This window comes from Medicago sativa, chromosome 7 (genome assembly GCF_051527215.1).
Source record: "Medicago sativa cultivar Bolivia chromosome 7, Bolivia_mono, whole genome shotgun sequence".
Classification (NCBI taxonomy): domain Eukaryota; kingdom Viridiplantae; phylum Streptophyta; class Magnoliopsida; order Fabales; family Fabaceae; genus Medicago; species Medicago sativa.
The window spans coordinates 41,690,003-41,978,360 of NC_140755.1; positions in this window are offsets into that span (position 1 = coordinate 41,690,003).

The following is a 288,358-nucleotide window of genomic DNA, read 5'->3' on the forward strand; positions in this document are numbered from 1 at the left end:
ACATCGAGGGACATGTTCAACCTTCATATTTAACAAACATGTAACAATATAAGCTAAAATCTCGTTTTCGCGATAAGGGTCATTTCATTACTTTCTATTTACCAAATTTAAAACGAAATTGGTTCAAATATTATGTTACGCAATAAAGGACATCGAGGGACAAATTCAACATTAATATTTATCAAACTTTTAACCATATAGGCTAAAATCTCATTTTTGGGACAATGGTCATTCAAATAATTTCATTTTGCCGAATACAAAACCAAATAGGTTCACATATCATGTTTCGTATCAAGGGAGATCGAGGGACAAGTTCAACCTTTATCAAACTTCTAACCATATAGGCTAAAATCTCATTTTCGCGACAAAGTCATTCCAATACTTTCATTTTTCCAAATATAAAACCAAATAGGTTCACATATCTTGTTTCGCATCAAGGGACATCGAGGGACAAGTTCACTGTTTATCAAACTTCTAACCACATACGCTAACATTTCATTTTCGCGACCAGGGTCATTTCAATACTTTCATTTTACCAAATTTCAAACCAAATAGGTTCACATATCATGTTTCGCATCAAGGGACATCGAGGGACATGCTCAACCTTCATATTTAACAAACATGTAACAATATAAGCTAAAATATCATTTTCGCGATAAGGGTCATCTCATTACTTTCTATTTACTAAATTTAAAACGAAATTGGTTCAAATATTATGTTACGCAATAAAGGACATCAAGGGACAATTTCAACATTAATATTTATCAAACTTTTAACCATATCGGCAAAAATCTCATTTTTGGGACAATGGTCATTCAAATAATTTCATTTTGACGAATACAAAACCAAATAGGTTCACATATCATGTTTCGTATCAAGGGAGATCGAGGGACAAGTTCAACCTTTATCAAACTTCTAACCATATAGGCTAAAATCTCATTTTCGCGACAAAGTCATTCCAATACTTTCATTTTTCCAAATATAAAACCAAATAGGTTCACATATCTTGTTTCGCATCAAGGGACATCGAGGGACAAGTTCACTGTTTATCAAACTTCTAACCACATACGCTAACATTTCATTTTCGCGACCAGGGTCATTTCAATACTTTCATTTTACCAAATTTCAAACCAAATAGGTTCACATATCATGTTTCGCATCAAGGGACATCGAGGGACATGCTCAACCTTCATATTTAACAAACATGTAACAATATAAGCTAAAATATCATTTTCGCGATAAGGGTCATCTCATTACTTTCTATTTACTAAATTTAAAACGAAATTGGTTCAAATATTATGTTACGCAATAAAGGACATCAAGGGACAATTTCAACATTAATATTTATCAAACTTTTAACCATATCGGCAAAAATCTCATTTTTGGGACAATGGTCATTCAAATAATTTCATTTTGCCGAATACAAAACCAAATAGGTTCACATATCATGTTTCGTATCAAGGGAGATCGAGGGACAAGTTCAACCTTTATCATATAAGCTAAAATCTCATTTTCGCGACAAAGTCATTCCAATGCTTTCATTTTTCCGAATATAAAACCAAATAGGTTCACATATCATGTTTCGCATCAAGGGACATCGAGGGACAAGTTCACTGTTTATCAAACTTCTAACCACATAGGCTAACATTTCATTTTCACGACAAGCGTCATTTCAATACTTTCATTTTACCGAATTTCAAACCAAATAGGTTCACATATCATGTTTCGCATCAAGGGACATCGAGGGACATGTTCAACCTTCATATTTAACAAACATGTAACAATATAAGCTAAAATCTCGTTTTTGCGATAAGGGTTATCTCATTACTTTCTACTTACCAAATTTAAAACGAAATTGGTTCAAATATTATGTTACGCAATAAAGGACATCGAGGGACAATTTCAACATTAATATTTATCAAACTTTTAACAATATAGGCTAAAATCTCATTTTTGGGACAATGGTCATTCAAATAATTTCATTTTGCCGAATACAAAACCAAATAGGTTCACATATCATGTTTCGTATCAAGGGAGATCGAGGGACAAGTTCAAACCTTTATCAAACTTCTAACCATATAGGCTAAAATCTCATTTTCGCGACAAAGTCATTCCAATACTTTCATTTTTCTGAATATAAAACCAAATAGGTTCACATATCATGTTTCGCATCAAGGGACATCGAGGGACAAGTTCACTGTTTATCAAACTTCTAACCACATAGGCTAACATTTCATTTTCACGACAAGGGTCATTTCAATACTGTCATTTTACCGAATTTCAAACCAAATAGCTTCACATATCATGTTTCGCATCAAGGGACATCGAGGGACATGTTCAACCTTCATATTTAACAAACATGTAACAATATAAGCTAAAATCTCGTTTTTGCGATAAGGGTTATCTCATTACTTTCTACTTACCAAATTTAAAACGAAATTGGTTCAAATATTATGTTACGCAATAAAGGACATCGAGGTACAATTTCAACATTAATATTTATCAAACTTTTAACCATATAGGCTAAAATCTCATTTTTGGGACAATGGTCATTCAAATAATTTCATTTTGCCGAATACAAAACCAAATAGGTTCACATATCATTTTTCGTATCAAGGGAGATCGAGGGACAAGTTCAACCTTTATCAAACTTCTAACCATATAGGCTAAAATCTCATTTTCGCGACAAAGTCATTCCAATACTTTCATTTTTTCGAATATAAAACTAAATAGATTCACATATCATCTTTCGCATCAAGGGACATCGAGGGACAAGTTCACTGTTTATCAAACTTCTAACCACATAGGCTAACATTTCATTTTCGCGACAAGGGTCATTTCAATACTTTCATTTTACCAAATTTTAAACCAAATAGGTTCACATATCATGTTTCGTATCAAGGGACATCGAGGGACATGTTCAACCTTCATATTTAACAAACATGTAACAATATAAGCTAAAATCTCGTTTTCGCGATAAGGGTCATTTCATTACTTTCTATTTACCAAATTTAAAACGAAATTGGTTCAAATATTATGTTACGCAATAAAGGACATCGAGGGACAAATTCAACATTAATATTTATCAAACTTTTAACCATATAGGCTAAAATCTCATTTTTGGGACAATGGTCATTCAAATAATTTCATTTTGCCGAATACAAAACCAAATAGGTTCACATATCATGTTTCGTATCAAGGGAGATCGAGGGACAAGTTCAACCTTTATCAAACTTCTAACCATATAGGCTAAAATCTCATTTTCGCGACAAAGTCATTCCAATACTTTCATTTTTCCAAATATAAAACCAAATAGGTTCACATATCTTGTTTCGCATCAAGGGACATCGAGGGACAAGTTCACTGTTTATCAAACTTCTAACCACATACGCTAACATTTCATTTTCGCGACCAGGGTCATTTCAATACTTTCATTTTACCAAATTTCAAACCAAATAGGTTCACATATCATGTTTCGCATCAAGGGACATCGAGGGACATGCTCAACCTTCATATTTAACAAACATGTAACAATATAAGCTAAAATATCATTTTCGCGATAAGGGTCATCTCATTACTTTCTATTTACTAAATTTAAAACGAAATTGGTTCAAATATTATGTTACGCAATAAAGGACATCAAGGGACAATTTCAACATTAATATTTATCAAACTTTTAACCATATCGGCAAAAATCTCATTTTTGGGACAATGGTCATTCAAATAATTTCATTTTGACGAATACAAAACCAAATAGGTTCACATATCATGTTTCGTATCAAGGGAGATCGAGGGACAAGTTCAACCTTTATCAAACTTCTAACCATATAGGCTAAAATCTCATTTTCGCGACAAAGTCATTCCAATACTTTCATTTTTCCAAATATAAAACCAAATAGGTTCACATATCTTGTTTCGCATCAAGGGACATCGAGGGACAAGTTCACTGTTTATCAAACTTCTAACCACATACGCTAACATTTCATTTTCGCGACCAGGGTCATTTCAATACTTTCATTTTACCAAATTTCAAACCAAATAGGTTCACATATCATGTTTCGCATCAAGGGACATCGAGGGACATGCTCAACCTTCATATTTAACAAACATGTAACAATATAAGCTAAAATATCATTTTCGCGATAAGGGTCATCTCATTACTTTCTATTTACTAAATTTAAAACGAAATTGGTTCAAATATTATGTTACGCAATAAAGGACATCAAGGGACAATTTCAACATTAATATTTATCAAACTTTTAACCATATCGGCAAAAATCTCATTTTTGGGACAATGGTCATTCAAATAATTTCATTTTGCCGAATACAAAACCAAATAGGTTCACATATCATGTTTCGTATCAAGGGAGATCGAGGGACAAGTTCAACCTTTATCATATAAGCTAAAATCTCATTTTCGCGACAAAGTCATTCCAATGCTTTCATTTTTCCGAATATAAAACCAAATAGGTTCACATATCATGTTTCGCATCAAGGGACATCGAGGGACAAGTTCACTGTTTATCAAACTTCTAACCACATAGGCTAACATTTCATTTTCACGACAAGCGTCATTTCAATACTTTCATTTTACCGAATTTCAAACCAAATAGGTTCACATATCATGTTTCGCATCAAGGGACATCGAGGGACATGTTCAACCTTCATATTTAACAAACATGTAACAATATAAGCTAAAATCTCGTTTTTGCGATAAGGGTTATCTCATTACTTTCTACTTACCAAATTTAAAACGAAATTGGTTCAAATATTATGTTACGCAATAAAGGACATCGAGGTACAATTTCAACATTAATATTTATCAAACTTTTATCCATATAGGCTAAAATCTCATTTTTGGGACAATGGTCATTCAAATAATTCATTTTGCCGAATACAAAACCAAATAGGTTCACATATCATTTTTCGTATCAAGGGAGATCGAGGGACAAGTTCAACCTTTATCAAACTTCTAACCATATAGGCTAAAATCTCATTTTCGCGACAAAGTCATTCCAATACTTTCATTTTTCCGAATATAAAACTAAATAGATTCACATATCATCTTTCCAATCAAGGGACATCGAGGGACAAGTTCACTGTTTATCAAACTTCTAACCACATAGGCTAACATTTCATTTTCGCGACAAGGGTCATTTCAATACTTTCATTTTACCAAATTTTAAACCAAATAGGTTCACGTATCATGTTTCGCATCAAGGGACATCGAGGGACATGTTCAACCTTCATATTTAACAAACATGTAACAATATAAGCTAAAATCTCGTTTTCGCGATAAGGGTCATTTCATTACTTTCTATTTACCAAATTTAAAACGAAATTGGTTCAAATATTATGTTACGCAATAAAGGACATCGAGGGACAAATTCAACATTAATATTTATCAAACTTTTAACCATATAGGCTAAAATCTCATTTTTGGGACAATGGTCATTCAAATAATTTCATTTTGCCGAATACAAAACCAAATAGGTTCACATATCATTTTTCGTATCAAGGGAGATCGAGGGACAAGTTCAACCTTTATCAAACTTGTAACCATATAGGCTAAAATCTCATTTTCGCGACAAAGTCATTCCAACACTTTCATTTTTCCGAATATAAAACTAAATAGGTTCACATATCATCTTTCGCATCAAGGGACATCGAGGGACAAGTTCACTGTTTATCAAACTTCTAACCACATAGGCTAAAATTTCATTTTCGCGACAAGAGTCATTTCAATACTTTCATTTAATCGAATTTCAAACCAAATAGGTTCACATATCATGTTTCGCATCAAGGGACATCGAGGGACATGTTCAACCTTCATATTTAACAAACACGTAACAATATAAGCTAAAATCTCGTTTTCGCGATAAGGGTCATCTCATTACTTTCTATTTACCAAATTTAAAACGAAATTGGTTCAAATATTATGTTACGTAATAAAGGACATCGAGGGACAATTTCAACATTAATATTTATCAAACTTTTAACAATATAGGCTAAAATCTCATTTTTGGGACAATGGTCATTCAAATAATTTCATTTTGCCGAATACAAAACCAAATAGGTTCACATATCATGTTTCGTATCAAGGGAGATCGAGGGACAAGTTCAAACCTTTATCAAACTTCTAACCATATAGGCTAAAATCTCATTTTCGCGACAAAGTCATTCCAATACTTTCATTTTTCTGAATATAAAACCAAATAGGTTCACATATCATGTTTCGCATCAAGGGACATCGAGGGACAAGTTCACTGTTTATCAAACTTCTAACCACATAGGCTAACATTTCATTTTCGCGACAAGGGTCATTTCAACACTTTCATTTTACCGAATTTCAAACCAAATAGGTTCACATATCATGTTTCGCATCAAGGGACATCGAGGGACATGTTTAACCTAAGCTAAAATCTCGTTTTCGTGATAAGGGTCATCTCATTACTTTCCATTTACCAAATTTGAAACGAAATTGGTTCAAATATTATGTTACGCAATAAAGGACATCGAGGGACAAATTGAACATTAATAATTATCAAACTTTTAACCATATAAGGTAAAATCTCATTTTTGGGACAATGGTCATTCAAATAATTTCATTTTGCCGAATACAAAACCAAATAGGTTCACATATCATGTTTCGTATTAAGGGAGATCGAGGGACAAGTTCAACCTTTATCGAACTTCTAACCATATAGGCTAAAATCTCATTTTTGCGACATAGTCATTCCAATAGTTTCATTTTTCCGAATACAAAACCAAATAGGTTCACATATCATGTTTCGCGTCAAGGGACATCGAGGGACAAGTTCACTGTTTATCAAACTTCTAACCACATAGGCTAACATTTCATTTTCGCGACAAGGGTCATTTCAACACTTTCATTTTACCGAATTTCAAACCAAATAGGTTCACATATCATGTTTTGCATCAAGGGACATCGAGGGACATGTTTAACCTAAGCTAAAATCTCGTTTTCGCGATAAGGGTCATCTCATTACTTTCTATTTACCAAATTTAAAACGAAATTGGTTCAAATATTATGTTACGCAATAAAGGACATCGAGGGACAAATTGAACATTAATAATTATCAAACATTTAACCATATAAGCTAAAATCTCATTTTTGGGACAATGGTCATTCAAATAATTTCATTTTGCCGAATACAAAACCAAATAGGTTCACATATCATGTTTCGTATCAAGGGAGATCGAGGGACAAGTTCAACCTTTATCAAACTTCTAACCATATAGGCTAAAATCTCATTTTCGCGACAAAGTCATTCCAATACTTTCATTTTTCCGAATATAAAACCAAATAGGTTCACATATCATGTTTCGCATCAGGGGACATCGAGGGACAAGTTCACTGTTTATCAAACTTCTAACCACATAGGCTAAAATTTCATTTTCGCGACAAGGGTCATTTCAATACTTTCATTTAATCAAATTTCAAACCAAATAGGTTCACATATCATGTTTCGCATCAAGGGACATCGAGGGACATGTTCAACCTTCATATTTAACAAACATGTAACAATATAAGCTAAAATCTCGTTTTCGCGATAAGGGTCATCTCATTACTTTCTATTTACCAAATTTAAAACGAAATTGGTTCAAATATTATGTTACGTAATAAAGGACATCGAGGGACAATTTCAACATTAATATTTATCAAACTTTTAACCTTATAGGCTAAAATCTCATTTTTGGGACAATGGTCATTCAAATAATTTCATTTTGCCGAATACAAAACCAAATAGGTTCACATATCATGTTTCGTATCAAGGGAGATCGAGGGACAAGTTCAACCTTTATCATATAGGCTAAAATCTCATTTTCGCGACAAAGTCATTCCAATGCTTTCATTTTTCCGAATATAAAACCAAATAGGTTCACATATCATGTTTCGCATCAAGGGACATCGAGGGACAAGTTCACTGTTTATCAAACTTCTAACCACATAGGCTAACATTTCATTTTCACAACAAGGGTCATTTCAATACTTTCATTTTACCGAATTTCAAACCAAATAGGTTCACATATCATGTTTCGCATCAAGGGACATCGAGGGACATGTTCAACCTTCATATTTAACAAACATGTAACAATATAAGCTAAAATCTCGTTTTTGCGATAAGGGTTATCTCATTACTTTCTACTTACCAAATTTAAAATGAAATTGGTTCAAATATTATGTTACGCAATAAAGGACATCGAGGTACAATTTCAACATTAATATTTATCAAACTTTTAACCATATAGGCTAAAATCTCATTTTTGGGACAATGGTCATTCAAATAATTTCATTTTGCCGAATACAAAACCAAATAGGTTCACATATCATTTTTCGTATCAAGGGAGATCGAGGGACAAGTTCAACCTTTATCAAACTTCTAACCATATAGGCTAAAATCTCATTTTCGCGACAAAGTCATTCCAATACTTTCATTTTTCCGAATATAAAACTAAATAGATTCACATATCATCTTTCGCATCAAGGGACATCGAGGGACAAGTTCACTGTTTATCAAACTTCTAACCACATAGGCTAACATTTCATTTTCACGACAAGCGTCATTTCAATACTTTCATTTTACCGAATTTCAAACCAAATAGGTTCACATATCATGTTTCGCATCAAGGGACATCGAGGGACATGTTCAACCTTCATATTTAACAAACATGTAACAATATAAGCTAAAATCTCGTTTTTGCGATAAGGGTTATCTCATTACTTTCTACTTACCAAATTTAAAACGAAATTGGTTCAAATATTATGTTACGCAATAAAGGACATCGAGGTACAATTTCAACATTAATATTTATCAAACTTTTAACCATATAGGCTAAAATCTCATTTTTGGGACAATGGTCATTCAAATAATTTCATTTTGCCGAATACAAAACCAAATAGGTTCACATATCATTTTTCGTATCAAGGGAGATCGAGGGACAAGTTCAACCTTTATCGAACTTCTAACCATATAGGCTAAAATCTCATTTTTGCGACATAGTCATTCCAATAGTTTCATTTTTCCGAATACAAAACCAAATAGGTTCACATATCATGTTTCGCGTCAAGGGACATCGAGGGACAAGTTCACTGTTTATCAAACTTCTAACCACATAGGCTAACATTTCATTTTCGCGACAAGGGTCATTTCAACACTTTCATTTTACCGAATTTCAAACCAAATAGGTTCACATATCATGTTTTGCATCAAGGGACATCGAGGGACATGTTTAACCTAAGCTAAAATCTCGTTTTCGCGATAAGGGTCATCTCATTACTTTCTATTTACCAAATTTAAAACGAAATTGGTTCAAATATTATGTTACGCAATAAAGGATATCGAGGGACAATTTCAACATTAATATTTATCAAACTTTTAACAATATAGGCTAAAATCTCATTTTTGGGACAATGGTCATTCAAATAATTTCATTTTGCCGAATACAAAACCAAATAGGTTCACATATCATGTTTCGTATCAAGGGAGATCGAGGGACAAGTTCAAACCTTTATCAAACTTCTAACCATATAGGCTAAAATCTCATTTTCGCGACAAAGTCATTCCAATACTTTCATTTTTCTGAATATAAAACCAAATAGGTTCACATATCATGTTTCGCATCAAGGGACATCGAGGGACAAGTTCACTGTTTATCAAACTTCTAACCACATAGGCTAACATTTCATTTTCACGACAAGGGTCATTTCAATACTTTCATTTTACCGAATTTCAAACCAAATAGCTTCACATATCATGTTTCGCATCAAGGGACATCGAGGGACATGTTCAACCTTCATATTTAACAAACATGTAACAATATAAGCTAAAATCTCGTTTTTGCGATAAGGGTTATCTCATTACTTTCTACTTACCAAATTTAAAACGAAATTGGTTCAAATATTATGTTACGCAATAAAGGACATCGAGGTACAATTTCAACATTAATATTTATCAAACTTTTAACCATATAGGCTAAAATCTCATTTTTGGGACAATGGTCATTCAAATAATTTCATTTTGCCGAATACAAAACCAAATAGGTTCACATATCATTTTTCGTATCAAGGGAGATCGAGGGACAAGTTCAACCTTTATCAAACTTCTAACCATATAGGCTAAAATCTCATTTTCGCGACAAAGTCATTCCAATACTTTCATTTTTCCGAATATAAAACTAAATAGATTCACATATCATCTTTCGCATCAAGGGACATCGAGGGACAAGTTCACTGTTTATCAAACTTCTAACCACATAGGCTAACATTTCATTTTCGCGACAAGGGTCATTTCAATACTTTCATTTTACCAAATTTTAAACCAAATAGGTTCACATATCATGTTTCGCATCAAGGGACATCGAGGGACATGTTCAACCTTCATATTTAACAAACATGTAACAATATAAGCTAAAATCTCGTTTTCGCGATAAGGGTCATTTCATTACTTTCTATTTACCAAATTTAAAACGAAATTGGTTCAAATATTATGTTACGCAATAAAGGACATCGAGGGACAAATTCAACATTAATATTTATCAAACTTTTAACCATATAGGCTAAAATCTCATTTTTGGGACAATGGTCATTCAAATAATTTCATTTTGCCGAATACAAAACCAAATAGGTTCACATATCATGTTTCGTATCAAGGGAGAACGAGGGACAAGTTCAACCTTTATCAAACTTCTAACCATATAGGCTAAAATCTCATTTTCGCGACAAAGTCATTCCAATACTTTCATTTTTCCAAATATAAAACCAAATAGGTTCACATATCTTGTTTCGCATCAAGGGACATCGAGGGACAAGTTCACTGTTTATCAAACTTCTAACCACATACGCTAACATTTCATTTTCGCGACCAGGGTCATTTCAATACTTTCATTTTACCAAATTTCAAACCAAATAGGTTCACATATCATGTTTCGCATCAAGGGACATCGAGGGACATGCTCAACCTTCATATTTAACAAACATGTAACAATATAAGCTAAAATATCATTTTCGCGATAAGGGTCATCTCATTACTTTCTATTTACTAAATTTAAAACGAAATTGGTTCAAATATTATGTTACGCAATAAAGGACATCAAGGGACAATTTCAACATTAATATTTATCAAACTTTTAACCATATCGGCAAAAATCTCATTTTTGGGACAATGGTCATTCAAATAATTTCATTTTGCCGAATACAAAACCAAATAGGTTCACATATCATGTTTCGTATCAAGGGAGATCGAGGGACAAGTTCAACCTTTATCATATAAGCTAAAATCTCATTTTCGCGACAAAGTCATTCCAATGCTTTCATTTTTCCGAATATAAAACCAAATAGGTTCACATATCATGTTTCGCATCAAGGGACATCGAGGGACAAGTTCACTGTTTATCAAACTTCTAACCACATAGGCTAACATTTCATTTTCACGACAAGCGTCATTTCAATACTTTCATTTTACCGAATTTCAAACCAAATAGGTTCACATATCATGTTTCGCATCAAGGGACATCGAGGGACATGTTCAACCTTCATATTTAACAAACATGTAACAATATAAGCTAAAATCTCGTTTTTGCGATAAGGGTTATCTCATTACTTTCTACTTACCAAATTTAAAACGAAATTGGTTCAAATATTATGTTACGCAATAAAGGACATCGAGGTACAATTTCAACATTAATATTTATCAAACTTTTAACCATATAGGCTAAAATCTCATTTTTGGGACAATGGTCATTCAAATAATTCATTTTGCCGAATACAAAACCAAATAGGTTCACATATCATTTTTCGTATCAAGGGAGATCGAGGGACAAGTTCAACCTTTATCAAACTTCTAACCATATAGGCTAAAATCTCATTTTCGCGACAAAGTCATTCCAATACTTTCATTTTTCCGAATATAAAACTAAATAGATTCACATATCATCTTTCGCATCAAGGGACATCGAGGGACAAGTTCACTGTTTATCAAACTTCTAACCACATAGGCTAACATTTCATTTTCGCGACAAGGGTCATTTCAACACTTTCATTTTACCGAATTTCAAACCAAATAGGTTCACATATCATGTTTTGCATCAAGGGACATCGAGGGACATGTTTAACCTAAGCTAAAATCTCGTTTTCGCGATAAGGGTCATCTCATTACTTTCTATTTACCAAATTTAAAACGAAATTGGTTCAAATATTATGTTACGCAATAAAGGACATCGAGGGACAAATTGAACATTAATAATTATCAAACATTTAACCATATAAGCTAAAATCTCATTTTTGGGACAATGGTCATTCAAATAATTTCATTTTGCCGAATACAAAACCAAATAGGTTCACATATCATGTTTCGTATCAAGGGAGATCGAGGGACAAGTTCAACCTTTATCAAACTTCTAACCATATAGGCTAAAATCTCATTTTCGCGACAAAGTCATTCCAATACTTTCATTTTTCCGAATATAAAACCAAATAGGTTCACATATCATGTTTCGCATCAGGGGACATCGAGGGACAAGTTCACTGTTTATCAAACTTCTAACCACATAGGCTAAAATTTCATTTTCGCGACAAGGGTCATTTCAATACTTTCATTTAATCAAATTTCAAACCAAATAGGTTCACATATCATGTTTCGCATCAAGGGACATCGAGGGACATGTTCAACCTTCATATTTAACAAACATGTAACAATATAAGCTAAAATCTTGTTTTCGCGATAAGGGTCATCTCATTACTTTCTATTTACCAAATTTAAAACGAAATTGGTTCAAATATTATGTTACGTAATAAAGGACATCGAGGGACAATTTCAACATTAATATTTATCAAACTTTTAACCGTATAGGCTAAAATCTCATTTTTGGGACAATGGTCATTCAAATAATTTCATTTTGCCGAATACAAAACCAAATAGGTTCACATATCATGTTTCGTATCAAGGGAGATCGAGGGACAAGTTCAACCTTTATCATATAGGCTAAAATCTCATTTTCGCGACAAAGTCATTCCAATGCTTTCATTTTTCCGAATATAAAACCAAATAGGTTCACATATCATGTTTCGCATCAAGGGACATCGAGGGACAAGTTCACTGTTTATCAAACTTCTAACCACATAGGCTAACATTTCATTTTCACAACAAGGGTCATTTCAATACTTTCATTTTACCGAATTTCAAACCAAATAGGTTCACATATCATGTTTCGCATCAAGGGACATCGAGGGACATGTTCAACCTTCATATTTAACAAACATGTAACAATATAAGCTAAAATCTCGTTTTTGCGATAAGGGTTATCTCATTACTTTCTACTTACCAAATTTAAAACGAAATTGGTTCAAATATTATTGTTACGCAATAAAGGACATCGAGGTACAATTTCAACATTAATATTTATCAAACTTTTAACCATATAGGCTAAAATCTCATTTTTGGGACAATGGTCATTCAAATAATTTCATTTTGCCGAATACAAAACCAAATAGGTTCACATATCATTTTTCGTATCAAGGGAGATCGAGGGACAAGTTCAACCTTTATCAAACTTCTAACCATATAGGCTAAAATCTCATTTTCGCGACAAAGTCATTCCAATACTTTCATTTTTCCGAATATAAAACTAAATAGATTCACATATCATCTTTCGCATCAAGGGACATCGAGGGACAAGTTCACTGTTTATCAAACTTCTAACCACATAGGCTAACATTTCATTTTCACGACAAGCGTCATTTCAATACTTTCATTTTACCGAATTTCAAACCAAATAGGTTCACATATCATGTTTCGCATCAAGGGACATCGAGGGACATGTTCAACCTTCATATTTAACAAACATGTAACAATATAAGCTAAAATCTCGTTTTTGCGATAAGGGTTATCTCATTACTTTCTACTTACCAAATTTAAAACGAAATTGGTTCAAATATTATGTTACGCAATAAAGGACATCGAGGTACAATTTCAACATTAATATTTATCAAACTTTTAACCATATAGGCTAAAATCTCATTTTTGGGACAATGGTCATTCAAATAATTCATTTTGCCGAATACAAAACCAAATAGGTTCACATATCATTTTTCGTATCAAGGGAGATCGAGGGACAAGTTCAACCTTTATCAAACTTCTAACCATATAGGCTAAAATCTCATTTTCGCGACAAAGTCATTCCAATACTTTCATTTTTCCGAATATAAAACTAAATAGATTCACATATCATCTTTCGCATCAAGGGACATCGAGGGACAAGTTCACTGTTTATCAAACTTCTAACCACATAGGCTAACATTTCATTTTCGCGACAAGGGTCATTTCAATACTTTCATTTTACCAAATTTTAAACCAAATAGGTTCACATATCATGTTTCGCATCAAGGGACATCGAGGGACATGTTCAACCTTCATATTTAACAAACATGTAACAATATAAGCTAAAATCTCGTTTTCGCGATAAGGGTCATTTCATTACTTTCTATTTACCAAATTTAAAACGAAATTGGTTCAAATATTATGTTACGCAATAAAGGACATCGAGGGACAAATTCAACATTAATATTTATCAAACTTTTAACCATATAGGCTAAAATCTCATTTTTGGGACAATGGTCATTCAAATAATTTCATTTTGCCGAATACAAAACCAAATAGGTTCACATATCATTTTTCGTATCAAGGGAGATCGAGGGACAAGTTCAACCTTTATCAAACTTCTAACCATATAGGCTAAAATCTCATTTTCGCGACAAAGTCATTCCAATACTTTCATTTTTCCGAATATAAAACTAAATAGATTCACATATCATCTTTCGCATCAAGGGACATCGAGGGACAAGTTCACTGTTTATCAAACTTCTAACCACATAGGCTAACATTTCATTTTCACGACAAGCGTCATTTCAATACTTTCATTTTACCGAATTTCAAACCAAATAGGTTCACATATCATGTTTCGCATCAAGGGACATCGAGGGACATGTTCAACCTTCATATTTAACAAACATGTAACAATATAAGCTAAAATCTCGTTTTCGCGATAAGGGTCATTTCATTACTTTCTATTTACCAAATTTAAAACGAAATTGGTTCAAATATTATGTTACGCAATAAAGGACATCGAGGGACAAATTCAACATTAATATTTATCAAACTTTTAACCATATAGGCTAAAATCTCATTTTTGGGACAATGGTCATTCAAATAATTTCATTTTGCCGAATACAAAACCAAATAGGTTCACATATCATGTTTCGTATCAAGGGAGATCGAGGGACAAGTTCAAACCTTTATCAAACTTCTAACCATATAGGCTAAAATCTCATTTTCGCGACAAAGTCATTCCAATACTTTCATTTTTCTGAATATAAAACCAAATAGGTTCACATATCATGTTTCGCATCAAGGGACATCGAGGGACAAGTTCACTGTTTATCAAACTTCTAACCACATAGGCTAACATTTCATTTTCGCGACAAGGGTCATTTCAACACTTTCATTTTACCGAATTTCAAACCAAATAGGTTCACATATCATGTTTCGCATCAAGGGACATCGAGGGACATGTTTAACCTAAGCTAAAATCTCGTTTTCGTGATAAGGGTCATCTCATTACTTTCCATTTACCAAATTTGAAACGAAATTGGTTCAAATATTATGTTACGCAATAAAGGACATCGAGGGACAAATTGAACATTAATAATTATCAAACTTTTAACCATATAAGGTAAAATCTCATTTTTGGGACAATGGTCATTCAAATAATTTCATTTTGCCGAATACAAAACCAAATAGGTTCACATATCATGTTTCGTATTAAGGGAGATCGAGGGACAAGTTCAACCTTTATCGAACTTCTAACCATATAGGCTAAAATCTCATTTTTGCGACATAGTCATTCCAATAGTTTCATTTTTCCGAATACAAAACCAAATAGGTTCACATATCATGTTTCGCGTCAAGGGACATCGAGGGACAAGTTCACTGTTTATCAAACTTCTAACCACATAGGCTAACATTTCATTTTCGCGACAAGGGTCATTTCAACACTTTCATTTTACCGAATTTCAAACCAAATAGGTTCACATATCATGTTTTGCATCAAGGGACATCGAGGGACATGTTTAACCTAAGCTAAAATCTCGTTTTCGCGATAAGGGTCATCTCATTACTTTCTATTTACCAAATTTAAAACGAAATTTGTTCAAATATTATGTTACGCAATAAAGGACATCGAGGGACAAATTGAACATTAATAATTATCAAACATTTAACCATATAAGCTAAAATCTCATTTTTGGGACAATGGTCATTCAAATAATTTCATTTTGCCGAATACAAAACCAAATAGGTTCACATATCATGTTTCGTATCAAGGGAGATCGAGGGACAAGTTCAACCTTTATCAAACTTCTAACCATATAGGCTAAAATCTCATTTTCGCGACAAAGTCATTCCAATACTTTCATTTTTCCGAATATAAAACCAAATAGGTTCACATATCATGTTTCGCATCAGGGGACATCGAGGGACAAGTTCACTGTTTATCAAACTTCTAACCACATAGGCTAAAATTTCATTTTCGCGACAAGGGTCATTTCAATACTTTCATTTAATCAAATTTCAAACCAAATAGGTTCACATATCATGTTTCGCATCAAGGGACATCGAGGGACATGTTCAACCTTCATATTTAACAAACATGTAACAATATAAGCTAAAATCTCGTTTTCGCGATAAGGGTCATCTCATTACTTTCTATTTACCAAATTTAAAACGAAATTGGTTCAAATATTATGTTACGTAATAAAGGACATCGAGGGACAATTTCAACATTAATATTTATCAAACTTTTAACCGTATAGGCTAAAATCTCATTTTTGGGACAATGGTCATTCAAATAATTTCATTTTGCCGAATACAAAACCAAATAGGTTCACATATCATGTTTCGTATCAAGGGAGATCGAGGGACAAGTTCAACCTTTATCATATAGGCTAAAATCTCATTTTCGCGACAAAGTCATTCCAATGCTTTCATTTTTCCGAATATAAAACCAAATAGGTTCACATATCATGTTTCGCATCAAGGGACATCGAGGGACAAGTTCACTGTTTATCAAACTTCTAACCACATAGGCTAACATTTCATTTTCACAACAAGGGTCATTTCAATACTTTCATTTTACCGAATTTCAAACCAAATAGGTTCACATATCATGTTTCGCATCAAGGGACATCGAGGGACATGTTCAACCTTCATATTTAACAAACATGTAACAATATAAGCTAAAATCTCGTTTTTGCGATAAGGGTTATCTCATTACTTTCTACTTACCAAATTTAAAACGAAATTGGTTCAAATATTATGTTACGCAATAAAGGACATCGAGGTACAATTTCAACATTAATATTTATCAAACTTTTAACCATATAGGCTAAAATCTCATTTTTGGGACAATGGTCATTCAAATAATTTCATTTTGCCGAATACAAAACCAAATAGGTTCACATATCATTTTTCATATCAAGGGAGATCGAGGGACAAGTTCAACCTTTATCAAACTTCTAACCATATAGGCTAAAATCTCATTTTCGCGACAAAGTCATTCCAATACTTTCATTTTTCCGAATATAAAACTAAATAGATTCACATATCATCTTTCGCATCAAGGGACATCGAGGGACAAGTTCACTGTTTATCAAACTTCTAACCACATAGGCTAACATTTCATTTTCGCGACAAGGGTCATTTCAATACTTTCATTTTACCAAATTTTAAACCAAATAGGTTCACATATCATGTTTCGCGTCAAGGGACATCGAGGGACATGTTCAACCTTCATATTTAACAAACATGTAACAATATAAGCTAAAATCTCGTTTTCACGATAAGGGTCATTTCATTACTTTCTATTTACCAAATTTAAAACGAAATTGGTTCAAATATTATGTTACGCAATAAAGGACATCGAGGGACAAATTCAACATTAATATTTATCAAACTTTTAACCATATAGGCTAAAATCTCATTTTTGGGACAATGGTCATTCAAATAATTTCATTTTGCCGAATACAAAACCAAATAGGTTCACATATCATTTTTCGTATCAAGGGAGATCGAGGGACAAGTTCAACCTTTATCAAACTTGTAACCATATAGGCTAAAATCTCATTTTCGCGACAAAGTCATTCCAATACTTTCATTTTTCCGAATATAAAACTAAATAGGTTCACATATCATCTTTTGCATCAAGGGACATCGAGGGACAAGTTCACTGTTTATCAAACTTCTAACCACATAGGCTAAAATTTCATTTTCGCGACAAGGGTCATTTCAATACTTTCATTTAATCGAATTTCAAACCAAATAGGTTCACATATCATGTTTCGCATCAAGGGACATCGAGGGACATGTTCAACCTTCATATTTAACAAACATGTAACAATATAAGCTAAAATCTCGTTTTCGCGATAAGGGTCATCTCATTAATTTCTATTTACCAAATTTAAAACGAAATTGGTTCAAATATTATGTTACGTAATAAAGGACATTGAGGGACAATTTCAACATTAATATTTATCAAACTTTTAACCATATAGGCTAAAATCTCATTTTTGGGACAATGGTCATTCAAATAATTTCATTTTGCCGAATACAAAACCAAATAGGTTCACATATCATGTTTCGTATCAAGGGAGATCGAGGGACAAGTTCAACCTTTATCAAACTTCTAACCATATAGGCTAAAATCTCATTTTCGCGACAAAGTCATTCCAATACTTTCATTTTTCCGAATACAAAACCAAATAGGTTCACATATCATGTTTCGCATCAAGGGACATCGAGGGACAAGTTCACTGTTTATCAAACTTCTAACCACATAGGCTAACATTTCATTTTCGCGAGAAGGGTCATTTCAACACTTTCATTTTACCGAATTTCAAACCAAATAGGTTCACATATCATGTTTTGCATCAAGGGACATCGAGGGACATGTTTAACCCAAGCTAAAATCTCGTTTTCGCGATAAGGGTCATCTCATTACTTTCTATTTACCAAATTTAAAACGAAATTGGTTCAAATATTATGTTACGCAATAAAGGACATCGAGGGACAAATTGAACATTAATAATTATCAAACATTTAACCATATAAGCTAAAATCTCATTTTTGGGACAATGGTCATTCAAATAATTTCATTTTGCCGAATACAAAACCAAATAGGTTCACATATCATGTTTCGTATCAAGGGAGATCGAGGGACAAGTTCAACCTTTATCAAACTTCTAACCATATAGGCTAAAATCTCATTTTCGCGACAAAGTCATTCCAATACTTTCATTTTTCCGAATATAAAACCAAATAGGTTCACATATCATGTTTCGCATCAGGGGACATCGAGGGACAAGTTCACTGTTTATCAAACTTCTAACCACATAGGCTAAAATTTCATTTTCGCGACAAGGGTCATTTCAATACTTTCATTTAATCGAATTTCAAACCAAATAGGTTCACATATCATGTTTCGCATCAAGGGACATCGAGGGACATGTTTAACCTAAGCTAAAATCTCGTTTTCGCGATAAGGGTCATCTCATTACTTTCTATTTACCAAATTTGAAATGAAATTGGTTCAAATATTATGTTATGCAATAAAGGACATCGAGGGACAAATTGAACATTAATAATTATCAAACTTTTAACCATATAAGCTAAAATCTCATTTTTGGGACAATGGTCATTCAAATAATTTCATTTTGCCGAATACAAAACCAAATAGGTTCACATATCATGTTTCGTATTAAGGGAGATCGAGGGACAAGTTCAACCTTTATCGAACTTCTAACCATATAGGCTAAAATCTCATTTTCGCGACATAGTCATTCCAATAGTTTCATTTTTCCGAATACAAAACCAAATAGGTTCACATATCATGTTTCGCATCAAGGGACATCAAGGGATAAGTTCATTGTTTATCAAACTTCTAACCACATAGGCTAACATTTCATTTTCGCGACAAGGGTCATTTCAACACTTTCATTTTACCGAATTTCAAACCAAATAGGTTCACATATCATGTTTTGCATCAAAGGACATCGAGTGACATGTTTAACCTAAGCTAAAATCTCGTTTTCGCGATAAGGGTCATCTCATTACTTTCTATTTACCAAATTTAAAACGAAATTGGTTCAAATATTATGTTACGCAATAAAGGACATCGAGGGACAAATTGAACATTAATAATTATCAAACATCTAACCATATAAGCTAAAATCTCATTTTTGGGACAATGGTCATTCAAATAATTTCATGTTGCCGAATACAAAACCAAATAGGTTCACATATCATGTTTCGTATCAAGGGAGATCGAGGGACAAGTTCAACCTTTATCAAACTTCTAACCATATAGGCTAAAATCTCATTTTCGCGACATAGTCATTCCAATAGTTTCATTTTTCCGAATACAAAACCAAATAGGTTCACATATCATGTTTCGCATCAAGGGACATCAAGGGATAAGTTCATTGTTTATCAAACTTCTAACCACATAGGCTAACATTTCATTTTCGCGACAAGGGTCATTTCAACACTTTCATTTTACCGAATTTCAAACCAAATAGGTTCACATATCATGTTTTGCATCAAGGGACATCGAGGGACATGTTTAACCTAAGCTAAAATCTCGTTTTCGCGATAAGGGTCATCTCATTACTTTCTATTTACCAAATTTAAAACGAAATTGGTTCAAATATTATGTTACGCAATAAAGGACATCGAGGGACAAATTGAACATTAATAATTATCAAACATTTAACCATATAAGCTAAAATCTCATTTTTGGGACAATGGTCATTCAAATAATTTCATTTTGCCGAATACAAAACCAAATAGGTTCACATATCATGTTTCGTATCAAGGGAGATCGAGGGACAAGTTCAACCTTTATCATATAGGCTAAAATCTCATTTTCGCGACAAAGTCATTCCAATGCTTTCATTTTTCCGAATATAAAACCAAATAGGTTCACATATCATGTTTCGCATCAAGGGACATCGAGGGACAAGTTCACTGTTTATCAAACTTCTAACCACATAGGCTAACATTTCATTTTCACAACAAGGGTCATTTCAATACTTTCATTTTACCGAATTTCAAACCAAATAGGTTCACATATCATGTTTCGCATCAAGGGACATCGAGGGACATGTTCAACCTTCATATTTAACAAACATGTAACAATATAAGCTAAAATCTCGTTTTTGCGATAAGGGTTATCTCATTACTTTCTACTTACCAAATTTAAAATGAAATTGGTTCAAATATTATGTTACGCAATAAAGGACATCGAGGTACAATTTCAACATTAATATTTATCAAACTTTTAACCATATAGGCTAAAATCTCATTTTTGGGACAATGGTCATTCAAATAATTTCAATTTGCCGAATACAAAACCAAATAGGTTCACATATCATTTTTCGTATCAAGGGAGATCGAGGGACAAGTTCAACCTTTATCAAACTTCTAACCATATAGGCTAAAATCTCATTTTCGCGACAAAGTCATTCCAATACTTTCATTTTTCCGAATATAAAACTAAATAGATTCACATATCATCTTTCGCATCAAGGGACATCGAGGGACAAGTTCACTGTTTATCAAACTTCTAACCACATAGGCTAACATTTCATTTTCGCGACAAGGGTCATTTCAATACTTTCATTTTACCAAATTTTAAACCAAATAGGTTCACATATCATGTTTCGCATCAAGGGACATCGAGGGACATGTTCAACCTTCATATTTAACAAACATGTAACAATATAAGCTAAAATCTCGTTTTCACGATAAGGGTCATTTCATTACTTTCTATTTACCAAATTTAAAACGAAATTGGTTCAAATATTATGTTACGCAATAAAGGACATCGAGGGACAAATTCAACATTAATATTTATCAAACTTTTAACCATATAGGCTAAAATCTCATTTTTGGGACAATGGTCATTCAAATAATTTCATTTTGCCGAATACAAAACCAAATAGGTTCACATATCATTTTTCGTATCAAGGGAGATCGAGGGACAAGTTCAACCTTTATCAAACTTGTAACCATATAGGCTAAAATCTCATTTTCGCGACAAAGTCATTCCAATACTTTCATTTTTCCGAATATAAAACTAAATAGGTTCACATATCATCTTTTGCATCAAGGGACATCGAGGGACAAGTTCACTGTTTATCAAACTTCTAACCACATAGGCTAAAATTTCATTTTCGCGACAAGGGTCATTTCAATACTTTCATTTAATCGAATTTCAAACCAAATAGGTTCACATATCATGTTTCGCATCAAGGGACATCGAGGGACATGTTCAACCTTCATATTTAACAAACATGTAACAATATAAGCTAAAATCTCATTTTCGCGATAAGGGTCTTCTCATTACTTTCTATTTACCAAATTTAAAACGAAATTGGTTCAAATATTATGTTACGTAATAAAGGACATCGAGGGACAATTTCAACATTAATATTTATCAAACTTTTAACCATATAGGCTAAAATCTCATTTTTGGGACAATGGTCATTCAAATTATTTCATTTTGCCGAATACAAAACCAAATAGGTTCACATATCATGTTTCGTATCAAGGGAGATCGAGGGACAAGTTCAACCTTTATCAAACTTCTAACCATATAGGCTAAAATCTCATTTTCGCGACAAAGTCATTCCAATACTTTCATTTTTCCGAATACAAAACCAAATAGGTTCACATATCATGTTTCGCATCAAGGGACATCGAGGGACAAGTTCACTGTTTATCAAACTTCTAACCACATAGGCTAACATTTCATTTTCGCGACAAGGGTCTTTTCAACACTTTCATTTTACCGAATTTCAAACCAAATAGGTTCACATATCATGTTTTGCATCAAGGGACATCGAGGGACATGTTTAACCTAAGCTAAAATCTCGTTTTCGCGATAAGGGTCATCTCATTACTTTCTATTTACCAAATTTAAAACGAAATTGGTTCAAATATTATGTTACGCAATAAAGGACATCGAGGGACAAATTGAACATTAATAATTATCAAACATTTAACCATATAAGCTAAAATCTCATTTTTGGGACAATGGTCATTCAAATAATTTCATTTTGCCGAATACAAAACCAAATAGGTTCACATATCATGTTTCGTATCAAGGGAGATCGAGGGACAAGTTCAACCTTTATCATATAGGCTAAAATCTCATTTTCGCGACAAAGTCATTCCAATGCTTTCATTTTTCCGAATATAAAACCAAATAGGTTCACATATCATGTTTCGCATCAAGGGACATCGAGGGACAAGTTCACTGTTTATCAAACTTCTAACCACATAGGCTAACATTTCATTTTCACAACAAGGGTCATTTCAATACTTTCATTTTACCGAATTTCAAACCAAATAGGTTCACATATCATGTTTCTCATCAAGGGACATCGAGGGACATGTTCAACCTTCATATTTAACAAACATGTAACAATATAAGCTAAAATCTCGTTTTTGCGATAAGGGTTATCTCATTACTTTCTACTTACCAAATTTAAAACGAAATTGGTTCAAATATTATGTTACGCAATAAAGGACATCGAGGTACAATTTCAACATTAATATTTATCAAACTTTTAACCATATAGGCTAAAATCTCATTTTTGGGACAATGGTCATTCAAATAATTTCAATTTGCCGAATACAAAACCAAATAGGTTCACATATCATTTTTCGTATCAAGGGAGATCGAGGGACAAGTTCAACCTTTATCAAACTTCTAACCATATAGGCTAAAATCTCATTTTCGCGACAAAGTCATTCCAATACTTTCATTTTTCCGAATATAAAACTAAATAGATTCACATATCATCTTTCGCATCAAGGGACATCGAGGGACAAGTTCACTGTTTATCAAACTTCTAACCACATAGGCTAACATTTCATTTTCGCGACAAGGGTCATTTCAATACTTTCATTTTACCAAATTTTAAACCAAATAGGTTCACATATCATGTTTCGCATCAAGGGACATCGAGGGACATGTTCAACCTTCATATTTAACAAACATGTAACAATATAAGCTAAAATCTCATTTTCGCGATAAGGGTCTTCTCATTACTTTCTATTTACCAAATTTAAAACGAAATTGGTTCAAATATTATGTTACGTAATAAAGGACATCGAGGGACAATTTCAACATTAATATTTATCAAACTTTTAACCATATAGGCTAAAATCTCATTTTTGGGACAATGGTCATTCAAATTATTTCATTTTGCCGAATACAAAACCAAATAGGTTCACATATCATGTTTCGTATCAAGGGAGATCGAGGGACAAGTTCAACCTTTATCAAACTTCTAACCATATAGGCTAAAATCTCATTTTCGCGACAAAGTCATTCCAATACTTTCATTTTTCCGAATACAAAACCAAATAGGTTCACATATCATGTTTCGCATCAAGGGACATCGAGGGACAAGTTCACTGTTTATCAAACTTCTAACCACATAGGCTAACATTTCATTTTCGCGACAAGGGTCTTTTCAACACTTTCATTTTACCGAATTTCAAACCAAATAGGTTCACATATCATGTTTTGCATCAAGGGACATCGAGGGACATGTTTAACCTAAGCTAAAATCTCGTTTTCGCGATAAGGGTCATCTCATTACTTTCTATTTACCAAATTTAAAACGAAATTGGTTCAAATATTATGTTACGCAATAAAGGACATCGAGGGACAAATTGAACATTAATAATTATCAAACATCTAACCATATAAGCTAAAATCTCATTTTTGGGACAATGGTCATTCAAATAATTTCATGTTGCCGAATACAAAACCAAATAGGTTCACATATCATGTTTCGTATCAAGGGAGATCGAGGGACAAGTTCAACCTTTATCAAACTTCTAACCATATAGGCTAAAATCTCATTTTCGCGACATAGTCATTCCAATAGTTTCATTTTTCCGAATACAAAACCAAATAGGTTCACATATCATGTTTCGCATCAAGGGACATCAAGGGATAAGTTCATTGTTTATCAAACTTCTAACCACATAGGCTAACATTTCATTTTCGCGACAAGGGTCATTTCAACACTTTCATTTTACCGAATTTCAAACCAAATAGGTTCACATATCATGTTTTGCATCAAGGGACATCGAGGGACATGTTTAACCTAAGCTAAAATCTCGTTTTCGCGATAAGGGTCATCTCATTACTTTCTATTTACCAAATTTAAAACGAAATTGGTTCAAATATTATGTTACGCAATAAAGGACATCGAGGGACAAATTGAACATTAATAATTATCAAACATTTAACCATATAAGCTAAAATCTCATTTTTGGGACAATGGTCATTCAAATAATTTCATTTTGCCGAATACAAAACCAAATAGGTTCACATATCATGTTTCGTATCAAGGGAGATCGAGGGACAAGTTCAACCTTTATCATATAGGCTAAAATCTCATTTTCGCGACAAAGTCATTCCAATGCTTTCATTTTTCCGAATATAAAACCAAATAGGTTCACATATCATGTTTCGCATCAAGGGACATCGAGGGACAAGTTCACTGTTTATCAAACTTCTAACCACATAGGCTAACATTTCATTTTCACAACAAGGGTCATTTCAATACTTTCATTTTACCGAATTTCAAACCAAATAGGTTCACATATCATGTTTCTCATCAAGGGACATCGAGGGACATGTTCAACCTTCATATTTAACAAACATGTAACAATATAAGCTAAAATCTCGTTTTTGCGATAAGGGTTATCTCATTACTTTCTACTTACCAAATTTAAAACGAAATTGGTTCAAATATTATGTTACGCAATAAAGGACATCGAGGTACAATTTCAACATTAATATTTATCAAACTTTTAACCATATAGGCTAAAATCTCATTTTTGGGACAATGGTCATTCAAATAATTTCAATTTGCCGAATACAAAACCAAATAGGTTCACATATCATTTTTCGTATCAAGGGAGATCGAGGGACAAGTTCAACCTTTATCAAACTTCTAACCATATAGGCTAAAATCTCATTTTCGCGACAAAGTCATTCCAATACTTTCATTTTTCCGAATATAAAACTAAATAGATTCACATATCATCTTTCGCATCAAGGGACATCGAGGGACAAGTTCACTGTTTATCAAACTTCTAACCACATAGGCTAACATTTCATTTTCGCGACAAGGGTCATTTCAATACTTTCATTTTACCAAATTTTAAACCAAATAGGTTCACATATCATGTTTCGCATCAAGGGACATCGAGGGACATGTTCAACCTTCATATTTAACAAACATGTAACAATATAAGCTAAAATCTCGTTTTCACGATAAGGGTCATTTCATTACTTTCTATTTACCAAATTTAAAACGAAATTGGTTCAAATATTATGTTACGCAATAAAGGACATCGAGGGACAAATTCAACATTAATATTTATCAAACTTTTAACCATATAGGCTAAAATCTCATTTTTGGGACAATGGTCATTCAAATAATTTCATTTTGCCGAATACAAAACCAAATAGGTTCACATATCATTTTTCGTATCAAGGGAGATCGAGGGACAAGTTCAACCTTTATCAAACTTGTAACCATATAGGCTAAAATCTCATTTTCGCGACAAAGTCATTCCAATACTTTCATTTTTCCGAATATAAAACTAAATAGGTTCACATATCATCTTTTGCATCAAGGGACATCGAGGGACAAGTTCACTGTTTATCAAACTTCTAACCACATAGGCTAAAATTTCATTTTCGCGACAAGGGTCATTTCAATACTTTCATTTAATCGAATTTCAAACCAAATAGGTTCACATATCATGTTTCGCATCAAGGGACATCGAGGGACATGTTCAACCTTCATATTTAACAAACATGTAACAATATAAGCTAAAATCTCATTTTCGCGATAAGGGTCTTCTCATTACTTTCTATTTACCAAATTTAAAACGAAATTGGTTCAAATATTATGTTACGTAATAAAGGACATCGAGGGACAATTTCAACATTAATATTTATCAAACTTTTAACCATATAGGCTAAAATCTCATTTTTGGGACAATGGTCATTCAAATTATTTCATTTTGCCGAATACAAAACCAAATAGGTTCACATATCATGTTTCGTATCAAGGGAGATCGAGGGACAAGTTCAACCTTTATCAAACTTCTAACCATATAGGCTAAAATCTCATTTTCGCGACAAAGTCATTCCAATACTTTCATTTTTCCGAATACAAAACCAAATAGGTTCACATATCATGTTTCGCATCAAGGGACATCGAGGGACAAGTTCACTGTTTATCAAACTTCTAACCACATAGGCTAACATTTCATTTTCGCGACAAGGGTCTTTTCAACACTTTCATTTTACCGAATTTCAAACCAAATAGGTTCACATATCATGTTTTGCATCAAGGGACATCGAGGGACATGTTTAACCTAAGCTAAAATCTCGTTTTCGCGATAAGGGTCATCTCATTACTTTCTATTTACCAAATTTAAAACGAAATTGGTTCAAATATTATGTTACGCAATAAAGGACATCGAGGGACAAATTGAACATTAATAATTATCAAACATCTAACCATATAAGCTAAAATCTCATTTTTGGGACAATGGTCATTCAAATAATTTCATGTTGCCGAATACAAAACCAAATAGGTTCACATATCATGTTTCGTATCAAGGGAGATCGAGGGACAAGTTCAACCTTTATCAAACTTCTAACCATATAGGCTAAAATCTCATTTTCGCGACATAGTCATTCCAATAGTTTCATTTTTCCGAATACAAAACCAAATAGGTTCACATATCATGTTTCGCATCAAGGGACATCAAGGGATAAGTTCATTGTTTATCAAACTTCTAACCACATAGGCTAACATTTCATTTTCGCGACAAGGGTCATTTCAACACTTTCATTTTACCGAATTTCAAACCAAATAGGTTCACATATCATGTTTTGCATCAAGGGACATCGAGGGACATGTTTAACCTAAGCTAAAATCTCGTTTTCGCGATAAGGGTCATCTCATTACTTTCTATTTACCAAATTTAAAACGAAATTGGTTCAAATATTATGTTACGCAATAAAGGACATCGAGGGACAAATTGAACATTAATAATTATCAAACATTTAACCATATAAGCTAAAATCTCATTTTTGGGACAATGGTCATTCAAATAATTTCATTTTGCCGAATACAAAACCAAATAGGTTCACATATCATGTTTCGTATCAAGGGAGATCGAGGGACAAGTTCAACCTTTATCATATAGGCTAAAATCTCATTTTCGCGACAAAGTCATTCCAATGCTTTCATTTTTCCGAATATAAAACCAAATAGGTTCACATATCATGTTTCGCATCAAGGGACATCGAGGGACAAGTTCACTGTTTATCAAACTTCTAACCACATAGGCTAACATTTCATTTTCACAACAAGGGTCATTTCAATACTTTCATTTTACCGAATTTCAAACCAAATAGGTTCACATATCATGTTTCTCATCAAGGGACATCGAGGGACATGTTCAACCTTCATATTTAACAAACATGTAACAATATAAGCTAAAATCTCGTTTTTGCGATAAGGGTTATCTCATTACTTTCTACTTACCAAATTTAAAACGAAATTGGTTCAAATATTATGTTACGCAATAAAGGACATCGAGGTACAATTTCAACATTAATATTTATCAAACTTTTAACCATATAGGCTAAAATCTCATTTTTGGGACAATGGTCATTCAAATAATTTCAATTTGCCGAATACAAAACCAAATAGGTTCACATATCATTTTTCGTATCAAGGGAGATCGAGGGACAAGTTCAACCTTTATCAAACTTCTAACCATATAGGCTAAAATCTCATTTTCGCGACAAAGTCATTCCAATACTTTCATTTTTCCGAATATAAAACTAAATAGATTCACATATCATCTTTCGCATCAAGGGACATCGAGGGACAAGTTCACTGTTTATCAAACTTCTAACCACATAGGCTAACATTTCATTTTCGCGACAAGGGTCATTTCAATACTTTCATTTTACCAAATTTTAAACCAAATAGGTTCACATATCATGTTTCGCATCAAGGGACATCGAGGGACATGTTCAACCTTCATATTTAACAAACATGTAACAATATAAGCTAAAATCTCGTTTTCACGATAAGGGTCATTTCATTACTTTCTATTTACCAAATTTAAAACGAAATTGGTTCAAATATTATGTTACGCAATAAAGGACATCGAGGGACAAATTCAACATTAATATTTATCAAACTTTTAACCATATAGGCTAAAATCTCATTTTTGGGACAATGGTCATTCAAATAATTTCATTTTGCCGAATACAAAACCAAATAGGTTCACATATCATTTTTCGTATCAAGGGAGATCGAGGGACAAGTTCAACCTTTATCAAACTTGTAACCATATAGGCTAAAATCTCATTTTCGCGACAAAGTCATTCCAATACTTTCATTTTTCCGAATATAAAACTAAATAGGTTCACATATCATCTTTTGCATCAAGGGACATCGAGGGACAAGTTCACTGTTTATCAAACTTCTAACCACATAGGCTAAAATTTCATTTTCGCGACAAGGGTCATTTCAATACTTTCATTTAATCGAATTTCAAACCAAATAGGTTCACATATCATGTTTCGCATCAAGGGACATCGAGGGACATGTTCAACCTTCATATTTAACAAACATGTAACAATATAAGCTAAAATCTCATTTTCGCGATAAGGGTCTTCTCATTACTTTCTATTTACCAAATTTAAAACGAAATTGGTTCAAATATTATGTTACGTAATAAAGGACATCGAGGGACAATTTCAACATTAATATTTATCAAACTTTTAACCATATAGGCTAAAATCTCATTTTTGGGACAATGGTCATTCAAATTATTTCATTTTGCCGAATACAAAACCAAATAGGTTCACATATCATGTTTCGTATCAAGGGAGATCGAGGGACAAGTTCAACCTTTATCAAACTTCTAACCATATAGGCTAAAATCTCATTTTCGCGACAAAGTCATTCCAATACTTTCATTTTTCCGAATACAAAACCAAATAGGTTCACATATCATGTTTCGCATCAAGGGACATCGAGGGACAAGTTCACTGTTTATCAAACTTCTAACCACATAGGCTAACATTTCATTTTCGCGACAAGGGTCTTTTCAACACTTTCATTTTACCGAATTTCAAACCAAATAGGTTCACATATCATGTTTTGCATCAAGGGACATCGAGGGACATGTTTAACCTAAGCTAAAATCTCGTTTTCGCGATAAGGGTCATCTCATTACTTTCTATTTACCAAATTTAAAACGAAATTGGTTCAAATATTATGTTACGCAATAAAGGACATCGAGGGACAAATTGAACATTAATAATTATCAAACATCTAACCATATAAGCTAAAATCTCATTTTTGGGACAATGGTCATTCAAATAATTTCATGTTGCCGAATACAAAACCAAATAGGTTCACATATCATGTTTCGTATCAAGGGAGATCGAGGGACAAGTTCAACCTTTATCAAACTTCTAACCATATAGGCTAAAATCTCATTTTCGCGACATAGTCATTCCAATAGTTTCATTTTTCCGAATACAAAACCAAATAGGTTCACATATCATGTTTCGCATCAAGGGACATCAAGGGATAAGTTCATTGTTTATCAAACTTCTAACCACATAGGCTAACATTTCATTTTCGCGACAAGGGTCATTTCAACACTTTCATTTTACCGAATTTCAAACCAAATAGGTTCACATATCATGTTTTGCATCAAGGGACATCGAGGGACATGTTTAACCTAAGCTAAAATCTCGTTTTCGCGATAAGGGTCATCTCATTACTTTCTATTTACCAAATTTAAAACGAAATTGGTTCAAATATTATGTTACGCAATAAAGGACATCGAGGGACAAATTGAACATTAATAATTATCAAACATTTAACCATATAAGCTAAAATCTCATTTTTGGGACAATGGTCATTCAAATAATTTCATTTTGCCGAATACAAAACCAAATAGGTTCACATATCATGTTTCGTATCAAGGGAGATCGAGGGACAAGTTCAACCTTTATCATATAGGCTAAAATCTCATTTTCGCGACAAAGTCATTCCAATGCTTTCATTTTTCCGAATATAAAACCAAATAGGTTCACATATCATGTTTCACATCAAGGGACATCGAGGGACAAGTTCACTGTTTATCAAACTTCTAACCACATAGGCTAACATTTCATTTTCACAACAAGGGTCATTTCAATACTTTCATTTTACCGAATTTCAAACCAAATAGGTTCACATATCATGTTTCTCATCAAGGGACATCGAGGGACATGTTCAACCTTCATATTTAACAAACATGTAACAATATAAGCTAAAATCTCGTTTTTGCGATAAGGGTTATCTCATTACTTTCTACTTACCAAATTTAAAACGAAATTGGTTCAAATATTATGTTACGCAATAAAGGACATCGAGGTACAATTTCAACATTAATATTTATCAAACTTTTAACCATATAGGCTAAAATCTCATTTTTGGGACAATGGTCATGCAAATAATTTCAATTTGCCGAATACAAAACCAAATAGGTTCACATATCATTTTTCGTATCAAGGGAGATCGAGGGACAAGTTCAACCTTTATCAAACTTCTAACCATATAGGCTAAAATCTCATTTTCGCGACAAAGTCATTCCAATACTTTCATTTTTCCGAATATAAAACTAAATAGATTCACATATCATCTTTCGCATCAAGGGACATCGAGGGACAAGTTCACTGTTTATCAAACTTCTAACCACATAGGCTAACATTTCATTTTCGCGACAAGGGTTATTTCAATACTTTCATTTTACCAAATTTTAAACCAAATAGGTTCACATATCATGTTTCGCATCAAGGGACATCGAGGGACATGTTCAACCTTCATATTTAACAAACATGTAACAATATAAGCTAAAATCTCGTTTTCACGATAAGGGTCATTTCATTACTTTCTATTTACCAAATTTAAAACGAAATTGGTTCAAATATTATGTTACGCAATAAAGGACATCGAGGGACAAATTCAACATTAATATTTATCAAACTTTTAACCATATAGGCTAAAATCTCATTTTTGGGACAATGGTCATTCAAATAATTTCATTTTGCCGAATACAAAACCAAATAGGTTCACATATCATTTTTCGTATCAAGGGAGATCGAGGGACAAGTTCAACCTTTATCAAACTTGTAACCATATAGGCTAAAATCTCATTTTCGCGACAAAGTCATTCCAATACTTTCATTTTTCCGAATATAAAACTAAATAGGTTCACATATCATCTTTTGCATCAAGGGACATCGAGGGACAAGTTCACTGTTTATCAAACTTCTAACCACATAGGCTAAAATTTCATTTTCGCGACAAGGGTCATTTCAATACTTTCATTTAATCGAATTTCAAACCAAATAGGTTCACATATCATGTTTCGCATCAAGGGACATCGAGGGACATGTTCAACCTTCATATTTAACAAACATGTAACAATATAAGCTAAAATCTCATTTTCGCGATAAGGGTCATCTCATTACTTTCTATTTACCAAATTTAAAACGAAATTGGTTCAAATATTATGTTACGTAATAAAGGACATCGAGGGACAATTTCAACATTAATATTTATCAAACTTTTAACCATATAGGCTAAAATCTCATTTTTGGGACAATGGTCATTCAAATTATTTCATTTTGCCGAATACAAAACCAAATAGGTTCACATATCATGTTTCGTATCAAGGGAGATCGAGGGACAAGTTCAACCTTTATCAAACTTCTAACCATATAGGCTAAAATCTCATTTTCGCGACAAAGTCATTCCAATACTTTCATTTTTCCGAATACAAAACCAAATAGGTTCACATATCATGTTTCGCATCAAGGGACATCGAGGGACAAGTTCACTGTTTATCAAACTTCTAACCACATAGGCTAACATTTCATTTTCGCGACAAGGGTCTTTTCAACACTTTCATTTTACCGAATTTCAAACCAAATAGGTTCACATATCATGTTTTGCATCAAGGGACATCGAGGGACATGTTTAACCTAAGCTAAAATCTCGTTTTCGCGATAAGGGTCATCTCATTACTTTCTATTTACCAAATTTAAAACGAAATTGGTTCAAATATTATGTTACGCAATAAAGGACATCGAGGGACAAATTGAACATTAATAATTATCAAACATTTAACCATATAAGCTAAAATCTCATTTTTGGGACAATGGTCATTCAAATAATTTCATTTTGCCGAATACAAAACCAAATAGGTTCACATATCATGTTTCGTATCAAGGGAGATCGAGGGACAAGTTCAACCTTTATCAAACTTCTAACCATATAGGCTAAAATCTCATTTTCGCGACAAAGTCATTCCAATACTTTCATTTTTCCGAATATAAAACCAAATAGGTTCACATATCATGTTTCGCATTAGGGGACATCGAGGGACAAGTTCACTGTTTATCAAACTTCTAACCACATAGGCTAAAATTTCATTTTCGCGACAAGGGTCATTTCAATACTTTCATTTAATCGAATTTCAAACCAAATAGGTTCACATATCATGTTTCGCATCAAGGGACATCGAGGGACATGTTCAACCTTCATATTCAACAAACATGTAACAATATAAGCTAAAATCTCGTTTTCGCGATAAGGGTCATCTCATTACTTTCTATTTACCAAATTTGAAACGAAATTGGTTCAAATATTATGTTACGTAATAAAGGACATCGAGGGACAATTTCAACATTAATATTTATCAAACTTTTAACCATATAGGCTAAAATCTCATTTTTGGGACAATGGTCATTCAAATAATTTCATTTTGCCGAATACAAAACCAAATAGGTTCACATATCATGTTTCGTATCAAGGGAGATCGAGGGACAAGTTCAACCTTTATCAAACTTCTAACCATATAGGCTAAAATCTCATTTTCGCGACAAAGTCATTCCAATACTTTCATTTTTCCGAATATAAAACCAAATAGGTTCACATATCATGTTTCGCATCAAGGGACATCTTCACTGTTTATCAAACTTCTAACCACATAGGCTAACATTTCATTTTCGCGACAAGGGTCATTTCAACACTTTCATTTTACCGAATTTCAAACCAAATAAGTTCACATATCATGTTTCGCATCAAGGGACATCGAGGGACATGTTTAACCTAAGCTAAAATCTCGTTTTCGCGATAAGGGTCATCTCATTACTTTCTATTTACCAAATTTGAAATGAAATTGGTTCAAATATTATGTTATGCAATAAAGGACATCGAGGGACAAATTGAACATTAATAATTATCAAACTTTTAACCATATAAGCTAAAATCTCATTTTTGGGACAATGGTCATTCAAATAATTTCATTTTGCCGAATACAAAACCAAATAGGTTCACATATCATGTTTCGTATTAAGGGAGATCGAGGGACAAGTTCAACCTTTATCGAACTTCTAACCATATAGGCTAAAATCTCATTTTCGCGACATAGTCATTCCAATAGTTTCATTTTTCCGAATACAAAACCAAATAGGTTCACATATCATGTTTCGCATCAAGGGACATCAAGGGATAAGTTCATTGTTTATCAAACTTCTAACCACATAGGCTAACATTTCATTTTCGCGACAAGGGTCATTTCAACACTTTCATTTTACCGAATTTCAAACCAAATAGGTTCACATATCATGTTTTGCATCAAGGGACATCGAGGGACATGTTTAACCTAAGCTAAAATCTCGTTTTCGCGATAAGGGTCATCTCATTACTTTCTATTTACCAAATTTAAAACGAAATTGGTTCAAATATTATGTTACGCAATAAAGGACATCGAGGGACAAATTGAACATTAATAATTATCAAACATCTAACCATATAAGCTAAAATCTCATTTTTGGGACAATGGTCATTCAAATAATTTCATGTTGCCGAATACAAAACCAAATAGGTTCACATATCATGTTTCGTATCAAGGGAGATCGAGGGACAAGTTCAACCTTTATCAAACTTCTAACCATATAGGCTAAAATCTCATTTTCGCGACATAGTCATTCCAATAGTTTCATTTTTCCGAATACAAAACCAAATAGGTTCACATATCATGTTTCGCATCAAGGGACATCAAGGGATAAGTTCATTGTTTATCAAACTTCTAACCACATAGGCTAACATTTCATTTTCGCGACATGGGTCATTTCAACACTTTCATTTTACCGAATTTCAAACCAAATAGGTTCACATATCATGTTTTGCATCAAGGGACATCGAGGGACATGTTTAACCTAAGCTAAAATCTCGTTTTCGCGATAAGGGTCATCTCATTACTTTTTATTTACCAAATTTAAAACGAAATTGGTTCAAATATTATGTTACGCAATAACGGACATCGAGGGACAAATTGAACATTAATAATTATCAAACATTTAACCATATAAGCTAAAATCTCATTTTTGGGACAATGGTCATTCAAATAATTTCATTTTGCCGAATACAAAACCAAATAGGTTCACATATCAAGTTTCGTATCAAGGGAGATCGAGGGACAAGTTCAACCTTTATCAAACTTCTAACCATATAGGCTAAAATCTCATTTTCGCGACAAAGTCATTCCAATACTTTCATTTAATCGAATTTCAAACCAAATAGGTTCACATATCATGTTTCGCATCAAGGGACATCGAGGGACATGTTCAACTTTCATATTTAACAAACATGTAACAATATAAGCTAAAATCTCGTTTTCGCGATAAGGGTCATCTCATTACTTTCTATTTACCAAATTTAAAACGAAATTGGTTCAAATATTATGTTACGTAATAAAGGACATCGAGGGACAATTTCAACATTAATATTTATCAAACTTTTAACCATATAGGCTAAAATCTCATTTTTGGGACAATGGTCATTCAAATAATTTCATTTTGCCGAATACAAAACCAAATAGGTTCACATATCATGTTTCGTATCAAGGGAGATCGAGGGACAAGTTCAACCTTTATCAAACTTCTAACCATATAGGCTAAAATCTCATTTTCGCGACAAAGTCATTCCAAGACTTTCATTTTTCCGAATATAAAACCAAATAGGTTCACATATCATGTTTCGCATCAAGGGACATCGAGGGACAAGTTCACTGTTTATCAAACTTCTAACCACATAGGCTAACATTTCATTTTCGCGACAAGGGTCATTTCAACACTTTCATTTTACCGAATTTCAAACCAAATAGGTTCACATATCATGTTTCGCATCAAGGGACATCGAGGGACATGTTTAACCTAAGCTAAAATCTCGTTTTCGCGATAAGGGTCATCTCATTACTTTCTATTTACCAAATTTGAAATGAAATTGGTTCAAATATTATGTTATGCAATAAAGGACATCGAGGGACAAATTGAACATTAATAATTATCAAACTTTTAACCATATAAGCTAAAATCTCATTTTTGGGACAATGGTCATTCAAATAATTTCATTTTGCCGAATACAAAACCAAATAGGTTCACATATCATGTTTCGTATTAAGGGAGATCGAGGGACAAGTTCAACCTTTATCGAACTTCTAACCATATAGGCTAAAATCTCATTTTCGCGACATAGTCATTCCAATAGTTTCATTTTTCCGAATACAAAACCAAATAGGTTCACATATCATGTTTCGCATCAAGGGACATCAAGGGATAAGTTCATTGTTTATCAAACTTCTAACCACATAGGCTAACATTTCATTTTCGCGACAAGGGTCATTTCAACACTTTCATTTTACCGAATTTCAAACCAAATAGGTTCACATATCATGTTTTGCATCAAGGGACATCGAGGGACATGTTTAACCTAAGCTAAAATCTCGTTTTCGCGATAAGGGTCATCTCATTACTTTCTATTTACCAAATTTAAAACGAAATTGGTTCAAATATTATGTTACGCAATAAAGGACATCGAGGGACAAATTGAACATTAATAATTATCAAACATCTAACCATATAAGCTAAAATCTCATTTTTGGGACAATGGTCATTCAAATAATTTCATGTTGCCGAATACAAAACCAAATAGGTTCACATATCATGTTTCGTATCAAGGGAGATCGAGGGACAAGTTCAACCTTTATCAAACTTCTAACCATATAGGCTAAAATCTCATTTTCGCGACATAGTCATTCCAATAGTTTCATTTTTCCGAATACAAAACCAAATAGGTTCACATATCATGTTTCGCATCAAGGGACATCAAGGGATAAGTTCATTGTTTATCAAACTTCTAACCACATAGGCTAACATTTCATTTTCGCGACATGGGTCATTTCAACACTTTCATTTTACCGAATTTCAAACCAAATAGGTTCACATATCATGTTTTGCATCAAGGGACATCGAGGGACATGTTTAACCTAAGCTAAAATCTCGTTTTCGCGATAAGGGTCATCTCATTACTTTCTATTTACCAAATTTAAAACGAAATTGGTTCAAATATTATGTTACGCAATAACGGACATCGAGGGACAAATTGAACATTAATAATTATCAAACATTTAACCATATAAGCTAAAATCTCATTTTTGGGACAATGGTCATTCAAATAATTTCATTTTGCCGAATACAAAACCAAATAGGTTCACATATCAAGTTTCGTATCAAGGGAGATCGAGGGACAAGTTCAACCTTTATCAAACTTCTAACCATATAGGCTAAAATCTCATTTTCGCGACAAAGTCATTCCAATACTTTCATTTAATCGAATTTCAAACCAAATAGGTTCACATATCATGTTTCGCATCAAGGGACATCGAGGGACATGTTCAACTTTCATATTTAACAAACATGTAACAATATAAGCTAAAATCTCGTTTTCGCGATAAGGGTCATCTCATTACTTTCTATTTACCAAATTTAAAACGAAATTGGTTCAAATATTATGTTACGTAATAAAGGACATCGAGGGACAATTTCAACATTAATATTTATCAAACTTTTAACCATATAGGCTAAAATCTCATTTTTGGGACAATGGTCATTCAAATAATTTCATTTTGCCGAATACAAAACCAAATAGGTTCACATATCATGTTTCGTATCAAGGGAGATCGAGGGACAAGTTCAACCTTTATCAAACTTCTAACCATATAGGCTAAAATCTCATTTTCGCGACAAAGTCATTCCAAGACTTTCATTTTTCCGAATATAAAACCAAATAGGTTCACATATCATGTTTCGCATCAAGGGACATCGAGGGACAAGTTCACTGTTTATCAAACTTCTAACCACATAGGCTAACATTTCATTTTCGCGACAAGGGTCATTTCAACACTTTCATTTTACCGAATTTCAAACCAAATAGGTTCACATATCATGTTTCGCATCAAGGGACATCGAGGGACATGTTTAACCTAAGCTAAAATCTCGTTTTCGCGATAAGGGTCATCTCATTACTTTCTATTTACCAAATTTGAAATGAAATTGGTTCAAATATTATGTTATGCAATAAAGGACATCGAGGGACAAATTGAACATTAATAATTATCAAACTTTTAACCATATAAGCTAAAATCTCATTTTTGGGACAATGGTCATTCAAATAATTTCATTTTGCCGAATACAAAACCAAATAGGTTCACATATCATGTTTCGTATTAAGGGAGATCGAGGGACAAGTTCAACCTTTATCGAACTTCTAACCATATAGGCTAAAATCTCATTTTCGCGACATAGTCATTCCAATAGTTTCATTTTTCCGAATACAAAACCAAATAGGTTCACATATCATGTTTCGCATCAAGGGACATCAAGGGATAAGTTCATTGTTTATCAAACTTCTAACCACATAGGCTAACATTTCATTTTCGCGACAAGGGTCATTTCAACACTTTCATTTTACCGAATTTCAAACCAAATAGGTTCACATATCATGTTTTGCATCAAGGGACATCGAGGGACATGTTTAACCTAAGCTAAAATCTCGTTTTCGCGATAAGGGTCATCTCATTACTTTCTATTTACCAAATTTAAAACGAAATTGGTTCAAATATTATGTTACGCAATAAAGGACATCGAGGGACAAATTGAACATTAATAATTATCAAACATCTAACCATATAAGCTAAAATCTCATTTTTGGGACAATGGTCATTCAAATAATTTCATGTTGCCGAATACAAAACCAAATAGGTTCACATATCATGTTTCGTATCAAGGGAGATCGAGGGACAAGTTCAACCTTTATCAAACTTCTAACCATATAGGCTAAAATCTCATTTTCGCGACATAGTCATTCCAATAGTTTCATTTTTCCGAATACAAAACCAAATAGGTTCACATATCATGTTTCGCATCTAGGGACATCAAGGGATAAGTTCATTGTTTATCAAACTTCTAACCACATAGGCTAACATTTCATTTTCGCGACAAGGGTCATTTCAACACTTTCATTTTACCGAATTTCAAACCAAATAGGTTCACATATCATGTTTTGCATCAAGGGACATCGAGGGACATGTTTAACCTAAGCTAAAATCTCGTTTTCGCGATAAGGGTCATCTCATTACTTTCTATTTACCAAATTTAAAACGAAATTGGTTCAAATATTATGTTACGCAATAAAGGACATCGAGGGACAAATTGAACATTAATAATTATCAAACATTTAACCATATAAGCTAAAATCTCATTTTTGGGACAATGGTCATTCAAATAATTTCATTTTGCCGAATACAAAACCAAATAGGTTCACATATCAAGTTTCGTATCAAGGGAGATCGAGGGACAAGTTCAACCTTTATCAAACTTCTAACCATATAGGCTAAAATCTCATTTTCGCGACAAAGTCATTCCAATACTTTCATTTAATCGAATTTCAAACCAAATAGGTTCACATATCATGTTTCGCATCAAGGGACATCGAGGGACATGTTCAACTTTCATATTTAACAAACATGTAACAATATAAGCTAAAATCTCGTTTTCGCGATAAGGGTCATCTCATTACTTTCTATTTACCAAATTTAAAACGAAATTGGTTCAAATATTATGTTACGTAATAAAGGACATCGAGGGACAATTTCAACATTAATATTTATCAAACTTTTAACCATATAGGCTAAAATCTCATTTTTGGGACAATGGTCATTCAAATAATTTCATTTTGCCGAATACAAAACCAAATAGGTTCACATATCATGTTTCGTATCAAGGGAGATCGAGGGACAAGTTCAACCTTTATCAAACTTCTAACCATATAGGCTAAAATCTCATTTTCGCGACAAAGTCATTCCAAGACTTTCATTTTTCCGAATATAAAACCAAATAGGTTCACATATCATGTTTCGCATCAAGGGACATCGAGGGACAAGTTCACTGTTTATCAAACTTCTAACCACATAGGCTAACATTTCATTTTCGCGACAAGGGTCATTTCAACACTTTCATTTTACCGAATTTCAAACCAAATAGGTTCACATATCATGTTTCGCATCAAGGGACATCGAGGGACATGTTTAACCTAAGCTAAAATCTCGTTTTCGCGATAAGGGTCATCTCATTACTTTCTATTTACCAAATTTGAAATGAAATTGGTTCAAATATTATGTTATGCAATAAAGGACATCGAGGGACAAATTGAACATTAATAATTATCAAACTTTTAACCATATAAGCTAAAATCTCATTTTTGGGACAATGGTCATTCAAATAATTTCATTTTGCCGAATACAAAACCAAATAGGTTCACATATCATGTTTCGTATTAAGGGAGATCGAGGGACAAGTTCAACCTTTATCGAACTTCTAACCATATAGGCTAAAATCTCATTTTCGCGACATAGTCATTCCAATAGTTTCATTTTTCCGAATACAAAACCAAATAGGTTCACATATCATGTTTCGCATCAAGGGACATCAAGGGATAAGTTCATTGTTTATCAAACTTCTAACCACATAGGCTAACATTTCATTTTCGCGACAAGGGTCATTTCAACACTTTCATTTTACCGAATTTCAAACCAAATAGGTTCACATATCATGTTTTGCATCAAGGGACATCGAGGGACATGTTTAACCTAAGCTAAAATCTCGTTTTCGCGATAAGGGTCATCTCATTACTTTCTATTTACCAAATTTAAAACGAAATTGGTTCAAATATTATGTTACGCAATAAAGGACATCGAGGGACAAATTGAACATTAATAATTATCAAACATCTAACCATATAAGCTAAAATCTCATTTTTGGGACAATGGTCATTCAAATAATTTCATGTTGCCGAATACAAAACCAAATAGGTTCACATATCATGTTTCGTATCAAGGGAGATCGAGGGACAAGTTCAACCTTTATCAAACTTCTAACCATATAGGCTAAAATCTCATTTTCGCGACATAGTCATTCCAATAGTTTCATTTTTCCGAATACAAAACCAAATAGGTTCACATATCATGTTTCGCATCAAGGGACATCAAGGGATAAGTTCATTGTTTATCAAACTTCTAACCACATAGGCTAACATTTCATTTTCGCGACAAGGGTCATTTCAACACTTTCATTTTACCGAATTTCAAACCAAATAGGTTCACATATCATGTTTTGCATCAAGGGACATCGAGGGACATGTTTAACCTAAGCTAAAATCTCGTTTTCGCGATAAGGGTCATCTCATTACTTTCTATTTACCAAATTTAAAACGAAATTGGTTCAAATATTATGTTACGCAATAAAGGACATCGAGGGACAAATTGAACATTAATAATTATCAAACATCTAACCATATAAGCTAAAATCTCATTTTTGGGACAATGGTCATTCAAATAATTTCATTTTGCCGAATACAAAACCAAATAGGTTCACATATCATGTTTCGTATCAAGGGAGATCGAGGGACAAGTTCAACCTTTATCAAACTTCTAACCATATAGGCTAAAATCTCATTTTCGCGACAAGGGTCATTTCAATACTTTCATTTAATCGAATTTCAAACCAAATCGGTTCACATATCATGTTTCGCATCAAGGGACATCGAGGGACATGTTCAACCTTCATATTTAACAAATATGTAACAATATAAGCTAAAATCTCGTTTTCGCGATAAGGGTCATCTCATTACTTTCTATTTACCAAATTTAAAACGAAATTGGTTCAAATATTATGTTACGTAATAAAGGACATCGAGGGACAATTTCAACATTAATATTTTTCAAACTTTTAACCATATAGGATAAAATCTCATTTTTGGGACAATGGTCATTCAAATAATTTCATTTTGCCGAATACAAAACCAAATAGGTTCACATATCATGTTTCGTATCAAGGGAGATCGAGGGACAAGTTCAACCTTTATCAAACTTCTAACCATATAGGCTAAAATCTCATTTTCGCGACAAAGTCATTCCAATACTTTCATTTTTCCGAATATAAAACCAAATAGGTTCACATATCATGTTTCGCATCAAGGGACATCGAGGGACAAGTTCACTGTTTATCAAACTTCTAACCACATAGGCTAACATTTCATTTTCGCGACAAGGGTCATTTCAACACTTTCATTTTACCGAATTTCAAACCAAATAGGTTCACATATCATGTTTCGCATCAAGGGACATCGAGGGACATGTTTAACCTAAGCTAAAATCTCGTTTTCGCGATAAGGGTCATCTCATTACTTTCTATTTACCAAATTTGAAACGAAATTGGTTCAAATATTATGTTATGCAATAAAGGACATCGAGGGACAAATTGAACATTAATAATTATCAAACTTTTAACCATATAAGCTAAAATCTCATTTTTGGGACAATGGTCATTCAAATAATTTCATTTTGCCGAATACAAAACCAAATAGGTTCACATATCATGTTTCGTATTAAGGGAGATCGAGGGACAAGTTCAACCTTTATCGAACTTCTAACCATATAGGCTAAAATCTCATTTTCGCGACATAGTCATTCCAATAGTTTCATTTTTCCGAATACAAAACCAAATAGGTTCACATATCATGTTTCGCATCAAGGGACATCAAGGGATAAGTTCATTGTTTATCAAACTTCTAACCACATAGGCTAACATTTCATTTTCGCGACAAGGGTCATTTCAACACTTTCATTTTACCGAATTTCAAACCAAATAGGTTCACATATCATGTTTCGCATCAAGGGACATCGAGGGACATGTTTAACCTAAGCTAAAATCTCGTTTTCGCGATAAGGGTCATCTCATTACTTTCTATTTACCAAATTTGAAACGAAATTGGTTCAAATATTATGTTATGCAATAAAGGACATCGAGGGACAAATTGAACATTAATAATTATCAAACTTTTAACCATATAAGCTAAAATCTCATTTTTGGGACAATGGTCATTCAAATAATTTCATTTTGCCGAATACAAAACAAAATAGGTTCACATATCATGTTTCGTATCAAGGGAGATCGAGGGACAAGTTCAACCTTTATCGAACTTCTAACCATATAGGCTAAAATCTCATTTTCGCGACAAAGTCATTCCAATACTTTCATTTTTCCGAATATAAAACCAAATAGGTTCACATATCATGTTTCACATCAAGGGACATCGAGGGACAAGTTCACTGTTTATCAAACTTCTAACCACATAGGCTAAAATTTCATTTTCGCGACAAGGGTCATTTCAATACTTTCATTTAATCGAATTTCAAACCAAATAGGTTCACATATCATGTTTCGCATCAAGGGACATCGAGGGACATGTTCAACCTTCATATTTAACAAATATGTAACAATATAAGCTAAAATCTCGTTTTCGCGATAAGGGTCATCTCATTACTTTCTATTTACCAAATTTAAAACGAAATTGGTTCAAATATTATGTTACGTAATAAAGGACATCGAGGGAAAATTTCAACATTAATATTTATCAAACTTTTAACCATATAGGCTAAAATCTCATTTTTGGGACAATGGTCATTCAAATAATTTCATTTTGCCGAATACAAAACCAAATAGGTTCACATATCATGTTTCGTATTAAGGGAGATCGAGGGACAAGTTCAACCTTTATCGAACTTCTAACCATATAGGCTAAAATCTCATTTTCGCGACATAGTCATTCCAATAGTTTCATTTTTCCGAATACAAAACCAAATAGGTTCACATATCATGTTTCGCATCAAGGGACATCAAGGGATAAGTTCATTGTTTATCAAACTTCTAACCACATAGGCTAACATTTCATTTTCGCGACAAGGGTCATTTCAACACTTTCATTTTACCGAATTTCAAACCAAATAGGTTCACATATCATGTTTCGCATCAAGGGACATCGAGGGACATGTTTAACCTAAGCTAAAATCTCGTTTTCGCGATAAGGGTCATCTCATTACTTTCTATTTACCAAATTTGAAACGAAATTGGTTCAAATATTATGTTATGCAATAAAGGACATCGAGGGACAAATTGAACATTAATAATTATCAAACTTTTAACCATATAAGCTAAAATCTCATTTTTGGGACAATGGTCATTCAAATAATTTCATTTTGCCGAATACAAAACAAAATAGGTTCACATATCATGTTTCGTATCAAGGGAGATCGAGGGACAAGTTCAACCTTTATCGAACTTCTAACCATATAGGCTAAAATCTCATTTTCGCGACAAAGTCATTCCAATACTTTCATTTTTCCGAATATAAAACCAAATAGGTTCACATATCATGTTTCACATCAAGGGACATCGAGGGACAAGTTCACTGTTTATCAAACTTCTAACCACATAGGCTAAAATTTCATTTTCGCGACAAGGGTCATTTCAATACTTTCATTTAATCGAATTTCAAACCAAATAGGTTCACATATCATGTTTCGCATCAAGGGACATCGAGGGACATGTTCAACCTTCATATTTAACAAATATGTAACAATATAAGCTAAAATCTCGTTTTCGCGATAAGGGTCATCTCATTACTTTCTATTTACCAAATTTAAAACGAAATTGGTTCAAATATTATGTTACGTAATAAAGGACATCGAGGGAAAATTTCAACATTAATATTTATCAAACTTTTAACCATATAGGCTAAAATCTCATTTTTGGGACAATGGTCATTCAAATAATTTCATTTTGCCGAATACAAAACCAAATAGGTTCACATATCATGTTTCGTATCAAGGGAGATCGAGGGACAAGTTCAACCTTTATCAAACTTCTAACCATATAGGCTAAAATCTCATTTTCGCGACAAGGTCATTCCAATACTTTCATTTTTCCGAATATAAAACCAAATAGGTTCACATATCATGTTTCGCATCAAGAGACATCGAGGGACAAGTTCACTGTTTATCAAACTTCTAACCACATAGGCTAACATTTCATTTTCGCGACAAGGGTCATTTCAACACTTTCATTTTACCGAATTTCAAACCAAATAGGTTCACATATCATGTTTCGCATCAAGGGACATCGAGGGACATGTTTAACCTAAGCTAAAATCTCGTTTTCGCGATAAGGGTCATCTCATTACTTTCTATTTACCAAATTTGAAACGAAATTGGTTCAAATATTATGTTATGCAATAAAGGACATCGAGGGACAAATTGAACATTAATAATTATCAAACTTTTAACCATATAAGCTAAAATCTCATTTTTGGGACAATGGTCATTCAAATAATTTCATTTTGCCGAATACAAAACAAAATAGGTTCACATATCATGTTTCGTATTAAGGGAGATCGAGGGACAAGTTCAACCTTTATCGAACTTCTAACCATATAGGCTAAAATCTCATTTTCGCGACATAGTCATTCCAATAGTTTCATTTTTCCGAATACAAAACCAAATAGGTTCACATATCATGTTTCGCATCAAGGGACATCAAGGGATAAGTTCATTGTTTATCAAACTTCTAACCACATAGGCTAACATTTCATTTTCGCGACAAGGGTCATTTCAACACTTTCATTTTACCGAATTTCAAACCAAATAGGTTCACATATCATGTTTTGCATCAAGGGACATCGAGGGACATGTTTAACCTAAGCTAAAATCTCGTTTTCGCGATAAGGGTCATCTCATTACTTTCTATTTACCAAATTTAAAACGAAATTGGTTCAAATATTATGTTACGCAATAAAGGACATCGAGGGACAAATTGAACATTAATAATTATCAAACATTTAACCATATAAGCTAAAATCTCATTTTTGGGACAATGGTCATTCAAATAATTTCATTTTGCCGAATACAAAACCAAATAGGTTCACATATCAAGTTTCGTATCAAGGGAGATCGAGGGACAAGTTCAACCTTTATCAAACTTCTAACCATATAGGCTAAAATCTCATTTTCGCGACAAAGTCATTCCAATACTTTCATTTAATCGAATTTCAAACCAAATAGGTTCACATATCATGTTTCGCATCAAGGGACATCGAGGGACATGTTCAACTTTCATATTTAACAAACATGTAACAATATAAGCTAAAATCTCGTTTTCGCGATAAGGGTCATCTCATTACTTTCTATTTACCAAATTTAAAACGAAATTGGTTCAAATATTATGTTACGTAATAAAGGACATCGAGGGACAATTTCAACATTAATATTTATCAAACTTTTAACCATATAGGCTAAAATCTCATTTTTGGGACAATGGTCATTCAAATAATTTCATTTTGCCGAATACAAAACCAAATAGGTTCACATATCATGTTTCGTATCAAGGGAGATCGAGGGACAAGTTCAACCTTTATCAAACTTCTAACCATATAGGCTAAAATCTCATTTTCGCGACAAAGTCATTCCAATACTTTCATTTTTCCGAATATAAAACCAAATAGGTTCACATATCATGTTTCACATCAAGGGACATCGAGGGACAAGTTCACTGTTTATCAAACTTCTAACCACATAGGCTAAAATTTCATTTTCGCGACAAGGGTCATTTCAATACTTTCATTTAATCGAATTTCAAACCAAATAGGTTCACATATCATGTTTCGCATCAAGGGACATCGAGGGACATGTTCAACCTTCATATTTAACAAATATGTAACAATATAAGCTAAAATCTCGTTTTCGCGATAAGGGTCATCTCATTACTTTCTATTTACCAAATTTAAAACGAAATTGGTTCAAATATTATGTTACGTAATAAAGGACATCGAGGGAAAATTTCAACATTAATATTTATCAAACTTTTAACCATATAGGCTAAAATCTCATTTTTGGGACAATGGTCATTCAAATAATTTCATTTTGCCGAATACAAAACCAAATAGGTTCACATATCATGTTTCGTATCAAGGGAGATCGAGGGACAAGTTCAACCTTTATCAAACTTCTAACCATATAGGCTAAAATCTCATTTTCGCGACAAGGTCATTCCAATACTTTCATTTTTCCGAATATAAAACCAAATAGGTTCACATATCATGTTTCGCATCAAGAGACATCGAGGCACAAGTTCACTGTTTATCAAACTTCTAACCACATAGGCTAACATTTCATTTTCGCGACAAGGGTCATTTCAACACTTTCATTTTACCGAATTTCAAACCAAATAGGTTCACATATCATGTTTTGCATCAAGGGACATCGAGGGACATGTTTAACCTAAGCTAAAATCTCGTTTTCGCGATAAGGGTCATCTCATTACTTTCTATTTACCAAATTTAAAACGAAATTGGTTCAAATATTATGTTACGCAATAAAGGACATCGAGGGACAAATTGAACATTAATAATTATCAAACATTTAACCATATAAGCTAAAATCTCATTTTTGGGACAATGGTCATTCAAATAATTTCATTATGCCGAATACAAAACCAAATAGGTTCACATATCAAGTTTCGTATCAAGGGAGATCGAGGGACAAGTTCAACCTTTATCAAACTTCTAACCATATAGGCTAAAATCTCATTTTCGCGACAAAGTCATTCCAATACTTTCATTTAATCGAATTTCAAACCAAATAGGTTCACATATCATGTTTCGCATCAAGGGACATCGAGGGACATGTTCAACTTTCATATTTAACAAACATGTAACAATATAAGCTAAAATCTCGTTTTCGCGATAAGGGTCATCTCATTACTTTCTATTTACCAAATTTAAAACGAAATTGGTTCAAATATTATGTTACGTAATAAAGGACATCGAGGGACAATTTCAACATTAATATTTATCAAACTTTTAACCATATAGGCTAAAATCTCATTTTTGGGACAATGGTCATTCAAATAATTTCATTTTGCCGAATACAAAACCAAATAGGTTCACATATCATGTTTCGTATCAAGGGAGATCGAGGGACAAGTTCAACCTTTATCAAACTTCTAACCATATAGGCTAAAATCTCATTTTCGCGACAAAGTCATTCCAAGACTTTCATTTTTCCGAATATAAAACCAAATAGGTTCACATATCATGTTTCGCATCAAGGGACATCGAGGGACAAATTCACTGTTTATCAAACTTCTAACCACATAGGCTAACATTTCATTTTCGCGACAAGGGTCATTTCAACACTTTCATTTTACCGAATTTCAAACCAAATAGGTTCACATATCATGTTTCGCATCAAGGGACATCGAGGGACATGTTTAACCTAAGCTAAAATCTCGTTTTCGCGATAAGGGTCATCTCATTACTTTCTATTTACCAAATTTGAAATGAAATTGGTTCAAATATTATGTTATGCAATAAAGGACATCGAGGGACAAATTGAACATTAATAATTATCAAACTTTTAACCATATAAGCTAAAATCTCATTTTTGGGACAATGGTCATTCAAATAATTTCATTTTGCCGAATACAAAACCAAATAGGTTCACATATCATGTTTCGTATTAAGGGAGATCGAGGGACAAGTTCAACCTTTATCGAACTTCTAACCATATAGGCTAAAATCTCATTTTCGCGACATAGTCATTCCAATAGTTTCATTTTTCCGAATACAAAACCAAATAGGTTCACATATCATGTTTCGCATCAAGGGACATCAAGGGATAAGTTCATTGTTTATCAAACTTCTAACCACATAGGCTAACATTTCATTTTCGCGACAAGGGTCATTTCAACACTTTCATTTTACCGAATTTCAAACCAAATAGGTTCACATATCATGTTTTGCATAAAGGGACATCGAGGGACATGTTTAACCTAAGCTAAAATCTCGTTTTCGCGATAAGGGTCATCTCATTACTTTCTATTTACCAAATTTAAAACGAAATTGGTTCAAATATTATGTTACGCAATAAAGGACATCGAGGGACAAATTGAACATTAATAATTATCAAACATCTAACCATATAAGCTAAAATCTCATTTTTGGGACAATGGTCATTCAAATAATTTCATGTTGCCGAATACAAAACCAAATAGGTTCACATATCATGTTTCGTATCAAGGGAGATCGAGGGACAAGTTCAACCTTTATCAAACTTCTAACCATATAGGCTAAAATCTCATTTTCGCGACATAGTCATTCCAATAGTTTCATTTTTCCGAATACAAAACCAAATAGGTTCACATATCATGTTTCGCATCAAGGGACATCAAGGGATAAGTTCATTGTTTATCAAACTTCTAACCACATAGGCTAACATTTCATTTTCGCGACAAGGGTCATTTCAACACTTTCATTTTACCGAATTTCAAACCAAATAGGTTCACATATCATGTTTTGCATCAAGGGACATCGAGGGACATGTTTAACCTAAGCTAAAATCTCGTTTTCGCGATAAGGGTCATCTCATTACTTTCTATTTACCAAATTTAAAACGAAATTGGTTCAAATATTATGTTACGCAATAAAGGACATCGAGGGACAAATTGAACATTAATAATTATCAAACATTTAACCATATAAGCTAAAATCTCATTTTTGGGACAATGGTCATTCAAATAATTTCATTATGCCGAATACAAAACCAAATAGGTTCACATATCAAGTTTCGTATCAAGGGAGATCGAGGGACAAGTTCAACCTTTATCAAACTTCTAACCATATAGGCTAAAATCTCATTTTCGCGACAAAGTCATTCCAATACTTTCATTTAATCGAATTTCAAACCAAATAGGTTCACATATCATGTTTCGCATCAAGGGACATCGAGGGACATGTTCAACTTTCATATTTAACAAACATGTAACAATATAAGCTAAAATCTCGTTTTCGCGATAAGGGTCATCTCATTACTTTCTATTTACCAAATTTAAAACGAAATTGGTTCAAATATTATGTTACGTAATAAAGGACATCGAGGGACAATTTCAACATTAATATTTATCAAACTTTTAACCATATAGGCTAAAATCTCATTTTTGGGACAATGGTCATTCAAATAATTTCATTTTGCCGAATACAAAACCAAATAGGTTCACATATCATGTTTCGTATCAAGGGAGATCGAGGGACAAGTTCAACCTTTATCAAACTTCTAACCATATAGGCTAAAATCTCATTTTCGCGACAAAGTCATTCCAAGACTTTCATTTTTCCGAATATAAAACCAAATAGGTTCACATATCATGTTTCGCATCAAGGGACATCGAGGGACAAGTTCACTGTTTATCAAACTTCTAACCACATAGGCTAACATTTCATTTTCGCGACAAGGGTCATTTCAACACTTTCATTTTACCGAATTTCAAACCAAATAGGTTCACATATCATGTTTCGCATCAAGGGACATCGAGGGACATGTTTAACCTAAGCTAAAATCTCGTTTTCGCGATAAGGGTCATCTCATTACTTTCTATTTACCAAATTTGAAATGAAATTGGTTCAAATATTATGTTATGCAATAAAGGACATCGAGGGACAAATTGAACATTAATAATTATCAAACTTTTAACCATATAAGCTAAAATCTCATTTTTGGGACAATGGTCATTCAAATAATTTCATTTTGCCGAATACAAAACCAAATAGGTTCACATATCATGTTTCGTATTAAGGGAGATCGAGGGACAAGTTCAACCTTTATCGAACTTCTAACCATATAGGCTAAAATCTCATTTTCGCGACATAGTCATTCCAATAGTTTCATTTTTCCGAATACAAAACCAAATAGGTTCACATATCATGTTTCGCATCAAGGGACATCAAGGGATAAGTTCATTGTTTATCAAACTTCTAACCACATAGGCTAACATTTCATTTTCGCGACAAGGGTCATTTCAACACTTTCATTTTACCGAATTTCAAACCAAATAGGTTCACATATCATGTTTTGCATAAAGGGACATCGAGGGACATGTTTAACCTAAGCTAAAATCTCGTTTTCGCGATAAGGGTCATCTCATTACTTTCTATTTACCAAATTTAAAACGAAATTGGTTCAAATATTATGTTACGCAATAAAGGACATCGAGGGACAAATTGAACATTAATAATTATCAAACATCTAACCATATAAGCTAAAATCTCATTTTTGGGACAATGGTCATTCAAATAATTTCATGTTGCCGAATACAAAACCAAATAGGTTCACATATCATGTTTCGTATCAAGGGAGATCGAGGGACAAGTTCAACCTTTATCAAACTTCTAACCATATAGGCTAAAATCTCATTTTCGCGACATAGTCATTCCAATAGTTTCATTTTTCCGAATACAAAACCAAATAGGTTCACATATCATGTTTCGCATCAAGGGACATCAAGGGATAAGTTCATTGTTTATCAAACTTCTAACCACATAGGCTAACATTTCATTTTCGCGACAAGGGTCATTTCAACACTTTCATTTTACCGAATTTCAAACCAAATAGGTTCACATATCATGTTTTGCATCAAGGGACATCGAGGGACATGTTTAACCTAAGCTAAAATCTCGTTTTCACGATAAGGGTCATCTCATTACTTTCTATTTACCAAATTTAAAACGAAATTGGTTCAAATATTATGTTACGCAATAAAGGACATCGAGGGACAAATTGAACATTAATAATTATCAAACATTTAACCATATAAGCTAAAATCTCATTTTTGGGACAATGGTCATTCAAATAATTTCATTTTGCCGAATACAAAACCAAATAGGTTCACATATCAAGTTTCGTATCAAGGGAGATCGAGGGACAAGTTCAACCTTTATCAAACTTCTAACCATATAGGCTAAAATCTCATTTTCGCGACAAAGTCATTCCAATACTTTCATTTAATCGAATTTCAAACCAAATAGGTTCACATATCATGTTTCGCATCAAGGGACATCGAGGGACATGTTCAACTTTCATATTTAACAAACATGTAACAATATAAGCTAAAATCTCGTTTTCGCGATAAGGGTCATCTCATTACTTTCTATTTACCAAATTTAAAACGAAATTGGTTCAAATATTATGTTACGTAATAAAGGACATCGAGGGACAATTTCAACATTAATATTTATCAAACTTTTAACCATATAGGCTAAAATCTCATTTTTGGGACAATGGTCATTCAAATAATTTCATTTTGCCGAATACAAAACCAAATAGGTTCACATATCATGTTTCGTATCAAGGGAGATCGAGGGACAAGTTCAACCTTTATCAAACTTCTAACCATATAGGCTAAAATCTCATTTTCGCGACAAAGTCATTCCAAGACTTTCATTTTTCCGAATATAAAACCAAATAGGTTCACATATCATGTTTCGCATCAAGGGACATCGAGGGACAAGTTCACTGTTTATCAAACTTCTAACCACATAGGCTAACATTTCATTTTCGCGACAAGGGTCATTTCAACACTTTCATTTTACCGAATTTCAAACCAAATAGGTTCACATATCATGTTTCGCATCAAGGGACATCGAGGGACATGTTTAACCTAAGCTAAAATCTCGTTTTCGCGATAAGGGTCATCTCATTACTTTCTATTTACCAAATTTGAAATGAAATTGGTTCAAATATTATGTTATGCAATAAAGGACATCGAGGGACAAATTGAACATTAATAATTATCAAACTTTTAACCATATAAGCTAAAATCTCATTTTTGGGACAATGGTCATTCAAATAATTTCATTTTGCCGAATACAAAACCAAATAGGTTCACATATCATGTTTCGTATTAAGGGAGATCGAGGGACAAGTTCAACCTTTATCGAACTTCTAACCATATAGGCTAAAATCTCATTTTCGCGACATAGTCATTCCAATAGTTTCATTTTTCCGAATACAAAACCAAATAGGTTCACATATCATGTTTCGCATCAAGGGACATCAAGGGATAAGTTCATTGTTTATCAAACTTCTAACCACATAGGCTAACATTTCATTTTCGCGACAAGGGTCATTTCAACACTTTCATTTTACCGAATTTCAAACCAAATAGGTTCACATATCATGTTTTGCATCAAGGGACATCGAGGGACATGTTTAACCTAAGCTAAAATCTCGTTTTCGCGATAAGGGTCATCTCATTACTTTCTATTTACCAAATTTAAAACGAAATTGGTTCAAATATTATGTTACGCAATAAAGGACATCGAGGGACAAATTGAACATTAATAATTATCAAACATCTAACCATATAAGCTAAAATCTCATTTTTGGGACAATGGTCATTCAAATAATTTCATGTTGCCGAATACAAAACCAAATAGGTTCACATATCATGTTTCGTATCAAGGGAGATCGAGGGACAAGTTCAACCTTTATCAAACTTCTAACCATATAGGCTAAAATCTCATTTTCGCGACATAGTCATTCCAATAGTTTCATTTTTCCGAATACAAAACCAAATAGGTTCACATATCATGTTTCGCATCAAGGGACATCAAGGGATAAGTTCATTGTTTATCAAACTTCTAACCACATAGGCTAACATTTCATTTTCGCGACAAGGGTCATTTCAACACTTTCATTTTACCGAATTTCAAACCAAATAGGTTCACATATCATGTTTTGCATCAAGGGACATCGAGGGACATGTTTAACCTAAGCTAAAATCTCGTTTTCGCGATAAGGGTCATCTCATTACTTTCTATTTACCAAATTTAAAACGAAATTGGTTCAAATATTATGTTACGCAATAAAGGACATCGAGGGACAAATTGAACATTAATAATTATCAAACATCTAACCATATAAGCTAAAATCTCATTTTTGGGACAATGGTCATTCAAATAATTTCATTTTGCCGAATACAAAACCAAATAGGTTCACATATCATGTTTCGTATCAAGGGAGATCGAGGGACAAGTTCAACCTTTATCAAACTTCTAACCATATAGGCTAAAATCTCATTTTCGCGACAAGGGTCATTTCAATACTTTCATTTAATCGAATTTCAAACCAAATCGGTTCACATATCATGTTTCGCATCAAGGGACATCGAGGGACATGTTCAACCTTCATATTTAACAAATATGTAACAATATAAGCTAAAATCTCGTTTTCGCGATAAGGGTCATCTCATTACTTTCTATTTACCAAATTTAAAACGAAATTGGTTCAAATATTATGTTACGTAATAAAGGACATCGAGGGACAATTTCAACATTAATATTTTTCAAACTTTTAACCATATAGGATAAAATCTCATTTTTGGGACAATGGTCATTCAAATAATTTCATTTTGCCGAATACAAAACCAAATAGGTTCACATATCATGTTTCGTATCAAGGGAGATCGAGGGACAAGTTCAACCTTTATCAAACTTCTAACCATATAGGCTAAAATCTCATTTTCGCGACAAAGTCATTCCAATACTTTCATTTTTCCGAATATAAAACCAAATAGGTTCACATATCATGTTTCGCATCAAGGGACATCGAGGGACAAGTTCACTGTTTATCAAACTTCTAACCACATAGGCTAACATTTCATTTTCGCGACAAGGGTCATTTCAACACTTTCATTTTACCGAATTTCAAACCAAATAGGTTCACATATCATGTTTCGCATCAAGGGACATCGAGGGACATGTTTAACCTAAGCTAAAATCTCGTTTTCGCGATAAGGGTCATCTCATTACTTTCTATTTACCAAATTTGAAACGAAATTGGTTCAAATATTATGTTATGCAATAAAGGACATCGAGGGACAAATTGAACATTAATAATTATCAAACTTTTAACCATATAAGCTAAAATCTCATTTTTGGGACAATGGTCATTCAAATAATTTCATTTTGCCGAATACAAAACAAAATAGGTTCACATATCATGTTTCGTATTAAGGGAGATCAAGGGACAAGTTCAACCTTTATCGAACTTCTAACCATATAGGCTAAAATCTCATTTTCGCGACATAGTCATTCCAATAGTTTCATTTTTCCGAATACAAAACCAAATAGGTTCACATATCATGTTTCGCATCAAGGGACATCAAGGGATAAGTTCATTGTTTATCAAACTTCTAACCACATAGGCTAACATTTCATTTTCGCGACAAGGGTCATTTCAACACTTTCATTTTACCGAATTTCAAACCAAATAGGTTCACATATCATGTTTCGCATCAAGGGACATCGAGGGACATGTTTAACCTAAGCTAAAATCTCGTTTTCGCGATAAGGGTCATCTCATTACTTTCTATTTACCAAATTTGAAACGAAATTGGTTCAAATATTATGTTATGCAATAAAGGACATCGAGGGACAAATTGAACATTAATAATTATCAAACTTTTAACCATATAAGCTAAAATCTCATTTTTGGGACAATGGTCATTCAAATAATTTCATTTTGCCGAATACAAAAAAAAATAGGTTCACATATCATGTTTCGTATCAAGGGAGATCGAGGGACAAGTTCAACCTTTATCGAACTTCTAACCATATAGGCTAAAATCTCATTTTCGCGACAAAGTCATTCCAATACTTTCATTTTTCCGAATATAAAACCAAATAGGTTCACATATCATGTTTCACATCATGGGACATCGAGGGACAAGTTCACTGTTTATCAAACTTCTAACCACATAGGCTAAAATTTCATTTTCGCGACAAGGGTCATTTCAATACTTTCATTTAATCGAATTTCAAACCAAATAGGTTCACATATCATGTTTCGCATCAAGGGACATCGAGGGACATGTTCAACCTTCATATTTAACAAATATGTAACAATATAAGCTAAAATCTCGTTTTCGCGATAAGGGTCATCTCATTACTTTCTATTTACCAAATTTAAAACGAAATTGGTTCAAATATTATGTTACGTAATAAAGGACATCGAGGGAAAATTTCAACATTAATATTTATCAAACTTTTAACCATATAGGCTAAAATCTCATTTTTGGGACAATGGTCATTCAAATAATTTCATTTTGCCGAATACAAAACCAAATAGGTTCACATATCATGTTTCGTATCAAGGGAGATCGAGGGACAAGTTCAACCTTTATCAAACTTCTAACCATATAGGCTAAAATCTCATTTTCGCGACAAGGTCATTCCAATACTTTCATTTTTCCGAATATAAAACCAAATAGGTTCACATATCATGTTTCGCATCAAGGGACATCGAGGGACAAGTTCACTGTTTATCAAACTTCTAACCACATAGGCTAACATTTCATTTTCGCGACAAGGGTCATTTCAACACTTTCATTTTACCGAATTTCAAACCAAATAGGTTCACATATCATGTTTCGCATCAAGGGACATCGAGGGACATGTTTAACCTAAGCTAAAATCTCGTTTTCGCGATAAGGGTCATCTCATTACTTTCTATTTACCAAATTTGAAACGAAATTGGTTCAAATATTATGTTATGCAATAAAGGACATCGAGGGACAAATTGAACATTAATAATTATCAAACTTTTAACCATATAAGCTAAAATCTCATTTTTGGGACAATGGTCATTCAAATAATTTCATTTTGCCGAATACAAAACAAAATAGGTTCACATATCATGTTTCGTATTAAGGGAGATCGAGGGACAAGTTCAACCTTTATCGAACTTCTAACCATATAGGCTAAAATCTCATTTTCGCGACATAGTCATTCCAATAGTTTCATTTTTCCGAATACAAAACCAAATAGGTTCACATATCATGTTTCGCATCAAGGGAGATCAAGGGATAAGTTCATTGTTTATCAAACTTCTAACCACATAGGCTAACATTTCATTTTCGCGACAAGGGTCATTTCAACACTTTCATTTTACCGAATTTCAAACCAAATAGGTTCACATATCATGTTTCGCATCAAGGGACATCGAGGGACATGTTTAACCTAAGCTAAAATCTCGTTTTCGCGATAAGGGTCATCTCATTACTTTCTATTTACCAAATTTGAAACGAAATTGGTTCAAATATTATGTTATGCAATAAAGGACATCGAGGGACAAATTGAACATTAATAATTATCAAACTTTTAACCATATAAGCTAAAATCTCATTTTTGGGACAATGGTCATTCAAATAATTTCATTTTGCCGAATACAAAACAAAATAGGTTCACATATCATGTTTCGTATCAAGGGAGATCGAGGGACAAGTTCAACCTTTATCGAACTTCTAACCATATAGGCTAAAATCTCATTTTCGCGACAAAGTCATTCCAATACTTTCATTTTTCCGAATATAAAACCAAATAGGTTCACATATCATGTTTCGCATCAAGGGACATCGAGGGACAAGTTCACTGTTTATCAAACTTCTAACCACATAGGCTAACATTTCATTTTCGCGACAAGGGTCATTTCAACACTTTCATTTTACCGAATTTCAAACCAAATAGGTTCACATATCATGTTTCGCATCAAGGGACATCGAGGGACATGTTTAACCTAAGCTAAAATCTCGTTTTCGCGATAAGGGTCATCTCATTACTTTCTATTTACCAAATTTGAAACGAAATTGGTTCAAATATTATGTTATGCAATAAAGGACATCGAGGGACAAATTGAACATTAATAATTATCAAACTTTTAACCATATAAGCTAAAATCTCATTTTTGGGACAATGGTCATTCAAATAATTTCATTTTGCCGAATACAAAACAAAATAGGTTCACATATCATGTTTCGTATTAAGGGAGATCGAGGGACAAGTTCAACCTTTATCGAACTTCTAACCATATAGGCTAAAATCTCATTTTCGCGACATAGTCATTCCAATAGTTTCATTTTTCCGAATACAAAACCAAATAGGTTCACATATCATGTTTCGCATCAAGGGAGATCAAGGGATAAGTTCATTGTTTATCAAACTTCTAACCACATAGGCTAACATTTCATTTTCGCGACAAGGGTCATTTCAACACTTTCATTTTACCGAATTTCAAACCAAATAGGTTCACATATCATGTTTCGCATCAAGGGACATCGAGGGACATGTTTAACCTAAGCTAAAATCTCGTTTTCGCGATAAGGGTCATCTCATTACTTTCTATTTACCAAATTTGAAACGAAATTGGTTCAAATATTATGTTATGCAATAAAGGACATCGAGGGACAAATTGAACATTAATAATTATCAAACTTTTAACCATATAAGCTAAAATCTCATTTTTGGGACAATGGTCATTCAAATAATTTCATTTTGCCGAATACAAAACAAAATAGGTTCACATATCATGTTTCGTATCAAGGGAGATCGAGGGACAAGTTCAACCTTTATCGAACTTCTAACCATATAGGCTAAAATCTCATTTTCGCGACAAAGTCATTCCAATACTTTCATTTTTCCGAATATAAAACCAAATAGGTTCACATATCATGTTTCACATCAAGGGACATCGAGGGACAAGTTCACTGTTTATCAAACTTCTAACCACATAGGCTAAAATTTCATTTTCGCGACAAGGGTCATTTCAACACTTTCATTTTACCGAATTTCAAACCAAATAGGTTCACATATCATGTTTTGCATCAAGGGACATCGAGGGACATGTTTAACCTAAGCTAAAATCTCGTTTTCGCGATAAGGGTCATCTCATTACTTTCTATTTACCAAATTTAAAACGAAATTGGTTCAAATATTATGTTACGCAATAAAGGACATCGAGGGACAAATTGAACATTAATAATTATCAAACATCTAACCATATAAGCTAAAATCTCATTTTTGGGACAATGGTCATTCAAACAATTTCATGTTGCCGAATACAAAACCAAATAGGTTCACATATCATGTTTCGTATCAAGGGAGATCGAGGGACAAGTTCAACCTTTATCAAACTTCTAACCATATAGGCTAAAATCTCATTTTCGCGACATAGTCATTCCAATAGTTTCATTTTTCCGAATACAAAACCAAATAGGTTCACATATCATGTTTCGCATCAAGGGACATCAAGGGATAAGTTCATTGTTTATCAAACTTCTAACCACATAGGCTAACATTTCATTTTCGCGACAAGGGTCATTTCAACACTTTCATTTTACCGAATTTCAAACCAAATAGGTTCACATATCATGTTTTGCATCAAGGGACATCGAGGGACATGTTTAACCTAAGCTAAAATCTCGTTTTCGCGATAAGGGTCATCTCATTACTTTCTATTTACCAAATTTAAAACGAAATTGGTTCAAATATTATGTTACGCAATAAAGGACATCGAGGGACAAATTGAACATTAATAATTATCAAACATCTAACCATATAAGCTAAAATCTCATTTTTGGGACAATGGTCATTCAAATAATTTCATTTTGCCGAATACAAAACCAAATAGGTTCACATATCATGTTTCGTATCAAGGGAGATCGAGGGACAAGTTCAACCTTTATCAAACTTCTAACCATATAGGCTAAAATCTCATTTTCGCGACAAGGGTCATTTCAATACTTTCATTTAATCGAATTTCAAACCAAATCGGTTCACATATCATGTTTCGCATCAAGGGACATCGAGGGACATGTTCAACCTTCATATTTAACAAATATGTAACAATATAAGCTAAAATCTCGTTTTCGCGATAAGGGTCATCTCATTACTTTCTATTTACCAAATTTAAAACGAAATTGGTTCAAATATTATGTTACGTAATAAAGGACATCGAGGGACAATTTCAACATTAATATTTTTCAAACTTTTAACCATATAGGATAAAATCTCATTTTTGGGACAATGGTCATTCAAATAATTTCATTTTGCCGAATACAAAACCAAATAGGTTCACATATCATGTTTCGTATCAAGGGAGATCGAGGGACAAGTTCAACCTTTATCAAACTTCTAACCATATAGGCTAAAATCTCATTTTCGCGACAAAGTCATTCCAATACTTTCATTTTTCCGAATATAAAACCAAATAGGTTCACATATCATGTTTCGCATCAAGGGACATCGAGGGACAAGTTCACTGTTTATCAAACTTCTAACCACATAGGCTAACATTTCATTTTCGCGACAAGGGTCATTTCAACACTTTCATTTTACCGAATTTCAAACCAAATAGGTTCACATATCATGTTTCGCATCAAGGGACATCGAGGGACATGTTTAACCTAAGCTAAAATCTCGTTTTCGCGATAAGGGTCATCTCATTACTTTCTATTTCCCAAATTTGAAACGAAATTGGTTCAAATATTATGTTATGCAATAAAGGACATCGAGGGACAAATTGAACATTAATAATTATCAAACTTTTAACCATATAAGCTAAAATCTCATTTTTGGGACAATGGTCATTCAAATAATTTCATTTTGCCGAATACAAAACAAAATAGGTTCACATATCATGTTTCGTATTAAGGGAGATCGAGGGACAAGTTCAACCTTTATCGAACTTCTAACCATATAGGCTAAAATCTCATTTTCGCGACATAGTCATTCCAATAGTTTCATTTTTCCGAATACAAAACCAAATAGGTTCACATATCATGTTTCGCATCAAGGGACATCAAGGGATAAGTTCATTGTTTATCAAACTTCTAACCACATAGGCTAACATTTCATTTTCGCGACAAGGGTCATTTCAACACTTTCATTTTACCGAATTTCAAACCAAATAGGTTCACATATCATGTTTCGCATCAAGGGACATCGAGGGACATGTTTAACCTAAGCTAAAATCTCGTTTTCGCGATAAGGGTCATCTCATTACTTTCTATTTACCAAATTTGAAACGAAATTGGTTCAAATATTATGTTATGCAATAAAGGACATCGAGGGACAAATTGAACATTAATAATTATCAAACTTTTAACCATATAAGCTAAAATCTCATTTTTGGGACAATGGTCATTCAAATAATTTCATTTTGCCGAATACAAAAAAAAATAGGTTCACATATCATGTTTCGTATCAAGGGAGATCGAGGGACAAGTTCAACCTTTATCGAACTTCTAACCATATAGGCTAAAATCTCATTTTCGCGACAAAGTCATTCCAATACTTTCATTTTTCCGAATATAAAACCAAATAGGTTCACATATCATGTTTCACATCATGGGACATCGAGGGACAAGTTCACTGTTTATCAAACTTCTAACCACATAGGCTAAAATTTCATTTTCGCGACAAGGGTCATTTCAATACTTTCATTTAATCGAATTTCAAACCAAATAGGTTCACATATCATGTTTCGCATCAAGGGACATCGAGGGACATGTTCAACCTTCATATTTAACAAATATGTAACAATATAAGCTAAAATCTCGTTTTCGCGATAAGGGTCATCTCATTACTTTCTATTTACCAAATTTAAAACGAAATTGGTTCAAATATTATGTTACGTAATAAAGGACATCGAGGGAAAATTTCAACATTAATATTTATCAAACTTTTAACCATATAGGCTAAAATCTCATTTTTGGGACAATGGTCATTCAAATAATTTCATTTTGCCGAATACAAAACCAAATAGGTTCACATATCATGTTTCGTATCAAGGGAGATCGAGGGACAAGTTCAACCTTTATCAAACTTCTAACCATATAGGCTAAAATCTCATTTTCGCGACAAGGTCATTCCAATACTTTCATTTTTCCGAATATAAAACCAAATAGGTTCACATATCATGTTTCGCATCAAGGGACATCGAGGGACAAGTTCACTGTTTATCAAACTTCTAACCACATAGGCTAACATTTCATTTTCGCGACAAGGGTCATTTCAACACTTTCATTTTACCGAATTTCAAACCAAATAGGTTCACATATCATGTTTCGCATCAAGGGACATCGAGGGACATGTTTAACCTAAGCTAAAATCTCGTTTTCGCGATAAGGGTCATCTCATTACTTTCTATTTACCAAATTTGAAACGAAATTGGTTCAAATATTATGTTATGCAATAAAGGACATCGAGGGACAAATTGAACATTAATAATTATCAAACTTTTAACCATATAAGCTAAAATCTCATTTTTGGGACAATGGTCATTCAAATAATTTCATTTTGCCGAATACAAAACAAAATAGGTTCACATATCATGTTTCGTATTAAGGGAGATCGAGGGACAAGTTCAACCTTTATCGAACTTCTAACCATATAGGCTAAAATCTCATTTTCGCGACATAGTCATTCCAATAGTTTCATTTTTCCGAATACAAAACCAAATAGGTTCACATATCATGTTTCGCATCAAGGGACATCAAGGGATAAGTTCATTGTTTATCAAACTTCTAACCACATAGGCTAACATTTCATTTTCGCGACAAGGGTCATTTCAACACTTTCATTTTACCGAATTTCAAACCAAATAGGTTCACATATCATGTTTCGCATCAAGGGACATCGAGGGACATGTTTAACCTAAGCTAAAATCTCGTTTTCGCGATAAGGGTCATCTCATTACTTTCTATTTACCAAATTTGAAACGAAATTGGTTCAAATATTATGTTATGCAATAAAGGACATCGAGGGACAAATTGAACATTAATAATTATCAAACTTTTAACCATATAAGCTAAAATCTCATTTTTGGGACAATGGTCATTCAAATAATTTCATTTTGCCGAATACAAAAAAAAATAGGTTCACATATCATGTTTCGTATCAAGGGAGATCGAGGGACAAGTTCAACCTTTATCGAACTTCTAACCATATAGGCTAAAATCTCATTTTCGCGACAAAGTCATTCCAATACTTTCATTTTTCCGAATATAAAACCAAATAGGTTGACATATCATGTTTCACATCATGGGACATCGAGGGACAAGTTCACTGTTTATCAAACTTCTAACCACATAGGCTAAAATTTCATTTTCGCGACAAGGGTCATTTCAATACTTTCATTTAATCGAATTTCAAACCAAATAGGTTCACATATCATGTTTCGCATCAAGGGACATCGAGGGACATGTTCAACCTTCATATTTAACAAATATGTAACAATATAAGCTAAAATCTCGTTTTCGCGATAAGGGTCATCTCATTACTTTCTATTTACCAAATTTAAAACGAAATTGGTTCAAATATTATGTTACGTAATAAAGGACATCGAGGGAAAATTTCAACATTAATATTTATCAAACTTTTAACCATATAGGCTAAAATCTCATTTTTGGGACAATGGTCATTCAAATAATTTCATTTTGCCGAATACAAAACCAAATAGGTTCACATATCATGTTTCGTATCAAGGGAGATCGAGGGACAAGTTCAACCTTTATCAAACTTCTAACCATATAGGCTAAAATCTCATTTTCGCGACAAGGTCATTCCAATACTTTCATTTTTCCGAATATAAAACCAAATAGGTTCACATATCATGTTTCGCATCAAGGGACATCGAGGGACAAGTTCACTGTTTATCAAACTTCTAACCACATAGGCTAACATTTCATTTTCGCGACAAGGGTCATTTCAACACTTTCATTTTACCGAATTTCAAACCAAATAGGTTCACATATCATGTTTCGCATCAAGGGACATCGAGGGACATGTTTAACCTAAGCTAAAATCTCGTTTTCGCGATAAGGGTCATCTCATTACTTTCTATTTACCAAATTTGAAACGAAATTGGTTCAAATATTATGTTATGCAATAAAGGACATCGAGGGACAAATTGAACATTAATAATTATCAAACTTTTAACCATATAAGCTAAAATCTCATTTTTGGGACAATGGTCATTCAAATAATTTCATTTTGCCGAATACAAAACAAAATAGGTTCACATATCATGTTTCGTATTAAGGGAGATCGAGGGACAAGTTCAACCTTTATCGAACTTCTAACCATATAGGCTAAAATCTCATTTTCGCGACATAGTCATTCCAATAGTTTCATTTTTCCGAATACAAAACCAAATAGGTTCACATATCATGTTTCGCATCAAGGGAGATCAAGGGATAAGTTCATTGTTTATCAAACTTCTAACCACATAGGCTAACATTTCATTTTCGCGACAAGGGTCATTTCAACACTTTCATTTTACCGAATTTCAAACCAAATAGGTTCACATATCATGTTTCGCATCAAGGGACATCGAGGGACATGTTTAACCTAAGCTAAAATCTCGTTTTCGCGATAAGGGTCATCTCATTACTTTCTATTTACCAAATTTGAAACGAAATTGGTTCAAATATTATGTTATGCAATAAAGGACATCGAGGGACAAATTGAACATTAATAATTATCAAACTTTTAACCATATAAGCTAAAATCTCATTTTTGGGACAATGGTCATTCAAATAATTTCATTTTGCCGAATACAAAACAAAATAGGTTCACATATCATGTTTCGTATCAAGGGAGATCGAGGGACAAGTTCAACCTTTATCGAACTTCTAACCATATAGGCTAAAATCTCATTTTCGCGACAAAGTCATTCCAATACTTTCATTTTTCCGAATATAAAACCAAATAGGTTCACATATCATGTTTCACATCAAGGGACATCGAGGGACAAGTTCACTGTTTATCAAACTTCTAACCACATAGGCTAAAATTTCATTTTCGCGACAAGGGTCATTTCAATACTTTCATTTAATCGAATTTCAAACCAAATAGGTTCACATATCATGTTTCGCATCAAGGGACATCGAGGGACATGTTCAACCTTCATATTTAACAAATATGTAACAATATAAGCTAAAATCTCGTTTTCGCGATAAGGGTCATCTCATTACTTTCTATTTACCAAATTTAAAACGAAATTGGTTCAAATATTATGTTACGTAATAAAGGACATCGAGGGAAAATTTCAACATTAATATTTATCAAACTTTTAACCATATAGGCTAAAATCTCATTTTTGGGACAATGGTCATTCAAATAATTTCATTTTGCCGAATACAAAACCAAATAGGTTCACATATCATGTTTCGTATCAAGGGAGATCGAGGGACAAGTTCAACCTTTATCAAACTTCTAACCATATAGGCTAAAATCTCATTTTCGCGACAAGGTCATTCCAATACTTTCATTTTTCCGAATATAAAACCAAATAGGTTCACATATCATGTTTCGCATCAAGGGACATCGAGGGACAAGTTCACTGTTTATCAAACTTCTAACCACATAGGCTAACATTTCATTTTCGCGACAAGGGTCATTTCAACACTTTCATTTTACCGAATTTCAAACCAAATAGGTTCACATATCATGTTTCGCATCAAGGGACATCGAGGGACATGTTTAACCTAAGCTAAAATCTCGTTTTCGCGATAAGGGTCATCTCATTACTTTCTATTTACCAAATTTGAAACGAAATTGGTTCAAATATTATGTTATGCAATAAAGGACATCGAGGGACAAATTGAACATTAATAATTATCAAACTTTTAACCATATAAGCTAAAATCTCATTTTTGGGACAATGGTCATTCAAATAATTTCATTTTGCCGAATACAAAACAAAATAGGTTCACATATCATGTTTCGTATTAAGGGAGATCGAGGGACAAGTTCAACCTTTATCGAACTTCTAACCATATAGGCTAAAATCTCATTTTCGCGACATAGTCATTCCAATAGTTTCATTTTTCCGAATACAAAACCAAATAGGTTCACATATCATGTTTCGCATCAAGGGACATCAAGGGATAAGTTCATTGTTTATCAAACTTCTAACCACATAGGCTAACATTTCATTTTCGCGACAAGGGTCATTTCAACACTTTCATTTTACCGAATTTCAAACCAAATAGGTTCACATATCATGTTTCGCATCAAGGGACATCGAGGGACATGTTTAACCTAAGCTAAAATCTCGTTTTCGCGATAAGGGTCATCTCATTACTTTCTATTTACCAAATTTGAAACGAAATTGGTTCAAATATTATGTTATGCAATAAAGGACATCGAGGGACAAATTGAACATTAATAATTATCAAACTTTTAACCATATAAGCTAAAATCTCATTTTTGGGACAATGGTCATTCAAATAATTTCATTTTGCCGAATACAAAACAAAATAGGTTCACATATCATGTTTCGTATCAAGGGAGATCGAGGGACAAGTTCAACCTTTATCGAACTTCTAACCATATAGGCTAAAATCTCATTTTCGCGACAAAGTCATTCCAATACTTTCATTTTTCCGAATATAAAACCAAATAGGTTCACATATCATGTTTCACATCAAGGGACATCGAGGGACAAGTTCACTGTTTATCAAACTTCTAACCACATAGGCTAAAATTTCATTTTCGCGACAAGGGTCATTTCAATACTTTCATTTAATCGAATTTCAAACCAAATAGGTTCACATATCATGTTTCGCATCAAGGGACATCGAGGGACATGTTCAACCTTCATATTTAACAAATATGTAACAATATAAGCTAAAATCTCGTTTTCGCGATAAGGGTCATCTCATTACTTTCTATTTACCAAATTTAAAACGAAATTGGTTCAAATATTATGTTACGTAATAAAGGACATCGAGGGAAAATTTCAACATTAATATTTATCAAACTTTTAACCATATAGGCTAAAATCTCATTTTTGGGACAATGGTCATTCAAATAATTTCATTTTGCCGAATACAAAACCAAATAGGTTCACATATCATGTTTCGTATCAAGGGAGATCGAGGGACAAGTTCAACCTTTATCAAACTTCTAACCATATAGGCTAAAATCTCATTTTCGCGACAAGGTCATTCCAATACTTTCATTTTTCCGAATATAAAACCAAATAGGTTCACATATCATGTTTCGCATCAAGGGACATCGAGGGACAAGTTCACTGTTTATCAAACTTCTAACCACATAGGCTAACATTTCATTTTCGCGACAAGGGTCATTTCAACACTTTCATTTTACCGAATTTCAAACCAAATAGGTTCACATATCATGTTTCGCATCAAGGGACATCGAGGGACATGTTTAACCTAAGCTAAAATCTCGTTTTCGCGATAAGGGTCATCTCATTACTTTCTATTTACCAAATTTGAAACGAAATTGGTTCAAATATTATGTTATGCAATAAAGGACATCGAGGGACAAATTGAACATTAATAATTATCAAACTTTTAACCATATAAGCTAAAATCTCATTTTTGGGACAATGGTCATTCAAATAATTTCATTTTGCCGAATACAAAACAAAATAGGTTCACATATCATGTTTCGTATTAAGGGAGATCGAGGGACAAGTTCAACCTTTATCGAACTTCTAACCATATAGGCTAAAATCTCATTTTCGCGACATAGTCATTCCAATAGTTTCATTTTTCCGAATACAAAACCAAATAGGTTCACATATCATGTTTCGCATCAAGGGACATCAAGGGATAAGTTCATTGTTTATCAAACTTCTAACCACATAGGCTAACATTTCATTTTCGCGACAAGGGTCATTTCAACACTTTCATTTTACCGAATTTCAAACCAAATAGGTTCACATATCATGTTTTGCATCAAGGGACATCGAGGGACATGTTTAACCTAAGCTAAAATCTCGTTTTCGCGATAAGGGTCATCTCATTACTTTCTATTTACCAAATTTAAAACGAAATTGGTTCAAATATTATGTTATGTAATAAAGGACATCGAGGGACAATTTCAACATTAATATTTATCAAACTTTTAACCATATAGGCTAAAATCTCATTTTTGGGACAATGGTCATTCAAATAATTTCATTTTGCCGAATACAAAACCAAATAGGTTCACATATCAAGTTTCGTATCAAGGGAGATCGAGGGACAAGTTCAACCTTTATCAAACTTCTAACCATATAGGCTAAAATCTCATTTTCGCGACAAAGTCATTCCAATACTTTCATTTAATCGAATTTCAAACCAAATAGGTTCACATATCATGTTTCGCATCAAGGGACATCGAGGGACATGTTCAACTTTCATATTTAACAAACATGTAACAATATAAGCTAAAATCTCGTTTTCGCGATAAGGGTCATCTCATTACTTTCTATTTACCAAATTTAAAACGAAATTGGTTCAAATATTATGTTACGTAATAAAGGACATCGAGGGACAATTTCAACATTAATATTTATCAAACTTTTAACCATATAGGCTAAAATCTCATTTTTGGGACAATGGTCATTCAAATAATTTCATTTTGCCGAATACAAAACCAAATAGGTTCACATATCATGTTTCGTATCAAGGGAGATCGAGGGACAAGTTCAACCTTTATCAAACTTCTAACCATATAGGCTAAAATCTCATTTTCGCGACAAAGTCATTCCAAGACTTTCATTTTTCCGAATATAAAACCAAATAGGTTCACATATCATGTTTCGCATCAAGGGACATCGAGGGACAAGTTCACTGTTTATCAAACTTCTAACCACATAGGCTAACATTTCATTTTCGCGACAAGGGTCATTTCAACACTTTCATTTTACCGAATTTCAAACCAAATAGGTTCACATATCATGTTTCGCATCAAGGGACATCGAGGGACATGTTTAACCTAAGCTAAAATCTCGTTTTCGCGATAAGGGTCATCTCATTACTTTCTATTTACCAAATTTGAAATGAAATTGGTTCAAATATTATGTTATGCAATAAAGGACATCGAGGGACAAATTGAACATTAATAATTATCAAACTTTTAACCATATAAGCTAAAATCTCATTTTTGGGACAATGGTCATTCAAATAATTTCATTTTGCCGAATACAAAACCAAATAGGTTCACATATCATGTTTCGTATTAAGGGAGATCGAGGGACAAGTTCAACCTTTATCGAACTTCTAACCATATAGGCTAAAATCTCATTTTCGCGACATAGTCATTCCAATAGTTTCATTTTTCCGAATACAAAACCAAATAGGTTCACATATCATGTTTCGCATCAAGGGACATCAAGGGATAAGTTCATTGTTTATCAAACTTCTAACCACATAGGCTAACATTTCATTTTCGCGACAAGGGTCATTTCAACACTTTCATTTTACCGAATTTCAAACCAAATAGGTTCACATATCATGTTTTGCATCAAGGGACATCGAGGGACATGTTTAACCTAAGCTAAAATCTCGTTTTCGCGATAAGGGTCATCTCATTACTTTCTATTTACCAAATTTAAAACGAAATTGGTTCAAATATTATGTTACGCAATAAAGGACATCGAGGGACAAATTGAACATTAATAATTATCAAACATTTAACCATATAAGCTAAAATCTCATTTTTGGGACAATGGTCATTCAAATAATTTCATTTTGCCGAATACAAAACCAAATAGGTTCACATATCAAGTTTCGTATCAAGGGAGATCGAGGGACAAGTTCAACCTTTATCAAACTTCTAACCATATAGGCTAAAATCTCATTTTCGCGACAAAGTCATTCCAATACTTTCATTTAATCGAATTTCAAACCAAATAGGTTCACATATCATGTTTCGCATCAAGGGACATCGAGGGACATGTTCAACTTTCATATTTAACAAACATGTAACAATATAAGCTAAAATCTCGTTTTCGCGATAAGGGTCATCTCATTACTTTCTATTTACCAAATTTAAAACGAAATTGGTTCAAATATTATGTTACGTAATAAAGGACATCGAGGGACAATTTCAACATTAATATTTATCAAACTTTTAACCATATAGGCTAAAATCTCATTTTTGGGACAATGGTCATTCAAATAATTTCATTTTGCCGAATACAAAACCAAATAGGTTCACATATCATGTTTCGTATCAAGGGAGATCGAGGGACAAGTTCAACCTTTATCAAACTTCTAACCATATAGGCTAAAATCTCATTTTCGCGACAAAGTCATTCCAAGACTTTCATTTTTCCGAATATAAAACCAAATAGGTTCACATATCATGTTTCGCATCAAGGGACATCGAGGGACAAGTTCACTGTTTATCAAACTTCTAACCACATAGGCTAACATTTCATTTTCGCGACAAGGGTCATTTCAACACTTTCATTTTACCGAATTTCAAACCAAATAGGTTCACATATCATGTTTCGCATCAAGGGACATCGAGGGACATGTTTAACCTAAGCTAAAATCTCGTTTTCGCGATAAGGGTCATCTCATTACTTTCTATTTACCAAATTTGAAATGAAATTGGTTCAAATATTATGTTATGCAATAAAGGACATCGAGGGACAAATTGAACATTAATAATTATCAAACTTTTAACCATATAAGCTAAAATCTCATTTTTGGGACAATGGTCATTCAAATAATTTCATTTTGCCGAATACAAAACCAAATAGGTTCACATATCATGTTTCGTATTAAGGGAGATCGAGGGACAAGTTCAACCTTTATCGAACTTCTAACCATATAGGCTAAAATCTCATTTTCGCGACATAGTCATTCCAATAGTTTCATTTTTCCGAATACAAAACCAAATAGGTTCACATATCATGTTTCGCATCAAGGGACATCAAGGGATAAGTTCATTGTTTATCAAACTTCTAACCACATAGGCTAACATTTCATTTTCGCGACAAGGGTCATTTCAACACTTTCATTTTACCGAATTTCAAACCAAATAGGTTCACATATCATGTTTTGCATCAAGGGACATCGAGGGACATGTTTAACCTAAGCTAAAATCTCGTTTTCGCGATAAGGGTCATCTCATTACTTTCTATTTACCAAATTTAAAACGAAATTGGTTCAAATATTATGTTACGCAATAAAGGACATCGAGGGACAAATTGAACATTAATAATTATCAAACATTTAACCATATAAGCTAAAATCTCATTTTTGGGACAATGGTCATTCAAATAATTTCATTTTGCCGAATACAAAACCAAATAGGTTCACATATCAAGTTTCGTATCAAGGGAGATCGAGGGACAAGTTCAACCTTTATCAAACTTCTAACCATATAGGCTAAAATCTCATTTTCGCGACAAAGTCATTCCAATACTTTCATTTAATCGAATTTCAAACCAAATAGGTTCACATATCATGTTTCGCATCAAGGGACATCGAGGGACATGTTCAACTTTCATATTTAACAAACATGTAACAATATAAGCTAAAATCTCGTTTTCGCGATAAGGGTCATCTCATTACTTTCTATTTACCAAATTTAAAACGAAATTGGTTCAAATATTATGTTACGTAATAAAGGACATCGAGGGACAATTTCAACATTAATATTTATCAAACTTTTAACCATATAGGCTAAAATCTCATTTTTGGGACAATGGTCATTCAAATAATTTCATTTTGCCGAATACAAAACCAAATAGGTTCACATATCATGTTTCGTATCAAGGGAGATCGAGGGACAAGTTCAACCTTTATCAAACTTCTAACCATATAGGCTAAAATCTCATTTTCGCGACAAAGTCATTCCAAGACTTTCATTTTTCCGAATATAAAACCAAATAGGTTCACATATCATGTTTCGCATCAAGGGACATCGAGGGACAAGTTCACTGTTTATCAAACTTCTAACCACATAGGCTAACATTTCATTTTCGCGACAAGGGTCATTTCAACACTTTCATTTTACCGAATTTCAAACCAAATAGGTTCACATATCATGTTTCGCATCAAGGGACATCGAGGGACATGTTTAACCTAAGCTAAAATCTCGTTTTCGCGATAAGGGTCATCTCATTACTTTCTATTTACCAAATTTGAAATGAAATTGGTTCAAATATTATGTTATGGAATAAAGGACATCGAGGGACAAATTGAACATTAATAATTATCAAACTTTTAACCATATAAGCTAAAATCTCATTTTTGGGACAATGGTCATTCAAATAATTTCATTTTGCCGAATACAAAACCAAATAGGTTCACATATCATGTTTCGTATTAAGGGAGATCGAGGGACAAGTTCAACCTTTATCGAACTTCTAACCATATAGGCTAAAATCTCATTTTCGCGACATAGTCATTCCAATAGTTTCATTTTTCCGAATACAAAACCAAATAGGTTCACATATCATGTTTCGCATCAAGGGACATCAAGGGATAAGTTCATTGTTTATCAAACTTCTAACCACATAGGCTAACATTTCATTTTCGCGACAAGGGTCATTTCAACACTTTCATTTTACCGAATTTCAAACCAAATAGGTTCACATATCATGTTTTGCATCAAGGGACATCGAGGGACATGTTTAACCTAAGCTAAAATCTCGTTTTCGCGATAAGGGTCATCTCATTACTTTCTATTTACCAAATTTAAAACGAAATTGGTTCAAATATTATGTTACGCAATAAAGGACATCGAGGGACAAATTGAACATTAATAATTATCAAACATTTAACCATATAAGCTAAAATCTCATTTTTGGGACAATGGTCATTCAAATAATTTCATTTTGCCGAATACAAAACCAAATAGGTTCACATATCAAGTTTCGTATCAAGGGAGATCGAGGGACAAGTTCAACCTTTATCAAACTTCTAACCATATAGGCTAAAATCTCATTTTCGCGACAAGGTCATTCCAATACTTTCATTTTTCCGAATATAAAACCAAATAGGTTCACATATCATGTTTCGCATCAAGGGACATCGAGGGACAAGTTCACTGTTTATCAAACTTCTAACCACATAGGCTAACATTTCATTTTCGCGACAAGGGTCATTTCAACACTTTCATTTTACCGAATTTCAAACCAAATAGGTTCACATATCATGTTTCGCATCAAGGGACATCGAGGGACATGTTTAACCTAAGCTAAAATCTCGTTTTCGCGATAAGGGTCATCTCATTACTTTCTATTTACCAAATTTGAAACGAAATTGGTTCAAATATTATGTTATGCAATAAAGGACATCGAGGGACAAATTGAACATTAATAATTATCAAACTTTTAACCATATAAGCTAAAATCTCATTTTTGGGACAATGGTCATTCAAATAATTTCATTTTGCCGAATACAAAACAAAATAGGTTCACATATCATGTTTCGTATTAAGGGAGATCGAGGGACAAGTTCAACCTTTATCGAACTTCTAACCATATAGGCTAAAATCTCATTTTCGCGACATAGTCATTCCAATAGTTTCATTTTTCCGAATACAAAACCAAATAGGTTCACATATCATGTTTCGCATCAAGGGACATCAAGGGATAAGTTCATTGTTTATCAAACTTCTAACCACATAGGCTAACATTTCATTTTCGCGACAAGGGTCATTTCAACACTTTCATTTTACCGAATTTCAAACCAAATAGGTTCACATATCATGTTTCGCATCAAGGGACATCGAGGGACATGTTTAACCTAAGCTAAAATCTCGTTTTCGCGATAAGGGTCATCTCATTACTTTCTATTTACCAAATTTGAAACGAAATTGGTTCAAATATTATGTTATGCAATAAAGGACATCGAGGGACAAATTGAACATTAATAATTATCAAACTTTTAACCATATAAGCTAAAATCTCATTTTTGGGACAATGGTCATTCAAATAATTTCATTTTGCCGAATACAAAACAAAATAGGTTCACATATCATGTTTCGTATCAAGGGAGATCGAGGGACAAGTTCAACCTTTATCGAACTTCTAACCATATAGGCTAAAATCTCATTTTCGCGACAAAGTCATTCCAATACTTTCATTTTTCCGAATATAAAACCAAATAGGTTCACATATCATGTTTCACATCAAGGGACATCGAGGGACAAGTTCACTGTTTATCAAACTTCTAACCACATAGGCTAAAATTTCATTTTCGCGACAAGGGTCATTTCAATACTTTCATTTAATCGAATTTCAAACCAAATAGGTTCACATATCATGTTTCGCATCAAGGGACATCGAGGGACATGTTCAACCTTCATATTTAACAAATATGTAACAATATAAGCTAAAATCTCGTTTTCGCGATAAGGGTCATCTCATTACTTTCTATTTACCAAATTTAAAACGAAATTGGTTCAAATATTATGTTACGTAATAAAGGACATCGAGGGAAAATTTCAACATTAATATTTATCAAACTTTTAACCATATAGGCTAAAATCTCATTTTTGGGACAATGGTCATTCAAATAATTTCATTTTGCCGAATACAAAACCAAATAGGTTCACATATCATGTTTCGTATCAAGGGAGATCGAGGGACAAGTTCAACCTTTATCAAACTTCTAACCATATAGGCTAAAATCTCATTTTCGCGACAAGGTCATTCCAATACTTTCATTTTTCCGAATATAAAACCAAATAGGTTCACATATCATGTTTCGCATCAAGGGACATCGAGGGACAAGTTCACTGTTTATCAAACTTCTAACCACATAGGCTAACATTTCATTTTCGCGACAAGGGTCATTTCAACACTTTCATTTTACCGAATTTCAAACCAAATAGGTTCACATATCATGTTTCGCATCAAGGGACATCGAGGGACATGTTTAACCTAAGCTAAAATCTCGTTTTCGCGATAAGGGTCATCTCATTACTTTCTATTTACCAAATTTGAAACGAAATTGGTTCAAATATTATGTTATGCAATAAAGGACATCGAGGGACAAATTGAACATTAATAATTATCAAACTTTTAACCATATAAGCTAAAATCTCATTTTTGGGACAATGGTCATTCAAATAATTTCATTTTGCCGAATACAAAACAAAATAGGTTCACATATCATGTTTCGTATTAAGGGAGATCGAGGGACAAGTTCAACCTTTATCGAACTTCTAACCATATAGGCTAAAATCTCATTTTCGCGACATAGTCATTCCAATAGTTTCATTTTTCCGAATACAAAACCAAATAGGTTCACATATCATGTTTCGCATCAAGGGACATCAAGGGATAAGTTCATTGTTTATCAAACTTCTAACCACATAGGCTAACATTTCATTTTCGCGACAAGGGTCATTTCAACACTTTCATTTTACCGAATTTCAAACCAAATAGGTTCACATATCATGTTTTGCATCAAGGGACATCGAGGGACATGTTTAACCTAAGCTAAAATCTCGTTTTCGCGATAAGGGTCATCTCATTACTTTCTATTTACCAAATTTAAAACGAAATTGGTTCAAATATTATGTTACGCAATAAAGGACATCGAGGGACAAATTGAACATTAATAATTATCAAACATTTAACCATATAAGCTAAAATCTCATTTTTGGGACAATGGTCATTCAAATAATTTCATTTTGCCGAATACAAAACCAAATAGGTTCACATATCAAGTTTCGTATCAAGGGAGATCGAGGGACAAGTTCAACCTTTATCAAACTTCTAACCATATAGGCTAAAATCTCATTTTCGCGACAAAGTCATTCCAATACTTTCATTTAATCGAATTTCAAACCAAATAGGTTCACATATCATGTTTCGCATCAAGGGACATCGAGGGACATGTTCAACTTTCATATTTAACAAACATGTAACAATATAAGCTAAAATCTCGTTTTCGCGATAAGGGTCATCTCATTACTTTCTATTTACCAAATTTAAAACGAAATTGGTTCAAATATTATGTTACGTAATAAAGGACATCGAGGGACAATTTCAACATTAATATTTATCAAACTTTTAACCATATAGGCTAAAATCTCATTTTTGGGACAATGGTCATTCAAATAATTTCATTTTGCCGAATACAAAACCAAATAGGTTCACATATCATGTTTCGTATCAAGGGAGATCGAGGGACAAGTTCAACCTTTATCAAACTTCTAACCATATAGGCTAAAATCTCATTTTCGCGACAAAGTCATTCCAAGACTTTCATTTTTCCGAATATAAAACCAAATAGGTTCACATATCATGTTTCGCATCAAGGGACATCGAGGGACAAGTTCACTGTTTATCAAACTTCTAACCACATAGGCTAACATTTCATTTTCGCGACAAGGGTCATTTCAACACTTTCATTTTACCGAATTTCAAACCAAATAGGTTCACATATCATGTTTCGCATCAAGGGACATCGAGGGACATGTTTAACCTAAGCTAAAATCTCGTTTTCGCGATAAGGGTCATCTCATTACTTTCTATTTACCAAATTTGAAATGAAATTGGTTCAAATATTATGTTATGCAATAAAGGACATCGAGGGACAAATTGAACATTAATAATTATCAAACTTTTAACCATATAAGCTAAAATCTCATTTTTGGGACAATGGTCATTCAAATAATTTCATTTTGCCGAATACAAAACCAAATAGGTTCACATATCATGTTTCGTATTAAGGGAGATCGAGGGACAAGTTCAACCTTTATCGAACTTCTAACCATATAGGCTAAAATCTCATTTTCGCGACATAGTCATTCCAATAGTTTCATTTTTCCGAATACAAAACCAAATAGGTTCACATATCATGTTTCGCATCAAGGGACATCAAGGGATAAGTTCATTGTTTATCAAACTTCTAACCACATAGGCTAACATTTCATTTTCGCGACAAGGGTCATTTCAACACTTTCATTTTACCGAATTTCAAACCAAATAGGTTCACATATCATGTTTTGCATCAAGGGACATCGAGGGACATGTTTAACCTAAGCTAAAATCTCGTTTTCGCGATAAGGGTCATCTCATTACTTTCTATTTACCAAATTTAAAACGAAATTGGTTCAAATATTATGTTACGCAATAAAGGACATCGAGGGACAAATTGAACATTAATAATTATCAAACATTTAACCATATAAGCTAAAATCTCATTTTTGGGACAATGGTCATTCAAATAATTTCATTTTGCCGAATACAAAACCAAATAGGTTCACATATCAAGTTTCGTATCAAGGGAGATCGAGGGACAAGTTCAACCTTTATCAAACTTCTAACCATATAGGCTAAAATCTCATTTTCGCGACAAAGTCATTCCAATACTTTCATTTAATCGAATTTCAAACCAAATAGGTTCACATATCATGTTTCGCATCAAGGGACATCGAGGGACATGTTCAACTTTCATATTTAACAAACATGTAACAATATAAGCTAAAATCTCGTTTTCGCGATAAGGGTCATCTCATTACTTTCTATTTACCAAATTTAAAACGAAATTGGTTCAAATATTATGTTACGTAATAAAGGACATCGAGGGACAATTTCAACATTAATATTTATCAAACTTTTAACCATATAGGCTAAAATCTCATTTTTGGGACAATGGTCATTCAAATAATTTCATTTTGCCGAATACAAAACCAAATAGGTTCACATATCATGTTTCGTATCAAGGGAGATCGAGGGACAAGTTCAACCTTTATCAAACTTCTAACCATATAGGCTAAAATCTCATTTTCGCGACAAAGTCATTCCAAGACTTTCATTTTTCCGAATATAAAACCAAATAGGTTCACATATCATGTTTCGCATCAAGGGACATCGAGGGACAAGTTCACTGTTTATCAAACTTCTAACCACATAGGCTAACATTTCATTTTCGCGACAAGGGTCATTTCAACACTTTCATTTTACCGAATTTCAAACCAAATAGGTTCACATATCATGTTTCGCATCAAGGGACATCGAGGGACATGTTTAACCTAAGCTAAAATCTCGTTTTCGCGATAAGGGTCATCTCATTACTTTCTATTTACCAAATTTGAAATGAAATTGGTTCAAATATTATGTTATGCAATAAAGGACATCGAGGGACAAATTGAACATTAATAATTATCAAACTTTTAACCATATAAGCTAAAATCTCATTTTTGGGACAATGGTCATTCAAATAATTTCATTTTGCCGAATACAAAACCAAATAGGTTCACATATCATGTTTCGTATTAAGGGAGATCGAGGGACAAGTTCAACCTTTATCGAACTTCTAACCATATAGGCTAAAATCTCATTTTCGCGACATAGTCATTCCAATAGTTTCATTTTTCCGAATACAAAACCAAATAGGTTCACATATCATGTTTCGCATCAAGGGACATCAAGGGATAAGTTCATTGTTTATCAAACTTCTAACCACATAGGCTAACATTTCATTTTCGCGACAAGGGTCATTTCAACACTTTCATTTTACCGAATTTCAAACCAAATAGGTTCACATATCATGTTTTGCATCAAGGGACATCGAGGGACATGTTTAACCTAAGCTAAAATCTCGTTTTCGCGATAAGGGTCATCTCATTACTTTCTATTTACCAAATTTAAAACGAAATTGGTTCAAATATTATGTTACGCAATAAAGGACATCGAGGGACAAATTGAACATTAATAATTATCAAACATTTAACCATATAAGCTAAAATCTCATTTTTGGGACAATGGTCATTCAAATAATTTCATTTTGCCGAATACAAAACCAAATAGGTTCACATATCAAGTTTCGTATCAAGGGAGATCGAGGGACAAGTTCAACCTTTATCAAACTTCTAACCATATAGGCTAAAATCTCATTTTCGCGACAAAGTCATTCCAATACTTTCATTTAATTGAATTTCAAACCAAATAGGTTCACATATCATGTTTCGCATCAAGGGACATCGAGGGACATGTTCAACTTTCATATTTAACAAACATGTAACAATATAAGCTAAAATCTCGTTTTCGCGATAAGGGTCATCTCATTACTTTCTATTTACCAAATTTAAAACGAAATTGGTTCAAATATTATGTTACGTAATAAAGGACATCGAGGGACAATTACAACATTAATATTTATCAAACTTTTAACCATATAGGCTAAAATCTCATTTTTGGGACAATGGTCATTCAAATAATTTCATTTTGCCGAATACAAAACCAAATAGGTTCACATATCATGTTTCGTATCAAGGGAGATCGAGGGACAAGTTCAACCTTTATCAAACTTCTAACCATATAGGCTAAAATCTCATTTTCGCGACAAAGTCATTCCAAGACTTTCATTTTTCCGAATATAAAACCAAATAGGTTCACATATCATGTTTCGCATCAAGGGACATCGAGGGACAAGTTCACTGTTTATCAAACTTCTAACCACATAGGCTAACATTTCATTTTCGCGACAAGGGTCATTTCAACACTTTCATTTTACCGAATTTCAAACCAAATAGGTTCACATATCATGTTTCGCATCAAGGGACATCGAGGGACATGTTTAACCTAAGCTAAAATCTCGTTTTCGCGATAAGGGTCATCTCATTACTTTCTATTTACCAAATTTGAAATGAAATTGGTTCAAATATTATGTTATGCAATAAAGGACATCGAGGGACAAATTGAACATTAATAATTATCAAACTTTTAACCATATAAGCTAAAATCTCATTTTTGGGACAATGGTCATTCAAATAATTTCATTTTGCCGAATACAAAACCAAATAGGTTCACATATCATGTTTCGTATTAAGGGAGATCGAGGGACAAGTTCAACCTTTATCGAACTTCTAACCATATAGGCTAAAATCTCATTTTCGCGACATAGTCATTCCAATAGTTTCATTTTTCCGAATACAAAACCAAATAGGTTCACATATCATGTTTCGCATCAAGGGACATCAAGGGATAAGTTCATTGTTTATCAAACTTCTAACCACATAGGCTAACATTTCATTTTCGCGACAAGGGTCATTTCAACACTTTCATTTTACCGAATTTCAAACCAAATAGGTTCACATATCATGTTTTGCATCAAGGGACATCGAGGGACATGTTTAACCTAAGCTAAAATCTCGTTTTCGCGATAAGGGTCATCTCATTACTTTCTATTTACCAAATTTAAAACGAAATTGGTTCAAATATTATGTTACGCAATAAAGGACATCGAGGGACAAATTGAACATTAATAATTATCAAACATCTAACCATATAAGCTAAAATCTCATTTTTGGGACAATGGTCATTCAAATAATTTCATGTTGCCGAATACAAAACCAAATAGGTTCACATATCATGTTTCGTATCAAGGGAGATCGAGGGACAAGTTCAACCTTTATCAAACTTCTAACCATATAGGCTAAAATCTCATTTTCGCGACAAGGGTCATTTCAATACTTTCATTTAATCGAATTTCAAACCAAATCGGTTCACATATCATGTTTCGCATCAAGGGACATCGAGGGACATGTTCAACCTTCATATTTAACAAATATGTAACAATATAAGCTAAAATCTCGTTTTCGCGATAAGGGTCATCTCATTACTTTCTATTTACCAAATTTAAAACGAAATTGGTTCAAATATTATGTTACGTAATAAAGGACATCGAGGGACAATTTCAACATTAATATTTTTCAAACTTTTAACCATATAGGATAAAATCTCATTTTTGGGACAATGGTCATTCAAATAATTTCATTTTGCCGAATACAAAACCAAATAGGTTCACATATCATGTTTCGTATCAAGGGAGATCGAGGGACAAGTTCAACCTTTATCAAACTTCTAACCATATAGGCTAAAATCTCATTTTCGCGACATAGTCATTCCAATAGTTTCATTTTTCCGAATACAAAACCAAATAGGTTCACATATCATGTTTCGCATCAAGGGACATCAAGGGATAAGTTCATTGTTTATCAAACTTCTAACCACATAGGCTAACATTTCATTTTCGCGACAAGGGTCATTTCAACACTTTCATTTTACCGAATTTCAAACCAAATAGGTTCACATATCATGTTTTGCATCAAGGGACATCGAGGGACATGTTTAACCTAAGCTAAAATCTCGTTTTCGCGATAAGGGTCATCTCATTACTTTCTATTTACCAAATTTAAAACGAAATTGGTTCAAATATTATGTTACGCAATAAAGGACATCGAGGGACAAATTGAACATTAATAATTATCAAACATTTAACCATATAAGCTAAAATCTCATTTTTGGGACAATGGTCATTCAAATAATTTCATTTTGCCGAATACAAAACCAAATAGGTTCACATATCATGTTTCGTATCAAGGGAGATCAAGGGACAAGTTCAACCTTTATCAAACTTCTAACCATATAGGCTAAAATCTCATTTTCGCGACAAGGGTCATTTCAATACTTTCATTTAATCGAATTTCAAACCAAATCGGTTCACATATCATGTTTCGCATCAAGGGACATCGAGGGACATGTTCAACCTTCATATTTAACAAATATGTAACAATATAAGCTAAAATCTCGTTTTCGCGATAAGGGTCATCTCATTACTTTCTATTTACCAAATTTAAAACGAAATTGGTTCAAATATTATGTTACGTAATAAAGGACATCGAGGGACAATTTCAACATTAATATTTTTCAAACTTTTAACCATATAGGATAAAATCTCATTTTTGGGACAATGGTCATTCAAATAATTTCATTTTGCCGAATACAAAACCAAATAGGTTCACATATCATGTTTCGTATCAAGGGAGATCGAGGGACAAGTTCAACCTTTATCAAACTTCTAATCATATAGGCTAAAATCTCATTTTCGCGACAAAGTCATTCCAATACTTTCATTTTTCCGAATATAAAACCAAATAGGTTCACATATCATGTTTCGCATCAAGGGACATCGAGGGACAAGTTCACTGTTTATCAAACTTCTAACCACATAGGCTAACATTTCATTTTCGCGACAAGGGTCATTTCAACACTTTCATTTTACCGAATTTCAAACCAAATAGGTTCACATATCATGTTTCGCATCAAGGGACATCGAGGGACATGTTTAACCTAAGCTAAAATCTCGTTTTCGCGATAAGGGTCATCTCATTACTTTCTATTTACCAAATTTGAAACGAAATTGGTTCAAATATTATGTTATGCAATAAAGGACATCGAGGGACAAATTGAACATTAATAATTATCAAACTTTTAACCATATAAGCTAAAATCTCATTTTTGGGACAATGGTCATTCAAATAATTTCATTTTGCCGAATACAAAACAAAATAGGTTCACATATCATGTTTCGTATTAAGGGAGATCGAGGGACAAGTTCAACCTTTATCGAACTTCTAACCATATAGGCTAAAATCTCATTTTCGCGACATAGTCATTCCAATAGTTTCATTTTTCCGAATACAAAACCAAATAGGTTCACATATCATGTTTCGCATCAAGGGACATCAAGGGATAAGTTCATTGTTTATCAAACTTCTAACCACATAGGCTAACATTTCATTTTCGCGACAAGGGTCATTTCAACACTTTCATTTTACCGAATTTCAAACCAAATAGGTTCACATATCATGTTTCGCATCAAGGGACATCGAGGGACATGTTTAACCTAAGCTAAAATCTCGTTTTCGCGATAAGGGTCATCTCATTACTTTCTATTTACCAAATTTGAAACGAAATTGGTTCAAATATTATGTTATGCAATAAAGGACATCGAGGGACAAATTGAACATTAATAATTATCAAACTTTTAACCATATAAGCTAAAATCTCATTTTTGGGACAATGGTCATTCAAATAATTTCATTTTGCCGAATACAAAAAAAAATAGGTTCACATATCATGTTTCGTATCAAGGGAGATCGAGGGACAAGTTCAACCTTTATCGAACTTCTAACCATATAGGCTAAAATCTCATTTTCGCGACAAAGTCATTCCAATACTTTCATTTTTCCGAATATAAAACCAAATAGGTTCACATATCATGTTTCACATCATGGGACATCGAGGGACAAGTTCACTGTTTATCAAACTTCTAACCACATAGGCTAAAATTTCATTTTCGCGACAAGGGTCATTTCAATACTTTCATTTAATCGAATTTCAAACCAAATAGGTTCACATATCATGTTTCGCATCAAGGGACATCGAGGGACATGTTCAACCTTCATATTTAACAAATATGTAACAATATAAGCTAAAATCTCGTTTTCGCGATAAGGGTCATCTCATTACTTTCTATTTACCAAATTTAAAACGAAATTGGTTCAAATATTATGTTACGCAATAAAGGACATCGAGGGACAAATTGAACATTAATAATTATCAAACATTTAACCATATAAGCTAAAATCTCATTTTTGGGACAATGGTCATTCAAATAATTTCATTTTGCCGAATACAAAACCAAATAGGTTCACATATCATGTTTCGTATCAAGGGAGATCAAGGGACAAGTTCAACCTTTATCAAACTTCTAACCATATAGGCTAAAATCTCATTTTCGCGACAAGGGTCATTTCAATACTTTCATTTAATCGAATTTCAAACCAAATCGGTTCACATATCATGTTTCGCATCAAGGGACATCGAGGGACATGTTCAACCTTCATATTTAACAAATATGTAACAATATAAGCTAAAATCTCGTTTTCGCGATAAGGGTCATCTCATTACTTTCTATTTACCAAATTTAAAACGAAATTGGTTCAAATATTATGTTACGTAATAAAGGACATCGAGGGACAATTTCAACATTAATATTTTTCAAACTTTTAACCATATAGGATAAAATCTCATTTTTGGGACAATGGTCATTCAAATAATTTCATTTTGCCGAATACAAAACCAAATAGGTTCACATATCATGTTTCGTATCAAGGGAGATCGAGGGACAAGTTCAACCTTTATCAAACTTCTAACCATATAGGCTAAAATCTCATTTTCGCGACAAAGTCATTCCAATACTTTCATTTTTCCGAATATAAAACCAAATAGGTTCACATATCATGTTTCGCATCAAGGGACATCGAGGGACAAGTTCACTGTTTATCAAACTTCTAACCACATAGGCTAACATTTCATTTTCGCGACAAGGGTCATTTCAACACTTTCATTTTACCGAATTTCAAACCAAATAGGTTCACATATCATGTTTCGCATCAAGGGACATCGAGGGACATGTTTAACCTAAGCTAAAATCTCGTTTTCGCGATAAGGGTCATCTCATTACTTTCTATTTACCAAATTTGAAACGAAATTGGTTCAAATATTATGTTATGCAATAAAGGACATCGAGGGACAAATTGAACATTAATAATTATCAAACTTTTAACCATATAAGCTAAAATCTCATTTTTGGGACAATGGTCATTCAAATAATTTCATTTTGCCGAATACAAAACAAAATAGGTTCACATATCATGTTTCGTATTAAGGGAGATCGAGGGACAAGTTCAACCTTTATCGAACTTCTAACCATATAGGCTAAAATCTCATTTTCGCGACATAGTCATTCCAATAGTTTCATTTTTCCGAATACAAAACCAAATAGGTTCACATATCATGTTTCGCATCAAGGGACATCAAGGGATAAGTTCATTGTTTATCAAACTTCTAACCACATAGGCTAACATTTCATTTTCGCGACAAGGGTCATTTCAACACTTTCATTTTACCGAATTTCAAACCAAATAGGTTCACATATCATGTTTCGCATCAAGGGACATCGAGGGACATGTTTAACCTAAGCTAAAATCTCGTTTTCGCGATAAGGGTCATCTCATTACTTTCTATTTACCAAATTTGAAACGAAATTGGTTCAAATATTATGTTATGCAATAAAGGACATCGAGGGACAAATTGAACATTAATAATTATCAAACTTTTAACCATATAAGCTAAAATCTCATTTTTGGGACAATGGTCATTCAAATAATTTCATTTTGCCGAATACAAAAAAAAATAGGTTCACATATCATGTTTCGTATCAAGGGAGATCGAGGGACAAGTTCAACCTTTATCGAACTTCTAACCATATAGGCTAAAATCTCATTTTCGCGACAAAGTCATTCCAATACTTTCATTTTTCCGAATATAAAACCAAATAGGTTCACATATCATGTTTCACATCATGGGACATCGAGGGACAAGTTCACTGTTTATCAAACTTCTAACCACATAGGCTAAAATTTCATTTTCGCGACAAGGGTCATTTCAATACTTTCATTTAATCGAATTTCAAACCAAATAGGTTCACATATCATGTTTCGCATCAAGGGACATCGAGGGACATGTTCAACCTTCATATTTAACAAATATGTAACAATATAAGCTAAAATCTCGTTTTCGCGATAAGGGTCATCTCATTACTTTCTATTTACCAAATTTAAAACGAAATTGGTTCAAATATTATGTTACGTAATAAAGGACATCGAGGGAAAATTTCAACATTAATATTTATCAAACTTTTAACCATATAGGCTAAAATCTCATTTTTGGGACAATGGTCATTCAAATAATTTCATTTTGCCGAATACAAAACCAAATAGGTTCACATATCATGTTTCGTATCAAGGGAGATCGAGGGACAAGTTCAACCTTTATCAAACTTCTAACCATATAGGCTAAAATCTCATTTTCGCGACAAGGTCATTCCAATACTTTCATTTTTCCGAATATAAAACCAAATAGGTTCACATATCATGTTTCGCATCAAGGGACATCGAGGGACAAGTTCACTGTTTATCAAACTTCTAACCACATAGGCTAACATTTCATTTTCGCGACAAGGGTCATTTCAACACTTTCATTTTACCGAATTTCAAACCAAATAGGTTCACATATCATGTTTCGCATCAAGGGACATCGAGGGACATGTTTAACCTAAGCTAAAATCTCGTTTTCGCGATAAGGGTCATCTCATTACTTTCTATTTACCAAATTTGAAACGAAATTGGTTCAAATATTATGTTATGCAATAAAGGACATCGAGGGACAAATTGAACATTAATAATTATCAAACTTTTAACCATATAAGCTAAAATCTCATTTTTGGGACAATGGTCATTCAAATAATTTCATTTTGCCGAATACAAAACAAAATAGGTTCACATATCATGTTTCGTATTAAGGGAGATCGAGGGACAAGTTCAACCTTTATCGAACTTCTAACCATATAGGCTAAAATCTCATTTTCGCGACATAGTCATTCCAATAGTTTCATTTTTCCGAATACAAAACCAAATAGGTTCACATATCATGTTTCGCATCAAGGGACATCAAGGGATAAGTTCATTGTTTATCAAACTTCTAACCACATAGGCTAACATTTCATTTTCGCGACAAGGGTCATTTCAACACTTTCATTTTACCGAATTTCAAACCAAATAGGTTCACATATCATGTTTCGCATCAAGGGACATCGAGGGACATGTTTAACCTAAGCTAAAATCTCGTTTTCGCGATAAGGGTCATCTCATTACTTTCTATTTACCAAATTTGAAACGAAATTGGTTCAAATATTATGTTATGCAATAAAGGACATCGAGGGACAAATTGAACATTAATAATTATCAAACTTTTAACCATATAAGCTAAAATCTCATTTTTGGGACAATGGTCATTCAAATAATTTCATTTTGCCGAATACAAAAAAAAATAGGTTCACATATCATGTTTCGTATCAAGGGAGATCGAGGGACAAGTTCAACCTTTATCGAACTTCTAACCATATAGGCTAAAATCTCATTTTCGCGACAAAGTCATTCCAATACTTTCATTTTTCCGAATATAAAACCAAATAGGTTCACATATCATGTTTCACATCATGGGACATCGAGGGACAAGTTCACTGTTTATCAAACTTCTAACCACATAGGCTAAAATTTCATTTTCGCGACAAGGGTCATTTCAATACTTTCATTTAATCGAATTTCAAACCAAATAGGTTCACATATCATGCTTCGCATCAAGGGACATCGAGGGACATGTTCAACCTTCATATTTAACAAATATGTAACAATATAAGCTAAAATCTCGTTTTCGCGATAAGGGTCATCTCATTACTTTCTATTTACCAAATTTAAAACGAAATTGGTTCAAATATTATGTTACGCAATAAAGGACATCGAGGGACAAATTGAACATTAATAATTATCAAACATTTAACCATATAAGCTAAAATCTCATTTTTGGGACAATGGTCATTCAAATAATTTCATTTTGCCGAATACAAAACCAAATAGGTTCACATATCATGTTTCGTATCAAGGGAGATCAAGGGACAAGTTCAACCTTTATCAAACTTCTAACCATATAGGCTAAAATCTCATTTTCGCGACAAGGGTCATTTCAATACTTTCATTTAATCGAATTTCAAACCAAATCGGTTCACATATCATGTTTCGCATCAAGGGACATCGAGGGACATGTTCAACCTTCATATTTAACAAATATGTAACAATATAAGCAAAAATCTCGTTTTCGCGATAAGGGTCATCTCATTACTTTCTATTTACCAAATTTAAAACGAAATTGGTTCAAATATTATGTTACGTAATAAAGGACATCGAGGGACAATTTCAACATTAATATTTTTCAAACTTTTAACCATATAGGATAAAATCTCATTTTTGGGACAATGGTCATTCAAATAATTTCATTTTGCCGAATACAAAACCAAATAGGTTCACATATCATGTTTCGTATCAAGGGAGATCGAGGGACAAGTTCAACCTTTATCAAACTTCTAACCATATAGGCTAAAATCTCATTTTCGCGACAAAGTCATTCCAATACTTTCATTTTTCCGAATATAAAACCAAATAGGTTCACATATCATGTTTCGCATCAAGGGACATCGAGGGACAAGTTCACTGTTTATCAAACTTCTAACCACATAGGCTAACATTTCATTTTCGCGACAAGGGTCATTTCAACACTTTCATTTTACCGAATTTCAAACCAAATAGGTTCACATATCATGTTTCGCATCAAGGGACATCGAGGGACATGTTTAACCTAAGCTAAAATCTCGTTTTCGCGATAAGGGTCATCTCATTACTTTCTATTTACCAAATTTGAAACGAAATTGGTTCAAATATTATGTTATGCAATAAAGGACATCGAGGGACAAATTGAACATTAATAATTATCAAACTTTTAACCATATAAGCTAAAATCTCATTTTTGGGACAATGGTCATTCAAATAATTTCATTTTGCCGAATACAAAAAAAAATAGGTTCACATATCATGTTTCGTATCAAGGGAGATCGAGGGACAAGTTCAACCTTTATCGAACTTCTAACCATATAGGCTAAAATCTCATTTTCGCGACAAAGTCATTCCAATACTTTCATTTTTCCGAATATAAAACCAAATAGGTTCACATATCATGTTTCACATCATGGGACATCGAGGGACAAGTTCACTGTTTATCAAACTTCTAACCACATAGGCTAAAATTTCATTTTCGCGACAAGGGTCATTTCAATACTTTCATTTAATCGAATTTCAAACCAAATAGGTTCACATATCATGTTTCGCATCAAGGGACATCGAGGGACATGTTCAACCTTCATATTTAACAAATATGTAACAATATAAGCTAAAATCTCGTTTTCGCGATAAGGGTCATCTCATTACTTTCTATTTACCAAATTTAAAACGAAATTGGTTCAAATATTATGTTACGTAATAAAGGACATCGAGGGAAAATTTCAACATTAATATTTATCAAACTTTTAACCATATAGGCTAAAATCTCATTTTTGGGACAATGGTCATTCAAATAATTTCATTTTGCCGAATACAAAACCAAATAGGTTCACATATCATGTTTCGTATCAAGGGAGATCGAGGGACAAGTTCAACCTTTATCAAACTTCTAACCATATAGGCTAAAATCTCATTTTCGCGACAAGGTCATTCCAATACTTTCATTTTTCCGAATATAAAACCAAATAGGTTCACATATCATGTTTCGCATCAAGGGACATCGAGGGACAAGTTCACTGTTTATCAAACTTCTAACCACATAGGCTAACATTTCATTTTCGCGACAAGGGTCATTTCAACACTTTCATTTTACCGAATTTCAAACCAAATAGGTTCACATATCATGTTTCGCATCAAGGGACATCGAGGGACATGTTTAACCTAAGCTAAAATCTCGTTTTCGCGATAAGGGTCATCTCATTACTTTCTATTTACCAAATTTGAAACGAAATTGGTTCAAATATTATGTTATGCAATAAAGGACATCGAGGGACAAATTGAACATTAATAATTATCAAACTTTTAACCATATAAGCTAAAATCTCATTTTTGGGACAATGGTCATTCAAATAATTTCATTTTGCCGAATACAAAACAAAATAGGTTCACATATCATGTTTCGTATTAAGGGAGATCGAGGGACAAGTTCAACCTTTATCGAACTTCTAACCATATAGGCTAAAATCTCATTTTCGCGACATAGTCATTCCAATAGTTTCATTTTTCCGAATACAAAACCAAATAGGTTCACATATCATGTTTCGCATCAAGGGACATCAAGGGATAAGTTCATTGTTTATCAAACTTCTAACCACATAGGCTAACATTTCATTTTCGCGACAAGGGTCATTTCAACACTTTCATTTTACCGAATTTCAAACCAAATAGGTTCACATATCATGTTTCGCATCAAGGGACATCGAGGGACATGTTTAACCTAAGCTAAAATCTCGTTTTCGCGATAAGGGTCATCTCATTACTTTCTATTTACCAAATTTGAAACGAAATTGGTTCAAATATTATGTTATGCAATAAAGGACATCGAGGGACAAATTGAACATTAATAATTATCAAACTTTTAACCATATAAGCTAAAATCTCATTTTTGGGACAATGGTCATTCAAATAATTTCATTTTGCCGAATACAAAAAAAAATAGGTTCACATATCATGTTTCGTATCAAGGGAGATCGAGGGACAAGTTCAACCTTTATCGAACTTCTAACCATATAGGCTAAAATCTCATTTTCGCGACAAAGTCATTCCAATACTTTCATTTTTCCGAATATAAAACCAAATAGGTTCACATATCATGTTTCACATCATGGGACATCGAGGGACAAGTTCACTGTTTATCAAACTTCTAACCACATAGGCTAAAATTTCATTTTCGCGACAAGGGTCATTTCAATACTTTCATTTAATCGAATTTCAAACCAAATAGGTTCACATATCATGCTTCGCATCAAGGGACATCGAGGGACATGTTCAACCTTCATATTTAACAAATATGTAACAATATAAGCTAAAATCTCGTTTTCGCGATAAGGGTCATCTCATTACTTTCTATTTACCAAATTTAAAACGAAATTGGTTCAAATATTATGTTACGCAATAAAGGACATCGAGGGACAAATTGAACATTAATAATTATCAAACATTTAACCATATAAGCTAAAATCTCATTTTTGGGACAATGGTCATTCAAATAATTTCATTTTGCCGAATACAAAACCAAATAGGTTCACATATCATGTTTCGTATCAAGGGAGATCAAGGGACAAGTTCAACCTTTATCAAACTTCTAACCATATAGGCTAAAATCTCATTTTCGCGACAAGGGTCATTTCAATACTTTCATTTAATCGAATTTCAAACCAAATCGGTTCACATATCATGTTTCGCATCAAGGGACATCGAGGGACATGTTCAACCTTCATATTTAACAAATATGTAACAATATAAGCAAAAATCTCGTTTTCGCGATAAGGGTCATCTCATTACTTTCTATTTACCAAATTTAAAACGAAATTGGTTCAAATATTATGTTACGTAATAAAGGACATCGAGGGACAATTTCAACATTAATATTTTTCAAACTTTTAACCATATAGGATAAAATCTCATTTTTGGGACAATGGTCATTCAAATAATTTCATTTTGCCGAATACAAAACCAAATAGGTTCACATATCATGTTTCGTATCAAGGGAGATCGAGGGACAAGTTCAACCTTTATCAAACTTCTAACCATATAGGCTAAAATCTCATTTTCGCGACAAAGTCATTCCAATACTTTCATTTTTCCGAATATAAAACCAAATAGGTTCACATATCATGTTTCGCATCAAGGGACATCGAGGGACAAGTTCACTGTTTATCAAACTTCTAACCACATAGGCTAACATTTCATTTTCGCGACAAGGGTCATTTCAACACTTTCATTTTACCGAATTTCAAACCAAATAGGTTCACATATCATGTTTCGCATCAAGGGACATCGAGGGACATGTTTAACCTAAGCTAAAATCTCGTTTTCGCGATAAGGGTCATCTCATTACTTTCTATTTACCAAATTTGAAACGAAATTGGTTCAAATATTATGTTATGCAATAAAGGACATCGAGGGACAAATTGAACATTAATAATTATCAAACTTTTAACCATATAAGCTAAAATCTCATTTTTGGGACAATGGTCATTCAAATAATTTCATTTTGCCGAATACAAAACAAAATAGGTTCACATATCATGTTTCGTATTAAGGGAGATCGAGGGACAAGTTCAACCTTTATCGAACTTCTAACCATATAGGCTAAAATCTCATTTTCGCGACATAGTCATTCCAATAGTTTCATTTTTCCGAATACAAAACCAAATAGGTTCACATATCATGTTTCGCATCAAGGGACATCAAGGGATAAGTTCATTGTTTATCAAACTTCTAACCACATAGGCTAACATTTCATTTTCGCGACAAGGGTCATTTCAACACTTTCATTTTACCGAATTTCAAACCAAATAGGTTCACATATCATGTTTCGCATCAAGGGACATCGAGGGACATGTTTAACCTAAGCTAAAATCTCGTTTTCGCGATAAGGGTCATCTCATTACTTTCTATTTACCAAATTTGAAACGAAATTGGTTCAAATATTATGTTATGCAATAAAGGACATCGAGGGACAAATTGAACATTAATAATTATCAAACTTTTAACCATATAAGCTAAAATCTCATTTTTGGGACAATGGTCATTCAAATAATTTCATTTTGCCGAATACAAAAAAAAATAGGTTCACATATCATGTTTCGTATCAAGGGAGATCGAGGGACAAGTTCAACCTTTATCGAACTTCTAACCATATAGGCTAAAATCTCATTTTCGCGACAAAGTCATTCCAATACTTTCATTTTTCCGAATATAAAACCAAATAGGTTCACATATCATGTTTCACATCATGGGACATCGAGGGACAAGTTCACTGTTTATCAAACTTCTAACCACATAGGCTAAAATTTCATTTTCGCGACAAGGGTCATTTCAATACTTTCATTTAATCGAATTTCAAACCAAATAGGTTCACATATCATGTTTCGCATCAAGGGACATCGAGGGACATGTTCAACCTTCATATTTAACAAATATGTAACAATATAAGCTAAAATCTCGTTTTCGCGATAAGGGTCATCTCATTACTTTCTATTTACCAAATTTAAAACGAAATTGGTTCAAATATTATGTTACGTAATAAAGGACATCGAGGGAAAATTTCAACATTAATATTTATCAAACTTTTAACCATATAGGCTAAAATCTCATTTTTGGGACAATGGTCATTCAAATAATTTCATTTTGCCGAATACAAAACCAAATAGGTTTACATATCATGTTTCGTATCAAGGGAGATCGAGGGACAAGTTCAACCTTTATCAAACTTCTAACCATATAGGCTAAAATCTCATTTTCGCGACAAGGTCATTCCAATACTTTCATTTTTCCGAATATAAAACCAAATAGGTTCACATATCATGTTTCGCATCAAGGGACATCGAGGGACAAGTTCACTGTTTATCAAACTTCTAACCACATAGGCTAACATTTCATTTTCGCGACAAGGGTCATTTCAACACTTTCATTTTACCGAATTTCAAACCAAATAGGTTCACATATCATGTTTCGCATCAAGGGACATCGAGGGACATGTTTAACCTAAGCTAAAATCTCGTTTTCGCGATAAGGGTCATCTCATTACTTTCTATTTACCAAATTTGAAACGAAATTGGTTCAAATATTATGTTATGCAATAAAGGACATCGAGGGACAAATTGAACATTAATAATTATCAAACTTTTAACCATATAAGCTAAAATCTCATTTTTGGGACAATGGTCATTCAAATAATTTCATTTTGCCGAATACAAAACAAAATAGGTTCACATATCATGTTTCGTATTAAGGGAGATCGAGGGACAAGTTCAACCTTTATCGAACTTCTAACCATATAGGCTAAAATCTCATTTTCGCGACATAGTCATTCCAATAGTTTCATTTTTCCGAATACAAAACCAAATAGGTTCACATATCATGTTTCGCATCAAGGGACATCAAGGGATAAGTTCATTGTTTATCAAACTTCTAACCACATAGGCTAACATTTCATTTTCGCGACAAGGGTCATTTCAACACTTTCATTTTACCGAATTTCAAACCAAATAGGTTCACATATCATGTTTTGCATCAAGGGACATCGAGGGACATGTTTAACCTAAGCTAAAATCTCGTTTTCGCGATAAGGGTCATCTCATTACTTTCTATTTTCCAAATTTAAAACGAAATTGGTTCAAATATTATGTTACGCAATAAAGGACATCGAGGGACAAATTGAACATTAATAATTATCAAACATCTAACCATATAAGCTAAAATCTCATTTTTGGGACAATGGTCATTCAAATAATTTCATTTTGCCGAATACAAAACCAAATAGGTTCACATATCATGTTTCGTATCAAGGGAGATCGAGGGACAAGTTCAACCTTTATCAAACTTCTAACCATATAGGCTAAAATCTCATTTTCGCGACATAGTCATTCCAATAGTTTCATTTTTCCGAATACAAAACCAAATAGGTTCACATATCATGTTTCGCATCAAGGGACATCAAGGGATAAGTTCATTGTTTATCAAACTTCTAACCACATAGGCTAACATTTCATTTTCGCGACAAGGGTCATTTCAACACTTTCATTTTACCGAATTTCAAACCAAATAGGTTCACATATCATGTTTCGCATCAAGGGACATCGAGGGACATGTTTAACCTAAGCTAAAATCTCGTTTTCGCGATAAGGGTCATCTCATTACTTTCTATTTACCAAATTTGAAACGAAATTGGTTCAAATATTATGTTATGCAATAAAGGACATCGAGGGACAAATTGAACATTAATAATTATCAAACTTTTAACCATATAAGCTAAAATCTCATTTTTTGGACAATGGTCATTCAAATAATTTCATTTTGCCGAATACAAAACAAAATAGGTTCACATATCATGTTTCGTATCAAGGGAGATCGAGGGACAAGTTCAACCTTTATCGAACTTCTAACCATATAGGCTAAAATCTCATTTTCGCGACAAAGTCATTCCAATACTTTCATTTTTCCGAATATAAAACCAAATAGGTTCACATATCATGTTTCACATCAAGGGACATCGAGGGACAAGTTCACTGTTTATCAAACTTCTAACCACATAGGCTAAAATTTCATTTTCGCGACAAGGGTCATTTCAATACTTTCATTTAATCGAATTTCAAACCAAATAGGTTCACATATCATGTTTCGCATCAAGGGACATCGAGGGACATGTTCAACCTTCATATTTAACAAATATGTAACAATATAAGCTAAAATCTCGTTTTCGCGATAAGGGTCATCTCATTACTTTCTATTTACCAAATTTAAAACGAAATTGGTTCAAATATTATGTTACGTAATAAAGGACATCGAGGGACAATTTCAACATTAATATTTATCAAACTTTTAACCATATAGGCTAAAATCTCATTTTTGGGACAATAGGTCATTCAAATAATTTCATTTTGCCGAATACAAAACCAAATAGGTTCACATATCATGTTTCGTATCAAGGGAGATCGAGGGACAAGTTCAACCTTTATCAAACTTCTAACCATATAGGCTAAAATCTCATTTTCGCGACAAAGTCATTCCAATACTTTCATTTTTCCGAATATAAAACCAAATAGGTTCACATATCATGTTTCGCATCAAGGGACATCGAGGGACAAGTTCACTGTTTATCAAACTTCTAACCACATAGGCTAACATTTCATTTTCGCGACAAGGGTCATTTCAACACTTTCATTTTACCGAATTTCAAACCAAATAGGTTCACATATCATGTTTCGCATCAAGGGACATCGAGGGACATGTTTAACCTAAGCTAAAATCTCGTTTTCGCGATAAGGGTCATCTCATTACTTTCTATTTACCAAATTTGAAACGAAATTGGTTCAAATATTATGTTATGCAATAAAGGACATCGAGGGACAAATTGAACATTAATAATTATCAAACTTTTAACCATATAAGCTAAAATCTCATTTTTGGGACAATGGTCATTCAAATAATTTCATTTTGCCGAATACAAAACAAAATAGGTTCACATATCATGTTTCGTATTAAGGGAGATCGAGGGACAAGTTCAACCTTTATCGAACTTCTAACCATATAGGCTAAAATCTCATTTTCGCGACATAGTCATTCCAATAGTTTCATTTTTCCGAATACAAAACCAAATAGGTTCACATATCATGTTTCGCATCAAGGGACATCAAGGGATAAGTTCATTGTTTATCAAACTTCTAACCACATAGGCTAACATTTCATTTTCGCGACAAGGGTCATTTCAACACTTTCATTTTACCGAATTTCAAACCAAATAGGTTCACATATCATGTTTCGCATCAAGGGACATCGAGGGACATGTTTAACCTAAGCTAAAATCTCGTTTTCGCGATAAGGGTCATCTCATTACTTTCTATTTACCAAATTTGAAACGAAATTGGTTCAAATATTATGTTATGCAATAAAGGACATCGAGGGACAAATTGAACATTAATAATTATCAAACTTTTAACCATATAAGCTAAAATCTCATTTTTTGGACAATGGTCATTCAAATAATTTCATTTTGCCGAATACAAAACAAAATAGGTTCACATATCATGTTTCGTATCAAGGGAGATCGAGGGACAAGTTCAACCTTTATCGAACTTCTAACCATATAGGCTAAAATCTCATTTTCGCGACAAAGTCATTCCAATACTTTCATTTTTCCGAATATAAAACCAAATAGGTTCACATATCATGTTTCACATCAAGGGACATCGAGGGACAAGTTCACTGTTTATCAAACTTCTAACCACATAGGCTAAAATTTCATTTTCGCGACAAGGGTCATTTCAATACTTTCATTTAATCGAATTTCAAACCAAATAGGTTCACATATCATGTTTCGCATCAAGGGACATCGAGGGACATGTTCAACCTTCATATTTAACAAATATGTAACAATATAAGCTAAAATCTCGTTTTCGCGATAAGGGTCATCTCATTACTTTCTATTTACCAAATTTAAAACGAAATTGGTTCAAATATTATGTTACGTAATAAAGGACATCGAGGGACAATTTCAACATTAATATTTATCAAACTTTTAACCATATAGGCTAAAATCTCATTTTTGGGACAATGGTCATTCAAATAATTTCATTTTGCCGAATACAAAACCAAATAGGTTCACATATCATGTTTCGTATCAAGGGAGATCGAGGGACAAGTTCAACCTTTATCAAACTTCTAACCATATAGGCTAAAATCTCATTTTCGCGACAAAGTCATTCCAATACTTTCATTTTTCCGAATATAAAACCAAATAGGTTCACATATCATGTTTCGCATCAAGGGACATCGAGGGACAAGTTCACTGTTTATCAAACTTCTAACCACATAGGCTAACATTTCATTTTCGCGACAAGGGTCATTTCAACACTTTCATTTTACCGAATTTCAAACCAAATAGGTTCACATATCATGTTTCGCATCAAGGGACATCGAGGGACATGTTTAACCTAAGCTAAAATCTCGTTTTCGCGATAAGGGTCATCTCATTACTTTCTATTTACCAAATTTGAAACGAAATTGGTTCAAATATTATGTTATGCAATAAAGGACATCGAGGGACAAATTGAACATTAATAATTATCAAACTTTTAACCATATAAGCTAAAATCTCATTTTTGGGACAATGGTCATTCAAATAATTTCATTTTGCCGAATACAAAACAAAATAGGTTCACATATCATGTTTCGTATGAAGGGAGATCGAGGGACAAGTTCAACCTTTATCGAACTTCTAACCATATAGGCTAAAATCTCATTTTCGCGACAAAGTCATTCCAATACTTTCATTTTTCCGAATATAAAACCAAATAGGTTCACATATCATGTTTCGCATCAGGGGACATCGAGGGACAAGTTCACTGTTTATCAAACTTCTAACCACATAGGCTAAAATTTCATTTTCGCGACAAGGGTCATTTCAATACTTTCATTTAATCGAATTTCAAACCAAATAGGTTCACATATCATGTTTCGCATCAAGGGACATCGAGGGACATGTTCAACCTTCATATTTAACAAATATGTAACAATATAAGCTAAAATCTCGTTTTCGCGATAAGGGTCATCTCATTACTTTCTATTTACCAAATTTAAAACGAAATTGGTTCAAATATTATGTTACGTAATAAAGGACATCGAGGGACAATTTCAACATTAATATTTTTCAAACTTTTAACCATATAGGCTAAAATCTCATTTTTGGGACAATGGTCATTCAAATAATTTCATTTTGCCGAATACAAAACCAAATAGGTTCACATATCATGTTTCGTATCAAGGGAGATCGAGGGACAAGTTCAACCTTTATCAAACTTCTAACCATATAGGCTAAAATCTCATTTTCGCGACAAAGTCATTCCAATACTTTCATTTTTCCGAATATAAAACCAAATAGGTTCACATATCATGTTTCGCATCAAGGGACATCGAGGGACAAGTTCACTGTTTATCAAACTTCTAACCACATAGGCTAACATTTCATTTTCGCGACAAGGGTCATTTCAACACTTTCATTTTACCGAATTTCAAACCAAATAGGTTCACATATCATGTTTCGCATCAAGGGACATCGAGGGACATGTTTAACCTAAGCTAAAATCTCGTTTTTGCGATAAGGGTCATCTCATTACTTTCTATTTACCAAATTTGAAACGAAATTGGTTCAAATACTATGTTATGCAATAAAGGACATCGAGGGACAAATTGAACATTAATAATTATCAAACTTTTAACCATATAAGCTAAAATCTCATTTTTGGGACAATGGTCATTCAAATAATTTCATTTTGCCGAATACAAAACAAAATAGGTTCACATATCATGTTTCGTATCAAGGGAGATCGAGGGACAAGTTCAACCTTTATCGAACTTCTAACCATATAGGCTAAAATCTCATTTTCGCGACAAAGTCATTCCAATACTTTCATTTTTCCGAATATAAAACCAAATAGGTTCACATATCATGTTTCGCATCAGGGGACATCGAGGGACAAGTTCACTGTTTATCAAACTTCTAACCACATAGGCTAAAATTTCATTTTCGCGACAAGGGTCATTTCAATACTTTCATTTAATCGAATTTCAAACCAAATAGGTTCACATATCATGTTTCGCATCAAGGGACATCGAGGGACATGTTCAACCTTCATATTTAACAAATATGTAACAATATAAGCTAAAATCTCGTTTTCGCGATAAGGGTCATCTCATTACTTTCTATTTACCAAATTTAAAACGAAATTGGTTCAAATATTATGTTACGTAATAAAGGACATCGAGGGACAATTTAAACATTAATATTTTTCAAACTTTTAACCATATAGGCTAAAATCTCATTTTTGGGACAATGGTCATTCAAATAATTTCATTTTGCCGAATACAAAACCAAATAGGTTCACATATCATGTTTCGTATCAAGGGAGATCGAGGGACAAGTTCAACCTTTATCAAACTTCTAACCATATAGGCTAAAATCTCATTTTCGCGACAAAGTCATTCCAATACTTTCATTTTTCCGAATATAAAACCAAATAGGTTCACATATCATGTTTCGCATCAGGGGACATCGAGGGACAAGTTCACTGTTTATCAAACTTCTAACCACATAGGCTAAAATTTCATTGTCGCGACAAGGGTCATTTCAAGACTTTCATTTAATCGAATTTCAAACCAAATAGGTTCACATATCATGTTTCGCATCAAGGGACATCGAGGGACATGTTCAACCTTCATATTTAACAAATATGTAACAATATAAGCTAAAATCTCGTTTTCGCGATAAGGGTCATCTCATTACTTTCTATTTACCAAATTTAAAACGAAATTGGTTCAAATATTATGTTACGTAATAAAGGACATCGAGGGACAATTTAAACATTAATATTTTTCAAACTTTTAACCATATAGGCTAAAATCTCATTTTTGGGACAATGGTCATTCAAATAATTTCATTTTGCCGAATACAAAACCAAATAGGTTCACATATCATGTTTCGTATCAAGGGAGATCGAGGGACAAGTTCAACCTTTATCAAACTTCTAACCATATAGGCTAAAATCTCATTTTCGCGACAAAGTCATTCCAATACTTTCATTTTTCCGAATATAAAACCAAATAGGTTCACATATCATGTTTCGCATCAAGGGACATCGAGGGACAAGTTCACTGTTTATCAAACTTCTAACCACATAGGCTAACATTTCATTTTCGCGACAAGGGTCATTTCAACACTTTCATTTTACCGAATTTCAAACCAAATAGGTTCACATATCATGTTTCGCATCAAGGGACATCGAGGGACATGTTTAACCTAAGCTAAAATCTCGTTTTCGCGATAAGGGTCATCTCATTACTTTCTATTTACCAAATTTGAAACGAAATTGGTTCAAATATTATGTTATGCAATAAAGGACATCGAGGGACAAATTGAACATTAATAATTATCAAACTTTTAACCATATAAGCTAAAATCTCATTTTTGGGACAATGGTCATTCAAATAATTTCATTTTGCCGAATACAAAACAAAATAGGTTCACATATCATGTTTCGTATTAAGGGAGATCGAGGGACAAGTTCAACCTTTATCGAACTTCTAACCATATAGGCTAAAATCTCATTTTCGCGACATAGTCATTCCAATAGTTTCATTTTTCCGAATACAAAACCAAATAGGTTCACATATCATGTTTCGCATCAAGGGACATCAAGGGATAAGTTCATTGTTTATCAAACTTCTAACCACATAGGCTAACATTTCATTTTCGCGACAAGGGTCATTTCAACACTTTCATTTTACCGAATTTCAAACCAAATAGGTTCACATATCATGTTTCGCATCAAGGGACATCGAGGGACATGTTTAACCTAAGCTAAAATCTCGTTTTCGCGATAAGGGTCATCTCATTACTTTCTATTTACCAAATTTGAAACGAAATTGGTTCAAATACTATGTTATGCAATAAAGGACATCGAGGGACAAATTGAACATTAATAATTATCAAACTTTTAACCATATAAGCTAAAATCTCATTTTTTGGACAATGGTCATTCAAATAATTTCATTTTGCCGAATACAAAACAAAATAGGTTCACATATCATGTTTCGTATCAAGGGAGATCGAGGGACAAGTTCAACCTTTATCGAACTTCTAACCATATAGGCTAAAATCTCATTTTCGCGACAAAGTCATTCCAATACTTTCATTTTTCCGAATATAAAACCAAATAGGTTCACATATCATGTTTCACATCAAGGGACATCGAGGGACAAGTTCACTGTTTATCAAACTTCTAACCACATAGGCTAAAATTTCATTTTCGCGACAAGGGTCATTTCAATACTTTCATTTAATCGAATTTCAAACCAAATAGGTTCACATATCATGTTTCGCATCAAGGGACATCGAGGGACATGTTCAACCTTCATATTTAACAAATATGTAACAATATAAGCTAAAATCTCGTTTTCGCGATAAGGGTCATCTCATTACTTTCTATTTACCAAATTTAAAACGAAATTGGTTCAAATATTATGTTACGTAATAAAGGACATCGAGGGACAATTTCAACATTAATATTTTTCAAACTTTTAACCATATAGGCTAAAATCTCATTTTTGGGACAATGGTCATTCAAATAATTTCATTTTGCCGAATACAAAACCAAATAGGTTCACATATCATGTTTCGTATCAAGGGAGATCGAGGGACAAGTTCAACCTTTATCAAACTTCTAACCATATAGGCTAAAATCTCATTTTCGCGACAAAGTCATTCCAATACTTTCATTTTTCCGAATATAAAACCAAATAGGTTCACATATCATGTTTCGCATCAAGGGACATCGAGGGACAAGTTCACTGTTTATCAAACTTCTAACCACATAGGCTAACATTTCATTTTCGCGACAAGGGTCATTTCAACACTTTCATTTTACCGAATTTCAAACCAAATAGGTTCACATATCATGTTTCGCATCAAGGGACATCGAGGGACATGTTTAACCTAAGCTAAAATCTCGTTTTCGCGATAAGGGTCATCTCATTACTTTCTATTTACCAAATTTGAAACGAAATTGGTTCAAATATTATGTTATGCAATAAAGGACATCGAGGGACAAATTGAACATTAATAATTATCAAACTTTTAACCATATAAGCTAAAATCTCATTTTTGGGACAATGGTCATTCAAATAATTTCATTTTGCCGAATACAAAACAAAATAGGTTCACATATCATGTTTCGTATTAAGGGAGATCGAGGGACAAGTTCAACCTTTATCGAACTTCTAACCATATAGGCTAAAATCTCATTTTCGCGACATAGTCATTCCAATAGTTTCATTTTTCCGAATACAAAACCAAATAGGTTCACATATCATGTTTCGCATCAAGGGACATCAAGGGATAAGTTCATTGTTTATCAAACTTCTAACCACATAGGCTAACATTTCATTTTCGCGACAAGGGTCATTTCAACACTTTCATTTTACCGAATTTCAAACCAAATAGGTTCACATATCATGTTTCGCATCAAGGGACATCGAGGGACATGTTTAACCTAAGCTAAAATCTCGTTTTTGCGATAAGGGTCATCTCATTACTTTCTATTTACCAAATTTGAAACGAAATTGGTTCAAATACTATGTTATGCAATAAAGGACATCGAGGGACAAATTGAACATTAATAATTATCAAACTTTTAACCATATAAGCTAAAATCTCATTTTTGGGACAATGGTCATTCAAATAATTTCATTTTGCCGAATACAAAACAAAATAGGTTCACATATCATGTTTCGTATCAAGGGAGATCGAGGGACAAGTTCAACCTTTATCGAACTTCTAACCATATAGGCTAAAATCTCATTTTCGCGACAAAGTCATTCCAATACTTTCATTTTTCCGAATATAAAACCAAATAGGTTCACATATCATGTTTCGCATCAGGGGACATCGAGGGACAAGTTCACTGTTTATCAAACTTCTAACCACATAGGCTAAAATTTCATTTTCGCGACAAGGGTCATTTCAATACTTTCATTTAATCGAATTTCAAACCAAATAGGTTCACATATCATGTTTCGCATCAAGGGACATCGAGGGACATGTTCAACCTTCATATTTAACAAATATGTAACAATATAAGCTAAAATCTCGTTTTCGCGATAAGGGTCATCTCATTACTTTCTATTTACCAAATTTAAAACGAAATTGGTTCAAATATTATGTTACGTAATAAAGGACATCGAGGGACAATTTCAACATTAATATTTTTCAAACTTTTAACCATATAGGCTAAAATCTCATTTTTGGGACAATGGTCATTCAAATAATTTCATTTTGCCGAATACAAAACCAAATAGGTTCACATATCATGTTTCGTATCAAGGGAGATCGAGGGACAAGTTCAACCTTTATCAAACTTCTAACCATATAGGCTAAAATCTCATTTTCGCGACAAAGTCATTCCAATACTTTCATTTTTCCGAATATAAAACCAAATAGGTTCACATATCATGTTTCGCATCAAGGGACATCGAGGGACAAGTTCACTGTTTATCAAACTTCTAACCACATAGGCTAACATTTCATTTTCGCAACAAGGGTCATTTCAACACTTTCATTTTACCGAATTTCAAACCAAATAGGTTCACATATCATGTTTCGCATCAAGGGACATCGAGGGACATGTTTAACCTAAGCTAAAATCTCGTTTTCGCGATAAGGGTCATCTCATTACTTTCTATTTACCAAATTTGAAACGAAATTGGTTCAAATATTATGTTATGCAATAAAGGACATCGAGGGACAAATTGAACATTAATAATTATCAAACTTTTAACCATATAAGCTAAAATCTCATTTTTGGGACAATGGTCATTCAAATAATTTCATTTTGCCGAATACAAAACAAAATAGGTTCACATATCATGTTTCGTATTAAGGGAGATCGAGGGACAAGTTCAACCTTTATCGAACTTCTAACCATATAGGCTAAAATCTCATTTTCGCGACATAGTCATTCCAATAGTTTCATTTTTCCGAATACAAAACCAAATAGGTTCACATATCATGTTTCGCATCAAGGGACATCAAGGGATAAGTTCATTGTTTATCAAACTTCTAACCACATAGGCTAACATTTCATTTTCGCGACAAGGGTCATTTCAACACTTTCATTTTACCGAATTTCAAACCAAATAGGTTCACATATCATGTTTCGCATCAAGGGACATCGAGGGACATGTTTAACCTAAGCTAAAATCTCGTTTTTGCGATAAGGGTCATCTCATTACTTTCTATTTACCAAATTTGAAACGAAATTGGTTTAAATACTATGTTATGCAATAAAGGACATCGAGGGACAAATTGAACATTAATAATTATCAAACTTTTAACCATATAAGCTAAAATCTCATTTTTGGGACAATGGTCATTCAAATAATTTCATTTTGCCGAATACAAAACAAAATAGGTTCACATATCATGTTTCGTATCAAGGGAGATCGAGGGACAAGTTCAACCTTTATCGAACTTCTAACCATATAGGCTAAAATCTCATTTTCGCGACAAAGTCATTCCAATACTTTCATTTTTCCGAATATAAAACCAAATAGGTTCACATATCATGTTTCGCATCAGGGGACATCGAGGGACAAGTTCACTGTTTATCAAACTTCTAACCACATAGGCTAAAATTTCATTTTCGCGACAAGGGTCATTTCAATACTTTCATTTAATCGAATTTCAAACCAAATAGGTTCACATATCATGTTTCGCATCAAGGGACATCGAGGGACATGTTCAACCTTCATATTTAACAAATATGTAACAATATAAGCTAAAATCTCGTTTTCGCGATAAGGGTCATCTCATTACTTTCTATTTACCAAATTTAAAACGAAATTGGTTCAAATATTATGTTACATAATAAAGGACATCGAGGGACAATTTCAACATTAATATTTTTCAAACTTTTAACCATATAGGCTAAAATCTCATTTTTGGGACAATGGTCATTCAAATAATTTCATTTTGCCGAATACAAAACCAAATAGGTTCACATATCATGTTTCGTATCAAGGGAGATCGAGGGACAAGTTCGACCTTTATCAAACTTCTAACTATATAGGCTAAAATCTCATTTTCGCGACAAAGTCATTCCAATACTTTCATTTTTCCGAATATAAAACCAAATAGGTTCACATATCATGTTTCGCATCAAGGGACATCGAGGGACAAGTTCACTGTTTATCAAACTTCTAACCACATAGGCTAACATTTCATTTTCGCAACAAGGGTCATTTCAACACTTTCATTTTACCGAATTTCAAACCAAATAGGTTCACATATCATGTTTCGCATCAAGGGACATCGAGGGACATGTTTAACCTAAGCTAAAATCTCGTTTTCGCGATAAGGGTCATCTCATTACTTTCTATTTACCAAATTTGAAACGAAATTGGTTCAAATATTATGTTATGCAATAAAGGACATCGAGGGACAAATTGAACATTAATAATTATCAAACTTTTAACCATATAAGCTAAAATCTCATTTTTGGGACAATGGTCATTCAAATAATTTCATTTTGCCGAATACAAAACAAAATAGGTTCACATATCATGTTTCGTATTAAGGGAGATCGAGGGACAAGTTCAACCTTTATCGAACTTCTAACCATATAGGCTAAAATCTCATTTTCGCGACATAGTCATTCCAATAGTTTCATTTTTCCGAATACAAAACCAAATAGGTTCACATATCATGTTTCGCATCAAGGGACATCAAGGGATAAGTTCATTGTTTATCAAACTTCTAACCACATAGGCTAACATTTCATTTTCGCGACAAGGGTCATTTCAACACTTTCATTTTACCGAATTTCAAACCAAATAGGTTCACATATCATGTTTCGCATCAAGGGACATCGAGGGACATGTTTAACCTAAGCTAAAATCTCGTTTTTGCGATAAGGGTCATCTCATTACTTTCTATTTACCAAATTTGAAACGAAATTGGTTCAAATACTATGTTATGCAATAAAGGACATCGAGGGACAAATTGAACATTAATAATTATCAAACTTTTAACCATATAAGCTAAAATCTCATTTTTGGGACAATGGTCATTCAAATAATTTCATTTTGCCGAATACAAAACAAAATAGGTTCACATATCATGTTTCGTATCAAGGGAGATCGAGGGACAAGTTCAACCTTTATCGAACTTCTAACCATATAGGCTAAAATCTCATTTTCGCGACAAAGTCATTCCAATACTTTCATTTTTCCGAATATAAAACCAAATAGGTTCACATATCATGTTTCGCATCAGGGGACATCGAGGGACAAGTTCACTGTTTATCAAACTTCTAACCACATAGGCTAAAATTTCATTTTCGCGACAAGGGTCATTTCAATACTTTCATTTAATCGAATTTCAAACCAAATAGGTTCACATATCATGTTTCGCATCAAGGGACATCGAGGGACATGTTCAACCTTCATATTTAACAAATATGTAACAATATAAGCTAAAATCTCGTTTTCGCGATAAGGGTCATCTCATTACTTTCTATTTACCAAATTTAAAACGAAATTGGTTCAAATATTATGTTACGTAATAAAGGACATCGAGGGACAATTTCAACATTAATATTTTTCAAACTTTTAACCATATAGGCTAAAATCTCATTTTTGGGACAATGGTCATTCAAATAATTTCATTTTGCCGAATACAAAACCAAATAGGTTCACATATCATGTTTCGTATCAAGGGAGATCGAGGGACAAGTTCAACCTTTATCAAACTTCTAACCATATAGGCTAAAATCTCATTTTCGCGACAAAGTCATTCCAATACTTTCATTTTTCCGAATATAAAACCAAATAGGTTCACATATCATGTTTCGCATCAAGGGACATCGAGGGACAAGTTCACTGTTTATCAAACTTCTAACCACATAGGCTAACATTTCATTTTCGCGACAAGGGTCATTTCAACACTTTCATTTTACCGAATTTCAAACCAAATAGGTTCACATATCATGTTTCGCATCAAGGGACATCGAGGGACATGTTTAACCTAAGCTAAAATCTCGTTTTCGCGATAAGGGTCATCTCATTACTTTCTATTTACCAAATTTGAAACGAAATTGGTTCAAATATTATGTTATGCAATAAAGGACATCGAGGGACAAATTGAACATTAATAATTATCAAACTTTTAACCATATAAGCTAAAATCTCATTTTTGGGACAATGGTCATTCAAATAATTTCATTTTGCCGAATACAAAACAAAATAGGTTCACATATCATGTTTCGTATTAAGGGAGATCGAGGGACAAGTTCAACCTTTATCGAACTTCTAACCATATAGGCTAAAATCTCATTTTCGCGACATAGTCATTCCAATAGTTTCATTTTTCCGAATACAAAACCAAATAGGTTCACATATCATGTTTCGCATCAAGGGACATCAAGGGATAAGTTCATTGTTTATCAAACTTCTAACCACATAGGCTAACATTTCATTTTCGCGACAAGGGTCATTTCAACACTTTCATTTTACCGAATTTCAAACCAAATAGGTTCACATATCATGTTTCGCATCAAGGGACATCGAGGGACATGTTTAACCTAAGCTAAAATCTCGTTTTTGCGATAAGGGTCATCTCATTACTTTCTATTTACCAAATTTGAAACGAAATTGGTTCAAATACTATGTTATGCAATAAAGGACATCGAGGGACAAATTGAACATTAATAATTATCAAACTTTTAACCATATAAGCTAAAATCTCATTTTTGGGACAATGGTCATTCAAATAATTTCATTTTGCCGAATACAAAACAAAATAGGTTCACATATCATGTTTCGTATCAAGGGAGATCGAGGGACAAGTTCAACCTTTATCGAACTTCTAACCATATAGGCTAAAATCTCATTTTCGCGACAAAGTCATTCCAATACTTTCATTTTTCCGAATATAAAACCAAATAGGTTCACATATCATGTTTCACATCAAGGGACATCGAGGGACAAGTTCACTGTTTATCAAACTTCTAACCACATAGGCTAAAATTTCGTTTTCGCGACAAGGGTCATTTCAATACTTTCATTTAATCGAATTTCAAACCAAATAGGTTCACATATCATGTTTCGCATCAAGGGACATCGAGGGACATGTTCAACCTTCATATTTAACAAATATGTAACAATATAAGCTAAAATCTCGTTTTCGCGATAAGGGTCATCTCATTACTTTCTATTTACCAAATTTAAAACGAAATTGGTTCAAATATTATGTTACGTAATAAAGGACATCGAGGGACAATTTCAACATTAATATTTATCAAACTTTTAACCATATAGGCTAAAATCTCATTTTTGGGACAATGGTCATTCAAATAATTTCATTTTGCCGAATACAAAACCAAATAGGTTCACATATCATGTTTCGTATCAAGGGAGATCGAGGGACAAGTTCAACCTTTATCAAACTTCTAACCATATAGGCTAAAATCTCATTTTCGCGACAAAGTCATTCCAATACTTTCATTTTTCCGAATATAAAACCAAATAGGTTCACATATCATGTTTCGCATCAAGGGACATCGAGGGACAAGTTCACTGTTTATCAAACTTCTAACCACATAGGCTAACATTTCATTTTCGCGACAAGGGTCATTTCAACACTTTCATTTTACCGAATTTCAAACCAAATAGGTTCACATATCATGTTTCGCATCAAGGGACATCGAGGGACATGTTTAACCTAAGCTAAAATCTCGTTTTCGCGATAAGGGTCATCTCATTACTTTCTATTTACCAAATTTGAAACGAAATTGGTTCAAATATTATGTTATGCAATAAAGGACATCGAGGGACAAATTGAACATTAATAATTATCAAACTTTTAACCATATAAGCTAAAATCTCATTTTTGGGACAATGGTCATTCAAATAATTTCATTTTGCCGAATACAAAACAAAATAGGTTCACATATCATGTTTCGTATTAAGGGAGATCGAGGGACAAGTTCAACCTTTATCGAACTTCTAACCATATAGGCTAAAATCTCATTTTCGCGACATAGTCATTCCAATAGTTTCATTTTTCCGAATACAAAACCAAATAGGTTCACATATCATGTTTCGCATCAAGGGACATCAAGGGATAAGTTCATTGTTTATCAAACTTCTAACCACATAGGCTAACATTTCATTTTCGCGACAAGGGTCATTTCAACACTTTCATTTTACCGAATTTCAAACCAAATAGGTTCACATATCATGTTTCGCATCAAGGGACATCGAGGGACATGTTTAACCTAAGCTAAAATCTCGTTTTTGCGATAAGGGTCATCTCATTACTTTCTATTTACCAAATTTGAAACGAAATTGGTTCAAATATTATGTTATGCAATAAAGGACATCGAGGGACAAATTGAACATTAATAATTATCAAACTTTTAACCATATAAGCTAAAATCTCATTTTTGGGACAATGGTCATTCAAATAATTTCATTTTGCCGAATACAAAACAAAATAGGTTCACATATCGTGTTTCGTATCAAGGGAGATCGAGGGACAAGTTCAACCTTTATCGAACTTCTAACCATATAGGCTAAAATCTCATTTTCGCGACAAAGTCATTCCAATACTTTCATTTTTCCGAATATAAAACCAAATAGGTTCACATATCATGTTTCACATCAAGGGACATCGAGGGACAAGTTCACTGTTTATCAAACTTCTAACCACATAGGCTAAAATTTCATTTTCGCGACAAGGGTCATTTCAATACTTTCATTTAATCGAATTTCAAACCAAATAGGTTCACATATCATGTTTCGCATCAAGGGACATCGAGGGACATGTTCAACCTTCATATTTAACAAATATGTAACAATATAAGCTAAAATCTCGTTTTCGCGATAAGGGTCATCTCATTACTTTCTATTTACCAAATTTGAAACGAAATTGGTTCAAATATTATGTTATGCAATAAAGGACATCGAGGGACAAATTGAACATTAATAATTATCAAACTTTTAACCATATAAGCTAAAATCTCATTTTTGGGACAATGGTCATTCAAATAATTTCATTTTGCCGAATACAAAACAAAATAGGTTCACATATCATGTTTCGTATTAAGGGAGATCGAGGGACAAGTTCAACCTTTATCGAACTTCTAACCATATAGGCTAAAATCTCATTTTCGCGACATAGTCATTCCAATAGTTTCATTTTCCCGAATACAAAACCAAATAGGTTCACACATCATGTTTCGCATCAAGGGACATCAAGGATAAGTTCATTGTTTATCAAACTTCTAACCACATAGGCTAACATTTCATTTTCGCGACAAGGGTCATTTCAACACTTTCATTTTACAGAATTTCAAACCAAATAGGTTCACATATCATGTTTTGCATCAAGGGACATCGAGGGACATGTTTAACCTAAGCTAAAATCTCGTTTCCGCGATAAGGGTCATCTCATTACTTTCTATTTACCAAATTTAAAACGAAATTGGTTCAAATATTATGTTACGCAATAAAGGACATCGAGGGACAAATTGAACATTAATAATTATCAAACATCTAACCATAGAAGCTAAAATCTCATTTTTGGGACAATGGTCATTCAAATAATTTCATTTTGCCGAATACAAAACCAAATAGGTTCACATATCATGTTTCGTATCAAGGGAGATCGAGGGACAAGTTCAAACCTTTATCAAACTTCTAACCATATAGGCTAAAATCTCATTTTCGCGACAAAGTCATTCCAATACTTTCATTTTTCCGAATATAAAACCAAATAGGTTCACATATCATGTTTCGCATCAAGGGACATCGAGGGACAAGTTCACTGTTTATCAAACTTCTAACCACATAGGCTAACATTTCATTTTCGCGACAAGGGTCATTTCAACACTTTCATTTTACCGAATTTCAAACCAAATAGGTTCACATATCATGTTTCGCATCAAGGGACATCGAGGGACATGTTTAACCTAAGCTAAAATCTCGTTTTCGCGATAAGGGTCATCTCATTACTTTCTATTTACCAAATTTGAAACGAAATTGGTTCAAATATTATGTTATGCAATAAAGGACATCGAGGGACAAATTGAACATTAATAATTATCAAACTTTTAACCATATAAGCTAAAATCTCATTTTTGGGACAATGGTCATTCAAATAATTTCATTTTGCCGAATACAAAACAAAATAGGTTCACATATCATGTTTCGTATTAAGGGAGATCGAGGGACAAGTTCAACCTTTATCGAACTTCTAACCATATAGGCTAAAATCTCATTTTCGCGACATAGTCATTCCAATAGTTTCATTTTCCCGAATACAAAACCAAATAGGTTCACATATCATGTTTCGCATCAAGGGACATCAAGGATAAGTTCATTGTTTATCAAACTTCTAACCACATAGGCTAACATTTCATTTTCGCGACAAGGGTCATTTCAACACTTTCATTTTACAGAATTTCAAACCAAATAGGTTCACATATCATGTTTTGCATCAAGGGACATCGAGGGACATGTTTAACCTAAGCTAAAATCTCGTTTCCGCGATAAGGGTCATCTCATTACTTTCTATTTACCAAATTTAAAACGAAATTGGTTCAAATATTATGTTACGCAATAAAGGACATCGAGGGACAAATTGAACATTAATAATTATCAAACATCTAACCATATAAGCTAAAATCTCATTTTTGGGACAATGGTCATTCAAATAATTTCATTTTGCCGAATACAAAACCAAATAGGTTCACATATCATGTTTCGTATCAAGGGAGATCGAGGGACAAGTTCAACCTTTATCAAACTTCTAACCATATAGGCTAAAATCTCATTTTCGCGACAAAGTCATTCCAATACTTTCATTTTTCCGAATATAAAACCAAATAGGTTCACATATCATGTTTCGCATCAAGGGACATCGAGGGACAAGTTCACTGTTTATCAAACTTCTAACCACATAGGCTAACATTTCATTTTCGCGACAAGGGTCATTTCAACACTTTCATTTTACCGAATTTCAAACCAAATAGGTTCACATATCATGTTTCGCATCAAGGGACATCGAGGGACATGTTTAACCTAAGCTAAAATCTCGTTTTCGCGATAAGGGTCATCTCATTACTTTCTATTTACCAAATTTGAAACGAAATTGGTTCAAATATTATGTTATGCAATAAAGGACATCGAGGGACAAATTGAACATTAATAATTATCAAACTTTTAACCATATAAGCTAAAATCTCATTTTTGGGACAATGGTCATTCAAATAATTTCATTTTGCCGAATACAAAACAAAATAGGTTCACATATCATGTTTCGTATTAAGGGAGATCGAGGGACAAGTTCAACCTTTATCGAACTTCTAACCATATAGGCTAAAATCTCATTTTCGCGACATAGTCATTCCAATAGTTTCATTTTTCCGAATACAAAACCAAATAGGTTCACATATCATGTTTCGCATCAAGGGACATCAAGGGATAAGTTCATTGTTTATCAAACTTCTAACCACATAGGCTAACATTTCATTTTCGCGACAAGGGTCATTTCAACACTTTCATTTTACCGAATTTCAAACCAAATAGGTTCACATATCATGTTTCGCATCAAGGGACATCGAGGGACATGTTTAACCTAAGCTAAAATCTCGTTTTTGCGATAAGGGTCATCTCATTACTTTCTATTTACCAAATTTGAAACGAAATTGGTTCAAATACTATGTTATGCAATAAAGGACATCGAGGGACAAATTGAACATTAATAATTATCAAACTTTTAACCATATAAGCTAAAATCTCATTTTTGGGACAATGGTCATTCAAATAATTTCATTTTGCCGAATACAAAACAAAATAGGTTCACATATCATGTTTCGTATCAAGGGAGATCGAGGGACAAGTTCAACCTTTATCGAACTTCTAACCATATAGGCTAAAATCTCATTTTCGCGACAAAGTCATTCCAATACTTTCATTTTTCCGAATATAAAACCAAATAGGTTCACATATCATGTTTCACATCAAGGGACATCGAGGGACAAGTTCACTGTTTATCAAACTTCTAACCACATAGGCTAAAATTTCATTTTCGCGACAAGGGTCATTTCAATACTTTCATTTAATCGAATTTCAAACCAAATAGGTTCACATATCATGTTTCGCATCAAGGGACATCGAGGGACATGTTCAACCTTCATATTTAACAAATATGTAACAATATAAGCTAAAATCTCGTTTTCGCGATAAGGGTCATCTCATTACTTTCTATTTACCAAATTTAAAACGAAATTGGTTCAAATATTATGTTACGTAATAAAGGACATCGAGGGACAATTTCAACATTAATATTTATCAAACTTTTAACCATATAGGCTAAAATCTCATTTTTGGGACAATGGTCATTCAAATAATTTCATTTTGCCGAATACAAAACCAAATAGGTTCACATATCATGTTTCGTATCAAGGGAGATCGAGGGACAAGTTCAACCTTTATCAAACTTCTAACCATATAGGCTAAAATCTCATTTTCGCGACAAAGTCATTCCAATACTTTCATTTTTCCGAATATAAAACCAAATAGGTTCACATATCATGTTTCGCATCAAGGGACATCGAGGGACAAGTTCACTGTTTATCAAACTTCTAACCACATAGGCTAACATTTCATTTTCGCGACAAGGGTCATTTCAACACTTTCATTTTACCGAATTTCAAACCAAATAGGTTCACATATCATGTTTCGCATCAAGGGACATCGAGGGACATGTTTAACCTAAGCTAAAATCTCGTTTTCGCGATAAGGGTCATCTCATTACTTTCTATTTACCAAATTTGAAACGAAATTGGTTCAAATATTATGTTATGCAATAAAGGACATCGAGGGACAAATTGAACATTAATAATTATCAAACTTTTAACCATATAAGCTAAAATCTCATTTTTGGGACAATGGTCATTCAAATAATTTCATTTTGCCGAATACAAAACAAAATAGGTTCACATATCATGTTTCGTATTAAGGGAGATCGAGGGACAAGTTCAACCTTTATCGAACTTCTAACCATATAGGCTAAAATCTCATTTTCGCGACATAGTCATTCCAATAGTTTCATTTTTCCGAATACAAAACCAAATAGGTTCACATATCATGTTTCGCATCAAGGGACATCAAGGGATAAGTTCATTGTTTATCAAACTTCTAACCACATAGGCTAACATTTCATTTTCGCGACAAGGGTCATTTCAACACTTTCATTTTACCGAATTTCAAACCAAATAGGTTCACATATCATGTTTCGCATCAAGGGACATCGAGGGACATGTTTAACCTAAGCTAAAATCTCGTTTTTGCGATAAGGGTCATCTCATTACTTTCTATTTACCAAATTTGAAACGAAATTGGTTCAAATATTATGTTATGCAATAAAGGACATCGAGGGACAAATTGAACATTAATAATTATCAAACTTTTAACCATATAAGCTAAAATCTCATTTTTGGGACAATGGTCATTCAAATAATTTCATTTTGCCGAATACAAAACAAAATAGGTTCACATATCGTGTTTCGTATCAAGGGAGATCGAGGGACAAGTTCAACCTTTATCGAACTTCTAACCATATAGGCTAAAATCTCATTTTCGCGACAAAGTCATTCCAATACTTTCATTTTTCCGAATATAAAACCAAATAGGTTCACATATCATGTTTCACATCAAGGGACATCGAGGGACAAGTTCACTGTTTATCAAACTTCTAACCACATAGGCTAAAATTTCATTTTCGCGACAAGGGTCATTTCAATACTTTCATTTAATCGAATTTCAAACCAAATAGGTTCACATATCATGTTTCGCATCAAGGGACATCGAGGGACATGTTCAACCTTCATATTTAACAAATATGTAACAATATAAGCTAAAATCTCGTTTTCGCGATAAGGGTCATCTCATTACTTTCTATTTACCAAATTTGAAACGAAATTGGTTCAAATATTATGTTATGCAATAAAGGACATCGAGGGACAAATTGAACATTAATAATTATCAAACTTTTAACCATATAAGCTAAAATCTCATTTTTGGGACAATGGTCATTCAAATAATTTCATTTTGCCGAATACAAAACAAAATAGGTTCACATATCATGTTTCGTATTAAGGGAGATCGAGGGACAAGTTCAACCTTTATCGAACTTCTAACCATATAGGCTAAAATCTCATTTTCGCGACATAGTCATTCCAATAGTTTCATTTTCCCGAATACAAAACCAAATAGGTTCACACATCATGTTTCGCATCAAGGGACATCAAGGATAAGTTCATTGTTTATCAAACTTCTAACCACATAGGCTAACATTTCATTTTCGCGACAAGGGTCATTTCAACACTTTCATTTTACAGAATTTCAAACCAAATAGGTTCACATATCATGTTTTGCATCAAGGGACATCGAGGGACATGTTTAACCTAAGCTAAAATCTCGTTTCCGCGATAAGGGTCATCTCATTACTTTCTATTTACCAAATTTAAAACGAAATTGGTTCAAATATTATGTTACGCAATAAAGGACATCGAGGGACAAATTGAACATTAATAATTATCAAACATCTAACCATAGAAGCTAAAATCTCATTTTTGGGACAATGGTCATTCAAATAATTTCATTTTGCCGAATACAAAACCAAATAGGTTCACATATCATGTTTCGTATCAAGGGAGATCGAGGGACAAGTTCAAACCTTTATCAAACTTCTAACCATATAGGCTAAAATCTCATTTTCGCGACAAAGTCATTCCAATACTTTCATTTTTCCGAATATAAAACCAAATAGGTTCACATATCATGTTTCGCATCAAGGGACATCGAGGGACAAGTTCACTGTTTATCAAACTTCTAACCACATAGGCTAACATTTCATTTTCGCGACAAGGGTCATTTCAACACTTTCATTTTACCGAATTTCAAACCAAATAGGTTCACATATCATGTTTCGCATCAAGGGACATCGAGGGACATGTTTAACCTAAGCTAAAATCTCGTTTTCGCGATAAGGGTCATCTCATTACTTTCTATTTACCAAATTTGAAACGAAATTGGTTCAAATATTATGTTATGCAATAAAGGACATCGAGGGACAAATTGAACATTAATAATTATCAAACATTTAACCATATAAGCTAAAATCTCATTTTTGGGACAATGGTCATTCAAATAATTTCATTTTGCCGAATACAAAACCAAATAGGTTCTCATATCATGTTTCGTATTAAGGGAGATCGAGGGACAAGTTCAACCTTTATCGAACTTCTAACCATATAGGCTAAAATCTCATTTTCGCGACATAGTCATTCCAATAGTTTCATTTTTCCGAATACAAAACCAAATAGGTTCACATATCATGTTTCGCATCAAGGGACATCAAGGGATAAGTTCATTGTTTATCAAACTTCTAACCACGTAGGCTAACATTTCATTTTCGCGACAAGGGTCATTTCAACACTTTCATTTTACAGAATTTCAAACCAAATAGGTTCACATATCATGTTTTGCATCAAGGGACATCGAGGGACATGTTTAACCTAAGCTAAAATCTCGTTTTCGCGATAAGGGTCATCTCATTACTTTCTATTTACCAAATTTAAAACGAAATTGGTTCAAATATTATGTTACGCAATAAAGGACATCGAGGGACAAATTGAACATTAATAATTATCAAACATCTAACCATATAAGCTAAAATCTCATTTTTGGGACAATGGTCATTCAAATAATTTCATTTTGCCGAATACAAAACCAAATAGGTTCACATATCATGTTTCGTATCAAGGGAGATCGAGGGACAAGTTCAACCTTTATCAAACTTCTAACCATATAGGCTAAAATCTCATTTTCGCGACAAAGTCATTCCAATACTTTCATTTTTCCGAATATAAAACCAAATAGGTTCACATATCATGTTTCGCATCAGGGGACATCGAGGGACAAGTTCACTGTTTATCAAACTTCTAACCACATAGGCTAAAATTTCATTGTCGCGACAAGGGTCATTTCAATACTTTCATTTAATCGAATTTCAAACCAAATAGGTTCACATATCATGTTTCGCATCAAGGGACATCGAGGGACATGTTCAACCTTCATATTTAACAAACATGTAACAATATAAGCTAAAATTTCGTTTTCGCGATAAGGGTCATCTCATTACTTTCTAATTACCAAATTTAAAACGAAATTGGTTCAAATATTATGTTACGCAATAAAGGACATCGAGGGACAATTTCAACATTAATATTTATCAAACTTTTAACCATATAGGCTAAAATCTCATTTTTGGGACAATGGTCATTCAAATAATTTCATTTTGCCGAATACAAAACCAAATAGGTTCACATATCATGTTTCGTATCAAGGGAGATCGAGGGACAAGTTCAACCTTTATCAAACTTCTAACCATATAGGCTAAAATCTCATTTTCGCGACAAAGTCATTCCAATACTTTCATTTTTCCGAATATAAAACCAAATAGGTTCACATATCATGTTTCACATCAAGGGACATCGAGGGACAAGTTCACTATTTATCAAACTTCTAACCACATAGGCTAAAATTTCATTTTCGCGACAAGGGTCATTTCAATACTTTCATTTAATCGAATTTCAAACCAAATAGGTTCACATATCATGTTTCGCATCAAGGGACATCGAGGGACATGTTCAACCTTCATATTTAACAAATATGTAACAATATAAGCTAAAATCTCGTTATCGCGATAAGGGTCATCTCATTACTTTCTATTTACCAAATTTGAAACGAAATTGGTTCAAATATTATGTTATGCAATAAAGGACATCGAGGGACAAATTGAACATTAATAATTATCAAACTTTTAACCATATAAGCTAAAATCTCATTTTTGGGACAATGGTCATTCAAATAATTTCATTTTGCCGAATACAAAACAAAATAGGTTCACATATCATGTTTCGTATTAAGGGAGATCGAGGGACAAGTTCAACCTTTATCGAACTTCTAACCATATAGGCTAAAATCTCATTTTCGCGACATAGTCATTCCAATAGTTTCATTTTCCCGAATACAAAACCAAATAGGTTCACATATCATGTTTCGCATCAAGGGACATCAAGGATAAGTTCATTGTTTATCAAACTTCTAACCACATAGGCTAACATTTCATTTTCGCGACAAGGGTCATTTCAACACTTTCATTTTACAGAATTTCAAACCAAATAGGTTCACATATCATGTTTTGCATCAAGGGACATCGAGGGACATGTTTAACCTAAGCTAAAATCTCGTTTCCGCGATAAGGGTCATCTCATTACTTTCTATTTACCAAATTTAAAACGAAATTGGTTCAAATATTATGTTACGCAATAAAGGACATCGAGGGACAAATTGAACATTAATAATTATCAAACATCTAACCATATAAGCTAAAATCTCATTTTTGGGACAATGGTCATTCAAATAATTTCATTTTGCCGAATACAAAACCAAATAGGTTCACATATCATGTTTCGTATCAAGGGAGATCGAGGGACAAGTTCAAACCTTTATCAAACTTCTAACCATATAGGCTAAAATCTCATTTTCGCGACAAAGTCATTCCAATACTTTCATTTTTCCGAATATAAAACCAAATAGGTTCACATATCATGTTTCGCATCAAGGGACATCGAGGGACAAGTTCACTGTTTATCAAACTTCTAACCACATAGGCTAACATTTCATTTTCGCGACAAGGGTCATTTCAACACTTTCATTTTACCGAATTTCAAACCAAATAGGTTCACATATCATGTTTCGCATCAAGGGACATCGAGGGACATGTTTAACCTAAGCTAAAATCTCGTTTTCGCGATAAGGGTCATCTCATTACTTTCTATTTACCAAATTTGAAACGAAATTGGTTCAAATATTATGTTATGCAATAAAGGACATCGAGGGACAAATTGAACATTAATAATTATCAAACATTTAACCATATAAGCTAAAATCTCATTTTTGGGACAATGGTCATTCAAATAATTTCATTTTGCCGAATACAAAACCAAATAGGTTCTCATATCATGTTTCGTATTAAGGGAGATCGAGGGACAAGTTCAACCTTTATCGAACTTCTAACCATATAGGCTAAAATCTCATTTTCGCGACATAGTCATTCCAATAGTTTCATTTTTCCGAATACAAAACCAAATAGGTTCACATATCATGTTTCGCATCAAGGGACATCAAGGGATAAGTTCATTGTTTATCAAACTTCTAACCACGTAGGCTAACATTTCATTTTCGCGACAAGGGTCATTTCAACACTTTCATTTTACAGAATTTCAAACCAAATAGGTTCACATATCATGTTTTGCATCAAGGGACATCGAGGGACATGTTTAACCTAAGCTAAAATCTCGTTTTCGCGATAAGGGTCATCTCATTACTTTCTATTTACCAAATTTAAAACGAAATTGGTTCAAATATTATGTTACGCAATAAAGGACATCGAGGGACAAATTGAACATTAATAATTATCAAACATCTAACCATATAAGCTAAAATCTCATTTTTGGGACAATGGTCATTCAAATAATTTCATTTTGCCGAATACAAAACCAAATAGGTTCACATATCATGTTTCGTATCAAGGGAGATCGAGGGACAAGTTCAACCTTTATCAAACTTCTAACCATATAGGCTAAAATCTCATTTTCGCGACAAAGTCATTCCAATACTTTCATTTTTCCGAATATAAAACCAAATAGGTTCACATATCATGTTTCGCATCAGGGGACATCGAGGGACAAGTTCACTGTTTATCAAACTTCTAACCACATAGGCTAAAATTTCATTGTCGCGACAAGGGTCATTTCAATACTTTCATTTAATCGAATTTCAAACCAAATAGGTTCACATATCATGTTTCGCATCAAGGGACATCGAGGGACATGTTCAACCTTCATATTTAACAAACATGTAACAATATAAGCTAAAATTTCGTTTTCGCGATAAGGGTCATCTCATTACTTTCTAATTACCAAATTTAAAACGAAATTGGTTCAAATATTATGTTACGCAATAAAGGACATCGAGGGACAATTTCAACATTAATATTTATCAAACTTTTAACCATATAGGCTAAAATCTCATTTTTGGGACAATGGTCATTCAAATAATTTCATTTTGCCGAATACAAAACCAAATAGGTTCACATATCATGTTTCGTATCAAGGGAGATCGAGGGACAAGTTCAAACCTTTATCAAACTTCTAACCATATAGGCTAAAATCTCATTTTCGCGACAAAGTCATTCCAATACTTTCATTTTTCCGAATATAAAACCAAATAGGTTCACATATCATGTTTCGCATCAAGGGACATCGAGGGACAAGTTCACTGTTTATCAAACTTCTAACCACATAGGCTAACATTTCATTTTCGCGACAAGGGTCATTTCAACACTTTCATTTTACCGAATTTCAAACCAAATAGGTTCACATATCATGTTTCGCATCAAGGGACATCGAGGGACATGTTTAACCTAAGCTAAAATCTCGTTTTTGCGATAAGGGTCATCTCATTACTTTCTATTTACCAAATTTGAAACGAAATTGGTTCAAATACTATGTTATGCAATAAAGGACATCGAGGGACAAATTGAACATTAATAATTATCAAACTTTTAACCATATAAGCTAAAATCTCATTTTTGGGACAATGGTCATTCAAATAATTTCATTTTGCCGAATACAAAACAAAATAGGTTCACATATCATGTTTCGTATCAAGGGAGATCGAGGGACAAGTTCAACCTTTATCGAACTTCTAACCATATAGGCTAAAATCTCATTTTCGCGACAAAGTCATTCCAATACTTTCATTTTTCCGAATATAAAACCAAATAGGTTCACATATCATGTTTCACATCAAGGGACATCGAGGGACAAGTTCACTGTTTATCAAACTTCTAACCACATAGGCTAAAATTTCATTTTCGCGACAAGGGTCATTTCAATACTTTCATTTAATCGAATTTCAAACCAAATAGGTTCACATATCATGTTTCGCATCAAGGGACATCGAGGGACATGTTCAACCTTCATATTTAACAAATATGTAACAATATAAGCTAAAATCTCGTTTTCGCGATAAGGGTCATCTCATTACTTTCTATTTACCAAATTTAAAACGAAATTGGTTCAAATATTATGTTACGTAATAAAGGACATCGAGGGACAATTTCAACATTAATATTTATCAAACTTTTAACCATATAGGCTAAAATCTCATTTTTGGGACAATGGTCATTCAAATAATTTCATTTTGCCGAATACAAAACCAAATAGGTTCACATATCATGTTTCGTATCAAGGGAGATCGAGGGACAAGTTCAACCTTTATCAAACTTCTAACCATATAGGCTAAAATCTCATTTTCGCGACAAAGTCATTCCAATACTTTCATTTTTCCGAATATAAAACCAAATAGGTTCACATATCATGTTTCGCATCAAGGGACATCGAGGGACAAGTTCACTGTTTATCAAACTTCTAACCACATAGGCTAAAATTTCATTGTCGCGACAAGGGTCATTTCAATACTTTCATTTAATCGAATTTCAAACCAAATAGGTTCACATATCATGTTTCGCATCAAGGGACATCGAGGGACATGTTCAACCTTCATATTTAACAAACATGTAACAATATAAGCTAAAATTTCGTTTTCGCGATAAGGGTCATCTCATTACTTTCTAATTACCAAATTTAAAACGAAATTGGTTCAAATATTATGTTACGCAATAAAGGACATCGAGGGACAATTTCAACATTAATATTTATCAAACTTTTAACCATATAGGCTAAAATCTCATTTTTGGGACAATGGTCATTCAAATAATTTCATTTTGCCGAATACAAAACCAAATAGGTTCACATGTCATGTTTCGTATCAAGGGAGATCGAGGGACAAGTTCAAACCTTTATCAAACTTCTAACCATATAGGCTAAAATCTCATTTTCGCGACAAAGTCATTCCAATACTTTCATTTTTCCGAATATAAAACCAAATAGGTTCACATATCATGTTTCGCATCAAGGGACATCGAGGGACAAGTTCACTGTTTATCAAACTTCTAACCACATAGGCTAACATTTCATTTTCGCGACAAGGGTCATTTCAACACTTTCATTTTACCGAATTTCAAACCAAATAGGTTCACATATCATGTTTCGCATCAAGGGACATCGAGGGACATGTTTAACCTAAGCTAAAATCTCGTTTTCGCGATAAGGGTCATCTCATTACTTTCTATTTACCAAATTTGAAACGAAATTGGTTCAAATATTATGTTATGCAATAAAGGACATCGAGGGACAAATTGAACATTAATAATTATCAAACATTTAACCATATAAGCTAAAATCTCATTTTTGGGACAATGGTCATTCAAATAATTTCATTTTGCCGAATACAAAACCAAATAGGTTCTCATATCATGTTTCGTATTAAGGGAGATCGAGGGACAAGTTCAACCTTTATCGAACTTCTAACCATATAGGCTAAAATCTCATTTTCGCGACATAGTCATTCCAATAGTTTCATTTTTCCGAATACAAAACCAAATAGGTTCACATATCATGTTTCGCATCAAGGGACATCAAGGGATAAGTTCATTGTTTATCAAACTTCTAACCACGTAGGCTAACATTTCATTTTCGCGACAAGGGTCATTTCAACACTTTCATTTTACAGAATTTCAAACCAAATAGGTTCACATATCATGTTTTGCATCAAGGGACATCGAGGGACATGTTTAACCTAAGCTAAAATCTCGTTTTCGCGATAAGGGTCATCTCATTACTTTCTATTTACCAAATTTAAAACGAAATTGGTTCAAATATTATGTTACGCAATAAAGGACATCGAGGGACAAATTGAACATTAATAATTATCAAACATCTAACCATATAAGCTAAAATCTCATTTTTGGGACAATGGTCATTCAAATAATTTCATTTTGCCGAATACAAAACCAAATAGGTTCACATATCATGTTTCGTATCAAGGGAGATCGAGGGACAAGTTCAACCTTTATCAAACTTCTAACCATATAGGCTAAAATCTCATTTTCGCGACAAAGTCATTCCAATACTTTCATTTTTCCGAATATAAAACCAAATAGGTTCACATATCATGTTTCGCATCAGGGGACATCGAGGGACAAGTTCACTGTTTATCAAACTTCTAACCACATAGGCTAAAATTTCATTGTCGCGACAAGGGTCATTTCAATACTTTCATTTAATCGAATTTCAAACCAAATAGGTTCACATATCATGTTTCGCATCAAGGGACATCGAGGGACATGTTCAACCTTCATATTTAACAAACATGTAACAATATAAGCTAAAATTTCGTTTTCGCGATAAGGGTCATCTCATTACTTTCTAATTACCAAATTTAAAACGAAATTGGTTCAAATATTATGTTACGCAATAAAGGACATCGAGGGACAATTTCAACATTAATATTTATCAAACTTTTAACCATATAGGCTAAAATCTCATTTTTGGGACAATGGTCATTCAAATAATTTCATTTTGCCGAATACAAAACCAAATAGGTTCACATATCATGTTTCGTATCAAGGGAGATCGAGGGACAAGTTCAAACCTTTATCAAACTTCTAACCATATAGGCTAAAATCTCATTTTCGCGACAAAGTCATTCCAATACTTTCATTTTTCCGAATATAAAACCAAATAGGTTCACATATCATGTTTCGCATCAAGGGACATCGAGGGACAAGTTCACTGTTTATCAAACTTCTAACCACATAGGCTAACATTTCATTTTCGCGACAAGGGTCATTTCAACACTTTCATTTTACCGAATTTCAAACCAAATAGGTTCACATATCATGTTTCGCATCAAGGGACATCGAGGGACATGTTTAACCTAAGCTAAAATCTCGTTTTTGCGATAAGGGTCATCTCATTACTTTCTATTTACCAAATTTGAAACGAAATTGGTTCAAATACTATGTTATGCAATAAAGGACATCGAGGGACAAATTGAACATTAATAATTATCAAACTTTTAACCATATAAGCTAAAATCTCATTTTTGGGACAATGGTCATTCAAATAATTTCATTTTGCCGAATACAAAACAAAATAGGTTCACATATCATGTTTCGTATCAAGGGAGATCGAGGGACAAGTTCAACCTTTATCGAACTTCTAACCATATAGGCTAAAATCTCATTTTCGCGACAAAGTCATTCCAATACTTTCATTTTTCCGAATATAAAACCAAATAGGTTCACATATCATGTTTCACATCAAGGGACATCGAGGGACAAGTTCACTGTTTATCAAACTTCTAACCACATAGGCTAAAATTTCATTTTCGCGACAAGGGTCATTTCAATACTTTCATTTAATCGAATTTCAAACCAAATAGGTTCACATATCATGTTTCGCATCAAGGGACATCGAGGGACATGTTCAACCTTCATATTTAACAAATATGTAACAATATAAGCTAAAATCTCGTTTTCGCGATAAGGGTCATCTCATTACTTTCTATTTACCAAATTTAAAACGAAATTGGTTCAAATATTATGTTACGTAATAAAGGACATCGAGGGACAATTTCAACATTAATATTTATCAAACTTTTAACCATATAGGCTAAAATCTCATTTTTGGGACAATGGTCATTCAAATAATTTCATTTTGCCGAATACAAAACCAAATAGGTTCACATATCATGTTTCGTATCAAGGGAGATCGAGGGACAAGTTCAACCTTTATCAAACTTCTAACCATATAGGCTAAAATCTCATTTTCGCGACAAAGTCATTCCAATACTTTCATTTTTCCGAATATAAAACCAAATAGGTTCACATATCATGTTTCGCATCAAGGGACATCGAGGGACAAGTTCACTGTTTATCAAACTTCTAACCACATAGGCTAACATTTCATTTTCGCGACAAGGGTCATTTCAACACTTTCATTTTACCGAATTTCAAACCAAATAGGTTCACATATCATGTTTCGCATCAAGGGACATCGAGGGACATGTTTAACCTAAGCTAAAATCTCGTTTTCGCGATAAGGGTCATCTCATTACTTTCTATTTACCAAATTTGAAACGAAATTGGTTCAAATATTATGTTATGCAATAAAGGACATCGAGGGACAAATTGAACATTAATAATTATCAAACTTTTAACCATATAAGCTAAAATCTCATTTTTGGGACAATGGTCATTCAAATAATTTCATTTTGCCGAATACAAAACAAAATAGGTTCACATATCATGTTTCGTATTAAGGGAGATCGAGGGACAAGTTCAACCTTTATCGAACTTCTAACCATATAGGCTAAAATCTCATTTTCGCGACATAGTCATTCCAATAGTTTCATTTTTCCGAATACAAAACCAAATAGGTTCACATATCATGTTTCGCATCAAGGGACATCAAGGGATAAGTTCATTGTTTATCAAACTTCTAACCACATAGGCTAACATTTCATTTTCGCGACAAGGGTCATTTCAACACTTTCATTTTACAGAATTTCAAACCAAATAGGTTCACATATCATGTTTTGCATCAAGGGACATCGAGGGACATGTTTAACCTAAGCTAAAATCTCGTTTTCGCGATAAGGGTCATCTCATTACTTTCTATTTACCAAATTTAAAACGAAATTGGTTCAAATATTATGTTACGCAATAAAGGACATCGAGGGACAAATTGAACATTAATAATTATCAAACATCTAACCATATAAGCTAAAATCTCATTTTTGGGACAATGGTCATTCAAATAATTTCATTTTGCCGAATACAAAACCAAATAGGTTCACATATCATGTTTCGTATCAAGGGAGATCGAGGGACAAGTTCAACCTTTATCAAACTTCTAACCATATAGGCTAAAATCTCATTTTCGCGACAAAGTCATTCCAATACTTTCATTTTTCCGAATATAAAACCAAATAGGTTCACATATCATGTTTCGCATCAAGGGACATCGAGGGACAAGTTCACTGTTTATCAAACTTCTAACCACATAGGCTAACATTTCATTTTCGCGACAAGGGTCATTTCAACACTTTCATTTTACCGAATTTCAAACCAAATAGGTTCACATATCATGTTTCGCATCAAGGGACATCGAGGGACATGTTTAACCTAAGCTAAAATCTCGTTTTCGCGATAAGGGTCATCTCATTACTTTCTATTTACCAAATTTGAAACGAAATTGGTTCAAATATTATGTTATGCAATAAAGGACATCGAGGGACAAATTGAACATTAATAATTATCAAACTTTTAACCATATAAGCTAAAATCTCATTTTTGGGACAATGGTCATTCAAATAATTTCATTTTGCCGAATACAAAACAAAATAGGTTCACATATCATGTTTCGTATTAAGGGAGATCGAGGGACAAGTTCAACCTTTATCGAACTTCTAACCATATAGGCTAAAATCTCATTTTCGCGACATAGTCATTCCAATAGTTTCATTTTTCCGAATACAAAACCAAATAGGTTCACATATCATGTTTCGCATCAAGGGACATCAAGGGATAAGTTCATTGTTTATCAAACTTCTAACCACATAGGCTAACATTTCATTTTCGCGACAAGGGTCATTTCAACACTTTCATTTTACCGAATTTCAAACCAAATAGGTTCACATATCATGTTTCGCATCAAGGGACATCGAGGGACATGTTTAACCTAAGCTAAAATCTCGTTTTTGCGATAAGGGTCATCTCATTACTTTCTATTTACCAAATTTGAAACGAAATTGGTTCAAATATTATGTTATGCAATAAAGGACATCGAGGGACAAATTGAACATTAATAATTATCAAACTTTTAACCATATAAGCTAAAATCTCATTTTTGGGACAATGGTCATTCAAATAATTTCATTTTGCCGAATACAAAACAAAATAGGTTCACATATCATGTTTCGTATCAAGGGAGATCGAGGGACAAGTTCAACCTTTATCGAATTTCTAACCATATAGGCTAAAATCTCATTTTCGCGACAAAGTCATTCCAATACTTTCATTTTTCCGAATATAAAACCAAATAGGTTCACATATCATGTTTCACATCAAGGGACATCGAGGGACAAGTTCACTGTTTATCAAACTTCTAACCACATAGGCTAAAATTTCATTTTCGCGACAAGGGTCATTTCAATACTTTCATTTAATCGAATTTCAAACCAAATAGGTTCACATATCATGTTTCGCATCAAGGGACATCGAGGGACATGTTCAACCTTCATATTTAACAAATATGTAACAATATAAGCTAAAATCTCGTTTTCGCGATAAGGGTCATCTCATTACTTTCTATTTACCAAATTTGAAACGAAATTGGTTCAAATATTATGTTATGCAATAAAGGACATCGAGGGACAAATTGAACATTAATAATTATCAAACTTTTAACCATATAAGCTAAAATCTCATTTTTGGGACAATGGTCATTCAAATAATTTCATTTTGCCGAATACAAAACAAAATAGGTTCACATATCATGTTTCGTATTAAGGGAGATCGAGGGACAAGTTCAACCTTTATCGAACTTCTAACCATATAGGCTAAAATCTCATTTTCGCGACATAGTCATTCCAATAGTTTCATTTTCCCGAATACAAAACCAAATAGGTTCACATATCATGTTTCGCATCAAGGGACATCAAGGATAAGTTCATTGTTTATCAAACTTCTAACCACATAGGCTAACATTTCATTTTCGTGACAAGGGTCATTTCAACACTTTCATTTTACAGAATTTCAAACCAAATAGGTTCACATATCATGTTTTGCATCAAGGGACATCGAGGGACATGTTTAACCTAAGCTAAAATCTCGTTTCCGCGATAAGGGTCATCTCATTACTTTCTATTTACCAAATTTAAAACGAAATTGGTTCAAATATTATGTTACGCAATAAAGGACATCGAGGGACAAATTGAACATTAATAATTATCAAACATCTAACCATATAAGCTAAAATCTCATTTTTGGGACAATGGTCATTCAAATAATTTCATTTTGCCGAATACAAAACCAAATAGGTTCACATATCATGTTTCGTATCAAGGGAGATCGAGGGACAAGTTCAAACCTTTATCAAACTTCTAACCATATAGGCTAAAATCTCATTTTCGCGACAAAGTCATTCCAATACTTTCATTTTTCCGAATATAAAACCAAATAGGTTCACATATCATGTTTCGCATCAAGGGACATCGAGGGACAAGTTAACTGTTTATCAAACTTCTAACCACATAGGCTAACATTTCATTTTCGCGACAAGGGTCATTTCAACACTTTCATTTTACCGAATTTCAAACCAAATAGGTTCACATATCATGTTTCGCATCAAGGGACATCGAGGGACATGTTTAACCTAAGCTAAAATCTCGTTTTCGCGATAAGGGTCATCTCATTACTTTCTATTTACCAAATTTGAAACGAAATTGGTTCAAATATTATCTTATGCAATAAAGGACATCGAGGGACAAATTGAACATTAATAATTATCAAACATTTAACCATATAAGCTAAAATCTCATTTTTGGGACAATGGTCATTCAAATAATTTCATTTTGCCGAATACAAAACCAAATAGGTTCTCATATCATGTTTCGTATTAAGGGAGATCGAGGGACAAGTTCAACCTTTATCGAACTTCTAACCATATAGGCTAAAATCTCATTTTCGCGACATAGTCATTCCAATAGTTTCATTTTTCCGAATACAAAACCAAATAGGTTCACATATCATGTTTCGCATCAAGGGACATCAAGGGATAAGTTCATTGTTTATCAAACTTCTAACCACGTAGGCTAACATTTCATTTTCGCGACAAGGGTCATTTCAACACTTTCATTTTACAGAATTTCAAACCAAATAGGTTCACATATCATGTTTTGCATCAAGGGACATCGAGGGACATGTTTAACCTAAGCTAAAATCTCGTTTTCGCGATAAGGGTCATCTCATTACTTTCTATTTACCAAATTTAAAACGAAATTGGTTCAAATATTATGTTACGCAATAAAGGACATCGAGGGACAAATTGAACATTAATAATTATCAAACATCTAACCATATAAGCTAAAATCTCATTTTTGGGACAATGGTCATTCAAATAATTTCATTTTGCCGAATACAAAACCAAATAGGTTCACATATCATGTTTCGTATCAAGGGAGATCGAGGGACAAGTTCAACCTTTATCAAACTTCTAACCATATAGGCTAAAATCTCATTTTCGCGACAAAGTCATTCCAATACTTTCATTTTTCCGAATATAAAACCAAATAGGTTCACATATCATGTTTCGCATCAGGGGACATCGAGGGACAAGTTCACTGTTTATCAAACTTCTAACCACATAGGCTAAAATTTCATTGTCGCGACAAGGGTCATTTCAATACTTTCATTTAATCGAATTTCAAACCAAATAGGTTCACATATCATGTTTCGCATCAAGGGACATCGAGGGACATGTTCAACCTTCATATTTAACAAACATGTAACAATATAAGCTAAAATTTCGTTTTCGCGATAAGGGTCATCTCATTACTTTCTAATTACCAAATTTAAAACGAAATTGGTTCAAATATTATGTTACGCAATAAAGGACATCGAGGGACAATTTCAACATTAATATTTATCAAACTTTTAACCATATAGGCTAAAATCTCATTTTTGGGACAATGGTCATTCAAATAATTTCATTTTGCCGAATACAAAACAAAATAGGTTCACATATCATGTTTCGTATTAAGGGAGATCGAGGGACAAGTTCAACCTTTATCGAACTTCTAACCATATAGGCTAAAATCTCATTTTCGCGACATAGTCATTCCAATAGTTTCATTTTCCCGAATACAAAACCAAATAGGTTCACATATCATGTTTCGCATCAAGGGACATCAAGGATAAGTTCATTGTTTATCAAACTTCTAACCACATAGGCTAACATTTCATTTTCGCGACAAGGGTCATTTCAACACTTTCATTTTACAGAATTTCAAACCAAATAGGTTCACATATCATGTTTTGCATCAAGGGACATCGAGGGACATGTTTAACCTAAGCTAAAATCTCGTTTCCGCGATAAGGGTCATCTCATTACTTTCTATTTACCAAATTTAAAACGAAATTGGTTCAAATATTATGTTACGCAATAAAGGACATCGAGGGACAAATTGAACATTAATAATTATCAAACATCTAACCATATAAGCTAAAATCTCATTTTTGGGACAATGGTCATTCAAATAATTTCATTTTGCCGAATACAAAACCAAATAGGTTCACATATCATGTTTCGTATCAAGGGAGATCGAGGGACAAGTTCAAACCTTTATCAAACTTCTAACCATATAGGCTAAAATCTCATTTTCGCGACAAAGTCATTCCAATACTTTCATTTTTCCGAATATAAAACCAAATAGGTTCACATATCATGTTTCGCATCAAGGGACATCGAGGGACAAGTTAACTGTTTATCAAACTTCTAACCACATAGGCTAACATTTCATTTTCGCGACAAGGGTCATTTCAACACTTTCATTTTACCGAATTTCAAACCAAATAGGTTCACATATCATGTTTCGCATCAAGGGACATCGAGGGACATGTTTAACCTAAGCTAAAATCTCGTTTTCGCGATAAGGGTCATCTCATTACTTTCTATTTACCAAATTTGAAACGAAATTGGTTCAAATATTATCTTATGCAATAAAGGACATCGAGGGACAAATTGAACATTAATAATTATCAAACATTTAACCATATAAGCTAAAATCTCATTTTTGGGACAATGGTCATTCAAATAATTTCATTTTGCCGAATACAAAACCAAATAGGTTCTCATATCATGTTTCGTATTAAGGGAGATCGAGGGACAAGTTCAACCTTTATCGAACTTCTAACCATATAGGCTAAAATCTCATTTTCGCGACATAGTCATTCCAATAGTTTCATTTTTCCGAATACAAAACCAAATAGGTTCACATATCATGTTTCGCATCAAGGGACATCAAGGGATAAGTTCATTGTTTATCAAACTTCTAACCACGTAGGCTAACATTTCATTTTCGCGACAAGGGTCATTTCAACACTTTCATTTTACAGAATTTCAAACCAAATAGGTTCACATATCATGTTTTGCATCAAGGGACATCGAGGGACATGTTTAACCTAAGCTAAAATCTCGTTTTCGCGATAAGGGTCATCTCATTACTTTCTATTTACCAAATTTAAAACGAAATTGGTTCAAATATTATGTTACGCAATAAAGGACATCGAGGGACAAATTGAACATTAATAATTATCAAACATCTAACCATATAAGCTAAAATCTCATTTTTGGGACAATGGTCATTCAAATAATTTCATTTTGCCGAATACAAAACCAAATAGGTTCACATATCATGTTTCGTATCAAGGGAGATCGAGGGACAAGTTCAACCTTTATCAAACTTCTAACCATATAGGCTAAAATCTCATTTTCGCGACAAAGTCATTCCAATACTTTCATTTTTCCGAATATAAAACCAAATAGGTTCACATATCATGTTTCGCATCAGGGGACATCGAGGGACAAGTTCACTGTTTATCAAACTTCTAACCACATAGGCTAAAATTTCATTGTCGCGACAAGGGTCATTTCAATACTTTCATTTAATCGAATTTCAAACCAAATAGGTTCACATATCATGTTTCGCATCAAGGGACATCGAGGGACATGTTCAACCTTCATATTTAACAAACATGTAACAATATAAGCTAAAATTTCGTTTTCGCGATAAGGGTCATCTCATTACTTTCTAATTACCAAATTTAAAACGAAATTGGTTCAAATATTATGTTACGCAATAAAGGACATCGAGGGACAATTTCAACATTAATATTTATCAAACTTTTAACCATATAGGCTAAAATCTCATTTTTGGGACAATGGTCATTCAAATAATTTCATTTTGCCGAATACAAAACCAAATAGGTTCACATATCATGTTTCGTATCAAGGGAGATCGAGGGACAAGTTCAAACCTTTATCAAACTTCTAACCATATAGGCTAAAATCTCATTTTCGCGACAAAGTCATTCCAATACTTTCATTTTTCCGAATATAAAACCAAATAGGTTCACATATCATGTTTCGCATCAAGGGACATCGAGGGACAAGTTCACTGTTTATCAAACTTCTAACCACATAGGCTAACATTTCATTTTCGCGACAAGGGTCATTTCAACACTTTCATTTTACCGAATTTCAAACCAAATAGGTTCACATATCATGTTTCGCATCAAGGGACATCGAGGGACATGTTTAACCTAAGCTAAAATCTCGTTTTCGCGATAAGGGTCATCTCATTACTTTCTATTTACCAAATTTGAAACGAAATTGGTTCAAATATTATGTTATGCAATAAAGGACATCGAGGGACAAATTGAACATTAATAATTATCAAACTTTTAACCATATAAGCTAAAATCTCATTTTTGGGACAATGGTCATTCAAATAATTTCATTTTGCCGAATACAAAACAAAATAGGTTCACATATCATGTTTCGTATTAAGGGAGATCGAGGGACAAGTTCAACCTTTATCGAACTTCTAACCATATAGGCTAAAATCTCATTTTCGCGACATAGTCATTCCAATAGTTTCATTTTTCCGAATACAAAACCAAATAGGTTCACATATCATGTTTCGCATCAAGGGACATCAAGGGATAAGTTCATTGTTTATCAAACTTCTAACCACGTAGGCTAACATTTCATTTTCGCGACAAGGGTCATTTCAACACTTTCATTTTACAGAATTTCAAACCAAATAGGTTCACATATCATGTTTTGCATCAAGGGACATCGAGGGACATGTTTAACCTAAGCTAAAATCTCGTTTTCGCGATAAGGGTCATCTCATTACTTTCTATTTACCAAATTTGAAACGAAATTGGTTCAAATATTATGTTATGCAATAAAGGACATCGAGGGACAAATTGAACATTAATAATTATCAAACTTTTAACCATATAAGCTAAAATCTCATTTTTGGGACAATGGTCATTCAAATAATTTCATTTTGCCGAATACAAAACAAAATAGGTTCACATATCATGTTTCGTATCAAGGGAGATCGAGGGACAAGTTCAACCTTTATCGAACTTCTAACCATATAGGCTAAAATCTCATTTTCGCGACAAAGTCATTCCAATACTTTCATTTTTCCGAATATAAAACCAAATAGGTTCACATATCATGTTTCACATCAAGGGACATCGAGGGACAAGTTCACTGTTTATCAAACTTCTAACCACATAGGCTAAAATTTCATTTTCGCGACAAGGGTCATTTCAATACTTTCATTTAATCGAATTTCAAACCAAATAGGTTCACATATCATGTTTCGCATCAAGGGACATCGAGGGACATGTTCAACCTTCATATTTAACAAATATGTAACAATATAAGCTAAAATCTCGTTTTCGCGATAAGGGTCATCTCATTACTTTCTATTTACCAAATTTGAAACGAAATTGGTTCAAATATTATGTTATGCAATAAAGGACATCGAGGGACAAATTGAACATTAATAATTATCAAACTTTTAACCATATAAGCTAAAATCTCATTTTTGGGACAATGGTCATTCAAATAATTTCATTTTGCCGAATACAAAACAAAATAGGTTCACATATCATGTTTCGTATTAAGGGAGATCGAGGGACAAGTTCAACCTTTATCGAACTTCTAACCATATAGGCTAAAATCTCATTTTCGCGACATAGTCATTCCAATAGTTTCATTTTCCCGAATACAAAACCAAATAGGTTCACATATCATGTTTCGCATCAAGGGACATCAAGGATAAGTTCATTGTTTATCAAACTTCTAACCACATAGGCTAACATTTCATTTTCGCGACAAGGGTCATTTCAACACTTTCATTTTACAGAATTTCAAACCAAATAGGTTCACATATCATGTTTTGCATCAAGGGACATCGAGGGACATGTTTAACCTAAGCTAAAATCTCGTTTCCGCGATAAGGGTCATCTCATTACTTTCTATTTACCAAATTTAAAACGAAATTGGTTCAAATATTATGTTACGCAATAAAGGACATCGAGGGACAAATTGAACATTAATAATTATCAAACATCTAACCATATAAGCTAAAATCTCATTTTTGGGACAATGGTCATTCAAATAATTTCATTTTGCCGAATACAAAACCAAATAGGTTCACATATCATGTTTCGTATCAAGGGAGATCGAGGGACAAGTTCAAACCTTTATCAAACTTCTAACCATATAGGCTAAAATCTCATTTTCGCGACAAAGTCATTCCAATACTTTCATTTTTCCGAATATAAAACCAAATAGGTTCACATATCATGTTTCGCATCAAGGGACATCGAGGGACAAGTTAACTGTTTATCAAACTTCTAACCACATAGGCTAACATTTCATTTTCGCGACAAGGGTCATTTCAACACTTTCATTTTACCGAATTTCAAACCAAATAGGTTCACATATCATGTTTCGCATCAAGGGACATCGAGGGACATGTTTAACCTAAGCTAAAATCTCGTTTTCGCGATAAGGGTCATCTCATTACTTTCTATTTACCAAATTTGAAACGAAATTGGTTCAAATATTATGTTATGCAATAAAGGACATCGAGGGACAAATTGAACATTAATAATTATCAAACATTTAACCATATAAGCTAAAATCTCATTTTTGGGACAATGGTCATTCAAATAATTTCATTTTGCCGAATACAAAACCAAATAGGTTCTCATATCATGTTTCGTATTAAGGGAGATCGAGGGACAAGTTCAACCTTTATCGAACTTCTAACCATATAGGCTAAAATCTCATTTTCGCGACATAGTCATTCCAATAGTTTCATTTTTCCGAATACAAAACCAAATAGGTTCACATATCATGTTTCGCATCAAGGGACATCAAGGGATAAGTTCATTGTTTATCAAACTTCTAACCACGTAGGCTAACATTTCATTTTCGCGACAAGGGTCATTTCAACACTTTCATTTTACAGAATTTCAAACCAAATAGGTTCACATATCATGTTTTGCATCAAGGGACATCGAGGGACATGTTTAACCTAAGCTAAAATCTCGTTTTCGCGATAAGGGTCATCTCATTACTTTCTATTTACCAAATTTAAAACGAAATTGGTTCAAATATTATGTTACGCAATAAAGGACATCGAGGGACAAATTGAACATTAATAATTATCAAACATCTAACCATATAAGCTAAAATCTCATTTTTGGGACAATGGTCATTCAAATAATTTCATTTTGCCGAATACAAAACCAAATAGGTTCACATATCATGTTTCGTATCAAGGGAGATCGAGGGACAAGTTCAACCTTTATCAAACTTCTAACCATATAGGCTAAAATCTCATTTTCGCGACAAAGTCATTCCAATACTTTCATTTTTCCGAATATAAAACCAAATAGGTTCACATATCATGTTTCGCATCAGGGGACATCGAGGGACAAGTTCACTGTTTATCAAACTTCTAACCACATAGGCTAAAATTTCATTGTCGCGACAAGGGTCATTTCAATACTTTCATTTAATCGAATTTCAAACCAAATAGGTTCACATATCATGTTTCGCATCAAGGGACATCGAGGGACATGTTCAACCTTCATATTTAACAAACATGTAACAATATAAGCTAAAATTTCGTTTTCGCGATAAGGGTCATCTCATTACTTTCTAATTACCAAATTTAAAACGAAATTGGTTCAAATATTATGTTACGCAATAAAGGACATCGAGGGACAATTTCAACATTAATATTTATCAATCTTTTAACCATATAGGCTAAAATCTCATTTTTGGGACAATGGTCATTCAAATAATTTCATTTTGCCGAATACAAAACCAAATAGGTTCACATATCATGTTTCGTATCAAGGGAGATCGAGGGACAAGTTCAAACCTTTATCAAACTTCTAACCATATAGGCTAAAATCTCATTTTCGCGACAAAGTCATTCCAATACTTTCATTTTTCCGAATATAAAACCAAATAGGTTCACATATCATGTTTCGCATCAAGGGACATCGAGGGACAAGTTCACTGTTTATCAAACTTCTAACCACATAGGCTAACATTTCATTTTCGCGACAAGGGTCATTTCAACACTTTCATTTTACCGAATTTCAAACCAAATAGGTTCACATATCATGTTTCGCATCAAGGGACATCGAGGGACATGTTTAACCTAAGCTAAAATCTCGTTTTCGCGATAAGGGTCATCTCATTACTTTCTATTTACCAAATTTGAAACGAAATTGGTTCAAATATTATGTTATGCAATAAAGGACATCGAGGGACAAATTGAACATTAATAATTATCAAACATTTAACCATATAAGCTAAAATCTCATTTTTGGGACAATGGTCATTCAAATAATTTCATTTTGCCGAATACAAAACCAAATAGGTTCTCATATCATGTTTCGTATTAAGGGAGATCGAGGGACAAGTTCAACCTTTATCGAACTTCTAACCATATAGGCTAAAATCTCATTTTCGCGACATAGTCATTCCTATAGTTTCATTTTTCCGAATACAAAACCAAATAGGTTCACATATCATGTTTCGCATCAAGGGACATCAAGGGATAAGTTCATTGTTTATCAAACTTCTAACCACGTAGGCTAACATTTCATTTTCGCGACAAGGGTCATTTCAACACTTTCATTTTACCGAATTTCAAACCAAATAGGTTCACATATCATGTTTCGCATCAAGGGACATCGAGGGACATGTTTAACCTAAGCTAAAATCTCGTTTTTGCGATAAGGGTCATCTCATTACTTTCTATTTACCAAATTTGAAACGAAATTGGTTCAAATATTATGTTATGCAATAAAGGACATCGAGGGACAAATTGAACATTAATAATTATCAAACTTTTAACCATATAAGCTAAAATCTCATTTTTGGGACAATGGTCATTCAAATAATTTCATTTTGCCGAATACAAAACAAAATAGGTTCACATATCATGTTTCGTATCAAGGGAGATCGAGGGACAAGTTCAACCTTTATCGAACTTCTAACCATATAGGCTAAAATCTCATTTTCGCGACAAAGTCATTCCAATACTTTCATTTTTCCGAATATAAAACCAAATAGGTTCACATATCATGTTTCACATCAAGGGACATCGAGGGACAAGTTCACTGTTTATCAAACTTCTAACCACATAGGCTAAAATTTCATTGTCGCGACAAGGGTCATTTCAATACTTTCATTTAATCGAATTTCAAACCAAATAGGTTCACATATCATGTTTCGCATCAAGGGACATCGAGGGACATGTTCAACCTTCATATTTAACAAACATGTAACAATATAAGCTAAAATTTCGTTTTCGCGATAAGGGTCATCTCATTACTTTCTAATTACCAAATTTAAAACGAAATTGGTTCAAATATTATGTTACGCAATAAAGGACATCGAGGGACAATTTCAACATTAATATTTATCAAACTTTTAACCATATAGGCTAAAATCTCATTTTTGGGACAATGGTCATTCAAATAATTTCATTTTGCCGAATACAAAACCAAATAGGTTCACATGTCATGTTTCGTATCAAGGGAGATCGAGGGACAAGTTCAAACCTTTATCAAACTTCTAACCATATAGGCTAAAATCTCATTTTCGCGACAAAGTCATTCCAATACTTTCATTTTTCCGAATATAAAACCAAATAGGTTCACATATCATGTTTCGCATCAAGGGACATCGAGGGACAAGTTCACTGTTTATCAAACTTCTAACCACATAGGCTAACATTTCATTTTCGCGACAAGGGTCATTTCAACACTTTCATTTTACCGAATTTCAAACCAAATAGGTTCACATATCATGTTTCGCATCAAGGGACATCGAGGGACATGTTTAACCTAAGCTAAAATCTCGTTTTTGCGATAAGGGTCATCTCATTACTTTCTATTTACCAAATTTGAAACGAAATTGGTTCAAATATTATGTTATGCAATAAAGGACATCGAGGGACAAATTGAACATTAATAATTATCAAACTTTTAACCATATAAGCTAAAATCTCATTTTTGGGACAATGGTCATTCAAATAATTTCATTTTGCCGAATACAAAACAAAATAGGTTCACATATCATGTTTCGTATCAAGGGAGATCGAGGGACAAGTTCAACCTTTATCGAACTTCTAACCATATAGGCTAAAATCTCATTTTCGCGACAAAGTCATTCCAATACTTTCATTTTTCCGAATATAAAACCAAATAGGTTCACATATCATGTTTCACATCAAGGGACATCGAGGGACAAGTTCACTGTTTATCAAACTTCTAACCACATAGGCTAAAATTTCATTGTCGCGACAAGGGTCATTTCAATACTTTCATTTAATCGAATTTCAAACCAAATAGGTTCACATATCATGTTTCGCATCAAGGGACATCGAGGGACATGTTCAACCTTCATATTTAACAAACATGTAACAATATAAGCTAAAATTTCGTTTTCGCGATAAGGGTCATCTCATTACTTTCTAATTACCAAATTTAAAACGAAATTGGTTCAAATATTATGTTACGCAATAAAGGACATCGAGGGACAATTTCAACATTAATATTTATCAAACTTTTAACCATATAGGCTAAAATCTCATTTTTGGGACAATGGTCATTCAAATAATTTCATTTTGCCGAATACAAAACCAAATAGGTTCACATGTCATGTTTCGTATCAAGGGAGATCGAGGGACAAGTTCAAACCTTTATCAAACTTCTAACCATATAGGCTAAAATCTCATTTTCGCGACAAAGTCATTCCAATACTTTCATTTTTCCGAATATAAAACCAAATAGGTTCACATATCATGTTTCGCATCAAGGGACATCGAGGGACAAGTTCACTGTTTATCAAACTTCTAACCACATAGGCTAACATTTCATTTTCGCGACAAGGGTCATTTCAACACTTTCATTTTACCGAATTTCAAACCAAATAGGTTCACATATCATGTTTCGCATCAAGGGACATCGAGGGACATGTTTAACCTAAGCTAAAATCTCGTTTTTGCGATAAGGGTCATCTCATTACTTTCTATTTACCAAATTTGAAACGAAATTGGTTCAAATATTATGTTATGCAATAAAGGACATCGAGGGACAAATTGAACATTAATAATTATCAAACTTTTAACCATATAAGCTAAAATCTCATTTTTGGGACAATGGTCATTCAAATAATTTCATTTTGCCGAATACAAAACAAAATAGGTTCACATATCATGTTTCGTATCAAGGGAGATCGAGGGACAAGTTCAACCTTTATCGAACTTCTAACCATATAGGCTAAAATCTCATTTTCGCGACAAAGTCATTCCAATACTTTCATTTTTCCGAATATAAAACCAAATAGGTTCACATATCATGTTTCACATCAAGGGACATCGAGGGACAAGTTCACTGTTTATCAAACTTCTAACCACATAGGCTAAAATTTCATTGTCGCGACAAGGGTCATTTCAATACTTTCATTTAATCGAATTTCAAACCAAATAGGTTCACATATCATGTTTCGCATCAAGGGACATCGAGGGACATGTTCAACCTTCATATTTAACAAACATGTAACAATATAAGCTAAAATTTCGTTTTCGCGATAAGGGTCATCTCATTACTTTCTAATTACCAAATTTAAAACGAAATTGGTTCAAATATTATGTTACGCAATAAAGGACATCGAGGGACAATTTCAACATTAATATTTATCAAACTTTTAACCATATAGGCTAAAATCTCATTTTTGGGACAATGGTCATTCAAATAATTTCATTTTGCCGAATACAAAACCAAATAGGTTCACATGTCATGTTTCGTATCAAGGGAGATCGAGGGACAAGTTCAAACCTTTATCAAACTTCTAACCATATAGGCTAAAATCTCATTTTCGCGACAAAGTCATTCCAATACTTTCATTTTTCCGAATATAAAACCAAATAGGTTCACATATCATGTTTCGCATCAAGGGACATCGAGGGACAAGTTCACTGTTTATCAAACTTCTAACCACATAGGCTAACATTTCATTTTCGCGACAAGGGTCATTTCAACACTTTCATTTTACCGAATTTCAAACCAAATAGGTTCACATATCATGTTTCGCATCAAGGGACATCGAGGGACATGTTTAACCTAAGCTAAAATCTCGTTTTCGCGATAAGGGTCATCTCATTACTTTCTATTTACCAAATTTGAAACGAAATTGGTTCAAATATTATGTTATGCAATAAAGGACATCGAGGGACAAATTGAACATTAATAATTATCAAACTTTTAACCATATAAGCTAAAATCTCATTTTTGGGACAATGGTCATTCAAATAATTTCATTTTGCCGAATACAAAACCAAATAGGTTCTCATATCATGTTTCGTATTGAGGGAGATCGAGGGACAAGTTCAACCTTTATCGAACTTCTAACCATATAGGCTAAAATCTCATTTTCGCGACATAGTCATTCCTATAGTTTCATTTTTCCGAATACAAAACCAAATAGGTTCACATATCATGTTTCGCATCAAGGGACATCAAGGGATAAGTTCATTGTTTATCAAACTTCTAACCACGTAGGCTAACATTTCATTTTCGCGACAAGGGTCATTTCAACACTTTCATTTTACCGAATTTCAAACCAAATAGGTTCACATATCATGTTTCGCATCAAGGGACATCGAGGGACATGTTTAACCTAAGCTAAAATCTCGTTTTTGCGATAAGGGTCATCTCATTACTTTCTATTTACCAAATTTGAAACGAAATTGGTTCAAATATTATGTTATGCAATAAAGGACATCGAGGGACAAATTGAACATTAATAATTATCAAACTTTTAACCATATAAGCTAAAATCTCATTTTTGGGACAATGGTCATTCAAATAATTTCATTTTGCCGAATACAAAACAAAATAGGTTCACATATCATGTTTCGTATCAAGGGAGATCGAGGGACAAGTTCAACCTTTATCGAACTTCTAACCATATAGGCTAAAATCTCATTTTCGCGACAAAGTCATTCCAATACTTTCATTTTTCCGAATATAAAACCAAGTAGGTTCACATATCATGTTTCGCATCAGGGGACATCGAGGGACAAGTTCACTGTTTATCAAACTTCTAACCACATAGGCTAAAATTTCATTGTCGCGACAAGGGTCATTTCAATACTTTCATTTAATCGAATTTCAAACCAAATAGGTTCACATATCATGTTTCGCATCAAGGGACATCGAGGGACATGTTCAACCTTCATATTTAACAAACATGTAACAATATAAGCTAAAATTTCGTTTTCGCGATAAGGGTCATCTCATTACTTTCTAATTACCAAATTTAAAACGAAATTGGTTCAAATATTATGTTACGCAATAAAGGACATCGAGGGACAATTTCAACATTAATATTTATCAAACTTTTAACCATATAGGCTAAAATCTCATTTTTGGGACAATGGTCATTCAAATAATTTCATTTTGCCGAATACAAAACAAAATAGGTTCACATATCATGTTTCGTATTAAGGGAGATCGAGGGACAAGTTCAACCTTTATCGAACTTCTAACCATATAGGCTAAAATCTCATTTTCGCGACATAGTCATTCCAATAGTTTCATTTTCCCGAATACAAAACCAAATAGGTTCACATATCATGTTTCGCATCAAGGGACATCAAGGATAAGTTCATTGTTTATCAAACTTCTAACCACATAGGCTAACATTTCATTTTCGCGACAAGGGTCATTTCAACACTTTCATTTTACAGAATTTCAAACCAAATAGGTTCACATATCATGTTTTGCATCAAGGGACATCGAGGGACATGTTTAACCTAAGCTAAAATCTCGTTTCCGCGATAAGGGTCATCTCATTACTTTCTATTTACCAAATTTAAAACGAAATTGGTTCAAATATTATGTTACGCAATAAAGGACATCGAGGGACAAATTGAACATTAATAATTATCAAACATCTAACCATATAAGCTAAAATCTCATTTTTGGGACAATGGTCATTCAAATAATTTCATTTTGCCGAATACAAAACCAAATAGGTTCACATATCATGTTTCGTATCAAGGGAGATCGAGGGACAAGTTCAAACCTTTATCAAACTTCTAACCATATAGGCTAAAATCTCATTTTCGCGACAAAGTCATTCCAATACTTTCATTTTTCCGAATATAAAACCAAATAGGTTCACATATCATGTTTCGCATCAAGGGACATCGAGGGACAAGTTAACTGTTTATCAAACTTCTAACCACATAGGCTAACATTTCATTTTCGCGACAAGGGTCATTTCAACACTTTCATTTTACCGAATTTCAAACCAAATAGGTTCACATATCATGTTTCGCATCAAGGGACATCGAGGGACATGTTTAACCTAAGCTAAAATCTCGTTTTCGCGATAAGGGTCATCTCATTACTTTCTATTTACCAAATTTGAAACGAAATTGGTTCAAATATTATCTTATGCAATAAAGGACATCGAGGGACAAATTGAACATTAATAATTATCAAACATTTAACCATATAAGCTAAAATCTCATTTTTGGGACAATGGTCATTCAAATAATTTCATTTTGCCGAATACAAAACCAAATAGGTTCTCATATCATGTTTCGTATTAAGGGAGATCGAGGGACAAGTTCAACCTTTATCGAACTTCTAACCATATAGGCTAAAATCTCATTTTCGCGACATAGTCATTCCAATAGTTTCATTTTTCCGAATACAAAACCAAATAGGTTCACATATCATGTTTCGCATCAAGGGACATCAAGGGATAAGTTCATTGTTTATCAAACTTCTAACCACGTAGGCTAACATTTCATTTTCGCGACAAGGGTCATTTCAACACTTTCATTTTACAGAATTTCAAACCAAATAGGTTCACATATCATGTTTTGCATCAAGGGACATCGAGGGACATGTTTAACCTAAGCTAAAATCTCGTTTTCGCGATAAGGGTCATCTCATTACTTTCTATTTACCAAATTTAAAACGAAATTGGTTCAAATATTATGTTACGCAATAAAGGACATCGAGGGACAAATTGAACATTAATAATTATCAAACATCTAACCATATAAGCTAAAATCTCATTTTTGGGACAATGGTCATTCAAATAATTTCATTTTGCCGAATACAAAACCAAATAGGTTCACATATCATGTTTCGTATCAAGGGAGATCGAGGGACAAGTTCAACCTTTATCAAACTTCTAACCATATAGGCTAAAATCTCATTTTCGCGACAAAGTCATTCCAATACTTTCATTTTTCCGAATATAAAACCAAATAGGTTCACATATCATGTTTCGCATCAGGGGACATCGAGGGACAAGTTCACTGTTTATCAAACTTCTAACCACATAGGCTAAAATTTCATTGTCGCGACAAGGGTCATTTCAATACTTTCATTTAATCGAATTTCAAACCAAATAGGTTCACATATCATGTTTCGCATCAAGGGACATCGAGGGACATGTTCAACCTTCATATTTAACAAACATGTAACAATATAAGCTAAAATTTCGTTTTCGCGATAAGGGTCATCTCATTACTTTCTAATTACCAAATTTAAAACGAAATTGGTTCAAATATTATGTTACGCAATAAAGGACATCGAGGGACAATTTCAACATTAATATTTATCAAACTTTTAACCATATAGGCTAAAATCTCATTTTTGGGACAATGGTCATTCAAATAATTTCATTTTGCCGAATACAAAACCAAATAGGTTCACATATCATGTTTCGTATCAAGGGAGATCGAGGGACAAGTTCAAACCTTTATCAAACTTCTAACCATATAGGCTAAAATCTCATTTTCGCGACAAAGTCATTCCAATACTTTCATTTTTCCGAATATAAAACCAAATAGGTTCACATATCATGTTTCGCATCAAGGGACATCGAGGGACAAGTTCACTGTTTATCAAACTTCTAACCACATAGGCTAACATTTCATTTTCGCGACAAGGGTCATTTCAACACTTTCATTTTACCGAATTTCAAACCAAATAGGTTCACATATCATGTTTCGCATCAAGGGACATCGAGGGACATGTTTAACCTAAGCTAAAATCTCGTTTTCGCGATAAGGGTCATCTCATTACTTTCTATTTACCAAATTTGAAACGAAATTGGTTCAAATATTATGTTATGCAATAAAGGACATCGAGGGACAAATTGAACATTAATAATTATCAAACTTTTAACCATATAAGCTAAAATCTCATTTTTGGGACAATGGTCATTCAAATAATTTCATTTTGCCGAATACAAAACAAAATAGGTTCACATATCATGTTTCGTATTAAGGGAGATCGAGGGACAAGTTCAACCTTTATCGAACTTCTAACCATATAGGCTAAAATCTCATTTTCGCGACATAGTCATTCCAATAGTTTCATTTTTCCGAATACAAAACCAAATAGGTTCACATATCATGTTTCGCATCAAGGGACATCAAGGGATAAGTTCATTGTTTATCAAACTTCTAACCACGTAGGCTAACATTTCATTTTCGCGACAAGGGTCATTTCAACACTTTCATTTTACAGAATTTCAAACCAAATAGGTTCACATATCATGTTTTGCATCAAGGGACATCGAGGGACATGTTTAACCTAAGCTAAAATCTCGTTTTCGCGATAAGGGTCATCTCATTACTTTCTATTTACCAAATTTGAAACGAAATTGGTTCAAATATTATGTTATGCAATAAAGGACATCGAGGGACAAATTGAACATTAATAATTATCAAACTTTTAACCATATAAGCTAAAATCTCATTTTTGGGACAATGGTCATTCAAATAATTTCATTTTGCCGAATACAAAACAAAATAGGTTCACATATCATGTTTCGTATCAAGGGAGATCGAGGGACAAGTTCAACCTTTATCGAACTTCTAACCATATAGGCTAAAATCTCATTTTCGCGACAAAGTCATTCCAATACTTTCATTTTTCCGAATATAAAACCAAATAGGTTCACATATCATGTTTCACATCAAGGGACATCGAGGGACAAGTTCACTGTTTATCAAACTTCTAACCACATAGGCTAAAATTTCATTTTCGCGACAAGGGTCATTTCAATACTTTCATTTAATCGAATTTCAAACCAAATAGGTTCACATATCATGTTTCGCATCAAGGGACATCGAGGGACATGTTCAACCTTCATATTTAACAAATATGTAACAATATAAGCTAAAATCTCGTTTTCGCGATAAGGGTCATCTCATTACTTTCTATTTACCAAATTTGAAACGAAATTGGTTCAAATATTATGTTATGCAATAAAGGACATCGAGGGACAAATTGAACATTAATAATTATCAAACTTTTAACCATATAAGCTAAAATCTCATTTTTGGGACAATGGTCATTCAAATAATTTCATTTTGCCGAATACAAAACAAAATAGGTTCACATATCATGTTTCGTATTAAGGGAGATCGAGGGACAAGTTCAACCTTTATCGAACTTCTAACCATATAGGCTAAAATCTCATTTTCGCGACATAGTCATTCCAATAGTTTCATTTTCCCGAATACAAAACCAAATAGGTTCACATATCATGTTTCGCATCAAGGGACATCAAGGATAAGTTCATTGTTTATCAAACTTCTAACCACATAGGCTAACATTTCATTTTCGCGACAAGGGTCATTTCAACACTTTCATTTTACAGAATTTCAAACCAAATAGGTTCACATATCATGTTTTGCATCAAGGGACATCGAGGGACATGTTTAACCTAAGCTAAAATCTCGTTTCCGCGATAAGGGTCATCTCATTACTTTCTATTTACCAAATTTAAAACGAAATTGGTTCAAATATTATGTTACGCAATAAAGGACATCGAGGGACAAATTGAACATTAATAATTATCAAACATCTAACCATATAAGCTAAAATCTCATTTTTGGGACAATGGTCATTCAAATAATTTCATTTTGCCGAATACAAAACCAAATAGGTTCACATATCATGTTTCGTATCAAGGGAGATCGAGGGACAAGTTCAAACCTTTATCAAACTTCTAACCATATAGGCTAAAATCTCATTTTCGCGACAAAGTCATTCCAATACTTTCATTTTTCCGAATATAAAACCAAATAGGTTCACATATCATGTTTCGCATCAAGGGACATCGAGGGACAAGTTAACTGTTTATCAAACTTCTAACCACATAGGCTAACATTTCATTTTCGCGACAAGGGTCATTTCAACACTTTCATTTTACCGAATTTCAAACCAAATAGGTTCACATATCATGTTTCGCATCAAGGGACATCGAGGGACATGTTTAACCTAAGCTAAAATCTCGTTTTCGCGATAAGGGTCATCTCATTACTTTCTATTTACCAAATTTGAAACGAAATTGGTTCAAATATTATGTTATGCAATAAAGGACATCGAGGGACAAATTGAACATTAATAATTATCAAACATTTAACCATATAAGCTAAAATCTCATTTTTGGGACAATGGTCATTCAAATAATTTCATTTTGCCGAATACAAAACCAAATAGGTTCTCATATCATGTTTCGTATTAAGGGAGATCGAGGGACAAGTTCAACCTTTATCGAACTTCTAACCATATAGGCTAAAATCTCATTTTCGCGACATAGTCATTCCAATAGTTTCATTTTTCCGAATACAAAACCAAATAGGTTCACATATCATGTTTCGCATCAAGGGACATCAAGGGATAAGTTCATTGTTTATCAAACTTCTAACCACGTAGGCTAACATTTCATTTTCGCGACAAGGGTCATTTCAACACTTTCATTTTACAGAATTTCAAACCAAATAGGTTCACATATCATGTTTTGCATCAAGGGACATCGAGGGACATGTTTAACCTAAGCTAAAATCTCGTTTTCGCGATAAGGGTCATCTCATTACTTTCTATTTACCAAATTTAAAACGAAATTGGTTCAAATATTATGTTACGCAATAAAGGACATCGAGGGACAAATTGAACATTAATAATTATCAAACATCTAACCATATAAGCTAAAATCTCATTTTTGGGACAATGGTCATTCAAATAATTTCATTTTGCCGAATACAAAACCAAATAGGTTCACATATCATGTTTCGTATCAAGGGAGATCGAGGGACAAGTTCAACCTTTATCAAACTTCTAACCATATAGGCTAAAATCTCATTTTCGCGACAAAGTCATTCCAATACTTTCATTTTTCCGAATATAAAACCAAATAGGTTCACATATCATGTTTCGCATCAGGGGACATCGAGGGACAAGTTCACTGTTTATCAAACTTCTAACCACATAGGCTAAAATTTCATTGTCGCGACAAGGGTCATTTCAATACTTTCATTTAATCGAATTTCAAACCAAATAGGTTCACATATCATGTTTCGCATCAAGGGACATCGAGGGACATGTTCAACCTTCATATTTAACAAACATGTAACAATATAAGCTAAAATTTCGTTTTCGCGATAAGGGTCATCTCATTACTTTCTAATTACCAAATTTAAAACGAAATTGGTTCAAATATTATGTTACGCAATAAAGGACATCGAGGGACAATTTCAACATTAATATTTATCAAACTTTTAACCATATAGGCTAAAATCTCATTTTTGGGACAATGGTCATTCAAATAATTTCATTTTGCCGAATACAAAACCAAATAGGTTCACATGTCATGTTTCGTATCAAGGGAGATCGAGGGACAAGTTCAAACCTTTATCAAACTTCTAACCATATAGGCTAAAATCTCATTTTCGCGACAAAGTCATTCCAATACTTTCATTTTTCCGAATATAAAACCAAATAGGTTCACATATCATGTTTCGCATCAAGGGACATCGAGGGACAAGTTCACTGTTTATCAAACTTCTAACCACATAGGCTAACATTTCATTTTCGCGACAAGGGTCATTTCAACACTTTCATTTTACCGAATTTCAAACCAAATAGGTTCACATATCATGTTTCGCATCAAGGGACATTGAGGGACATGTTTAACCTAAGCTAAAATCTCGTTTTCGCGATAAGGGTCATCTCATTACTTTCTATTTACCAAATTTGAAACGAAATTGGTTCAAATATTATGTTATGCAATAAAGGACATCGAGGGACAAATTGAACATTAATAATTATCAAACATTTAACCATATAAGCTAAAATCTCATTTTTGGGACAATGGTCATTCAAATAATTTCATTTTGCCGAATACAAAACCAAATAGGTTCTCATATCATGTTTCGTATTAAGGGAGATCGAGGGACAAGTTCAACCTTTATCGAACTTCTAACCATATAGGCTAAAATCTCATTTTCGCGACATAGTCATTCCTATAGTTTCATTTTTCCGAATACAAAACCAAATAGGTTCACATATCATGTTTCGCATCAAGGGACATCAAGGGATAAGTTCATTGTTTATCAAACTTCTAACCACGTAGGCTAACATTTCATTTTCGCGACAAGGGTCATTTCAACACTTTCATTTTACCGAATTTCAAACCAAATAGGTTCACATATCATGTTTCGCATCAAGGGACATCGAGGGACATGTTTAACCTAAGCTAAAATCTCGTTTTTGCGATAAGGGTCATCTCATTACTTTCTATTTACCAAATTTGAAACGAAATTGGTTCAAATATTATGTTATGCAATAAAGGACATCGAGGGACAAATTGAACATTAATAATTATCAAACTTTTAACCATATAAGCTAAAATCTCATTTTTGGGACAATGGTCATTCAAATAATTTCATTTTGCCGAATACAAAACAAAATAGGTTCACATATCATGTTTCGTATCAAGGGAGATCGAGGGACAAGTTCAACCTTTATCGAACTTCTAACCATATAGGCTAAAATCTCATTTTCGCGACAAAGTCATTCCAATACTTTCATTTTTCCGAATATAAAACCAAATAGGTTCACATATCATGTTTCACATCAAGGGACATCGAGGGACAAGTTCACTGTTTATCAAACTTCTAACCACATAGGCTAAAATTTCATTGTCGCGACAAGGGTCATTTCAATACTTTCATTTAATCGAATTTCAAACCAAATAGGTTCACATATCATGTTTCGCATCAAGGGACATCGAGGGACATGTTCAACCTTCATATTTAACAAACATGTAACAATATAAGCTAAAATTTCGTTTTCGCGATAAGGGTCATCTCATTACTTTCTAATTACCAAATTTAAAACGAAATTGGTTCAAATATTATGTTACGCAATAAAGGACATCGAGGGACAATTTCAACATTAATATTTATCAAACTTTTAACCATATAGGCTAAAATCTCATTTTTGGGACAATGGTCATTCAAATAATTTCATTTTGCCGAATACAAAACCAAATAGGTTCACATGTCATGTTTCGTATCAAGGGAGATCGAGGGACAAGTTCAAACCTTTATCAAACTTCTAACCATATAGGCTAAAATCTCATTTTCGCGACAAAGTCATTCCAATACTTTCATTTTTCCGAATATAAAACCAAATAGGTTCACATATCATGTTTCGCATCAAGGGACATCGAGGGACAAGTTCACTGTTTATCAAACTTCTAACCACATAGGCTAACATTTCATTTTCGCGACAAGGGTCATTTCAACACTTTCATTTTACCGAATTTCAAACCAAATAGGTTCACATATCATGTTTCGCATCAAGGGACATCGAGGGACATGTTTAACCTAAGCTAAAATCTCGTTTTCGCGATAAGGGTCATCTCATTACTTTCTATTTACCAAATTTGAAACGAAATTGGTTCAAATATTATGTTATGCAATAAAGGACATCGAGGGACAAATTGAACATTAATAATTATCAAACATTTAACCATATAAGCTAAAATCTCATTTTTGGGACAATGGTCATTCAAATAATTTCATTTTGCCGAATACAAAACCAAATAGGTTCTCATATCATGTTTCGTATTAAGGGAGATCGAGGGACAAGTTCAACCTTTATCGAACTTCTAACCATATAGGCTAAAATCTCATTTTCGCGACATAGTCATTCCTATAGTTTCATTTTTCCGAATACAAAACCAAATAGGTTCACATATCATGTTTCGCATCAAGGGACATCAAGGGATAAGTTCATTGTTTATCAAACTTCTAACCACGTAGGCTAACATTTCATTTTCGCGACAAGGGTCATTTCAACACTTTCATTTTACCGAATTTCAAACCAAATAGGTTCACATATCATGTTTCGCATCAAGGGACATCGAGGGACATGTTTAACCTAAGCTAAAATCTCGTTTTTGCGATAAGGGTCATCTCATTACTTTCTATTTACCAAATTTGAAACGAAATTGGTTCAAATATTATGTTATGCAATAAAGGACATCGAGGGACAAATTGAACATTAATAATTATCAAACTTTTAACCATATAAGCTAAAATCTCATTTTTGGGACAATGGTCATTCAAATAATTTCATTTTGCCGAATACAAAACAAAATAGGTTCACATATCATGTTTCGTATCAAGGGAGATCGAGGGACAAGTTCAACCTTTATCGAACTTCTAACCATATAGGCTAAAATCTCATTTTCGCGACAAAGTCATTCCAATACTTTCATTTTTCCGAATATAAAACCAAATAGGTTCACATATCATGTTTCACATCAAGGGACATCGAGGGACAAGTTCACTGTTTATCAAACTTCTAACCACATAGGCTAAAATTTCATTGTCGCGACAAGGGTCATTTCAATACTTTCATTTAATCGAATTTCAAACCAAATAGGTTCACATATCATGTTTCGCATCAAGGGACATCGAGGGACATGTTCAACCTTCATATTTAACAAACATGTAACAATATAAGCTAAAATTTCGTTTTCGCGATAAGGGTCATCTCATTACTTTCTAATTACCAAATTTAAAACGAAATTGGTTCAAATATTATGTTACGCAATAAAGGACATCGAGGGACAATTTCAACATTAATATTTATCAAACTTTTAACCATATAGGCTAAAATCTCATTTTTGGGACAATGGTCATTCAAATAATTTCATTTTGCCGAATACAAAACCAAATAGGTTCACATGTCATGTTTCGTATCAAGGGAGATCGAGGGACAAGTTCAAACCTTTATCAAACTTCTAACCATATAGGCTAAAATCTCATTTTCGCGACAAAGTCATTCCAATACTTTCATTTTTCCGAATATAAAACCAAATAGGTTCACATATCATGTTTCGCATCAAGGGACATCGAGGGACAAGTTCACTGTTTATCAAACTTCTAACCACATAGGCTAACATTTCATTTTCGCGACAAGGGTCATTTCAACACTTTCATTTTACCGAATTTCAAACCAAATAGGTTCACATATCATGTTTCGCATCAAGGGACATCGAGGGACATGTTTAACCTAAGCTAAAATCTCGTTTTCGCGATAAGGGTCATCTCATTACTTTCTATTTACCAAATTTGAAACGAAATTGGTTCAAATATTATGTTATGCAATAAAGGACATCGAGGGACAAATTGAACATTAATAATTATCAAACATTTAACCATATAAGCTAAAATCTCATTTTTGGGACAATGGTCATTCAAATAATTTCATTTTGCCGAATACAAAACCAAATAGGTTCTCATATCATGTTTCGTATTAAGGGAGATCGAGGGACAAGTTCAACCTTTATCGAACTTCTAACCATATAGGCTAAAATCTCATTTTCGCGACATAGTCATTCCTATAGTTTCATTTTTCCGAATACAAAACCAAATAGGTTCACATATCATGTTTCGCATCAAGGGACATCGAGGGACAAGTTCACTGTTTATCAAACTTCTAACCACATAGGCTAACATTTCATTTTCGCGACAAGGGTCATTTCAACACTTTCATTTTACAGAATTTCAAACCAAATAGGTTCACATATCATGTTTTGCATCAAGGGACATCGAGGGACATGTTTAACCTAAGCTAAAATCTCGTTTTCGCGATAAGGGTCATCTCATTACTTTCTATTTACCAAATTTAAAACGAAATTGGTTCAAATATTATGTTACGCAATAAAGGACATCGAGGGACAAATTGAACATTAATAATTATCAAACATCTAACCATATAAGCTAAAATCTCATTTTTGGGACAATGGTCATTCAAATAATTTCATTTTGCCGAATACAAAACCAAATAGGTTCACATATCATGTTTCGTATCAAAGGGAGATCGAGGGACAAGTTCAACCTTTATCAAACTTCTAACCATATAGGCTAAAATCTCATTTTCGCGACAAAGTCATTCCAATACTTTCATTTTTCCGAATATAAAACCAAATAGGTTCACATATCATGTTTCGCATCAGGGGACATCGAGGGACAAGTTCACTGTTTATCAAACTTCTAACCACATAGGCTAAAATTTCATTGTCGCGACAAGGGTCATTTCAATACTTTCATTTAATCGAATTTCAAACCAAATAGGTTCACATATCATGTTTCGCATCAAGGGACATCGAGGGACATGTTCAACCTTCATATTTAACAAACATGTAACAATATAAGCTAAAATCTCGTTTTCGCGATAAGGGTCATCTCATTACTTTCTAATTACCAAATTTAAAACGAAATTGGTTCAAATATTATGTTACGCAATAAAGGACATCGAGGGACAATTTCAACATTAATATTTATCAAACTTTTAACCATATAGGCTAAAATCTCATTTTTGGGACAATGGTCATTCAAATAATTTCATTTTGCCGAATACAAAACCAAATAGGTTCACATATCATGTTTCGTATCAAGGGAGATCGAGGGACAGGTTCAAACCTTTATCAAACTTCTAACCATATAGGCTAAAATCTCATTTTCGCGACAAAGTCATTCCAATACTTTCATTTTTCCGAATATAAAACCAAATAGGTTCACATATCATGTTTCGCATCAAGGGACATCGAGGGACAAGTTCACTGTTTATCAAACTTCTAACCACATAGGCTAACATTTCATTTTCGCGACAAGGGTCGTTTCAACACTTTCATTTTACCGAATTTCAAACCAAATAGGTTCACATATCATGTTTCGCATCAAGGGACATCGAGGGACATGTTTAACCTAAGCTAAAATCTCGTTTTCGCGATAAGGGTCATCTCATTACTTTCTATTTACCAAATTTGAAACGAAATTGGTTCAAATATTATGTTATGCAATAAAGGACATCGAGGGACAAATTGAACATTAATAATTATCAAACTTTTAACCATATAAGCTAAAATCTCATTTTTGGGACAATGGTCATTCAAATAATTTCATTTTGCCGAATACAAAACCAAATAGGTTCACATATCATGTTTCGTATTAAGGGAGATCGAGGGACAAGTTCAACCTTTATCGAACTTCTAACCATATAGGCTAAAATCTCATTTTCGCGACATAGTCATTCCAATAGTTTCATTTTTCCGAATACAAAACCAAATAGGTTCACATATCATGTTTCGCATCAAGGGACATCAAGGGATAAGTTCATTGTTTATCAAACTTCTAACCACGTAGGCTAACATTTCATTTTCGCGACAAGGGTCATTTCAACACTTTCATTTTACAGAATTTCAAACCAAATAGGTTCACATATCATGTTTTGCATCAAGGGACATCGAGGGACATGTTTAACCTAAGCTAAAATCTCGTTTTCGCGATAAGGGTCATCTCATTACTTTCTATTTACCAAATTTAAAACGAAATTGGTTCAAATATTATGTTACGCAATAAAGGACATCGAGGGACAAATTGAACATTAATAATTATCAAACATCTAACCATATAAGCTAAAATCTCATTTTTGGGACAATGGTCATTCAAATAATTTCATTTTGCCGAATACAAAACCAAATAGGTTCACATATCATGTTTCGTATCAAGGGAGATCGAGGGACAAGTTCAACCTTTATCAAACTTCTAACCATATAGGCTAAAATCTCATTTTCGCGACAAAGTCATTCCAATACTTTCATTTTTCCGAATATAAAACCAAATAGGTTCACATATCATGTTTCGCATCAGGGGACATCGAGGGACAAGTTCACTGTTTATCAAACTTCTAACCACATAGGCTAAAATTTCATTGTCGCGACAAGGGTCATTTCAATACTTTCATTTAATCGAATTTCAAACCAAATAGGTTCACATATCATGTTTCGCATCAAGGGACATCGAGGGACATGTTCAACCTTCATATTTAACAAACATGTAACAATATAAGCTAAAATCTCGTTTTCGCGATAAGGGTCATCTCATTACTTTCTAATTACCAAATTTAAAACGAAATTGGTTCAAATATTATGTTACGCAATAAAGGACATCGAGGGACAATTTCAACATTAATATTTATCAAACTTTTAACCATATAGGCTAAAATCTCATTTTTGGGACAATGGTCATTCAAATAATTTCATTTTGCCGAATACAAAACCAAATAGGTTCACATATCATGTTTCGTATCAAGGGAGATCGAGGGACAAGTTCAAACCTTTATCAAACTTCTAACCATATAGGCTAAAATCTCATTTTCGCGACAAAGTCATTCCAATACTTTCATTTTTCCGAATATAAAACCAAATAGGTTCACATATCATGTTTCGCATCAAGGGACATCGAGGGACAAGTTCACTGTTTATCAAACTTCTAACCACATAGGCTAACATTTCATTTTCGCGACAAGGGTCATTTCAACACTTTCATTTTACCGAATTTCAAACCAAATAGGTTCACATATCATGTTTCGCATCAAGGGACATCGAGGGACATGTTTAACCTAAGCTAAAATCTCGTTTTCGCGATAAGGGTCATCTCATTACTTTCTATTTACCAAATTTGAAACGAAATTGGTTCAAATATTATGTTATGCAATAAAGGACATCGAGGGACAAATTGAACATTAATAATTATCAAACTTTTAACCATATAAGCTAAAATCTCATTTTTGGGACAATGGTCATTCAAATAATTTCATTTTGCCGAATACAAAACCAAATAGGTTCACATATCATGTTTCGTATTAAGGGAGATCGAGGGACAAGTTCAACCTTTATCGAACTTCTAACCATATAGGCTAAAATCTCATTTTCGCGACATAGTCATTCCAATAGTTTCATTTTTCCGAATACAAAACCAAATAGGTTCACATATCATGTTTCGCATCAAGGGACATCAAGGGATAAGTTCATTGTTTATCAAACTTCTAACCACGTAGGCTAACATTTCATTTTCGCGACAAGGGTCATTTCAACACTTTCATTTTACAGAATTTCAAACCAAATAGGTTCACATATCATGTTTTGCATCAAGGGACATCGAGGGACATGTTTAACCTAAGCTAAAATCTCGTTTTCGCGATAAGGGTCATCTCATTACTTTCTATTTACCAAATTTAAAACGAAATTGGTTCAAATATTATGTTACGCAATAAAGGACATCGAGGGACAAATTGAACATTAATAATTATCAAACATCTAACCATATAAGCTAAAATCTCATTTTTGGGACAATGGTCATTCAAATAATTTCATTTTGCCGAATACAAAACCAAATAGGTTCACATATCATGTTTCGTATCAAAGGGAGATCGAGGGACAAGTTCAACCTTTATCAAACTTCTAACCATATAGGCTAAAATCTCATTTTCGCGACAAAGTCATTCCAATACTTTCATTTTTCCGAATATAAAACCAAATAGGTTCACATATCATGTTTCGCATCAGGGGACATCGAGGGACAAGTTCACTGTTTATCAAACTTCTAACCACATAGGCTAAAATTTCATTGTCGCGACAAGGGTCATTTCAATACTTTCATTTAATCGAATTTCAAACCAAATAGGTTCACATATCATGTTTCGCATCAAGGGACATCGAGGGACATGTTCAACCTTCATATTTAACAAACATGTAACAATATAAGCTAAAATCTCGTTTTCGCGATAAGGGTCATCTCATTACTTTCTAATTACCAAATTTAAAACGAAATTGGTTCAAATATTATGTTACGCAATAAAGGACATCGAGGGACAATTTCAACATTAATATTTATCAAACTTTTAACCATATAGGCTAAAATCTCATTTTTGGGACAATGGTCATTCAAATAATTTCATTTTGCCGAATACAAAACCAAATAGGTTCACATATCATGTTTCGTATCAAGGGAGATCGAGGGACAGGTTCAAACCTTTATCAAACTTCTAACCATATAGGCTAAAATCTCATTTTCGCGACAAAGTCATTCCAATACTTTCATTTTTCCGAATATAAAACCAAATAGGTTCACATATCATGTTTCACATCAAGGGACATCGAGGGACAAGTTCACTGTTTATCAAACTTCTAACCACATAGGCTAACATTTCATTTTCGCGACAAGGGTCATTTCAACACTTTCATTTTACCGAATTTCAAACCAAATAGGTTCACATATCATGTTTCGCATCAAGGGACATCGAGGGACATGTTTAACCTAAGCTAAAATCTCGTTTTCGCGATAAGGGTCATCTCATTACTTTCTATTTACCAAATTTGAAACGAAATTGGTTCAAATATTATGTTATGCAATAAAGGACATCGAGGGACAAATTGAACATTAATAATTATCAAACTTTTAACCATATAAGCTAAAATCTCATTTTTGGGACAATGGTCATTCAAATAATTTCATTTTGCCGAATACAAAACCAAATAGGTTCACATATCATGTTTCGTATTAAGGGAGATCGAGGGACAAGTTCAACCTTTATCGAACTTCTAACCATATAGGCTAAAATCTCATTTTCGCGACATAGTCATTCCAATAGTTTCATTTTTCCGAATACAAAACCAAATAGGTTCACATATCATGTTTCGCATCAAGGGACATCAAGGGATAAGTTCATTGTTTATCAAACTTCTAACCACGTAGGCTAACATTTCATTTTCGCGACAAGGGTCATTTCAACACTTTCATTTTACAGAATTTCAAACCAAATAGGTTCACATATCATGTTTTGCATCAAGGGACATCGAGGGACATGTTTAACCTAAGCTAAAATCTCGTTTTCGCGATAAGGGTCATCTCATTACTTTCTATTTACCAAATTTAAAACGAAATTGGTTCAAATATTATGTTACGCAATAAAGGACATCGAGGGACAAATTGAACATTAATAATTATCAAACATCTAACCATATAAGCTAAAATCTCATTTTTGGGACAATGGTCATTCAAATAATTTCATTTTGCCGAATACAAAACCAAATAGGTTCACATATCATGTTTCGTATCAAGGGAGATCGAGGGACAAGTTCAACCTTTATCAAACTTCTAACCATATAGGCTAAAATCTCATTTTCGCGACAAAGTCATTCCAATACTTTCATTTTTCCGAATATAAAACCAAATAGGTTCACATATCATGTTTCGCATCAGGGGACATCGAGGGACAAGTTCACTGTTTATCAAACTTCTAACCACATAGGCTAAAATTTCATTGTCGCGACAAGGGTCATTTCAATACTTTCATTTAATCGAATTTCAAACCAAATAGGTTCACATATCATGTTTCGCATCAAGGGACATCGAGGGACATGTTCAACCTTCATATTTAACAAACATGTAACAATATAAGCTAAAATCTCGTTTTCGCGATAAGGGTCATCTCATTACTTTCTAATTACCAAATTTAAAACGAAATTGGTTCAAATATTATGTTACGCAATAAAGGACATCGAGGGACAATTTCAACATTAATATTTATCAAACTTTTAACCATATAGGCTAAAATCTCATTTTTGGGACAATGGTCATTCAAATAATTTCATTTTGCCGAATACAAAACCAAATAGGTTCACATATCATGTTTCGTATCAAGGGAGATCGAGGGACAAGTTCAAACCTTTATCAAACTTCTAACCATATAGGCTAAAATCTCATTTTCGCGACAAAGTCATTCCAATACTTTCATTTTTCCGAATATAAAACCAAATAGGTTCACATATCATGTTTCGCATCAAGGGACATCGAGGGACAAGTTCACTGTTTATCAAACTTCTAACCACATAGGCTAACATTTCATTTTCGCGACAAGGGTCATTTCAACACTTTCATTTTACCGAATTTCAAACCAAATAGGTTCACATATCATGTTTCGCATCAAGGGACATCGAGGGACATGTTTAACCTAAGCTAAAATCTCGTTTTCGCGATAAGGGTCATCTCATTACTTTCTATTTACCAAATTTGAAACGAAATTGGTTCAAATATTATGTTATGCAATAAAGGACATCGAGGGACAAATTGAACATTAATAATTATCAAACATTTAACCATATAAGCTAAAATCTCATTTTTGGGACAATGGTCATTCAAATAATTTCATTTTGCCGAATACAAAACCAAATAGGTTCACATATCATGTTTCGTATTAAGGGAGATCGAGGGACAAGTTCAACCTTTATCGAACTTCTAACCATATAGGCTAAAATCTCATTTTCGCGACATAGTCATTCCAATAGTTTCATTTTTCCGAATACAAAACCAAATAGGTTCACATATCATGTTTCGCATCAAGGGACATCAAGGGATAAGTTCATTGTTTATCAAACTTCTAACCACATAGGCTAACATTTCATTTTCGCGACAAGGGTCATTTCAACACTTTCATTTTACCGAATTTCAAACCAAATAGGTTCACATATCATGTTTTGCATCAAGGGACATCGAGGGACATGTTTAAGCTAAGCTAAAATCTCGTTTTTGCGATAAGGGTCATCTCATTACTTTCTATTTACCAAATTTAAAACGAAATTGGTTCAAATATTATGTTACGCAATAAAGGACATCGAGGGACAAATTGAACATTAATAATTATCAAACATCTAACCATATAAGCTAAAATCTCATTTTTGGGACAATGGTCATTCAAATAATTTCATTTTGCCGAATACAAAACCAAATAGGTTCACATATCATGTTTCGTATCAAGGGAGATCGAGGGACAAGTTCAACCTTTATCAAACTTCTAACCATATAGGCTAAATTCTCATTTTCGCGACAAAGTCATTCCAATACTTTCATTTTTCCGAATATAAAACCAAATAGGTTCACATATCATGTTTCACATCAAGGGACATCGAGGGACAAGTTCACTGTTTATCAAACTTCTAACCACATAGGCTAAAATTTCATTTTCGCGACAAGGGTCATTTCAATACTTTCATTTAATCGAATTTCAAACCAAATAGGTTCACATATCATGTTTCGCATCAAGGGACATCGAGGGACATGTTCAACCTTCATATTTAACAAACATGTAACAATATAAGCTAAAATCTCGTTTTCGCGATAAGGGTCATCTCATTACTTTCTATTTACCAAATTTAAAACGAAATTGGTTCAAATATTATGTTACGTAATAAAGGACATCGAGGGACAATTTCAACATTAATATTTATCAAACTTTTAACCATATAGGCTAAAATCTCATTTTCGCGACATAGTCATTCCAATAGTTTCATTTTTCCGAATACAAAACCAAATAGGTTCACATATCATGTTTCGCATCAAGGGACATCAAGGGATAAGTTCATTGTTTATCAAACTTCTAACCACATAGGCTAACATTTCATTTTCGCGACAAGGGTCATTTCAACACTTTCATTTTACAGAATTTCAAACCAAATAGGTTCACATATCATGTTTTGCATCAAGGGACATCGAGGGACATGTTTAACCTAAGCTAAAATCTCGTTTTCGCGATAAGGGTCATCTCATTACTTTCTATTTACCAAATTTAAAACGAAATTGGTTCAAATATTATGTTACGCAATAAAGGACATCGAGGGACAAATTGAACATTAATAATTATCAAACATCTAACCATATAAGCTAAAATCTCATTTTTGGGACAATGGTCATTCAAATAATTTCATTTTGCCGAATACAAAACCAAATAGGTTCACATATCATGTTTCGTATCAAGGGAGATCGAGGGACAAGTTCAACCTTTATCAAACTTCTAACCATATAGGCTAAAATCTCATTTTCGCGACAAAGTCATTCCAATACTTTCATTTTTCCGAATATAAAACCAAATAGGTTCACATATCATGTTTCGCATCAGGGGACATCGAGGGACAAGTTCACTGTTTATCAAACTTCTAACCACATAGGCTAAAATTTCATTGTCGCGACAAGGGTCATTTCAATACTTTCATTTAATCGAATTTCAAACCAAATAGGTTCACATATCATGTTTCGCATCAAGGGACATCGAGGGACATGTTCAACCTTCATATTTAACAAACATGTAACAATATAAGCTAAAATCTCGTTTTCGCGATAAGGGTCATCTCATTACTTTCTAATTACCAAATTTAAAACGAAATTGGTTCAAATATTATGTTACGTAATAAAGGCCATCGAGGGACAATTTCAACATTAATATTTATCAAACTTTTAACCATATAGGCTAAAATCACATTTTTGGGACAATGGTCATTCAAATAATTTCATTTTGCCGAATACAAAACCAAATAGGTTCACATATCATGTTTCGTATCAAGGGAGATCGAGGGACAAGTTCAAACCTTTATCAAACTTCTAACCATATAGGCTAAAATCTCATTTTCGCGACAAAGTCATTCCAATACTTTCATTTTTCTGAATATAAAACCAAATAGGTTCACATATCATGTTTCGCATCAAGGGACATCGAGGGACAAGTTCACTGTTTATCAAACTTCTAACCACATAGGCTAACATTTCATTTTCGCGACAAGGGTCATTTCAACACTTTCATTTTACCGAATTTCAAACCAAATAGGTTCACATATCATGTTTCGCATCAAGGGACATCGAGGGACATGTTTAACCTAAGCTAAAATCTCGTTTTCGCGATAAGGGTCATCTCATTACTTTCTATTTACCAAATTTGAAACGAAATTGGTTCAAATATTATGTTATGCAATAAAGGACATCGAGGGACAAATTGAACATTAATAATTATCAAACATTTAACCATATAAGCTAAAATCTCATTTTTGGGACAATGGTCATTCAAATAATTTCATTTTGCCGAATACAAAACCAAATAGGTTCACATATCATGTTTCGTATTAAGGGAGATCGAGGGACAAGTTCAACCTTTATCGAACTTCTAACCATATAGGCTGAAATCTCATTTTCGCGACATAGTCATTCCAATAGTTTCATTTTTCCGAATACAAAACCAAATAGGTTCACATATCATGTTTCGCATCAAGGGACATCAAGGGATAAGTTCATTGTTTATCAAACTTCTAACCACATAGGCTAACATTTCATTTTCGCGACAAGGGTCATTTCAACACTTTCATTTTACCGAATTTCAAACCAAATAGGTTCACATATCATGTTTTGCATCAAGGGACATCGAGGGACATGTTTAAGCTAAGCTAAAATCTCGTTTTTGCGATAAGGGTCATCTCATTACTTTCTATTTACCAAATTTAAAACGAAATTGGTTCAAATATTATGTTACGCAATAAAGGACATCGAGGGACAAATTGAACATTAATAATTATCAAACATCTAACCATATAAGCTAAAATCTCATTTTTGGGACAATGGTCATTCAAATAATTTCATTTTGCCGAATACAAAACCAAATAGGTTCACATATCATGTTTCGTATCAAGGGAGATCGAGGGACAAGTTCAACCTTTATCAAACTTCTAACCATATAGGCTAAATTCTCATTTTCGCGACAAAGTCATTCCAATACTTTCATTTTTCCGAATATAAAACCAAATAGGTTCACATATCATGTTTCACATCAAGGGACATCGAGGGACAAGTTCACTGTTTATCAAACTTCTAACCACATAGGCTAAAATTTCATTTTCGCGACAAGGGTCATTTCAATACTTTCATTTAATCGAATTTCAATCCAAATAGGTTCACATATCATGTTTCGCATCAAGGGACATCGAGGGACATGTTCAACCTTCATATTTAACAAACATGTAACAATATAAGCTAAAATCTCGTTTTCGCGATAAGGGTGATCTCATTACTTTCTATTTACCAAATTTAAAACGAAATTGGTTCAAATATTATGTTACGTAATAAAGGACATCGAGGGACAATTTCAACATTAATATTTATCAAACTTTTAACCATATAGGCTAAAATCTCATTTTCGCGACATAGTCATTCCAATAGTTTCATTTTTCCGAATACAAAACCAAATAGGTTCACATATCATGTTTCGCATCAAGGGACATCAAGGGATAAGTTCATTGTTTATCAAACTTCTAACCACATAGGCTAACATTTCATTTTCGCGACAAGGGTCATTTCAACACTTTCATTTTACAGAATTTCAAACCAAATAGGTTCACATATCATATTTTGCATCAAGGGACATCGAGGGACATGTTTAACCTAAGCTAAAATCTCGTTTTCGCGATAAGGGTCATCTCATTACTTTCTATTTACCAAATTTAAAACGAAATTGGTTCAAATATTATGTTACGCAATAAAGGACATCGAGGGACAAATTGAACATTAATAATTATCAAACATCTAACCATATAAGCTAAAATCTCATTTTTGGGACAATGGTCATTCAAATAATTTCATTTTGCCGAATACAAAACCAAATAGGTTCACATATCATGATTCGTATCAAGGGAGATCGAGGGACAAGTTCAACCTTTATCAAACTTCTAACCATATAGGCTAAAATCTCATTTTCGCGACAAAGTCATTCCAATACTTTCATTTTTCCGAATATAAAACCAAATAGGTTCACATATCATGTTTCGCATCAGGGGACATCGAGGGACAAGTTCACTGTTTATCAAACTTCTAACCACATAGGCTAAAATTTCATTGTCGCGACAAGGGTCATTTCAATACTTTCATTTAATCGAATTTCAAACCAAATAGGTTCACATATCATGTTTCGCATCAAGGGACATCGAGGGACATGTTCAACCTTCATATTTAACAAACATGTAACAATATAAGCTAAAATCTCGTTTTCGCGATAAGGGTCATCTCATTACTTTCTAATTACCAAATTTAAAACGAAATTGGTTCAAATATTATGTTACGCAATAAAGGACATCGAGGGACAATTTCAACATTAATATTTATCAAACTTTTAACCATATAGGCTAAAATCTCATTTTTGGGACAATGGTCATTCAAATAATTTCATTTTGCCGAATACAAAACCAAATAGGTTCACATATCATGTTTCGTATCAAGGGAGATCGAGGGACAAGTTCAAACCTTTATCAAACTTCTAACCATATAGGCTAAAATCTCATTTTCGCGACAAAGTCATTCCAATACTTTCATTTTTCCGAATATAAAACCAAATAGGTTCACATATCATGTTTCGCATCAAGGGACATCGAGGGACAAGTTCACTGTTTATCAAACTTCTAACCACATAGGCTAACATTTCATTTTCGCGACAAGGGTCATTTCAACACTTTCATTTTACCGAATTTCAAACCAAATAGGTTCACATATCATGTTTCGCATCAAGGGACATCGAGGGACATGTTTAACCTAAGCTAAAATCTCGTTTTCGCGATAAGGGTCATCTCATTACTTTCTATTTACCAAATTTGAAACGAAATTGGTTCAAATATTATGTTATGCAATAAAGGACATCGAGGGACAAATTGAACATTAATAATTATCAAACTTTTAACCATATAAGCTAAAATCTCATTTTTGGGACAATGGTCATTCAAATAATTTCATCTTGCCGAATACAAAACCAAATAGGTTCACATATCATGTTTCGTATTAAGGGAGATCGAGGGACAAGTTCAACCTTTATCGAACTTCTAACCATATAGGCTAAAATCTCATTTTCGCGACATAGTCATTCCAATAGTTTCATTTTTCCGAATACAAAACCAAATAGGTTCACATATCATGTTTCGCATCAAGGGACATCAAGGGATAAGTTCATTGTTTATCAAACTTCTAACCACGTAGGCTAACATTTCATTTTCGCGACAAGGGTCATTTCAACACTTTCATTTTACAGAATTTCAAACCAAATAGGTTCACATATCATGTTTTGCATCAAGGGACATCGAGGGACATGTTTAACCTAAGCTAAAATCTCGTTTTCGCGATAAGGGTCATCTCATTACTTTCTATTTACCAAATTTAAAACGAAATTGGTTCAAATATTATGTTACGCAATAAAGGACATCGAGGGACAAATTGAACATTAATAATTATCAAACATCTAACCATATAAGCTAAAATCTCATTTTTGGGACAATGGTCATTCAAATAATTTCATTTTGCCGAATACAAAACCAAATAGGTTCACATATCATGTTTCGTATCAAGGGAGATCGAGGGACAAGTTCAACCTTTATCAAACTTCTAACCATATAGGCTAAAATCTCATTTTCGCGACAAAGTCATTCCAATACTTTCATTTTTCCGAATATAAAACCAAATAGGTTCACATATCATGTTTCGCATCAGGGGACATCGAGGGACAAGTTCACTGTTTATCAAACTTCTAACCACATAGGCTAAAATTTCATTGTCGCGACAAGGGTCATTTCAATACTTTCATTTAATCGAATTTCAAACCAAATAGGTTCACATATCATGTTTCGCATCAAGGGACATCGAGGGACATGTTCAACCTTCATATTTAACAAACATGTAACAATATAAGCTAAAATCTCGTTTTCGCGATAAGGGTCATCTCATTACTTTCTAATTACCAAATTTAAAACGAAATTGGTTCAAATATTATGTTACGTAATAAAGGACATCGAGGGACAATTTCAACATTAATATTTATCAAACTTTTAACCATATAGGCTAAAATCACATTTTTGGGACAATGGTCATTCAAATAATTTCATTTTGCCGAATACAAAACCAAATAGGTTCACATATCATGTTTCGTATCAAGGGATATCGAGGGACAAGTTCAAACCTTTATCAAACTTCTAACCATATAGGCTAAAATCTCATTTTCGCGACAAAGTCATTCCAATACTTTCATTTTTCTGAATATAAAACCAAATAGGTTCACATATCATGTTTCGCATCAAGGGACATCGAGGGACAAGTTCACTGTTTATCAAACTTCTAACCACATAGGCTAACATTTCATTTTCGCGACAAGGGTCATTTCAACACTTTCATTTTACCGAATTTCAAACCAAATAGGTTCACATATCATGTTTCGCATCAAGGGACATCGAGGGACATGTTTAACCTAAGCTAAAATCTCGTTTTCGCGATAAGGGTCATCTCATTACTTTCTATTTGCCAAATTTGAAACGAAATTGGTTCAAATAATATGTTATGCAATAAAGGACATCGAGGGACAAATTGAACATTAATAATTATCAAACATTTAACCATATAAGCTAAAATCTCATTTTTGGGACAATGGTCATTCAAATAATTTCATTTTGCCGAATACAAAACCAAATAGGTTCACATATCATGTTTCGTATTAAGGGAGATCGAGGGACAAGTTCAACCTTTATCGAACTTCTAACCATATAGGCTAAAATCTCATTTTCGCGACATAGTCATTCCAATAGTTTCATTTTTCCGAATACAAAACCAAATAGGTTCACATATCATGTTTCGCATCAAGGGACATCAAGGGATAAGTTCATTGTTTATCAAACTTCTAACCACATAGGCTAACATTTCATTTTCGCGACAAGGGTCATTTCAACACTTTCATTTTACCGAATTTCAAACCAAATAGGTTCACATATCATGTTTTGCATCAAGGGACATCGAGGGACATGTTTAAGCTAAGCTAAAATCTCGTTTTTGCGATAAGGGTCATCTCATTACTTTCTATTTACCAAATTTAAAACGAAATTGGTTCAAATATTATGTTACGCAACAAAGGACATCGAGGGACAAATTGAACATTAATAATTATCAAACATCTAACCATATAAGCTAAAATCTCATTTTTGGGACAATGGTCATTCAAATAATTTCATTTTGCCGAATACAAAACCAAATAGGTTCACATATCATGTTTCGTATCAAGGGAGATCGAGGGACAAGTTCAACCTTTATCAAACTTCTAACCATATAGGCTAAAATCTCATTTTCGCGACAAAGTCATTCCAATACTTTCATTTTTCCGAATATAAAACCAAATAGGTTCACATATCATGTTTCGCATCAGGGGACATCGAGGGACAAGTTCACTGTTTATCAAACTTCTAACCACATAGGCTAAAATTTCATTGTCGCGACAAGGGTCATTTCAATACTTTCATTTAATCGAATTTCAAACCAAATAGGTTCACATATCATGTTTCGCATCAAGGGACATCGAGGGACATGTTCAACCTTCATATTTAACAAACATGTAACAATATAAGCTAAAATCTCGTTTTCGCGATAAGGGTCATCTCATTACTTTCTAATTACCAAATTTAAAACGAAATTGGTTCAAATATTATGTTACGTAATAAAGGACATCGAGGGACAATTTCAACATTAATATTTATCAAACTTTTAACCATATAGGCTAAAATCACATTTTTGGGACAATGGTCATTCAAATAATTTCATTTTGCCGAATACAAAACCAAATAGGTTCACATATCATGTTTCGTATCAAGGGATATCGAGGGACAAGTTCAAACCTTTATCAAACTTCTAACCATATAGGCTAAAATCTCATTTTCGCGACAAAGTCATTCCAATACTTTCATTTTTCTGAATATAAAACCAAATAGGTTCACATATCATGTTTCGCATCAAGGGACATCGAGGGACAAGTTCACTGTTTATCAAACTTCTAACCACATAGGCTAACATTTCATTTTCGCGACAAGGGTCATTTCAACACTTTCATTTTACCGAATTTCAAACCAAATAGGTTCACATATCATGTTTCGCATCAAGGGACATCGAGGGACATGTTTAACCTAAGCTAAAATCTCGTTTTCGCGATAAGGGTCATCTCATTACTTTCTATTTGCCAAATTTGAAACGAAATTGGTTCAAATAATATGTTATGCAATAAAGGACATCGAGGGACAAATTGAACATTAATAATTATCAAACATTTAACCATATAAGCTAAAATCTCATTTTTGGGACAATGGTCATTCAAATAATTTCATTTTGCCGAATACAAAACCAAATAGGTTCACATATCATGTTTCGTATTAAGGGAGATCGAGGGACAAGTTCAACCTTTATCGAACTTCTAACCATATAGGCTAAAATCTCATTTTCGCGACATAGTCATTCCAATAGTTTCATTTTTCCGAATACAAAACCAAATAGGTTCACATATCATGTTTCGCATCAAGGGACATCAAGGGATAAGTTCATTGTTTATCAAACTTCTAACCACATAGGCTAACATTTCATTTTCGCGACAAGGGTCATTTCAACACTTTCATTTTACCGAATTTCAAACCAAATAGGTTCACATATCATGTTTTGCATCAAGGGACATCGAGGGACATGTTTAAGCTAAGCTAAAATCTCGTTTTTGCGATAAGGGTCATCTCATTACTTTCTATTTACCAAATTTAAAACGAAATTGGTTCAAATATTATGTTACGCAATAAAGGACATCGAGGGACAAATTGAACATTAATAATTATCAAACATCTAACCATATAAGCTAAAATCTCATTTTTGGGACAATGGTCATTCAAATAATTTCATTTTGCCGAATACAAAACCAAATAGGTTCACATATCATGTTTCGTATCAAGGGAGATCGAGGGACAAGTTCAACCTTTATCAAACTTCTAACCATATAGGCTAAATTCTCATTTTCGCGACAAAGTCATTCCAATACTTTCATTTTTCCGAATATAAAACCAAATAGGTTCACATATCATGTTTCACATCAAGGGACATCGAGGGACAAGTTCACTGTTTATCAAACTTCTAACCACATAGGCTAAAATTTCATTTTCGCGACAAGGGTCATTTCAATACTTTCATTTAATCGAATTTCAAACCAAACAGGTTCACATATCATGTTTCGCATCAAGGGACATCGAGGGACATGTTCAACCTTCATATTTAACAAACATGTAACAATATAAGCTAAAATCTCGTTTTCGCGATAAAGGTCATCTCATTACTTTCTATTAACCAAATTTAAAACGAAATTGGTTCAAATATTATGTTACGTAATAAAGGACATCGAGGGACAATTTCAACATTAATATTTATCAAACTTTTAACCATATAGGCTAAAATCTCATTTTTGGGACAATGGTCATTCAAATAATTTCATTTTGCCGAATACAAAACCAAATAGGTTCACATATCATGTTTCGTATCAAGGGAGATCGAGGGACAAGTTCAAACCTTTATCAAACTTCTAACCATATAGGCTAAAATCTCATTTTCGCGACAAAGTCATTCCAATACTTTCATTTTTCTGAATATAAAACCAAATAGGTTCACATATCATGTTTCGCATCAAGGGACATCGAGGGACAAGTTCACTGTTTATCAAACTTCTAACCACATAGGCTAACATTTCATTTTCGCGACAAGGGTCATTTCAACACTTTCATTTTACCGAATTTCAAACCAAATAGGTTCACATATCATGTTTTGCATCAAGGGACATCGAGGGACATGTTTAAGCTAAGCTAAAATCTCGTTTTTGCGATAAGGGTCATCTCATTACTTTCTATTTACCAAATTTAAAACGAAATTGGTTCAAATATTATGTTACGCAATAAAGGACATCGAGGGACAAATTGAACATTAATAATTATCAAACATCTAACCATATAAGCTAAAATCTCATTTTTGGGACAATGGTCATTCAAATAATTTCATTTTGCCGAATACAAAACCAAATAGGTTCACATATCATGTTTCGTATCAAGGGAGATCGAGGGACAAGTTCAAACCTTTATCAAACTTCTAACCATATAGGCTAAAATCTCATTTTCGCGACAAAGTCATTCCAATACTTTCATTTTTCTGAATATAAAACCAAATAGGTTCACATATCATGTTTCGCATCAAGGGACATCGAGGGACAAGTTCACTGTTTATCAAACTTCTAACCACATAGGCTAACATTTCATTTTCGCGACAAGGGTCATTTCAACACTTTCATTTTACCGAATTTCAAACCAAATAGGTTCACATATCATGTTTCGCATCAAGGGACATCGAGGGACATGTTTAACCTAAGCTAAAATCTCGTTTTCGCGATAAGGGTCATCTCATTACTTTCTATTTACCAAATTTGAAACGAAATTGGTTCAAATATTATGTTATGCAATAAAGGACATCGAGGGACAAATTGAACATTAATAATTATCAAACATTTAACCATATAAGCTAAAATCTCATTTTTGGGACAATGGTCATTCAAATAATTTCATTTTGCCGAATACAAAACCAAATAGGTTCACATATCATGTTTCGTATTAAGGGAGATCGAGGGACAAGTTCAACCTTTATCGAACTTCTAACCATATAGGCTAAAATCTCATTTTCGCGACATAGTCATTCCAATAGTTTCATTTTTCCGAATACAAAACCAAATAGGTTCACATATCATGTTTCGCATCAAGGGACATCAAGGGATAAGTTCATTGTTTATCAAACTTCTAACCACATAGGCTAACATTTCATTTTCGCGACAAGGGTCATTTCAACACTTTCATTTTACCGAATTTCAAACCAAATAGGTTCACATATCATGTTTTGCATCAAGGGACATCGAGGGACATGTTTAAGCTAAGCTAAAATCTCGTTTTTGCGATAAGGGTCATCTCATTACTTTCTATTTACCAAATTTAAAACGAAATTGGTTCAAATATTATGTTACGCAATAAAGGACATCGAGGGACAAATTGAACATTAATAATTATCAAACATCTAACCATATAAGCTAAAATCTCATTTTTGGGACAATGGTCATTCAAATAATTTCATTTTGCCGAATACAAAACCAAATAGGTTCACATATCATGTTTCGTATCAAGGGAGATCGAGGGACAAGTTCAACCTTTATCAAACTTCTAACCATATAGGCTAAATTCTCATTTTCGCGACAAAGTCATTCCAATACTTTCATTTTTCCGAATATAAAACCAAATAGGTTCACATATCATGTTTCACATCAAGGGACATCGAGGGACAAGTTCACTGTTTATCAAACTTCTAACCACATAGGCTAAAATTTCATTTTCGCGACAAGGGTCATTTCAATACTTTCATTTAATCGAATTTCAAACCAAATAGGTTCACATATCATGTTTCGCATCAAGGGACATCGAGGGACATGTTCAACCTTCATATTTAACAAACATGTAACAATATAAGCTAAAATCTCGTTTTCGCGATAAGGGTCATCTCATTACTTTCTATTTACCAAATTTAAAACGAAATTGGTTCAAATATTATGTTACGTAATAAAGGACATCGAGGGACAATTTCAACATTAATATTTATCAAACTTTTAACCATATAGGCTAAAATCTCATTTTTGGGACAATGGTCATTCAAATAATTTCATTTTGCCGAATACAAAACCAAATATGTTCACATATCATGTTTCGTATCAAGGGAGATCGAGGGACAAGTTCAAACCTTTATCAAACTTCTAACCATATAGGCTAAAATCTCATTTTCGCGACAAAGTCATTCCAATACTTTCATTTTTCTGAATATAAAACCAAATAGGTTCACATATCATGTTTCGCATCAAGGGACATCGAGGGACAAGTTCACTGTTTATCAAACTTCTAACCACATAGGCTAACATTTCATTTTCGCGGCAAGGGTCATTTCAACACTTTCATTTTACCGAATTTCAAACCAAATAGGTTCACATATCATGTTTCGCATCAAGGGACATCGAGGGACATGTTTAACCTAAGCTAAAATCTCGTTTTCGCGATAAGGGTCATCTCATTACTTTCTATTTACCAAATTTGAAACGAAATTGGTTCAAATATTATGTTATGCAATAAAGGACATCGAGGGACAAATTGAACATTAATAATTATCAAACATTTAACCATATAAGCTAAAATCTCATTTTTGGGACAATGGTCATTCAAATAATTTCATTTTGCCGAATACAAAACCAAATAGGTTCACATATCATGTTTCGTATTAAGGGAGATCGAGGGACAAGTTCAACCTTTATCGAACTTCTAACCATATAGGCTAAAATCTCATTTTCGCGACATAGTCATTCCAATAGTTTCATTTTTCCGAATACAAAACCAAATAGGTTCACATATCATGTTTCGCATCAAGGGACATCAAGGGATAAGTTCATTGTTTATCAAACTTCTAACCACATAGGCTAACATTTCATTTTCGCGACAAGGGTCATTTCAACACTTTCATTTTACCGAATTTCAAACCAAATAGGTTCACATATCATGTTTTGCATCAAGGGACATCGAGGGACATGTTTAAGCTAAGCTAAAATCTCGTTTTTGCGATAAGGGTCATCTCATTACTTTCTATTTACCAAATTTAAAACGAAATTGGTTCAAATATTATGTTACGCAATAAAGGACATCGAGGGACAAATTGAACATTAATAATTATCAAACATCTAACCATATAAGCTAAAATCTCATTTTTGGGACAATGGTCATTCAAATAATTTCATTTTGCCGAATACAAAACCAAATAGGTTCACATATCATGTTTCGTATCAAGGGAGATCGAGGGACAAGTTCAACCTTTATCAAACTTCTAACCATATAGGCTAAATTCTCATTTTCGCGACAAAGTCATTCCAATACTTTCATTTTTCCGAATATAAAACCAAATAGGTTCACATATCATGTTTCACATCAAGGGACATCGAGGGACAAGTTCACTGTTTATCAAACTTCTAACCACATAGGCTAAAATTTCATTTTCGCGACAAGGGTCATTTCAATACTTTCATTTAATCGAATTTCAAACCAAATAGGTTCACACATCATGTTTCGCATCAAGGGACATCGAGGGACATGTTCAACCTTCATATTTAAAAAACATGTAACAATATAAGCTAAAATCTCGTTTTCGCGATAAGGGTCATCTCATTACTTTCTATTTACCAAATTTAAAACGAAATTGGTTCAAATATTATGTTACGTAATAAAGGACATCGAGGGACAATTTCAACATTAATATTTATCAAACTTTTAACCATATAGGCTAAAATCTCATTTTTGGGACAATGGTCATTCCAATAATTTCATTTTGCCGAATACAAAACCAAATAGGTTCACATATCATGTTTCGTATCAAGGGAGATCGAGGGACAAGTTCAAACCTTTATCAAACTTCTAACCATATAGGCTAAAATCTCATTTTCGCGACAAAGTCATTCCAATACTTTCATTTTTCTGAATATAAAACCAAATAGGTTCACATATCATGTTTCGCATCAAGGGACATCGAGGGACAAGTTCACTGTTTATCAAACTTCTAACCACATAGGCTAACATTTCATTTTCGCGACAAGGGTCATTTCAACACTTTCATTTTACCGAATTTCAAACCAAATAGGTTCACATATCATGTTTCGCATCAAGGGACATCGAGGGACATGTTTAACCTAAGCTAAAATCTCGTTTTCGCGATAAGGGTCATCTCATTACTTTCTATTTACCAAATTTGAAACGAAATTGGTTCAAATATTATGTTATGCAATAAAGGACATCGAGGGACAAATTGAACATTAATAATTATCAAACATTTAACCATATAAGCTAAAATCTCATTTTTGGGACAATGGTCATTCAAATAATTTCATTTTGCCGAATACAAAACCAAATAGGTTCACATATCATGTTTCGTATTAAGGGAGATCGAGGGACAAGTTCAACCTTTATCGAACTTCTAACCATATAGGCTAAAATCTCATTTTCGCGACATAGTCATTCCAATAGTTTCATTTTTCCGAATACAAAACCAAATAGGTTCACATATCATGTTTCGCATCAAGGGACATCAAGGGATAAGTTCATTGTTTATCAAACTTCTAACCACATAGGCTAACATTTCATTTTCGCGACAAGGGTCATTTCAACACTTTCATTTTACCGAATTTCAAACCAAATAGGTTCACATATCATGTTTTGCATCAAGGGACATCGAGGGACATGTTTAAGCTAAGCTAAAATCTCGTTTTTGCGATAAGGGTCATCTCATTACTTTCTATTTACCAAATTTAAAACGAAATTGGTTCAAATATTATGTTACGCAATAAAGGACATCGAGGGACAAATTGAACATTAATAATTATCAAACATCTAACCATATAAGCTAAAATCTCATTTTTGGGACAATGGTCATTCAAATAATTTCATTTTGCCGAATACAAAACCAAATAGGTTCACATATCATGTTTCGTATCAAGGGAGATCGAGGGACAAGTTCAAACCTTTATCAAACTTCTAACCATATAGGCTAAAATCTCATTTTCGCGACAAAGTCATTCCAATACTTTCATTTTTCTGAATATAAAACCAAATAGGTTCACATATCATGTTTCGCATCAAGGGACATCGAGGGACAAGTTCACTGTTTATCAAACTTCTAACCACATAGGCTAACATTTCATTTTCGCGACAAGGGTCATTTCAACACTTTCATTTTACCGAATTTCAAACCAAATAGGTTCACATATCATGTTTCGCATCAAGGGACATCGAGGGACATGTTTAACCTAAGCTAAAATCTCGTTTTCGCGATAAGGGTCATCTCATTACTTTCTATTTACCAAATTTGAAACGAAATTGGTTCAAATATTATGTTATGCAATAAAGGACATCGAGGGACAAATTGAACATTAATAATTATCAAACATTTAACCATATAAGCTAAAATCTCATTTTTGGGACAATGGTCATTCAAATAATTTCATTTTGCCGAATACAAAACCAAATAGGTTCACATATCATGTTTCGTATTAAGGGAGATCGAGGGACAAGTTCAACCTTTATCGAACTTCTAACCATATAGGCTAAAATCTCATTTTCGCGACATAGTCATTCCAATAGTTTCATTTTTCCGAATACAAAACCAAATAGGTTCACATATCATGTTTCGCATCAAGGGACATCAAGGGATAAGTTCATTGTTTATCAAACTTCTAACCACATAGGCTAACATTTCATTTTCGCGACAAGGGTCATTTCAACACTTTCATTTTACCGAATTTCAAACCAAATAGGTTCACATATCATGTTTTGCATCAAGGGACATCGAGGGACATGTTTAAGCTAAGCTAAAATCTCGTTTTTGCGATAAGGGTCATCTCATTACTTTCTATTTACCAAATTTAAAACGAAATTGGTTCAAATATTATGTTACGCAATAAAGGACATCGAGGGACAAATTGAACATTAATAATTATCAAACATCTAACCATATAAGCTAAAATCTCATTTTTGGGACAATGGTCATTCAAATAATTTCATTTTGCCGAATACAAAACCAAATAGGTTCACATATCATGTTTCGTATCAAGGGAGATCGAGGGACAAGTTCAACCTTTATCAAACTTCTAACCATATAGGCTAAATTCTCATTTTCGCGACAAAGTCATTCCAATACTTTCATTTTTCCGAATATAAAACCAAATAGGTTCACATATCATGTTTCACATCAAGGGACATCGAGGGACAAGTTCACTGTTTATCAAACTTCTAACCACATAGGCTAAAATTTCATTTTCGCGACAAGGGTCATTTCAATACTTTCATTTAATCGAATTTCAAACCAAATAGGTTCACATATCATGTTTCGCATCAAGGGACATCGAGGGACATGTTCAACCTTCATATTTAACAAACATGTAACAATATAAGCTAAAATCTCGTTTTCGCGATAAGGGTCATCTCATTACTTTCTATTTACCAAATTTAAAACGAAATTGGTTCAAATATTATGTTACGTAATAAAGGACATCGAGGGACAATTTCAACAGTAATATTTATGAAACTTTTAACCATATAGGCTAAAATCTCATTTTTGGGACAATGGTCATTCAAATAATTTCATTTTGCCGAATACAAAACCAAATAGGTTCACATATCATGTTTCGTATCAAGGGAGATCGAGGGACAAGTTCAAACCTTTATCAAACTTCTAACCATATAGGCTAAAATCTCATTTTCGCGACAAAGTCATTCCAATACTTTCATTTTTCTGAATATAAAACCAAATAGGTTCACATATCATGTTTCGCATCAAGGGACATCGAGGGACAAGTTCACTGTTTATCAAACTTCTAACCACATAGGCTAACATTTCATTTTCGCGACAAGGGTCATTTCAACACTTTCATTTTACCGAATTTCAAACCAAATAGGTTCACATATCATGTTTCGCATCAAGGGACATCGAGGGACATGTTTAACCTAAGCTAAAATCTCGTTTTCGCGATAAGGGTCATCTCATTACTTTCTATTTACCAAATTTGAAACGAAATTGGTTCAAATATTATGTTACGCAATAAAGGACATCGAGGGACAAATTGAACATTAATAATTATCAAACTTCTAACCATATAAGGTAAAATCTCATTTTTGGGACAATGGTCATTCAAATAATTTCATTTTGCCGAATACAAAACCAAATAGGTTCACATATCATGTTTCGTATTAAGGGAGATCGAGGGACAAGTTTAACCTTTATCGAACTTCTAACCATATAGGCTAAAATCTCATTTTTGCGACATAGTCATTCCAATAGTTTCATTTTTCCGAATACAAAACCAAATAGGTTCACATATCATGTTTCGCATCAAGGGACATCGAGGGACAAGTTCACTGTTTATCAAACTTCTAACCACATAGGCTAACATTTCATTTTCGCGACAAAGGTCATTTCAACACTTTCATTTTACCGAATTTCAAACCAAATAGGTTCACATATCATGTTTTGCATCAAGGGACATCGAGGGACATGTTTAACCTAAGCTAAAATCTCGTTTTCGCGATAAGGGTCATCTCATTACTTTCTATTTACCAAATTTAAAACGAAATTGGTTCAAATATTATGTTACGCAATAAAGGACATCGAGGGACAAATTGAACATTAATAATTATCAAACATTTAACCATATAAGCTAAAATCTCATTTTTGGGACAATGGTCATTCAAATAATTTCATTTTGCCGAATACAAAACCAAATAGGTTCACATATCATGTTTCGTATCAAGGGAGATCGAGGGACAAGTTCAACCTTTATCAAACTTCTAACCATATAGGCTAAAATCTCATTTTCGCGACAAAGTCATTCCAATACTTTCATTTTTCCGAATATAAAACCAAATAGGTTCACATATCATGTTTCGCATCAAGGGACATCGAGGGACAAGTTCACTGTTTATCAAACTTCTAACCACATAGGCTAAAACTTCATTTTCGGGACAAGGGTCATTTCAATACTTTCATTTAATCGAATTTCAAACCAAATAGGTTCACATATCATGTTTCGCATCAAGGGACATCGAGGGACATGTTCAACCTTCATATTTAACAAACATGTAACAATATAAGCTAAAATCTCGTTTTCGCGATAAGGGTCATCTCATTACTTTCTATTTACCAAATTTAAAACGAAATTGGTTCAAATATTATGTTACGTAATAAAGGACATCGAGGGACAATTTCAACATTAATATTTATCAAAGTTTTAACCATATAGGCTAAAATCTCATTTTTGGGACAATGGTCATTCAAATAATTTCATTTTGCCGAATACAAAACCAAATAGGTTCACATATCATGTTTCGTATCAAGGGAGATCGAGGGACAAGTTCAAACCTTTATCAAACTTCTAACCATATAGGCTAAAATCTCATTTTCGCGACAAAGTCATTCCAATACTTTCATTTTTCTGAATATAAAACCAAATAGGTTCACATATCATGTTTCGCATCAAGGGACATCGAGGGACAAGTTCACTGTTTATCAAACTTCTAACCACATAGGCTAACATTTCATTTTCGCGACAAGGGTCATTTCAACACTTTCATTTTACCGAATTTCAAACCAAATAGGTTCACATATCATGTTTTGCATCAAGGGACATCGAGGGACATGTTTAACCTAAGCTAAAATCTCGTTTTCGCGATAAGGGTCATCTCATTACTTTCTATTTACCAAATTTGAAACGAAATTGGTTCAAATATTATGTTACGCAATAAAGGACATCGAGGGACAAATTGAACATTAATAATTATCAAACATTTAACCATATAAGCTAAAATCTCATTTTTGGGACAATGGTCATTCAAATAATTTCATTTTGCCGAATACAAAACCAAATAGGTTCACATATCATGTTTCGTATTAAGGGAGATCGAGGGACAAGTTCAACCTTTATCGAACTTCTAACCATATAGGCTAAAATCTCATTTTTGCGACATAGTCATTCCAATAGTTTCATTTTTCCGAATACAAAACCAAATAGGTTCACATATCATGTTTCGCATCAAGGGACATCGAGGGACAAGTTCACTGTTTATCAAACTTCTAACCACATAGGCTAACATTTCATTTTCGCGACAAGGGTCATTTCAACACTTTCATTTTACCGAATTTCAAACCAAATAGGTTCACATATCATGTTTTGCATCAAGGGACATCGAGGGACATGTTTAACCTAAGCTAAAATCTCGTTTTCGCGATAAGGGTCATCTCATTACTTTCTATTTACCAAATTTAAAACGAAATTGGTTCAAATATTATGTTACGCAATAAAGGACATCGAGGGACAAATTGAACATTAATAATTATCAAACATCTAACCATATAAGCTAAAATCTCATTTTTGGGACAATGGTCATTCAAATAATTTCATTTTGCCGAATACAAAACCAAATAGGTTCACATATCATGTTTCGTATCAAGGGAGATCGAGGGACAAGTTCAACCTTTATCAAACTTCTAACCATATAGGCTAAAATCTCATTTTCGCGACAAAGTCATTCCAATACTTTCATTTTTCCGAATATAAAACCAAATAGGTTCACATATCATGTTTCCCATCAAGGGACATCGAGGGACAAGTTCACTGTTTATCAAACTTCTAACCACAGAGGCTAAAATTTCATTTTCGCGACAAGGGTCATTTCAATACTTTCATTTAATCGAATTTCAAACCAAATAGGTTCACATATCATGTTTCGCATCAAGGGACATCGAGGGACATGTTCAACCTTCATATTTAACAAACATGTAACAATATAAGCTAAAATCTCGTTTTCGCGATAAGGGTCATCTCATTACTTTCTATTTACCAATTTTAAAACGAAATTGGTTCAAATATTATGTTTCGCAATAAAGGACATCGAGGGACAATTTCAACATTAATATTTATCAAACTTTTAACCATATAGGCTAAAATCTCATTTTTGGGACAATGGTCATTCAAATAATTTCATTTTGCCGAATACAAAACCAGATAGGTTCACATATCATGTTTCGTATCAAGGGAGATCGAGGGACAAGTTCAAACCTTTATCAAACTTCTAACCATATAGGCTAAAATCTCATTTTCGCGACAAAGTCATTCCAATACTTTCATTTTTCTGAATATAAAACCAAATAGGTTCACATATCATGTTTCGCATCAAGGGACATCGCAAGTTCACTGTTTATCAAACTTCTAACCACATAGGCTAACATTTCATTTTCGCGACAAGGGTCATTTCAACACTTTCATTTTACCGAATTTCAAACCAAATAGGTTCACATATCATGTTTCGCATCAAGGGACATCGAGGGACATGTTTAACCTAAGCTAAAATCTCGTTTTCGCGATAAGGGTCATCTCATTACTTTCTATTTACCAAATTTGAAACGAAATTGGTTCAAATATTATGTTACGCAATAAAGGACATCGAGGGACAAATTGAACATTAATAATTATCAAACATTTAACCATATAAGCTAAAATCTCATTTTTGGGACAATGGTCATTCAAATAATTTCATTTTGCCGAATACAAAACCAAATAGGTTCACATATCATGTTTCGTATTAAGGGAGATCGAGGGACAAGTTCAACCTTTATCGAACTTCTAACCATATAGGCTAAAATCTCATTTTTGCGACATAGTCATTCCAATAGTTTCATTTTTCCGAATACAAAACCAAATAGGTTCACATATCATGTTTCGCATCAAGGGACATCGAGGGACAAGTTCACTGTTTATCAAACTTCTAACCACATAGGCTAACATTTCATTTTCGCGACAAGGGTCATTTCAACACTTTCATTTTACCGAATTTCAAACCAAATAGGTTCACATATCATGTTTTGCATCAAGGGACATCGAGGGACATGTTTAACCTAAGCTAAAATCTCGTTTTCGCGATAAGGGTCATCTCATTACTTTCTATTTACCAAATTTAAAACGAAATTGGTTCAAATATTATGTTACGCAATAAAGGACATCGAGGGACAAATTGAACATTAATAATTATCAAACATCTAACCATATAAGCTAAAATCTCATTTTTGGGACAATGGTCATTCAAATAATTTCATTTTGCCGAATACAAAATCAAATAGGTTCACATATCATGTTTCGTATCAAGGGAGATCGAGGGACAAGTTCAACCTTTATCAAACTTCTAACCATATAGGCTAAAATCTCATTTTCGCGACAAAGTCATTCCAATACTTTCATTTTTCCGAATATAAAACCAAATAGGTTCACATATCATGTTTCCCATCAAGGGACATCGAGGGACAAGTTCACTGTTTATCAAACTTCTAACCACAGAGGCTAAAATTTCATTTTCGCGACAAGGGTCATTTCAATACTTTCATTTAATCGAATTTCAAACCAAATAGGTTCACATATCATGTTTCGCATCAAGGGACATCGAGGGACATGTTCAACCTTCATATTTAACAAACATGTAACAATATAAGCTAAAATCTCGTTTTCGCGATAAGGGTCATCTCATTACTTTCTATTTACCAAATTTAAAACGAAATTGGTTCAAATATTATGTTACGCAATAAAGGACATCGAGGGACAATTTCAACATTAATATTTATCAAACTTTTAACCATATAGGCTAAAATCTCATTTTTGGGACAATGGTCATTCAAATAATTTCATTTTGCCGAATACAAAACCAAATAGGTTCACATATCATGTTTTGTATCAAGGGAGATCGAGGGACAAGTTCAACCTTTATCAAACTTCTAACCATATAGGCTAAAATCTCATTTTCGCGACAAAGTCATTCCAATACTTTCATTTTTCCGAATATAAAACCAAATAGGTTCACATATCATGTTTCGCATCAAGGGACATCGAGGGACAAGTTCACTGTTTATCAAACTTCTAACCACATAGGCTAACATTTCATTTACGCGACAAGGGTCATTTCAATACTTTCATTTTACCGAATTTCAAACCAAATAGGTTCACATATCATGTTTCGCATCAAGGGACATGTTCAACCTTCATATTTAACAAACATGTAACAATATAAGCTAAAATCTCGTTGTCGCGATAAGGGTCATCTCATGACTTTCTATTTACCAAATTTAAAACGAAATTGGTTCAAATATTATGTTTCGCAATAAAGGACATCGAGGGACAAATTCAACATTAATATTTATCAAACTTTTAACCATATAGGCTAAAATCTCATTTTTGGGACAATGGTCATTCAAATAATTTCATTTTGCCGAATACAAAACCAAATAGGTTCACATATCATGTTTCGTATCAAGGGAGATCGAGGGACAAGTTCAACCTTTATCAAACTTCTAACCATATAGGCTAAAATCTCATTTTCGCGACAAAGTCATTCCAATACTTTCATTTTTCCGAATATGAAACCAAATAGGTTCACATATCATGTTTCGCATCAAGGGACATCGAGGGACAAGCTCACTGTTTATCAAACTTCAAACCACATAGGCTAACATTTCATTTTCGCGACAAGGGTCATTTCAATACATTCATTTTACCGAAATTCAAACCAAATAGGTTCACATATCATGTTTCGCATCAAGGGACATTGAGGGACATGTTCAACCTTCATATTTAACAAACATGTAACAATATAAGCTAAAATCTCGTTTTCGCGATAAGGGTCATCTCATTACTTTCTATTTACCAAATTTAAAACGAAATTGGTTCAAATATTATGTTTCGCAATAAAGGACATCGAGGGACAAATTCAACATTAATATTTATCAAACTTTTAACCATATAGGCTAAAATCTCATTTTTGGGACAATGGTCATTCAAATAATTTCATTTTGCCGAATACAAAACCAAATAGGTTCACATATCATGTTTCGTATCAAGGGAGATCGAGGGAAAAGTTCAACCTTTATCAAACTTCTAACCATATAGGCTAAAATCTCATTTTCGCGACAAAGTCATTCCAATACTTTCATTTTTCCGAATATAAAACCAAGTAGGTTCACATATCATGTTTCGCATCAAGGGACATCGAGGGACAAGTTCACTGATTATCAAACTTCTAACCACATAGGCTAACATTAAATTTTCGCGACAAGGGTCATTTCAATACTTTCATTTTACCGAATTTCAAACCAAATAGGTTCACATATCATGTTTCGCATCAAGGGACATCGAGGGACATGTTCAACCTTCATATTTAACAAACATGTAACAATATAAGCTAAAATCTCGTTGTCGCGATAAGGGTCATCTCATGACTTTCTATTTACCAAATTTAAAACGAAATTGGTTCAAATATTATGTTACGCGATAAAGGACATCGAGGGACAAATTCAACATTAATATTTATCAAACTTTTAACCATATAGGCTAAAATCTCATTTTTGGGACAATGGTCATTCAAATAATTTCCTTTTGCCGAATACAAAACCAAATAGGTTCACATATCATGTTTCGTATCAAGGGAGATCGAGGGACAAGTTCAACCTTTATCAAACTTCTAACCATATACGCTAAAATCTCATTTTCGCGACAAAGTCATTCCAATACTTTCGTTTTTCCGAATATGAAACCAAATAGGTTCACATATCATGTTTCGCATCAAGGGACAACGAGGGACAAGCTCACTGTTTATCAAACTTCTAACCACATAGGCTAACATTTCATTTTCGCGACAAGGGTCATTTCAATACTTTCATTTTTCCGAAATTCAAACCAAATAGGTTCACACATCATGTTTCGCATCAAGGGACATTGAGGGACATGTTCAACCTTCATATTTAACAAACATGTAACAATATAAGCTAAAATCTCGTTTTCGCGATAAGGGTCATCTCATTACTTTCTATTTACCAAATTTAAAACGAAATTGGTTCAAATATTATGTTTCGCAATAAAGGACATCGAGGGACAAATTCAACATTAATATTTATCAAACTTTTAACCATATAGGCTAAAATCTCATTTTTGGGATCAAATAATTTCATTTTGCCGAATACAAAACCAAATAGGTTCACATATCATGTTTCGTATCAAGGGAGATCGAGGGACAAGTTCAACCTTCATCAAACTTCTAACCATATAAGCTAAAATCTCATTTTCGCGACAAAGTCATTCCAATACTTTCATTTTTCCGAATATAAAACCAAATAGGTTCACATATCATGTTTCGCATCAAGGGACATCGAGGGACAAGTTCACTGTTTATCAAACTTCTAACCACATAGGATAACATTTCATTTACGCGACAAGGGTCATTTCAATACTTTCATTTTACCGAATTTCAAACCAAATAGGTTCACATATCATGTTTCGCATTAAGGGACATGTTCAACCTTCATATTTAACAAACATGTAACAATAAAAGCTAAAATCTCGTTGTCGCGATAAGGGTCATCTCATGACTTTCTATTTACCAAATTTAAAACGAAATTGGTTCAAATATTATGTTACGCAATAAAGGACATCGAGGGACAAATTCAACATTAATATTTATCAAACTTTTAACCATATAGGCTAAAATCTCATTTTTGGGACAATGGTCATTCAAATAATTTCATTTTGCCGAATACAAAACCAAATAGGTTCACATATCATGTTTTGTATCAAGGGAGATCGAGGGACAAGTTCAACCTTTATCAAACTTCTAACCATATAGGCTAAAATCTCATTTTCGCGACAAAGTCATTCCAATACTTTCATTTTTCCGAATATAAAACCAAATAGGTTCACATATCATGTTTCGCATCAAGGGACATCGAGGGACAAGTTCACTGTTTATCAAACTTCTAACCACATAGGCTAACATTTCATTTACGCGACAAGGGTCATTTCAATACTTTCATTTTACCGAATTTCAAACCAAATAGGTTCACATATCATGTTTCGCATCAAGGGACATGTTCAACCTTCATATTTAACAAACATGTAACAATATAAGCTAAAATCTCGTTGTCGAGATAAGGGTCATCTCATGACTTTCTATTTACCAAATTTAAAACGAAATTGGTTCAAATATTATGTTTCGCAATAAAGGACATCGAGGGACAAATTCAACATTAATATTTATCAAACTTTTAACCATATAGGCTAAAATCTCATTTTTGGGACAATGGTCATTCAAATAATTTCATTTTGCCGAATACAAAACCAAATAGGTTCACATATCATGTTTCGTATCAAGGGAGATCGAGGGACAAGTTCAACCTTTATCAAATTTCTAACCATATAGGCTAAAATCTCATTTTCGCGACAAAGTCATTCCAATACTTTCATTTTTCCGAATATGAAACCAAATAGGTTCACATATCATGTTTCGCATCAAGGGACATCGAGGGACAAGCTCACTGTTTATCAAACTTCAAACCACATAGGCTAACATTTCATTTTCGCGACAAGGGTCATTTCAATACATTCATTTTACCGAAATTCAAACCAAATAGGTTCACATATCATGTTTCGCATCAAGGGACATTGAGGGACATGTTCAACCTTCATATTTAACAAACATGTAACAATATAAGCTAAAATCTCGTTTTCGCGATAAGGGTCATCTCATTACTTTCTATTTACCAAATTTAAAACGAAATTGGTTCAAATATTATGTTTCGCAATAAAGGACATCGAGGGACAAATTCAACATTAATATTTATCAAACTTTTAACCATATAGGCTAAAATCTCATTTTTGGGACAATGGTCATTCAAATAATTTCATTTTGCCGAATACAAAACCAAATAGGTTCACATATCATGTTTCGTATCAAGGGAGATCGAGGGAAAAGTTCAACCTTTATCAAACTTCTAACCATATAGGCTAAAATCTCATTTTCGCGACAAAGTCATTCCAATACTTTCATTTTTCCGAATATAAAACCAAGTAGGTTCACATATCATGTTTCGCATCAAGGGACATCGAGGGACAAGTTCACTGATTATCAAACTTCTAACCACATAGGCTAACATTAAATTTTCGCGACAAGGGTCATTTCAATACTTTCATTTTACCGAATTTCAAACCAAATAGGTTCACATATCATGTTTCGCATCAAGGGACATCGAGGGACATGTTCAACCTTCATATTTAACAAACATGTAACAATATAAGCTAAAATCTCGTTGTCGCGATAAGGGTCATCTCATGACTTTCTATTTACCAAATTTAAAACGAAATTGGTTCAAATATTATGTTACGCGATAAAGGACATCGAGGGACAAATTCAACATTAATATTTATCAAACTTTTAACCATATAGGCTAAAATCTCATTTTTGGGACAATGGTCATTCAAATAATTTCCTTTTGCCGAATACAAAACCAAATAGGTTCACATATCATGTTTCGTATCAAGGGAGATCGAGGGACAAGTTCAACCTTTATCAAACTTCTAACCATATACGCTAAAATCTCATTTTCGCGACAAAGTCATTCCAATACTTTCGTTTTTCCGAATATGAAACCAAATAGGTTCACATATCATGTTTCGCATCAAGGGACATCGAGGGACAAGCTCACTGTTTATCAAACTTCTAACCACATAGGCTAACATTTCATTTTCGCGACAAGGGTCATTTCAATACTTTCATTTTTCCGAAATTCAAACCAAATAGGTTCACACATCATGTTTCGCATCAAGGGACATTGAGGGACATGTTCAACCTTCATATTTAACAAACATGTAACAATATAAGCTAAAATCTCGTTTTCGCGATAAGGGTCATCTCATTACTTTCTATTTACCAAATTTAAAACGAAATTGGTTCAAATATTATGTTTCGCAATAAAGGACATCGAGGGACAAATTCAACATTAATATTTATCAAACTTTTAACCATATAGGCTAAAATCTCATTTTTGGGACAATGGTCATTCAAATAATTTCATTTTGCCGAATACAAAACCAAATAGGTTCACATATCATGTTTCGTATCAAGGGAGATCGAGGGACAAGTTCAACCTTCATCAAACTTCTAACCATATAAGCTAAAATCTCATTTTCGCGACAAAGTCATTCCAATACTTTCATTTTTCCGAATATAAAACCAAATAGGTTCACATATCATGTTTCGCATCAAGGGACATCGAGGGACAAGTTCACTGTTTATCAAACTTCTAACCACATAGGCTAACATTTCATTTACGCGACAAGGGTCATTTCAATACTTTCATTTTACCGAATTTCAAACCAAATAGGTTCACATATCATGTTTCGCATTAAGGGACATGTTCAACCTTCATATTTAACAAACATGTAACAATAAAAGCTAAAATCTCGTTGTCGCGATAAGGGTCATCTCATGACTTTCTATTTACCAAATTTAAAACGAAATTGGTTCAAATATTATGTTACGCAATAAAGGACATCGAGGGACAAATTCAACATTAATATTTATCAAACTTTTAACCATATAGGCTAAAATCTCATTTTTGGGACAATGGTCATTCAAATAATTTCATTTTGCCGAATACAAAACCAAATAGGTTCACATATCATGTTTTGTATCAAGGGAGATCGAGGGACAAGTTCAACCTTTATCAAACTTCTAACCATATAGGCTAAAATCTCATTTTCGCGACAAAGTCATTCCAATACTTTCATTTTTCCGAATATAAAACCAAATAGGTTCACATATCATGTTTCGCATCAAGGGACATCGAGGGACAAGTTCACTGTTTATCAAACTTCTAACCACATAGGCTAACATTTCATTTACGCGACAAGGGTCATTTCAATACTTTCATTTTACCGAATTTCAAACCAAATAGGTTCACATATCATGTTTCGCATCAAGGGACATGTTCAACCTTCATATTTAACAAACATGTAACAATATAAGCTAAAATCTCGTTGTCGCGATAAGGGTCATCTCATGACTTTCTATTTACCAAATTTAAAACGAAATTGGTTCAAATATTATGTTTCGCAATAAAGGACATCGAGGGACAAATTCAACATTAATATTTATCAAACTTTTAACCATATAGGCTAAAATCTCATTTTTGGGACAATGGTCATTCAAATAATTTCATTTTGCCGAATACAAAACCAAATAGGTTCACATATCATGTTTCGTATCAAGGGAGATCGAGGGACAAGTTCAACCTTTATCAAATTTCTAACCATATAGGCTAAAATCTCATTTTCGCGACAAAGTCATTCCAATACTTTCATTTTTCCGAATATGAAACCAAATAGGTTCACATATCATGTTTCGCATCAAGGGACATCGAGGGACAAGCTCACTGTTTATCAAACTTCAAACCACATAGGCTAACATTTCATTTTCGCGACAAGGGTCATTTCAATACATTCATTTTACCGAAATTCAAACCAAATAGGTTCACATATCATGTTTCGCATCAAGGGACATTGAGGGACATGTTCAACCTTCATATTTAACAAACATGTAACAATATAAGCTAAAATCTCGTTTTCGCGATAAGGGTCATCTCATTACTTTCTATTTACCAAATTTAAAACGAAATTGGTTCAAATATTATGTTTCGCAATAAAGGACATCGAGGGACAAATTCAACATTAATATTTATCAAACTTTTAACCATATAGGCTAAAATCTCATTTTTGGGACAATGGTCATTCAAATAATTTCATTTTGCCGAATACAAAACCAAATAGGTTCACATATCATGTTTCGTATCAAGGGAGATCGAGGGAAAAGTTCAACCTTTATCAAACTTCTAACCATATAGGCTAAAATCTCATTTTCGCGACAAAGTCATTCCAATACTTTCATTTTTCCGAATATAAAACCAAGTAGGTTCACATATCATGTTTCGCATCAAGGGACATCGAGGGACAAGTTCACTGATTATCAAACTTCTAACCACATAGGCTAACATTAAATTTTCGCGACAAGGGTCATTTCAATACTTTCATTTTACCGAATTTCAAACCAAATAGGTTCACATATCATGTTTCGCATCAAGGGGCATCGAGGGACATGTTCAACCTTCATATTTAACAAACATGTAACAATATAAGCTAAAATCTCGTTGTCGCGATAAGGGTCATCTCATGACTTTCTATTTACCAAATTTAAAACGAAATTGGTTCAAATATTATGTTACGCGATAAAGGACATCGAGGGACAAATTCAACATTAATATTTATCAAACTTTTAACCATATAGGCTAAAATCTCATTTTTGGGACAATGGTCATTCAAATAATTTCCTTTTGCCGAATACAAAACCAAATAGGTTCACATATCATGTTTCGTATCAAGGGAGATCGAGGGACAAGTTCAACCTTTATCAAACTTCTTACCATATACGCTAAAATCTCATTTTCGCGACAAAGTCATTCCAATACTTTCATTTTTCCGAATATGAAACCAAATAGGTTCACATATCATGTTTCGCATCAAGGGACATCGAGGGACAAGCTCACTGTTTATCAAACTTCAAACCACATAGGCTAACATTTCATTTTCGCGACAAGGGTCATTTCAATACTTTCATTTTTCCGAAATTCAAACCAAATAGGTTCACACATCATGTTTCGCATCAAGGGACATTGAGGGACATGTTCAACCTTCATATTTAACAAACATGTAACAATATAAGCTAAAATCTCGTTTTCGCGATAAGGGTCATCTCATTACTTTCTATTTACCAAATTTAAAACGAAATTGGTTCAAATATTATGTTTCGCAATAAAGGACATCGAGGGACAAATTCAACATTAATATTTATCAAACTTTTAACCATATAGGCTAAAATCTCATTTTTGGGACAATGGTCATTCAAATAATTTCATTTTGCCGAATACAAAACCAAATAGGTTCACATATCATGTTTCGTATCAAGGGAGATCGAGGGACAAGTTCAACCTTTATCAAACTTCTAACCATATAGGCTAAAATCTCATTTTCGCGACAAAGTCATTCCAATACTTTCATTTTTCCGAATATAAAACCAAATAGGTTCACATATCATGTTTCGCATCAAGGGACATCGAGGGACAAGTTCACTGTTTATCAAACTTCTAACCACATAGGCTAACATTTCATTTACGCGACAAGTGTCATTTCAATACTTTCATTTTACCGAATTTCAAACCAAATAGGTTCACATATCATGTTTCGCATCAAGGGACATGTTCAACCTTCATATTTAACAAACATGTAACAATATAAGCTAAAATCTCGTTGTCGCGATAAGGGTCATCTCATGACTTTCTATTTACCAAATTTAAAACGAAATTGGTTCAAATATTATGTTTCGCAATAAAGGACATCGAGGGACAAATTCAACATTAATATTTATCAAACTTTTAACCATATAGGCTAAAATCTCATTTTTGGGACAATGGTCATTCAAATAATTTCATTTTGCCGAATACAAAACCAAATAGGTTCACATATCATGTTTCGTATCAAGGGAGATCGAGGGACAAGTTCAACCTTTATCAAACTTCTAACCATATAGGCTAAAATCTCATTTTCGCGACAAAGTCATTCCAATACTTTCATTTTTCCGAATATGAAACCAAATAGGTTCACATATCATGTTTCGCATCAAGGGACATCGAGGGACAAGCTCACTGTTTATCAAACTTCAAACCACATAGGCTAACATTTCATTTTCGCGACAAGGGTCATTTCAATACATTCATTTTACCGAAATTCAAACCAAATAGGTTCACATATCATGTTTCGCATCAAGGGACATTGAGGGACATGTTCAACCTTCATATTTAACAAACATGTAACAATATAAGCTAAAATCTCGTTTTCGCGATAAGGGTCATCTCATTACTTTCTATTTACCAAATTTAAAACGAAATTGGTTCAAATATTATGTTTCGCAATAAAGGACATCGAGGGACAAATTCAACATTAATATTTATCAAACTTTTAACCATATAGGCTAAAATCTCATTTTTGGGACAATGGTCATTCAAATAATTTCATTTTGCCGAATACAAAACCAAATAGGTTCACATATCATGTTTCGTATCAAGGGAGATCGAGGGAAAAGTTCAACCTTTATCAAACTTCTAACCATATAGGCTAAAATCTCATTTTCGCGACAAAGTCATTCCAATACTTTCATTTTTCCGAATATAAAACCAAGTAGGTTCACATATCATGTTTCGCATCAAGGGACATCGAGGGACAAGTTCACTGATTATCAAACTTCTAACCACATAGGCTAACATTAAATTTTCGCGACAAGGGTCATTTCAATACTTTCATTTTACCGAATTTCAAACCAAATAGGTTCACATATCATGTTTCGCATCAAGGGACATCGAGGGACATGTTCAACCTTCATATTTAACAAACATGTAACAATATAAGCTAAAATCTCGTTGTCGCGATAAGGGTCATCTCATGACTTTCTATTTACCAAATTTAAAACGAAATTGGTTCAAATATTATGTTACGCGATAAAGGACATCGAGGGACAAATTCAACATTAATATTTATCAAACTTTTAACCATATAGGCTAAAATCTCATTTTTGGGACAATGGTCATTCAAATAATTTCCTTTTGCCGAATACAAAACCAAATAGGTTCACATATCATGTTTCGTATCAAGGGAGATCGAGGGACAAGTTCAACCTTTATCAAACTTCTAACCATATAGGCTAAAATCTCATTTTCGCGACAAAGTCATTCCAATACTTTCATTTTTCCGAATATGAAACCAAATAGGTTCACATATCATGTTTCGTATCAAGGGACATCGAGGGACAAGCTCACTGTTTATCAAACTTCTAACCACATAGGCTAACATTTCATTTTCGCGACAAGGGTCATTTCAATACTTTCATTTTACCGAAATTCAAACCAAATAGGTTCACATATCATGTTTCGCATCAAGGGACATTGAGGGACATGTTCAACCTTCATATTTAACAAACATGTAACAATATAAGCTAAAATCTCGTTTTCGCGATAAGGGTCATCTCATTACTTTCTATTTACCAAATTTAAAACGAAATTGGTTCAAATATTATGTTTCGCAATAAAGGACATCGAGGGACAAATTCAACATTAATATTTAGCAAACTTTTAACCATATAGGCTAAAATCTCATTTTTGGGACAATGGTCATTCAAATAATTTCATTTTGCCGAATACAAAACCAAATAGGTTCACATATCATGTTTCGTATCAAGGGAGATCGAGGGACAAGTTCAACCTTTATCAAACTTCTAACCATATAGGCTAAAATCTCATTTTCGCGACAAAGTCATTCCAATACTTTCATTTTTCCGAATATAAAACCAAATAGGTTCACATATCATGTTTCGGATCAAGGGACATCGAGGGACAAGGTCACTGTTTATCAAACTTCTAACCACATTGGCTAACATTTCATTTACGCGACAAGGGTCATTTCAATACTTTCATTTTACCGAATTTCAAACCAAATAGGTTCACATATCATGTTTCGCATTAAGGGACATGTTCAACCTTCATATTTAACAAACATGTAACAATATAAGCTAAAATCTCGTTGTCGCGATAAGGGTCATCTCATGACTTTCTATTTACCAAATTTAAAACGAAATTGGTTCAAATATTATGTTTCGCAATAAAGGACATCGAGGGACAAATTCAACATTAATATTTATCAAACTTTTAACCATATAGGCTAAAATCTCATTTTTGGGACAATGGTCATTCAAATAATTTCATTTTGCCGAATACAAAACCAAATAGGTTCACATATCATGTTTCGTATCAAGGGAGATCGAGGGACAAGTTCAACCTTTATCAAACTTCTAACCATATAGGCTAAAATCTCATTTTCGCGACAAAGTCATTCCAATACTTTCATTTTTCCGAATATATAACCAAGTAGGTTCACATATCATGTTTCGCATCAAGGGACATCGAGGGACAAGTTCACTGTTTATCAAACTTCTAACCACATAGGCTAACATTAAATTTTCGCGACAAGGGTCATTTCAATACTTTCATTTTGCCGAATTTCAAACCAAATAGGTTCACATATCATGTTTCGCATCAAGGGACATCGAGGGACATGTTCAACCTTCATATTTAACAAACATGTAACAATATAAGCTAAAATCTCGTTGTCGCGATAAGGGTCATCTTATGACTTTCTATTTACCAAATTTAAAACGAAATTAGTTCAAATATTATGTTACGCAATAAAGGATATCGAGGGACAAATTCAACATTAATATTTATCAAACTTTTAACCATATAGGCTAAAATCTCATTTTTGGGACAATGGTCATTCAAATAATTTCATTTTGCCGAATACAAAACCAAATAGGTTCACATATCATGTTTCGTATCAAGGGAGATCGAGGGACAAGTTCAACCTTTATCAAACTTCTAACCATATAGGCTAAAATCTCATTTTCGCGACAAAGTCATTCCAATACTTTCATTTTTCCGAATATGAAACCAAATAGGTTCACATATCATGTTTCGCATCAAGGGACATCGAGGGACAAGCTCACTGTTTATCAAACTTCTAACCACATAGGCTAACATTTCATTTTCGCGACAAGGGTCATTTCAATACTTTCATTTTACCGAAATTCAAACCAAATAGGTTCACATGTCATGTTTCGCATCAAGGGACATTGAGGGACATGTTCAACCTTCATATTTAACAAACATGTAACAATATAAGCTAAAATCTCGTTTTTGCGATAAGGGTCATCTCATTACTTTCTATTTACCAAATTTAAAACGAAATTGGTTCAAATATTATGTTACGCAATAAAGGACATCGAGGGACAAATTCAACATTAATATTTATCAAACTTTTAACCATATAGGCTAAAATCTCATTTTTGGGTCAATGGTCATTCAAATAATTTCCTTTTGCCGAATACAAAACCAAATAGGTTCGCGTATCATGTTTCGTATCAAGGGAGATCGAGGGACAAGTTCAACCTTTATCAAACTTCTAACCAAATAGGATAAAATCTCATTTTCGCGACAAAGTCATTCCAATACTTTCATTTTTCCGAATATGAAACCAAATAGGTTCACATATCATGTTTCGTATAAAGGGAGATCGAGGGACAAGTTCAACCTTTATCAAACTTCTAACCATATAGGCTAAAATCTCATTTTCGCGACAAAGTCATTCCAATACTTTCATTTTTCCGAATATGAAACCAAATAGGTTCACATATCATGTTTCGCATCAAGGGACATCGAGGGACAAGCTCACTGTTTATCAAACTTCTAACCACATAGGCTAACATTTCATTTTCGCGACAAGGGTCATTTCAATACTTTCATTTTACCGAAATTCAAACCAAATAGGTTCACATGTCATGTTTCGCATCAAGGGACATTGAGGGACATGTTCAACCTTCATATTTAACAAACATGTAACAATATAAGCTAAAATCTCGTTTTTGCGATAAGGGTCATCTCATTACTTTCTATTTACCAAATTTAAAACGAAATTGATTCAAATACTATGGTACGCAATAAAGGACATCGAGGGACAAATTCAACATTAATATTTATCAAACTTTTAACCATATAGGCTAAAATCTCATTTTTGGGACAATGGTCATTCAAATAATTCCATTTTGCCGAATACAAAACCAAATAGGTTCACATATCATGTTTCGTATCAAGGGAGATCGAGGGACAAGTTCAACCTTTATCAAACTTCTAACCATATAGGCTAAAATCTCATTTTCGCGACAAAGTCATTCCAATACTTTCATTTTTCCGAATATGAAACCAAATAGGTTCACATATCATGTTTCGCATCAAGGGACATCGAGGGACAAGCTCACTGTTTATCAAACTTCTAACCACATAGGCTAACTTTTCATTTTCGCGACAAGGGTCATTTCAATACTTTCATTTTACCGAAATTCAAACCAAATAGGTTCACATGTCATGTTTCGCATCAAGGGACATTGAGGGACATGTTCAACCTTCATATTTAACAAACATGTGACAATATAAGCTAAAATCTCGTTTTTGCGATAAGGGTCATCTCATTACTTTCTATTTACCAAATTTAAAACGAAATTGATTCAAATACTATGGTACGCAATAAAGGACATCGAGGGACAAATTCAACATTAATATTTATCAAACTTTTAACCATATAGGCTAAAATCTCATTTTTGGGACAATGGTCATTCAAATAATTTCATTTTGCCGAATACAAAACCAAATAGGTTCACATATCATGTTTCGTATCAAGGGAGATCGAGGGACAAGTTCAACCTTTATCAAACTTCTAACCATATAGGCTAAAATCTCATTTTCCCGACAAAGTCATTCCAATACTTTCATTTTTCCGAATATGAAACCAAATAGGTTCACATATCATGTTTCGCATCAAGGGACATCGAGGGACAAGCTCACTGTTTATCAAACTTCTAACCACATAGGCTAACATTTCATTTTCGCGACAAGGGTCATTTCAATACTTTCATTTTTCCGAAATTCAAACCAAATAGGTTCACACATCATGTTTCGAATCAAGGGACATTGAGGGACATGTTCAACCTTCATATTTAACAAACATGTAACAATATAAGCTAAAATCTCGTTTTCGCGATAAGGGTCATCTCATTACTTTCTATTTACCAAATTTAAAACGAAATTGGTTCAAATATTATGTTTCGCAATAAAGGACATCGAGGGACAAATTCAACATTAATATTTATCAAACTTTTAACCATATAGGCTAAAATCTCATTTTTGGGACAATGGTCATTCAAATAATTTCATTTTGCCGAATACAAAACCAAATAGGTTCACATATCATGTTTCGTATCAAGGGAGATCGAGGGAAAAGTTCAACCTTTATCAAACTTCTAACCATATAGGCTAAAATCTCATTTTCGCGACAAAGTCATTCCAATACTTTCATTTTTCCGAATATAAAACCAAGTAGGTTCACATATCATGTTTCGCATCAAGGGACATCGAGGGACAAGTTCACTGATTATCAAACTTCTAACCACATAGGCTAACATTAAATTTTCGCGACAAGGGTCATTTCAATACTTTCATTTTACCGAATTTCAAACCAAATAGGTTCACATATCATGTTTCGCATCAAGGGACATCGAGGGACATGTTCAACATTCATATTTAACAAACATGTAACAATATAAGCTAAAATCTCGTTGTCGCGATAAGGGTCATCTCATGACTTTCTATTTACCAAATTTAAAACGAAATTGGTTCAAATATTATGTTACGCGATAAAGGACATCGAGGGACAAATTCAACATTAATATTTATCAAACTTTTAACCATATAGGCTAAAATCTCATTTTTGGGACAATGGTCATTCAAATAATTTCCTTTTGCCGAATACAAAACCAAATAGGTTCACATATCATGTTTCGTATCAAGGGAGATCGAGGGACAAGTTCAACCTTTATCAAACTTCTAACCATATAGGCTAAAATCTCATTTTCGCGACAAAGTCATTCCAATACTTTCATTTTTCCGAATATGAAACCAAATAGGTTCACATATCATGTTTCGTATCAAGGGACATCGAGGGACAAGCTCACTGTTTATCAAACTTCTAACCACATAGGCTAACATTTCATTTTCGCGACAAGGGTCATTTCAATACTTTCATTTTACCGAAATTCAAACCAAATAGGTTCACATATCATGTTTCGCATCAAGGGACATTGAGGGACATGTTCAACCTTCATATTTAACAAACATGTAACAATATAAGCTAAAATCTCGTTTTCGCGATAAGGGTCATCTCATTACTTTCTATTTACCAAATTTAAAACGAAATTGGTTCAAATATTATGTTTCGCAATAAAGGACATCGAGGGACAAATTCAACATTAATATTTAGCAAACTTTTAACCATATAGGCTAAAATCTCATTTTTGGGACAATGGTCATTCAAATAATTTCATTTTGCCGAATACAAAACCAAATAGGTTCACATATCATGTTTCGTATCAAGGGAGATCGAGGGACAAGTTCAACCTTTATCAAACTTCTAACCATATAGGCTAAAATCTCATTTTCGCGACAAAGTCATTCCAATACTTTCATTTTTCCGAATATAAAACCAAATAGGTTCACATATCATGTTTCGGATCAAGGGACATCGAGGGACAAGGTCACTGTTTATCAAACTTCTAACCACATTGGCTAACATTTCATTTACGCGACAAGGGTCATTTCAATACTTTCATTTTACCGAATTTCAAACCAAATAGGTTCACATATCATGTTTCGCATTAAGGGACATGTTCAACCTTCATATTTAACAAACATGTAACAATATAAGCTAAAATCTCGTTGTCGCGATAAGGGTCATCTCATGACTTTCTATTTACCAAATTTAAAACGAAATTGGTTCAAATATTATGTTTCGCAATAAAGGACATCGAGGGACAAATTCAACATTAATATTTATCAAACTTTTAACCATATAGGCTAAAATCTCATTTTTGGGACAATGGTCATTCAAATAATTTCATTTTGCCGAATACAAAACCAAATAGGTTCACATATCATGTTTCGTATCAAGGGAGATCGAGGGACAAGTTCAACCTTTATCAAACTTCTAACCATATAGGCTAAAATCTCATTTTCGCGACAAAGTCATTCCAATACTTTCATTTTTCCGAATATATAACCAAGTAGGTTCACATATCATGTTTCGCATCAAGGGACATCGAGGGACAAGTTCACTGTTTATCAAACTTCTAACCACATAGGCTAACATTAAATTTTCGCGACAAGGGTCATTTCAATACTTTCATTTTGCCGAATTTCAAACCAAATAGGTTCACATATCATGTTTCGCATCAAGGGACATCGAGGGACATGTTCAACCTTCATATTTAACAAACATGTAACAATATAAGCTAAAATCTCGTTGTCGCGATAAGGGTCATCTTATGACTTTCTATTTACCAAATTTAAAACGAAATTAGTTCAAATATTATGTTACGCAATAAAGGATATCGAGGGACAAATTCAACATTAATATTTATCAAACTTTTAACCATATAGGCTAAAATCTCATTTTTGGGACAATGGTCATTCAAATAATTTCATTTTGCCGAATACAAAACCAAATAGGTTCACATATCATGTTTCGTATCAAGGGAGATCGAGGGACAAGTTCAACCTTTATCAAACTTCTAACCATATAGGCTAAAATCTCATTTTCGCGACAAAGTCATTCCAATACTTTCATTTTTCCGAATATGAAACCAAATAGGTTCACATATCATGTTTCGCATCAAGGGACATCGAGGGACAAGCTCACTGTTTATCAAACTTCTAACCACATAGGCTAACATTTCATTTTCGCGACAAGGGTCATTTCAATACTTTCATTTTACCGAAATTCAAACCAAATAGGTTCACATGTCATGTTTCGCATCAAGGGACATTGAGGGACATGTTCAACCTTCATATTTAACAAACATGTAACAATATAAGCTAAAATCTCGTTTTTGCGATAAGGGTCATCTCATTACTTTCTATTTACCAAATTTAAAACGAAATTGGTTCAAATATTATGTTACGCAATAAAGGACATCGAGGGACAAATTCAACATTAATATTTATCAAACTTTTAACCATATAGGCTAAAATCTCATTTTTGGGTCAATGGTCATTCAAATAATTTCCTTTTGCCGAATACAAAACCAAATAGGTTCGCGTATCATGTTTCGTATCAAGGGAGATCGAGGGACAAGTTCAACCTTTATCAAACTTCTAACCAAATAGGATAAAATCTCATTTTCGCGACAAAGTCATTCCAATACTTTCATTTTTCCGAATATGAAACCAAATAGGTTCACATATCATGTTTCGTATAAAGGGAGATCGAGGGACAAGTTCAACCTTTATCAAACTTCTAACCATATAGGCTAAAATCTCATTTTCGCGACAAAGTCATTCCAATACTTTCATTTTTCCGAATATGAAACCAAATAGGTTCACATATCATGTTTCGCATCAAGGGACATCGAGGGACAAGCTCACTGTTTATCAAACTTCTAACCACATAGGCTAACATTTCATTTTCGCGACAAGGGTCATTTCAATACTTTCATTTTACCGAAATTCAAACCAAATAGGTTCACATGTCATGTTTCGCATCAAGGGACATTGAGGGACATGTTCAACCTTCATATTCAACAAACATGTAACAATATAAGCTAAAATCTCGTTTTTGCGATAAGGGTCATCTCATTACTTTCTATTTACCAAATTTAAAACGAAATTGATTCAAATACTATGGTACGCAATAAAGGACATCGAGGGACAAATTCAACATTAATATTTATCAAACTTTTAACCATATAGGCTAAAATCTCATTTTTGGGACAATGGTCATTCAAATAATTCCATTTTGCCGAATACAAAACCAAATAGGTTCACATATCATGTTTCGTATCAAGGGAGATCGAGGGACAAGTTCAACCTTTATCAAACTTCTAACCATATAGGCTAAAATCTCATTTTCGCGACAAAGTCATTCCAATACTTTCATTTTTCCGAATATGAAACCAAATAGGTTCACATATCATGTTTCGCATCAAGGGACATCGAGGGACAAGCTCACTGTTTATCAAACTTCTAACCACATAGGCTAACTTTTCATTTTCGCAACAAGGGTCATTTCAATACTTTCATTTTACCGAAATTCAAACCAAATAGGTTCACATGTCATGTTTCGCATCAAGGGACATTGAGGGACATGTTCAACCTTCATATTTAACAAACATGTGACAATATAAGCTAAAATCTCGTTTTTGCGATAAGGGTCATCTCATTACTTTCTATTTACCAAATTTAAAACGAAATTGATTCAAATACTATGGTACGCAATAAAGGACATCGAGGGACAAATTCAACATTAATATTTATCAAACTTTTAACCATATAGGCTAAAATCTCATTTTTGGGACAATGGTCATTCAAATAATTTCATTTTGCCGAATACAAAACCAAATAGGTTCACATATCATGTTTCGTATCAAGGGAGATCGAGGGACAAGTTCAACCTTTATCAAACTTCTAACCATATAGGCTAAAATCTCATTTTCCCGACAAAGTCATTCCAATACTTTCATTTTTCCGAATATGAAACCAAATAGGTTCACATATCATGTTTCGCATCAAGGGACATCGAGGGACAAGCTCACTGTTTATCAAACTTCTAACCACATAGGCTAACATTTCATTTTCGCGACAAGGGTCATTTCAATACTTTCATTTTTCCGAAATTCAAACCAAATAGGTTCACACATCATGTTTCGCATCAAGGGACATTGAGGGACATGTTCAACCTTCATATTTAACAAACATGTAACAATATAAGCTAAAATCTCGTTTTCGCGATAAGGGTCATCTCATTACTTTCTATTTACCAAATTTAAAACGAAATTGGTTCAAATATTATGTTTCGCAATAAAGGACATCGAGGGACAAATTCAACATTAATATTTATCAAACTTTTAACCATATAGGCTAAAATCTCATTTTTGGGACAATGGTCATTCAAATAATTTCATTTTGCCGAATACAAAACCAAATAGGTTCACATATCATGTTTCGTATCAAGGGAGATCGAGGGACAAGTTCAACCTTTATCAAACTTCTAACCATATAGGCTAAAATCTCATTTTCGCGACAAAGTCATTCCAATACTTTCATTTTTCCGAATATAAAACCAAATAGGTTCACATATCATGTTTCGCATCAAGGGACATCGAGGGACAAGTTCACTGTTTATCAAACTTCTAACCACATAGGCTAACATTTCATTTACGCGACAAGGGTCATTTCAATACTTTCATTTTACCGAATTTCAAACCAAATAGGTTCACATATCATGTTTCGCATCAAGGGACATGTTCAACCTTCATATTTAACAAACATGTAACAATATAAGCTAAAATCTCGTTGTCGCGATAAGGGTCATCTCATGACTTTCTATTTACCAAATTTAAAACGAAATTGGTTCAAATATTATGTTTCGCAATAAAGGACATCGAAGGACAAATTCAACATTAATATTTATCAAACTTTTAACCATATAGGCTAAAATCTCATTTTTGGGACAATGGTCATTCAAATAATTTCATTTTGCCGAATACAAAACCAAATAGGTTCACATATCATGTTTCGTATCAAGGGAGATCGAGGGACAAGTTCAACCTTTATCAAACTTCTAACCATATAGGCTAAAATCTCATTTTCGCGACAAAGTCATTCCAATACTTTCATTTTTCCGAATATATAACCAAGTAGGTTCACATATCATGTTTCGCATCAAGGGACATCGAGGGACAAGTTCACTGTTTATCAAACTTCTAACCATATAGGCTAACATTAAATTTTCGCGACAAGGGTCATTTCAATACTTTCATTTTGCCGAATTTCAAACCAAATAGGTTCGCATATCATGTTTCGCATCAAGGGACATCGAGGGACATGTTCAACCTTCATATTTAACAAACATGTAACAATATAAGCTAAAATCTCGTTGTCGCGATAAGGGTCATCTTATGACTTTCTATTTACCAAATTTAAAACGAAATTGGTTCAAATATTATGTTACGCAATAAAGGATATCGAGGGACAAATTCAACATTAATATTTATCAAACTTTTAACCATATAGGCTAAAATCTCATTTTTGGGACAATGGTCATTCAAATAATTTCATTTTGCCGAATACAAAACCAAATAGGTTCACATATCATGTTTCGCATCAAGGGACATCGAGGGACAAGCTCACTGTTTATCAAACTTCTAACCACATAGGCTAACATTTCATTTTCGCGACAAGGGTCATTTCAATACTTTCATTTTACCGAAATTCAAACCAAATAGGTTCACATGTCATGTTTCGCATCAAGGGACATTGAGGGACATGTTCAACCTTCATATTTAACAAACATGTAACAATATAAGCTAAAATCTCGTTTTTGCGATAAGGGTCATCTCATTACTTTCTATTTACCAAATTTAAAACGAAATTGGTTCAAATATTATGTTACGCAATAAAGGACATCGAGGGACAAATTCAACATTAATATTTATCAAACTTTTAACCATATAGGCTAAAATCTCATTTTTGGGACAATGGTCATTCAAATAATTTCATTTTGCCGAATACAAAACCAAATAGGTTCACATATCATGTTTCGTATCAAGGGAGATCGAGGGACAAGTTCAACCTTTATCAAACTTCTAACCATATAGGCTAAAATCTCATTTTCGCGACAAAGTCATTCCAATACTTTCATTTTTCCGAATATGAAACCAAATAGGTTCACATATCATGTTTCGCATCAAGGGACATCGAGGGACAAGCTCACTGTTTATCAAACTTCTAACCACATAGGCTAACTTTTCATTTTCGCGACAAGGGTCATTTCAATACTTTCATTTTACCGAAATTCAAACCAAATAGGTTCACATGTCATGTTTCGCATCAAGGGACATTGAGGGACATGTTCAACCTTCATATTTAACAAACATGTGACAATATAAGCTAAAATCTCGTTTTTGCGATAAGGGTCATCTCATTACTTTCTATTTACCAAATTTAAAACGAAATTGATTCAAATACTATGGTACGCAATAAAGGACATCGAGGGACAAATTCAACATTAATATTTATCAAACTTTTAACCATATAGGCTAAAATCTCATTTTTGGGACAATGGTCATTCAAATAATTTCATTTTGCCGAATACAAAACCAAATAGGTTCACATATCATGTTTCGTATCAAGGGAGATCGAGGGACAAGTTCAACCTTTATCAAACTTCTAACCATATAGGCTAAAATCTCATTTTCCCGACAAAGTCATTCCAATACTTTCATTTTTCCGAATATGAAACCAAATAGGTTCACATATCATGTTTCGCATCAAGGGACATCGAGGGACAAGCTCACTGTTTATCAAACTTCTAACCACATAGGCTAACATTTCATTTTCGCGACAAGGGTCATTTCAATACTTTCATTTTTCCGAAATTCAAACCAAATAGGTTCACACATCATGTTTCGCATCAAGGGACATTGAGGGACATGTTCAACCTTCATATTTAACAAACATGTAACAATATAAGCTAAAATCTCGTTTTCGCGATAAGGGTCATCTCATTACTTTCTATTTACCAAATTTAAAACGAAATTGGTTCAAATATTATGTTTCGCAATAAAGGACATCGAGGGACAAATTCAACATTAATATTTATCAAACTTTTAACCATATAGGCTAAAATCTCATTTTTGGGACAATGGTCATTCAAATAATTTCATTTTGCCGAATACAAAACCAAATAGGTTCACATATCATGTTTCGTATCAAGGGAGATCGAGGGACAAGTTCAACCTTTATCAAACTTCTAACCATATAGGCTAAAATCTCATTTTCGCGACAAAGTCATTCCAATACTTTCATTTTTCCGAATATAAAACCAAATAGGTTCACATATCATGTTTCGCATCAAGGGACATCGAGGGACAAGTTCACTGTTTATCAAACTTCTAACCACATAGGCTAACATTTCATTTACGCGACAAGGGTCATTTCAATACTTTCATTTTACCGAATTTCAAACCAAATAGGTTCACATATCATGTTTCGCATCAAGGGACATGTTCAACCTTCATATTTAACAAACATGTAACAATATAAGCTAAAATCTCGTTGTCGCGATAAGGGTCATCTCATGACTTTCTATTTACCAAATTTAAAACGAAATTGGTTCAAATATTATGTTTCGCAATAAAGGACATCGAAGGACAAATTCAACATTAATATTTATCAAACTTTTAACCATATAGGCTAAAATATCATTTTTGGGACAATGGTCATTCAAATAATTTCATTTTGCCGAATACAAAACCAAATAGGTTCACATATCATGTTTTGTATCAAGGGAGATCGAGGGACAAGTTCAACCTTTATCAAACTTCTAACCATATAGGCTAAAATCTCATTTTCGCGACAAAGTCATTCCAATACTTTCATTTTTCCGAATATATAACCAAGTAGGTTCACATATCATGTTTCGCATCAAGGGACATCGAGGGACAAGTTCACTGTTTATCAAACTTCTAACCATATAGGCTAACATTAAATTTTCGCGACAAGGGTCATTTCAATACTTTCATTTTTCCGAATTACAAACCAAATAGGTTCACATATCATGTTTCGCATCAAGGGACATCGAGGGACATGTTCAACCTTCATATTTAACAAACATGTAACAATATAAGCTAAAATCTCGTTGTCGCGATAAGGGTCATCTTATGACTTTCTATTTACCAAATTTAAAACGAAATTGGTTCAAATATTATGTTACGCAATAAAGGATATCGAGGGACAAATTCAACATTAATATTTATCAAACTTTTAACCATATAGGCTAAAATCTCATTTTTGGGACAATGGTCATTCAAATAATTTCATTTTGCCGAATACAAAACCAAATAGGTTCACATATCATGTTTCGCATCAAGGGACGTCGAGGGACAAGCTCACTGTTTATCAAACTTCTAACCACATAGGCTAACATTTCATTTTCGCGACAAGGGTCATTTCAATACTTTCATTTTACCGAAATTCAAACCAAATAGGTTCACATGTCATGTTTCGCATCAAGGGACATTGAGGGACATGTTCAACCTTCATATTTAACAAACATGTAACAATATAAGCTAAAATCTCGTTTTTGCGATAAGGGTCATCTCATTACTTTCTATTTACCAAATTTAAAACGAAATTGGTTCAAATATTATGTTACGCAATAAAGGACATCGAGGGACAAATTCAACATTAATATTTATCAAACTTTTAACCATATAGGCTAAAATCTCATTTTTGGGACAATGGTCATTCAAATAATTTCATTTTGCCGAATACAAAACCAAATAGGTTCACATATCATGTTTCGTATCAAGGGAGATCGAGGGACAAGTTCAACCTTTATCAAACTTCTAACCATATAGGCTAAAATCTCATTTTCGCGACAAAGTCATTCCAATACTTTCATTTTTCCGAATATGAAACCAAATAGGTTCACATATCATGTTTCGCATCAAGGGACATCGAGGGACAAGCTCACTGTTTATCAAACTTCTAACCACATAGGCTAACATTTCATTTTCGCGACAAGGGTCATTTCAATACTTTCATTTTACCGAAATTCAAACCAAATAGGTTCACATGTCATGTTTCGCATCAAGGGACATTGAGGGACATGTTCAACCTTCATATTTAACAAACATGTAACAATATAAGCTAAAATCTCTTTTTTCCAAAAAGGGTCATCTCATTACTTTCTATTTACCAAATTTAAAACGAAATTGGTTCAAATATTATGTTACGCAATAAAGGACATCGAGGGACAAATTCAACATTAATATTTATCAAACTTTTAACCATATAGGCTAAAATCTCATTTTTGGGTCAATGGTCATTCAAATAATTTCATTTTGCCGAATACATAACCAAATAGGTTCACATATCATGTTTCGTATCAAGGGAGATCGAGGGACAAGTTCAACCTTTATCAAACTTCTAACCAAATAGGATAAAATCTCATTTTCGCGACAAAGTCATTCCAATACTTTCATTTTTCCGAATATGAAACCAAATAGGTTCACATATCATGTTTCGAATCAAGGGACATCGAGGGACAAGTTCACTGTTTATCAAACTTCTAACCACATAGGCTAACATTTCATTTTCGCGACAAGGGTCATTGCAATACTTTCATTAAACCGAATTTCAAACCAAATAGGTTCACATATCATGTTTCGCATCAAGGGACATCGAGGGACATGTTCAACCTTCATATTTAACAAACATGTAACAATATAAGCTAAAATCTCGTTTTTGCGATAAGGGTCATCTCATTACTTTCTATTTACCAAATTTAAAACGAAATTGATTCAAATACTATGGTACGCAATAAAGGACATCGAGGGACAAATTCAACATTAATATTTATCAAACTTTTAACCATATAGGCTAAAATCTCATTTTTGGGACAATGGTCATTCAAATAATTCCATTTTGCCGAATACAAAACCAAATAGGTTCACATATCATGTTTCGTATCAAGGGAGATCGAGGGACAAGTTCAACCTTTATCAAACTTCTAACCATATAGGCTAAAATCTCATTTTCGCGACAAAGTCATTCCAATACTTTCATTTTTCCGAATATGAAACCAAATAGGTTCACATATCATGTTTCGCATCAAGGGACATCGAGGGACAAGCTCACTGTTTATCAAACTTCTAACCACATAGGCTAACTTTTCATTTTCGCGACAAGGGTCATTTCAATACTTTCATTTTACCGAAATTCAAACCAAATAGGTTCACATGTCATGTTTCGCATCAAGGGACATTGAGGGACATGTTCAACCTTCATATTTAACAAACATGTAACAATATAAGCTAAAATCTCGTTTTTGCGATAAGGGTCATCTCATTACTTTCTATTTACCAAATTTAAAACGAAATTGATTCAAATACTATGGTACGCAATAAAGGACATCGAGGGACAAATTCAACATTAATATTTATCAAACATTTAACCATATAGGCTAAAATCTCATTTTTGGGACAATGGTCATTCAAATAATTTCATTTTGCCGAATACAAAACCAAATAGGTTCACATATCATGTTTCGTATCAAGGGAGATCGAGGGACAAGTTCAACCTTTATCAAACTTCTAACCATATAGGCTAAAATCTCATTTTCGCGACAAAGTCATTCCAATACTTTCATTTTTCCGAATATGAAACCAAATTGGTTCACATATCATGTTTCGCATCAAGGGACATCGAGGGACAAGCTCACTGTTTATCAAACTTCTAACCACATAGGCTAACATTTCATTTTCGCGACAAGGGTCATTTCAATACTTTCATTTTTCCGAAATTCAAACCATATAGGTTCACACATCATGTTTCGCATCAAGGGACATTGAGGGACATGTTCAACCTTCATATTTAACAAACATGTAACAATATAAGCTAAAATCTCGTTTTCGCGATAAGGGTCATCTCATTACTTTCTATTTACCAAATTTAAAACGAAATTGGTTCAAATATTATGTTTCGCAATAAAGGACATCGAGGGACAAATTCAACATTAATATTTATCAAACTTTTAACCATATAGGCTAAAATCTCATTTTTGGGACAATGGTCATTCAAATAATTTCATTTTGCCGAATACAAAACCAAATAGGTTCACATATCATGTTTCGTATCAAGGGAGATCGAGGGACAAGTTCAACCTTTATCAAACTTCTAACCATATAGGCTAAAATCTCATTTTCGCGACAAAGTCATTCCAATACTTTCATTTTTCCGAATATAAAACCAAATAGGTTCACATATCATGTTTCGCATCAAGGGACATCGAGGGACAAGTTCACTGTTTATCAAACTTCTAACCACATAGGCTAACATTTCATTTACGCGACAAGGGTCATTTCAATACTTTCATTTTACCGAATTTCAAACCAAATAGGTTCACATATCATGTTTCGCATCAAGGGACATGTTCAACCTTCATATTTAACAAACATGTAACAATATAAGCTAAAATCTCGTTGTCGCGATAAGGGTCATCTCATGACTTTCTATTTACCAAATTTAAAACGAAATTGGTTCAAATATTATGTTTCGCAATAAAGGACATCGAAGGACAAATTCAACATTAATATTTATCAAACTTTTAACCATATAGGCTAAAATATCATTTTTGGGACAATGGTCATTCAAATAATTTCATTTTGCCGAATACAAAACCAAATAGGTTCACATATCATGTTTTGTATCAAGGGAGATCGAGGGACAAGTTCAACCTTTATCAAACTTCTAACCATATAGGCTAAAATCTCATTTTCGCGACAAAGTCATTCCAATACTTTCATTTTTCCGAATATATAACCAAGTAGGTTCACATATCATGTTTCGCATCAAGGGACATCGAGGGACAAGTTCACTGTTTATCAAACTTCTAACCATATAGGCTAACATTAAATTTTCGCGACAAGGGTCATTTCAATACTTTCATTTTGCCGAATTACAAACCAAATAGGTTCACATATCATGTTTCGCATCAAGGGACATCGAGGGACATGTTCAACCTTCATATTTAACAAACATGTAACAATATAAGCTAAAATCTCGTTGTCGCGATAAGGGTCATCTTATGACTTTCTATTTACCAAATTTAAAACGAAATTGGTTCAAATATTATGTTACGCAATAAAGGATATCGAGGGACAAATTCAACATTAATATTTATCAAACTTTTAACCATATAGGCTAAAATCTCATTTTTGGGACAATGGTCATTCAAATAATTTCATTTTGCCGAATACAAAACCAAATAGGTTCACATATCATGTTTCGCATCAAGGGACATCGAGGGACAAGCTCACTGTTTATCAAACTTCTAACCACATAGGCTAACATTTCATTTTCGCGACAAGGGTCATTTCAATACTTTCATTTTACCGAAATTCAAACCAAATAGGTTCACATGTCATGTTTCGCATCAAGGGACATTGAGGGACATGTTCAACCTTCATATTTAACAAACATGTAACAATATAAGCTAAAATCTCGTTTTTGCGATAAGGGTCATCTCATTACTTTCTATTTACCAAATTTAAAACGAAATTGGTTCAAATATTATGTTACGCAATAAAGGACATCGAGGGACAAATTCAACATTAATATTTATCAAACTTTTAACCATATAGGCTAAAATCTCATTTTTGGGACAATGGTCATTCAAATAATTTCATTTTGCCGAATACAAAACCAAATAGGTTCACATATCATGTTTCGTATCAAGGGAGATCGAGGGACAAGTTCAACCTTTATCAAACTTCTAACCATATAGGCTAAAATCTCATTTTCGCGACAAAGTCATTCCAATACTTTCATTTTTCCGAATATGAAACCAAATAGGTTCACATATCATGTTTCGCATCAAGGGACATCGAGGGACAAGCTCACTGTTTATCAAACTTCTAACCACATAGGCTAACATTTCATTTTCGCGACAAGGGTCATTTCAATACTTTCATTTTACCGAAATTCAAACCAAATAGGTTCACATGTCATGTTTCGCATCAAGGGACATTGAGGGACATGTTCAACCTTCATATTTAACAAACATGTAACAATATAAGCTAAAATCTCTTTTTTCCAAAAAGGGTCATCTCATTACTTTCTATTTACCAAATTTAAAACGAAATTGGTTCAAATATTATGTTACGCAATAAAGGACATCGAGGGACAAATTCAACATTAATATTTATCAAACTTTTAACCATATAGGCTAAAATCTCATTTTTGGGTCAATGGTCATTCAAATAATTTCATTTTGCCGAATACAAAACCAAATAGGTTCACATATCATGTTTCGTATCAAGGGAGATCGAGGGACAAGTTCAACCTTTATCAAACTTCTAACCAAATAGGATAAAATCTCATTTTCGCGACAAAGTCATTCCAATACTTTCATTTTTCCGAATATGAAACCAAATAGGTTCACATATCATGTTTCGAATCAAGGGACATCGAGGGACAAGTTCACTGTTTATCAAACTTCTAACCACATAGGCTAACATTTCATTTTCGCGACAAGGGTCATTGCAATACTTTCATTAAACCGAATTTCAAACCAAATAGGTTCACATATCATGTTTCGCATCAAGGGACATCGAGGGACATGTTCAACCTTCATATTTAACAAACATGTAACAATATAAGCTAAAATCTCGTTTTTGCGATAAGGGTCATCTCATTACTTTCTATTTACCAAATTTAAAACGAAATTGATTCAAATACTATGGTACGCAATAAAGGACATCGAGGGACAAATTCAACATTAATATTTATCAAACTTTTAACCATATAGGCTAAAATCTCATTTTTGGGACAATGGTCATTCAAATAATTCCATTTTGCCGAATACAAAACCAAATAGGTTCACATATCATGTTTCGTATCAAGGGAGATCGAGGGACAAGTTCAACCTTTATCAAACTTCTAACCATATAGGCTAAAATCTCATTTTCGCGACAAAGTCATTCCAATACTTTCATTTTTCCGAATATGAAACCAAATAGGTTCACATATCATGTTTCGCATCAAGGGACATCGAGGGACAAGCTCACTGTTTATCAAACTTCTAACCACATAGGCTAACTTTTCATTTTCGCGACAAGGGTCATTTCAATACTTTCATTTTACCGAAATTCAAACCAAATAGGTTCACATGTCATGTTTCGCATCAAGGGACATTGAGGGACATGTTCAACCTTCATATTTAACAAACATGTAACAATATAAGCTAAAATCTCGTTTTTGCGATAAGGGTCATCTCAATACTTTCTATTTACCAAATTTAAAACGAAATTGATTCAAATACTATGGTACGCAATAAAGGACATCGAGGGACAAATTCAACATTAATATTTATCAAACTTTTAACCATATAGGCTAAAATCTCATTTTTGGGACAATGGTCATTCAAATAATTTCATTTTGCCGAATACAAAACCAAATAGGTTCACATATCATGTTTCGTATCAAGGGAGATCGAGGGACAAGTTCAACCTTTATCAAACTTCTAACCATATAGGCTAAAATCTCATTTTCGCGACAAAGTCATTCCAATACTTTCATTTTTCCGAATATGAAACCAAATTGGTTCACATATCATGTTTCGCATCAAGGGACATCGAGGGACAAGCTCACTGTTTATCAAACTTCTAACCACATAGGCTAACATTTCATTTTCGCGACAAGGGTCATTTCAATACTTTCATTTTTCCGAAATTCAAACCATATAGGTTCACACATCATGTTTCGCATCAAGGGACATTGAAGGACATGTTCAACCTTCATATTTAACAAACATGTAACAATATAAGCTAAAATCTCGTTTTCGCGATAAGGGTCATCTCATTACTTTCTATTTACCAAATTTAAAACGAAATTGGTTCAAATATTATGTTTCGCAATAAAGGACATCGAGGGACAAATTCAACATTAATATTTATCAAACTTTTAACCATATAGGCTAAAATCTCATTTTTGGGACAATGGTCATTCAAATAATTTCATTTTGCCGAATACAAAACCAAATAGGTTCACATATCATGTTTCGTATCAAGGGAGATCGAGGGACAAGTTCAACCTTTATCAAACTTCTAACCAAATAGGATAAAATCTCATTTTCGCGACAAAGTCATTCCAATACTTTCATTTTTCCGAATATGAAACCAAATAGGTTCACATATCATGTTTCGAATCAAGGGACATCGAGGGACAAGTTCACTGTTTATCAAACTTCTAACCACATAGGCTAACATTTCATTTTCGCGACAAGGGTCATTGCAATACTTTCATTAAACCGAATTTCAAACCAAATAGGTTCACATATCATGTTTCGCATCAAGGGACATCGAGGGACATGTTCAACCTTCATATTTAACAAACATGTAACAATATAAGCTAAAATCTCGTTTTTGCGATAAGGGTCATCTCATTACTTTCTATTTACCAAATTTAAAACGAAATTGATTCAAATACTATGGTACGCAATAAAGGACATCGAGGGACAAATTCAACATTAATATTTATCAAACTTTTAACCATATAGGCTAAAATCTCATTTTTGGGACAATGGTCATTCAAATAATTCCATTTTGCCGAATACAAAACCAAATAGGTTCACATATCATGTTTCGTATCAAGGGAGATCGAGGGACAAGTTCAACCTTTATCAAACTTCTAACCATATAGGCTAAAATCTCATTTTCGCGACAAAGTCATTCCAATACTTTCATTTTTCCGAATATGAAACCAAATAGGTTCACATATCATGTTTCGCATCAAGGGACATCGAGGGACAAGCTCACTGTTTATCAAACTTCTAACCACATAGGCTAACTTTTCATTTTCGCGACAAGGGTCATTTCAATACTTTCATTTTACCGACATTCAAACCAAATAGGTTCACATGTCATGTTTCGCATCAAGGGACATTGAGGGACATGTTCAACCTTCATATTTAACAAACATGTAACAATATAAGCTAAAATCTCGTTTTTGCGATAAGGGTCATCTCATTACTTTCTATTTACCAAATTTAAAACGAAATTGATTCAAATACTATGGTACGCAATAAAGGACATCGAGGGACAAATTCAACATTAATATTTATCAAACTTTTAACCATATAGGCTAAAATCTCATTTTTGGGACAATGGTCATTCAAATAATTCCATTTTGCCGAATACAAAACCAAATAGGTTCACATATCATGTTTCGTATCAAGGGAGATCGAGGGACAAGTTCAACCTTTATCAAACTTCTAACCATATAGGCTAAAATCTCATTTTCGCGACAAAGTCATTCCAATACTTTCATTTTTCCGAATATGAAACCAAATAGGTTCACATATCATGTTTCGCATCAAGGGACATCGAGGGACAAGCTCACTGTTTATCAAACTTCTAACCACATAGGCTAACTTTTCATTTTCGCGACAAGGGTCATTTCAATACTTTCATTTTACCGAAATTCAAACCAAATAGGTTCACATGTCATGTTTCGCATCAAGGGACATTGAGGGACATGTTCAACCTTCATATTTAACAAACATGTAACAATATAAGCTAAAATCTCGTTTTTGCGATAAGGGTCATCTCATTACTTTCTATTTACCAAATTTAAAACGAAATTGATTCAAATACTATGGTACGCAATAAAGGACATCGAGGGACAAATTCAACATTAATATTTATCAAACTTTTAACCATATAGGCTAAAATCTCATTTTTGGGACAATGGTCATTCAAATAATTTCATTTTGCCGAATACAAAACCAAATAGGTTCACATATCATGTTTCGTATCAAGGGAGATCGAGGGACAAGTTCAACCTTTATCAAACTTCTAACCATATAGGCTAAAATCTCATTTTCCCGACAAAGTCATTCCAATACTTTCATTTTTCCGAATATGAAACCAAATAGGTTCACATATCATGTTTCGCAACAAGGGACATCGAGGGACAAGCTCACTGTTTATCAAACTTCTAACCACATAGGCTAACATTTCATTTTCGCGACAAGGGTCATTTCAATACTTTCATTTTTCCGAAATTCAAACCAAATAGGTTCACACATCATGTTTCGCATCAAGGGACATTGAGGGACATGTTCAACCTTCATATTTAACAAACATGTAACAATATAAGCTAAAATCTCGTTTTCGCGATAAGGGTCATCTCATTACTTTCTATTTACCAAATTTAAAACGAAATTGGTTCAAATATTATGTTTCGCAATAAAGGACATCGAGGGACAAATTCAACATTAATATTTATCAAACTTTTAACCATATAGGCTAAAATCTCATTTTTGGGACAATGGTCATTCAAATAATTTCATTTTGCCGAATACAAAACCAAATAGGTTCACATATCATGTTTCGTATCAAGGGAGATCGAGGGACAAGTTCAACCTTTATCAAACTTCTAACCATATAGGCTAAAATCTCATTTTCGCGACAAAGTCATTCCAATACTTTCATTTTTCCGAATATAAAACCAAATAGGTTCACATATCATGTTTCGCATCAAGGGACATCGAGGGACAAGTTCACTGTTTATCAAACTTCTAACCACATAGGCTAACATTTCATTTACGCGACAAGGGTCATTTCAATACTTTCATTTTACCGAATTTCAAACCAAATAGGTTCACATATCATGTTTCGCATCAAGGGACATGTTCAACCTTCATATTTAACAAACATGTAACAATATAAGCTAAAATCTCGTTGTCGCGATAAGGGTCATCTCATGACTTTCTATTTACCAAATTTAAAACGAAATTGATTCAAATACTATGGTACGCAATAAAGGACATCGAGGGACAAATTCAACATTAATATTTATCAAACTTTTAACCATATAGGCTAAAATCTCATTTTTGGGACAATGGTCATTCAAATAATTCCATTTTGCCGAATACAAAACCAAATAGGTTCACATATCATGTTTCGTATCAAGGGAGATCGAGGGACAAGTTCAACCTTTATCAAACTTCTAACCATATAGGCTAAAATCTCATTTTCGCGACAAAGTCATTCCAATACTTTCATTTTTCCGAATATGAAACCAAATAGGTTCACATATCATGTTTCGCATCAAGGGACATCGAGGGACAAGCTCACTGTTTATCAAACTTCTAACCACATAGGCTAACTTTTCATTTTCGCGACAAGGGTCATTTCAATACTTTCATTTTACCGAAATTCAAACCAAATAGGTTCACATGTCATGTTTCGCATCAAGGGACATTGAGGGACATGTTCAACCTTCATATTTAACAAACATGTAACAATATAAGCTAAAATCTCGTTTTTGCGATAAGGGTCATCTCATTACTTTCTATTTACCAAATTTAAAACGAAATTGATTCAAATACTATGGTACGCAATAAAGGACATCGAGGGACAAATTCAACATTAATATTTATCAAACTTTTAACCATATAGGCTAAAATCTCATTTTTGGGACAATGGTCATTCAAATAATTTCATTTTGCCGAATACAAAACCAAATAGGTTCACATATCATGTTTCGTATCAAGGGAGATCGAGGGACAAGTTCAACCTTTATCAAACTTCTAACCATATAGGCTAAAATCTCATTTTCCCGACAAAGTCATTCCAATACTTTCATTTTTCCGAATATGAAACCAAATAGGTTCACATATCATGTTTCGCAACAAGGGACATCGAGGGACAAGCTCACTGTTTATCAAACTTCTAACCACATAGGCTAACATTTCATTTTCGCGACAAGGGTCATTTCAATACTTTCATTTTTCCGAAATTCAAACCAAATAGGTTCACACATCATGTTTCGCATCAAGGGACATTGAGGGACATGTTCAACCTTCATATTTAACAAACATGTAACAATATAAGCTAAAATCTCGTTTTCGCGATAAGGGTCATCTCATTACTTTCTATTTACCAAATTTAAAACGAAATTGGTTCAAATATTATGTTTCGCAATAAAGGACATCGAGGGACAAATTCAACATTAATATTTATCAAACTTTTAACCATATAGGCTAAAATCTCATTTTTGGGACAATGGTCATTCAAATAATTTCATTTTGCCGAATACAAAACCAAATAGGTTCACATATCATGTTTCGTATCAAGGGAGATCGAGGGACAAGTTCAACCTTTATCAAACTTCTAACCATATAGGCTAAAATCTCATTTTCGCGACAAAGTCATTCCAATACTTTCATTTTTCCGAATATAAAACCAAATAGGTTCACATATCATGTTTCGCATCAAGGGACATCGAGGGACAAGTTCACTGTTTATCAAACTTCTAACCACATAGGCTAACATTTCATTTACGCGACAAGGGTCATTTCAATACTTTCATTTTACCGAATTTCAAACCAAATAGGTTCACATATCATGTTTCGCATCAAGGGACATGTTCAACCTTCATATTTAACAAACATGTAACAATATAAGCTAAAATCTCGTTGTCGCGATAAGGGTCATCTCATGACTTTCTATTTACCAAATTTAAAACGAAATTGGTTCAAATATTATGTTTCGCAATAAAGGACATCGAAGGACAAATTCAACATTAATATTTATCAAACTTTTAACCATATAGGCTAAAATATCATTTTTGGGACAATGGTCATTCAAATAATTTCATTTTGCCGAATACAAAACCAAATAGGTTCACATATCATGTTTCGTATCAAGGGAGATCGAGGGACAAGTTCAACCTTTATCAAACTTCTAACCATATAGGCTAAAATCTCATTTTCGCGACAAAGTCATTCCAATACTTTCATTTTTCCGAATATATAACCAAGTAGGTTCACATATCATGTTTCGCATCAAGGGACATCGAGGGACAAGTTCACTGTTTATCAAACTTCTAACCATATAGGCTAACATTAAATTTTCGCGACAAGGGTCATTTCAATACTTTCATTTTGCCGAATTTCAAACCAAATAGGTTCACATATCATGTTTCGCATCAAGGGACATCGAGGGACATGTTCAACCTTCATATTTAACAAACATGTAACAATATAAGCTAAAATCTCGTTGTCGCGATAAGGGTCATCTTATGACTTTCTATTTTCCAAATTTAAAACGAAATTGGTTCAAATATTATGTTACGCAATAAAGGATATCGAGGGACAAATTCAACATTAATATTTATCAAACTTTTAACCATATAGGCTAAAATCTCATTTTTGGGACAATGGTCATTCAAATAATTTCATTTTGCCGAATACAAAACCAAATAGGTTCACATATCATGTTTCGCATCAAGGGACATCGAGGGACAAGCTCACTGTTTATCAAACTTCTAACCACATAGGCTAACATTTCATTTTCGCGACAAGGGTCATTGCAATACTTTCATTTTACCGAAATTCAAACCAAATAGGTTCACATGTCATGTTTCGCATCAAGGGACATTGAGGGACATGTTCAACCTTCATATTTAACAAACATGTAACAATATAAGCTAAAATCTCGTTTTTGCGATAAGGGTCATCTCATTACTTTCTATTTACCAAATTTAAAACGAAATTGATTCAAATACTATGGTACGCAATAAAGGACATCGAGGGACAAATTCAACATTAATATTTATCAAACTTTTAACCATATAGGCTAAAATCTCATTTTTGGGACAATGGTCATTCAAATAATTTCATTTTGCCGAATACAAAACCAAATAGGTTCACATATCATGTTTCGTATCAAGGGAGATCGAGGGACAAGTTCAACCTTTATCAAACTTCTAACCATATAGGCTAAAATCTCATTTTCCCGACAAAGTCATTCCAATACTTTCATTTTTCCGAATATGAAACCAAATAGGTTCACATATCATGTTTCGCAACAAGGGACATCGAGGGACAAGCTCACTGTTTATCAAACTTCTAACCACATAGGCTAACATTTCATTTTCGCGACAAGGGTCATTTCAATACTTTCATTTTTCCGAAATTCAAACCAAATAGGTTCACACATCATGTTTCGCATCAAGGGACATTGAGGGACATGTTCAACCTTCATATTTAACAAACATGTAACAATATAAGCTAAAATCTCGTTTTCGCGATAAGGGTCATCTCATTACTTTCTATTTACCAAATTTAAAACGAAATTGGTTCAAATATTATGTTTCGCAATAAAGGACATCGAGGGACAAATTCAACATTAATATTTATCAAACTTTTAACCATATAGGCTAAAATCTCATTTTTGGGACAATGGTCATTCAAATAATTTCATTTTGCCGAATACAAAACCAAATAGGTTCACATATCATGTTTCGTATCAAGGGAGATCGAGGGACAAGTTCAACCTTTATCAAACTTCTAACCATATAGGCTAAAATCTCATTTTCGCGACAAAGTCATTCCAATACTTTCATTTTTCCGAATATAAAACCAAATAGGTTCACATATCATGTTTCGCATCAAGGGACATCGAGGGACAAGTTCACTGTTTATCAAACTTCTAACCACATAGGCTAACATTTCATTTACGCGACAAGGGTCATTTCAATACTTTCATTTTACCGAATTTCAAACCAAATAGGTTCACATATCATGTTTCGCATCAAGGGACATGTTCAACCTTCATATTTAACAAACATGTAACAATATAAGCTAAAATCTCGTTGTCGCGATAAGGGTCATCTCATGACTTTCTATTTACCAAATTTAAAACGAAATTGGTTCAAATATTATGTTTCGCAATAAAGGACATCGAAGGACAAATTCAACATTAATATTTATCAAACTTTTAACCATATAGGCTAAAATATCATTTTTGGGACAATGGTCATTCAAATAATTTCATTTTGCCGAATACAAAACCAAATAGGTTCACATATCATGTTTCGTATCAAGGGAGATCGAGGGACAAGTTCAACCTTTATCAAACTTCTAACCATATAGGCTAAAATCTCATTTTCGCGACAAAGTCATTCCAATACTTTCATTTTTCCGAATATATAACCAAGTAGGTTCACATATCATGTTTCGCATCAAGGGACATCGAGGGACAAGTTCACTGTTTATCAAACTTCTAACCATATAGGCTAACATTAAATTTTCGCGACAAGGGTCATTTCAATACTTTCATTTTGCCGAATTTCAAACCAAATAGGTTCACATATCATGTTTCGCATCAAGGGACATCGAGGGACATGTTCAACCTTCATATTTAACAAACATGTAACAATATAAGCTAAAATCTCGTTGTCGCGATAAGGGTCATCTTATGACTTTCTATTTTCCAAATTTAAAACGAAATTGGTTCAAATATTATGTTACGCAATAAAGGATATCGAGGGACAAATTCAACATTAATATTTATCAAACTTTTAACCATATAGGCTAAAATCTCATTTTTGGGACAATGGTCATTCAAATAATTTCATTTTGCCGAATACAAAACCAAATAGGTTCACATATCATGTTTCGCATCAAGGGACATCGAGGGACAAGCTCACTGTTTATCAAACTTCTAACCACATAGGCTAACATTTCATTTTCGCGACAAGGGTCATTGCAATACTTTCATTTTACCGAAATTCAAACCAAATAGGTTCACATGTCATGTTTCGCATCAAGGGACATTGAGGGACATGTTCAACCTTCATATTTAACAAACATGTAACAATATAAGCTAAAATCTCGTTTTTGCGATAAGGGTCATCTCATTACTTTCTATTTACCAAATTTAAAACGAAATTGGTTCAAATATTATGTTACGCAATAAAGGACATCGAGGGACAAATTCAACATTAATATTTATCAAACTTTTAACCATATAGGCTAAAATCTCATTTTTGGGACAATGGTCATTCAAATAATTTCATTTTGCCGAATACAAAACCAAATAGGTTCACATATCATGTTTCGTATCAAGGGAGATCGAGGGACAAGTTCAACCTTTATCAAACTTCTAACCATATAGGCTAAAATCTCATTTTCGCGACAAAGTCATTCCAATACTTTCATTTTTCCGAATATGAAACCAAATAGGTTCACATATCATGTTTCGCATCAAGGGACATCGAGGGACAAGCTCACTGTTTATCAAACTTCTAACCACATAGGCTAACATTTCATTTTCGCGACAAGGGTCATTTCAATACTTTCATTTTACCGAAATTCAAACCAAATAGGTTCACATGTCATGTTTCGCATCAAGGGACATTGAGGGACATGTTCAACCTTCATATTTAACAAACATGTAACAATATAAGCTAAAATCTCTTTTTTCCAAAAAGGGTCATCTCATTACTTTCTATTTACCAAATTTAAAACGAAATTGGTTCAAATATTATGTTACGCAATAAAGGACATCGAGGGACAAATTCAACATTAATATTTATTAAACTTTTAACCATATAGGCTAAAATCTCATTTTTGGGTCAATGGTCATTCAAATAATTTCATTTTGCCGAATACAAAACCAAATAGGTTCACATATCATGTTTCGTATCAAGGGAGATCGAGGGACAAGTTCAACCTTTATCAAACTTCTAACCAAATAGGATAAAATCTCATTTTCGCGACAAAGTCATTCCAATACTTTCATTTTTCCGAATATGAAACCAAATAGGTTCACATATCATGTTTCGAATCAAGGGACATCGAGGGACAAGTTCACTGTTTATCAAACTTCTAACCACATAGGCTAACATTTCATTTTCGCGACAAGGGTCATTGCAATACTTTCATTAAACCGAATTTCAAACCAAATAGGTTCACATATCATGTTTCGCATCAAGGGACATCGAGGGACATGTTCAACCTTCATATTTAACAAACATGTAACAATATAAGCTAAAATCTCGTTTTTGCGATAAGGGTCATCTCATTACTTTCTATTTACCAAATTTAAAACGAAATTGATTCAAATACTATGGTACGCAATAAAGGACATCGAGGGACAAATTCAACATTAATATTTATCAAACTTTTAACCATATAGGCTAAAATCTCATTTTTGGGACAATGGTCATTCAAATAATTTCATTTTGCCGAATACAAAACCAAATAGGTTCACATATCATGTTTCGTATCAAGGGAGATCGAGGGACAAGTTCAACCTTTATCAAACTTCTAACCATATAGGCTAAAATCTCATTTTCCCGACAAAGTCATTCCAATACTTTCATTTTTCCGAATATGAAACCAAATAGGTTCACATATCATGTTTCGCAACAAGGGACATCGAGGGACAAGCTCACTGTTTATCAAACTTCTAACCACATAGGCTAACATTTCATTTTCGCGACAAGGGTCATTTCAATACTTTCATTTTTCCGAAATTCAAACCAAATAGGTTCACACATCATGTTTCGCATCAAGGGACATTGAGGGACATGTTCAACCTTCATATTTAACAAACATGTAACAATATAAGCTAAAATCTCGTTTTCGCGATAAGGGTCATCTCATTACTTTCTATTTACCAAATTTAAAACGAAATTGGTTCAAATATTATGTTTCGCAATAAAGGACATCGAGGGACAAATTCAACATTAATATTTATCAAACTTTTAACCATATAGGCTAAAATCTCATTTTTGGGACAATGGTCATTCAAATAATTTCATTTTGCCGAATACAAAACCAAATAGGTTCACATATCATGTTTCGTATCAAGGGAGATCGAGGGACAAGTTCAACCTTTATCAAACTTCTAACCATATAGGCTAAAATCTCATTTTCGCGACAAAGTCATTCCAATACTTTCATTTTTCCGAATATAAAACCAAATAGGTTCACATATCATGTTTCGCATCAAGGGACATCGAGGGACAAGTTCACTGTTTATCAAACTTCTAACCACATAGGCTAACATTTCATTTACGCGACAAGGGTCATTTCAATACTTTCATTTTACCGAATTTCAAACCAAATAGGTTCACATATCATGTTTCGCATCAAGGGACATGTTCAACCTTCATATTTAACAAACATGTAACAATATAAGCTAAAATCTCGTTGTCGCGATAAGGGTCATCTCATGACTTTCTATTTACCAAATTTAAAACGAAATTGGTTCAAATATTATGTTTCGCAATAAAGGACATCGAAGGACAAATTCAACATTAATATTTATCAAACTTTTAACCATATAGGCTAAAATATCATTTTTGGGACAATGGTCATTCAAATAATTTCATTTTGCCGAATACAAAACCAAATAGGTTCACATATCATGTTTCGTATCAAGGGAGATCGAGGGACAAGTTCAACCTTTATCAAACTTCTAACCATATAGGCTAAAATCTCATTTTCGCGACAAAGTCATTCCAATACTTTCATTTTTCCGAATATATAACCAAGTAGGTTCACATATCATGTTTCGCATCAAGGGACATCGAGGGACAAGTTCACTGTTTATCAAACTTCTAACCATATAGGCTAACATTAAATTTTCGCGACAAGGGTCATTTCAATACTTTCATTTTGCCGAATTTCAAACCAAATAGGTTCACATATCATGTTTCGCATCAAGGGACATCGAGGGACATGTTCAACCTTCATATTTAACAAACATGTAACAATATAAGCTAAAATCTCGTTGTCGCGATAAGGGTCATCTTATGACTTTCTATTTTCCAAATTTAAAACGAAATTGGTTCAAATATTATGTTACGCAATAAAGGATATCGAGGGACAAATTCAACATTAATATTTATCAAACTTTTAACCATATAGGCTAAAATCTCATTTTTGGGACAATGGTCATTCAAATAATTTCATTTTGCCGAATACAAAACCAAATAGGTTCACATATCATGTTTCGCATCAAGGGACATCGAGGGACAAGCTCACTGTTTATCAAACTTCTAACCACATAGGCTAACATTTCATTTTCGCGACAAGGGTCATTGCAATACTTTCATTTTACCGAAATTCAAACCAAATAGGTTCACATGTCATGTTTCGCATCAAGGGACATTGAGGGACATGTTCAACCTTCATATTTAACAAACATGTAACAATATAAGCTAAAATCTCGTTTTTGCGATAAGGGTCATCTCATTACTTTCTATTTACCAAATTTAAAACGAAATTGGTTCAAATATTATGTTACGCAATAAAGGACATCGAGGGACAAATTCAACATTAATATTTATCAAACTTTTAACCATATAGGCTAAAATCTCATTTTTGGGACAATGGTCATTCAAATAATTTCATTTTGCCGAATACAAAACCAAATAGGTTCACATATCATGTTTCGTATCAAGGGAGATCGAGGGACAAGTTCAACCTTTATCAAACTTCTAACCATATAGGCTAAAATCTCATTTTCGCGACAAAGTCATTCCAATACTTTCATTTTTCCGAATATGAAACCAAATAGGTTCACATATCATGTTTCGCATCAAGGGACATCGAGGGACAAGCTCACTGTTTATCAAACTTCTAACCACATAGGCTAACATTTCATTTTCGCGACAAGGGTCATTTCAATACTTTCATTTTACCGAAATTCAAACCAAATAGGTTCACATGTCATGTTTCGCATCAAGGGACATTGAGGGACATGTTCAACCTTCATATTTAACAAACATGTAACAATATAAGCTAAAATCTCTTTTTTCCAAAAAGGGTCATCTCATTACTTTCTATTTACCAAATTTAAAACGAAATTGGTTCAAATATTATGTTACGCAATAAAGGACATCGAGGGACAAATTCAACATTAATATTTATTAAACTTTTAACCATATAGGCTAAAATCTCATTTTTGGGTCAATGGTCATTCAAATAATTTCATTTTGCCGAATACAAAACCAAATAGGTTCACATATCATGTTTCGTATCAAGGGAGATCGAGGGACAAGTTCAACCTTTATCAAACTTCTAACCAAATAGGATAAAATCTCATTTTCGCGACAAAGTCATTCCAATACTTTCATTTTTCCGAATATGAAACCAAATAGGTTCACATATCATGTTTCGAATCAAGGGACATCGAGGGACAAGTTCACTGTTTATCAAACTTCTAACCACATAGGCTAACATTTCATTTTCGCGACAAGGGTCATTGCAATACTTTCATTAAACCGAATTTCAAACCAAATAGGTTCACATATCATGTTTCGCATCAAGGGACATCGAGGGACATGTTCAACCTTCATATTTAACAAACATGTAACAATATAAGCTAAAATCTCGTTTTTGCGATAAGGGTCATCTCATTACTTTCTATTTACCAAATTTAAAACGAAATTGATTCAAATACTATGGTACGCAATAAAGGACATCGAGGGACAAATTCAACATTAATATTTATCAAACTTTTAACCATATAGGCTAAAATCTCATTTTTGGGACAATGGTCATTCAAATAATTCCATTTTGCCGAATACAAAACCAAATAGGTTCACATATCATGTTTCGTATCAAGGGAGATCGAGGGACAAGTTCAACCTTTATCAAACTTCTAACCATATAGGCTAAAATCTCATTTTCGCGACAAAGTCATTCCAATACTTTCATTTTTCCGAATATGAAACCAAATAGGTTCACATATCATGTTTCGCATCAAGGGACATCGAGGGACAAGCTCACTGTTTATCAAACTTCTAACCACATAGGCTAACTTTTCATTTTCGCGACAAGGGTCATTTCAATACTTTCATTTTACCGAAATTCAAACCAAATAGGTTCACATGTCATGTTTCGCATCAAGGGACATTGAGGGACATGTTCAACCTTCATATTTAACAAACATGTAACAATATAAGCTAAAATCTCGTTTTTGCGATAAGGGTCATCTCATTACTTTCTATTTACCAAATTTAAAACGAAATTGATTCAAATACTATGGTACGCAATAAAGGACATCGAGGGACAAATTCAACATTAATATTTATCAAACTTTTAACCATATAGGCTAAAATCTCATTTTTGGGACAATGGTCATTCAAATAATTTCATTTTGCCGAATACAAAACCAAATAGGTTCACATATCATGTTTCGTATCAAGGGAGATCGAGGGACAAGTTCAACCTTTATCAAACTTCTAACCATATAGGCTAAAATCTCATTTTCGCGACAAAGTCATTCCAATACTTTCATTTTTCCGAATATGAAACCAAATTGGTTCACATATCATGTTTCGCATCAAGGGACATCGAGGGACAAGCTCACTGTTTATCAAACTTCTAACCACATAGGCTAACATTTCATTTTCGCGACAAGGGTCATTTCAATACTTTCATTTTTCCGAAATTCAAACCATATAGGTTCACACATCATGTTTCGCATCAAGGGACATTGAGGGACATGTTCAACCTTCATATTTAACAAACATGTAACAATATAAGCTAAAATCTCGTTTTCGCGATAAGGGTCATCTCATTACTTTCTATTTACCAAATTTAAAACGAAATTGGTTCAAATATTATGTTTCGCAATAAAGGACATCGAGGGACAAATTCAACATTAATATTTATCAAACTTTTAACCATATAGGCTAAAATCTCATTTTTGGGACAATGGTCATTCAAATAATTTCATTTTGCCGAATACAAAACCAAATAGGTTCACATATCATGTTTCGTATCAAGGGAGATCGAGGGACAAGTTCAACCTTTATCAAACTTCTAACCATATAGGCTAAAATCTCATTTTCGCGACAAAGTCATTCCAATACTTTCATTTTTCCGAATATAAAACCAAATAGGTTCACATATCATGTTTCGCATCAAGGGACATCGAGGGACAAGTTCACTGTTTATCAAACTTCTAACCACATAGGCTAACATTTCATTTACGCGACAAGGGTCATTTCAATACTTTCATTTTACCGAATTTCAAACCAAATAGGTTCACAGATCATGTTTCGCATCAAGGGACATGTTCAACCTTCATATTTAACAAACATGTAACAATATAAGCTAAAATCTCGTTGTCGCGATAAGGGTCATCTCATGACTTTCTATTTACCAAATTTAAAACGAAATTGGTTCAAATATTATGTTACGCAATAAAGGACATCGAGGGACAAATTCAACATTAATATTTATCAAACTTTTAACCATATAGGCTAAAATCTCATTTTTGGGACAATGGTCATTCAAATAATTTCATTTTGCCGAATACAAAACCAAATAGGTTCACATATCATGTTTCGTATCAAGGGAGATCGAGGGACAAGTTCAACCTTTATCAAACTTCTAACCATATAGGCTAAAATCTCATTTTCGCGACAAAGTCATTCCAATACTTTCATTTTTCCGAATATGAAACCAAATAGGTTCACATATCATGTTTCGCACTAAGGGACATCGAGGGACAAGCTCACTGTTTATCAAACTTCAAACCACATAGGCTAACATTTCATTTTCGCGACAAGGGTCATTTCAATACATTCATTTTACCGAAATTCAAACCAAATAGGTTCACACATCATGTTTCGCATCAAGGGACATTGAGGGACATGTTCAACCTTCATATTTAATAAACATGTAACAATATAAGCTAAAATCTCGTTTTCGCGATAAGGGTCATCTCATTACTTTCTATTTACCAAATTTAAAACGAAATTGGTTCAAATATTATGTTTCGCAATAAAGGACATCGAGGGACAAATTCAACATTAATATTTATCAAACTTTTAACCATATAGGCTAAAATCTCATTTTTGGGACAATGGTCATTCAAATAATTTCATTTTGCCGAATACAAAACCAAATAGGTTCACATATCATGTTTCGTATCAAGGGAGATCGAGGGACAAGTTCAACCTTTATCAAACTTCTAACCATATAGGCTAAAATCTCATTTTCGCGACAAAGTCATTCCAATACTTTCATTTTTCCGAATATGAAACCAAATAGGTTCACATATCATGTTTCGCACTAAGGGACATCGAGGGACAAGCTCACTGTTTATCAAACTTCAAACCACATAGGCTAACATTTCATTTTCGCGACAAGGGTCATTTCAATACATTCATTTTACCGAAATTCAAACCAAATAGGTTCACACATCATGTTTCGCATCAAGGGACATTGAGGGACATGTTCAACCTTCATATTTAATAAACATGTAACAATATAAGCTAAAATCTCGTTTTCGCGATAAGGGTCATCTCATTACTTTCTATTTACCAAATTTAAAACGAAATTGGTTCAAATATTATGTTTCGCAATAAAGGACATCGAGGGACAAATTCAACATTAATATTTATCAAACTTTTAACCATATAGGCTAAAATCTCATTTTTGGGACAATGGTCATTCAAATAATTTCATTTTGCCGAATACAAAACCAAATAGGTTCACATATCATGTTTCATATCAAGGGAGATCGAGGGAAAAGTTCAACCTTTATCAAACTTCTAACCATATAGGCTAAAATCTCATTTTCGCGACAAAGTCATTCCAATACTTTCATTTTTCCGAATATAAAACCAAGTAGGTTCGCATATCATGTTTCGTATCAAGGGACATCGAGGGACAAGTTCACTGTTTATCAAACTTCTAACCACATAGGCTAACATTTCATTTTCGCGACAAGGGTCATTTCAATACTTTCATTTTACCGAAATTCAAACCAAATAGGTTCACATGTCATGTTTTGCATCAAGGGACATTGAGGGACATGTTCAACCTTCATATTTAACAAACATGTAACAATATAAGCTAAAATCTAGTTTTCGCGATAAAGGTCATCTCATTACTTTCTATTTACCAAATTTAAAACGAAATTGTTCAACTATTATGTTTCGCAATAAAGGACATCGAGGGACAAATTCAACATTAATATTTATCAAACTTTTAACCATATAGGCTAAAATCTCATTTTTGGGACAATGGTCATTCAAATAATTTCATTTTGCCGAATACAAAATCAAATAGGTTCACATATCATGTTTCGTATCAAGGGAGATCGAGGGACAAGTTCAACCTTTATCAAACTTCTAACCATATAGGCTAAAATCTCATTTTCGCGACAAAGTCATTCCAATACTTTCATTTTTCCGAATATAAAACCAAATAGGTTCCCATATCATGTTTCGCATCAAGGGACATCGAGGGACAAGAGGCTAAAATCTCATTTTCGAGACAAAGTCATTCCAACACTTACATTTTTCCGAATATAAAACCAAATAGGTTCACATATCATGTTTCGCATCAAGGGAAATCGAGGGACAAGTTCACTGTTTATCAAACTTTTAACCATATAGGCTAAAATCTCATTTTTGGGACAATGGTCATTCAAATAATTTCATTTTGCCGAATACAAAACCAAATAGGTTCACATATCATGTTTCATATCAAGGGAGATCGAGGGACAAGTTCAACCTTTATCAAACTTCTAACCATATAGGCTAAAATCTCATTTTCGCGACAAAGTCATTCCAATACTTTCATTTTTCCGAATATGAAACCAAATAGGTTCACATATCATGTTTCGCATCAAGGGACATCGAGGGACAAGCTCACTGTTTATCAAACTTCTAACCACATAGGCTAACATTTCATTTTCGCGACAAGGGTCATTTCAATACTTTCATTTTGCCGAATTTCAAACCAAATAGGTTCACATATCATGTTTCGCATCAAGGGACATCGAGGGACATGTTCAACCTTCATATTTAACAAACATGTAACAATATAAGCTAAAATCTCGTTGTCGCGATAAGGGTCATCTTATGACTTTCTATTTACCAAATTTAAAACGAAATTGGTTCAAATATTATGTTACGCAATAAAGGATATCGAGGGACAAATTCAACATTAATATTTATCAAACTTTTAACCATATAGGCTAAAATCTCATTTTTGGGACAATGGTCATTCAAATAATTTCATTTTGCCGAATACAAAACCAAATAGGTTCACATATCATGTTTCGTATCAAGGGAGATCGAGGGACAAGTTCAACCTTTATCAAACTTCTAACCATATAGGCTAAAATCTCATTTTCGCGACAAAGTCATTCCAATACTTTCATTTTTCCGAATATGAAACCAAATAGGTTCACATATCATGTTTCGCATCAAGGGACATCGAGGGACAAGCTCACTGTTTATCAAACTTCTAACCACATAGGCTAACATTTCATTTTCGCGACAAGGGTCATTTCAATACTTTCATTTTACCGAAATTCAAACCAAATAGGTTCACATGTCATGTTTCGCATCAAGGGACATTGAGGGACATGTTCAACCTTCATATTTAACAAACATGTAACAATATAAGCTAAAATCTCGTTTTTGTGATAAGGGTCATCTCATTACTTTCTATTTACCAAATTTAAAACGAAATTGGTTCAAATATTATGTTACGCAATAAAGGACATCGAGGGACAAATTCAACATTAATATTTATCAAACTTTTAACCATATAGGCTAAAATCTCATTTTTGGGACAATGGTCATTCAAATAATTTCATTTTGCCGAATACAAAACCAAATAGGTTCACATATCATGTTTCGTATCAAGGGAGATCGAGGGACAAGTTCAACCTTTATCAAACTTCTAACCATATAGGCTAAAATCTCATTTTCGCGACAAAGTCATTCCAATACTTTCATTTTTCCGAATATGAAACCAAATAGGTTCACATATCATGTTTCGCATCAAGGGACATCGAGGGACAAGCTCACTGTTTATCAAACTTCTAACCACATAGGCTAACATTTCATTTTCGCGACAAGGGTCATTTCAATACTTTCATTTTACCGAAATTCAAACCAAATAGGTTCACATGTCATGTTTCGCATCAAGGGACATTGAGGGACATGTTCAACCTTCATATTTAACAAACATGTAACAATATAAGCTAAAATCTAGTTTTCGCGATAAAGGTCATCTCATTACTTTCTATTTACCAAATTTAAAACGAAATTGTTCAACTATTATGTTTCGCAATAAAGGACATCGAGGGACAAATTCAACATTAATATTTATCAAACTTTTAACCATATAGGCTAAAATCTCATTTTTGGGACAATGGTCATTCAAATAATTTCATTTTGCCGAATACAAAATCAAATAGGTTCACATATCATGTTTCGTATCAAGGGAGATCGAGGGACAAGTTCAACCTTTATCAAACTTCTAACCATATAGGCTAAAATCTCATTTTCGCGACAAAGTCATTCCAATACTTTCATTTTTCCGAATATAAAACCAAATAGGTTCACATATCATGTTTCGCATCAAGGGACATCGAGGGACAAGAGGCTAAAATCTCATTTTCGAGACAAAGTCATTCCAACACTTACATTTTTCCGAATATAAAACCAAATAGGTTCACATATCATGTTTCGCATCAAGGGAAATCGAGGGACAAGTTCACTGTTTATCAAACTTTTAACCATATAGGCTAAAATCTCATTTTTGGGACAATGGTCATTCAAATAATTTCATTTTGCCGAATACAAAACCAAATAGGTTCACATATCATGTTTCATATCAAGGGAGATCGAGGGACAAGTTCAACCTTTATCAAACTTCTAACCATATAGGCTAAAATCTCATTTTCGCGACAAAGTCATTCCAATACTTTCATTTTTCCGAATATGAAACCAAATAGGTTCACATATCATGTTTCGCATCAAGGGACATCGAGGGACAAGCTCACTGTTTATCAAACTTCTAACCACATAGGCTAACATTTCATTTTCGCGACAAGGGTCATTTCAATACTTTCATTTTGCCGAATTTCAAACCAAATAGGTTCACATATCATGTTTCGCATCAAGGGACATCGAGGGACATGTTCAACCTTCATATTTAACAAACATGTAACAATATAAGCTAAAATCTCGTTGTCGCGATAAGGGTCATCTTATGACTTTCTATTTACCAAATTTAAAACGAAATTGGTTCAAATATTATGTTACGCAATAAAGGATATCGAGGGACAAATTCAACATTAATATTTATCAAACTTTTAACCATATAGGCTAAAATCTCATTTTTGGGACAATGGTCATTCAAATAATTTCATTTTGCCGAATACAAAACCAAATAGGTTCACATATCATGTTTCATATCAAGGGAGATCGAGGGACAAGTTCAACCTTTATCAAACTTCTAACCATATAGGCTAAAATCTCATTTTCGCGACAAAGTCATTCCAATACTTTCATTTTTCCGAATATGAAACCAAATAGGTTCACATATCATGTTTCGCATCAAGGGACATCGAGGGACAAGCTCACTGTTTATCAAACTTCTAACCACATAGGCTAACATTTCATTTTCGCGACAAGGGTCATTTCAATACTTTCATTTTACCGAAATTCAAACCAAATAGGTTCACATGTCATGTTTCGCATCAAGGGACATTGAGGGACATGTTCAACCTTCATATTTAACAAACATGTAACAATATAAGCTAAAATCTCGTTTTTGCGATAAGGGTCATCTCATTACTTTCTATTTACCAAATTTAAAACGAAATTGGTTCAAATATTATGTTACGCAATAAAGGACATCGAGGGACAAATTCAACATTAATATTTATCAAACTTTTAACCATATAGGCTAAAATCTCATTTTTGGGACAATGGTCATTCAAATAATTTCATTTTGCCGAATACAAAACCAAATAGGTTCACATATCATGTTTCGTATCAAGGGAGATCGAGGGACAAGTTCAACCTTTATCAAACTTCTAACCATATAGGCTAAAATCTCATTTTCGCGACAAAGTCATTCCAATACTTTCATTTTTCCGAATATGAAACCAAATAGGTTCACATATCATGTTTCGCATCAAGGGACATCGAGGGACAAGCTCACTGTTTATCAAACTTCTAACCACATAGGCTAACATTTCATTTTCGCGACAAGGGTCATTTCAATACTTTCATTTTACCGAAATTCAAACCAAATAGGTTCACATGTCATGTTTCGCATCAAGGGACATTGAGGGACATGTTCAACCTTCATATTTAACAAACATGTAACAATATAAGCTAAAATCTCTTTTTTCCAAAAAGGGTCATCTCATTACTTTCTATTTACCAAATTTAAAACGAAATTGGTTCAAATATTATGTTACGCAATAAAGGACATCGAGGGACAAATTCAACATTAATATTTATCAAACTTTTAACCATATAGGCTAAAATCTCATTTTTGGGTCAATGGTCATTCAAATAATTTCATTTTGCCGAATACAAAACCAAATAGGTTCACATATCATGTTTCGTATCAAGGGAGATCGAGGGACAAGTTCAACCTTTATCAAACTTCTAACCAAATAGGATAAAATCTCATTTTCGCGACAAAGTCATTCCAATACTTTCATTTTTCCGAATATGAAACGAAATAGGTTCACATATCATGTTTCGAATCAAGGGACATCGAGGGACAAGTTCACTGTTTATCAAACTTCTAACCACATAGGCTAACATTTCATTTTCGCGACAAGGGTCATTGCAATACTTTCATTAAACCGAATTTCAAACCAAATAGGTTCACATATCATGTTTCGCATCAAGGGACATCGAGGGACATGTTCAACCTTCATATTTAACAAACATGTAACAATATAAGCTAAAATCTCGTTTTTGCGATAAGGGTCATCTCATTACTTTCTATTTACCAAATTTAAAACGAAATTGATTCAAATACTATGGTACGCAATAAAGGACATCGAGGGACAAATTCAACATTAATATTTATCAAACTTTTAACCATATAGGCTAAAATCTCATTTTTGGGACAATGGTCATTCAAATAATTCCATTTTTCCGAATACAAAACCAAATAGGTTCACATATCATGTTTCGTATCAAGGGAGATCGAGGGACAAGTTCAATCTTTATCAAACTTCTAACCATATAGGCTAAAATCTCATTTTCGCGACAAAGTCATTCCAATACTTTCATTTTTCCGAATATGAAACCAAATAGGTTCACATATCATGTTTCGCATCAAGGGACATCGAGGGACAAGCTCACTGTTTATCAAACTTCTAACCACATAGGCTAACTTTTCATTTTCGCGACAAGGGTCATTTCAATACTTTCATTTTACCGAAATTCAAACCAAATAGGTTCACATGTCATGTTTCGCATCAAGGGACATTGAGGGACATGTTCAACCTTCATATTTAACAAACATGTAACAATATAAGCTAAAATCTCGTTTTTGCGATAAGGGTCATCTCATTACTTTCTATTTACCAAATTAAAAACGAAATTGATTCAAATACTATGGTACGCAATAAAGGACATCGAGGGACAAATTCAACATTAATATTTATCAAACTTTTAACCATATAGGCTAAAATCTCATTTTTGGGACAATGGTCATTCAAATAATTTCATTTTGCCGAATACAAAACCAAATAGGTTCACATATCATGTTTCGTATCAAGGGAGATCGAGGGACAAGTTCAACCTTTATCAAACTTCTAACCATATAGGCTAAAATCTCATTTTCGCGACAAAGTCATTCCAATACTTTCATTTTTCCGAATATGAAACCAAATAGGTTCACATATCATGTTTCGCATCAAGGGACATCGAGGGACAAGCTCACTGTTTATCAAACTTCTAACCACATAGGCTAACATTTCATTTTCGCGACAAGGGTCATTTCAATACTTTCATTTTTCCGAAATTCAAACCAAATAGGTTCACACATCATGTTTCGCATCAAGGGACATTGAGGGACATGTTCAACCTTCATATTTAACAAACATGTAACAATATAAGCTAAAATCTCGTTTTCGCGATAAGGGTCATCTCATTACTTTCTATTTACCAAATTTAAAACGAAATTGGTTCAAATATTATGTTTCGCAATAAAGGACATCGAGGGACAAATTCAACATTAATATTTATCAAACTTTTAACCATATAGGCTAAAATCTCATTTTTGGGACAATGGTCATTCAAATAATTTCATTTTGCCGAATACAAAACCAAATAGGTTCACATATCATGTTTCATATCAAGGGAGATCGAGGGACAAGTTCAACCTTTATCAAACTTCTAACCATATAGGCTAAAATCTCATTTTCGCGACAAAGTCATTCCAATACTTTCATTTTTCCGAATATAAAACCAAATAGGTTCACATATCATGTTTCGCATCAAGGGACATCGAGGGACAAGTTCACTGTTTATCAAACTTCTAACCACACAGGCTAACATTTCATTTACGCGACAAGGGTCATTTCAATACTTTCATTTTACCGAATTTCAAACCAAATAGGTTCACATATCATGTTTCGCATCAAGGGACATGTTCAACCTTCATATTTAACAAACATGTAACAATATAAGCTAAAATCTCGTTGTCGCGATAAGGGTCATCTCATGACTTTCTATTTACCAAATTTAAAACGAAATTGGTTCAAATATTATGTTACGCAATAAAGGACATCGAGGGACAAATTCAACATTAATATTTATCAAACTTTTAACCATATAGGCTAAAATCTCATTTTTGGGACAATGGTCATTCAAATAATTTCATTTTGCCGAATACAAAACCAAATAGGTTCACATATCATGTTTCGTATCAAGGGAGATCGAGGGACAAGTTCAACCTTTATCAAACTTCTAACCATATAGGCTAAAATCTCATTTTCGCGACAAAGTCATTCCAATACTTTCATTTTTCCGAATATGAAACCAAATAGGTTCACATATCATGTTTCGCATCAAGGGACATCGAGGGACAAGCTCACTGTTTATCAAACTTCAAACCACATAGGCTAACATTTCATTTTCGCGACAAGGGTCATTTCAATACATTCATTTTACCGAAATTCAAACCAAATAGGTTCACATATCATGTTTTGCATCAAGGGACATTGAGGGACAAGTTCAACCTTCATATTTAACAAACATGTAACAATATAAGCTAAAATCTCGTTTTCGCGATAAGGGTCATCTCATTACTTTCTATTTACCAAATTTAAAACGAAATTGGTTCAAATATTATGTTTCGCAATAAAGGACATCGAGGGACAAATTCAACATTAATATTTATCAAACTTTTAACCATATAGGCTAAAATCTCATTTTTGGGACAATGGTCATTCAAATAATTTCATTTTGCTGAATACAAAACCAAATAGGTTCACATATCATGTTTCGTATCAAGGGAGATCGAGGGACAAGTTCAACCTTTATCAAACTTCTAACCATATAGGCTAAAATCTCATTTTCGCGACAAAGTCATTCCAATACTTTCATTTTTCCGAATATAAAACCAAATAGGTTCACATATCATGTTTCGCATCAAGGGACATCGAGGGACAAGTTCACTGTTTATCAAACTTCTAACCACATAGGCTAACATTTCATTTACGCGACAAGGGTTATTTCAATACTTTCATTTTACCGAATTTCAAACCAAATAGGTTCACAGATCATGTTTCGCATCAAGGGACATGTTCAACCTTCATATTTAACAAACATGTAACAATATAAGCTAAAATCTCGTTGTCGCGATAAGGGTCATGTCATGACTTTCTATTTACCAAATTTAAAACGAAATTGGTTCAAATATTATGTTACGCAATAAAGGACATCGAGGGACAAATTCAACATTAATATTTATCAAACTTTTAACCATATAGGCTAAAATCTCATTTTTGGGACAATGGTCATTCAAATAATTTCATTTTGCCGAATACAAAACCAAATAGGTTCACATATCATGTTTCGTATCAAGGGAGATCGAGGGACAAGTTCAACCTTTATCAAACTTCTAACCATATAGGCTAAAATCTCATTTTCGCGACAAAGTCATTCCAATACTTTCATTTTTCCGAATATGAAACCAAATAGGTTCACATATCATGTTTCGCATCAAGGGACATCGAGGGACAAGCTCACTGTTTATCAAACTTCTAACCACATAGGCTAACATTTCATTTTCGCGACAAGGGTCATTTCAATACTTTCATTTTACCGAAATTCAAACCAAATAGGTTCACATGTCATGTTTCGCATCAAGGGACATTGAGGGACATGTTCAACCTTCATATTTAACAAACATGTAACAATATAAGCTAAAATCTCTTTTTTCCAAAAAGGGTCATCTCATTACTTTCTATTTACCAAATTTAAAACGAAATTGGTTCAAATATTATGTTACGCAATAAAGGACATCGAGGGACAAATTCAACATTAATATTTATCAAACTTTTAACCATATAGGCTAAAATCTCATTTTTGGGTCAATGGTCATTCAAATAATTTCATTTTGCCGAATACAAAACCAAATAGGTTCACATATCATGTTTCGTATCAAGGGAGATCGAGGGACAAGTTCAACCTTTATCAAACTTCTAACCAAATAGGATAAAATCTCATTTTCGCGACAAAGTCATTCCAATACTTTCATTTTTCCGAATATGAAACCAAATAGGTTCACATATCATGTTTCGAATCAAGGGACATCGAGGGACAAGTTCACTGTTTATCAAACTTCTAACCACATAGGCTAACATTTCATTTTCGCGACAAGGGTCATTGCAATACTTTCATTAAACCGAATTTCAAACCAAATAGGTTCACATATCATGTTTCGCATCAAGGGACATCGAGGGACATGTTCAACCTTCATATTTAACAAACATGTAACAATATAAGCTAAAATCTCGTTTTTGCGATAAGGGTCATCTCATTACTTTCTATTTACCAAATTTAAAACGAAATTGATTCAAATACTATGGTACGCAATAAAGGACATCGAGGGACAAATTCAACATTAATATTTATCAAACTTTTAACCATATAGGCTAAAATCTCATTTTTGGGACAATGGTCATTCAAATAATTCCATTTTTCCGAATACAAAACCAAATAGGTTCACATATCATGTTTCGTATCAAGGGAGATCGAGGGACAAGTTCAATCTTTATCAAACTTCTAACCATATAGGCTAAAATCTCATTTTCGCGACAAAGTCATTCCAATACTTTCATTTTTCCGAATATGAAACCAAATAGGTTCACATATCATGTTTCGCATCAAGGGACATCGAGGGACAAGCTCACTGTTTATCAAACTTCTAACCACATAGGCTAACTTTTCATTTTCGCGACAAGGGTCATTTCAATACTTTCATTTTACCGAAATTCAAACCAAATAGGTTCACATGTCATGTTTCGCATCAAGGGACATTGAGGGACATGTTCAACCTTCATATTTAACAAACATGTAACAATATAAGCTAAAATCTCGTTTTTGCGATAAGGGTCATCTCATTACTTTCTATTTACCAAATTAAAAACGAAATTGATTCAAATACTATGGTACGCAATAAAGGACATCGAGGGACAAATTCAACATTAATATTTATCAAACTTTTAACCATATAGGCTAAAATCTCATTTTTGGGACAATGGTCATTCAAATAATTTCATTTTGCCGAATACAAAACCAAATAGGTTCACATATCATGTTTCGTATCAAGGGAGATCGAGGGACAAGTTCAACCTTTATCAAACTTCTAACCATATAGGCTAAAATCTCATTTTCGCGACAAAGTCATTAAAATACTTTCATTTTTCCGAATATGAAACCAAATAGGTTCACATATCATGTTTCGCATCAAGGGACATCGAGGGACAAGCTCACTGTTTATCAAACTTCTAACCACATAGGCTAACATTTCATTTTCGCGACAAGGGTCATTTCAATACTTTCATTTTTCCGAAATTCAAACCAAATAGGTTCACACATCATGTTTCGCATCAAGGGACATTGAGGGACATGTTCAACCTTCATATTTAACAAACATGTAACAATATAAGCTAAAATCTCGTTTTCGCGATAAGGGTCATCTCATTACTTTCTATTTACCAAATTTAAAACGAAATTGGTTCAAATATTATGTTTCGCAATAAAGGACATCGAGGGACAAATTCAACATTAATATTTATCAAACTTTTAACCATATAGGCTAAAATCTCATTTTTGGGACAATGGTCATTCAAATAATTTCATTTTGCCGAATACAAAACCAAATAGGTTCACATATCATGTTTCATATCAAGGGAGATCGAGGGACAAGTTCAACCTTTATCAAACTTCTAACCATATAGGCTAAAATCTCATTTTCGCGACAAAGTCATTCCAATACTTTCATTTTTCCGAATATAAAACCAAATAGGTTCACATATCATGTTTCGCATCAAGGGACATCGAGGGACAAGTTCACTGTTTATCAAACTTCTAACCACACAGGCTAACATTTCATTTACGCGACAAGGGTCATTTCAATACTTTCATTTTACCGAATTTCAAACCAAATAGGTTCACATATCATGTTTCGCATCAAGGGACATGTTCAACCTTCATATTTAACAAACATGTAACAATATAAGCTAAAATCTCGTTGTCGCGATAAGGGTCATCTCATGACTTTCTATTTACCAAATTTAAAACGAAATTGGTTCAAATATTATGTTACGCAATAAAGGACATCGAGGGACAAATTCAACATTAATATTTATCAAACTTTTAACCATATAGGCTAAAATCTCATTTTTGGGACAATGGTCATTCAAATAATTTCATTTTGCCGAATACAAAACCAAATAGGTTCACATATCATGTTTCGTATCAAGGGAGATCGAGGGACAAGTTCAACCTTTATCAAACTTCTAACCATATAGGCTAAAATCTCATTTTCGCGACAAAGTCATTCCAATACTTTCATTTTTCCGAATATGAAACCAAATAGGTTCACATATCATGTTTCGCATCAAGGGACATCGAGGGACAAGCTCACTGTTTATCAAACTTCAAACCACATAGGCTAACATTTCATTTTCGCGACAAGGGTCATTTCAATACATTCATTTTACCGAAATTCAAACCAAATAGGTTCACATATCATGTTTTGCATCAAGGGACATTGAGGGACAAGTTCAACCTTCATATTTAACAAACATGTAACAATATAAGCTAAAATCTCGTTTTCGCGATAAGGGTCATCTCATTACTTTCTATTTACCAAATTTAAAACGAAATTGGTTCAAATATTATGTTTCGCAATAAAGGACATCGAGGGACAAATTCAACATTAATATTTATCAAACTTTTAACCATATAGGCTAAAATCTCATTTTTGGGACAATGGTCATTCAAATAATTTCATTTTGCTGAATACAAAACCAAATAGGTTCACATATCATGTTTCGTATCAAGGGAGATCGAGGGACAAGTTCAACCTTTATCAAACTTCTAACCATATAGGCTAAAATCTCATTTTCGCGACAAAGTCATTCCAATACTTTCATTTTTCCGAATATAAAACCAAATAGGTTCACATATCATGTTTCGCATCAAGGGACATCGAGGGACAAGTTCACTGTTTATCAAACTTCTAACCACATAGGCTAACATTTCATTTACGCGACAAGGGTTATTTCAATACTTTCATTTTACCGAATTTCAAACCAAATAGGTTCACAGATCATGTTTCGCATCAAGGGACATGTTCAACCTTCATATTTAACAAACATGTAACAATATAAGCTAAAATCTCGTTGTCGCGATAAGGGTCATGTCATGACTTTCTATTTACCAAATTTAAAACGAAATTGGTTCAAATATTATGTTACGCAATAAAGGACATCGAGGGACAAATTCAACATTAATATTTATCAAACTTTTAACCATATAGGCTAAAATCTCATTTTTGGGACAATGGTCATTCAAATAATTTCATTTTGCCGAATACAAAACCAAATAGGTTCACATATCATGTTTCGTATCAAGGGAGATCGAGGGACAAGTTCAACCTTTATCAAACTTCTAACCATATAGGCTAAAATCTCATTTTCGCGACAAAGTCATTCCAATACTTTCATTTTTCCGAATATGAAACCAAATAGGTTCACATATCATGTTTCGCACTAAGGGACATCGAGGGACAAGCTCACTGTTTATCAAACTTCAAACCACATAGGCTAACATTTCATTTTCGCGACAAGGGTCATTTCAATACATTCATTTTACCGAAATTCAAACCAAATAGGTTCACATATCATGTTTCGCATCAAGGGACATTGAGGGACATGTTCAACCTTCATATTTAATAAACATGTAACAATATAAGCTAAAATCTCGTTTTCGCGATAAGGGTCATCTCATTACTTTCTATTTACCAAATTTAAAACGAAATTGGTTCAAATATTATGTTTCGCAATAAAGGACATCGAGGGACAAATTCAACATTAATATTTATCAAACTTTTAACCATATAGGCTAAAATCTCATTTTTGGGACAATGGTCATTCAAATAATTTCATTTTGCCGAATACAAAACCAAATAGGTTCACATATCATGTTTCATATCAAGGGAGATCGAGGGAAAAGCTCAACCTTTATCAAACTTCTAACCATATAGGCTAAAATCTCATTTTCGCGACAAAGTCATTCCAATACTTTCATTTTTCCGAATATAAAACCAAGTAGGTTCGCATATCATGTTTCGCATCAAGGGACATCGAGGGACAAGTTCACTGTTTATCAAACTTCTAACCACATAGGCTAACATTTCATTTTCGCGACAAGGGTCATTTCAATACTTTCATTTTATCGAAATTCAAACCAAATAGGTTCACATATCATGTTTTGCATCAAGGGACATTGAGGGACATGTTCAACCTTCATATTTAACAAACATGTAACAATATAAGCTAAAATCTAGTTTTCGCGATAAAGGTCATCTCATTACTTTCTATTTACCAAATTTAAAACGAAATTGTTCAACTATTATGTTTCGCAATAAAGGACATCGAGGGACAAATTCAACATTAATATTTATCAAACTTTTAACCATATAGGCTAAAATCTCGTTTTTGGGACAATGGTCATTCAAATAATTTCATTTTGCCGAATACAAAATCAAATAGGTTCACATATCATGTTTCGTATCAAGGGAGATCGAGGGACAAGTTCAACCTTTATCAAACTTCTAACCATATAGGCTAAAATCTCATTTTCGCGACAAAGTCATTCCAATACTTTCATTTTTCCGAATATAAAACCAAATAGGTTCACATATCATGTTTCGCATCAAGGGACATCGAGGGACAAGAGGCTAAAATCTCATTTTCGAGACAAAGTCATTCCAACACTTACATTTTTCCGAATATAAAACCAAATAGGTTCACATATCATGTTTCGCATCAAGGGAAATCGAGGGACAAGTTCACTGTATATCAAACTTTTAACCATATAGGCTAAAATCTCATTTTTGGGACAATGGTCATTCAAATAATTTCATTTTGCCGAATACAAAACCAAATAGGTTCACATATCATGTTTCATATCAAGGGAGATCGAGGGACAAGTTCAACCTTTATCAAACTTCTAACCATATAGGCTACAATCTCATTTTCGCGACAAAGTCATTCCAATACTTTCATTTTTCCGAATATGAAACCAAATAGGTTCACATATCATGTTTCGCATCAAGGGACATCGAGGGACAAGCTCACTGTTTATCAAACTTCTAACCACATAGGCTAACATTTCATTTTCGCGACAAGGGTCATTTCAATACATTCATTTTACCGAAATTCAAACCAAATAGGTTCACATATCATGTTTTGCATCAAGGGACATTGAGGGACAAGTTCAACCTTCATATTTAACAAACATGTAACAATATAAGCTAAAATCTCGTTTTCGCGATAAGGGTCATCTCATTACTTTCTATTTACCAAATTTAAAACGAAATTGGTTCAAATATTATGTTTCGCAATAAAGGACATCGAGGGACAAATTCAACATTAATATTTATCAAACTTTTAACCATATAGGCTAAAATCTCATTTTTGGGACAATGGTCATTCAAATAATTTCATTTTGCCGAATACAAAACCAAATAGGTTCACATATCATGTTTCGTATCAAGGGAGATCGAGGGACAAGTTCAACCTTTATCAAACTTCTAACCATATAGGCTAAAATCTCATTTTCGCGACAAAGTCATTCCAATACTTTCATTTTTCCGAATATAAAACCAAATAGGTTCACATATCATGTTTCGCATCAAGGGACATCGAGGGACAAGTTCACTGTTTATCAAACTTCTAACCACATAGGCTAACATTTCATTTACGCGACAAGGGTTATTTCAATACTTTCATTTTACCGAATTTCAAACCAAATAGGTTCACAGATCATGTTTCGCATCAAGGGACATGTTCAACCTTCATATTTAACAAACATGTAACAATATAAGCTAAAATCTCGTTGTCGCGATAAGGGTCATCTCATGACTTTCTATTTACCAAATTTAAAACGAAATTGGTTCAAATATTATGTTACGCAATAAAGGACATCGAGGGACAAATTCAACATTAATATTTATCAAACTTTTAACCATATAGGCTAAAATCTCATTTTTGGGACAATGGTCATTCAAATAATTTCATTTTGCCGAATACAAAACCAAATAGGTTCACATATCATGTTTCGTATCAAGGGAGATCGAGGGACAAGTTCAACCTTTATCAAACTTCTAACCATATAGGCTAAAATCTCATTTTCGCGACAAAGTCATTCCAATACTTTCATTTTTCCGAATATGAAACCAAATAGGTTCACATATCATGTTTCGCACTAAGGGACATCGAGGGACAAGCTCACTGTTTATCAAACTTCAAACCACATAGGCTAACATTTCATTTTCGCGACAAGGGTCATTTCAATACATTCATTTTACCGAAATTCAAACCAAATAGGTTCACATATCATGTTTCGCATCAAGGGACATTGAGGGACATGTTCAACCTTCATATTTAATAAACATGTAACAATATAAGCTAAAATCTCGTTTTCGCGATAAGGGTCATCTCATTACTTTCTATTTACCAAATTTAAAACGAAATTGGTTCAAATATTATGTTTCGCAATAAAGGACATCGAGGGACAAATTCAACATTAATATTTATCAAACTTTTAACCATATAGGCTAAAATCTCATTTTTGGGACAATGGTCATTCAAATAATTTCATTTTGCCGAATACAAAACCAAATAGGTTCACATATCATGTTTCATATCAAGGGAGATCGAGGGAAAAGTTCAACCTTTATCAAACTTCTAACCATATAGGCTAAAATCTCATTTTCGCGACAAAGTCATTCCAATACTTTCATTTTTCCGAATATAAAACCAAGTAGGTTCGCATATCATGTTTCGCATCAAGGGACATCGAGGGACAAGTTCACTGTTTATCAAACTTCTAACCACATAGGCTAACATTTCATTTTCGCGACAAGGGTCATTTCAATACTTTCATTTTACCGAAATTCAAACCAAATAGGTTCACATATCATGTTTTGCATCAAGGGACATTGAGGGACATGTTCAACCTTCATATTTAACAAACATGTAACAATATAAGCTAAAATCTAGTTTTCGCGATAAAGGTCATCTCATTACTTTCTATTTACCAAATTTAAAACGAAATTGTTCAACTATTATGTTTCGCAATAAAGGACATCGAGGGACAAATTCAACATTAATATTTATCAAACTTTTAACCATATAGGCTAAAATCTCGTTTTTGGGACAATGGTCATTCAAATAATTTCATTTTGCCGAATACAAAATCAAATAGGTTCACATATCATGTTTCGTATCAAGGGAGATCGAGGGACAAGTTCAACCTTTATCAAACTTCTAACCATATAGGCTAAAATCTCATTTTCGCGACAAAGTCATTCCAATACTTTCATTTTTCCGAATATAAAACCAAATAGGTTCACATATCATGTTTCGCATCAAGGGACATCGAGGGACAAGAGGCTAAAATCTCATTTTCGAGACAAAGTCATTCCAACACTTACATTTTTCCGAATATAAAACCAAATAGGTTCACATATCATGTTTCGCATCAAGGGAAATCGAGGGACAAGTTCACTGTATATCAAACTTTTATCCATATAGGCTAAAATCTCATTTTTGGGACAATGGTCATTCAAATAATTTCATTTTGCCGAATACAAAACCAAATAGGTTCACATATCATGTTTCATATCAAGGGAGATCGAGGGACAAGTTCAACCTTTATCAAACTTCTAACCATATAGGCTACAATCTCATTTTCGCGACAAAGTCATTCCAATACTTTCATTTTTCCGAATATGAAACCAAATAGGTTCACATATCATGTTTCGCATCAAGGGACATCGAGGGACAAGCTCACTGTTTATCAAACTTCTAACCACATAGGCTAACATTTCATTTTCGCGACAAGGGTCATTTCAATACATTCATTTTACCGAAATTCAAACCAAATAGGTTCACATATCATGTTTTGCATCAAGGGACATTGAGGGACAAGTTCAACCTTCATATTTAACAAACATGTAACAATATAAGCTAAAATCTCGTTTTCGCGATAAGGGTCATCTCATTACTTTCTATTTACCAAATTTAAAACGAAATTGGTTCAAATATTATGTTTCGCAATAAAGGACATCGAGGGACAAATTCAACATTAATATTTATCAAACTTTTAACCATATAGGCTAAAATCTCATTTTTGGGACAATGGTCATTCAAATAATTTCATTTTGCCGAATACAAAACCAAATAGGTTCACATATCATGTTTCGTATCAAGGGAGATCGAGGGACAAGTTCAACCTTTATCAAACTTCTAACCATATAGGCTAAAATCTCATTTTCGCGACAAAGTCATTCCAATACTTTCATTTTTCCGAATATGAAACCAAATAGGTTCACATATCATGTTTCGCACTAAGGGACATCGAGGGACAAGCTCACTGTTTATCAAACTTCAAACCACATAGGCTAACATTTCATTTTCGCTACAAGGGTCATTTCAATACATTCATTTTACCGAAATTCAAACCAAATAGGTTCACATATCATGTTTCGCATCAAGGGACATTGAGGGACATGTTCAACCTTCATATTTAATAAACATGTAACAATATAAGCTAAAATCTCGTTTTCGCGATAAGGGTCATCTCATTACTTTCTATTTACCAAATTTAAAACGAAATTGGTTCAAATATTATGTTTCGCAATAAAGGACATCGAGGGACAAATTCAACATTAATATTTATCAAACTTTTAACCATATAGGCTAAAATCTCATTTTTGGGACAATGGTCATTCAAATAATTTCATTTTGCCGAATACAAAACCAAATAGGTTCACATATCATGTTTCATATCAAGGGAGATCGAGGGAAAAGTTCAACCTTTATCAAACTTCTAACCATATAGGCTAAAATCTCATTTTCGCGACAAAGTCATTCCAATACTTTCATTATTCCGAATATAAAACCAAGTAGGTTCGCATATCATGTTTCGCATCGAGGGACAAGTTCACTGTTTATCAAACTTCTAACCACATAGGCTAACATTTCATTTTCGCGACAAGGGTCATTTCAATACTTTCATTTTACCGAAATTCAAACCAAATAGGTTCACATATCATGTTTTGCATCAAGGGACATTGAGGGACATGTTCAACCTTCATATTTAACAAACATGTAACAATATAAGCTAAAATCTAGTTTTCGCGATAAAGGTCATCTCATTACTTTCTATTTACCAAATTTAAAACGAAATTGTTCAACTATTATGTTTCGCAATAAAGGACATCGAGGGACAAATTCAACATTAATATTTATCAAACTTTTAACCATATAGGCTAAAATCTCATTTTTGGGACAATGGTCATTCAAATAATTTCATTTTGCCGAATACAAAATCAAATAGGTTCACATATCATGTTTCGTATCAAGGGAGATCGAGGGACAAGTTCAACCTTTATCAAACTTCTAACCATATAGGCTAAAATCTCATTTTCGCGACAAAGTCATTCCAATACTTTCATTTTTCCGAATATAAAACCAAATAGGTTCACATATCATGTTTCGCATCAAGGGACATCGAGGGACAAGAGGCTAAAATCTCATTTTCGAGACAAAGTCATTCCAACACTTACATTTTTCCGAATATAAAACCAAATAGGTTCACATATCATGTTTCGCATCAGGGGAAATCGAGGGACAAGTTCACTGTATATCAAACTTTTAACCATATAGGCTAAAATCTCATTTTTGGGACAATGGTCATTCAAATAATTTCATTTTGCCGAATACAAAACCAAATAGGTTCACATATCATGTTTCATATCAAGGGAGATCGAGGGACAAGTTCAACCTTTATCAAACTTCTAACCATATAGGCTAAAATCTCATTTTCGCGACAAAGTCATTCCAATACTTTCATTTTTCCGAATATAAAACCAAATAGGTTCACATATCATGTTTCACATCAAGGGACATCGAGGGACAAGTTCACTGTTTATCAAACTTCTAACCACATAGGCTAACATTTCATTTTCGCGACAAGGGTCATTTCAATACTTTCATTTTACCGAAATTCAAACCAAATAGGTTCACATATCATGTTTTGCATCAAGGGACATTGAGGGACATGTTCAACCTTCATATTTAACAAACATGTAACAATATAAGCTAAAATCTAGTTTTCGCGATAAAGGTCATCTCATTACTTTCTATTTACCAAATTTAAAACGAAATTGTTCAACTATTATGTTTCGCAATAAAGGACATCGAGGGACAAATTCAACATTAATATTTATCAAACTTTTAACCATATAGGCTAAAATCTAATTTTTGGGACAATGGTCATTCAAATAATTTCATTTTGCCGAATACAAAATCAAATAGGTTCACATATCATGTTTCGTATCAAGGGAGATCGAGGGACAAGTTCAACCTTTATCAAACTTCTAACCATATAGGCTAAAATCTCATTTTCGCGACAAAGTCATTCCAATACTTTCATTTTTCCGAATATAAAACCAAATAGGTTCACATATCATGTTTCGCATCAAGGGACATCGAGGGACAAGAGGCTAAAATCTCATTTTCGAGACAAAGTCATTCCAACACTTACATTTTTCTGAATATAAAACCAAATAGGTTCACATATCATGTTTCGCATCAAGGGAAATCGAGGGACAAGTTCACTGTATATCAAACTTTTAACCATATTGGCTAAAATCTCATTTTTGGGACAATGGTCATTCAAATAATTTCATTTTGCCGAATACAAAACCAAATAGGTTCACATATCATGTTTCATATCAAGGGAGATCGAGGGACAAGTTCAACCTTTATCAAACTTCTAACCATATAGGCTACAATCTCATTTTCGCGACAAAGTCATTCCAATACTTTCATTTTTCCGAATATGAAACCAAATAGGTTCACATATCATGTTTCGCATCAAGGGACATCGAGGGACAAGCTCACTGTTTATCAAACTTCTAACCACATAGGCTAACATTTCATTTTCGCGACAAGGGTCATTTCAATACTTTCATTTTACCGAAATTCAAACCAAATAGGTTCACATATCATGTTTCGCATCAAGGGACATCGAGGGACATGTTCAAACCTTCATATTTAACAACAATGTAACAATATAAGCTAAAATCTCGTTTTCGCGATAAGGGTCATCTCATTACTTTCTATTTACCAAATTTAAAACGAAATTGGTTCAAATATTATGTTACGCAATAAAGGACATCGAGGGACAAATTCAACATTAATATTTATCAAACTTTTAACCATATAGGCTAAAATCTCATTTTTGGGACAATGGTCATTCAAATAATTTCATTTTGCCGAATACAAAACCAAATAGGTTCACATATCATGTTTCGTATCAAGGGAGATCGAGGGACAAGTTCAACCTTTATCAAACTTCTAACCATATAGGCTAAAATCTCATTTTCGCGACAAAGTCATTCCAATACTTTCATTTTTCCGAATATAAAACCAAGTAGGTTCACATATCATGTTTCGCATCAAGGGACATCGAGGGACAAGTTCACTGTTTATCAAACTTCTAACCACATAGGCTAACATTTCATTTACGCGACAAGGGTCATTTCAATACTTTCATTTTACCGAATTTCAAACCAAATAGGTTCACATATCATGTTTCGCATCAAGGGACATGTTCAACCTTCATATTTAACAAACATGTAACAATATAAGCTAAAATCTCGTTGTCGCGATAAGGGTCATCTCATGACTTTCTATTTACCAAATTTAAAACGAAATTGGTTCAAATATTATGTTACGCAATAAAGGACATCGAGGGACAAATTCAACATTAATATTTATCAAACTTTTAACCATATAGGCTAAAATCTCATTTTTGGGACAATGGTCATTCAAATAATTTCATTTTGCCGAATACAAAACCAAATAGGTTCACATATCATGTTTCGTATCAAGGGAGATCGAGGGACAAGTTCAACCTTTATCAAACTTCTAACCATATAGGCTAAAATCTCATTTTCGCGACAAAGTCATTCCAATACTTTCATTTTTCCGAATATGAAACCAAATAGGTTCACATATCATGTTTCGCATCAAGGGACATCGAGGGACAAGCTCACTGTTTATCAAACTTCAAACCACATAGGCTAACATTTCATTTTCGCGACAAGGGTCATTTCAATACTTTCATTTTACCGAAATTCAAACCAAATAGGTTCACATATCATGTTTCGCATCAAGGGACATCGAGGGACATGTTCAAACCTTCATATTTAACAACAATGTAACAATATAAGCTAAAATCTCGTTTTCGCGATAAGGGTCATCTCATTACTTTCTATTTACCAAATTTAAAACGAAATTGGTTCAAATATTATGTTACGCAATAAAGGACATCGAGGGACAAATTCAACATTAATATTTATCAAACTTTTAACCATATAGGCTAAAATCTCATTTTTGGGACAATGGTCATTCAAATAATTTCATTTTGCCGAATACAAAACCAAATAGGTTCACATATCATGTTTCGTATCAAGGGAGATCGAGGGACAAGTTCAACCTTTATCAAACTTCTAACCATATAGGCTAAAATCTCATTTTCGCGACAAAGTCATTCCAATACTTTCATTTTTCCGAATATAAAACCAAGTAGGTTCACATATCATGTTTCGCATCAAGGGACATCGAGGGACAAGTTCACTGTTTATCAAACTTCTAACCACATAGGCTAACATTTCATTTACGCGACAAGGGTCATTTCAATACTTTCATTTTACCGAATTTCAAACCAAATAGGTTCACATATCATGTTTCGCATCAAGGGACATGTTCAACCTTCATATTTAACAAACATGTAACAATATAAGCTAAAATCTCGTTGTCGCGATAAGGGTCATCTCATGACTTTCTATTTACCAAATTTAAAACGAAATTGGTTCAAATATTATGTTACGCAATAAAGGACATCGAGGGACAAATTCAACATTAATATTTATCAAACTTTTAACCATATAGGCTAAAATCTCATTTTTGGGACAATGGTCATTCAAATAATTTCATTTTGCCGAATACAAAACCAAATAGGTTCACATATCATGTTTCGTATCAAGGGAGATCGAGGGACAAGTTCAACCTTTATCAAACTTCTAACCATATAGGCTAAAATCTCATTTTCGCGACAAAGTCATTCCAATACTTTCATTTTTCCGAATATGAAACCAAATAGGTTCACATATCATGTTTCGCATCAAGGGACATCGAGGGACAAGCTCACTGTTTATCAAACTTCAAACCACATAGGCTAACATTTCATTTTCGCGACAAGGGTCATTTCAATACATTCATTTTACCGAAATTCAAACCAAATAGGTTCACATATCATGTTTCGCATCAAGGGACATTGAGGGACATGTTCAACCTTCATATTTAATAAACATGTAACAATATAAGCTAAAATCTCGTTTTCGCGATAAGGGTCATCTCATTACTTTCTATTTACCAAATTTAAAACGAAATTGGTTCAAATATTATGTTTCACAATAAAGGACATCGAGGGACAAATTCAACATTAATATTTATCAAACTTTTAACCATACAGGCTAAAATCTCATTTTTGGGACAATGGTCATTCAAATAATTTCATTTTGCCGAATACAAAACCAAATAGGTTCACATATCATGTTTCATATCAAGGGAGATCGAGGGAAAAGTTCAACCTTTATCAAACTTATAACCATATAGGCTAAAATCTCATTTTCGCGACAAAGTCATTCCAATACTTTCATTTTTCCGAATATAAAACCAAGTAGGTGCACATATCATGTTTCGCATCAAGGGACATCGAGGGACAAGTTCACTGTTTATCAAACTTCTAACCACATAGGCTAACATTTCATTTTCGCGACAAGGGTCATTTCAATACTTTCATTTTACCGAAATTCACACCAAATAGGTTCACATATCATGTTTCGCATCAAGGGACATTGAGGGACATGTTCAACCTTCATATTTAACAAACATGTAACAATATAAGCTAAAATCTCGTTTTCGCGATAAAGGTCATCTCATTACTTTCTATTTACCAAATTTAAAACGAAATTGTTCAACTATTATGTTTCGCAATAAAGGACATCGAGGGACAAATTCAACATTAGTATTTATCAAACTTTTAACCATATAGGCTAAAATCTCATTTTTGGGACAATGGTCATTCAAATAATTTCATTTTGCCGAATACAAAACCAAATAGGTTCACATATCATGTTTCGTATCAAGGGAGATCGAGGGACAAGTTCAACCTTTATCAAACTTCTAACCATATAGGCTAAAATCTCATTTTCGCGACAAAGTCATTCCAATACTTTCATTTTTCCGAATATAAAACCAAATAGGTTCACATATCATGTTTCGGATCAAGGGACATCGAGGGACAAGCTCACTGTTTATCAAACTTCAAACCACATAGGCTAACATTTCATTTTCGCGACAAGGGTCATTTCAATACATTCATTTTACCGAAATTCAAACCAAATAGGTTCACATATCATGTTTCGCATCAAGGGACATCGAGGGACAAGAGGCTAAAATCTCATTTTCGAGACAAAGTCATTCCAACACTTACATTTTTCTGAATATAAAACCAAATAGGTTCACATATCATGTTTCGCATCAAGGGAAATCGAGGGACAAGTTCACTGTATATCAAACTTTTAACCATATTGGCTAAAATCTCATTTTTGGGACAATGGTCATTCAAATAATTTCATTTTGCCGAATACAAAACCAAATAGGTTCACATATCATGTTTCATATCAAGGGAGATCGAGGGACAAGTTCAACCTTTATCAAACTTCTAACCATATAGGCTACAATCTCATTTTCGCGACAAAGTCATTCCAATACTTTCATTTTTCCGAATATGAAACCAAATAGGTTCACATATCATGTTTCGCATCAAGGGACATCGAGGGACAAGCTCACTGTTTATCAAACTTCTAACCACATAGGCTAACATTTCATTTTCGCGACAAGGGTCATTTCAATACTTTCATTTTACCGAAATTCAAACCAAATAGGTTCACATATCATGTTTCGCATCAAGGGACATCGAGGGACATGTTCAACCTTCATATTTAACAACAATGTAACAATATAAGCTAAAATCTCGTTTTCGCGATAAGGGTCATCTCATTACTTTCTATTTACCAAATTTAAAACGAAATTGGTTCAAATATTATGTTACGCAATAAAGGACATCGAGGGACAAATTCAACATTAATATTTATCAAACTTTTAACCATATAGGCTAAAATCTCATTTTTGGGACAATGGTCATTCAAATAATTTCATTTTGCCGAATACAAAACCAAATAGGTTCACATATCATGTTTCGTATCAAGGGAGATCGAGGGACAAGTTCAACCTTTATCAAACTTCTAACCATATAGGCTAAAATCTCATTTTCGCGACAAAGTCATTCCAATACTTTCATTTTTCCGAATATGAAACCAAATAGGTTCACATATCATGTTTCGCATCAAGGGACATCGAGGGACAAGCTCACTGTTTATCAAACTTCAAACCACATAGGCTAACATTTCATTTTCGCGACAAGGGTCATTTCAATACATTCATTTTACCGAAATTCAAACCAAATAGGTTCACATATCATGTTTCGCATCAAGGGACATTGAGGGACATGTTCAACCTTCATATTTAATAAACATGTAACAATATAAGCTAAAATCTCGTTTTCGCGATAAGGGTCATCTCATTACTTTCTATTTACCAAATTTAAAACGAAATTGGTTCAAATATTATGTTTCACAATAAAGGACATCGAGGGACAAATTCAACATTAATATTTATCAAACTTTTAACCATACAGGCTAAAATCTCATTTTTGGGACAATGGTCATTCAAATAATTTCATTTTGCCGAATACAAAACCAAATAGGTTCACATATCATGTTTCATATCAAGGGAGATCGAGGGAAAAGTTCAACCTTTATCAAACTTATAACCATATAGGCTAAAATCTCATTTTCGCGACAAAGTCATTCCAATACTTTCATTTTTCCGAATATAAAACCAAGTAGGTGCACATATCATGTTTCGCATCAAGGGACATCGAGGGACAAGTTCACTGTTTATCAAACTTCTAACCACATAGGCTAACATTTCATTTTCGCGACAAGGGTCATTTCAATACTTTCATTTTACCGAAATTCACACCAAATAGGTTCACATATCATGTTTCGCATCAAGGGACATTGAGGGACATGTTCAACCTTCATATTTAACAAACATGTAACAATATAAGCTAAAATCTCGTTTTCGCGATAAAGGTCATCTCATTACTTTCTATTTACCAAATTTAAAACGAAATTGTTCAACTATTATGTTTCGCAATAAAGGACATCGAGGGACAAATTCAACATTAGTATTTATCAAACTTTTAACCATATAGGCTAAAATCTCATTTTTGGGACAATGGTCATTCAAATAATTTCATTTTGCCGAATACAAAACCAAATAGGTTCACATATCATGTTTCGTATCAAGGGAGATCGAGGGACAAGTTCAACCTTTATCAAACTTCTAACCATATAGGCTAAAATCTCATTTTCGCGACAAAGTCATTCCAATACTTTCATTTTTCCGAATATAAAACCAAATAGGTTCACATATCATGTTTCGGATCAAGGGACATCGAGGGACAAGCTCACTGTTTATCAAACTTCAAACCACATAGGCTAACATTTCATTTTCGCGACAAGGGTCATTTCAATACATTCATTTTACCGAAATTCAAACCAAATAGGTTCACATATCATGTTTCGCATCAAGGGACATCGAGGGACAAGAGGCTAAAATCTCATTTTCGAGACAAAGTCATTCCAACACTTACATTTTTCTGAATATAAAACCAAATAGGTTCACATATCATGTTTCGCATCAAGGGAAATCGAGGGACAAGTTCACTGTATATCAAACTTTTAACCATATTGGCTAAAATCTCATTTTTGGGACAATGGTCATTCAAATAATTTCATTTTGCCGAATACAAAACCAAATAGGTTCACATATCATGTTTCATATCAAGGGAGATCGAGGGACAAGTTCAACCTTTATCAAACTTCTAACCATATAGGCTACAATCTCATTTTCGCGACAAAGTCATTCCAATACTTTCATTTTTCCGAATATGAAACCAAATAGGTTCACATATCATGTTTCGCATCAAGGGACATCGAGGGACAAGCTCACTGTTTATCAAACTTCTAACCACATAGGCTAACATTTCATTTTCGCGACAAGGGTCATTTCAATACTTTCATTTTACCGAAATTCAAACCAAATAGGTTCACATATCATGTTTCGCATCAAGGGACATCGAGGGACATGTTCAACCTTCATATTTAACAACAATGTAACAATATAAGCTAAAATCTCGTTTTCGCGATAAGGGTCATCTCATTACTTTCTATTTACCAAATTTAAAACGAAATTGGTTCAAATATTATGTTACGCAATAAAGGACATCGAGGGACAAATTCAACATTAATATTTATCAAACTTTTAACCATATAGGCTAAAATCTCATTTTTGGGACAATGGTCATTCAAATAATTTCATTTTGCCGAATACAAAACCAAATAGGTTCACATATCATGTTTCGTATCAAGGGAGATCGAGGGACAAGTTCAACCTTTATCAAACTTCTAACCATATAGGCTAAAATCTCATTTTCGCGACAAAGTCATTCCAATACTTTCATTTTTCCGAATATAAAACCAAGTAGGTTCACATATCATGTTTCGCATCAAGGGACATCGAGGGACAAGTTCACTGTTTATCAAACTTCTAACCACATAGGCTAACATTTCATTTACGCGACAAGGGTCATTTCAATACTTTCATTTTACCGAATTTCAAACCAAATAGGTTCACATATCATGTTTCGCATCAAGGGACATGTTCAACCTTCATATTTAACAAACATGTAACAATATAAGCTAAAATCTCGTTGTCGCGATAAGGGTCATCTCATGACTTTCTATTTACCAAATTTAAAACGAAATTGGTTCAAATATTATGTTACGCAATAAAGGACATCGAGGGACAAATTCAACATTAATATTTATCAAACTTTTAACCATATAGGCTAAAATCTCATTTTTGGGACAATGGTCATTCAAATAATTTCATTTTGCCGAATACAAAACCAAATAGGTTCACATATCATGTTTCGTATCAAGGGAGATCGAGGGACAAGTTCAACCTTTATCAAACTTCTAACCATATAGGCTAAAATCTCATTTTCGCGACAAAGTCATTCCAATACTTTCATTTTTCCGAATATGAAACCAAATAGGTTCACATATCATGTTTCGCATCAAGGGACATCGAGGGACAAGCTCACTGTTTATCAAACTTCAAACCACATAGGCTAACATTTCATTTTCGCGACAAGGGTCATTTCAATACATTCATTTTACCGAAATTCAAACCAAATAGGTTCACATATCATGTTTCGCATCAAGGGACATTGAGGGACATGTTCAACCTTCATATTTAATAAACATGTAACAATATAAGCTAAAATCTCGTTTTCGCGATAAGGGTCATCTCATTACTTTCTATTTACCAAATTTAAAACGAAATTGGTTCAAATATTATGTTTCACAATAAAGGACATCGAGGGACAAATTCAACATTAATATTTATCAAACTTTTAACCATACAGGCTAAAATCTCATTTTTGGGACAATGGTCATTCAAATAATTTCATTTTGCCGAATACAAAACCAAATAGGTTCACATATCATGTTTCATATCAAGGGAGATCGAGGGAAAAGTTCAACCTTTATCAAACTTATAACCATATAGGCTAAAATCTCATTTTCGCGACAAAGTCATTCCAATACTTTCATTTTTCCGAATATAAAACCAAGTAGGTGCACATATCATGTTTCGCATCAAGGGACATCGAGGGACAAGTTCACTGTTTATCAAACTTCTAACCACATAGGCTAACATTTCATTTTCGCGACAAGGGTCATTTCAATACTTTCATTTTACCGAAATTCACACCAAATAGGTTCACATATCATGTTTCGCATCAAGGGACATTGAGGGACATGTTCAACCTTCATATTTAACAAACATGTAACAATATAAGCTAAAATCTCGTTTTCGCGATAAAGGTCATCTCATTACTTTCTATTTACCAAATTTAAAACGAAATTGTTCAACTATTATGTTTCGCAATAAAGGACATCGAGGGACAAATTCAACATTAGTATTTATCAAACTTTTAACCATATAGGCTAAAATCTCATTTTTGGGACAATGGTCATTCAAATAATTTCATTTTGCCGAATACAAAACCAAATAGGTTCACATATCATGTTTCGTATCAAGGGAGATCGAGGGACAAGTTCAACCTTTATCAAACTTCTAACCATATAGGCTAAAATCTCATTTTCGCGACAAAGTCATTCCAATACTTTCATTTTTCCGAATATAAAACCAAATAGGTTCACATATCATGTTTCGGATCAAGGGACATCGAGGGACAAGCTCACTGTTTATCAAACTTCAAACCACATAGGCTAACATTTCATTTTCGCGACAAGGGTCATTTCAATACATTCATTTTACCGAAATTCAAACCAAATAGGTTCACATATCATGTTTCGCATCAAGGGACATTGAGGGACATGTTCAACCTTCATATTTAATAAACATGTAACAATATAAGCTAAAATCTCGTTTTCGCGATAAGGGTCATCTCATTACTTTCTATTTACCAAATTTAAAACGAAATTGGTTCAAATATTATGTTTCACAATAAAGGACATCGAGGGACAAATTCAACATTAATATTTATCAAACTTTTAACCATACAGGCTAAAATCTCATTTTTGGGACAATGGTCATTCAAATAATTTCATTTTGCCGAATACAAAACCAAATAGGTTCACATATCATGTTTCATATCAAGGGAGATCGAGGGAAAAGTTCAACCTTTATCAAACTTCTAACCATATAGGCTAAAATCTCATTTTCGCGACAAAGTCATTCCAATACTTTCATTTTTCCGAATATAAAACCAAGTAGGTGCACATATCATGTTTCGCATCAAGGAACATCGAGGGACAAGTTCACTGTTTATCAAACTTCTAACCACATAGGCTAACATTTCATTTTCGCGACAAGGGTCATTTCAATACTTTCATTTAATCGAATTTCAAACCAAATAGGTTCACATATCATGTTTCGCATCAAGGGACATCGAGGGACATGTTCAACCTTCATATTTAACAAATATGTAACAATATAAGCTAAAATCTCGTTTTCGCGATAAGGGTCATCTCATTACTTTCTATTTACCAAATTTAAAACGAAATTGGTTCAAATATTATGTTACGTAATAAAGGACATCGAGGGACAATTTCAACATTAATATTTATCAAACTTTTAACCATATAGGCTAAAATCTCATTTTTGGGACAATGGTCATTCAAATAATTTCATTTTGCCGAATACAAAACCAAATAGGTTCACATATCATGTTTCGTATCAAGGGAGATCGAGGGACAAGTTCAACCTTTATCAAACTTCTAACCATATAGGCTAAAATCTCATTTTCGCGACAAAGTCATTCCAATACTTTCATTTTTCCGAATATAAAACCAAATAGGTTCACATATCATGTTTCGCATCAAGGGACATCGAGGGACAAGAGGCTAAAATCTCATTTTCGCGACAAAGTCATTCCAACACTTTCATTTTTCCGAATATAAAACCAAATAGGTTCACATATCATGTTTCGCATCAAGGGACATCGAGGGACAAGTTCACTGTTTATCAAACTTTTAACCATATAGGTTAAATCTCATTTTTGGGACAATGGTCATTCAAATAATTTCATTTTGCCGAATACAAAACCAAATAGGTTCACATATCATGTTTCATATCAAGGGAGATCGAGGGACAAGTTCAACCTTTATCAAACTTCTAACCATATAGGCTACAATCTCATTCTCGCGACAAAGTCATTCCAATACTTTCATTTTTCCGAATATGAAACCAAATAGGTTCACATATCATGTTTCGCATCAAGGGACATCGAGGGACAAGCTCACTGTTTATCAAACTTCTAACCACATAGGCTAACATTTCATTTTCGCGACAAGGGTCATTTCAATACTTTCATTTTACCGAAATTCAAACCAAATAGGTTCACATATCAAGTTTCGCATCAAGGGACATCGAGGGACATGTTCAACCTTCATATTTAACAAACATGTAACAATATAAGCTAAAATCTCGTTTTCGCGATAAGGGTCATCTCATTACTTTCTATTTACCAAATTTAAAACGAAATTGGTTCAAATATTATGTTTCGCAATAAAGGATATCGAGGGACAAATTCAACATTAATATTTATCAAACTTTTAACCATATAGGCTAAAATCTCATTTTTGGGACAATGGTCATTCAAATAATTTCATTTTGCCGAATACAAAACCAAATAGGTTCACATATCATGTTTCGTATCAAGGGAGATCGAGGGAAAAGTTCAACCTTTATCAAACTTCTAACCATATAGGCTAAAATCTCATTTTCGCGACAAAGTAATTCCAATACTTTCATTTTTCCGAATATAAAACCAAGTAGGTTCACATATCATGTTTCGCATCAAGGGACATCGAGGGACAAGTTCACTGTTTATCAAACTTCTAACCACATAGGCTAACATTAAATTTTCGCGACAAGGGTCATTTCAATACTTTCATTTTACCGAATTTCAAACCAAATAGGTTCACATATCATGTTTCGCATCAAGGGACATCGAGGGACATGTTCAACCTTCATATTTAACAAACATGTAACAATATAAGCTAAAATCTCGTTGTCGCGATAAGGGTCATCTCATGACTTTTTATTTACCAAATTTAAAACGAAATTGGTTCAAATATTATGTTACGCAATAAAGGACATCGAGGGACAAATTCAACATTAATATTTATCAAACTTTTAACCATATAGGCTAAAATCTCATTTTTGGGACAATGGTCATTCAAATAATTTCATTTTGCCGAATACAAAACCAAATAGGTTCACATATCATGTTTCGTATCAAGGGAGATCGAGGGACAAGTTCAATCTTTATCAAACTTCTAACCATATAGGCTAAAATCTCATTTTCGCGACAAAGTCATTCCAATACTTTCATTTTTCCGAATATGAAACCAAATAGGTTCACAAATCATGTTTCGCATCAAGGGACATCGAGGGACAAGCTCACTGTTTATCAAACTTCAAACCACATAGGCTAACATTTCATTTTCGCGACAAGGGTCATTTCAATACATTCATTTTACCGAAATTCAAACCAAATAGGTTCACATATCATGTTTCGCATCAAGGGACATTGAGGGACATGTTCAACCTTCATATTTAATAAACATGTAACAATATAAGCTAAAATCTCGTTTTCGCGATAAGGGTCATCTCATTACTTTCTATTTACCAAATTTAAAACGAAATTGGTTCAAATATTATGTTTCGCAATAAAGGATATCGAGGGACAAATTCAACATTAATATTTATCAAACTTTTAACCATATAGGCTAAAATCTCATTTTTGGGACAATGGTCATTCAAATAATTTCATTTTGCCGAATACAAAACCAAATAGGTTCACATATCATGTTTCGTATCAAGGGAGATCGAGGGAAAAGTTCAACCTTTATCAAACTTCTAACCATATAGGCTAAAATCTCATTTTCGCGACAAAGTCATTCCAATACTTTCATTTTTCCGAATATAAAACCAAGTAGGTTCACATATCATGTTTCGCATCAAGGGACATCGAGGGACAAGTTCACTGTTTATCAAACTTCTAACCACATAGGCTAACATTAAATTTTCGCGACAAGGGTCATTTCAATACTTTCATTTTACCGAATTTCAAACCAAATAGGTTCACATATCATGTTTCGCATCAAGGGACATCGAGGGACATGTTCAACCTTCATATTTTACAAACATGTAACAATATAAGCTAAAATCTCGTTGTCGCGATAAGGGTCATCTCATGACTTTTTATTTACCAAATTTAAAACGAAATTGGTTCAAATATTATGTTACGCAATAAAGAATATCGAGGGACAAATTCAACATTAATATTTATCAAACTTTTAACCATATAGGCTAAAATCTCATTTTTGGGACAATGGTCATTCAAATAATTTCATTTTCCCAAATACAAAACCAAATAGGTTCACATATCATGTTTCATATCAAGGGAGATCGAGGGACAAGTTCAACCTTTATCAAACTTCTAACCATATAGGCTAAAATCTCATTTTCGCGACAACGTCATTCCAATACTTTCATTTTTCCGAATATGAAACCAAATAGGTTCACATATCATGTTTCGCATCAAGGGACATCGAGGGACAAGCTCACTGTTTATCAAACTTCTAACCACATAGGCTAACATTTCATTTTCGCGACAGGGGTCATTTCAATACATTCATTTTACCGAAATTCAAACCAAATAGGTTCACATATCATGTTTCGCATCAAGGGACATTGAGGGACATGTTCAACCTTCATATTTAATAAACATGTAACAATATAAGCTAAAATCTCGTTTTCGCGATAAGGGTCATCTCATTACTTTCTATTTACCAAATTTAAAACGAAATTGGTTCAAATATTATGTTTCGCAATAAAGGACATCGAGGGACAAATTCAACATTAATATTTATCAAACTTTTAACCATACAGGCTAAAATCTCATTTTTTGGACAATGGTCATTCAAATAATTTCATTTTGCCGAATACAAAACCAAATAGGTTCACATATCATGTTTCATATCAAGGGAGATCGAGGGAAAAGTTCAACCTTTATCAAACTTCTAACCATATAGGCTAAAATCTCATTTTCGCGACAAAGTCATCCCAATACTTTCATTTTTCCGAATATAAAACCAAGTAGGTTCACATATCATGTTTCGCATCAAGGGACATCGAGGGACAAGTTCACTGTTTATCAAACTTCTAACCACATAGGCTAACATTAAATTTTCGCGACAAGGGTCATTTCAATACTTTCATTTTACCGAATTTCAAACCAAATAGGTTCACATATCATGTTTCGCATCAAGGGACATCGAGGGACATGTTCAACCTTCATATTTAACAAACATGTAACAATATAAGCTAAAATCTCGTTGTCGCGATAAGGGTCATCTCATGACTTTTTATTTACCAAATTTAAAACGAAATTGGTTCAAATATTATGTTACGCAATAAAGGATATCGAGGGACAAATTCAACATTAATATTTATCAAACTTTTAACCATATAGGCTAAAATCTCATTTTTGGGACAATGGTCATTCAAATAATTTCATTTTCCCAAATACAAAACCAAATAGGTTCACATATCATGTTTCGTATCAAGGGAGATCGAGGGACAAGTTCAACCTTTATCAAACTTCTAACCATATAGGCTAAAATCTCATTTTCGCGACAAAGTCATTCCAATACTTTCATTTTTCCGAATATGAAACCAAATAGGTTCACAAATCATGTTTCGCATCAAGGGACATCGAGGGACAAGCTCACTGTTTATCAAACTTCAAACCACATAGGCTAACATTTCATTTTCGCGACAAGGGTCATTTCAATACATTCATTTTACCGAAATTCAAACCAAATAGGTTCACATATCATGTTTCGCATCAAGGGACATTGAGGGACATGTTCAACCTTCATATTTAATAAACATGTAACAATATAAGCTAAAATCTCGTTTTCGCGATAAGGGTCATCTCATTACTTTCTATTTACCAAATTTAAAACGAAATTGGTTCAAATATTATGTTTCGCAATAAAGGATATCGAGGGACAAATTCAACATTAATATTTATCAAACTTTTAACCATATAGGCTAAAATCTCATTTTTGGGACAATGGTCATTCAAATAATTTCATTTTGCCGAATACAAAACCAAATAGGTTCACATATCATGTTTCGTATCAAGGGAGATCGAGGGAAAAGTTCAACCTTTATCAAACTTCTAACCATATAGGCTAAAATCTCATTTTCGCGACAAAGTCATTCCAATACTTTCATTTTTCCGAATATAAAACCAAGTAGGTTCACATATCATGTTTCGCATCAAGGGACATCGAGGGACAAGTTCACTGTTTATCAAACTTCTAACCACATAGGCTAACATTAAATTTTCGCGACAAGGGTCATTTCAATACTTTCATTTTACCGAATTTCAAACCAAATAGGTTCACATATCATGTTTCGCATCAAGGGACATCGAGGGACATGTTCAACCTTCATATTTTACAAACATGTAACAATATAAGCTAAAATCTCGTTGTCGCGATAAGGGTCATCTCATGACTTTTTATTTACCAAATTTAAAACGAAATTGGTTCAAATATTATGTTACGCAATAAAGAATATCGAGGGACAAATTCAACATTAATATTTATCAAACTTTTAACCATATAGGCTAAAATCTCATTTTTGGGACAATGGTCATTCAAATAATTTCATTTTCCCAAATACAAAACCAAATAGGTTCACATATCATGTTTCATATCAAGGGAGATCGAGGGACAAGTTCAACCTTTATCAAACTTCTAACCATATAGGCTAAAATCTCATTTTCGCGACAACGTCATTCCAATACTTTCATTTTTCCGAATATGAAACCAAATAGGTTCACATATCATGTTTCGCATCAAGGGACATCGAGGGACAAGCTCACTGTTTATCAAACTTCTAACCACATAGGCTAACATTTCATTTTCGCGACAGGGGTCATTTCAATACATTCATTTTACCGAAATTCAAACCAAATAGGTTCACATATCATGTTTCGCATCAAGGGACATTGAGGGACATGTTCAACCTTCATATTTAATAAACATGTAACAATATAAGCTAAAATCTCGTTTTCGCGATAAGGGTCATCTCATTACTTTCTATTTACCAAATTTAAAACGAAATTGGTTCAAATATTATGTTTCGCAATAAAGGACATCGAGGGACAAATTCAACATTAATATTTATCAAACTTTTAACCATACAGGCTAAAATCTCATTTTTTGGACAATGGTCATTCAAATAATTTCATTTTGCCGAATACAAAACCAAATAGGTTCACATATCATGTTTCATATCAAGGGAGATCGAGGGAAAAGTTCAACCTTTATCAAACTTCTAACCATATAGGCTAAAATCTCATTTTCGCGACAAAGTCATCCCAATACTTTCATTTTTCCGAATATAAAACCAAGTAGGTTCACATATCATGTTTCGCATCAAGGGACATCGAGGGACAAGTTCACTGTTTATCAAACTTCTAACCACATAGGCTAACATTAAATTTTCGCGACAAGGGTCATTTCAATACTTTCATTTTACCGAATTTCAAACCAAATAGGTTCACATATCATGTTTCGCATCAAGGGACATCGAGGGACATGTTCAACCTTCATATTTAACAAACATGTAACAATATAAGATAAAATCTCGTTGTCGCGATAAGGGTCATCTCATGACTTTTTATTTACCAAATTTAAAACGAAATTGGTTCAAATATTATGTTACGCAATAAAGGATATCGAGGGACAAATTCAACATTAATATTTATCAAACTTTTAACCATATAGGCTAAAATCTCATTTTTGGGACAATGGTCATTCAAATAATTTCATTTTCCCAAATACAAAACCAAATAGGTTCACATATCATGTTTCGTATCAAGGGAGATCGAGGGACAAGTTCAACCTTTATCAAACTTCTAACCATATAGGCTAAAATCTCATTTTCGCGACAAAGTCATTCCAATACTTTCATTTTTCCGAATATGAAACCAAATAGGTTCACATATCATGTTTCGCATCAAGGGACATCGAGGGACAAGCTCACTGTTTATCAAACTTCTAACCACATAGGCTAACATTTCATTTTCGCGACAAGGGTCATTTCAATACTTTCATTTTACCGAAATTCAAACCAAATAGATTCACATATCATGTTTCGCATCAAGGGACATTGAGGGACATGTTCAACCTTCATATTTAACAAACATGTAACAATATAAGCTAAAATCTCGTTTTTGCGATAAGGGTCATCTCATGACTTTTTATTTACCAAATTTAAAACGAAATTGGTTCAAATATTATGTTACGCAATAAAGGATATCGAGGGACAAATTCAACATTAATATTTATCAAACTTTTAACCATATAGGCTAAAATCTCATTTTTGGGACAATGGTCATTCAAATAATTTCATTTTGCCGAATACAAAACCAAATAGGTTCACATATCATGTTTCGTATCAAGGGAGATCGAGGGAAAAGTTCAACCTTTATCAAACTTCTAACCATATAGGCTAAAATCTCATTTTCGCGACAAAGTCATTCCAATACTTTCATTTTTCCGAATATAAAACCAAATAGGTTCACATATCATGTTTCGCATCAAGGGACATCGAGGGACAAGAGGCTAAAATCTCATTTTCGCGACAAAGTCATTCCAACACTTTCATTTTAACGAATATAAAACCAAATAGGTTCACATATCATGTTTCGCATCAAGGGACATCGAGGGACAAGTTCACTGTTTATCAAACTTTTAACCATTTAGGCTAAAATCTCATTTTTGGGACAATGGTCATTCAAATAATTTCATTTTGCCGAATACAAAACCAAATAGGTTCACATATTATGTTTCATATCAAGGGAGATCGAGGGACAAGTTCAACCTTTATCAAACTTCTAACCATATAGGCTACAATCTCATTTTCGCGACAAAGTCATTCCAATACTTTCATTTTTCCGAATATGAAACCAAATAGGTTCACATATCATGTTTCGCATCAAGGGACATCGAGGGACAAGCTCACTGTTTATCAAACTTCTAACCACATAGGCTAACATTTCATTTTCGCGACAAGGGTCATTTCAATACTTTCATTTTACCGAAATTCAAACCAAATAGGTTCACATATCATGTTTCGCATCAAGGGACATCGAGGGACAAGAGGCTAAAATCTCATTTTCGCGACAAAGTCATTCCAACACTTTCATTTTTCCGAATATAAAACCAAATAGGTTCACATATCATGTTTCGCATCAAGGGACATCGAGGGACAAGTTCACTGTTTATCAAACTTTTAACCATATAGGTTAAATCTCATTTTTGGGACAATGGTCATTCAAATAATTTCATTTTGCCGAATACAAAACCAAATAGGTTCACATATCATGTTTCATATCAAGGGAGATCGAGGGACAAGTTCAACCTTTATCAAACTTCTAACCATATAGGCTACAATCTCATTCTCGCGACAAAGTCATTCCAATACTTTCATTTTTCCGAATATGAAACCAAATAGGTTCACATATCATGTTTCGCATCAAGGGACATCGAGGGACAAGCTCACTGTTTATCAAACTTCTAACCACATAGGCTAACATTTCATTTTCGCGACAAGGGTCATTTCAATACTTTCATTTTACCGAAATTCAAACCAAATAGGTTCACATATCAAGTTTCGCATCAAGGGACATCGAGGGACATGTTCAACCTTCATATTTAACAAACATGTAACAATATAAGCTAAAATCTCGTTTTCGCGATAAGGGTCATCTCATTACTTTCTATTTACCAAATTTAAAACGAAATTGGTTCAAATATTATGTTTCGCAATAAAGGATATCGAGGGACAAATTCAACATTAATATTTATCAAACTTTTAACCATATAGGCTAAAATCTCATTTTTGGGACAATGGTCATTCAAATAATTTCATTTTGCCGAATACAAAACCAAATAGGTTCACATATCATGTTTCGTATCAAGGGAGATCGAGGGAAAAGTTCAACCTTTATCAAACTTCTAACCATATAGGCTAAAATCTCATTTTCGCGACAAAGTCATTCCAATACTTTCATTTTTCCGAATATAAAACCAAGTAGGTTCACATATCATGTTTCGCATCAAGGGACATCGAGGGACAAGTTCACTGTTTATCAAACTTCTAACCACATAGGCTAACATTAAATTTTCGCGACAAGGGTCATTTCAATACTTTCATTTTACCGAATTTCAAACCAAATAGGTTCACATATCATGTTTCGCATCAAGGGACATCGAGGGACATGTTCAACCTTCATATTTAACAAACATGTAACAATATAAGCTAAAATCTCGTTGTCGCGATAAGGGTCATCTCATGACTTTTTATTTACCAAATTTAAAACGAAATTGGTTCAAATATTATGTTACGCAATAAAGGACATCGAGGGACAAATTCAACATTAATATTTATCAAACTTTTAACCATATAGGCTAAAATCTCATTTTTGGGACAATGGTCATTCAAATAATTTCATTTTGCCGAATACAAAACCAAATAGGTTCACATATCATGTTTCGTATCAAGGGAGATCGAGGGACAAGTTCAATCTTTATCAAACTTCTAACCATATAGGCTAAAATCTCATTTTCGCGACAAAGTCATTCCAATACTTTCATTTTTCCGAATATGAAACCAAATAGGTTCACAAATCATGTTTCGCATCAAGGGACATCGAGGGACAAGCTCACTGTTTATCAAACTTCAAACCACATAGGCTAACATTTCATTTTCGCGACAAGGGTCATTTCAATACATTCATTTTACCGAAATTCAAACCAAATAGGTTCACATATCATGTTTCGCATCAAGGGACATTGAGGGACATGTTCAACCTTCATATTTAATAAACATGTAACAATATAAGCTAAAATCTCGTTTTCGCGATAAGGGTCATCTCATTACTTTCTATTTACCAAATTTAAAACGAAATTGGTTCAAATATTATGTTTCGCAATAAAGGATATCGAGGGACAAATTCAACATTAATATTTATCAAACTTTTAACCATATAGGCTAAAATCTCATTTTTGGGACAATGGTCATTCAAATAATTTCATTTTGCCGAATACAAAACCAAATAGGTTCACATATCATGTTTCGTATCAAGGGAGATCGAGGGAAAAGTTCAACCTTTATCAAACTTCTAACCATATAGGCTAAAATCTCATTTTCGCGACAAAGTCATTCCAATACTTTCATTTTTCCGAATATAAAACCAAGTAGGTTCACATATCATGTTTCGCATCAAGGGACATCGAGGGACAAGTTCACTGTTTATCAAACTTCTAACCACATAGGCTAACATTAAATTTTCGCGACAAGGGTCATTTCAATACTTTCATTTTACCGAATTTCAAACCAAATAGGTTCACATATCATGTTTCGCATCAAGGGACATCGAGGGACATGTTCAACCTTCATATTTTACAAACATGTAACAATATAAGCTAAAATCTCGTTGTCGCGATAAGGGTCATCTCATGACTTTTTATTTACCAAATTTAAAACGAAATTGGTTCAAATATTATGTTACGCAATAAAGAATATCGAGGGACAAATTCAACATTAATATTTATCAAACTTTTAACCATATAGGCTAAAATCTCATTTTTGGGACAATGGTCATTCAAATAATTTCATTTTCCCAAATACAAAACCAAATAGGTTCACATATCATGTTTCATATCAAGGGAGATCGAGGGACAAGTTCAACCTTTATCAAACTTCTAACCATATAGGCTAAAATCTCATTTTCGCGACAACGTCATTCCAATACTTTCATTTTTCCGAATATGAAACCAAATAGGTTCACATATCATGTTTCGCATCAAGGGACATCGAGGGACAAGCTCACTGTTTATCAAACTTCTAACCACATAGGCTAACATTTCATTTTCGCGACAGGGGTCATTTCAATACATTCATTTTACCGAAATTCAAACCAAATAGGTTCACATATCATGTTTCGCATCAAGGGACATTGAGGGACATGTTCAACCTTCATATTTAATAAACATGTAACAATATAAGCTAAAATCTCGTTTTCGCGATAAGGGTCATCTCATTACTTTCTATTTACCAAATTTAAAACGAAATTGGTTCAAATATTATGTTTCGCAATAAAGGACATCGAGGGACAAATTCAACATTAATATTTATCAAACTTTTAACCATACAGGCTAAAATCTCATTTTTTGGACAATGGTCATTCAAATAATTTCATTTTGCCGAATACAAAACCAAATAGGTTCACATATCATGTTTCATATCAAGGGAGATCGAGGGAAAAGTTCAACCTTTATCAAACTTCTAACCATATAGGCTAAAATCTCATTTTCGCGACAAAGTCATCCCAATACTTTCATTTTTCCGAATATAAAACCAAGTAGGTTCACATATCATGTTTCGCATCAAGGGACATCGAGGGACAAGTTCACTGTTTATCAAACTTCTAACCACATAGGCTAACATTAAATTTTCGCGACAAGGGTCATTTCAATACTTTCATTTTACCGAATTTCAAACCAAATAGGTTCACATATCATGTTTCGCATCAAGGGACATCGAGGGACATGTTCAACCTTCATATTTAACAAACATGTAACAATATAAGCTAAAATCTCGTTGTCGCGATAAGGGTCATCTCATGACTTTTTATTTACCAAATTTAAAACGAAATTGGTTCAAATATTATGTTACGCAATAAAGGATATCGAGGGACAAATTCAACATTAATATTTATCAAACTTTTAACCATATAGGCTAAAATCTCATTTTTGGGACAATGGTCATTCAAATAATTTCATTTTCCCAAATACAAAACCAAATAGGTTCACATATCATGTTTCGTATCAAGGGAGATCGAGGGACAAGTTCAACCTTTATCAAACTTCTAACCATATAGGCTAAAATCTCATTTTCGCGACAAAGTCATTCCAATACTTTCATTTTTCCGAATATGAAACCAAATAGGTTCACATATCATGTTTCGCATCAAGGGACATCGAGGGACAAGCTCACTGTTTATCAAACTTCTAACCACATAGGCTAACATTTCATTTTCGCGACAAGGGTCATTTCAATACTTTCATTTTACCGAAATTCAAACCAAATAGATTCACATATCATGTTTCGCATCAAGGGACATTGAGGGACATGTTCAACCTTCATATTTAACAAACATGTAACAATATAAGCTAAAATCTCGTTTTTGCGATAAGGGTCATCTCATGACTTTTTATTTACCAAATTTAAAACGAAATTGGTTCAAATATTATGTTACGCAATAAAGGATATCGAGGGACAAATTCAACATTAATATTTATCAAACTTTTAACCATATAGGCTAAAATCTCATTTTTGGGACAATGGTCATTCAAATAATTTCATTTTGCCGAATACAAAACCAAATAGGTTCACATATCATGTTTCGTATCAAGGGAGATCGAGGGAAAAGTTCAACCTTTATCAAACTTCTAACCATATAGGCTAAAATCTCATTTTCGCGACAAAGTCATTCCAATACTTTCATTTTTCCGAATATAAAACCAAATAGGTTCACATATCATGTTTCGCATCAAGGGACATCGAGGGACAAGAGGCTAAAATCTCATTTTCGCGACAAAGTCATTCCAACACTTTCATTTTAACGAATATAAAACCAAATAGGTTCACATATCATGTTTCGCATCAAGGGACATCGAGGGACAAGTTCACTGTTTATCAAACTTTTAACCATTTAGGCTAAAATCTCATTTTTGGGACAATGGTCATTCAAATAATTTCATTTTGCCGAATACAAAACCAAATAGGTTCACATATTATGTTTCATATCAAGGGAGATCGAGGGACAAGTTCAACCTTTATCAAACTTCTAACCATATAGGCTACAATCTCATTTTCGCGACAAAGTCATTCCAATACTTTCATTTTTCCGAATATGAAACCAAATAGGTTCACATATCATGTTTCGCATCAAGGGACATCGAGGGACAAGCTCACTGTTTATCAAACTTCTAACCACATAGGCTAACATTTCATTTTCGCGACAAGGGTCATTTCAATACTTTCATTTTACCGAAATTCAAACCAAATAGGTTCACATATCATGTTTCGCATCAAGGGACATCGAGGGACATGTTCAACCTTCATATTTAACAAACATGTAACAATATAAGCTAAAATCTCGTTTTCGCGATAAGGGTCATCTCATTACTTTCTATTTACCAAATTTAAAACGAAATTGGTTCAAATATTATGTTACGCAATAAAGGATATCGAGGGACAAATTCAACATTAATATTTATCAAACTTTTAACCATATAGGCTAAAATCTCATTTTTGGGACAATGGTCATTCAAATAATTTCATTTTCCCAAATACAAAACCAAATAGGTTCACATATCATGTTTCGTATCAAGGGAGATCGAGGGACAAGTTCAACCTTTATCAAACTTCTAACCATATAGGCTAAAATCTCATTTTCGCGACAAAGTCATTCCAATACTTTCATTTTTCCGAATATGAAACCAAATAGGTTCACATATCATGTTTCGCATCAAGGGACATCGAGGGACAAGCTCACTGTTTATCAAACTTCTAACCACATAGGCTAACATTTCATTTTCGCGACAAGGGTCATTTCAATACTTTCATTTTACCGAAATTCAAACCAAATAGATTCACATATCATGTTTCGCATCAAGGGACATTGAGGGACATGTTCAACCTTCATATTTAACAAACATGTAACAATATAAGCTAAAATCTCGTTTTTGCGATAAGGGTCATCTCGTGACTTTTTATTTACCAAATTTAAAACGAAATTGGTTCAAATATTATGTTACGCAATAAAGGATATCGAGGGACAAATTCAACATTAATATTTATCAAACTTTTAACCATATAGGCTAAAATCTCATTTTTGGGACAATGGTCATTCAAATAATTTCATTTTCCCAAATACAAAACCAAATAGGTTCACATATCATGTTTCGTATCAAGGGAGATCGAGGGACAAGTTCAACCTTTATCAAACTTCTAACCATATAGGCTAAAATCTCATTTTCGCGACAAAGTCATTCCAATACTTTCATTTTTCCGAATATGAAACCAAATAGGTTCACATATCATGTTTCGCATCAAGGGACATCGAGGGACAAGCTCACTGTTTATCAAACTTCTAACCACATAGGCTAACATTTCATTTTCGCGACAAGGGTCATTTCAATACTTTCATTTTACCGAAATTCAAACCAAATAGATTCACATATCATGTTTCGCATCAAGGGACATTGAGGGACATGTTCAACCTTCATATTTAACAAACATGTAACAATATAAGCTAAAATCTCGTTTTTGCGATAAGGGTCATCTCATGACTTTTTATTTACCAAATTTAAAACGAAATTGGTTCAAATATTATGTTACGCAATAAAGGATATCGAGGGACAAATTCAACATTAATATTTATCAAACTTTTAACCATATAGGCTAAAATCTCATTTTTGGGACAATGGTCATTCAAATAATTTCATTTTGCCGAATACAAAACCAAATAGGTTCACATATCATGTTTCGTATCAAGGGAGATCGAGGGAAAAGTTCAACCTTTATCAAACTTCTAACCATATAGGCTAAAATCTCATTTTCGCGACAAAGTCATTCCAATACTTTCATTTTTCCGAATATAAAACCAAATAGGTTCACATATCATGTTTCGCATCAAGGGACATCGAGGGACAAGAGGCTAAAATCTCATTTTCGCGACAAAGTCATTCCAACACTTTCATTTTAACGAATATAAAACCAAATAGGTTCACATATCATGTTTCGCATCAAGGGACATCGAGGGACAAGTTCACTGTTTATCAAACTTTTAACCATTTAGGCTAAAATCTCATTTTTGGGACAATGGTCATTCAAATAATTTCATTTTGCCGAATACAAAACCAAATAGGTTCACATATTATGTTTCATATCAAGGGAGATCGAGGGACAAGTTCAACCTTTATCAAACTTCTAACCATATAGGCTACAATCTCATTTTCGCGACAAAGTCATTCCAATACTTTCATTTTTCCGAATATGAAACCAAATAGGTTCACATATCATGTTTCGCATCAAGGGACATCGAGGGACAAGCTCACTGTTTATCAAACTTCTAACCACATAGGCTAACATTTCATTTTCGCGACAAGGGTCATTTCAATACTTTCATTTTACCGAAATTCAAACCAAATAGGTTCACATATCATGTTTCGCATCAAGGGACATCGAGGGACATGTTCAACCTTCATATTTAACAAACATGTAACAATATAAGCTAAAATCTCGTTTTCGCGATAAGGGTCATCTCATTACTTTCTATTTACCAAATTTAAAACGAAATTGGTTCAAATATTATGTTACGCAATAAAGGATATCGAGGGACAAATTCAACATTAATATTTATCAAACTTTTAACCATATAGGCTAAAATCTCATTTTTGGGACAATGGTCATTCAAATAATTTCATTTTCCCAAATACAAAACCAAATAGGTTCACATATCATGTTTCGTATCAAGGGAGATCGAGGGACAAGTTCAACCTTTATCAAACTTCTAACCATATAGGCTAAAATCTCATTTTCGCGACAAAGTCATTCCAATACTTTCATTTTTCCGAATATGAAACCAAATAGGTTCACATATCATGTTTCGCATCAAGGGACATCGAGGGACAAGCTCACTGTTTATCAAACTTCTAACCACATAGGCTAACATTTCATTTTCGCGACAAGGGTCATTTCAATACTTTCATTTTACCGAAATTCAAACCAAATAGATTCACATATCATGTTTCGCATCAAGGGACATTGAGGGACATGTTCAACCTTCATATTTAACAAACATGTAACAATATAAGCTAAAATCTCGTTTTTGCGATAAGGGTCATCTCGTGACTTTTTATTTACCAAATTTAAAACGAAATTGGTTCAAATATTATGTTACGCAATAAAGGATATCGAGGGACAAATTCAACATTAATATTTATCAAACTTTTAACCATATAGGCTAAAATCTCATTTTTGGGACAATGGTCATTCAAATAATTTCATTTTGCCGAATACAAAACCAAATAGGTTCACATATCATGTTTCGTATCAAGGGAGATCGAGGGAAAAGTTCAACCTTTATCAAACTTCTAACCATATAGGCTAAAATCTCATTTTCGCGACAAAGTCATTCCAATACTTTCATTTTTCCGAATATAAAACAAAATAGGTTCACATATCATGTTTCGCATCAAGGGACATCGAGGGACAAGAGGCTAAAATCTCATTTTCGCGACAAAGTCATTCCAACACTTTCATTTTAACGAATATAAAACCAAATAGGTTCACATATCATGTTTCGCATCATGGGACATCGAGGGACAAGTTCACTGTTTATCAAACTTTTAACCATTTAGGCTAAAATCTCATTTTTGGGACAATGGTCATTCAAATAATTTCATTTTGCCGAATACAAAACCAAATAGGTTCACATATTATGTTTCATATCAAGGGAGATCGAGGGACAAGTTCAACCTTTATCAAACTTCTAACCATATAGGCTACAATCTCATTTTCGCGACAAAGTCATTCCAATACTTTCATTTTTCCGAATATGAAACCAAATAGGTTCACATATCATGTTTCGCATCAAGGGACATCGAGGGACAAGCTCACTGTTTATCAAACTTCTAACCACATAGGCTAACATTTCATTTTCGCGACAAGGGTCATTTCAATACTTTCATTTTACCGAAATTCAAACCAAATAGGTTCACATATCATGTTTCGCATCAAGGGACATCGAGGGACATGTTCAACCTTCATATTTAACAAACATGTAACAATATAAGCTAAAATCTCGTTTTCGCGATAAGGGTCATCTCATTACTTTCTATTTACCAAATTTAAAACGAAATTGGTTCAAATATTATGTTACGCAATAAAGGACATCGAGGGACAAATTCAACATTAATATTTATCAAACTTTTAACCATATAGGCTAAAATCTCATTTTTGGGACAATGGTCATTCAAATAATTTCATTTTGCCGAATACAAAACCAAATAGGTTCACATATCATGTTTCGTATCAAGGGAGATCGAGGGACAAGTTCAACCTTTATCAAACTTCTAACCATATAGGCTAAAATCTCATTTTCGCGACAAAGTCATTCCAATACTTTCATTTTTCCGAATATGAAACCAAATAGGTTCACAAATCATGTTTCGCATCAAGGGACATCGAGGGACAAGCTCACTGTTTATCAAACTTCAAACCACATAGGCTAACATTTCATTTTCGCGACAAGGGTCATTTCAATACATTCATTTTACCGAAATTCAAACCAAATAGGTTCACATATCATGTTTCGCATCAAGGGACATTGAGGCACATGTTCAACCTTCATATTTAATAAACATGTAACAATATAAGCTAAAATCTCATTTTCGCGATAAGGGTCATCTCATTACTTTCTATTTACCAAATTTAAAACGAAATTGGTTCAAATATTATGTTTCGCAATAAAGGATATCGAGGGACAAATTCAACATGAATATTTATCAAATTTTTAACCATATAGGCTAAAATCTCATTTTTGGGACAATGGTCATTCAAATAATTTCATTTTGCCGAATACAAAACCAAATAGGTTCACATATCATGTTTCGTAACAAGGGAGATCGAGGGAAAAGTTCAACCTTTATCAAACTTCTAACCATATAGGCTAAAATCTCATTTTCGCGACAAAGTCATTCCAATACTTTCATTTTTCCGAATATAAAACCAAGTAGGTTCACATATCATGTTTCGCATCAAGGGACATCGAGGGACAAGTTCACTGTTTATCAAACTTCTAACCACATAGGCTAACATTAAATTTTCGCGACAAGGGTCATTTCAATACTTTCATTTTACCGAATTTCAAACCAAATAGGTTCACATATCATGTTTCGCATCAAGGGACATCGAGGGACATGTTCAACCTTCATATATAACAAACATGTAACAATATAAGCTAAAATCTCGTTGTCGCGATAAGGGTCATCTCATGACTTTTTATTTACCAAATTTAAAACGAAATTGGTTCAAATATTATGTTACGCAATAAAGGATATCGAGGGACAAATTCAACATTAATATTTATCAAACTTTTAACCATATAGGCTAAAATCTCATTTTTGGGACAATGGTCATTCAAATAATTTCATTTTCCCAAATACAAAACCAAATAGGTTCACATATCATGTTTCGTATCAAGGGAGATCGAGGGACAAGTTCAACCTTTATCAAACTTCTAACCATATAGGCTAAAATCTCATTTTCGCGACAAAGTCATTCCAATACTTTCATTTTTCCGAATATGAAACCAAATAGGTTCACATATCATGTTTCGCATCAAGGGACATCGAGGGACAAGCTCACTGTTTATCAAACTTCTAACCACATAGGCTAACATTTCATTTTCGTGACAAGGGTCATTTCAATACTTTCATTTTACCGAAATTCAAACCAAATAGATTCACATATCATGTTTCGCATCAAGGGACATTGAGGGACATGTTCAACCTTCATATTTAACAAACATGTAACAATATAAGCTAAAATCTCGTTTTTGCGATAAGGGTCATCTCATGACTTTTTATTTACCAAATTTAAAACGAAATTGGTTCAAATATTATGTTACGCAATGAAGGATAGCGAGGGACAAATTCAACATTAATATTTATCAAACTTTTAACCATATAGGCTAAAATCTCATTTTTGGGACAATGGTCATTCAAATAATTTCATTTTGCCGAATACAAAACCAAATAGGTTCACATATCATGTTTCGTATCAAGGGAGATCGAGGGAAAAGTTCAACCTTTATCAAACTTCTAACCATATAGGCTAAAATCTCATTTTCGCGACAAAGTCATTCCAATACTTTCATTTTTCCGAATATAAAACCAAGTAGGTTCACATATCATGTTTCGCATCAAGGGACATCGAGGGACAAGTTCACTGTTTATCAAACTTCTAACCACATAGGCTAACATTAAATTTTCGCGACAAGGGTCATTTCAATACTTTCATTTTACCGAATTTCAAACCAAATAGGTTCACATATCATGTTTCGCATCAAGGGACATCGAGGGACATGTTCAACCTTCATATATAACAAACATGTAACAATATAAGCTAAAATCTCGTTGTCGCGATAAGGGTCATCTCATGACTTTTTATTTACCAAATTTAAAACGAAATTGGTTCAAATATTATGTTACGCAATAAAGGATATCGAGGGACAAATTCAACATTAATATTTATCAAACTTTTAACCATATAGGCTAAAATCTCATTTTTGGGACAATGGTCATTCAAATAATTTCATTTTCCCAAATACAAAACCAAATAGGTTCACATATCATGTTTCGTATCAAGGGAGATCGAGGGACAAGTTCAACCTTTATCAAACTTCTAACCATATAGGCTAAAATCTCATTTTCGCGACAAAGTCATTCCAATACTTTCATTTTTCCGAATATGAAACCAAATAGGTTCACATATCATGTTTCGCATCAAGGGACATCGAGGGACAAGCTCACTGTTTATCAAACTTCTAACCACATAGGCTAACATTTCATTTTCGTGACAAGGGTCATTTCAATACTTTCATTTTACCGAAATTCAAACCAAATAGATTCACATATCATGTTTCGCATCAAGGGACATTGAGGGACATGTTCAACCTTCATATTTAACAAACATGTAACAATATAAGCTAAAATCTCGTTTTTGCGATAAGGGTCATCTCATGACTTTTTATTTACCAAATTTAAAACGAAATTGGTTCAAATATTATGTTACGCAATGAAGGATAGCGAGGGACAAATTCAACATTAATATTTATCAAACTTTTAACCATATAGGCTAAAATCTCATTTTTGGGACAATGGTCATTCAAATAATTTCATTTTGCCGAATACAAAACCAAATAGGTTCACATATCATGTTTCGTATCAAGGGAGATCGAGGGAAAAGTTCAACCTTTATCAAACTTCTAACCATATAGGCTAAAATCTCATTTTCGCGACAAAGTCATTCCAATACTTTCATTTTTCCGAATATAAAACCAAATAGGTTCACATATCATGTTTCGCATCAAGGGACATCGAGGGACAAGAGGCTAAAATCTCATTTTCGCGACAAAGTCATTCCAACACTTTCATTTTTCCGAATATAAAACCAAATAGGTTCACATATCATGTTTTGCATCAAGGGACATCGAGGGACAAGTTCACTGTTTATCAAACTTTTAACCATATAGGCTAAAATCTCATTTTTGGGACAATGGTCATTCAAATAATTTCATTTTGCCGAATACAAAACCAAATAGGTTCACATATCATGTTTCATATCAAGGGAGATCGAGGGACAAGTTCAACCTTTATCAAACTTCTAACCATATAGGCTAAAATCTCATTTTCGCGACAAAGTCATTCCAATACTTTCATTTTTCCGAATATGAAACCAAATAGGTTCACATATCATGTTTCGCATCAAGGGACATCGAGGGACAAGCTCACTGTTTATCAAACTTCTAACCACATAGGCTAACATTTCATTTTCGCGACAAGGGTCATTTCAATACTTTCATTTTACCGAAATTCAAACCAAATAGGTTCACATATCAAGTTTCGCATCAAGGGACATCGAGGGACATGTTCAACCTTCATATTTAACAAACATGTAACAATATAAGCTAAAATCTCGTTTTCGCGATAAGGGTCATCTCATTACTTTCTATTTACCAAATTTAAAACGAAATTGGTTCAAATATTATGTTACGCAATAAAGGACATCGAGGGACAAATTCAACATTAATATTTATCAAACTTTTAACCATATAGGCTAAAATCTCATTTTTGGGACAATGGTCATTCAAATAATTTCATTTTGCCGAATACAAAACCAAATAGGTTCACATATCATGTTTCGTATCAAGGGAGATCGAGGGACAAGTTCAACCTTTATCAAACTTCTAACCATATAGGCTACAATCTCATTTTCGCGACAAAGTCATTCCAATAATTTCATTTTTCCGAATATGAAACCAAATAGGTTCACAAATCATGTTTCGCATCAAGGGACATCGAGGGACAAGCTCACTGTTTATCAAACTTCAAACCACATAGGCTAACATTTCATTTTCGCGACAAGGGTCATTTCAATACTTTCATTTTACCGAAATTCAAACCAAATAGGTTCACATATCAAGTTTCGCATCAAGGGACATCGAGGGACATGTTCAACCTTCATATTTAACAAACATGTAACAATATAAGCTAAAATCTCGTTTTCGCGATAAAGGTCATCTCATTACTTTCTATTTACCAAATTTAAAACGAAATTGTTCAACTATTTTGTTTCGCAATAAAGGACATCGAGGGACAAATTCAACATTAATATTTATCAAACTTTTAACCATATAGGCTAAAATCTCATTTTTGGGACAATGGTCATTCAAATAATTTCATTTTGCCGAATACAAAACCAAATAGGTTCACATATCATGTTTCGTATCAAGGGAGATCGAGGGACAAGTTCAACCTTTATCAAACTTCTAACCATATAGGCTAAAATCTCATTTTCGCGACAAAGTCATTCCAATACTTTCATTTTTCCGAATATAAAACCAAATAGGTTCACATATCATGTTTCGCATCAAGGGACATCGAGGGACAAGAGGCTAAAATCTCATTTTCGCGACAAAGTCATTCCAACACTTTCATTTTTCCGAATATAAAACCAAATAGGTTCACATATCATGTTTCGCATCAAGGGACATCGAGGGACAAGTTCACTGTTTATCAAACTTTTAACCATATAGGCTAAAATCTCATTTTTGGGACAATGGTCATTCAAATAATTTCATTTTGCCGAATACAAAACCAAATAGGTTCACATATCATGTTTCATATCAAGGGAGATCGAGGGACAAGTTCAACCTTTATCAAACTTCTAACCATATAGGCTACAATCTCATTCTCGCGACAAAGTCATTCCAATACTTTCATTTTTCCGAATATGAAACCAAATAGGTTCACATATCATGTTTCGCATCAAGGGACATCGAGGGACAAGCTCACTGTTTATCAAACTTCTAACCACATAGGCTAACATTTCATTTTCGCGACAAGGGTCATTTCAATACTTTCATTTTACCGAAATTCAAACCAAATAGGTTCACATATCAAGTTTCGCATCAAGGGACATCGAGGGACATGTTCAACCTTCATATTTAACAAACATGTAACAATATAAGCTAAAATCTCGTTTTCGCGATAAGGGTCATCTCATTACTTTCTATTTACCAAATTTAAAACGAAATTGGTTCAAATATTATGTTACGCAATAAAGGACATCGAGGGACAAATTCAACATTAATATTTATCAAACTTTTAACCATATAGGCTAAAATCTCATTTTTGGGACAATGGTCATTCAAATAATTTCATTTTGCCGAATACAAAACCAAATAGGTTCACATATCATGTTTTGTATCAAGGGAGATCGAGGGACAAGTTCAACCTTTATCAAACTTCTAACCATATAGGCTAAAATCTCATTTTCGCGACAAAGTCATTCCAATACTTTCATTTTTCCGAATATGAAACCAAATAGGTTCACAAATCATGTTTCGCATCAAGGGACATCGAGGGACAAGCTCACTGTTTATCAAACTTCAAACCACATAGGCTAACATTTCATTTTCGCGACAAGGGTCATTTCAATACATTCATTTTACCGAAATTCAAACCAAATAGGTTCACATATCATGTTTCGCATCAAGGGACATTGAGGCACATGTTCAACCTTCATATTTAATAAACATGTAACAATATAAGCTAAAATCTCGTTTTCGCGATAAGGGTCATCTCATTACTTTCTATTTACCAAATTTAAAACGAAATTGGTTCAAATATTATGTTTCGCAATAAAGGATATCGAGGGACAAATTCAACATTAATATTTATCAAACTTTTAAGCATATAGGCTAAAATCTCATTTTTGGGACAATGGTCATTCAAATAATTTCATTTTGCCGAATACAAAACCAAATAGGTTCACATATCATGTTTCGTATCAAGGGAGATCGAGGGAAAAGTTCAACCTTTATCAAACTTCTAACCATATAGGCTAAAATCTCATTTTCGCGACAAAGTCATTCCAATACTTTCATTTTTCCGAATATAAAACCAAGTAGGTTCACATATCATGTTTCGCATCAAGGGACATCGAGGGACAAGCTCACTGTTTATCAAACTTCTAACCACATAGGCTAACATTAAATTTTCGCGACAAGGGTCATTTCAATACTTTCATTTTACCGAATTTCAAACCAAATAGGTTCACATATCATGTTTCGCATCAAGGGACATCGAGGGACATGTTCAACCTTCATATTTAACAAACATGTAACAATATAAGCTAAAATCTCGTTGTCGCGATAAGGGTCATCTCATGACTTTCTATTTACCAAATTTAAAACGAAATTGGTTCAAATATTATGTTACGCAATAAAGGATATCGAGGGACAAATTCAACATTAATATTTATCAAACTTTTAACCATATAGGCTAAAATCTCATTTTTGGGACAATGGTCATTCAAATAATTTCATTTTCCCAAATACAAAACCAAATAGGTTCACATATCATGTTTCGTATCAAGGGAGATCGAGGGACAAGTTCAACCTTTATCAAACTTCTAACCATATAGGCTAAAATCTCATTTTCGCGACAAAGTCATTCCAATACTTTCATTTTTCCGAATATGAAACCAAATAGGTTCACATATCATGTTTCGCATCAAGGGACATCGAGGGACAAGCTCACTGTTTATCAAACTTCTAACCACATAGGCTAACATTTCATTTTCGCGACAAGGGTCATTTCAATACTTTCATTTTACCGAAATTCAAACCAAATAGATTCACATATCATGTTTCGCATCAAGGGACATTGAGGGACATGTTCAACCTTCATATTTAACAAACATGTAACAATATAAGCTAAAATCTCGTTTTTGCGATAAGGGTCATCTCATGACTTTTTATTTACCAAATTTAAAACGAAATTGGTTCAAATATTATGTTACGCAATAAAGGATATCGAGGGACAAATTCAACATTAATATTTATCAAACTTTTAACCATATAGGCTAAAATCTCATTTTTGGGACAATGGTCATTCAAATAATTTCATTTTGCCGAATACAAAACCAAATAGGTTCACATATCATGTTTCGTATCAAGGGAGATCGAGGGAAAAGTTCAACCTTTATCAAACTTCTAACCATATAGGCTAAAATCTCATTTTCGCGACAAAGTCATTCCAATACTTTCATTTTTCCGAATATAAAACCAAATAGGTTCACATATCATGTTTCGCATCAAGGGACATCGAGGGACAAGAGGCTAAAATCTCATTTTCGCGACAAAGTCATTCCAACACTTTCATTTTAACGAATATAAAACCAAATAGGTTCACATATCATGTTTCGCATCAAGGGACATCGAGGGACAAGTTCACTGTTTATCAAACTTTTAACCATTTAGGCTAAAATCTCATTTTTGGGACAATGGTCATTCAAATAATTTCATTTTGCCGAATACAAAACCAAATAGGTTCACATATTATGTTTCATATCAAGGGAGATCGAGGGACAAGTTCAACCTTTATCAAACTTCTAACCATATAGGCTACAATCTCATTTTCGCGACAAAGTCATTCCAATACTTTCATTTTTCCGAATATGAAACCAAATAGGTTCACATATCATGTTTCGCATCAAGGGACATCGAGGGACAAGCTCACTGTTTATCAAACTTCTAACCACATAGGCTAACATTTCATTTTCGCGACAAGGGTCATTTCAATACTTTCATTTTACCGAAATTCAAACCAAATAGGTTCACATATCATGTTTCGCATCAAGGGACATCGAGGGACATGTTCAACCTTCATATTTAACAAACATGTAACAATATAAGCTAAAATCTCGTTTACGCGATAAGGGTCATCTCATTACTTTCTATTTACCAAATTTAAAACGAAATTGGTTCAAATATTATGCTACGCAATAAAGGACATCGAGGGGCAAATTCAACATTAATATTTAACAAACTTTTAACCATATAGGCTAAAATCTCATTTTTGGGACAATGGTCATTCAAATAATTTCATTTTGCCGAATACAAAACCAAATAGGTTCACATATCATGTTTCGTATCAAGGGAGATCGAGGGACAAGTTCAACCTTTATCAAACTTCTAACCATATAGGCTAAAATCTCATTTTCGCGACAAAGTCATTCCAATACTTTCATTTTTCCGAATATGAAACCAAATAGGTTCACAAATCATGTTTCGCATCAAGGGACATCGAGGGACAAGCTCACTGTTTATCAAACTTCAAACCACATAGGCTAACATTTCATTTTCGCGACAAGGGTCATTTCAATACATTCATTTTACCGAAATTCAAACCAAATAGGTTCACATATCATGTTTCGCATCAAGGGACATTGAGGCACATGTTCAACCTTCATATTTAATAAACATGTAACAATATAAGCTAAAATCTCATTTTCGCGATAAGGGTCATCTCATTACTTTCTATTTACCAAATTTAAAACGAAATTGGTTCAAATATTATGTTTCGCAATAAAGGATATCGAGGGACAAATTCAACATGAATATTTATCAAACTTTTAACCATATAGGCTAAAATCTCATTTTTGGGACAATGGTCATTCAAATAATTTCATTTTGCCGAATACAAAACCAAATAGGTTCACATATCATGTTTCGTATCAAGGGAGATCGAGGGAAAAGTTCAACCTTTATCAAACTTCTAACCATATAGGCTAAAATCTCATTTTCGCGACAAAGTCATTCCAATACTTTCATTTTTCCGAATATAAAACCAAGTAGGTTCACATATCATGTTTCGCATCAAGGGACATCGAGGGACAAGTTCACTGTTTATCAAACTTCTAACCACATAGGCTAACATTAAATTTTCGCGACAAGGGTCATTTCAATACTTTCATTTTACCGAATTTCAAACCAAATAGGTTCACATATCATGTTTCGCATCAAGGGACATCGAGGGACATGTTCAACCTTCATATATAACAAACATGTAACAATATAAGCTAAAATCTCGTTGTCGCGATAAGGGTCATCTCATGACTTTTTATTTACCAAATTTAAAACGAAATTGGTTCAAATATTATGTTACGCAATAAAGGATATCGAGGGACAAATTCAACATTAATATTTATCAAACTTTTAACCATATAGGCTAAAATCTCATTTTTGGGACAATGGTCATTCAAATAATTTCATTTTCCCAAATACAAAACCAAATAGGTTCACATATCATGTTTCGTATCAAGGGAGATCGAGGGACAAGTTCAACCTTTATCAAACTTCTAACCATATAGGCTAAAATCTCATTTTCGCGACAAAGTCATTCCAATACTTTCATTTTTCCGAATATGAAACCAAATAGGTTCACATATCATGTTTCGCATCAAGGGACATCGAGGGACAAGCTCACTGTTTATCAAACTTCTAACCACATAGGCTAACATTTCATTTTCGCGACAAGGGTCATTTCAATACTTTCATTTTACCGAAATTCAAACCAAATAGATTCACATATCATGTTTCGCATCAAGGGACATTGAGGGACATGTTCAACCTTCATATTTAACAAACATGTAACAATATAAGCTAAAATCTCGTTTTTGCGATAAGGGTCATCTCATGACTTTTTATTTACCAAATTTAAAACGAAATTGGTTCAAATATTATGTTACGCAATGAAGGATAGCGAGGGACAAATTCAACATTAATATTTATCAAACTTTTAACCATATAGGCTAAAATCTCATTTTTGGGACAATGGTCATTCAAATAATTTCATTTTGCCGAATACAAAACCAAATAGGTTCACATATCATGTTTCGTATCAAGGGAGATCGAGGGAAAAGTTCAACCTTTATCAAACTTCTAACCATATAGGCTAAAATCTCATTTTCGTGACAAAGTCATTCCAATACTTTCATTTTTCCGAATATAAAACCAAATAGGTTCACATATCATGTTTCGCATCAAGGGACATCGAGGGACAAGAGGCTAAAATCTCATTTTCGCGAGAAAGTCATTCCAACACTTTCATTTTTCCGAATACAAAACCAAATAGGTTCACATATCATGTTTCGCATCAAGGGACATCGAGGGACAAGTTCACTGTTTATCAAACTTTTAACCATATAGGCTAAAATCTCATTTTTGGGACAATGGTCATTCAAATAATTTCATTTTGCCGAATACAAAACCAAATAGGTTCACATATCATGTTTCATATCAAGGGAGATCGAGGGACAAGTTCAACCTTTATCAAACTTCTAACCATATAGGCTACAATCTCATTTTCGCGACAAAGTCATTCCAATACTTTCATTTTTCCGAATATGAAACCAAATAGGTTCACATATCATGTTTCGCATCAAGGGACATCGAGGGACAAGCTCACTGTTTATCAAACTTCTAACCACATAGGCTAACATTTCATTTTCGCGACAAGGGTCATTTCAATACTTTCATTTTACCGAAATTCAAACCAAATAGGTTCACATATCAAGTTTCGCATCAAGGGACATCGAGGGACATGTTCAACCTTCATATTTAACAAACATGTAACAATATAAGCTAAAATCTCGTTTTCGCGATAAGGGTCATCTCATTACTTTCTATTTACCAAATTTAAAACGAAATTGGTTCAAATATTATGTTACGCAATAAAGGACATCGAGGGACAAATTCAACATTAATATTTATCAAACTTTTAACCATATAGGCTAAAATCTCATTTTTGGGACAATGGTCATTCAAATAATTTCATTTTGCCGAATACAAAACCAAATAGGTTCACATATCATGTTTCGTATCAAGGGAGATCGAGGGACAAGTTCAACCTTTATCAAACTTCTAACCATATAGGCTAAAATCTCATTTTCGCGACAAAGTCATTCCAATAATTTCATTTTTCCGAATATGAAACCAAATAGGTTCACAAATCATGTTTCGCATCAAGGGACATCGAGGGACAAGCTCACTGTTTATCAAACTTCAAACCACATAGGCTAACATTTCATTTTCGCGACAAGGGTCATTTCAATACTTTCATTTTACCGAAATTCTAACCAAATAGGTTGACATATCAAGTTTCGCATCAAGGGACATCGAGGGACATGTTCAACCTTCATATTTAACAAACATGTAACAATATAAGCTAAAATCTCGTTTTCGCGATAAAGGTCATCTCATTACTTTCTATTTACCAAATTTAAAACGAAATTGTTCAACTATTATGTTTCGCAATAAAGGACATCGAGGGACAAATTCAACATTAATATTTATCAAACTTTTAACCATATAGGCTAAAATCTCATTTTTGGGACAATGGTCATTCAAATAATTTCATTTTGCCGAATACAAAACCAAATTGGTTCACATATCATGTTTCGTATCAAGGGAGATCGAGGGACAAGTTCAACCTTTATCAAACTTCTAACCATATAGGCTAAAATCTCATTTTCGCGACAAAGTCATTCCAATACTTTCATTTTTCCGAATATAAAACCAAATAGGTTCACATATCATGTTTCGCATCAAGGGACATCGAGGGACAAGAGGCTAAAATCTCATTTTCGCGAGAAAGTCATTCCAACACTTTCATTTTTCCGAATATAAAACCAAATAGGTTCACATATCATGTTTCGCATCAAGGGACATCGAGGGACAAGTTCACTGTTTATCAAACTTTTAACCATATAGGCTAAAATCTCATTTTTGGGACAATGGTCATTCAAATAATTTCATTTTGCCGAATACAAAACCAAATAGGTTCACATATCATGTTTCATATCAAGGGAGATCGAGGGACAAGTTCAACCTTTATCAAACTTCTAACCATATAGGCTACAATCTCATTTTCGCGACAAAGTCATTCCAATACTTTCATTTTTCCGAATATGAAACCAAATAGGTTCACATATCATGTTTCGCATCAAGGGACATCGAGGGACAAGCTCACTGTTTATCAAACTTCTAACCACATAGGCTAACATTTCATTTTCGCGACAAGGGTCATTTCAATACTTTCATTTTACCGAAATTCAAACCAAATAGGTTCACATATCAAGTTTCGCATCAAGGGACATCGAGGGACATGTTCAACCTTCATATTTAACAAACATGTAACAATATAAGCTAAAATCTCGTTTTCGCGATAAGGGTCATCTCATTACTTTCTATTTACCAAATTTAAAACGAAATTGGTTCAAATATTATGTTACGCAATAAAGGACATCGAGGGACAAATTCAACATTAATATTTATCAAACTTTTAACCATATAGGCTAAAATCTCATTTTTGGGACAATGGTCATTCAAATAATTTCATTTTGCCGAATACAAAACCAAATAGGTTCACATATCATGTTTCGTATCAAGGGAGATCGAGGGACAAGTTCAACCTTTATCAAACTTCTAACCATATAGGCTAAAATCTCATTTTCGCGACAAAGTCATTCCAATAATTTCATTTTTCCGAATATGAAACCAAATAGGTTAACAAATCATGTTTCGCATCAAGGGACATCGAGGGACAAGCTCACTGTTTATCAAACTTCAAACCACATAGGCTAACATTTCATTTTCGCGACAAGGGTCATTTCAATACTTTCATTTTACCGAAATTCAAACCAAATAGGTTCACATATCAAGTTTCGCATCAAGGGACATCGAGGGACATGTTCAACCTTCATATTTAACAAACATGTAACAATATAAGCTAAAATCTCGTTTTCGCGATAAAGGTCATCTCATTACTTTCTATTTACCAAATTTAAAACGAAATTGGTTCAAATATTATGTTTCGCAATAAAGGATATCGAGGGACAAATTCAACATTAATATTTATCAAACTTTTAACCATATAGGCTAAAATCTCATTTTTGGGACAATGGTCATTCAAATAATTTCATTTTCCCAAATACAAAACCAAATAGGTTCACATATCATGTTTCGTATCAAGGGAGATCGAGGGACAAGTTCAACCTTTATCAAACTTCTAACCATATAGGCTAAAATCTCATTTTCGCGACAAAGTCATTCCAATACTTTCATTTTTCCGAATATGAAACCAAATAGGTTCACATATCATGTTTCGCATCAAGGGACATCGAGGGACAAGCTCACTGTTTATCAAACTTCTAACCACATAGGCTAACATTTCATTTTCGCGACAAGGGTCATTTCAATACTTTCATTTTACCGAAATTCAAACCAAATAGATTCACATATCATGTTTCGCATCAAGGGACATTGAGGGACATGTTCAACCTTCATATTTAACAAACATGTAACAATATAAGCTAAAATCTCGTTTTTGCGATAAGGGTCATCTCATGACTTTTTATTTACCAAATTTAAAACGAAATTGGTTCAAATATTATGTTACGCAATGAAGGATAGCGAGGGACAAATTCAACATTAATATTTATCAAACTTTTAACCATATAGGCTAAAATCTCATTTTTGGGACAATGGTCATTCAAATAATTTCATTTTGCCGAATACAAAACCAAATAGGTTCACATATCATGTTTCGTATCAAGGGAGATCGAGGGAAAAGTTCAACCTTTATCAAACTTCTAACCATATAGGCTAAAATCTCATTTTCGTGACAAAGTCATTCCAATACTTTCATTTTTCCGAATATAAAACCAAATAGGTTCACATATCATGTTTCGCATCAAGGGACATCGAGGGACAAGAGGCTAAAATCTCATTTTCGCGAGAAAGTCATTCCAACACTTTCATTTTTCCGAATATAAAACCAAATAGGTTCACATATCATGTTTCGCATCAAGGGACATCGAGGGACAAGTTCACTGTTTATCAAACTTTTAACCATATAGGCTAAAATCTCATTTTTGGGACAATGGTCATTCAAATAATTTCATTTTGCCGAATACAAAACCAAATAGGTTCACATATCATGTTTCATATCAAGGGAGATCGAGGGACAAGTTCAACCTTTATCAAACTTCTAACCATATAGGCTACAATCTCATTTTCGCGACAAAGTCATTCCAATACTTTCATTTTTCCGAATATGAAACCAAATAGGTTCACATATCATGTTTCGCATCAAGGGACATCGAGGGACAAGCTCACTGTTTATCAAACTTCTAACCACATAGGCTAACATTTCATTTTCGCGACAAGGGTCATTTCAATACTTTCATTTTACCGAAATTCAAACCAAATAGGTTCACATATCAAGTTTCGCATCAAGGGACATCGAGGGACATGTTCAACCTTCATATTTAACAAACATGTAACAATATAAGCTAAAATCTCGTTTTCGCGATAAGGGTCATCTCATTACTTTCTATTTACCAAATTTAAAACGAAATTGGTTCAAATATTATGTTACGCAATAAAGGACATCGAGGGACAAATTCAACATTAATATTTATCAAACTTTTAACCATATAGGCTAAAATCTCATTTTTGGGACAATGGTCATTCAAATAATTTCATTTTGCCGAATACAAAACCAAATAGGTTCACATATCATGTTTCGTATCAAGGGAGATCGAGGGACAAGTTCAACCTTTATCAAACTTCTAACCATATAGGCTAAAATCTCATTTTCGCGACAAAGTCATTCCAATAATTTCATTTTTCCGAATATGAAACCAAATAGGTTCACAAATCATGTTTCGCATCAAGGGACATCGAGGGACAAGCTCACTGTTTATCAAACTTCAAACCACATAGGCTAACATTTCATTTTCGCGACAAGGGTCATTTCAATACTTTCATTTTACCGAAATTCTAACCAAATAGGTTGACATATCAAGTTTCGCATCAAGGGACATCGAGGGACATGTTCAACCTTCATATTTAACAAACATGTAACAATATAAGCTAAAATCTCGTTTTCGCGATAAAGGTCATCTCATTACTTTCTATTTACCAAATTTAAAACGAAATTGTTCAACTATTATGTTTCGCAATAAAGGACATCGAGGGACAAATTCAACATTAATATTTATCAAACTTTTAACCATATAGGCTAAAATCTCATTTTTGGGACAATGGTCATTCAAATAATTTCATTTTGCCGAATACAAAACCAAATTGGTTCACATATCATGTTTCGTATCAAGGGAGATCGAGGGACAAGTTCAACCTTTATCAAACTTCTAACCATATAGGCTAAAATCTCATTTTCGCGACAAAGTCATTCCAATACTTTCATTTTTCCGAATATAAAACCAAATAGGTTCACATATCATGTTTCGCATCAAGGGACATCGAGGGACAAGAGGCTAAAATCTCATTTTCGCGAGAAAGTCATTCCAACACTTTCATTTTTCCGAATATAAAACCAAATAGGTTCACATATCATGTTTCGCATCAAGGGACATCGAGGGACAAGTTCACTGTTTATCAAACTTTTAACCATATAGGCTAAAATCTCATTTTTGGGACAATGGTCATTCAAATAATTTCATTTTGCCGAATACAAAACCAAATAGGTTCACATATCATGTTTCATATCAAGGGAGATCGAGGGACAAGTTCAACCTTTATCAAACTTCTAACCATATAGGCTACAATCTCATTTTCGCGACAAAGTCATTCCAATACTTTCATTTTTCCGAATATGAAACCAAATAGGTTCACATATCATGTTTCGCATCAAGGGACATCGAGGGACAAGCTCACTGTTTATCAAACTTCTAACCACATAGGCTAACATTTCATTTTCGCGACAAGGGTCATTTCAATACTTTCATTTTACCGAAATTCAAACCAAATAGGTTCACATATCAAGTTTCGCATCAAGGGACATCGAGGGACATGTTCAACCTTCATATTTAACAAACATGTAACAATATAAGCTAAAATCTCGTTTTCGCGATAAGGGTCATCTCATTACTTTCTATTTACCAAATTTAAAACGAAATTGGTTCAAATATTATGTTACGCAATAAAGGACATCGAGGGACAAATTCAACATTAATATTTATCAAACTTTTAACCATATAGGCTAAAATCTCATTTTTGGGACAATGGTCATTCAAATAATTTCATTTTGCCGAATACAAAACCAAATAGGTTCACATATCATGTTTCGTATCAAGGGAGATCGAGGGACAAGTTCAACCTTTATCAAACTTCTAACCATATAGGCTAAAATCTCATTTTCGCGACAAAGTCATTCCAATAATTTCATTTTTCCGAATATGAAACCAAATAGGTTAACAAATCATGTTTCGCATCAAGGGACATCGAGGGACAAGCTCACTGTTTATCAAACTTCAAACCACATAGGCTAACATTTCATTTTCGCGACAAGGGTCATTTCAATACTTTCATTTTACCGAAATTCAAACCAAATAGGTTCACATATCAAGTTTCGCATCAAGGGACATCGAGGGACATGTTCAACCTTCATATTTAACAAACATGTAACAATATAAGCTAAAATCTCGTTTTCGCGATAAAGGTCATCTCATTACTTTCTATTTACCAAATTTAAAACGAAATTGTTCAACTATTATGTTTCGCAATAAAGGACATCGAGGGACAAATTCAACTTTAATATTTATCAAACTTTTAACCATATAGGCTAAAATCTCATTTTTGGGACAATGGTCATTCAAATAATTTCATTTTGCCGAATACAAAACCAAATAGGTTCACATATCATGTTTCGTATCAAGGGAGATCGAGGGACAAGTTCAACCTTTATCAAACTTCTAACCATATAGGCTAAAATCTCATTTTCGCGACAAAGTCATTCCAATACTTTCATTTTTCCGAATATAAAACCAAATAGGTTCACATATCATGTTTCGCATCAAGGGACATCGAGGGACAAGTTCACTGTTTATCAAACTTTTAACCATATAGGCTAAAATCTCATTTTTGGGACAATGGTCATTCAAATAATTTCATTTTGCCGAATACAAAACCAAATAGGTTCACATATCATGTTTCATATCAAGGGAGATCGAGGGACAAGTTCAACCTTTATCAAACTTCTAACCATATAGGCTACAATCTCATTTTCGCGACAAAGTCATTCCAATACTTTCATTTTTCCGAATATGAAACCAAATAGGTTCACATATCATGTTTCGCATCAAGGGACATCGAGGGACAAGCTCACTGTTTATCAAACTTCTAACCACATAGGCTAACATTTCATTTTCGCGACAAGGGTCATTTCAATACTTTCATTTTACCGAAATTCAAACCAAATAGGTTCACATATCAAGTTTCGCATCAAGGGACATCGAGGGACATGTTCAACCTTCATATTTAACAAACATGTAACAATATAAGCTAAAATCTCGTTTTCGCGATAAGGGTCATCTCATTACTTTCTATTTACCAAATTTAAAACGAAATTGGTTCAAATATTATGTTACGCAATAAAGGACATCGAGGGACAAATTCAACATTAATATTTATCAAACTTTTAACCATATAGGC